Source organism: Homo sapiens, chromosome 5, assembly GCF_000001405.40.
Source record: "Homo sapiens chromosome 5, GRCh38.p14 Primary Assembly".
Classification (NCBI taxonomy): domain Eukaryota; kingdom Metazoa; phylum Chordata; class Mammalia; order Primates; family Hominidae; genus Homo; species Homo sapiens.
Genome location: NC_000005.10, coordinates 37,071,411 through 37,359,768, shown reverse-complemented (window position 1 = coordinate 37,359,768; position 288,358 = coordinate 37,071,411). Strand labels below are relative to the sequence as shown.

The 288,358-nt window shown below is 40.3% G+C and overlaps 2 protein-coding genes, 1 long non-coding RNA gene and 5 pseudogenes across 57 annotated transcripts in view, besides 10 other annotated features; 3 read left to right on the top strand and 5 right to left on the bottom strand.

Annotated features, from left to right (window-relative positions):
- Nucleotides 1–71,632, top strand: part of NUP155 (nucleoporin 155) — an 82,970-nt gene extending 11,338 nt beyond the window's left edge. For 2 of the 6 annotated variants that reach the window (NM_153485.3, NM_004298.4), the window contains exons 4-35: nucleotides 1,618–1,688; nucleotides 6,940–7,032; nucleotides 8,413–8,579; nucleotides 9,504–9,609; nucleotides 10,524–10,597; nucleotides 11,173–11,264; nucleotides 17,123–17,220; nucleotides 18,527–18,679; nucleotides 21,851–21,951; nucleotides 26,136–26,306; nucleotides 27,974–28,084; nucleotides 29,637–29,731; nucleotides 30,491–30,579; nucleotides 31,349–31,411; nucleotides 31,993–32,140; nucleotides 33,802–33,868; nucleotides 35,662–35,777; nucleotides 41,684–41,781; nucleotides 45,441–45,571; nucleotides 49,026–49,217; nucleotides 50,502–50,640; nucleotides 52,337–52,472; nucleotides 54,559–54,712; nucleotides 54,926–55,030; nucleotides 56,355–56,509; nucleotides 56,861–56,990; nucleotides 58,219–58,332; nucleotides 60,201–60,321; nucleotides 60,791–60,901; nucleotides 65,304–65,440; nucleotides 66,784–66,890; nucleotides 67,731–71,632. In NM_153485.3, coding sequence (NP_705618.1) covers nucleotides 1,618–1,688; nucleotides 6,940–7,032; nucleotides 8,413–8,579; nucleotides 9,504–9,609; nucleotides 10,524–10,597; nucleotides 11,173–11,264; nucleotides 17,123–17,220; nucleotides 18,527–18,679; nucleotides 21,851–21,951; nucleotides 26,136–26,306; nucleotides 27,974–28,084; nucleotides 29,637–29,731; nucleotides 30,491–30,579; nucleotides 31,349–31,411; nucleotides 31,993–32,140; nucleotides 33,802–33,868; nucleotides 35,662–35,777; nucleotides 41,684–41,781; nucleotides 45,441–45,571; nucleotides 49,026–49,217; nucleotides 50,502–50,640; nucleotides 52,337–52,472; nucleotides 54,559–54,712; nucleotides 54,926–55,030; nucleotides 56,355–56,509; nucleotides 56,861–56,990; nucleotides 58,219–58,332; nucleotides 60,201–60,321; nucleotides 60,791–60,901; nucleotides 65,304–65,440; nucleotides 66,784–66,890; nucleotides 67,731–67,869 — 3,784 coding nt within the window. In that variant the 3' untranslated portion in view covers nucleotides 67,870–71,632. Of the gene's footprint in view, nucleotides 1–1,617; nucleotides 1,689–6,939; nucleotides 7,033–8,412; nucleotides 8,580–9,503; nucleotides 9,610–10,523; nucleotides 10,598–11,172; nucleotides 11,265–17,122; nucleotides 17,221–18,526; nucleotides 18,680–21,850; nucleotides 21,952–26,135; nucleotides 26,307–27,973; nucleotides 28,085–29,636; nucleotides 29,732–30,490; nucleotides 30,580–31,348; nucleotides 31,412–31,992; nucleotides 32,141–33,801; nucleotides 33,869–35,661; nucleotides 35,778–41,683; nucleotides 41,782–45,440; nucleotides 45,572–49,025; nucleotides 49,218–50,196; nucleotides 50,347–50,501; nucleotides 50,641–52,336; nucleotides 52,473–54,558; nucleotides 54,713–54,925; nucleotides 55,031–56,354; nucleotides 56,510–56,860; nucleotides 56,991–58,218; nucleotides 58,333–60,200; nucleotides 60,322–60,790; nucleotides 60,902–65,303; nucleotides 65,441–66,783; nucleotides 66,891–67,730 lie in introns of those variants that run through there. The other 4 variants (NM_001278312.2, XM_047417934.1, XM_011514165.4 and 1 more) reach the window with 4 other exon arrangements.
- Nucleotides 29,295–29,495: a silencer, noted in NCBI's record as "peak5230 fragment used in MPRA reporter construct". NCBI's record gives its function as "represses an SCP1 promoter by STARR-seq MPRAs in K562 erythroleukemia cells {active_cell/tissue: K562}" and the evidence as "EXISTENCE:reporter gene assay evidence [ECO:0000049][PMID:32103011]".
- RNU7-75P (RNA, U7 small nuclear 75 pseudogene) lies at nucleotides 32,574–32,634 on the bottom strand (annotated as a pseudogene).
- Nucleotides 105,076–105,276: a silencer, noted in NCBI's record as "peak5228 fragment used in MPRA reporter construct". NCBI's record gives its function as "represses an SCP1 promoter by STARR-seq MPRAs in K562 erythroleukemia cells {active_cell/tissue: K562}" and the evidence as "EXISTENCE:reporter gene assay evidence [ECO:0000049][PMID:32103011]".
- On the bottom strand, nucleotides 109,123–110,723 carry CPLANE1-AS1 (CPLANE1 antisense RNA 1). Its single transcript, NR_134263.1, has 2 exons — nucleotides 110,548–110,723; nucleotides 109,123–109,372 (listed from the first exon to the last, which is right to left on the bottom strand). It is a non-coding gene; the product is annotated as a CPLANE1 antisense RNA 1 (long non-coding RNA).
- Nucleotides 110,073–110,552: a silencer, noted in NCBI's record as "silent region_15979". NCBI's record gives its function as "represses an Ori minimal core promoter by ATAC-STARR-seq in GM12878 lymphoblastoid cells {active_cell/tissue: GM12878}" and the evidence as "EXISTENCE:reporter gene assay evidence [ECO:0000049][PMID:35858748]".
- On the top strand, nucleotides 110,393–284,100 carry CPLANE1 (ciliogenesis and planar polarity effector complex subunit 1). 50 transcript variants are annotated; one of them, XM_047417568.1, is made up of 53 exons: nucleotides 110,393–110,524; nucleotides 112,024–112,151; nucleotides 113,924–114,059; nucleotides 114,171–114,290; nucleotides 115,162–115,394; nucleotides 116,650–116,756; nucleotides 119,900–120,056; nucleotides 120,809–120,912; nucleotides 128,720–128,902; nucleotides 131,952–132,201; nucleotides 132,377–132,526; nucleotides 132,696–133,465; nucleotides 135,029–135,237; nucleotides 135,436–135,516; nucleotides 138,281–138,445; nucleotides 146,037–146,210; nucleotides 153,344–153,572; nucleotides 154,315–154,454; nucleotides 157,961–158,178; nucleotides 160,903–161,067; nucleotides 163,773–163,911; nucleotides 171,927–172,036; nucleotides 172,197–172,355; nucleotides 173,375–173,483; nucleotides 174,690–174,981; nucleotides 176,070–177,009; nucleotides 178,764–178,912; nucleotides 179,586–179,752; nucleotides 180,326–180,408; nucleotides 182,069–182,148; nucleotides 183,783–183,860; nucleotides 185,822–186,014; nucleotides 189,438–189,728; nucleotides 190,208–190,978; nucleotides 192,556–192,722; nucleotides 194,098–194,230; nucleotides 195,442–195,496; nucleotides 197,203–197,304; nucleotides 201,424–201,545; nucleotides 201,955–202,099; nucleotides 202,349–202,456; nucleotides 205,776–206,029; nucleotides 211,501–211,588; nucleotides 217,289–217,459; nucleotides 220,399–220,429; nucleotides 220,921–221,049; nucleotides 234,360–234,525; nucleotides 237,281–237,339; nucleotides 237,985–238,152; nucleotides 239,429–239,553; nucleotides 244,720–244,809; nucleotides 251,298–251,476; nucleotides 279,948–284,100. In XM_047417568.1, the coding sequence occupies exons 2-53, from the start codon at nucleotides 112,071–112,073 to the stop codon at nucleotides 279,966–279,968; spliced, it is 9,546 nt and encodes a 3,181-aa protein (XP_047273524.1). In that variant the 5' UTR covers nucleotides 110,393–110,524; nucleotides 112,024–112,070; the 3' UTR covers nucleotides 279,969–284,100. The 50 variants fall into 50 exon arrangements, with proteins under 50 accessions (XP_047273524.1, XP_047273517.1, XP_047273518.1 ...); XM_047417561.1 differs by having other exon boundaries at nucleotides 110,393–110,567; nucleotides 201,901–202,099; XM_047417562.1 differs by having other exon boundaries at nucleotides 110,393–110,923; nucleotides 201,901–202,099.
- Nucleotides 110,753–110,892: a silencer, noted in NCBI's record as "silent region_15978". NCBI's record gives its function as "represses an Ori minimal core promoter by ATAC-STARR-seq in GM12878 lymphoblastoid cells {active_cell/tissue: GM12878}" and the evidence as "EXISTENCE:reporter gene assay evidence [ECO:0000049][PMID:35858748]".
- RN7SL37P (RNA, 7SL, cytoplasmic 37, pseudogene) lies at nucleotides 113,290–113,596 on the top strand (annotated as a pseudogene).
- On the bottom strand, nucleotides 147,272–150,770 carry OFD1P17 (OFD1 pseudogene 17; annotated as a pseudogene).
- Nucleotides 150,531–150,690: an enhancer, noted in NCBI's record as "active region_22485". NCBI's record gives its function as "activates an Ori minimal core promoter by ATAC-STARR-seq in GM12878 lymphoblastoid cells {active_cell/tissue: GM12878}" and the evidence as "EXISTENCE:reporter gene assay evidence [ECO:0000049][PMID:35858748]".
- Nucleotides 174,776–174,976: a silencer, noted in NCBI's record as "peak5227 fragment used in MPRA reporter construct". NCBI's record gives its function as "represses an SCP1 promoter by STARR-seq MPRAs in K562 erythroleukemia cells {active_cell/tissue: K562}" and the evidence as "EXISTENCE:reporter gene assay evidence [ECO:0000049][PMID:32103011]".
- Nucleotides 206,882–207,064: a silencer, noted in NCBI's record as "fragment chr5:37152807-37152989 (GRCh37/hg19 assembly coordinates)". NCBI's record gives its function as "represses an EF-1alpha promoter that drives an FKBP-Casp9 reporter gene in an ReSE screen in K562 erythroleukemia cells {active_cell/tissue: K562}" and the evidence as "EXISTENCE:reporter gene assay evidence [ECO:0000049][PMID:32094911]".
- RBISP2 (RBIS pseudogene 2) lies at nucleotides 228,870–229,371 on the bottom strand (annotated as a pseudogene).
- Nucleotides 247,265–247,314: a silencer, noted in NCBI's record as "silent region_15977". NCBI's record gives its function as "represses an Ori minimal core promoter by ATAC-STARR-seq in GM12878 lymphoblastoid cells {active_cell/tissue: GM12878}" and the evidence as "EXISTENCE:reporter gene assay evidence [ECO:0000049][PMID:35858748]".
- Nucleotides 265,515–266,094: an enhancer, noted in NCBI's record as "NANOG hESC enhancer chr5:37093777-37094356 (GRCh37/hg19 assembly coordinates)". NCBI's record gives its function as "activates a minimal SCP1, AML or CMV promoter by ChIP-STARR-seq in naive and primed H9 embryonic stem cells {active_cell/tissue: H9 hESC(naive and primed)}" and the evidence as "EXISTENCE:reporter gene assay evidence [ECO:0000049][PMID:30033119]".
- Nucleotides 272,700–273,484: an enhancer, noted in NCBI's record as "OCT4-NANOG hESC enhancer chr5:37086387-37087171 (GRCh37/hg19 assembly coordinates)". NCBI's record gives its function as "activates a minimal SCP1, AML or CMV promoter by ChIP-STARR-seq in naive H9 embryonic stem cells {active_cell/tissue: H9 hESC(naive)}" and the evidence as "EXISTENCE:reporter gene assay evidence [ECO:0000049][PMID:30033119]".
- On the bottom strand, nucleotides 273,851–274,764 carry RPS4XP6 (ribosomal protein S4X pseudogene 6; annotated as a pseudogene).

Sequence of the window (288,358 nt, the reverse complement as noted above, 5' to 3'; positions counted from 1 at the left end):
TAGCTGAGTCTGGTTCTATTGATTACTTTGTTTCTTGACACTGGGGTTTTTTTTCTTGTTATTTTGTGTCTCATGATTTCTTATTGAAAGCCAGAAATCATGTTAAGACAGTAGATACTGTAAGTAAGTAGCAAGTGGTATTTATTCTTAGAAATGGGCATGTCTTTTCCTTGGCTAAGGTATAGCAGATCTTTATTATATGGGGAATTGCCTTTTTCCAGGTCAGGACTTGAGCTGGATTTGGGTTCTGTTGTTGTACTTAGGGTGCAAGTTGGTTTACTGGAGATTTTTTCTCAGTGTTCCTCTTACATCCTCAGTCTTAGGCTCTTCCTGTGATTCCATCCTTGTAAGATGGCCCTCTTCTTACCCTTATCCCTGCCCCAGCAGTAGATTGCTATTACTTGATGTGCAGCCCTGTTGTGGAGATGTTTGGAATGGGGAGCAGCATTTTCTATTTTTGTATTTCCCTATTTTTCTAGTTCATCCTTAGCCATAAGCAGGTCTGGATCCCTGGGTCTTGGAACTGAAACAGTTTTCTTTGCTTGTTTATTTTTTCATTATATATATAATGAAAAATATTTTTATATATTCAATATATATAAAATGAAAAAGTTATATATATATATAAATTTTTCATAAAGACCAAGTCTCACTGTGTTTCCCAGGGTCTTGAACTCTCCTGGGCTCCTGCCTCACCCTCCCAAAGTGCTGAGATTACAGGCATGAGCCACCTCTCCCAGTCTTTTTTTTTTTTGAGACGGAGTCTCGTTCTCTAGCCAGGCTGGAGTGCAGTGGTGTGATCTCGGCTCACTGCAACTCTGCCTCCCGGGTTCAAGTGATTCTCCTGCCTCACCCTCCCGAGTAGCTGGGACCACAGGCGTGCGCCACCATGCCGGGCTAATTTTTTGTATTTTAGTAGAGACGGGGTTTCACCACATTGGCCAGGATGGCCTCAATCTCCTGACCTTGTGATTCGCCCACCCCGGCCTCCCAAAGTGCTGGGTTTACAGGTGTGAGCCACTGTGCCCACCCAGTCTTTTCATTATATTCTGTGTCTAAATTTATTTAACTAATAAAGAGCATTCAGGAGTTCAACACTAGCCTGGGCAATATGGCCAAACCTTGTCTCTACAAAAAATACAAAAATTAGCCAGGTGTGAAGTGGAGATTGCAGTGAGCCAAGATTGTGCCACTGCACTTCAGCCTGGGTGACAGAGCTGGACCTTGTCTCAAAAATAATAGTAATAATAATAATAAAGATCATTGTAAGATAATACTTGGTTTTCTGTTTTTCTTTTCTTTTCTTTTTTGAGACAGGCTCTCACTTTGTCACCCAGGCTGGAGTGCAGTGGCATGATCACTACTCACTGCAGCCTCAACCTCCCAGGCCTTTGCGATCCTGCCAACTCAGTGGCCTCACACCCCCATGCCTGGCTAATTTTTTGTTTCTTTTTTGTAGAGACAGTCTCACTATGTTGCCCAGGCTGGTCTTGAACTTCTGGGCTCAGGCAGTCCTCCTGCCTCAGACTCCCAAAGTACTGGGATTAAAGACATGAGCCACCACATCTGGCCTATTTGCTTTATATGTGTAACATGTTTTTCTTCATTTATTCACAGAGGAGACCTTGCCTATTTTGATGGACTTAGTGAGACTATTCTTGCTGTGGGGCTTGTGAAGCCAAAAGCAGGTAAGAAATAAAACTATAAGGAAGAGATTATGTTTGTATATGTAAACTCCAAATGGTATAGACCTGAACAACAACACACATTTTTTTCGAGATGGAGTCTCGTTCCATCGAGTAGGCTGGAGTGCAGTGGCGCAATCTTGGCTCACTGCAATCTCCGCCTCCTGGGTTCAAGCAGTTCTCCTGCCTCAGCCTCCCGAATAGCTGGGATTACGGGCGTGCGCCACCACACCCAGCTAATTTTTGTATTTTTAGTAGAGACGGGGCTCCGCCATGTTGGCCAGGCTGGTCTCAACTCCTGACCTCAGGTGATCCGCCCGCCTCAGCCTCCCAAAGTGCTGGGATTACAGATGTAAGCCACCGCGCCTGGCTGACAACACCCTTTTTTAAACAATTGTATTCTCCATTGAAGTTTTATTTTGAATTCTAATTAGAAATATGTAAAGTGATTATTAATGTTTAACTGTTTACTTTAATGGTATAAGTGACACTGCCTTTAAAAATGTTAAACTGTAATTTTTTGAATTTTATTTTATTTGCTTTTTACTGCTCTTTCTTGATATACCTGAAGGTTTTGCACTATAGATTTTTCATTAATTGCTGAATTTAATGTTAAGAAAAATTTTAGTGTCTGCATTTTATTAGTCTGTCTTTCTCTTTTTTTTTTTTTTTTTTTTTTTTTTTGAGATTAAGGTCTTATACTCTATCACCCGGGCTGGAGTGCAGTGGCATGATCATGGCTCACTACAGCCTCAACCTCCCAGGCTCAGGAGACCCTCCCACCTCAGCCTCCCAAGTAGCTGGGACTACAGTTTTGTGCTACCACACCAGGCTAATTTTTGTAGAGATGGGGTTTTGCCATGTTGCCCAGGCTGGTCTTGAACTCCTGTGCTCAAGCAATCCACCCACCTCAGGGATGCTGGGTTAACACTTGTGAGCCACTGCACCTGGCCATTTTTTTAGTCTTTTTCTTTTTTGAGACAGAGTCTCGCTCTGTTGCCCAGGCTGGAGTGCAGTGGCGTGATCTCCGCTCACAGCAGCCTCCGCCTCCCAGGATTGAGCGATTCTCTTGCCTCAGCCTTCCAAGTAGCTGGGATTACAGGCATGTGCCACCATGCCCAGCTAATTTTTATATTTTTAGTAGAGCAGGGTTTTGCCATGTTGGCCAGGCTGGTTTTGAACTGTTGACCTCAGGTGATTTGCCTACCTTGGCCTCCCAATGTGCTGGGATTACAGGCGTGAGCCGCCGTGCCCTGGCCATATTCTTGATGGCCCGTGGAAGTGAGAACAGAGTTTAGAGTAAATCTTAGAAACGTCACAAGCATTGTTTAACTTATTGTTTCACCCTCATAATGCCAAATCTCTTATCAGGGTTACTGAGAAGGAGAATTGATTGATTTAAATTTAAAATATATCCTTTAAATGTACCTTTCTTTTTTTTTCTGTTACAGAGTCTCACTCTGTTGCCCAGGCTAGAGTGCAGTTTAGCCACCTTGGTGCTCACTGCAGTCTCGCCTCCTGAGTTCAAGCGATTCTCCTGCCTCAGCCTCTCAAGTAGCTGGGATTATAAACGCATGTCACCACGCCTAATTTTTATATTTTTAGTAGAGACAGGGTTTCGCCATGTTGGCCATGCTGGTTTCGAACTCCTGACCTCAGGTGATCCTCCCACATCGGTCTCCCAAAGTGCTGGTATTATAGGCATGAGCTGCCATGCCCTGGCCATAATCCTGATAGCCCATGGAAGTGAGAACAGAGTTCAGAGTAAATTAAATCTTGTAGATATCACAAGCATTGTTTGACTTACTCTTTCACCCTCATAATGCCAAATCTCTATTTTTTTTTTTTTTTTTTGAGATGGAATTTTGCTCTTGTTGCCCAGGCTGGAGTGTAATGGCGTGATCTCGGCTCACCGCACCCTCCGCCTCCTGGGTTCAAGCGATTCTCCTGCCTCAGCCTCCCAAGTAGCTGGGATTACAGGCATGCACCACCACGCTTGGCTAATTTTATATTTTTAGTAGAGATGGGAATTCTCCATGTTGGTCGGGCTGGTCTTGAACTCCCGACCTCAGGTGATCCGCCCACCTCGGCCTCCCAAAGTGTTTGGGATTACAGACGTGAGCCACCATGCCCAGCATAATGCCAAATCTCTTATCAGAGTTACTAGGAAGGAGAATTGATTGATTTAAATTTAAAATATATTCTTGGCTGGACATGGTGGCTTGAGCCTGTAATCCCAGCACTTTGGGAGGCCAAGGTGGGTGGATCATGAGGTCAGGAGATCGAGACCATCCTGACTAACACAGTGAAACCCCATCTGTACTAAAAATACAAAAAATTAGCTGGGCTTGGTGGTGGTCGCCTGTAGTCCCAGCTACTTGGGAGGCTGAGGCAGGAGAATTGTGTGAACCTGGGAGGTGGAGCGTGCAGTGAGCCAAGATCACGCCACTGCACTCCAGCCTGGGCAACAGAGTGAGACATCGCCTCTGAAAAACAAACAAACAAACAAACAAATAAATAAATATATATATATATACACACACACACACATTCTTTAACCGTACTTTTTTTTTTTTGAAACAGTGTCTCACTGTCACCCAGGCTGGAGTACAGTGGAGTCACCTTGGTGCTCACTACAACCTCCGCCTCCTGGGTTTAAGCGATTCTCCTGCCTCAGGCTCCTGAGTAGCTGGAATTTCAGGCATGTGCCACCATTCCCGGCTAATTTTTGTATTTTTAGTAGCATGTGGTTTGGCCATGTTGTCCAGGCTAGTCTTTTAACACCTGGCCTCAAGCGATCCGCCCACCTTGGCCTCTCAAAGTCCTGGTATTACAGATGTGAGCCACTGTGCAGCCAAATGTACCTTTTTATAGGAGGAAATAATAGACAAAAATTACTTTTTTGCAAGGCCTAAGTGAAATTTTTTAAGATTATGGCCATTTTGCAATTATAGATACTCAGTTAAGTAAAAACAGACTTCTTTTTTTTTTTGAGATGGAGTCTCATTCTGTCGCCCAGGCTGGAGTGCAATGGCACGATCTCGGCTCACTGCAACCTCCGCCTCCCGGGTTCAAGCGATTCTTCTGCCTCAGCCTCCCGAGTAGCTGGGATTACAGGCGCCCGCCAGCAGGCCCGGCTAATTTTTGTATTTTTAGTAGAGACAGGGTTTCACCATGTTGGTCAGGCTGGTCTCGAACTCCTGACCTCAAGTGATCCGCCCGTCTCTGCCTCTCAAAGTGCTGAGATTACAGGCGTGAGCCACCACGCCCAGCCCAAACCGACATTTTATACACTATTTATTTACTTGCATTGAAAATATATTTTCAGGCTGGGTGTGGTGGCTCACACCTGTAATCCCAGCACTTTGTGAGGCTGAGGCGAGCAGATCACCTGAGTCTGAGACTTCAAGACCAGCCTGGGCAACATGGTGATACCCTGTCTGCAAAAAACAGAAACATAAGCCAGGCATGGTGGTGCATGCCTGTAGTCCCAGCTATTCATGAGGCTGAAGCGGGAGGATCGCTTGAGCATAGGAGGACAAGGCTGCAGTAAGCCTTGATTCTGCCACTGCACTCCAGCCTGGGCAGCAGAGCAAGACCCTGTCTCAAAAAAAAAAAAAAAAAAAGAAGAAATAAAGACACTGGGTGCGTTGGTTCACGCCTGTAATCCCAGCACTTTGGGAGGCTGGGGCGGGTGGATCAACTGACGTCAGGAATTCGAGACAAGCCTGACCACATGGTGAAACCGTGTCTCTACTAAAAATACAAAATAAGCTGGGCATGGTGCCATATGCCTGTAATCTCACCTACTCGGGAGGCTGAGGCAGGAGGATCACTTGAACCCGGGAGGCAGAGGTTATAGTGAGCCGAGATCGAGCCACTGCACTCCAGCCTGGGCAACAAGAGTGAAACTCTGTCTCAAAAAGAAAAGCAAAGCAAATGTATGTCCTTTACATAGAATCTAAAAGAGATGCATTAAGTGTATAAATATTGCTATATACTATTATCAAGGTTGTAATCTTTTCTTGTGTAGATAACTATAGGTGTAAGTTTTATTTTCTAAAATTGTCTAGCTTTTATTTGCATTTCAAAATGAAATCTATTATATATATTTTAATTGTGGTAAAATACACATAATACAAACTTTGCCATCTTAACTGTTTTTAAGCCTATACTTCAGTGGTATTAAGTCCATTCACGTTATTGTGTAAACTTCACCACCATCTATATCTAGAACTCTGTATTTTGTAAAATGGAAACTGTACCTATTAACTAAAAACTCCTGTTCCTCCTTCCCTCAGCAGTTGGTAGTAACCATTCCACTTTTTGTCTGTAAGAATTTGACTATTCTAGGTTTCCTCATATAAATGGAATCATATGGTACTATATTGGTCATTTTGTGACTGGCTCATTTTATTTAACCTATGTCCTCAAGGTTCATCTGTGTTACAGCATGCATCAGAACATTTTTCCTTTTATGTTTTTATTTTTTTATTTTTTTTGAGATGGAGTCTCACTCTGTCGTCCAGACTGGGGTGTAATGGCGTGATCTCGGCTCACTGCAACCCCTGCCTCCCGGGTTCAAGCAATTCTCCTGCCTCAGCCTCTCAAGTAGCTGGTACTACAGGCACGTGCCACCACACTCGGCTAATTTTTTGTTTTTAGTAGAGATGGGGTTTCACCATGTTGGCCAGGCTGGTCTCAAACTCCTGACCTCAGGTGATTTGCCTGCCTCAGCCTCCCATGGGATTACAGGCGTGCCCGGCCAACTTTCTTACTTTTTAAAGTTCAGTAGTATTCCATTTTGTGTGTGTGTGTGTATATATATATATGTCATTTTTTTTAATGCATCTATCGATGGACACTTGGATTTTGTTTTCACCTTTTAGTTATTGTGAAAAACACTGCTATGAACATGGGTATACAAATATACATCTCTATATTTTAATATATTTAAACTATTTTGTAATATAACACTTTTAAAATAGCATTAAATACTGAAGTGATTGTTTTCTAAGGTGGTTCTTTTCCACTGCTATTAACTTTTTTTCCTCTTCATTATCTTGATGACATTCAAAATTTACTTATTTAAATGATCATACATAATAATATTTTTAACAACAGAATTGACTAAACTGCATCCAGACTTTTCATATACCATTTAATTAGTAGCTCACTTTAATGGTAATAAAAGCTTACTCTGTTAGTGCTTAAATGCTGAAAGTATTCCTGCCCTGTGTCTACTTTATCTTAGGCATCTTTCAACCTCATGTGCGACACCTCCTGGTTTTGGCGACCCCTGTAGACATAGTAATTCTTGGACTCAGCTATGCTAATTTGCAAACAGGTATGGCAACCCACATGTTAACGTTTTTTAAAATAATAGTATTTTGGCCAATTGATATTACAGTTAAAAGCTAATCTGGGTGAAATGTTGAATTCCATTGACTCACATTAATGATTATTACTGCCAAATCCTCAGGCTCTTTTCCACAAGTTAACATTGGGTTAGTTTTTTGTTTTGTTTTGTTTTGTTTTGTTTTTTGAGACGGATTTTCGCTCTTGTTGCCCAGGCTGCAGTGCAATGGCGTGATCTTGGCTTACCGCATCCTCTGCCTCCCAGGCTCAAGTGATTCTCCTGCTTCAGTCTCTTGAGTTGCTGGGATTACAGGCATGCACCACCATACCCGGCTAATTTTGTTTTTTTGTTTGTTTGTTTGTTTTTGATAAGGGAGTCTTGCACTGTCGCCCGGGCTGGAGTGTAGTGGTGCAATCTTGGCTCAGTGCAACCTCTGCCTCCCAGGTTCAAGCGATTCTCCTGCCTCAGCCTCCCAAGTAGCTGGGATTACAGGCACCCACTACCACACCCAGCTAATTTTTTTGTATTTTTAGTAGAGACAGGGTTTTACTGTGTTGGCCAGGCTGTTCTTGAACTCCTGACCTCGTGATCCACCTGCCTTGGCCTCCCAAAGTGCTGGGATTACAGGCGTGAGCCACTGTGCCCGGCCTAATTTTGTATTTTTAGAAGAGACGGGGTGTCTTCATGTTGGTCAGGCTGGTCTTGAACTGCCGACCTCAGGTGATCTGCCCACCTGGGCCTCCCAAAGTGCTGGGATTACAGGCATGAGCCACGGCACCCGGCCGGGTTAGTTTCTTGTTTATTATCTTACTATATAATAAACACACAGGCACACACACACACACACACACACTCACACACTCTGCAGGTTCTGTTTAACTTGAATTATCAAATTGTATCAGACTTCTTTTAGTAATTTTAAAATGTATATTATAGAAGCTGTTGACTATGTTAATTGTCAGTAAGAATTGAGTAAGGCTGGGTATGGTGGCTCTTGCCTGTAATCTTAGCACTCTGGGAGGCCGAGGCAGGCGGATCACGAGATCAGGAGATCGAGACCATCCTGGCTAACACGGTGAAACCTTGCCTCTACTAAAAATACAAAAAAAAATTAGCTGGGCATGGTGGCGGGCGCCTGTAGTCCCAGCTACTCGGGAGGCTGAGGCAGGAGAATGGCATGAACCCGGGAGGTAGAGCTTGCAGTGAGCTGAGATCGGGCCACTGCACCCAGCCTGGGTGACAGAGTAAGACTGTCTCAAGAAAAAAAAAAAAGAATTGAGTAAACATATAGATTCTGATGATAATGCAAAGATTTTTAAAAACTGTGGAGTAGCTAATAAACTGATTTATGTATTCTTTCTTAAATAGGTTCTGGAGTTCTTAATGATAGTTTGTCTGGTGGAATGCAGTTGCTTCCAGATCCTTTATATTCTCTTCCTACTGATAATACTTACCTTTTAACAATAACTTCCACTGATAATGGCAGAATTTTCTTGGCTGGAAAGGATGGCTGTTTATATGAAGTAGCCTACCAGGTAAGTCTGACATTTGTAAACGTTTTTTTTTCTCTCTTGATGGAGTAGGGAAAGATAAGCCTTTATTTTGTTTTCTAATTATATAAGGACATTAATATATTTTTATGGTAAATATTCAAGCATACAGTTGAAGCTGTAGTCCCCATGACTACACCATGCCTACAAAACTCAGCCCTCAGAGGTAAAAGTCATTATTCTATGTATGTCCTCGTGGAACATAAGGCACACATCAATGTCTCTATAGATATCTATGCATATGTGTTTGTGTGTATATACACATATACAAATACAAAATGCACTTTTGCAAATATGTGTTTTCACTTGGATTATTGATTTAATTCGTAATTGCTTTTTTTTTTTTTTTTTTTTTAAATGTGATGGAGTCTCACTGTATCACCCAGGTCTATCACCCAGGCTGGAATGCAGTGGCTGAATCTTAGCTCACTGCAACCTCCATCCCCTGGGTTTAAGCAGTTCTCCTGCCTCAGCCTCCCAATAGCTGGGATTACAGGTGTGCACCACCACATCCAGCTAATTTTTGTGTTTTTATTAGAGGCAGAGTTTCATCATGTTGGCTAGGCTGGTCTCGAACTCCTGACCTCAAATGATCCACCTGCCTTGGCCTCCCAAAGTGCTAGGATTTACAGGTGCGAGCCACTGTGCCCAGCCCATAACTGGCTTTTCATCTAACAGTATGTCTTGAAATTCTTTCCTTGTCAGTATTTGGTTGATATTTTAAATTATGGGCTAAACTCAGTAGTTAATTTTGAATAATATGTCTCGTTTTGTTGATTATAACTGGTATTAGTGATTATAACTGGTATTTCATGAAGATTTGAAGGTTTTTATAAATATGGATATACAGTAGTTATTGTAAGGGAGTTACATACTTTTATAAGTCGTCTTTCTACTTTTTTCTTTAAGGCTGAAGCAGGGTGGTTTAGCCAAAGATGTAGGAAAATAAACCACTCAAAGAGCTCACTTTCTTTCCTTGTTCCTTCCTTGCTACAATTCACGTTCTCAGAAGATGGTAAGTAGAAAACAATAAATTTGGCAAGTACAACTAATTTCTAACACATTGTTCCCTCAACGTTTTCTTCAGAAATTATCATTCTTAATTGAAACAATTTGTTATGTTAAGTAGCATTTCTTATATATTCATAAGGTCTTTTAAAGGGTAAGGAGATCATAACCTAGAGAAAGTGTGGATTTTGTTCTCAAGTTTACTTATTTCCTATAAATGTAGCATCAAAGAACTTGCGTCTAAAACAGCTGTACATAATTAAACCAAAATATGTGTATGTATGTGAGAGAGACAGACATTCAGACAGCTAATACATTGTTTGCTTGGTCTAGAACAAATTTCCAGTATAAAAAGAATATATCTTAGCTTTTAATGAACTGAGAGATTTCAACAGGTGAAATAATTTTTAAAATGCTTTGGCAAAATAAGATCTGTATACCCAAAGATTAATATGACTGAATTTTAAAATTATTTTCTTTCACACAATCAATTAGGCCAAACTGGAAGTTTCTTAACATAAAGGACCAGGTATACTTATTCTGTGTTTCTAGGATGTAGTAAACATTCATTAATGTTTAAATAACTTAGAATTTATTTTCTAAGTTATTTCATGAAAAAATAACTTAGAATTTGTTTTCAGTTTGGCTTAAAATTCATTTAGAGGACAAAATAACTTACTTTCTATGCTCATAACCCAGTCACAGTATTTAGCATGTGTTTTTTTCATGTGTTGTCTGACCAAAATGCTTTTTGGACTGGATCTTATGCAAACATCCTAGGATTTAACTACAAAGCAAGAGAGTAGAAAGCCCCTGAATACAAAGTTCTGATTCAACAGTTTGTTGTAACTAGCTAATGTATTTGCTTTGTTAATCCTTGGGTTTACTTTTTTCTCTTTTTTTTTTTTGTCTTACTTTTAGATCCTATTCTTCAAATTGCAATTGATAATTCTAGAAATATTTTATATACACGATCTGAGAAAGGAGTAATACAGGTTAGTATTAATATTATTATACCATTAAGAGTCAAATAAATCCTTATTTTTAAGGAAGACAATTCCCACCTCTTAAATTTTTCCTATGAACTGTGTAACTAAAAAAAAAAAAAGCCTGCTGGGCATGGTGGCTCAAGCCTGTAATCCCAGCACTTTGGGAGGCCAAGGTGGGCGGATCACCTGAGGTCTGGAGTTTGAGACCAGTCTAGCCAACATGATGAAACCCTGCCTCTACTAAAAATACAAAAATTAGCCAGGTGTGGTGGTATGTGCCTTTAATCCCAGCTACTTGGGAGGCTGAGGCAGGAGAATCATTTGAACCTGGGCGGCGGAGGTTGCAGTGAGCCGAGATCATGCCTTTGCCCTCCAGCCTGGGCAGTAGAGCAAGACTTCGTCTCAAAAAAAAAAAGCCCAACTCACTTCTCAGAAGGGTCCCCTTTCTATGAAATTTCGAATCTGAATGTTTTCATGTTTGTATTAAATACCAATATTAAAGGATCCCTTAAAAGAAAGAGTTTAATAATATGTGTATAGTATATAATCATGTTTAAGTGAGAATGATTTTGTATTCACAGGTGTATGATTTGGGACAAGATGGACAAGGAATGAGCAGAGTTGCCTCTGTGTCACAGAATGCCATTGTCTCTGCTGCTGGTAACATTGCTAGGTAACATGTAATTTATTATTAAGCATTTCATTTGCAGGCATAATTATACTATTTGTGTGTAGCCTTCTAAAAGTATATATTATTCCCTCATCAAAATGTCTCTAAAAGACAAGGAATGTTGAAGAGATGACACTCTACATTATGTTTGAAATGGAGCTGTTAGAGACTCCTTTATTTATTTATTTATTTATTTATTTTTTTGAGACAGGGTCTCACTCTGTCACCCAGGCTGGAGTGCAGTGACACAATCTTGGCTCACTGCAACCTCCACCTCCTGGGTTCAACTGATTCTCCTGCCACAGGCTCCCTAGTAGCTGAGATTACAGGTGCCTGCCACCATGCCTGGCTAATTTTTATATATATTTTTTTTGAGATGGAGTTTCGCTCTTGTTGCCCAGGCGGGAGTGCAGTGGTGCTATCTCTGCTCACCGCAACTTCTGCCTCGCGCGTTCAAGCGATTCTCCTGCCTCAGCCTCCCGAGTAGTTGGGATTACGGACATGCACCACCATGCCCAGCTAATTTTGTATTTTTAGTAGAGACAGGGTTTCACCATGTTGGCCAGGATGGTCTCGATCTCTTGACCTCGTGATCCGCCCGCCTCAACCTCCCAAAGTGCTGGGATTACAGGCATGAGCCACCATGCCCAGCCTAATTTTTGTATTTTTAGTAGAGATTGGGTTTCGCCATGTTGGCCAGGCTGGTCTCTAACTCCTGACCTCAGGTAATCTACCCACCACGCCTCCCAAAATGTGGAGATTATAGGCGTGAGCCACCGTGCCTGGCCAAGACTTTTTTTTTTTTTTTTTTGAGATGGAGTTTCACTCTTGTTGTCCAGGCTGGAGTGCAATGGTGCAGTCTCGGCTCACTGCAACCTCTGTCTCCCGGGTTCAAGTGATTCTCCTGCCGTAGCCTCCTGAGTAGCTGGGACTACAGGCATGCGCCATCACACCCAGCTAATTTTGTATTTTTAGTAGAGATGGGGTTTTCTCCATGTTGGTCAGGCTGGTCTCGAACTCCCGACCTCAGGTGATCCACCTGCCTTGGCCTCCCAAAGTGCTGGGATTACAGGCGTGAGCCACCGTGCCCAGCTTGAGACTCTTTTATTCTTATGTTTGATAGTTGGAAATATAAGGTAGACTGGTTTTACTACGTAAAGTACAGCTTGACGTGTTTTTCCTGGCAACTTTACATAGGGATCATGACTAGGAAACTGCATGTCTCAAAGTTTCCCCACTTTTAACTATTCACTCTTTCGGTTTTTTGTTTGCTTCTTTTTGAGATGGAGTCTCGCTCTGTTGCCCAGGCTGGAGTGCAGTGGCTCCATCTCAGCTTGCTGCAATCACCACCTCCTGGGCTTAAGCGATTCTCCCACCTAAGCCTCCCGAGCGGCTAGGACTACAGGCACATGCCACCACACCTGGCGAATTTTTCTATTTTTTATAGAGACAGGGCTTCACCGTGTTGCCCAGACTGGTCTTGAACTCCTGGACTCAAGCAATACACCCGCTCTGGCCTCCCAAAGTGCTGGGGTTACAGGCATGAGCCACTGCACCCGGCCACTACTCACTCTTTTAACAGACATGTGTGGTTCAAGCTTAGTTGGTCTGATTATTGACACAAGTACAGAACACAATATTTCAAAGTTGTAGTACCCATTTTATTCATGAGGAAACTGAAACTAAGGGATGATTTGCCTGAGATCTAACTCCTAAATAAGTACAAGAACCTAACGCGGAAGCCAAGTCTTCAGACAATCTGCATTACCATTTGCACATATCCCAACTACCTTGGTCAAGCTGCAAACGCTCTCTCTCTCTTTTTTTTTTGTTTCCGAGACAAAGTCTCACTCTTGTCCCCCAGGCTGGAGTGCAATGGCGCGACTTGGCTCCCTACAACCTCCACCTCCCGGGTTCAAGCGATTCTCCTGCCTTAGCCTCCTGAGTAGCTGGAATTACAGGCGCCTGTCACCACGCCTGGCTAATTTTTGTATTTTCAGTAGAGATGGGGCTTCACCATGTTGGCCAGGCTGGTCTCGACCTCCTGACCTGAGGTGATCTGCCTGCCTTGGCCTCCCGAAGTGCTGGGATTACAGGCGTGAGCCACTGCACCCCACCTGCAAACACTCTTTTTATAATGAAGGCCTCAAATTTTTCAACTTCTATTGTCATTGTGCCTAGATTATTGCTACAATCAGAGTGAAATAAATCAACTTTTTGTTTTTTTTTTCAGACAGGGTTTCACTCTGTTGCCCAGACTGGAGTGCAGTGTTGCAATTGTAGTCTGCTATAGCCTCAATTTCCTGGGCTGACGTGATCCTCATGCCTAAGCTTCCTGAGTAGCTATGACTATAGATGTGTGCCACCATGCCCACCTAATTTTATTTTTAGTAGACCTGGGGTCTTGCTATCTTGCTCAGCCTTTTTGTTTTGTTTTATTCTTCAGTGACAAGAAAAAAATTCTGAAGGCAGACACAATTGAAAACACATAATTTTCTGTTTTTCCCTCTAATTTTTTTCTGGAATTTTTTTCAAATCCACAAAAAAATTAAAAGAACAATGTGACAAAAACTAATACACTTTTTTTTTTTTTTTTTTTGAGATGGAATCTCACTCTGTCACGTCACCCAGGCTGGAGTGCAGTGTTGCAGTCTCAGCTCACTGCACCCTCTGCCTGCCGGGTTCAAGCAATGCTCCTGCCTCACCCTCCCAAGCAGCTGGGACTATAGGCGCGCACCACTGTGCCTGGCTAATTTTTTGTATTTTCAGTAGAGACAGGGTTTCACCATGCTGGCCAGGATGGTTACGAACTCCTGACCTTGTTATCTGCGCGCCTTGGCCTCCCAAAGTGTTGTGATTACAGGCATGAGCCACTGCACCCGGCAAAACTAATACACTCTTTATCTCAATTTTAACATTTTGCCTCTTTGTTGCCTGTCTTATGAGCCATTTGAAAGTACATTGTAGACATCATGACTTTTTTTTTTTTTTTTTTTTGAAATGGAGTCACACTCTGATACCCAGGCTGGAGTACAGTGGTGCGATCGTGGCTTACTGCAGCCTCCTCCTCCTCCCAGGCTCAAGGCATCCTCACATCTCAGCCTCTTGAGTAGCTGAGACCACAGACGTGCGCCACCACATCTGGCTAATTTTTTGTATTTTTGGTACAGACGGGGTTTCACCATTGTTGCCCAGGCTGGTCTTGAACTCCTGAGGTCAAGCAATCCGCATGTCTCAGCCTCTCAAAGTGCTGGGATTACAGGCATGAGCCACCGACATGCCTTTAGTCTGTTACATAACAATATACTTAGTCCATATTAAAATTGCCCAGTAGTCCCCAAAATCTTTTTTTTTTTAACTCTGCTGCCCAGGATTGAGTGCAGTGGTGCTTGACCTCCCTAGGCTCAGGTGATCCACCAACTTTAGCCTCCCAAGCAGCTGGGACCACAGGCACGGACACCTCCACCTGGCTAATTTTTGTATTTTTTGTAGAGAGGGGATCTCACCATGTTGCCCTGGCTGGTCTTGAACTCCTGGGCTCAAATGACGTGTCTGCCTCAGCCTCTCACAGTCCTGGGATTCTGGGATTACAGATGTGAACCACCGTGCCCCCAAAATCTTTTTTTTTTTTTTTTTGAGATGGAGTCTTGCTCTGTCACCCAGGCTGGAATGCAGTGGCACGATCTTGGCTCACTGCAACCTCCACCTCCCGGGTTCAAGCAGTTCTCCTGCCTCGGCCTCCCGGGTAGCTGGGACTACAGATGCACACCACCACACCTGGGTAATTTTTGTATTTTTAGTAGAGACGGGGTTTTACCATGTTGGCCAGCTTTTATGCCTCAGCCTCCCAAAGTGCTGGGATTACAGGCGTGAGCCACTGCGCCTGGCTTCGAAATCTTTTATAGTTGTTTTTCTTTCCATTTTTCTCCAGTTATATCAGAATTTATGAATTGGATTGGTTGTTAGTCTCTTTAATATAAAACAGCCCCCTGGCCACCTTTTTTTTTTTTTATAATATTGACGTTTGGAAGGAAGGGCAGGATAATTATACAAATTTCTGAATATATCTTTTTTTATAATTAGATTCTGAGTAATATATTTTATATATGATGTTTATATGTATTTTATATATGTATATTTTCTTTCTTTTTTTTTTTTTTTTCTTTGAGACAGAGTTTTGCTCTGTCACCCAGTCTGGAGTGCCATGGTGCTATCTTGGCTCACAGCAACCTCTGCCTCCGAGTTCCAGTGATTCTCGTGCCTCAGCCACCCAAGTAGCTGGGACTCTAGATGTGCGCCACTATTCTTGGCTAATTTTTATATATTTTTTAGTAGAGATGGGGTTTCACCATGTTGAGCAGGCTGGTCTCGAACTCCTGGCCTCAAGTGATCTGACTGCCTCAGCCTCTCAAAATGCTAGGATTTGAGGCATGAGCCACCTCACCAAGCAGTAATATATCTTTTAGCCAGTATTACATAGGCAGTGTGAAATGTCTTACTACATTATATCAAGAGACACATAATAGCAGTTTTCTCACTGTTGAAAGCTTCATTGAGGTGATTTTAACCAAATGTCTACATTATAAAGATCCATTTTCTCCCTTTTTTTTCCCCCTTGAGATAGAGTCTCAGTCTGTTGCCCAGGCTGGACTGCAGTGACGTGATCTCAGCTCACTGCAACCTCCACCTTGGGTTCAAGTGATTCTTCTGCTTCAGCCTCCCAAGTAGCTGGGATTACAGGCATGCGCTACCACCCCTGGCTAATTTTTTTGTATTTTTAGTAGAGACGGGGGTTCACCATGTTGACCAGGCCAGTCTTGAACTCTTGACCTCAGGTTATCTGCCCGTCTCGGCTTCCCAAAGTGCTGGAATTACAGGCGTGAGTCACTGCACCTGGCCTTTCTCCTTTTTTAATTAGCAGTAATGATACTTTGACACTGAGAACACTGCTCCCCACCAACCATTCACCCAATGGTTTTAGTCTTTTTTTGTGATCTTTGTTTGAAAATAGGGTTACTCTTAATAATATAAATGTAAAAAATACACATTCCAGAGTTTTTCCAGTTCTTGCTGCTCTTGTATTACTTTCCTAAGAAGCTAGTCTTAAATTATTTAGCATATTTAGAAAATATAAGGCTGGGAGCAGTGGCTCACACCTGTAATGCCAGCACTTTGGGAGGCCAAGGCAGGCGGATCATGAGGTCAGGAGATCGAGACCATCCTGGCTAACATAGTGAAACCCCGTCTCTACTAAAAATACAAAAAATTAGCCAGGTGTGGTGGCGGGTGCCTGTAGTCCCAGCTACTTGGGAGGCTGAGGCAGGAGAATGGCGTGAACCTGGCAGGTGGAGCTTGCAGTGAGTGGAGATGGCGCCACTGCACTCCAGCCTGGGCAACAGAGCAAGACTCCGTCTCAAAAAAAAGAAAAAAGAAAAAAAAAAGAAAATATGGAAATATGTGGTCGGGCACAGTGGCTCACGCCTGTAATCCCAATCCCAGCACTTTGGAAGGCCGAGGCGGGCGGATCACGCTCACGCGAGGTCAGGAGTTCAAGACCAGCCTGGCCAACACGATGAAACCCTGTCTCTACTAACAACACAAAAATTACCTGGGCGTGCTGGCGCGAGCCCGTAATCCCAGCTACTCAGGAGGCTGAGGCAGGAGAATTGCTTGAACCTGGGAGGCGGAGATTGCAGTGAGCCGAGATCACGCCACTCTCCTCCAGCCTGGGTGACAGAGTGAGACTACATCTCAAAAAAAAAAGGAAAATATGGAAATATGTAAACATTCTGATGGGAAATATTTCTTATAATTTAGCAGACACATTTTAAAAATACACTTTATTTTCTCCTTTCTTTTAGGACCATCGATCGTTCTGTTTTTAAACCAATTGTCCAAATAGCAGTGATTGAAAATTCTGAATCACTGGACTGTCAGTTATTGGCTGTCACACATGCAGGTATGTTGTTTTATTTACATATCTGCTATTACTGTTACAACTTCTGAAAATTCTTAGATTTGGAAATTTATTATTAGAAATATATTTTTCCTTCTATATCTGCCGTAAAGCCATATAAATAGTTTGTAAAATAAAGGATTTTGAAAACTGGGAGATTTTTCTAATTCTGTTTCTTCATTTTATAGATATAAAACCAAACCTAGGCCAGGCATGGTAGCTCACATTTGTAATCCTAGCGCTTTGGGAGATCAAGGCAGGCAGATTGCCTGAGCCCAGGAGTTCAAGACTAACCTGAGCAACATGGTGAAACCCTGTAACCCCGTCTCTACTAAAAATACAAAAATTAGCTAGGTGTGATGGCACGGCCTTGTAGTACCAGCTGCTTGGGAGGCTGTCATGGAAAGATCACTTGAGCCCAGGAGTTTGAGGCTACAGTGAGCTGAGATTATGCTACTACACTTCACCCTGGGCAATAGGGCAAGATCTTTTCTCAAAAAACCAGTAAAAAAGCAAAACAAAAGCCAAGCCTAAAAGGCGCAGTGGCTGACATTTTGTAACAAAGCCTGAATTGGAACACAAGATTTCTTGGTTTGTCTTTGCAAGTTCTTTCTAATGAAATGTATTGATTCACCTCTCAATTTCGAGTGACATTTTCTTAGATATATATTTTAGCAGATAGTCTATATGGTAATTTAAGATCAGTCAGGGGAGCCGGGTGCGGTGGCTCACACCTGTGATCCCAGCACTTTGGGAGGCCAAGGCGGGTGGATCCTGAGGTCAGGAGATCAAGACCATCCTGGCTAACACGGTGAAACCCCATCTCTACTAAAAACACAAAAAATTAGCCAGACATGGTGGCAGGCACCTGTAGTCCCAGCTACTCGGGAGGCTGAGGCAGGAGAATGGTGTGAACCTGGTAGGTGGAGCTTACAGTGAGCCAAGATCGCGCCACTACACTCCAGCCTGGGAGACAGAGCAAGATTCTGTCTCAAAAAAAAATAAAAATAAAAATAAAACAAATTAGACGGGTGTGGTGGCACATGCCTGTAGTCTCAGCTACCTGGGAGGCTAAGGCAGGAGAATCGCTTGAACCCGGGAGGCGGAGGTTGCAGTAAGCCGAGATGGCGCCACTGCACTCCAGCCTGGGCGACAGAGCTAGACTCCATCTCCAAAAATAAAAATTAGTCAGGAAAGTTATGTATGGTTTTAGCAGAGTGTTGCATTGCTGTATGTAATTGCTTCAATAACACATTTACCTCAGGTCCTTGTTTTCTATTACTGATGCATAATTTTACCCCATCTTCAGGTGTTAGGTTATATTTTAGCACTTGTCCATTCAGACAGCCATTAGCACGGCCTAATACACTGACGCTGGTTCATGTCCGCTTACCTCCTGGATTCTCAGCATCTTCAACCGTGGAAAAGCCTTCAAAAGTACATAGAGCTCTTTATAGTAAAGGTAAGTTCTGAAATACTATCAGATTTAAGATTATATTCTTAAAATTGTTAAAATTATATGGTGTTGTGAAGTATTTGAAAATACCCTATGGCAACAGTAGAAACTGGGAACTACTAGAAGGGTCAGGGAAGTAGGGGAGCAAGGGTTGAAAAACGGACTATTGGGTCTTATGCTCAGTACCTGAGTGATGGAATCAGTTGTACCCTAAACCTTAGCACCACGCAATATACGCAAGTAACAGATTTGCACATATACCTCCTGAATCTAAAATAAAATTTGAAATTGTAGTGAAATTCAAAAGTTGAAAGTGTAGTTTTCACTGCTACATTTAGGTTTTTGATCTGTTTTGTGATAATTTTTGTATGTTGTGTGAAGTAGGAATCTGACTTCATCCTTCTGCATGTGGTTATCTAGCTGTCTGAGCACCATTTGTTGAAAAGACTATTATATCCCCCATTGAATTGTCTTCATCTTACTGTCTGAAGTGAATTACCCGTTAATGTATGGAATCTGGATTCTCAGTTCTATTCTGTTGGTCTATATTATCCATCCTTATGTCAGTAGCACAGTCTTGATTACCGTTGCTTTGTAATAAGTTTTGAAATTGATAAGTGTGACTATTCCAACTTTGATCTTTTTTTTTTTTTGAGGTGGTCTGGCTCTGTTGCCGAGGCTGGAGTGCAGTAGCACAATCTCTGCTCACTGCAACCTCCGCTTCCCAGGCTCATGCTGTCCTCCCACTTCAGCCTCCTGAGTAGCTGAGAGAGACTACAGGTGTGTGCCACCACACCCGGCTAATTTTTGTACTTTTTGTAGAGATAGGCTTTTGCCATGTTGCCTAGGCTCGTCTCAAACTCCTGAGCTCAAGTGATCCGTCTGCATTGGCCTCCTAAAGTGCTGGGATTACAGGCATGAGCCACCGTGCACCTGGCCTGATTTTTTAAAAGATGATTTTGGCTCTTCTCAGTTTCTTGAATTTTCATATGAATTTTAGAATCACCTTGTTAATTTCTGCAAAAAAAGTGAGGTGGGGCCGGGTGCAGTGGCTCACGCCTGTAAGCCCAACACTTCGGGAGGCAAAGGCAGGTGGATCACTTGAGATCAGTTCAAGACCAGCCTGGCCAACATGGCGAAACCCTGTCTCTACTAAAAATACAAAAATTAGCCGGGTGTAGGGGGCATGTCTGTAGTCACAGCTTCTTGTGGGCTGAGGCAAGAGAATCGCTTGAACTGGGGAAGTGAAGGTTACAGTGAACCAAGATCCTACCGCTGCACTCTAGCATGGGGGACAGAGCAAGACTCCATCTCAAAACAAAAACAAAAACAAAAAACACACAAAAAAGTGAGGTTGGATTGTGATAGCTGAATCAGTATATCAATTTGGGGCATGTTGCCATCTTAACTATGTTAAGTCTTCAAATCCATGAATACAGAATATTTTTCCAAGTCATTTGAGGGTGGGGAGGAAGGTTCTCACTCTGTTGCCCAGGCTGGAGTGCAGTGGCAGGATCTTGGGTCACCATAGCTTCAACCTTCCAGGCTCAGGTGATCCTCCTTGCTCAACCTCCTGAGGAGTTGGGACTACAGGCATGTGCCACCACTCCTGGCTAATTTTTGTATTTTTTGTAGAGACGGGGTTTCACCATGTTTCCCAGGCTGGTCTTAAACTCCTGGGCTCAAGCAGTCCTACCACCTCTGCCTCCCAAAGCGCTAGGATTATAGGCGTGAGCCACCGTGTTGGCAAGTTTTGTTGAGATAATTGCCTTTTTTTTTTTTTTTTTTGAGACAGTGTCTACTGTCACCCAAGCAGGAGTGCAATATGCAGTCATGACTCATTACAGCCTCTACCTCCCCGGCTCAAGCAATCCTCCTGCCTCATGTTTTGTTGAAACAAGGTCTTACTTTATTGCCCAGGCTGGTCTCGAACTCCTGGGCTCAAGTGATCAGCCTGCCTCAGCCTCCGAAACTGCTGGGATTACATGCATAAGCCACAGCACCTGGCCCAGATAATTGCTTCTATAGTACACTTATCTCTGCCATTCCTCTAGCACCTTCATCATTTTTATTCATGGTGTGTTTGAATTAACCAGTATATAAACTGTATTTCATTGAATATTAGCTTGTATTACATTGTGAATTTGTCAGTCATGGCATTTTTATATACTAAGTATATTTTTATAAAATTAATAATTAAATTGATAAACCCATTGACTGCAAGATATGCCCTAAGTTCAGAAATGCTAAAATGTGAAAAAAAAATGTTTATCTGAGAGAAATACAGTTTAAAATTGAGAACACTTAAGGAGTCTACCTTAAAAATAATTATATAGTCTTTCAGGGAATTATTTTATTTTGTAACTTGTTTGTTTATAAAGATTGATGTTCGGTTGGGCGCAGTGGCTCACGCCTGTAATTCCAGTACTTTGGGAGGCCAAGTTGGGCGGATCACGAGGTCAGGAGATCGAGACCATCCTGGCTAACACGGTGAAACCTCGTCTCTACTAAAAATACAAAAAATTAGTCGGGCGTGGTGGCAGGTGCCGTAGTCCCAGCTACTCGGGAGGCTGAGGCAGGAGAATGACGTGAACCCAGGAGGCGGAGCTTGCAGTGAGCCGAGATCGCGCCACTGCACTCCAGCCTGGGTGACAGCGAGACTCCGTCTCAAAAAAAAAAAAAAAAGATTGATGTTGTGTGTGTATATTTATATATGCTAGTTTTAAGTTGGCATAAAAGTACGTGTGGTTTTGTAAAATTTTTTTTTTTTTTTTTTTTGAGACGGAATCTTGCTCTGGCGCCCAGGCTGGAGTGCAGTGGCACAATCTCAGCTTACTGCAACCTCCACCTCCTGCGTTCACGCCATTCTCCTGCCTCAGCCTCCTGAGTAGCTGGGATTACAGGTGCCTGCCGCCATGCCCAGCTAATTTTTGTATTTTAGTAGAAACAGGGTTTCACCATGTTGATTAGGCTGGTCTTGGACTCCTGACCTCGTGATCCACCCACCTCATCCTCCAAAAGTGCTGGGATTACAGGCATGAGCCACCGTGCCCAGCCCGGTTTTATAATTTTAATTGCAAAACCGCAATTGCTTTTGCACTAACCTAATAATTATTAAGGTTATTGAGGATGCATATTTGACATGATGTAATAATATTTTGTATATTAAACTTTTAGGTATTCTATTGATGGCAGCCTCAGAAAATGAGGATAATGATATTTTATGGTGTGTCAACCATGATACTTTTCCTTTCCAAAAGCCAATGATGGAAACCCAGGTAAGTTATCCTGACAATTCTGAAAAAACTATTATATAATTTTAAGTGAAGGATAATATGGAAGAAACTTTTATCTTCTGATGTATTGCTGTTTGCTTCTAATAACGTATTATTAGAAATTATAAAGTAAAGAAATTATCCTGTCAATTATTTGTTTTCCTCTGTCAGGGTAGAAGTTACTGTGGTAATCACAAAAAAAATCTTTAAAGAAAACATTGGACCCTTACGGAATATTTTCCATAATGTACTAGAAAATACATACATCTTTTTTGAAGTTGTCTTTTTTTTTCTGAAAACATGTCAGGTTCATATGAAATGATCTTTACCTCATTTAAATATGTTGCTCGTTTAGTTATTTAAATATGAGGCCATCTATTACAGTTGTGACTTAGATTTTATTCTAACAATCTCTTTGTAATTTTGTCTGTTTTTTTTTTAATTATGGAAACTTTCAAACATAAAGTTTGAAGAGTCAATTGAACCTCACGTAAGAGAATTGAGTTGCCAACATCTTTCTTATTGTATTTCATTTTTCTTTCCCACATAAACAAAGAGACACCCACAAACACACAGTTTTGATTTAAACACAAAAATCACCACATACATCATGAAGTGGATATGGTCTTCCTGGGTGAGGACCGAGGCTGCTATGAACCCACGAACTGCCCCTGCCCCCAGCTGCCCATCCTAGTCCCCAGTGTATAAGGAGGTGAGGGGAGGCTACCTGTCTCCATCCCCTTGGTGTCCTCTGCTCACTCCTGCCTGTCCTCCTGAATAGTCCTGCATAGCCCACAGAGGCTGCTGATCAAACCAGATAAACCAGCCCCTAGTGGGGTGTGAATGTCTGGTACTCTGTCTTTAGAGCTACCTCTTCACAGGCATTTTGCTTCTAGTTTTCACTGAAAACTAGTGGTTCTTTGGTGGTTCTTAAATTTGAACCCTTCCAGATGGGACTGGAAAAAGGTGTGTGTAAGTGGGAGGAGTAAAAACTGAACTCCCAGGGATGGGAGTATTGTCTGCCTGAGCTCTACCAAATTTCTGACAAGGTTCAAAGAGCTGGGGTAGGAGCAGGAGGAAGATAAGGAGGTAAGGAGTGCCTTCTTTCCTTTATTCTTTGTACTACCAGCCTAGTGCTGTGATAAACTATGAGGATTCAGAACTTAATAAGATATAAACCCTGTCCTGGTTGGGATGCTGTGTTGGGGGAGTGGAGGACATGCTTTTGGCTCTCTGTTTCTTCCTCTATAATAGTTATAATCGTACCTACTACGATGGAGTTGTGAGACTAAATGAGCTCATGTGTGTAAAGCACTCAGAACAATGCCTGGCACTCATAGGAAGCACCATTCCATAAATGTTAACTTTTTTTTTTTCTTTACTCTTTTAAAAGACAGCATCTCACCCTGTTGCCCAGGCCCAAGCAGTCCTCCCACCTCAGCCTCCCAAGTGGCTGGGACTACAGGTGTGCATTACCACGTACAGCCGATTTTTAAATTTTTTGTAGCGACAGGGTCTGACTATATTGCCCAGACTAGTCTTGAACTCCTGGGCTCAAGCGATCCTCCCACCTTGGCTTCCCAAACTGCTGGGATTACAGGTGTGAGACACTGTCCTCCACCTAACTTTTTTTTTAGAACAAATGCTGCATGTCATATAATTTGATTTAATATTTGAGTTTTTCTCAAACAAAGGTGGACTTTTGTTTTTAACAAAAAAACTCATCAAGTATAGTGTATGAGCTTTGATCAAATCCTAGTTATCAAAAATAGTCATAAAAGACATTAGAACAGCTGGGTAAATTTTATATTGGTTAGGTGTTAAATTATATTAGGGAATTGATAACTTTTTTTTTTGAGACAAGGTTTCACTCTGTTGCCCAGGCTGGAGTACAGTGGCACAATCAGAGCTCACTGCAACTGCCTCCCAGGCTCAGGGGATCCTCCTACCTCAGCACCCGCCACCCCCTCCCCGCCATGTAGCTGGGACTACAGGCACATGCCACCACTCTTGTCTAATTTTTTTGTATTTTTAGTAGAGACAGGGTTTTGCCATGTAGCCCCTGCTGGTCTCGAATTCCTAAGCTTAAGGGATCCACCTGCCTTGGTCTCCCAATGTGTTGGGATTACAGGTGTAAGCCGTGTCGTCCAGCCAATAACATTTTTAAATGTTATTATATGGTTTGTAAGAAAACATTCTTATTTTTAGGAGATATGTGCAAAAGTATTTAAGAGTGATAAATGATGTCTATACTTTCAAATAGTACAATAAAACAAATATACAGAAAGAGAGAGAATGCAGATATGGCGAACTGCTAACAATTGTTGAGTCTAGGTATTGGGCATGTGGACTTTTACTGTATATTCAACATTTTTGGCTGCTTGAATTTTTTTATTATAAAGTATTTTAGAAGATTAAAATACTTTTTTTTTTTTTTTTTCTGAGACAGGGTTTTGCTCTGTTGCCTGGAGTGGAGTGCAGTGGCATAGATAGCTCACTATAGCCTCAAACTCCTGGGTTCAAGCAATCCTCCTACCTCAGCCTTCTGAGTTGCTGGGAATACAGGCACACGCCACCACACCGAGGTGGTTTTTTATTTTTTGTAGAGATGGGACTTCATTATATTGCCTAGGCTGGTAAAATACTTTTTTTTTTTTTTTTTTGTGACAGAGTCTTGTTCTGTCGTCCAGGCTGGAGTGCAGTGGCACAATCTCGGCTCACTGCAACCTCCATCTCCCGGGCTCAAGCAGTTCTCCTGCCTCAGCATCCAGAGTAGCTGGGATTACAGGCGTGTGCCACCACACCCGGCTAATTTTTCTATTTTTAGTAGAGACAGGGTTTCACCACATTGGCCTGGCTGGTCTCGAACTCCTGACCTCGGGTACCGCCCGCCTCCACCTCCCAAAGTGCTGGGATTATAGGCGTGAGCCACCTCGCCGAGCCAGTAAAATACTTTTTAAAGGAAAGATAGTATCTTAGCAGATTTAGTTGATCCTGGAAAGATGGTAGAAGGTAGTTACTTGGTTAAGAGAATTATAATTTTATTAAAGAGTATTTATAGTTTATCTTGAGAAAAGTTTGCCCTTGTCCTCTAGTACAAAAAGATTTATGTATTAGTATAGAAAATGCCTGCTTATGGCTGGGCATGGTGGCTCACGCCTGTAATCCTAGCACTTTGGAAAGAGGCCAAGGCAGGCAGATCACCTGAGGTCAGGAGTTTGAGACCAGCCTGGCCAACATGGCAAAAGCCAGTCTCTAATAACAATACAAAAATTAGCCGGGTATGGTGGTGTGCGTCTCTAATCCCAGATACTCGGAAGGCTGAGGCAGGAGAATTGCATGAACCTGGGAAGCAGACGTTACAGTGGGCTCTGATTAGGCCACTGCACTCCAGCCTTGGCAACAGGGTGAGACTCTGCCTCAGAAAAAAAAAAAAGGTAATGCCTGATTAGCACTTTGAGAGGCCAAGATGGGCAGACTGCATGAGCCCAGGAGTTCGAGAACATCCTGGGCAACATGGTAAAACCCTGTTCATACAAAACATAGAAAAATTAGGCGGCCGTGGTAGCATTCTCCTGTAGTCCCAGCTACTTGGGAGGTTGAGGTGGGAGAATCAACTGAACCCAGGGAGGTCGAGGTTGCAGTGAGTTGTGATCGTGCCAGCGCACTCCAGCTTAGGTGACAGAGTAAGATGCTGTCTCAAAAAAAAAAAACCCCAGAGGCCAGGTGTGGTGGCTCATGCCTGTAATCCCAGCGCTTTGGGAGGCCGAGGTGGGCGGATCACCTGAGGTCGAGAGTTCAAGACCAGCCTGACCAACATGGAGAAACCCCGTCCCCACTAAAAATAAAAAATTAGCTGGGCGTGGTGACATATGGCTGTAATCCCAGCTACTAGGGAGGCTGAGGCAGGAGAATCACTTGAACCCGGGAGGCAAAGGTTACAGTGAGCCAAGATCACTCCACTACACTCCAGCCTAGACAACTTCGTCTCAAAAAAAAAACAAAAAACAAAAACCCAGAAAATACCTGATTTAAAAAAAAGATAGTAGAAAATTACATAATACTTTCAAAAATATTCATGTTAATGTACTATTTATTAAATTTACTTCTTTATTAAGTCTGTAGTTTTTTCTTTTGCATTATGTAACTTCAATATGATGTATAAAACATTTATTTCTTTTACATAGATGACAGCTGGTGTTGATGGTCATTCCTGGGCTCTTTCTGCGATAGATGAATTGAAAGTAGATAAAATAATTACACCTTTAAACAAGGATCATATTCCAATAACTGATTCACCAGTTGTTGTACAGCAGCACATGTTACCTCCGAAGAAATTTGTTCTCCTCTCAGCACAGGTGTGTACGTATTCTGTTATGGTAGTGACAAAAATAAGCGATGTATAATATTTTTGTCAAGTTCTCTGAAGTAGTGGCTTAATTGAATAATTTTCTTTCTTTTTTTTTTGAGACGGAGTCTCGCTCATCACCCAGGCTGGAGTGCAGTGGTGTGATCTCAGCTCACTGCAACCTCTGCCTCCCCAGATCAAGCAATTCTCCTGCCACAGCCTCCTGAGTAGCTGGGATTACAGGCGCACACCACCACACCTGGCTAATTTTTGTATTTTTAGTAGAGATGGGGTTTCACCATGTTGGCCAGGCTGGTCTTGAACTCCTGATCTCAGGTGGTCCGCCTGCCTCGGCCTCCCAAAGTTCTGGGATTACAGGTGTGAGCCATTGCACCCAGCCTTCCTGGTTTCTTATTTGACTTTGTTTATTGAGATTTTTCCCAGGCACACAAGCTTATAATTAGTCAAAATTATCAGTTATCAGTTGATATTTTATTTTATTTATTTTATTTTATTTTAGACAAGGTCTTAATCTGTCACCCAGGCTGGAGTGTGGTGCACAGTCTTGGCTTACGGCAACCTCTGCCTCCCAGGCTCAAGGGATCCTCCCACATCAGCCTCCTGAGTAGCTGGGAATACAGGCGTTTGCCACCACACCCAGTTAATTTTTGTATTTTCTGTAGAGACAGGATCTCACTAAAGCCCAGGCTCGTCTCAAACTCTTGAGCTCAAGCTATCCACCCACCTCATCCTCCCACAGTGCTGAGATTACAGGCGAGAGCCAATCTGCCCAGCCATCATTTGAAATATGTCATAGTTGAAAAGCTTCCACTCACTAAGGTTTATAAAAGAATCCACTCTTAGTTGCTTTTGTTTATTGATTGGTGCAAAAACAATTGAGGTTTTTGCCATTGATTGTAATGGCAAAAACACCATCCTGGCTAACACAGTGAAACCCCGTCTTTACTAAAAATATAAAAAAATTTAGCCGGGCATGGTGGTGGGCGCCTGTAGTCACAGCTACTCGGGAGGCTGAGACAGGAGAATGGCATGAACCCGGGAGGCGGAGCTTGCAGTGAGCCGAGATTGCGCCACTGCACTCCAGCCTGGGAGACAGTACGAGACTCCGTCTAAAAAAAAAAAAAAAAAAAAAAAAAAAGCTGTAATGGCAGAAACCTCAATTGCTTTTGTACCAACGTAATATTATGATAGTTTTATTTTGTCCTTTAAGTCTTTTGATCTATTTGGAATTTACTCTGGTATAAGGTATGACTATGTTTCTAGCTTTTTTTTTTTTTTTTTTTGCCTAAATTGATATAAATAGTAGCAACATGATTAATTAATAATCTAACTTTAATTCTCTGGTTTAAGGGGCAGCTTTGCCGGGGCAATTGCATTAAGTTTTCTTTATAGATATATAGATCTACTGGAGGTTGAGTAGAGAAGTAGATGATCTTTTTGACCAGTTGTACTTTTTATATCACCTCAGCCATTCCTCCTGCCTCAGCCCCGTGATGTGCTGGAAATACAAATGTGGGCCACCATACCCAGCCTACTTTGTATTGTTGAATGGTTTTTTTTGTTTGTTTCATTTATTTTATCAAATAAGGTAGAGTCAGTTGCTATCAGCCAATCTTGGTAAATCTCTTGTTCATGTTCTTTCTTCAAATTTCTTAGGGGAGCCTTATGTTTCATAAACTTAGACCTGTAGATCAACTGAGGCATCTACTTGTGAGTAATGTGGGAGGAGATGGAGAAGAGATTGAAAGATTCTTTAAATTACATCAGGTAATTATATATACTTTTAAAAAATGTGATGCTATTTTAAACAAACAGTGGGAGTCATAGTTTATGTAAATTGGGACTGGAATACTGTAATAAATATATATATATATTTTGAGATGGAGTTTCGCTCTTGTTGCCCAGGCAGGAGTGCAATGGCGCAATCTTGGCTCACTGCAACCTCTGCCTCTCAGGTTCAAATGATTGTTCTGCCTCAGCCTCCCCAGTAGCTGGGATTACAGGCATGTGCCAGCACTCCCAACTAATTTTGTATTTTTAGTAGAGACAGAGTTTCTCCATGTTGGTCAGGCTGGTCTCGAACTCCCGACCTCAGGTGATCCGCCCACCTCGGCCTCCTAAAGTGCTGGGATTACAGGCCGTGAGCCACCAAGCCCAGCCATAAATAGATAATCTTAACAATATTCCTTTCTTTGCCTAAGTCACTGTATGTGAACTGACATTTGAAAGCAGGATTAATATGAGTCTTGTAGTGAGCTTTCAGATTTTTATTCTCTGTTGTTGATAAATTCTTTTTTTTTTTTGAGACAGAGTCTCGCTCTGTCGCCCAGGCTAGAGTGCAGTGGCGTGATCTCGGCTCACTCTAAGCTCCACCTCCCAGGTTCATTCCATTCTCCTGCCTCAGCCTCCCAAGTAGCTGGGACTACAGGACCCCCCCACCACGCCTGGCTAATTTTTTGTATTTTTAGTAGAGATGGGGTTTCATCATGTTAGCCAGGATGGTCTCGATCTCCTGACCTCATGATCCACCCGCCTCGGCCTGCCAAAGTGCTGGGATTACAGGCGTGAGCCACCATGCCTGGCCTGTTGTTGATAAATTCTTATTGAAGTCTGCTAGTAAGAGTTTCTTGTTCAGGTTATATGATAAATGCCTTTTCATTAAAAGCACAAGACATTTAGGGACAAGTTGTTTTTGGTTTGTTTGTTTGTTTGTTTGTTTGTTTTGGCTTAATGACCTGAGGAAGAAACCTGAGGCAACAGTGTAGAGATCTTAGTATTTCAGAGCCACAACTGGAATTGATACGGTTAAAATTGGGAGTAGTTCAAAGTTAAGTATACAGACTCTGGATTCAAAGCACCTGTGTTAAAAATCCCAGCTCCACCACTGAGGTAAATTACTTGACTTCTCTGGGCTTCAGTTTCCTTATACATTATAATAGGATGTGGTATGAGGATTAATATATGCTAAACTCTTAAAATAGTACCTGACACATGGTAGGTATTCAGTGTTACCACTTAATTGTTATTTTCTAGAAAGCAGAAAGACCACAGGAAGAAAATTGGAGACATAAGCCGGAAACTAAGTCAGAATCTAGGTTAAAAGGAAAAGAGAACATCCTGTAATCCTAGTGCTTATGATGAACTTAAAACCAGTAGTGTTTACTTGTCTTTTTAACACTAACTGATTTCATTCAGTCAGCAAGTATTTATTGAATGCCTGCTCTGTGCTAGATACAGACTTTAATACTGCATCTAGCAGTACACAAATCATTTTAAAATTTGTATTTAATATAAGGCCAATATTCCTCTTTTTACACAGGAAGACCAGGCTTGTGCAACTTGCCTTATTCTTGCTTGCTCCACTGCTGCCTGTGATAGAGAAGTATCTGCCTGGGCTACTCGGGCTTTCTTTAGGTATGTGAAAGTTTTTCTTGTTTATTTATTTGTTTTTTTACTGGGCCACTTTTTAAAATGATTTTATCAATGTGATAAAGCCTTGCCAAACAGTTGAGTGACTATGTAGGCAAATTACCAAAATTCATTTGCAAAAGGGTGAAATCTGGAGAGATTATAATGGTAATAGAAGCAAGTAAATTAGCATAGTTTATGCATTATTACTTTAACTCTGGATTCTGTTCTGTAACTTCTTGTCTACTTTCTACACTTTGTTCTACCTCAGTTACTGTCTCATCTATCTTTTTTACTTCCCCAAACACTATGCCAATTCTGCTTAATATGTATCATTAGTATTGAAGGCTTCTGAATTACTTTAAGGAAACTTGGTACCAAAGAGATATTTCTATTTAGAAAATATTTAAGAATTTGAAATGTGATTTTGTTAGAAACGTTTTTTGAAGTACTATCTAACCATAACCTAGTATGAAAATTACAATGCCATTTACTCACAAAGTAAATTCTATGCATTGCATATCTTTTTCTTAGAAGTTATCAGAGTCCCTTATAATTCTTCCTGGTAGCAGTTTCAAGTCCACATTTACTGAATAAATATTTATTATAAGTCTTATGCATATACTTTACTGTCAGCACAATACATTGAAGTCTCTAATGTTTAAAGCATTTACTTGGAAGCTAAACAGGAAAAGGAACAATTCCAGTTTTTAAGATGGATGGTTTGTTTTACTGAATAAACTCAACCTCTTGTCATAAAAATAGGTATGGTGGTGAAGCACAGATGAGATTTCCAACCACTCTTCCGCCTCCAAGTAATGTTGGTCCCATCTTGGGGTCTCCTGTCTATTCTAGTGAGTATGGAACATTGAAATGAAATTGTTTCTAATCGTTTGAATCTTAGAACCTTTATAGCAATTTTTATCAATAAGCCTTTTCATTATGTTTTATTTACTGCTATTGTATAATTGATGAATACATCTATAGATTCTGATTCTTAAAAGTGATCTATTAATATTGAATCCTTAATGTAAGGAAGCAAAATAAGATGTAACCAATCATATTTACATAACTCATTTGGTATATATTCAGAGGGAAACAGATGAATGATTTAATAATTAACTCGCACATCAGTGTTTTCCAAGGTGGGAGTTGTTAGAAACTTACTAGGAGATCAGTCCCTAATTCTTGCATATATCGTGGACAATGTAACTCCTTATGCTTAGAAATAGCTTCTGTGGCCAGGCACAATGGCTCACACCTGTAATCCCAGGACTTTGGGAGGCCGAGGCGGGCAGATCACCTGAGGTTGGGAGTTTGAGACTAGCCTGACCAATATGGTGAAACCATGTCTCTACTAAAAGTACAAAAAGTAGCCGGCCTGTGGTGGTGTGAGCCTGTAATCCCAGCTACTCAGGAGGCTGAGACGGGAGAATCGCTTGAACCCGGGAGACAGAGGTTGCAGTGAGCCGAGATCATGCCACTGCACTCCAGCCTGGGCCACAGAAAGAGACCCTGCCTCAAAAAAAGAAAAAGGAAATACCTTCTTTACCTAATTTTGATCACATTCAAAAGATTGAGATGTTCTTTTCTAAATCTTTATATTCTTCTTTCCCTTTTTAGGTTCTCCTGTTCCTAGTGGTAGTCCCTATCCAAATCCATCCTTTTTGGGAACACCGTCTCATGGTACCTCTTTTCTTTGTTTTGGATTGGATTCATTTTGAAGTGCTAACATTATGAGTTAACCTTAATGCTTAGTGTGAAAAAGATGAACTTGCCTTATTCCCTTGAAAATAAATATAATTTTAGAAGCGCTGTCCAAGCAAGTTTTGGCATTTGGATGTGAATGCCTTTATTTAGGAGGAACTCCTCTTATAATAAGCCTGGAAAGCCCATTATTTGGCTACCAGGATTAAATTGAACCCTAAAATCTGTGTAATCAGTTCTATTTCACTGTCAGCATTACAAGCAGTACTGGCAAGTTTGTTTCCTTTTCATTCTGCATTGTGAACACTTGCAAGTCTATCTGGGAGTACCCATCCACATTTAAATCTCTCTTCTTATTAAGGAAAACCAAGTTAAATATCTATGTATTTCATTGTTTTTGTAAATACCTTTGTGTCTAGATACACAAACTTGGGTTATGAGAATTCTGAATTTTATGGGTTCTAAGATTAAGAGATTTATGGGTTCTAAGATTAAGATTAAGAGATTTATGGGTTCTAAGATTAAGATTAAGAGATTTGTTTTTCTTATGTGTGTACAAGGTATACAGCCTCCTGCCATGTCAACTCCAGTGTGTGCTCTGGGAAACCCAGCAACTCAGGCCACAAATATGAGTTGTGTGACTGGACCAGAGATTGTGTACTCTGGAAAACACAATGGTATTTGCATTTACTTTTCTCGGATCATGGGGTAAGTTTGTCATGAAATAATGAATTATTGCTCACCTTGTCCCATCTTGAGTAGTTAAATATTTTTAACTCTGAATTTGGGACATCATTTATTCCTATTAAATTTTAGTTTTAGCTCACTTGTTGATCAATAAAACTTTTCTATTATTCCAGTTTTTGTTATCTAACTATATTCATTGCTGTGTTTTATTTCTCTTACTCTCTCATAATCTATTTTTGTAGCATCAAAATACAGTTGTTCCTTAACACAGGGGTTAGGGGATGCCAACCACCATTCCTCAACCTTCATGTAGTCAAAAATTCATGTACAACTTTTGACTTTCTTAATTACTAATAGCCTACTGTCTAGAAGCCTCACTGATAAGTAATCAATTAACACGTTTTGTATGTTTTTTGTGTTTTCTTTTTTTAACTTTTGCATGGTGTAGGAGTATGGGGGAGTCTCGTAAAAACCAGAAAACCTGCTAGACAAATTCTAAAACAGCCGTAACACTGATATTTTGTGTTATATGTGTTATACACTATATTCTTACCATAAAGTAAGCTAGAGAAAAAAAATTAAGAAAATCATAAGGAAGAGAAAATATATTTACTATTCATTAAGTGGCAATGGATCATCATAAAAGTCTTCATCCTTGTCTTCACGCTGAGTAGGCTGAGGAGTAGGAAGAGGAAGGGTTGGTTTTGATGTGCTGGGGTAGCATAGGTGGGAAAAAAATCTGTGTATAAGTGGACCCACACAATTCAAGCCCATATTGTTCAAAGGTCAACTGTATATCTACTTACATATGAATGTACAGTGTTACAAACTTCCCCATAACTCAGTGACATGTGTCTACAGTTCAACAGGGCAGTTCTTGTCTTGCTGGGCTAACTCAAGAATAGGCAATCAGTTGTGAAGTTAAAGAGAGCTATGCTTATCTTGGCTAGACTCTCACATGTTCAAGGTTATATTTTCCAGCTGGTCTAGAATGGCCCAAGATGAAACAGCTTGGTTGTTCTCTACATGGTTTCTCATCCCCCAGCAGGCCAGCCAAAGATTATTTAGTTGGTGGTGGCAGAGTTCCTTGAGAAAGAGTAGACACTTGCAAAACCTTTATTCTAAACTCAGAACTGGCTTACCATGCACTTTTCCGCCTTATTCACTTGGCCAGAGGGAAGTCACAGGGCCAACTCAGATTTAAAAGGTGGGAAATAGACCACCTTTTAGGGGAGAGACATCAAATCATACTGCAGAGGGGATAGATATAGGGAGGGATAAAGAAATGTGGTTGTTTTTGCAATCAGTCTATCATGTTATCTTAGTTAGCTATCATGCCTAATATATATTTCTCTTAGATTTGAGATGTATGATTTCATTCATCTCATTTGCTTAAAAGTATGAAACAGTACAGAGCCCCTTTATAAATTTCCTGTTTACAATTTATTATACAGAGCCTTTTGATTTTTCTTCAGTAATATTTCATTATCTGAAAAACTTAGGTACATCAGGTATGAAAATTTTCTAGTATTCCACTCTTCTAGATAGCTTAGTAAAATGTTAAATGAAACCACTGCAAGTTTTAAAAACTGAATAAAGCCATTAAGTTCCTAGAGAAAGAAATTTATTGTAATTGTTTTTATTCATTTACAGCACAATCATTAAAACTTTTTTTTTTCCAGAAACATTTGGGATGCAAGCTTAGTTGTGGAGAGAATATTCAAGAGTGGCAACAGAGAGATCACTGCAGTAAGTGTGTATAATATTATTTTGTTATTTTTGTGTAGCCAGTTGATGGTATAAATGGTTAGATTGTTTCACATTTCCTGATATTACACAAATAAGATGGCAAAGGTTATTTTTTTTTTTTTTTTTTTTTTTGAGACAGAGTCCTGCTCTGTCTCCCAGGCTGGAGTGCAGTGGCCCAGTCTCAGCTTACTGCAACCTCTGCCCTCTGGGGTCAAGCGATCCTCCCACCTCAGCCTCCTGAGTACCTGGGATTACAGGTGTGCGCCACCATGCCTGGCTAATTTTTGTAGTTTTTGTAGAGATAGGGTTTCACCATGTTGCCCAGGCCAGTCTCAAACTCCTAGACTCAAGCAAACCACCTGCCTTGGCTTCCCAAAGTGCTAAGATTACAGGCAGGGGGCCTCAGCGCCTGGCGGGTTATTCTTTTATGTATATGTTTGCATTCTTGGACAACAAACTGCTTACCTTCAGGTTTAAATCTCATCTCTAACATTGATTAACTGTCTGAATATGAGTAAATTACTTAACATTTCAGAGCCTGATACCTCATGGTAAAAGAAGGGGCGTAGTATATCTCCCTCATAAGGTTGTCATGAGGGATAACTCAAGCAACTTAATATTGCTCAAATTTTACTATGTAATACTTTGACATATATATGAACGAAAACTCCATGGACCCAGCACTAATTTCTATGAATTGGCATACTTTACAGACTGCTTTTTGCTCTTGTTGCCCAAGCTGGAGTGCAGTGGCACAGTTTCACTCTTGTTGCCCAAGCTGGTGTGCAATGGCATTATCTCGGCCCATCGTAACCCCTGCCTCCTGGGTTCAAGCGATTCTTCTGCCACAGCCTCACGAGTAGCTGGGATTACAGGTGCGCGCCACCATGCCCAGCTGATTTTTTGTATTTTTAGTAGAAACAGTGTTTTACTATGTTAGCCAGGCTGGTCTCGAACTCCTGACCTCAAATGATCCGCCCACCTCGGCCTCCACTGAGAATACAGGCGTGAGCCACCACGCCCAGTCCAAATATATTTTTAATTGTGAGGCTCTTAAAGTTCATGAGTTGGGCACAGTGGCCCGTGCCTGTAACCACAATGCTTTGGAAGGCTTGAGCCCAGGAGTTCAGGACCAGCCAGGGCAACGCGGCCAGATGCCTTTTCTATAAAATAAAATAAGATTAAAATTAGTCAGATATGTGGTGGCATGTGCTGGTACTTCCAGCTAATTGGGAAGGAGGGTCACTTGAACTTAGGAAGTCAAGGCTGCAGTAAGATATGATCCGCGCCACTACACTCCCAGGCAACAACAAGACGCTGTCTCTCAAAAAAAAAAAAGTTCAAGTTTCTAAGAATAAGAGTGTATTTGCCTAACACAGTATATGATTCCATATATATATATGGAAGTCTAAAAACTTGTAAAATTAATCTATGTTGATAGGAGTAAGAAAAGTAGTTACCTCAGAGGTGGGATGACTAATGGCTACAAAGGAACATAGGAAACTTTCTTTGGTGTTGGAAATTTCTGTATTGTGGTCTGGGTGATGACTATACAAAAATATATAAAAGTAATCAAGATGTTTTCTTAGTATTTGTATTTTATTGTATGTTAGTTATGCATCAGTGTTACTGGCAGGAGAGGAAGTGTGTAGGTATACTTTATTCGGATCAACAGGTGTGAATTGATACAAGAAATAACTATAGAGATACTCATTTCAAAATTAAAATTGTTTATATTATAGCTATACAGAGGGTGTGTTTTTAAACTTTTGAAAAATCTTTCATTTTTACAGATTGAAAGTAGTGTTCCCTGCCAACTGCTAGAGTCAGTGCTACAAGAACTAAAGGGTTTGCAGGAATTTCTAGACAGAAACTCCCAGTTTGCAGGAGGACCATTAGGAAATCCAAAGTAAGAATAAATAGGGTTTATTAATTCATCTTTTTCTTTTCGTTGTATTTTTTGTTGAGATGATTTACATACTACAAAGTTGGTCCTTTTAAAGTGTGCAGTTTAGTATTTTTTAGTGTATCTACAAGGTTATGCAACCATCACCACTATCTAATTTTAGAACATTTTCATCACAGCAATAAGAAACTCTTGTGCCCATGACCAGCCATTATTATTCATGGACCTTCCCCCAGTCCCTGGCAACCACTAATCTACTTTCTGTCTCCACAGATCTGCCTTTTCTGACTATTTATATAAATATTATATTTTATATATTACATAAGATACACAATATATAAATATATTATATGAATATATGTAAATGGAATGTTTATAGAAATATAGTTATATAAATGGAATATTTATAGAAATATAGTTATATAAATGGAATATAGAAATATTTATATGAATGGAATATTTATAGACATATTTATATACATGGAATCTTTATAGAAATATTTATATAAATGGAAGTATGCAACAGATAACCTTTGGTGTCTGTTTCTTTCCCCAAGCATGTTTTCAAGGTTTGATTGTTGTAGCATGTATTACTACTTGTCTCATTTCTCAGTTTATCAGTTGATAGATATTTGGGTTGTTTCAGCTTTTTGGCTAATAAGAATGCTGATATGAGCATTCCTGTACAAGTTTTTGTGTGGACATGTGTTTAGACGGACTCTTGCTCTGTCACCCGTGCTGGAGTACGAAGGCTCCAACTTGGCTCACAGCAACCTCCGCCTCCCAGGTTCAAGCAATTCTCCTGCCTCAGCCTCCCAAGTAGCTTAGATTACAGATGTGCACCACCATGCCCAGCTAATTCTTCTTTGTATTTTCAGCGGAGACGGGGTTTCACCATGTTGACCAGGCTGGTCTTGAACTCCTGACCTCATCATCCACTGGCCTCAGCCTCCCAAAGTTCTGGGATTACAGGCGTGAGCCACCATGCCCGACCAAGAGTGGACATTTGGGTTTTTTTTTTGAGACGGAGTTTCGCTCTTGTCGCCCAGGCTGGAGTGCAATGGTGCAATCTCGGCTCACTGCAACCTCCACCTCCTAGGTTCAAGCGATTCTCCTGCCTCAGCCTCCTGAGTAGCTGGGGTTACAGGCGCCTGCCACCATGCCCAGCTAATTTTTCTATTTGTAGTAGAAATGGAGTTTCACTATGTTGGCCAGGCTGGTCTCAAACTCCTGACCACCTTCAGGTGATCCACCATGCCCAGCAATAATGGATTTTTTTTTTTTTTTTGAGACAGAGTCTCGCTCTGTCGCCCAGCCTGGAGTGCAGTGGTGCGGTCTCAGCTCACTGCAACCTCCGCCTCCCGGGTTCATGCCATTCTCCTGCCTCAGCCTCCCGAGTAGCTGGGACTACAGGCGCTTGCCACCACACCCAGCTAATTCTTTGTATTTTTAGTAGAGACTGGGTTTCACCGTGTTAGCCAGGATGGTCTCGATCTCCTGACCTCGTGATCCGCCCGCCTCGGCCTCCCAAAGTGCTGAGATTACAGGCGTGAGCCACCGCGCCCAGCCAAGAATGGATATTTTTAAGCCTCTAATATAATACGGACTTTTTGTTGAAAAATAATAATCACATGGCATTGGGGGAGTCACATCACTCCTTAGAATTGTTAACGAGGTATTACAGTATAATCTTTTTAAAGCATATGTAGGCCAGGCAGAGTGGCTCACACCTATAATCCCAACACTTTGGAAAGCCAAGGCAGGAGGATTGCTTGAAGCCAGGAGTTCGAGACCAGCCTGGGCAATATAGGAGACCTTGTCACTACAAAAACACATAAATAGGCCGGGCGTGATGGCTGATGCCTGTAATCCCAGTACTTTGGGAGGCTGAGGCAGGCGGATCACCTGAGGTCGGGATTTCAAGACCAGCCTGACCAACATGGAAAAACCCGTCTCTACTAAAAATACAAAACTAGCCAGGTGTGGTGGCACATGCCTGTAATCCCAGCTACTAGCTAGGCTGAGGCAGGCGAATCACTTAAACCTGGGAGGCGGAGGTTGCGGTGAGCCCAGATCGTGCCATTGCACTCCAGCCTGGGCAACAAGAGTGAAACTCTGTCTCAAAAAAAAATATCATAAATAAATAATAAAGCATACATAAATATACACTTCTTTAAAAGCAAAAACAGAGTCTAAGTAAGTACACTTTTATATAACATTATTCATACTTTGTGTGTGTGTGTGTATACATATATATATATATTCCCCTGCCCCTGCCGAGGCAGAGTCTTGCTCTGTTGCCCAGGCTGGAGTGCAGTGGTGCAATCTCAGCTCACTGCAACCTCTGCCTCCTGGGCTCAAGCAGTTCTTCTGCCTCAGCCTCCCGAGTAGCTGGGATTACATGCATGTGCCACCAAGCCTGGCTAATTTTTGTATTTTTAGTAGAGATGGGGTTTCACCATGTTGCCCAGGATGGTCTCGATCTCTTGACTTCGTGCTCCGCCCGCCTCAGCCTCCCAAAGTGCTGGGATTACAGGGGTGAGCCACCGCGCCTGGCCTGTCTTTATCTTTTAAGCAGGAGAATTTACCTCCTTCCCATTTTATTGGAATTAGTTAAATGTGGTTTATTGTTTTGGTTTGGTTTTTTTGGAGACAGAGTCTTGCTTTGTCGCCCAGGCTGCAATGCAGTGGTGCAATCTCAGCTCACTGCAACCTCCAACTCCCTGGCTCAAGCGATTCTCCTGCCTCACCCTTCCAAGTAGCTGAGACTACAGCCCCACACCACCATGCCTGGCTAATTTTTCTATTTGTAGCAGAGACAGGGTTTTGCCATGTTGGCAAGGCTGATCTTGAACTCTTGACCTCAGATAATCCACCTTCAGCCTCCCAAAGTTCTGGGATTACAGGAGTGAGCCACTGCATCTGGTCTAGTTAAATGTTTGATTTTTTTCTCCCCATCCTGAATTTGTGCTTTTTGTTTATTTTCTTCCCTTTCCCATTTCCTTATTGTATTGGATTGATCAGGCCTCTCTCTACCTTAAACACCAATTAAGAAGTTCTACATATGATTTTTCTTCCTCTGTTAGTCTTAAATTCTGACAGACATGCATCTCAGTCAGCATTAATAATTTAACAAACTCTATTACATTTTGTTTCCTTGCCTTCTACTGCCATCCCTCTCCCTCCAAATTATCTGGAATTTTACTTGTCAGATGTTTTTAGTTTGTTTGGTTTTTTTTCTAACATTATGGTCTTTTGTTAATTGAATTTTACCATTACATCTGCAATTATATGTAAATTTTCTAATCTACTTCTAATTTCTCTTAATTACTCATTTATCTTTACAGTTTTTAGCAGGATGTTTTTTTCATTGATGTTTCTTGAATTGTCACAGAAGCAGTTCTGTCATCTGCAAACAGAGATAGTTTCATCTTTTCCATCTTTTCTTGTCTAGCTCTACTTGCTTTCTCCTCTCTGCACAAGGTAATCTCTCTCTCTCTCTTTTTCTTTTTAATTGAGACAGAGTTTCACTCTTATTACCTAGGCTGGAGTGCGATGGCATGATCCTCGGCTCACCGCAACCTCCGCCTCCCGGGTTCAAGCGATGCTCCTGCCTCAGCCTCCTGAGTAGCTGGGATTACAGGCATGAGCCACCACGCCCAGCTAATTTTGTATTTTTAGTAGAGACGGGGTTTCTCCTTGTTGGTCAGGCTGGTCTCAATCTCCCAACCTCAGGTTATCCACCCGCCTCAGCCTCCCAAAGTGCTGGGATTACAGGCATGAGCCGCTGCGCCCTGCCACTTATCTCTGTCTGTCTTTTCTCTTTTTTTTTCTTTTTTAGGCAATCTTGCTCTGTCATTGAGGCTGGAGTGCAGTGATGTGATCATTATTCCCTGCAATCTCAGACTCAGCCGCCTGAGTAGCTGGGGCTACAGGCATGTGCTGCCACACCTGGCTGATTTTTTCTTATTTTTCTCAGAGATAGGGTCTCACTGTGTTGCCCAGGCTGGTCTAAAACTCTTGGCCTCAAGTTATGCTCCCTCCTTAGCTTCCCAAAGTGCTGGGATTACAGGCATGACCCACTGCATCCACCCTTACTTGAGGTGTTTTTTGGTTTTCTTTTTTGAGACTGGTCTCACTCTGTTGCCCAGGCCGGAGTGCAGTGGCATGATCACGGCTCACCGCAACTTTGACCTCCCAGCTTCAAGTGATCCTCCCACCTCAGCCTCCTGAGTAGTTGGGACTACAGGCACATGCTACCATGCTCAGCTAATTTTTTTATTTCACATTTTGTAGAGACAAGTTCTCACTGTTTTGCCCACGTTGATCTTGCACTCCTGGGCTTAGGTGATCCTCCTGTCTTGGCCTCAAAAAATGCTGGGATTTTAGGCATGAGCCATCCGCACTCAGCCCTTATTGAATATGTTTAACATATTCATATATTTAACATATTGAATATGCTTACCATATTCAATAAGTGAGTTTGTCAAATGTATTTACTGCATTTTACAGAGATGATCATATCATTTTCCCCCTTACCTTTAACAATAGAGTTAATACATGTCCTAATTTCGACCAACCCTTGGATTCCTATAACATTAGTTTCATTGACTATGGAAATTTTTTAAACAGATTTTTGAGATCTACTTTACATACCACTAAATTTACTCATTTTGAATGTTCAGTTCAGTGACTTTTAGTAAATTCATAGAATTGTGCAACCATCACCACAGTCCAGTTTTAGCACACTTCCATTATCTAGGAGACATACCTCATGTCCATTAGCAGTCACTTTCCATTCCCACTTCTTAGCCCCAGACACTTACTGATCTGCTCTATCTCTGTAGATGTGCCTATTCTTGACATGTCATATAAACAGAATCATACTGTGTGGTCTTTGAGTCTGGCTTCTTTCACTTAGTGTGTTTTGGGGGCTCATGTTTGAGATTTATGTGGTAGGATGTATTCATGCTTTGTTCGTTTTTATTGCCCAATGAATGTGGGATTTTAAGATCATAGACCATTTCTCAGATCTTCGTATACATTTTGCACCATTTTCTTCCCAAAGTTTAATGTTGTAGATGAAAAAGTACATTATCTGTATGATTCTCCTTCCTTTGTAAGTGACTTAGTGTTTACTTTGAAATTTTTTTGTGTTTTTTTCTTTTTGTTACCGAAATTCAAAAGTCACATGATGTCTTTAGGTATATCTTCTTTACAGCTCTCAGTGAGCCTTAAGAATGAACGTCTTGGCTTTGATCAGTTTTCTTCTCTCGTTTTTTATGTATTGTGATACACATTGAATATCCCTTATCCGAACTGTTTGGAACCAGAAGTGTTTTGGCTTTCACGTTTTTTTTGATTTTTAAATATTTGCATTATACTTAGGTTGAGCACCCCATTCCGAAAATTTGAAATCGAAATTGCTCCAGTGCGCATTTCCTTTGAGCATCATGCTGATGTGCAAAACGTTTCAGATTTGGGGACATTTCAGATGTTAGTTTTTTTTTTTATTAGGGATACTCAATCTATGTTTCTTCTGTCCCATTCTCTTTGGAGAATCATATTAACTCTTTTGTATCTAGCTTGTTTCTTCTCTTCCGTAATTTCCTTCCTTCCTTTCTCTCCTTTACCCCCTCTTTTTACTTGATCTTTTTTTTTCTACAGGTTAGGAAAATTTATAGCTGATGTTCTCAGTCATTTAATTGATTTAATCTCAGTCATTTTAAGTAGCATCTGTTTAGTCTGTGTCATAAATTTTTTCTGGCCATCAGCCCTTCTGGTGTTGGTTGCCCAACCTTCTGAATTATTTAAAAAAAGTAAACATATTAAATGTTTGAATTGTACTGTATGTGTTATATCTCAATAAAGCTGTTATAAACACACACATTCTGCAATTTCTGTTTCAGTACTACTGCTAAAGTGCAGCAGAGGCTGATAGGATTCATGCGTCCTGAAAACGGAAATCCCCAGCAAATGCAACAGGAACTGCAGAGGAAGTTTCATGGTAAATTATTGCTTCTCATCAGTTAAGCGTACATGACCTCAGTAAAATTTTATTACTTGAATAGAAAACAATGGACTTTCTTAGTAAGATGTACTTTGTACACAAATATTTGTAATTAAAATATCAGTGTAATTGGGTCCGGGGTGGTGGCTCACACCTGTAATACCAGCACTTTGGAAGGCTGAGTTGGGAGGATCACCTCTTCCTGGGAGGCAGAGGTTGCAGTGAGCTGAGATCATGCCACTGCACTCCAGCCTGGGTGACAGAGTGAGAACCTGCCTCAAAAAAAAAAAAAAAAAGTGTGATTGGGAAAGTAGGATAATATGGATATTAATATGGATATTGTATATTTCCCTATCTCTTTTAGCATATACATTTTTGTTCCTTCCTCCACCAGAAAACATGATACACACCTATTTCATTATGTTTTTTTTATTGTGGTGAAATATATATATACCATAAAATTTACCATTTTTACTTTTTATTTGTTTATGTTTCTGAGACAGAGTTTCACTCTTGTTTCCCAGGCTGGAGTGCAATGGCGTGATCTTGGCTCACTGCAACCTCTGCCTCCTGGGTTCAAGAAATTCTTCTGCCTCAGCCTCCCGAGTAGCTGGGATTAGAGGCATGTGCCACCACGCCCGGCTAATTTTGTATTTTCAGAAGAGACGGGGTTCTTTATGTTGGTCAGGCTGGTCTCGAACTTCCAACCTCAGGTGATCCCGTCCGCCTCGGCCTCCCAAAGTGCTGGGATTACAGATGTGAGCCACCGTGCCCAGCCCCATTTTTACTTTATTTTATTTATTTATTTATTTTTTTGAGACAGAGTCTCACTCTGTCGCCCAGGCTGGAGTGCAGTGGCATGATCTCGGCTCACTGCAAGCTCCACCTCCCGGGTTCACTCCATTCTCCTGCCTCAGCCTTCTGAGTAGCTGGGACTACAGGCGCCCGCCACCACACCTGGCTAATTTTTTTTTTTTGTATTTTTAGTAGAGACAGGGTTTCACCGTGTTTAAGCAGGATGATCTCAATCTCCTGACCTCATGATCCGCCCACCTCAGCCTCCCAAAGTGCTGGGATTACAGGCAAGAGCCACTGCGCCTGGCCCGTTTTTACTGTTTTTAAGTGTACAGTTCAGTGGCATTCAGTATATTCATTTTATGTACCCATTACCAGCATCTATCTCCAGAACTTTTGTCATCTTCCCCAAAAATGTCACTCTGGGCTGGGCGCAGTGGCTCTCACCTGTAATCCCAGCACTTTGGGAGGCCATGGCAGGTGGATCACCTGAGGTCAGGAGTTCAAGACCAGCCTGGCCAACATGTTGAAACCCCATCTCTACCAAAAATACAAAAATTAGCCAGGCGTGGTGGCGGGCACCTGTAATCCCAGCTGCTCGGGAGGCCGAGGCAAGAGAATCACTTGAACCCAGCAGGCGGAGGTTGCAGTGAGCCGAATTTGTGCCATTGCACCCTAGCCTGGGCAACAAGAGCAAGACTCTGTCTTAAAAAAAATAAACACCAAAAGTCACTCTGTACCCATGAAATAATAACCCCCCATTTTTTTCCCCTATCCTAGGTCCCTGGCAACCACCATTCTACTTTCTGTCTCTTGAATTTTACAACTCTGGGTACCCTATTAGGATGAAATCAAATTTTACATTTTGTGGCAGGCTTATGTCACTTAGCATACTGTCCTCGAGGTTCATCCATGTTGTAACGTGTCAGAATTTCCTTCCTTTTTAAGACTGAGTAATTTCTATTGTGTATATGTGCATATGTGCACATATACCACATTTCCTTTATCCATTCATCTGTTGATGGACACTGAGTTACTTCCGTTTTTTGGCTATCGTGAATAATGCTGCTATTAACATGGGTGAACAAATACAAATTAAAGCCTCTGCTTTCAGTTCTTTTGGGTATATACCCAGAAGTGGAATTGCTATATCATATGGTAATTCTATTACTAATTTTTTTGATGAACTGCCATACTGTTTCATAGCAGCTACTGCATTTTATGTTTATGTTTATCTTTATTTCTTTTTGAGACGGAGTTTCACTCTTGTCTCCCAGGCTGGAGTGCAATGGTGCGATCTCAGCTCACTGCAGCCTCCACCTCCCAGGTTCAAGCAATTCTGCCTCAGCCTCCCGAGTAGCTGTGGTTACAGGCATGTGTCACCACACCCAGCTAATTTTTTTATTTTTAGTATAGTTGGGGTTTCACCATGTTGGCCAGGCTGGTCTTGAACTCCTGACCTCAGGTGATCCACCCACTTCGGCCTCCCAAAGTGGTAGGATTACAGGCGTGAGCCACTGCGCCTGGCCAGCCACAGCATTTTATACTTCTAGTAGCAATGCACAAGGGTTCCAATTTCTTCACATCTTTGCCAACATTTGTCATTTTTCTGTCCTTTTATATATAGCCATCCTAATGAACATGGAATGGCATCTCATTGGGATTTTGATTTGCATTTCCCTAATGATTAGTAATATGCCTTTTTATAGAGCTAAAAATATGAATCAAATATTTCATTGTGCTTTTTATCAATTATAAGTAGTAACAAGTAAGGAAAGAGCAAGGCAACTGAAAAGTTCTCATAATCTTCAGTTATTCCAGATACAAGTTAGAACAATAATAAGTTATTGCATGAACTTTTTGTGCCATTTAATTTTTTCTAAGTTCTTTTGCCTTCCATTGTTAGGGTTAGAGTTACTTTTTCTGGCCGTGATAGAACTTTCTGGTTTGTTTGTTTTGAGATGGAGTCTCGCTTTTTCGCCGAGGCTGGAGTGCATTGGCACAATCTTGGCTTACTGCAACCTCTACCTCCCAGGTCCAAGCGATTCTCCTGCCTCAGCCTCTCAAGTAGCTGGGATCACAGGCGTGTGCCACCACACCCATCTAGTTTTTGTGTTTTCAGTAGAGATGAGGTTTTGCCACTTTGGCCAGGCCGGTCTTGAACTCATGACCTCAGGTGATCCGCCCAACTCGGCCTCCCAAAGTGCTGGGATTACTTGCGTGAGCCACCACGCCTGGCCAGTAGAACTTTCTCAGTTAACACTCAACCATTTACTTTTGTCCCAAGTTACTTTCTTCCCTACTGAGGACCCTAGGTTTCTATTCATCATTTTGTAAATTCTTTTTTACTATCTTTTAAATTTTTTGTCTCTCTTTTATTTTTTTGGAGATGGAGTCTTGCTCTGTCGCCCAGGCTCCGCCTCCTGGGTTCACGCCATTCTCCTGCCTCAGCCTCCCAAGTAGCTGGGACTACAGGCACCCGCCATCCCCCCCACCAGCTAATTTTTTATGTTTTTAGTAGAGACCGAGTTTTACCGTGTTAGCCAGGACGGTCTCGATCTCCTGACCTCATGATCCACCTGCCTCGGCCTCCCAAAGTGCTGGGATTACAGGCGTGAGCCACCGCGCCCAGCCACACAGCAATATTTTCATGGTTTATGTGTACCTACACAAACACAGAAGCATATATATATACACACACGGAGAAGATAATAACATAAATACTACTGATTATCATGGTTGCCTGTAATGGGGGCTAGGAAGAAAACAACAGGGATTTCAACCTTAACTACAGTTTTTATTTGAAATAAAGCAACTTAACCTATGTTATTTTATAATAATTTATTTTGTTTTCTCATTAGAGGCTCAACTAAGTGAAAAGATTTCACTTCAGGCAATTCAGCAGTTGGTTCGAAAATCATATCAGGCTCTGGCTTTATGGAAACTTCTTTGTGAACATCAATTCACTATCATTGTGGCAGAACTTCAGAAGGTAATTTTTTTTATTTTTTTATGATTATACCATTAATACTATGTTTGGATTTTTTGGATGAGTATTTTGGCTTTGGAGGGGATTATTTTGGGAAGCATTTAAGTTATGATGAAGTTAGTATGTTATGGGAAGATGGCACAAAAAAAGCGTACCAACTTGGGGGACCTATTTTTTCAAAGCCGCAAGTTTTTACTTGTGGGTATGTGAATGAAGTCATACTTTACAAAACATATTTTTTAAAACAGTGGACTTTACCCTTTATTTGAGCTACAGGTTCTTCTGAGAATCTGATAAAAGCTATCTCTCACTACCCTTAAAGAAATGCATATCGACATGGACACACAGACTTTTGCTTATAATTTCAAAGGGCCCAACAACCTAAATTAAATACTCTTGACTGGGCACCATGCCTCACGCCTGTGATCCCAACACTTTGGTAGGCTGAGGCAGGAGGATCACTTGAGCCTAGGAATTCAAGACTATCCTGGGCAAGATGTCAGGACCCATCTCTACTAAAAATAAAAAATAAATTAGTCAAGTGTGGTGGCACATGCCTGTAGTCCCAGCTACTTGGGAGGCTGAAGTGGGAGGAGCACTTGAGCCTGGGAGGTTGAGGCGCCACTTAGCCATGATGGTGCCACTGCACCCCAGCCTGGGTGACAGAGTGAGACCCTGTCTCTCTCTGTCTCTCTCACACACACACACACACACACACACACACACATATACACCACTCCTACTTCATTTTATGTTTTCTTTTTTTTTTTTTTAAGAGATGGAGTCTCACTCTGTCGCCCAGGCTGCAGTTGTGCAATCTCGGCTCGCTGCAACCTCCACCTCCCGGGTTCTAGCAATTCTCCTGCCTCAGCCTCCTGAGTAGCTGGGATTACAGGTGCATGCCACCACGCCCAGCTAATTTTTTGTATTTTAGTAGAGACGGGGTTTCACCGTGTTGCCCAGGGTGATCTCGAACTCCTGAGCTCAGGTAATCCACCCGCCTCAGCCACCCAAAATGCTAGGATTACAGACGTGACCCACCATGCCCGGCAACTGCTCCTACTTTAAAGGAAGATATTTATCACTGTAGGAAATAAATGGTTCATATTTCTTTTGATGTTCACATTTGAATCCTTTCTAAGGATAAGGATAATCAACATTAATCTAAATGTTAGATAGAATATATAGAGGAAATTTATTCCTACCTTTTATTTAATTGTGAGCATTTCTAAACGTATACAAAAGTAGAGCAAAAACTGTAACTCCCATATACATTTGACTCATTCAGCATTTTCAAGATACTGTGTTTCTAAAAAAAATAGACAGTTCCTTGAACAACAACAATGTCATGATCAGTTACCAGTTTTTCTTGAGACAGTGTCTCGCTCTGTCACCCAGGCTGGAGTGCAGTGGCATGATCACGGCTCACTGCACCCTTGACCTCTCTGGACTCCAGTGATTCTCCTACTTTAGCCTCCCGAGTAGCTGGTACTATAGGCACGCACCACTACGCCTAGCTAATTTTTGTATTTTTTTGTGGAGATGGGGTTTCACCGTATCTCCTAGGCTGGATAGTTACCAATATTAACTGTCAATATTTGATAGCAAAATCTGTCTTAAAAATGTCTTTTTACAGATTGGTTCATTCAAATCAGGATCTAAACAGTTTAAGGGGTTTGCTCATGGAATTTGTTTTTCTCTTTCATCTGTTTCAGTCTAAAGCAGTCTTTCCTTCTTTTTCTTTTCCTTGCTGTTGCCTTGTAGAAATCCAGTCATCCATCCAGTAGAATGTCCAGCATTCTAAGGACATTCTAAGGCTTTTTTTTTTTTAATCCTCTTTGTAGCGAGCTTCTTCCTCTATCTCCTGCATTTTCTATAAAATGAAAGTTTATTATATAGGCTTGATTCAGTTCAGGTCCTTTTTTGAGGAAGAATAGAATACTTCATAGGTAGTGGTTTATTCATCAGACTGTTAGAAGATACAAAAGGTTTCGTTGTCCTTCTTTTAGTTATACTAAGATAAATTGCTGGATTCAAGTAGTAAGCCTAATACTGCCATTGTGGAATTCTCCATCAGATTTTAATCATCCATTGATAATCATTGCTGGAATTTATTATTTCATTTAGGATTACAAAAGGGTAATATTTATTTATTTGTTTGTTTGTTTTTTATTTTTTTTGAGACAGTGTCTCATTCTGTCACCCAGGCTGGAGTGCTGTGGAGCAATCTGAGATCACTGTAACCTCCACCTCCCGGGTACAAGCAGTTCTCCTGCCTCAGCTTCCCGAGTAGCTGGGACTACAGGCATGTGCCACAACGCCTGGCTGATTTTTGTAGTTTTAGTAAGAGACCGGGTTTCGCCATGTTGGCCAGGCTGGTGTTGAACTCCTGACGTCAGGTGATCTACCTGCCTTGGCCTCCCAAAGTGCTGGGATTACAGGCATGAGCCACCATGCCCGGCCAAAAGGATAATATTTTAAATCTGTGATTCCTTCCCCAGTTACTAGCTGCAATTCTGTAAAAAAAAAAAAAAAAATTCTTTTTCCTTGTCCTGTATGGATATTTCATTACTCTGAAACACTTACTTTTTGACTCTCGTATACCATTTTTCAACGTTGGAAGGCAGTCTCCTCATTCTTTCCACTAGTGTCCAATGAATAGTGTGGCTTTTGTTGGTGGTTTTGTTTCTTTTAAATACATACTGTTTTTTATTTTTAAAAATTCAAGCTAATATATTTAATTATGAAACTTATCTTTTTCATACCAAGTAGAATAATAATTTTGAGTTTTATAGAGTGATAAATATATTGTAGGTAGGTTTTTATCCTGGGTATGTTTTTGTGATCCATCTTCAAAGCTCTCTTCCTTACATCACCAATGGCATGCTCAATGAATGCAAATTAAAGATTTGTTCAAGAATTTTAACACAGTTTGGGTATTTCCTTGAATTTAGAAAAAAGAGATAGCAGTCACATCACTAACAGAATCTTTTACTATAGTATAAATCAATACTTTAGAGCTTCATTTGGACAAGCAGATTTGTTCACAATACAGATTAAACTCCAATATTATTATAAGGCCTAGAATAATGGAATTCTAACAGTGTTTAGGAAGGAGTAATATGTAAGCCCAAGATTTTCAAATATAGCCAAGTGATTGTTTTTTCCATTTTATAACCAAAGCCAGGAGATCTGACTCTAGTTTTGGCTCTACTTAAGCTTTACTTTTCTCATTTGGAAAGTGAGAGTTTTGGACTAGATCTACTGTAGGTTCTTTTCCAACTCTCTATGATTTTATGTAAGTTCGCAAAAATTTGTTTCTACTAATTAGTATATTTTCGCTTTTCAATTATAGAGTCTATTAATATTTAGGTTATTTTAATTTATTAAAATAATTTCATTATGTTTAGAAATATGGTATTTCTATAATTGTGATAGAAAAGTTTTATGCTCCTAGGAACTTCAAGAGCAGCTGAAGATCACCACCTTTAAAGATCTTGTAATCAGGGACAAAGAACTCACAGGGGCATTAATTGCTTCTCTTATCAACTGCTACATCAGAGATAATGCCGCTGTTGATGGCATTAGTTTACATTTACAGGATATCTGCCCACTTCTATATAGCACTGATGATGCAATTTGTTCTAAGGTATGATACTTTATTACCTATTTCATTGTTTGTTATAAGAGGTATCATGTATGATGAACCATCTTGTTTCACTTAATATAGGACCTCAGTCAGTTAGATCTCTTAACCTCTCCTAGCCTCAGAATCCTCATCTAAGAAAGGGGTTGGAATATGTGGCTTCTTAAAACCAGTGTATACTCTTTTAAGCTTAGCTTTTCTTTTTAAAAATATTTTTATTTATTTATTTGACACAGGGTTTCACTCTGTTGCTTAGGCTGTAGTGCAGTGCTGTGATCATAGCTCACAGCAGCTTCTAAGTCCTAGACTCAAGCAGGCCTCTCATGTAGCTAGGGGCTACGGGTGTGCACCACTACACCCAGCCAATTTTTTTGTTTTTTATAGAGACAAGTTCTGATTTGTTGCACAGGCTGGTCTTGAACTCTTGGCTTCAAGTGATCCTCCTGCCTCAGCCTCCCATAGTGCTGGGATTATAAGTGTGAGCCACCATGCCCAGCCCTCCTTTAAGTTTTTCATAAAGAATATTCTCTCTTTTTTTTTAAGACTGAGTACGATCTCAGCTCACTGCAACCTCCACCTCCCAGGTTCAAGTGATTCTCCTGCCTCGGCCTCCCAAATAGCTGGGATTACAGGTGTGCACCATCACACCTGGCTAATTTTTTATATTTTTGGTAGAGACAGGATTTCACCATGTTGTCTAGGCTGGTTTTGAACTCCTGACCTCCGCCTGCCTCAGCCTTGCAAAGTGTTGGGATTATAGACATGAGCCTCTGCGCCTGGCCCATAAAGAATCTTTGATAGTGTTTCTAGGCCATATTAAAAAACCAAAGGTGAGAAATTAAGAAAAATCACTAAATTTAGAAATTAAGGAAATTTAGGGGATAATTTATCTCCTTAGCTTAAGGAAAAGTACTAAAACTTCAAGTAAATCTTTTAGTGAATTAGAGTTAATGGGGGCATTTTTATTGATCCTTTCCTACAGGTGGAAAAAATAAATAAATCAGTGTCACATGGACTGCCTGCTGCCCAATAATGTATTGACTAGGCAAGAGAATTACCAGACAAAAGTTCTCTTGCTTAACATATTTGGGAGAGGAATTAAGAATAGCTAGGAATCTTTGGTCAAAAACTTTTCTGCCTAAAATTAAGAAGTAAGTTTGTAGAGTTGTTTTCATTTTAATGGTAATAACCATATATAAATTTAGACATAGACTAAAACTTAGTTGACAGCATCATCTGTCTGCTTGATTTTATATATTTTTAAGTTCTTGTTATCTCCTCTTCTAGGCAAATGAGCTTCTCCAGCGTTCCCGACAAGTTCAAAATAAGACTGAAAAAGAAAGAATGTTAAGGGAATCATTAAAGGAATATCAAAAAATTAGCAATCAAGTGGACCTTTCCAATGTTTGTGCTCAGTATAGACAAGGTGAGAAATAAAATGTTTCTTGTATCTTTTACTCAACTCAAAAGACAAACAATAGTGTATGAATGAAGCAAGCTAATGATGAAAAGCCACTTTCCAGATGCAAATCTTCTTTCAGCATCAGAGGCCGAGTGAAAGGACGTAGGAATGTGGTATCATTGTGTTGCAATATTTGATGACTACACTGACCTGCAGAAGCTGTAATGTTCTTTCTATTTTTTGAAATGTACTTTTTTTTTTTTTTTTTTTTTTTTTTGAGAGTCTCGCTCTGTCAGCCAGGCTGGAGTGCAGTGGCACGATCTCAGCTCACTGCATCCTCTGCCTCCCAGGTTCCAGCAATTCTCCTGCCTCAGCCTCCCGGGTAGCTGGTATTACAGGCGCACGCCACCACGCCCAGCTAATTTTTTATTTTTTTATTTTTTTATTTTTTTTATTTTGAGACAGAGTCTTGCTCTGTCACCCAGGCTGAAGTGCAGTGGTGCGATCTCAGCTCACTGCAAGCTCTGCCTCCCAGGTTCACGCCATTCTGCCTCAGCCTCCCAAGTAGCTGGGACTACAGGCGCCTGCCACCATGCCCGGCTAATTTTTTTGTATTTTTAGTAGAGATGGGTTTCACCATGTTAGCCAGGATGGTCTCAATCTCCTGACCTCATGATCCACCCACCTCAGCCTCCCAAAGCGCTGGGATTACAGGTGTGAGCCACCGCGCCCGGCCATTGCCCAGCTAATTTTTGTATTTTTAGTAGAGGTGGGGTTTTACCATGTTAGCCAGGGTGGTCTCGATCTCCTGACCTCAGGTGATCCACCCATCTCAGCCTCTCAAAGTGCTAGGATTACAGACATGAGCCACTGCGCCCAGCCGAAATGTATAACTTTTTAGCATTAGAGTTTCAGTTCTTGTCCAGTTCAATTACTGTATGTTTTACATTGCTTTCTGGATTACATTTATTTTTCAGATATTTAAAATTTTTTATTGAGTTTTAAGGTATAATCTGCTTACTTTTTAAAAAATTACTTTAAATCAAATCTAACATAATGTAAAGGCCATAACTATTTGCACAGGTATTATTTTGAATCCCAAGGTATTTTTTTCCCCCCAGTAGGGAACTAAAACTTTCCTTTTTGTTATTTGAAATAGGATCTTTTTTTTCCAATGAAGAAATATATATATATATATATTTTTTTTTTTCCTTTTTCTTTTTTTTTTTGTGAGACAGAGTCTTGTTCTGTCACCCAGGCTGGAGTGCAATGGTGCAATCTCAGCTCACTACAACCTCTGCCTCGCTAGTTCAAGTGATTCTCCTGCCTCAGCCTTTTGAGTAGCTGGGATTACAGGCGCATGCCACCAGGCCCAGCTAATTTTTGTATTTTTAGTAGAGGTGGGGTTTCACCATGTTGGTCAGGCTGGTCTCGAACCCCTGACCTTGTGATCTGCCCCCTCTCAGCCTCCCAAAGTGCTGGGATTACAGGCGTGAGCCACCACACCTGGCCCCCAATGAAGAAATATATTTAACAGTTGCCTTTTAGGCATATTAAGACCTTTTCCTTCTGAAGACCTATCAGAAATATTTTATGTTAGCAGGGTGACTATTGTACAGTAGAGACATAACCTTGATCATTATTTTCATGTGCCAGCTAAGGAAAAATGTATCCAACTTAGTAGTAAGTCATAGGTCTTCATTCTTTTCTTTCCCATCAGTGAGATTTTATGAGGGTGTGGTGGAACTTTCTCTTACGGCTGCAGAGAAAAAAGATCCTCAAGGTCTTGGGCTTCATTTCTATAAACATGGAGAACCAGAAGAAGACATAGTTGGACTTCAGGCCTTCCAAGAAAGGTGCATTCCATTACGTTAGCAGATTGTCATCTTTATGGATACAGACTTTTCTTTGCATAATGTTTTTTGTTTTTTGTTTTATGTTTTTTTTTTTTTTTTGAGACAGAGTCTTGCTCTGTCACCTGGGCTGGAGTGCAGTCGTGTGATCTTGGCTCACTGCAATCTCTGCCTCCCAGGTTCAAGCTATTCTCGTGCCTCAGCCTCCCATGTAGCTGGGATTACAGGTGCACACCACCACGCCTGGCTAATTTTTGTATTTTTAGTAGAGACAGGGTTTCACCATTTTGGCCAGGCTGGTCTTGAATTCCTAACCTCAAGTGATCCACCCACCTCAGTCTTGCAAAGTGCTAGGATTATAGCCATCAGCCACCGTGTCTGGCCTCTTTGTGTAAAGGTCGACCACCCAAAGTGCTGGGATTACAGGCATGAGCCACCATGTCCAGTAGGATTTCATTTTAAAGGATAATTTTTAAGTATTCCCAAATTTGTTGAGACTGTTAAAAAGGAAATGTGTGTCCTTAAAAGAAATATAGGCCAGGCACAGTGGCTCACGCCTGTAATCCCAGCACTTTGGGAGGCTGAGGTGGGCAGATCATGAGGTCAGGAGTTCGAGACCAGCCTGGCCATCATAGTGAAACCCTGTCTCTACTAAAATACAAAAATTAGCCAGGCGTGGTGGTGCACACCCGTAATCCCAGCAACTTGGGAGGCTGAGGCAGGAGAATTGCTTTAACCCGGGAGGCAGAGGCTGCAGTGAGCTGAGATTGCACCACAGAACTCCAGCCTGGGCGTCAGAGCAGGGCTCCGTCTCGGAACAAAGAAGAAATATATAACCTTTCTATAACATATATATATGGAGGGTGTTTTGTTTTGTTTTTGTTTTTGTTTTTGAGACAAAGCTTCACTCTGTCTCCTGGGCTGGAGTCAGTGGCACCATCATAGCTCACTGTACTCTTGACCTTTTGGGCTCAAGTGATCCAGTGATCCTCCTACCTCAGCCTCCTGAGTAGCTGGGACTACAGGCACATGTCACCACACTCGGCTAATTTTTTTTTTCTCTTTAATTTCTGTAGAGACAGGGCCTCACTATATTGCCCAGGCTGGTCTTTAACTCCTGGGCTCAAGCAATCCTTTCTTCTCAGCCTCCCAAAGTGCTGAGATTAGAGGTGTCAGCCACCACATCTGGCGAAAACATATTTTTTTATTACTATATTTAATGACTTTACCCTTTTAATGTTTAACCAAACACTTCTCAAACTTATTGAAAAAGTATATGGTTTGTATTATTTTAAATGCCAAATATGTACATCTATTCTGCCAAATAGTCTTGAAATCCTTGTATATACTTAGGTAAGGTAAATCAATGGCTTTCTTTTTTGTTATTTGTTTTGTTTTGTTTTTGGGGGGTTTTGTTTTTTGTTTTTGAGACAGGGCCTCATTCTGTTGCCTGAGCTGGAGTGCAGTGGCATGATAATAGCTCACTTGCAGCCTTGAATTCCTAGGCTCAAGCGATCCTCCTGCCTCTGCCTCCCAAGTAGCTGGGATTACAGGTGCACACCGCCACGCCTGGTTAATTTTTTGTTTCGTTTTGTTTTGTTTTTTGTTCGTTTGTTTTTTGAGACAGGGTCTTGCTGTCACCCAGGATGGAGTGCAGTGGCATGATCTCAGCTCACCTCAACCTCTGCCTCCCAGGTTCAAGCAATTCTTGTGCCTCACTCACCTGAATAGCTGGCACTACAGGCATGCACCACCAAGCCCGGCTAATTTTTGTATTTTTGTCAGATACGGGGTTTCACCAGGTTGGCCAGGCTGGTCTCAAATTCGTGACCTCTGGCAGTCCCCCTGCCTTCGTCTCCCAGAGTGCTGGGATTACAGGTGTGAGGCACTGTGCCCAGCCAATTTTTTTGTATTTTTTGTAGAGACGTGGTCCCGCTCTGTTGCCCTGGCTAGTCTTGAACTCCCAGCCTCAAGCCGTCCTCCTACCTTGACTTCCCTATGGCTGGCATTACAGGCGTGAGTCACCACACTTACCATCATTTGCTTTCTAGTTAAATAATGTAATTGTTCCTTTTCCATTTTCTTTCAGATTAAACAGTTACAAATGCATTACAGACACACTTCAAGAACTGGTAAATCAAAGTAAGGCCGCTCCTCAGTCTCCCAGTGTACCCAAAAAACCTGGTCCTCCAGTGTTGTCATCTGATCCAAATATGCTGAGTAATGAAGAAGCAGGACATCATGTAAGGGACATAGTATATTTTCATTCTGAGAATACACTGTTTAGAAGTTCTCCATGGTAATGGTAGCACAGTCATCTTGGGGAAAGGTGGTAGTTCTTAGAAGTTATCATGTAAGGATTCTTGATTTCTTACTGGAGTTTATAGGGCTAAAGGGTTGTGATGCCCAGAAACAGAGCCTTTAACTGCTAATTTTTACTATTTTCTTTATTTTAGTTTGAACAAATGCTTAAATTGTCACAGCGATCCAAGGATGAGCTCTTTAGTATTGCCCTTTATAATTGGCTAATACAAGTCGACCTTGCAGATAAGCTGCTACAGGTAAATCTTTTTTTATTGCAGTTGTGTTAATTATTCTTAAGGAGCATAACTCAATGATTTAAGCACATATATAGATGTAAAAAATTCAGTTTCTCATCCCATGCCTGCTATTAGATGTTAGTATAAAGCTGAGTAATGCAGTATCTTTTCCTAAGGGGCAAAGTAGGCTACTGCTCCAATTTTCTTGTTAATTCGAAGCTGATTGGGATAGTTTGTATTGCGGGGTAGAAATCACTGGATTATGAATATGAGTCCTGTAGGTCATCTTATCTTAACTCTGCTGTTAAGTCACTGTGACTTCAGATATGTCCTTTTACCTACCCTAAGTTTCAGTGTTCCTCAATCTGTTTAATGAATACATAGCATTTGATAATTTCAATAATGCCTTTGAGCTCAATGTCTAGGAATCAATAGCTGTGTTATCAAAGTTTATTTAAAAATTTGTAATTTTATAGTAAATTTCCCTTTTTTTTTTTTTTTTTTTTTTTTGAGATGGAGTCTGGCTCTGTTGCCCAGGCTGGAGTGCAGTGGCATGATCTCAGCTCACTGCAACCTCCGCCTCCCGGGTTCCAGCAATCCTCCTGCTTCAGCCTCCCAAGTAGCTGGGATTACAGGCACCCGCCACCACGCACAGCTAATTTTTATATCTTTTTAGTAGAGACGGGGTTTTACCATGTTGGCCAGGCTGGTCTCAAACTCCTGAGCTCAGGTGATCTGCCCACCTCAGCTTCCCGAAGTGCTGGGATTACAGGCATGAACCACTGTGCCCGGCCAAATTTCCTTTTCTTTTTTGAGGCAGGGTCTCAATCTGTAGCTTAGGCTGAAGTGCAGTGCAATGGCACGATAATGGCTCACTGTAGCCTTGACCTCCCTAGGCTCAGGTGATCCTCACACCTAACCCTCCTGAGTAACTAGAACTATAGGCCCGCACCACCACACCCAGCTAATTTTTTTGTAGAGACGAGGTTTTGCCATATATTGCCCAGGCTGGTCTCAAACTCCTGAGCTCACATGATCTGCCCACCTCGGCCTCCCAAAGTGCGAGGATTACAGACATGAGTCGCCATGCCCAGCCTACTAAATTATTGTTATCAACCTAATAGAATTGTTTTGGAAACTCTTATGCTAACTGTGGTAAAACAAAAATTGTTTATAATAAGAAAATTTGCCCTCTCTTTTATCTGTTAGTATTGGATTATAATTTTGCTTGTTTTCATAAAACAAGGCAAAGTTGTAGTTGACTTAAAAATACTATATTTTCCTTATCAGGAACATTATCTGTAGGTGGTTAGAAAATTTTTCTGAATAACTATATAATTTCTAGGTTGCTTCTCCATTTCTGGAGCCACATCTAGTCCGAATGGCCAAAGTTGATCAAAACAGAGTTCGTTATATGGATTTACTCTGGCGGTATTACGAGAAGAACAGAAGTTTCAGTAATGCTGCTCGTGTACTGTCCAGACTGGCTGACATGCATAGGTATGGCATAATATTCTTATTGTGAAGAATGATTCAAAACTGAGCTATATGTACTTACATTCAGTTTTCTTTAATTTTAGAAGAATCTAAGTTTTAATATACTGACCTAAATTTTTTAAATAGGATGTTACTTTTTAGTCATAAATGTATTTCTTTATGTGTTGTCTAAAATTGTGGATCTCTCTTATGAGAAATCTAAAATAGATTTTTTTTTAAATCTAATGATTTTTTTTCAAGTTTCAGATGGCTTTTTATGTGTGTTTGGTATGAAACAGTACATACTAATTGACGTATTTGTATCATCAATCCTTAAGAAATTGTGTAACTAAAAATAAGCGTTTTCCCTTCTAGCACAGAAATTTCACTTCAGCAGCGACTAGAGTACATTGCTCGAGCCATTCTTAGTGCCAAAAGTTCCACTGCCATTTCATCAATAGCTGCCGATGGTGAATTTCTTCATGAATTAGAAGAAAAAATGGAGGTAAGTGCTAAAGATCTTAAGCTGTGTCCACATTGAGTACTAGCCACATAGTTATTCCACATTCCATTCTTCCCTTGGTAAGTAATAGGTCTGAGAAGTCATTATTATTCTAGTTGCTTTTGTCTGTTTATATTTATTTTTATGTTTAGATATAAATCTTAAAGATTTTTAAGGATGCACTTGGGTCATAAAAACATTGCTATAATTTAGAAGTTTTCTCTTTGGCACTTCGAAAGGTTTTTCCCAGCTGGGTGCAGTGGCTCACGCCTGTAATCCCAGCACTTTGGGAGGCCGAGGCAGCCAGATCATGAGGTCAGAAGTTCGAGACCAGCCTGGCCAATATGGCGAAACCTTGTCTCTACTTAAAAAAATACAAGAATTAGCCGGGGGTGGTGGCACACACCTGTAGTCCCAGCTACTTGGGAGACTGAGGCAGGAGAATTGCTTGAACCCAGGAAGCGGAGGTTGCAGTGAGCTGAGATTGCACCACTGCATTCCAGCCTGGGAGACAGACTGAGACTCTGTCTCAAAAAATAATAATAATAAAAAATAAATGTTTTTCCCAACTGTTTCAACAGCAAGTGGATTACATCACATTCACCATTTATTTTGGAAGCAAATAAGTAGATGTATGAAGTAGAGTAGGCTAAAATTCCCTAACTAAGAGAATCAAAAACATACCATCGTCCAAATACAAAAGTTTGTTTCTTATTCACAAAAATCCAAGGTGAGTCTTCCTGATTGGCAGCTGGCTTTCCTCCGTGTGGTTGATTTAGGAACCCAAGTTCTATTTTCTGGCACTACCATTCCCTAGGGCCTCTGCTTTATCTTCAGCAGAGGGTGGAAGGAAAAGAAAGAACACATTCACTGTCTTAAAAACTATAGCCCTGACATGACACACTACTTCTACTCACATTCCTTTGAAGAGAACTTGGTTGTATGGCCATACCTCCCCTACAGAGGAGGCTGAGCTGTATAGTCTAACCATTTGGCTACAGTCTTGGAAGGTATAAGTATTGGGCAGCAAGGAGTCTGCCACAGTATACTTCCTGTGAAATCTATTATGTTTAGTTGATGTCTGTTATGATAATATTAGCCTATTATGATAGAAATCTTCATTTATACATTATTTTAGCAAACTTAAAGTCAGATAGTAGGATCCGTTCTTTCAAACGTATGTTGATTTATCATAAATAAATTAAGACATCCTGTTTTCTGCCCAAACTAGGTTGCTAGGATCCAACTTCAGATACAGGAGACACTACAAAGGCAGTATTCCCATCATTCTTCTGTACAGGATGCAGTTTCTCAGCTGGATTCTGAGCTGATGGACATAACTAAGGTAATAAAAAAGCAAGTGAAATTTTTATAGTAGTTACCTAATAATGAGAAATTTTTGTTTTTTATTTTGCTTTTTGTTTCATGGGGAAAATTACCTTATCTCCACAAATAAGATAAGGCATCTTTGGCAGCTTGTCACTGGGCTGACAGATCACCACTGCTTCATCTGACTCCTAGAAAAAGGCTAAGCTACTCTTTCCAGGCCAGTAGCTACAAAGAACCTATCATCCTCGCATGAGAGCTGTGTTAAAACCAGCTTATTTCCAGCCTGGGCAACATGGCAAAACCTCATCTTTACAAAAAAATAGCAAAAAAGGCCAGGCACTGTGGCTCACGCCTGTAATCCAACACTTTGGGAGGCTGAGGCGGGCAGATCACCTGAGGTCAGGAGTTTGAGACCAGCCTGGTCAACATGGGGAAACTCTGTCTCTACTAAAAATACAAAAATTAGCCAGGCGTGGTGGCATGCGCCTGTAATCCCAGCTACCTGGGAGGCTGAGGCAGGAGAATTGCTTGAACCCAGGAGGTGGGGGTTTCAGTGAGCCGAGATCATGGCACTGCAGTCTAGGAGCCTGGGCGACAGAGCAAGACTCCATCAAAAAAAAAAAAAAAAAATTAGCCAGGTGTGGTGGTGTGTGGTTGTAGTTCATCTACTCAGGAGTCTGAGGTGGGAGGATTGATTTAGCCCAGGAGGCCCAGGTTGTGGTGAGCCTCGATGGTGCTACTGCATTCCAGCCTGAGTGACAGAGTGAGACCCTGTCTCAAAAAGAAAAAAAAACTAAAAAACCAAAACCATCTTATTTATGGCCTCGCTTCTTGCCTTGGAAAAACTAACTTATCTTTGCTTAACTCTCTAAACCTCTTTCTCTCTCTGTAATTTTCTGAGCAGTTCCTTCCTCTTCATTTATTCTTAGACATAGTTCCAGGTACCCTGAAACACTTTGAGATTTGTCAGTATTCCTGTGATTCTTCAACCCATTGTTTATACAACACTAGTTCTAAAATACCATTGCAGGAGGTTTGTAGGGAAGGTGGGGATGGTTAATGGGTACAAAAACAAAATGAATAAGACCTATCTGATAGCACAATAGGGTGACTATAGTCAATAATAACTGTATATTTTAAAATAGAGAATGTAATTGGATTATTTGTAACTCAAAAGGATAACTGCTTGAGGAATAGACATTCTCCATGACATGCTTATTTCTCATTGCATGACTGTATCAGAACATCTCATGTACCCCATAAATACATACACCTACTGTGTACCCACAGAAATTTGAAAAAATGAATTTTAAAATTAATAAATAGAATGTCGTTGCAACATCTTCTTCCCAGCCAAGAAAAAAGCTCTACATGCTAAAATGTGTTTGAATGTATTTACCATACCCTTACCCTTTTTTTTTTTTTTTGGCGGGGGGAGACAGAGTCTTTCTCTGTCACCAGGCTAGAGTGCAATGGCGTGATCTCAGCTGACTGCAACCTCCACCTTCCTCAGCCTCCTGAGTAGCTGGGACTACAGCCATGCACCACCATGCCCAGCTAATTTTTTTTTTTTTTAAATTTTAGTAGAGACGGGGTTTCACCATATTGGCCAGGATGGTCTCCATCTCCCGATCTCGTGATCCGCCCACCTTGGCCTCTTAAAGTGCTGGGATTACAGGCCTGAGTCACCGTACCCGGCCCATACCCTTAACTTTTTAAATATGGAGTTATAACCAGCTACATACATCATCACATCTTTATATCATATTTCAGAAACTTTATGTAAAATCTTTGGTTATTTTTTAATTTTCAAGGAGTGCTTCACTATTAATCTCTGAATGTTGATCTCTAGTTGGATGTTAATTTTGGGATTTTCTCTCACAGCTTTATGGGGAATTTGCTGACCCATTTAAACTTGCAGAGTGCAAACTTGCAATAATTCATTGTGCCGGTTATTCAGACCCTATATTGGTGCAGACACTTTGGCAAGATATCATAGAGAAAGGTAAGTGTTCAGTTATAGGTATGTTAGCATACGTTATGTAGTGACTTGGTGGAGGAATGCAAGCTGCTAGTAACTAATATAATGCAAGCTGCTAGTGGCTCATGAAAATTGTGTATACCTAAGAAGAGAGTAAGTGGAAGTCACCTGGGTATGGTGGAGGATGATCATACACAGAATGACCCAAGTGAATATTCGGGAGAATACTCAGTGAAAAGGTTATTTAATTTATATTATTTGTGCTGCCTTATAAAAGATACTGAGACACTCACCTCAGAATCTAATAACCAGTATAACCTGGTAAGACATGAGAGTATCTCAGACAATAACAGAAACACCAAATCTGTTAATCATATTAATGTGACTATCTGTTCTAAAGTATTTTGAACCTTGAAACAGAATTAAATAACCAATGTAAACATTTCACATTAAAAGTAATTTGGGTTTCAAATGACATGTCTTTTTGTTACAGAATTGAGTGACAGTGTGACATTGAGCTCCTCGGATAGAATGCATGCTCTTAGTCTCAAGATTGTTCTCCTTGGCAAAATTTATGCTGGCACACCACGCTTCTTTCCTTTAGGTAAGCTGTGATCTTAGGTGCAGTCACGTATTTTCTGTTCTGATGGTTTTCTCCGTTGATATGGACAAATAACGATCTTTCGAGTAAAATAAAGAGTTTCTTTGCTATTTAGTTCAGCACTTTAATTCTGCCTCTCCGGAAAGACTTCCAAAGAATGGCAGAATTTGTTAATGAAGAGTTGAGTATGAAACTTTCTGTGACTAACTTTCCAAGTTTATATTACCTGTCTTAGGATTGTGCTGACTGACAAACTATGATTATATTGTTGGTAACCCTATACAAGTTTCTGAAGAGAAAAGAAAAACGGTTGATGTTTTTGTGCATAGGTAATCTGTGATTGATTCAACTGTTCTTTTTTTATGTTGAGGGCATGTTTTTCTTTAAAATAGCAAATAATTATGTTAAAACTTAGTGTTTGAATCCCTTTCTTAATGAGATATGGTGGCTATAATTTTTAAATAAGGTAGCTAATTATGAGCTATTTGCCAACCTACAAGTGTTTTCCTCAGTGGTAAAACAATAGAAGCAACATAAATACATCCATAAATTAGAATATCAACTACTTTTGTGTTATTTAAAAATATTGAGAGACATGAAAATCCTCACAATATAACTTTTTTTTTTTTTTTTGAGACAGAGGCTTTCTCTGTCGCCCAGGCTGGAGTGGAATGATGCCATCTCGGCTCACTGCAACTTCTGCCTTCCAGGTTCAAGCAGTTCTCCTGCCTAGCCTCCCAAGTAGGTGGGATTACAGGTGCCTGCAACCACGCCTGGCTAATTTTCTGTATTTTTATTAGAAATGAGGTTTCCCCATGTTGTCTAGGCTGGTCTCAAACTCCTGGCCTCAGGTGATCCGCTTGCCTTGGCCTCCCAAGGTGCTGGGATTAAAGGCGTTCGCCACTGTGCCCAGCCTAATTTTTTTTTTTTTTTTTTCAAATGAGCATTCAAACTTGTTTACAGACCATCTCTGACTTAGGGTCTATTCCCTCTGGACATAGTCAGAAATAAAACCATTTTATTCATACCCTTACTTTTGTAGGTATAATATGGAAACGGTTCCCTTTCCATACCATTTTATTGATCCTAAAAATAAAGAGAAATAAAAGAGCAAATACATACTTTATATAAATGTTTATAAGTGTGTGAAACTGGTACTTTTGATAGTTGTTTTAAAAAACACTGCACCATGGCTGGGCATGGTGGCTCACAGGTGTAATCCCAGCACTTTGGGAGGCCGAGGCGGATGGATCGCTTGAGCCCAGGAGTTCGAGACCAGCCTGGGCAACATGGCAAAACCCTGTCTCTACAAAAAAATAGGAAAATTATCCAGGCATAGTGGCATGCGCCTGTGGTTCCAGCTACTCGGGAGGCTATGGTGGGAGGATCACTTGAGCCTGGGAGGTGAAAACTGCAGTGAGCTGAGATCGAACCACTGCACTCCAACCTCAGTGACACAGTGAGACCCCATTTCAATAAATAAATAAATAACACTGTATTGTACATAGTTCTTTTTAAGGAATTTTCATTTTAATTTAGAAATAATCATGTGGGCTTTGTGTGGTGGCTCACACCTGTAATCTCAACACTTTGGAGAGGCAAAGGCAGGAAGATTGCTTGAAGCCAGGAGTTTGAGACCAGCCTGGGCATAGCAAGCCCCGTCTCTACAAAAAAAATTAAGATTAGCTAGGCATGGTAGCACGTGCCTATAGTCCTAGCTAATCAGGCTGAGTTAGGAGGATTTCTATGTTTTACTTATATATATATATTTTTTTCTTTTGATAGAGAAGGGATCTCATGGTGTTGCCCAAGCTAGTCTTGAATTAGCCACACCTAGCTAATTTTTTTGTATTTTTAATAGAGACAGGGTTTCACCATGTTGGCCAGGCTGGTCTCGAACTCCTGACCTCAGGTGATCTGCTCACCTTGGCCTCCCATAGTGCTGGGATTATAGGTGCGAACCACCACGCCTGGCCATAACTATAAATTTGGCTGTTACTGTTTATGATAAGATAGGCAGTTAAAAGTAAGAATGAGGCCACAGTTAGAACTGTCAAATAAATCTAGGGGTGGGGCATTAAAAAACACATTTAATATTTCTGAAATCAGGATGCAGTTGCCCTTTTCTGAAAAGCTGTTAAAGTGAGGAAACCTATTTATTTATTTATTTATTTATTTATTTTTATTGATCATTCTTGGGTGTTTCTCGCAGAGGGGGATTTGGCAGGGTCACAGGACAATAGTGGAGGGAAGGTCAGCAGATAAACAAGTGAACAAAGGTCTCTGGTTTTCCTAGGCAGAGGACCCTGCGGCTGCCTTCCGCAGCGTTTGTGTCCCTGGGTACTTGAGATTAGGGAGTGGTGATGACTCTTAACAAGCATGCTGCCGCATGCTGCCTTCAAGCGTCTGTTTAACAAAGCACATCTTGCACCGCCCTTAATCCATTTAACCCTGAGTGGACACAGCACATGTTTCAGAGAGCACAGGGTTGGGGGTAAGGTCACAGATCAACAGGATCCCAAGGCAGAAGAATTTTTCTTAGTACAGAACAAAATGAAAAGTCTCCCATGTCTACCTCTTTCTATACAGACACGGCAACCATCCGATTTCTCAATCTTTTCCCCACCTTTCCCCCCTTTCTATTCCACAAAACTGCCATTGTCATCATGGCCCGTTCTCAATGAGCTGTTGGGCACACCTCCCAGATGGGGTGGTGGCCGGGCAGAGGGGCTCCTCACTTCCCAGTAGGGGCGGCCGGGCAGAGGTGCCCCTCACCTCCCGGACGGGGCGGCTGGCCGGGCGGGGGGCTGACCCCCCCACCTCCCTCCCGGACAGGGCGGCTGGCCGGGCGGGGGGCTGACCCCCCCCTCCTCCCTCCCGGATGGGGCGGCTGGCCGGGCAGAGGGGCTCCTCACTTCCCAGTAGGGGCGGCCGGGCAGAGGCGCCCCTCACCTCCCGGACGGGGCGGCTGGCCAGGCGGGGGGCTGACCCCCCAACCTCCCTCCCGGACGGGGTGGCTGCCGGGCGGAGGGGCTCCTCACTTCTCAGACGGGGCGGCTGCTGGGCGGAGGGGCTCCTCACTTCTCAGACAGGGCGGTTGCCAGGCAGAGGGTCTCCTCACTTCTCAGACGGGGTGGCCGGGCAGAGACGCTCCTCACATCCCGGACGGGGCGACAGGGCAGAGGCGCTCCCCACATCTCAGATGATGGGTGGCCGGGCAGAGACGCTCCTCACTTCCTAGATGGGATGGCGGCCGGGAAGAGGCGCTCCTCACTTCCTAGATGGGATGGCGGCTGGGCAGAGATGCTCCTCACTTTCCAGACTGGGCAGCCAGGCAGAGGGGCTCCTCACATCCCAGACGATGGGCGGCCAGGCAGAGACGCTCCTCACTTCCCAGACAGGGTGGCGGCCGGGCAGAGGCTGCAATCTCGGCACTTTGGGAGGCCAAGGCAGGCTGCTGGGAGGTGGATGTTGTAGGGAGCCGAGATCACGCCACTGCACTCCAGCCTGGGCACCATTGAGCACTGAGTGAAGGAGACTCCGTCTGCAATCCCGGCACCTCTGGAGGCCGAGGCTGGCGGATCACTCGCGGTTAGGAGCTGGAGACCAGCCCGGCCAACACAGCAAAACCCCGTCTCCACCCAAAAAATACGAAAACCAGTCAGGCGTGGCGGCGCGCACCTGCAATCGCAGGCACTCGGCAGGCTGAGGCAGGAGAATCAGGCAGGGAGGTTGCAGTGAGCCGAGATAGCAGTACAGTCCAGCTTCGGCTCGGCATCAGAGGGAGACCTTGGAAAGAGGGGAGAGGGACAGGGAGAGGGACAGGGACAGGAAACCTATTTTTTTTAAATACTGTTACTAAAAAAAATTATCAGTGAAGTCCTCTTCAATATTGGGATCGTGAATCGTCTCTGTTTTCTTCTTATATCTTTCTGAGTTTTCTAGGTTCTGTAATTTTAATTTTAGGACATTTTCATCATCCCAAAAAGAAACTCTGTGCTCATTAGTTGTCACTTCCCATTCCTTCACACCCTCCAGCCCTAGGCAGCCACTAATCTACTTTAGATTTGCCTGTTCTGGTATATATCTTACTTTTATTTAAAAAAAACTTTTTTTTTCTTTTAAGCTGAGAGTGATGGTGCACACTTGTAGCCCCAGCTTACTTGGGAGGTTGAGGTGGGAGGATTGAGCTCAGGATTTCAAGGCTGTCGTGCACTGTAGTTGCTCCTATGAATAGCCACTATTTCTAGTCTGGGCAACATAGCAAAAAAAACCCCCCGCCCCAAAAAATTGCAATTGGATTTCAGAAGATATCCCCCTAGAAACTATTCAGTTATGAATAAGACCTACCTTTTAGTATCAAGAGCTAAAAATCCAAATTTCCGATCTTTTTTTTTCTTCCCAGATTTTATTGTACAGTTTTTAGAACAGCAGGTTTGTACTTTGAACTGGGATGTGGGCTTCGTAATACAGACAATGAATGAAATTGGAGTACCATTACCTAGACTACTAGAAGTTTATGATCAGTTGTTCAAATCACGGGTAAGGAAAATATTAAATAACATAAAATTATTTTCTTTAATTAAAGTAACTTTGTAGATATAGAGTGGGGTATTTTGATTGCATTTTTGTATCCTATCACTTAGTCTAATTACACTTGGTTGAGTCTTGGAAATTATGCTTTTGACTTTTTAAACTGATAATGAGAGTTGCTTTCCTGTATATCATGATTAAAATGAAATATTATTTTTGAATATTAATAAATATGCTTTACTCTTGGTGAAAGAGGCTAAACCAAGGTGTGGGCTAAACTCATTACATTAAGAATCATCATTTGCTTTATTTTTTTTTTTTTTTTTTTTTTTGAGACGGCGTCTCGCTCTGTTGCCCAGGCCGGACTGCGGACTGCAGTGGCGCAATCTCGGCTCACTGCAAGCTCCGCTTCCCGGGTTCACGCCATTCTCCTGCCTCAGCCTCCCCAGTAGCTGGGACTACAGGCGCCCGCCACCGCGCCCGGCTAATTTTTTGTATTTTTAGTAGAGACGGGGTTTCACCTTGTTAGCCAGGATGGTCTCGATCTCCTGACCTCATGATCCACCCGCCTCGGCCTCCCAAAGTGCTGGGATTACAGGCGTGAGCCACCGCGCCCGGCCAAGAATCATCATTTGCTTTAAAAGAACAAGATTACATTGTATTTATTTACTATAACCTCATCTAAAATATCAGTGCTTAAAGATCCTTCTCACCCTGCTGAACCTTATCAGACTATATGTTTTGTAATTTTTATGCTAAGGATAAAAGATCCAAATAAAAACTTGTCAAAGTAGATTGTGTCTTTTATAGCAGCATCACACAGTGCTTTACAACATTAGCCTGTGATGGAAATGAGCAGGTAACTGTAGTATCTCCATCTTATATTGCAAAAAACAAGAGCAGAGATGTTAAATAACCTGCTTAAGTCACATGGCTAGTAACTGGTGAAGCCAGACCTAGAATTAAGTTTCTGTTACTGCTAGTTTAGTCTCTTTATGATGTCAGACTAAATCTGCATAGGTTCAAAGTAAAAGTGGTGTCACAACCCATAGAAAGAAAGATTTTTCTCTTATCTCAGATTCCTAAGCGGGACATTTACATGCTCTGCAAAGTAGATTGGTATATCAAATATGCCTCCTAAGTAATATCATAGTGTTGTTAATTAATAAGTTTTTAATGTTGTTTGAAATATTAACTATAATCAGATATATAATTTAGTAGCCATGTGATATTAAATGCTTTTTAATAGCGATAAGTTTTGCATGGATCCTGATGTCTACTTTAGTATAAATGATTTAAATAATCAATTGACACAATTTGCCTCACATTTCATTATGTATATTTCTTCATAGGATCCATTCTGGAACAGAATGAAGAAGCCACTGCACCTTTTGGATTGTATACATGTATTATTGATAAGATATGTTGAGAATCCCAGCCAAGTTTTAAATTGTGAAAGGTACTTATGAATTAAATATTGGATCAGCAAAAGCTTTTAAATGCTTCTAATAAATACCTGGGTAAAAAATTTGAAGAGAAGATGGGAAGATTCTTGTGTATATTAGCAATAACTATTTGAATGATATTGATCACCATGTATGAAAAATAGGAGTTTTTTCCATTTTCAACCCTTGTCCTAAATCCTTTCTACAGCTGAACATACATAATGTATTCATTTCTTCTACTTTAGATTAGTGATCTAGGACCAAAACATTTCAATTATGTCTTTGTGATATTATTGGCCATTTAAGGGATATTCTTTTGAAAAAGAATATTAGCAGGAATCATCTCTTACTGCTTTCTTCTCATTGTAAAAATCTTCAGGCCAGGCGTGGTGGCTCACACCTGTAATCCCAGCACTTTGGGAGGCTGAGATGGGCGGATCATGAGGTCAAGAGATCGAGACCATCCTGGCTAACACGTGAAACCCCATCTCTACTAAAAATACAAAAAAATTAGCTGGGCGTGGTGGCGGGCACCTGTAGTCCCAGCTACACGGGAGGCTGAGGCAGGAGAATGGCGTGAACCCAGGAGGCAGAGGTTGCAGTGAGCCGAGATGGCGCCACTGCACTGCAGCCTGAGTGACAGAGCGAGACTCCGTCTCAAAAAAAAAAAAAAAATCTTCAAATGGAACCCACCTACACCCAAGTTTTCTTTTTTACTTTATTTCTTATTTACTTAATCACATGGTCTTTCCTCTCCTGTGAGAATTAAAGTTGCCAGAAGTTGGTGGGGAAGAAGTCCTGCAGGAGGAAATGTTTGTAAATGTATAATTAATCATGTGTCTTTTTCGTTGTAGGAGAAGATTTACAAATCTCTGCCTGGATGCTGTTTGTGGTTACCTTGTTGAGCTCCAGTCTATGAGCTCGTCAGTAGCAGTACAAGCCATCACTGGGAATTTTAAATCTCTTCAAGCTAAATTAGAACGGCTTCATTAATTACTGTGATATACTTTCATCCGTTTTATGATCTGTAAAATAAAAACTCAGCTGGGTCCAGATATCAGGTGTTCTAAATCTAAGAATGTAAGAACAATCTTAATAGAAATATGTTTTTAATAAGTGGCTAATATCTACAAATAGTACCTTTGCTAAATGAATTCTTTTTTATGACTATTTTGTTTTTTAGTAATTGGGTGAAAAAACAACTGAAATGAGATTATTTATTATTTTAACATAAGGATTAAAAAAATTTAGAAACTCTTATTTTGAATTGTACTGCAGGCAGAAATTTCGAATTTATATTATTCATTTTCAAGTTAGTCCAAGGATATTGGCATTAAAACTCCACTAGGCGGCCAGGCACAGTGACTTACACCTGTAATCCCAGCACTTTGGGAGGCCAAGGTGGGCGAATCACGAGGCCAAGAGTTTGAGACCAACCTGGCCAACATGGTGAAACCCCATCTCTACTAAAAATACAAAAAAAAATAGCCAGGCGTGGTGGCGGGCGCCTGTAATCCCAGCTACTCGGGAGGCTGAGGGAGGCGAATCACTTGAACCCGGGAGGCAGAGGTTTCAGTGAGTCAAAATCGCACCATTGCACTCCAGCCCAGGCAACAGGGCGAGACTCTGTCTCAAAAAACAAAAAAACCTCAAATAGGCTAAGCAGATCCATTCCCATAATAGTGGATTCTAAAACCGTCCTTAAATAGGCAAATAACTGACTTTTTCAAAACTTTTTTTAGGTGTTGGGTTCACCCTTGAAAGAACTGTCCTCTAACAACTGGTTTTGTCAGTTAAAGCCCTTGAGAATTGACATAGCTATATACCTGGTTGAGCAGGTGATAAAACTTGTAACTAATGTTGTGTCCTGAAAACCTACACAGGGAGGTACTGTTTTCCCTTAGTGTCTACCTGGCTGCTTGGCCTTGTGACTACTGATTCCATTAGAGCAGTGGTTCTCAAAGTATGTGCTCCAAACCAGAAGCATCAGCATCAGCATCAGCATCACCTAGGAATTTGTTAGAAATGCAAATTCTCGAGCCCCAACCCAGACCTACTGAATCAAAAACGTGGGGGATGAGGCCCTGCTTTCTATGTTTTAACAAGCTCTCCAGGAGATTTTGGTGCATGTCAAATTTGAAAGCCACTGCAGTAAAGGATACTGCTACCTTCCATAGTTTATGGACTGAGCTACCTATCTGGCTCCTCCTCTGTGAATAACCACACACACAAATTTTGCCCAAGGCACACAATATATAAAGCAAAACTGTTAGTAATGTACTTTTTAATTATTCCTTAACAAAATAGAATAACCAAACCAAATGCTTCAAAGTAATAGCAACAAGAGAGAAGAAGAGTGGGAATGACCAGAGCTAACAAAACACTCTATTCCTTTCTCTCTTTTTTTTTTTTTTGGAGACAGAATCTCACCCTGTAGCCCAGCCTGGAGTGCAGTGGTGCGATCCCGGCTCACTGCAACCTCTGCCTCACAGGTTTGAAGCAATTTGCCTGCCTCAGCCTCTCGAGTAGCTGGGATTGCAGGTGTGCGCCACCATACCCAGCTAATTTTTGTATTTTTAGTAGAGATGGGTTTCACCATGTTGGCCAGGCTGGTCTTGAACTCCTGACCTCAAGTGATCTGCCCGCCTCCACCTCCCAAAGTGTTGAGATTACAGACGTGAGCCAATGTGCCTGGCCTATTCCCTTCTCTCTTTATGCTACCACAAATAATTACCTTCTGTTTATTGTAAGTGATGCATGTCTAACAATTTGTACAATACATTTTGAATATATTTTTCCTTCCATTATTGTCTTTTCCCAAGACCATAGGGTTGCCTTCTCTACATTTGTTCTCTTAGAATTCAGCTCCCTTTTCCCTATAATCTTCTAATGTAGAATATTTAATAGAATGCCAGAACGTCACTCAGTGGGTACTACTACCTCTTATTTTTCAACTTTTCAGTTTCTTAAGTTTAGCGTTTTTTGAATATGTAAAGTGAATGTATGCGATACATTAATTCGTTTTATAAATTTAAAATTCTGTCATGTCTACTTAAAAGGAAGGCCTTGTCTGAATGTTGTAATTTAGGTGTGACTCCAGTTCTGCTAGAGATAAGAACTTCATTTTTGTTTTAAGCACATTTACATACTAGCAATATGTTGTTATATATACTCAGCTCACAACATTGAAAGTACATGTTTTAAAAGGGCTGTAGGCTTCCATGGTTAGATGGTCTGTTAGAGTCAGAAATCTGAACACTGTCCTTTTATTCACACAGCATGCTTTGAGAGGTTTTAGGAATTCCAGCCCCACAACAGATGCTTGCAATACCTTTTGGGGGGTAAGATTCCTAAGAGAGAAGAAATTAGGTCCCCTCATTTTTACCCTTGGAACAGTGTTTCTAAAACTTTCACATTCAGAACAATCAGCCGGATAGCCTGTTATGACAGATTCTTGAGTTCCATCTGTAGTGTCATGCTGATCCTGGCAGTCAGTGGATCAGAGTTGGAGTAGCATTTATCCACTGTATTAGTATACTTTGTACTTGGTGTTTGTTCAACGCATTACTTTTTTGAATTTTTTTGTTTTTTGAAGACAAGGGCTTGCCCTGGAGTGCAGTGGCATGATCTTGGCTCACTGCAGCCTCGAGCTCCTGGGCTCAACTCAGTCTTCCCACCTCATCCTCTTAAATAGCTGGGACTACAGGCACGTGCTGCTACACCCTGCTATTGTCTGTTTGTTTGTTTGAGACTGAGTTTTGCTCTTGTTGCCCAGGCTGGAGTGCAATGGCACAATCTTGGCTCACCACAGCCTTTTTTATGAGACTGAGTTTTGCTCTTGTTGCCCAGGCTGGAGTGCAATGGCACGATCTTGGCTCACCACAACCTCCACTTCCTGGGTTCAAGCAATTCTTCTGCCTCAGCCTCCCGAGTAGCTGAGATTACAGGCATGCGCCACCATGCCTGGCTAATTTTTTTTTTTTGTATTTTTAGTAGAGATGGGGTTTCACCGTGTTGGTCAGGCTGGTCTTGAACTCCTGACCTCAGGTGATCCACCCCCCTTGGCCTCCCAAAGAGCTGGGATTACAGGCATGAGCCACTGCGCCTAGCCCCACCCCCCCTACTTTTTTTTTTTTTTTTTTTTTAATTTTTTGTGTAGCCAAAAGATCTCACTCTGTTGCCCAGACTGCTCTCAAAACTCCTGGCCTTAAGTGATTCCCCTGCCTCAGTCTCCCAAAGTGCTGGGATTATAGGCATGAGCCACCATGCCTGTCCATTATTTCTTTATAGTGACTATTATATGTAGGCAATGTATAATTGGTAGAACATAGTCTATGAAACAGTGCGTTAATTGTGGGCAGTGAAGAATCATTGAAGTTGTGAAATTTGTATTTTAACTAGATCATTGTAGTATGGCAAAACGGTTAGGAAAGAGAAAGCTATCTTGACTAACTGTTTATGCTATGAGATACTGACTGATGTACATGTACATTTAGTGTTTCTTTAGGTATACCTGACTTATTCATTGAACACCTATCCACTGATCTCAAAAGTATTCCTCAGGGTAGTCTCCATTCCTGTCATTTTTCCTCCTATTCATGAGACGGAAAAATTATGACCATGGTACAGAGTTGTATCAAGGAAATGAAGAACTAGAACATTGAATTGAAAGGTTTTGAAAGGGTTCACAATTTCTTTTCATTTTCTATTAATGTCTTCTTTTAAATTCTCTTAAGAATAAAACTTTTTTCTAATATTTTAAGTCTTCCATTAAATCATTGAAACTCTTCTGAGCTTCGTTTTCCTCATATATAAATGAGATTGAAGCCAAATAATAAAACTTTAAAAATCAATCAAGGGCCAGGTGCAGTGTCTTACACCTGTAATCCCAGAACTTTGGGAGGCCAAGGCAGGTAGATCACCTGAGGTCAGGAGTTTGAGACCAGCCTGACCAACATGGTGAAACCCCGTCTCTACCAAAAATACAAAAAAGTTAGCCGGGTGTGGTGGTGGGTGCCTGTAGTCCCAGCTACTTGGGAGGCTGAGGCATGAGAATCACTTGAACCTTGGAGACAGAGGTGCAGTGAGCTGAAATCCCACACCACTGCACTCCAGCCTGGGCGACAGAGGAAGACTTGGTCTCAAAAACAAAACAAAATCAATTTACCATGTGGGATCCGGGATCCCCATGTATGTTTTCAACCCACATTAGAAATGACCCCCTAAAGCACCTCTGTCAAAACAACCAAACCTGAACTCATCCCTCTCTGCCCTCTGCCCACTCTTGCTGTTCTTCCTTGTTTTCTACCTCTTTATTGTCTCAAATAGAAAATATGAAAATCATTACATTGTCCTCCCTTCAAAACCAGTTTTTAAGCAAGTCTACTTGATATCCCCCATATCTGCCCAATTGTCTCATTACTTTAGGCTTTCAGGGTGGATTAAAGTTACTCTGTTTCACTTGGATGCTTAAAACAGTGTCAAAGTGGTCTTCCTGCCTCTACTTTGACCTCTCCATCTCTGTTTCCACACCAAGGACAGAGTGGTCTTTTTAAAATCTAAATTTAGCCCTTGAGACGCAGCTTGAGCTTGAGGCATGCAGGGCTGGAGACACGGCAGACCTTCAACCCAGAGCAATATGAGGTGGTGAGCAAAAAAATGGAAAGGAAACAATAGAATAAAAAAGTTGGGGCCGGGCACAGTGGCTTACGCCTGTAATCCCAGCACTTTGGGAGGCCGAGGCAGGCAGATCACCTGAGGTTGGGAGATCGAGACCAGTCTGATCAACATGGAGAAACCCTGTTTCTACTAAAAATACGAAAATGAGCTGAGTGTGGTGGTGCATGCCTATAATCCCAGCTACTCAGGAGGCTGAGGCAGGAGATTTGCTTGAACCTGGGAGTCGGAGGTTGTGGTTAGCCAAGATCGCGCCACTACATTCCAGCCTGGGCAACAAGAGCGAAACTCCATCTCCAAAAAAAAAATTGATGCAGAGCCTGAAGAATTTGTAGTGGAAAAAGTACTGGATCAATGTGTGATGAATGGTAAGGTAGTGCATTTCCTGATGTGGAAGGGATTTATAGATGCTGAAAGTACTTGGGAACCTGAAGAAACTTAAGCTTGTCAAGAGTTACTTGGAACATTTAATTCTCAAAAAAGCTGTTAAAGAAAAAGATGATACAAGAAGAAAATATTTACCTGACAGTTGGATAACATAAAATCAAGGAAAGAGATACTGCAGACAAACCAAGAGACCTTGATCCTGAAAAAAATAATTGGCTATGCAGACAGCAGTGGAGAATTGATGATACTCATGAAATGGAAAATTCAGATAAAGCAGACTTGGTGTTAGCAAAAGAACAAAACATGAAGTGTATATAAAACCGGGCTCTTGCTTTTTGCTTTACTAATGTGAAGAAATAGCTGCATTCTAATAAAAATCAAGTTTGATATGTTCATTTTGAAAGTAGTTCGGGTTATGGCTGGGCACGGTGGCTCACATCTGTAATCCCAGCACTTTGAGAGGCCAAGGTGGATCACCTGAGGTCGGGAGTTCGAGACCAATCTGACCAATATGGAGAAACCCCATCTCTACTAAAAATACAAAATTAGCCAGGTGTGGTGGTGCATGCCTGTAATCCCAGCTACTTGGGAGGCTGAGGCAGGAGAATCACTTGAACCCAGGAGGCAGAAGTTGCAGTGAGCCGAGATCGTGCCATTGCACTCCAGCCTGGGCAACAAGAGCGAAAGTCCATCTCAAAAAAAAAAAAAAAGTAATTTGGGTTCATGACCTGCCTCATCAACATGGTGAAACTCTCTCTACTAAAAGTACAAAAATTAGGCCAGGCACAACGGCTCACACCTGTAATCCCAGCACTTTAGGAGACCGAGGCAGGCAGATCACCTGAGGTCAGGAGTTCAAGACTAGCCTGGCCAACATAGTGAAACCCCGTCTCTACCGACAAATATGAAAATTAGCCAGGTGTGGTGGTGGGCACCTGTAATCCCAGCTACTCAGGAGGCTGAGGCAGGAGAATCGCTTGAACCCAGGAAGTGGAATTTGCAGTGAGCCGAGATCATGCCACTGCACTCCAGCCCAGGTGACACAGCGAGACTCCATCTCGGGAAGAAAAAAAAAAATTAGCCAGGTGTGGTAGTACATGCCTGTAATCCAGTCACTTGGGAGGCTGGGGCAAGAGGATAGCTTGAAACCGAGAGGCAGTGGTTGCCGTGAGCCGAGATCATGCCACTGCACTCCAGTCCGGGTGACAGATTGAGACCCTGACTCAAACAAAAATAAATAAAAGTAGTTTGGGGAGAGTCATTGGGATTTTGTTTTGTTTGCATCAATAGCACTGGTTACTTTCAACAAATGAAAGCTTTCTGTGGTTGCTTCCCTTATCGGAAAAGAATGTTTGATACGATGGCATATTATTTCCTTGGCATTAGAGAACAGCTTTTCTAGATGTCGAGGGTAATTTCCGTAGTCATTACTCAATTAGAATTTGTTATCATATACTTAGGGACCATTGTGGTTTGTGTGTGTGTGTGTATACGTAATATGGATATATAAACATTTTTCTTTTGTTGTTGTTTTTGAGATGAAGTCTTGCTCCTGTCCCCCAGGCTGGGGTGGAATGGCGCGATCTCGGCTCACTGCGACCTCCGCCTCAGCTCCCTGTAGCTGGGATTACAGGCGTCCACCACCACACCTGGCTAATTTTTGTATTTTTAGTAGAGATGGGGTTTCACCTTGTTGGCCAGGCTGGTCTTGAACTCCTGACCTCGGCATCCCAAAGTGCTGGGATTACAGGCTTGAGCCACCGTGCCTGGCCGTCTTTTGTTGTTTTTAACCATTCACCAAAACAAAAAATCATGAGTAAGCCCATATTTCTGAGATGCCATCATTCAGAGGATCCTACAAAATAAATCACTTCATGTTAAATTGAAAATTTTCCTGAAGTCATGACATTAAATAGATGATTCTTTAATTAATTGCATAATTTAAATTGGATATTTTAATTTATTTATGTATTTATTTTGAGATGGAATCTCACTCTCACCCAGGCTGGAGTGCAGTGGCATGATCCTGGCTCACTGTAATCTCCACCTCCTAGGTTCAAGCGATTCTCCTGCCTCAGCCTCCTGAGTAGCGGGGACTACAGGCATGCACCACCACACCTGGCCGATTTTTGTATTTTTAGTAGAGACGGGGTTTCACCATGTTGGCCAGGCTGGTGTTGAACTGTTGACCTCAAGTGATCCTCCTGCCTTGGCCTCCCAAAGTGCTGGGATTACAGGCATGAGCCAGCATGCCCAGCCAAATTGGATATTTTAAAAGCACCTGATATGGTTTGGCTATGTCCCCACCCAAATCTCATCTTGAATTCTCATGTGTTGTGGGAGGGACCCAGTGGGAGGTAATTGAATCATGGGGGCAAGTCTTTCCTGTGCTGTTAAGATAGTAAATTAATCTCCTGAGATCCGATGGTTTTATAAAGAGGAGTTCCCCTGCACAAACTCTTTCTATGCCTGCTGCCATTCAGGTAAGGCATGACTTGTTCTTCCTTGCTTTCCACCATGATTAAGAGGCCTCCCCAGCCACGTGTAACTGTAAGTCCATTAAACCCTCTTTCCTGTATAAATTACCCAGTCTCGGGTATTCTGTCGCCCAGAGCATGATCTTGGCTCACTGCACCCTCCGCCTCCTGGGTTCAAGCAATTATCCTGCCTCAGCCTCCTGAGTAGTTGGGACTACAAGTCCTCACCAGCATGCCAGGCTAATTTTTGTAGCAGAGACGGGGGCGGGGGGCAGTTTCACCATATTAGCCTGGCTGGTCTCGAACTCCTGACCTTGTGATCCACCCACCTTTGCCTCCCAAAGTGCTGGGATTACAGGTGTGAGCCAGGGTATGTCTATCAGCAACATGAAAATTGACTAATATAGTAAATTGGTACCAGTAGAGTGGGGCATTGCTGAAAATATATCTGAAAATGTGGAAGCACCTTTGGAACTGGGTAACACACAGAGTTTGGGACAGTTTGGAGGGCTTAGAAGAAGACAGATACCCTAAATCATCTCTCTCAAGTTCAAGGTTCCACAAATTTCTAGAGCAGGGGCAAAATGCCACCAGTCTCCTCACTAAAACATAACAAGAGTTATCTTTGTCATCTTTGCTCCAATTCCCAACAAGTTCCTCATTTACATCTGAGACTAGGTCAGCCTGGACCTTATTGTCCATATCGCTATCAGCATTTTGGGCAAAGCCATTCAACAAGTCTCTAAGTAGCTTTTAACTTTCCCACATTTTCTGAGGAGAAATTCAAGCTGGCTGCAGAAATTTGGATAAGTAACCAGGAGATGAATGTTAATCACATGTCTCCAGGGCATGTTAGAGGTCTTCACGGCAGCCCCACCCATCACAGGCCCAGAGGCCTAGGAGGAAAAAATGGTTTCATGGTCCCAGCCCAGGGTTCTCATGCTGTATGTAGTCTAGGGACTTGGTGCCCTGTGTCCTGGCCGCTCCACTCATGATGAAAAGGGGCCAAAGTACAGCTTGGGCTGTGGCTTCAGAGGGTACAATCCCCAAGCCTTGGTAGCTTCCACATGGTGTTGAGCCTGCGGGTGCACAGAAGTCAATAATTGAGGTTTGGAAACCTTCGGCTAGATTTCAGAAGTTGTATGGAAATGCCTGGATGCCCAGGCAGAAGTTTGCTGCAGGGGCGGGGCTGTCATGGAGAACCTCTGCTAGGGCAGTGCAGAAGGGAAATGTGGAGCTGCAGCCCCCACATAGAGTCCCTACTGGAGCACTGCCTAGTGGAGCTGTGAGAAGAGGGCCACTGTCCTCCAGACCTCAGAATGGTAGATCCACTGACAGCTTGCACCGTGCACCTGGTAAAGCCGCAGACACTCAATGCCAGCTCATGAAGGCAGCCGGGAGGGAAGCTCTACCCTGCAGAACCACAGGTGAAGCTGTCCAAGACCATGGGAACTCACCTCTTGCATCAGTGTTACCCAGATGTGAGACATGAAGTCAAAGGAGATCATTTTGGAGCTTTAAGATTTGACTGCCCAGCCTGGCGCAGTGGCTCATGCCTGTAATCCCAGCACTTTGGGAGGCAGAGGTGGGTGGATCACTTGAGGTCAGGAGTTTGAGACCAGCCTGGCCAGCATGGTGAAACCCCGTCCCTACTAAAAATACAAAAAATTAGCTGGGTCTGGTGGCATGTGCCTCTAATCCCAGCTGCTTGTGAGGCTGAGGCAGTAGAATTGCTTGAACCTGGCAGGTGGAGGTTGCACTGAGCCGAGATCGCCCATTGCATTCTAGGCAGAGTGAGACTCTGTCTCAAAAAAAAAAAAAAAAAAAAAGATTTGATTGCCCTGCTGGATTTTGACTTGGATGGGGCCTGTAGTCCCTTTGTTTTGGCCAATTTCTCCCATTTGGAATCTGTATTTACCCAATGCTTGTACCCCCATTGTATCTAGGAAGTAACTAACTTGCTTTTGATTTTACAGGCTCATAGCTGGAAGGGACTTACCTTGTCTCAGACAAGACTTTGGACTGTGGACTTTTGAGTTAATGCTGAAATGAGTCAAGACTTTGGGGGACTGTTGGGAAGGCAAGATTGGTTTTGAAATGTGAGGACATAAGATTTAGGAGGAGCCAGGGGTGGAATGATATGATTTGGCTGTTTCCCCACCCAAATCTTGTCTTGAATTCCCATGTGTTGTGAGAGGGACCCAGCGTGAGGTAATTGAATCATAGGGGCAAGTCTTTCCTGTACTGTTCTTGTGATAGTGAATAAGTCTCATGAGAGGTGATGATTTTATAAAGAGGAGCTCCCCTGAACAAGCTCTCTCTTTGCCTGCTGCCATCGTCGTATGATGTGACTTGCTCCTCCTTGCCTTCCACCACGATTGTGAGGCCTCCCCAGCCACTTGGAACTGCAAGTCCATTAAACCTCTTTCTTTTGTAAATTGCCCCATCTCAGGTATGTCTTTATCAGCAGTGTGAGTATGGACTAATACAGCACCTAATCAGAATCTATACATGTAGTCATAAACATAACGGTTTATTTACAGAATTCCTGAAAGGAAAAATTTTATCACTGCCAACAACCTCCCCACCCAGAAGAGGAAACTAGACAAAGCCTGGTGTGTTTTAAACAAGACTAAAATGAACATGTAAAGATTCACCTCGTGAACATTTTCTTTACAAAAAGTTGAAATCCCTGTGCTATGTTGACTCAATGGTCATGATTCATGGACGATCTGAGGCTTGGTTCATGGAAACCTAATCAGATGGTTAGAGATGGTTGCAGTTTAGGACCTGGAAGAACAAAGCTTTATCTTAAACTATTGATCTGGATGTTTTTTCTTTATCCCTGCTCATCCCTTACACTCTTTTCTATATTCATTTTACTGGTTCACCAGAAGCCAGGAAAAATAATTTTGTAGTAGTCAGAGTGTTATTCCAATTGTATATTGTTTATTGTGAATACTGGTGAACAGTGGTCAAGAAGTAGTTTTATATTCCTTTAAAAAATGTAGCCAGGTATGGTGGCTCATGCCTGTAATCCCAGCACTTTGGGAGGCCAAGGGGGGGTGAATCGTTAGGTCAGGAGTTCGAGACCAGCCTGACCAAAATGGTGAAACCCCATCTGTACTAAAAAACACAAAAATTAGCCAGGCATGGTGGTGGGCACCTGTAATCCCAGCTACTCGGGAGGCTGAGTCAGAAGAATTGCTTGAACCTGGGAGGCAGAGGTTGCACTGAGCCAAGATCACACCACTGCACTCCAGCTTGGGTGACAGAGCAAGACTCTGTCTCAAAAAAAAAAAATGTAACTCTAAATATACTCCTACCTTTTTCCTCAAGAAATTACAGATTCCTAGTGTGGCATTATAAGCACTGCATTTTAGTTGAGCAAAAATAAAAATAACAAAAGTCTCATGTTAGTTTTAGCAAAAGAATAATTTATTGGCCCTCAAAACTAAAATGTCCATGTATAGGCAACTTCCACCTGACTACATCCCCAGCCTCAATATTTTCAGGGCCTTCTCTAGCTCAGTTCCTCTCTTTTCATGTCACTCTGCTCTTGCAATTTGTCTACCTGTGACTCCTGGGAGAGTATGGGCAGTGTTACATCCTGTTAGCTCTAACCTGGAGATACAGTTAACAGAGAAGTCCTAGGAAGGGCTCTGATCAACGAGTCCAGCTTGAGTCATGGACTAGTCTTGGGGCATAGTGGTCATGCAAACCATATGGAATAGGAAAGAAATGCTTTCCTAAAGAATTGGATGCTGGGCATACATGTGATCTCAGCTATGCACATCAGATATAGTAGGCACCTCAGTCCACCTGCATTGCATACCATTCACTTACTGTGCTTTGATGAAAACTATAAGCTTACAGATCCAGGAAACTCAATGAACCCAGAGCAGAATAGACAAAACCACCATGGACACATCATAATCAAGCTCTCGGCAACCTAGGAATAAAAGGGAACTTAGCCTGATAAATGACACCTATGGAAAACATTCAGCTAAAATCAAACTTCATGGTTGTTGGGAACAAGGCCCCCAAAATCTGGCCATAAACTGGCCCCAAAACTGGCCATAAACAAAATCTCTGCAGCACTGTGACATGTTCATGATGGCCATAACACCCACCCTGGAAGGTTGTGGGTTTACCAGAATGAAGGCAAGGAACACCTGGCCTGCCCAGGGCGGAAAACCACTTAAAGGCATTCTTAAGCCACAAACTATAGCATGAGCGATCTGTGCCTTAAGGACATGCTCCTGCTGCAGTTAACTAGCCCAACCTATTCCTTTAATCTGGCCCATTCCTTCGTTTCCCATAAGGGATACTTTTAGTTAATTTAATATCTATAGAAACAATGCTAATGACTGGCTTGCTGTTAAAAAATATGTGGGTAAATCTCTGTTCAAGGCTCTCAGCTCTGAAGGCTGTGAGACCCCTGATTTCCCACTTCACACCTCTATATTTCTGTGTGTGTGTGTCTTTAATTCCTCTAGCGCCGCTGGGTTAGGGTCTCCCCGATCAAGCTGGTCTCAGCACATGGTGAAAGAGTAAATGTCTCAAATATGCTAAAAAGGAATGTCTCTGTTCACCACTTCTATTCAATACGGTATTGAAGGTCCTGACCAGTACAATATGGCAAACAAGAAATGTAAGACATATGGTTTAGAAAAGCTTAAGTAAATGTCTTTTTTTTTTTTTTTTTTTTGAGACAGAGTATCGCTCTGTCACCCAGGATGGAGTGCAGCGGCATGATCTCAGCTCACTGCAACCTTTGCCTTCTGGGTTCAAGCGATTCTCCTGACTCAGCCTCCCGAGTAGCTGGGACTACAGGCGTGTGCCACCATGCCCTGCTAGCTTTTTGTATTTTGAGTAGAGACAGCATTTCACCATGTTAGCCAGGATGGTCTCGAACTCCTGACCTCATGATCTGGCTGCCTCGGCCTCCCAAAGTGCTGGGATTACAGGCGTGAGCCACTGCGCCCGGCCAGTAAATGTGTCTTCATTGACAGACATGATTGTCTATGTAGAAAATCCTATAGAATATACAGAAAATACTATAACCAGTAAGCAGAACTACTAGGACAAAGTTTAGCAACGTTGCAGGATATAAGGTCAATGTACAAAAATCAATTATAATTCCATGTACCACCAACAATTAATAAAAATTTATAAAATAATGATTTAAAGTGGCATCAAGGGCTAGGCATGATGGCTCCCTCCTGTAATCCCAGCACATTGGGAGGCTGAGGTGGGCAGAACACCTGAGGTCAGGAGTTTGAGACCAGGCTGGCCAACATGGTGAAACCCCATCTCTACTAAAAATACAAAATTAGCCAGGCATGGTGGCACGTGCCTGTAATCCCAACTATTCAGGAGGCTGAGGCAGGAGAATCACTTGAACCCGGGAGGCAGAGGTTGCAGTGAGCCGAGATCATGCCATTGCACTCCAGCCTGGGCAACAGGAGCAAAACTCTGTCTCAAGAAATGTATATATATATATATATTCGTAAAAAATAAAGTAGCATGAAGGCCAGGTACAGTTGTTTATGCCTGTAACCCCAGCACTTTGGGAGGCTAAGGTGAAGGATTGTTTGAGCTCAGGAGTGCGAGGCAGGGGAATTGCTTGAACCTAGGAGGTGGAGATTGTAGTGAGCTGAGATTGTGCCACTGCACTCCAGCCTGGAGACAGAGCAAGACTCCATCTCAAAATATATATATATACTGTGTTTATGAGTTGAAACACTGAGTTTATTAACATTGATTCTCATCAAATTGATGTTCTGATTCAATGCAAGCCCAATCAAATTTCCAACAAATGTCCTAAAATTAGAATTTACAAGCAGATTTAAAAATTTAAATGGAAATGAGAAGTACTAGAATAGCCAAAAAAAATTTTAGAAAAAGAATAAAATTGAAGAACATATACCGTGAATTTCAATATTTTATTATAAAGCTACAGTAATAATGATAATGTATTGATGTAAGGATATAAATATAAATGGAATAGAATAAATACAGATTAGATATATACATATACGGACAATCAATTTTCAGCAAAGATGCGAAGCTAATTCACTGTGGGAGAGAATAGTCTTATCAACAAATGGTGCTGGAACAATTGAGTATCCAAATGGAAAAAAATTAGCCTCAACACTTACCTCACACCATATGTGAAAATTAATTTGATATGCATCATAGACCTAAATATAAGAGCTTATGCTACAAAATGTCTGAAAGAAAATGGGAAAATGGTGGAGAAAAATCCTTTTGACCTCAGGTTGGAGCAGATTTCTTTCTTTCTTTCTTTTTTTTTTTTGAGACGGAATTTTGCTCTTCTTGCCCAGGCTGGAGTGCAATGGCACAATCTTGGCTCACCACAACCTCCGCCTCCTGGGTTCAAGCGATTCTCCAGCCTTAGCCTCCCAAGTAGCTGGGATTACAGGCATGCGCCACCACACCCAGCTAATTTTGTATTTTTTAGTAGAGACAGGGTTTCACCACATTCATCAAGCTGGTCTCAAACTCCTGACCTCAGGTGATCATCTGCCTCGGCCTTCCAAAGTGCTGGGATTACAGGTGTGAGGCACGGAGCCTAGCCTTCTTTCTTTCTTTCTTTTTTTTTTTTTTGGAGACAGAGTCTCGATCTATCACCCAGAATGGAGAGCAGTGGCGTGGTCTCAGCTCACTGCAACCTCCACCTTCTGGGTTCAAGCGATTCTCCTGCTTCAGCCTCCCGAGTAGCTGGGATTACAGGCATGCGCCACCATGCACGGCTAATTTTTTTGTATTATTAGTAGAGACAGGGTTTCACCATGTTGACCAGGCTGGTCTCGAACCCCTGACCTCAGATGATCCACCCACCTCGGCCTCCCAAAGTGCTGGGATTACAGGCATGAGCCACTGCACCCAGCCAGGCAGATTTCTCAGAACACAAAAACTTTAATCAGGAAAAAGTTGCTAAATTGGATTTTGTCAAAATGAAAAACATCCGCTCTTCGAAAGAAACTGAAAAGGCAAACTACAAACTGGAATAAAATATTTACAAACTATAGATATAAAGTAGTTGTATCTAAAATATATATAATACTGGCCGGGCACTGTGGTTCACATCTATAATTTCAGCACTTTGGAAGGCTGAGGTGGGCAGATCACTTGAGGTCAGGAGTCCAAGCACAGCCCGGCCAACATGGTGAAACCCTGTCTCTACTAAGAATACAAAAATTGGCTGGGCGCGGTGGTGGGCGCCTGTAGTCCCAGCTACTCAGGAGGCTGAGGCAGGAGAATCGCTGCAGTGAGTGGAGATCACTCCACTGCACTCCAGCCTGGGCAAAAGAGCTAGACTCAGTCTCAAAAATAATAATAATACATAATATATTTATAATAATCTCACAATTCAATAAGGAGACAGCCCCTACCCTTCCAAAAAAAAATGGGCAAAAGATTTGGCTACTTTGTCCAAGAAGATACATGGATGGCAATAAGCACTGAGAAAATGGTCAACATTGTTACTCAGTAGAGAAAGGCAAATTGAAAGTATAATAAGATGTGTGACTACACATCCACAAGTTACTCAAATTAAAAAGATTGGCCATTTCTAGCATTGGCAAGGATGTGGAGTAACTGGAACTCATATGTTGTTAGTTTGAATACAAAATAATAGTACAGCCAATTTGGAAAACGGTTTAGGTCTGACACAGTGGCTCACGCCTGTAATCCCAGCACTTCAGGAGGTCGAAGTGGGCGGATCACCTGTGGTCAGGAGTTCAAGACCAGCCTGGTCAACATGATGAAACCCTGTCTTTACTAATAATATAAAAAAAATTAGCCAGGAGTGGTGGTGTGTGCCTGTAATCCCAGCTACTTGGGAGGCTGAGGCAGGAGAATCGCTTGAACCAGGAAGGTGGAAATTGCAGTGAGCTGAGATCACGCCATTGCACTCCAGCTTGGGCAACAAGAGTGGAACTCCATCTCAAAAAAAAAAAAAAAGGAAAAAAAACGGTTTGGCAGTTTCTTTTAAAGTTAACCATGTATTCATGTAACTCAGAAATCCCTAGTGATTTGCTCCTCGATAGTTACTCAAGAGAAATAAAAACCTACGTCCACAGAAAAACTTGCACAATAACGTTCAGAGCAGCTTCACTCATACTAGCCCCAAACTGGAAACAATAAAAATTTCCATAATTAGATGAATAAATAATAAACTGTGGTGTATTCATGCAATGGACAACCATGGCATGATAAGCAACAATATGTTAAGTGAAATAATTAAGTAACAAAAAGAGTATCTGCACTACGACTCCATTTACTCACATTTCAAACAGAGCAAAAATAATAATAATAACCCTGCCCCATATTGTTTAGATATGTATACATAATTGGCAAAAACCATAGAGAAACAAAAGATATCATAAAATTTGGTCTAATGGGCCAGGTACAGTGGCTCATGTCTGTAATCCCAGCAATTTGGGAGGCCACAGCAGGAGGCTCACTTGAGCCTAGCAGTTTGAGACTAGCCTGGGCAACATAGCCTGGGCCCTACCTTTATTTAAAAAAAAAAAAAATTAGCCACCTGGTGGTATCCCAGCAACTTGGGAGGCTGAGGTGGGAGGATCACTTGAGCCAGGGAGGTCAAGGCTGCAATGAGCTATGATGACACCACTGCATTCCAGCCTTGGTGACAGAGTGAGATTGTGTCAAAAAAAAAAAAAAAAGTCTAAATGCTTACCTCCAAGGAGCACGACAAGCTAGCAATCTTCTCTGAGAAAGAGAAAGCTAGCAATCTTCTCTTTCTTGACCTCGGTGGTATTTTCATGATGTTTACTCCATATTTTATTAACTTTACATACATATTTTATATATACTTCTGTACATATACATTTTACTATTAAAATGTAGAAATAAAAAACTAAACACTATTTGACTGAATTATTATGAATCACTTAATGTCTAATATTTAAATGCTCAAGCATTTAAACATACAACTTTTTTTTTTTTTTTGAGACTGAGTTTCACTCTTTGTTGCCCAGCCTGGAGTGCAGTGGCATGATCTTGGCTCACTGCAACCTCTGCCTCCCAGGTTCAAGCAATTCTCCTGTCTCAGCCTCCTGAGTAGCTGGGATTACAGGTGCCCACCACCATGCCTGGCTAATTTTTGTATTTTTAGTAGCAATGGGATTTCAACATGTTGGCTAGGCTGGTTTTGAACTCCTGTCACACACGTCCATGTGGAGAGAGACCATCAAACAGGCTTTGTGTGAGCAATAAAGCTTTTTAATCGCCTGGGTGCAGGCGGACTGAGTCCAAAAAAGGAGTCAGCAAAGGGAGATAGACAAGGGTGAGGCAGTTTTATAGGATTTGGGTAGGTAGTGGAAAATTACAGTTAAAGGGGGTTGTTCTCTTGCTGGCAGGGGCGGGGGTTACAAGGTGCTCGGTGGGGAGCTTCTGATATTCATTGTCCAGGAGAAGGAATGTCACAAGGTAATGTCATCAGTTAAGGCAGGAACCGGCCACTGACCTCCTGATCCACCTGCCTCGGCCTCCCAAAGTGTTGGGATTACAGAGGGGACCCACCACACCTGGCCTATGACTTTTTTTTTAAAGGGGAAACACTGTGTCTTGTTTACCTTTGTATCAGTTTCCCAGTCTAACAAGTAGTCTACAAGTAATTGGAGACTTACCAATTGTTTGCTGAGCAGATTAAGATACATATTGTATAATGAAAGATAATTTGATATAATTTTAAAATTATTAATGTACTAGGTCACCTAAATGGAGACAAAAGGACATAATTATATGATTATATCACTTATAGGGAGTGATTTAAATTCACATTAATTCCTAAATTCCATGTGTTTAAAAACAAGATTTAATATCCAGACTATGGCAACACCATCTTTTACAAGTTATAGAATTTTGCAAATCAAATTATACATTGTTTTCACATTTTATCACAGTTACTATTTTTGCCAGTGTATTTGTTCTGTTAATTCATATACTGAAGAGAAAGGGCTAGAGTCTATACAACCACACCATTTCCAGTGAACACAATAATGCAGATGCTGGTATTTGTTTGTTTGTTTGTTTGTTTGTTTGTTTGTTTTGAGACAGTGTCTCACTCTGTCACCCAGGCTGGAGTGCAGTGGTGCAATCAGGGCTTATTGTAGCCTCAACCTCCCAGGCTCAAGTGATCCTCTCACCTCAGCTTCCTGAGTAGCTGGCACTACAGGCACATGCCACCATGTCTGGTTAATTTTTTTTTTTTTTTTTTTGTATTTAAGATGGGGTTTCACCACGTTACCCAGGCTGGTCAAGTAAAAATGTAAACAATATTTCCATATGAAGGCAACATGATTGCATATTTTGAAAAACCAAGTGAACTACCAAAAACAATTTGATAAAATAATAGAATAAGAGAACTAGCAAAACTGCAAGGTAAATTGACTAAACTGTATTGCCACATTCCAACAATAAAAATTAGAAATTACAGTGAGATAAATCGCATACATAATAATGAGAAACATTAAATATTTAATCTAGTCTCAAATGTCATCAATTGCAAGACATCATCAGTTTAAGACACCATCAGTTTATGAATTACCAAGAAAGAAAAAATGTAGGCCGGGCACGGTGGCTCACGCCTGTAATCCCAGAACCTTGGGAGGCTGAGGCAGACGGATCATGAGTTCAGGAGTTTGAGACCAGTCGGACCAACATGGTGAAACCCCGCCTTTACTAAAAATACAAAAATTAGCCGGGCGTGGTAGTGGGCGCCTGTAGTCCCAGCTACTCCGGAGGCTGAGACAGGAGAATCGCTTGAACGTGGGAGGCAGAGGTTGCAGTGAGTCAAGATTGTGCCACTGCACTCCACCCTGGGTGACAGAGTGAGACTCCATCTCAAAAAAAAAAAAAAAGAAAAGAAAAGAAAAGAAAAGAAAGAAAAAATGTTGCCAATTAAACTTAAACTGACAATGAATTCTCATTCTCGTCATTTAGAATTTTTATTTTGGCCGGGCGCGGTGGCTCACGCCTGTAATCCCAGCACTTTGGGAGGCCGAGGCGGGTGGATCACGAAGTCAAGAGATGGAGACCATCCTGGCCAACCTGGTGAAACCCCGTCTCTACAAAAAATACAAAAAATTAGCTGGGCGTGGTGGCAAGTGCCTATAGTCCCAGCTACTCAGGAGGCTGAGTCGGGAGAATCGCTTGAACCTGAGAGGCAGAGGTTGCAGTGAGCCAAAATCGTGCCACTGCACTCCAGCCTGGCAACAGAGTGAGACTCCATCTCAAAAAAAAAAAAAAAAAAAGAATTTTTATTTTACATTTATTGAAAGAGTTCTTTAGATTATTAAGATAGATTTTTATCATATTATTGTTGTACATTCATAAAAAGAAAACAGAAACTAAATAAATTAGTTAAGGTATATTAAAAATAATTTTATATTGATAGACTAATTCTTCTAAACCATTTTTGAATTCAGATACTGATGTCTGTTTTCTAACACAATATTGATGGGAAAGACTACACCATGACCTTGAGTGCCCCACGCCCTTGCAGGGTATGCCAAGAATGCAAGGCCCTGACCACTCCTTCCTTAGCTATTTCTTAGGGTGGTGTTTGCTGAGGTAATGTCCCAACAGTGAGCCAGCCTATTTGCCACTCACTGTAAAAATGATAAATCTCCCAGCTCAACTTTTTTCTCCTGTAACACAACCCAATTTGTCCATCTAGGCCACCTGTGTTGTCCCTGTGGGAATTGGGAGGCTTGGGAAACCTCATGAACATCACCTGAACATTCTGCCTATTGCTTTTGACTTGAAAAATGCAGCCTTTTTTCTCTAACCCCTGGAGTCTCATGTTTTCTGCCAGCATCCACCCCATGCTTAGATCCACACAATTTAACAGGTAGCTTGTTAGCTTGCGAGGAGGGTAAAATCTCAGACTCTTTAAAGACCTTAACAAATATCAACATCTGACCATCAAGAATGTTGGTGATGAGGTATTTCTTAAGGGCATTCTGTTATGGACTCAAGAAATTTCTGCCAAGTGGGCGACGGCCATTCTGCAAGTTATGATGCACATGCAGAGGCAATTACTAACAAGTGTTATACAACTGATCCCAGTTTCAGATGTTAAGTTGAGAAGTAGAGGTTCCCCTACTTTTTCCCCATATTTCATCCACATTTTAGAATGGATGAAATATGCTATGGTATCCATATGGTATAATGAATATTTTTTGTTTATTCATGACTCGTTCTTTAGCTTCCTGATACATTTAAAAATTTATTATATCAAGTACCCTAATAATTAGATACCCCAAATCAGGTTGAAATCAACTGCTTTTCCATCAATGGATGAATGGTATAATGGTTAGTACTGAGTGTTAACTTGATTGGATCGAAGGATACAAAGTATTGATCTTGGGTGTGGCTGTGAGGGTGTTGTCAAAAGATACTAACATTTGAGTCAGTGGACTGAGGAAGGCAGATTCACCCTTAACCTGGTGGGCCCAATATAATCAGCTGCCAACGAATGTAAAGCAGGCAGAAAAACGTGAAAAGGATAGCCTCCCAGCCTACATCTTTCTTCCATGCTGGTTGCTTCCTGCCCACGAACATTGGACTCCAAGTTCTTCATTTGTGGGGGCTCGGACTGTCTCTCCTTGCTCCTCTGCTTGCAGACAGCCTATTGTGATTCCTTGTAATCGTGTGAGTTAATACTTAATAAACTCCCGTGTGTGTGTGTGTGTGTGTGTGTGTGTGTGTGTGTGTGTGTGTGTGTATCTTCTATTCTGTCCCTCTAGAGAACCCTGACTAATACAGATTTTGGTACCAGGAGTGGTTCTAGAGGAACAGAATGTTAAGGATGGAGTTCTTTCATTTTTGGGGTTTCTGGATTTGGCTGCTTAATATGATTAGACCCAAAAATGCTAAGGACTCTACTTCTAATAGTATGGAGAACACTGATAGTCCTTGGTGTGAACTGTTTAGAGAGTTATACAAAATAAATGCATTTGGCACACCTGATTCACCACTCATGAGAGGCAAAGAGTTTAGTGACTCTATACATAATATCTTTGACCATATGTGGAGAACCAAGGAACATAATGAAGCTGGTTGGTTGCTTCTAAGTTCAATGGACAAAGTGATGAAAGAAAATGATAAACTCAGGGATTCTGTCTCCTGGCTTCAGAAACAGATACTGAGCCTCAAATCTGCTAAGATTGCCCTGAGTGAGAGTCGTATCTCCTGTAGAGAAAACTGAAATTGTGGAAAAACAGATACAAGCTCTTAACATGTGAGTGGCTGACCCCCAATGAAAGATACATGTACAGCTTTGCCAGGTGTCTACTGTTAAAGTGAGGGCATTCATGGGAAAAGACTGGGACCCTGAAACTTGGAATGTGGATTTGTGGGAGGACCCTGATGAAGTCGGGGACACTGAGTTTGTAAACTCTGATGAACGTTTTTTGCCAGAAGGAACAGCTTCCCCATCCCCAGTAGTAGCAGCATCCTCTCCTCGACCCATGCTGCCATCAGCCTTTCCACCTTTGTCTAAGGAGATAAACCCTGCACTGCCTGAGGCAATAGCGATGGCCTCCCCTGAGGCAGCTGCCAGGCAAGATAATGTTGATTCTCTTCAGGAGCTACCCCCAACACCTCTGTTTGCTTCAAGACCTATAATGAGACTAAAGTCCTAGTGGGCCCCTAGATGTGAGGTTGAGAGTGTGACCCATGAGGAGGTGCACTACACTCGAAAGGAGCTGTTTGAGTTCTCTAATTTATAGAAACAGAAACCCGGAGAACAGGCAGTGGAATGGATACTAAGGATATGGGATAATTGTGGAAGAAACATAGAATTGGATCAGGCTGAATTTATTGATTTGGCCCACTAAGTAAGGACTCTGCTTTTAATGTTGCAGCTTGGGGAGTTAAAAAAGGTTCTAATTGTTTACTTGCTTGGTTAGCAGAAATATGTATTAAAATATGGTCCACTGTGAGTGTGCTAAAATGCCTGATTTCCCTTGGTTTAATGTAGAGGAAGGGATCAAATGGCTTAGGGAGATTGGGATGGTGGAGTGCATTAGTGACTTTAGACCTACTCATCCCAGCTGGGAGGATCCAGAAGATATAGCCTTGACCAATGCCTTGCTAAATAGATTTCTGAGGGCAGCACCTGTATCTTTGAAGAGCCCTGTCATTCCTCTTCTCTGTATGTCAGATCTAAGAGTGGCAACCACAGTCACTCAACTACAAAATTTAAATACAATGGAAATAGGTCAGGCAGTTTGGCTCATGCCTGTAATCCCAGCACTTTGGGAGGCCAAGGTGGGTGGATCACCTGAGGTCAAGAGTTCAAGACCAGCCTGGCTAACATGGTGAAACCCCATCTCTACTAAAAACACAAAAATTAGCCAGGCGTGGTGGCGGGTGCCTGTAATCCTAGCTACTGGGAAGCTGAGACAGGAGAATTGCTTGAACCTGGGAGGTGGAGGTTGTAGTGAGCCAGGATTGAGCCACTGCACTCCAGCCTGGGCGATAAACCAAGACTCTGTCTCAGAAATAAAAATAAAAATAAAAAATAAATACAATGGAAATAACTGAATTCTGAGGTCACAGGGGCCAAGTGGTGGCACTCAACTGTCAAAGACAAGGTGGGCATAGCTACCATAATGGACAGCAGAGGCAAAACAGCAATCAGAATAGTTTGACTTGTGTAGAGCTCTGGCATTGGCTAATTAATCACGGTGCTCCTAGAAGTGAAATTGATAGGAAGCCTACTCCATTCCTACTAAATTTACACTAGCAGGAAATGTCTAGGTTGAATGGACAAAACACTGATTTGAATTATAAAAACAGAGAATCACGGCTCCTCAATCAATTTCCAGACTTGAGCCAATTCACAACCCAGAGCTCCTTGAATAAAGGGGAGGCCAGGTCCCTTTGAGGAAGGTCTCCACTACTTTACCAACAATGTTTTTTTTTTTTTTTTTGCGATAGAGTTTTGCTCTGTCACCCAGGCTGGAGTGCAATGGCATGATCTCGGCTCACTGCAAACTCCGCCTCCCAGGTTCAAGCGATTCTTCTGCCTCAGCCTCCTGAGTAGCTGGGATTACAGGCGTGTGCCACTAGGCCTGGTTAATTTTTGTATTTTTAGTAGAAGCGGGGTTTCACCATGTTGGCCAGGCTGGTCTTGAACTCCTGACATCAGGTGATCCGCCCGCCTCTGCCTCCCAAATTGCTGGGATTACAGATGTGAGCCACTGTGTCCAGCCCATTACCAACAATTTATGCAGTGAATCTTTCTCCCATCCTTCCACAAAGAGACCTTTGGCCTTTTACCAGGGTAACTGTGCATCAGGGAAAGGGAAATGATCAGACATTTGGGGGAATACTGGACACTGGCTCTGAGCTGACGTTGATTCCAGGGGACCCAAAACATCATTGTGGTCCTCCAGTTAAAGCAGGGGCTTATGGAGGTCAGGTAATTAATGGAGTTTTAGCTCAGGTCTGACTTACAGTGGGTCCAGTGGGCCCCTGGACTCATCCTGTGGTCATTTCCCCAGTGCCAGAATGCATCATTGGCATAGATATACTTAGGAGCTGGCAGAACTCCCACATTGGCTGCCTCACTGGTAGGGTGAGGGCTATTAAGCGGGAAGGCCAAATGGAAGCCATTAGAGCTGCCTCTACCTACAGAAATAGTAAATCAAAAACAGTATCTTTCCCCTGGAGGGATTGCGGAGATTAGTGCCACCATCAAGGACTTGAAAGATGGAGGGGTGGTGATTTCCACCACATCCCTGTTCAACTCTCCCATCTGGCCTGTGCAGAAGACAGATGGATCTTGGAGAATGACAGTGAATTATCATAAGTTTAACCAAGTGGTGACTCCAATTGCAGCTGCTGTACCAGATGTGGTTTCATTGCTTGAGCAAATTAACACACCTCCTAGTACCTGGTATGCAGGCATTGACTTGGCAAATGCCTTTTTCTTAATCCCTGTCCAAAAGGCCCACCAGAAGCAATTTGCCTTTAGCTGGCAAGGCCAGCAATATACCTTTACTGTCCTACCTCAGGGGTACATCAATGCTCCAGCTTTGATTCAAAGAGATCTTGATCACTTTTTGCTTTTGCAAAATATCACCCTAGTCCATTACATTGATGACAGTATGCTGATTGGATCCAGTGAGCAAGAAGTAGCAAACACACTGGACTTATTAGTGAGACATTTGCATACCAGAGGATGGGAAATAAATCCAAGTAAAATTCAGGGAACTTCTACCTCAGTAAAATTTCTAGGGGTACAGTGGTGTGGGGCCTGTCAAGATATTCCTTCTAAGGTGACGGACAAGTTGCTGCATTTGGCCCCTCCTACAACCAAGAAAGAGGCACAACGGCTAGTGGGTCTATTTGGATTTTGGAGGCAACACATTACTCATTTGGGTGTATTACTCTGGCCCATTTATCGAGTGACCTGAAAGGCTGCCAGTTTGAGTGGGATCCAGAACAGGAGAAGGCTCTGCAAGGCCTTCTCAGCACACAGGTCCAGGCTGCTGTGCAAGCTGCTCTGCCACTTGGGCCATATGACCCAGCAGATCCAATGGTGCTTGAGGGGTCGGTGTCAGATAGGGATGCTGTTTGGAGCGTTTCGCAGGCCCCCATAGGTGAATCACAGTGAAGGCCTCTAGGATTTTGGAGCAAGGCCCTACCATCTTCTTCAGATAACCACTCTCCTTTTGAGAGACAGCTCTTGGCCTGTTACTGGGCTTTGGTGCAAATTGAACGTTTGATTATAAGTCATCAACTCACCCTGTGACCTGAACTGCCTATCATGAACTGGGTGCTTTCTGACCCATCTAGTTATAAACTGGGTCGTGCAACCAGCAGCATTCCATCATCAAACAGAAGTGGTATATACGAGATAGGGCTCGAGCAGGTCCTGAAGGCACAAGTAAGTTACATGAGGAAGTGGCTCAAATGCCTATGGTCTCCACTCCTGCCACCCTGCCTTCTCGCCCCCAGCCTGCACCAATGGCCTCATGAGGAGTTCCCTATGATCAGTTGACAGAGGAGGAGAAGACTAGTGCCTGGCTCACAGATGGTTCTGCACAATATGCAGGCACCACCTGAAAGTGGACAGCTGCAGCACTCCAGCCCCTTTGTAGGACATCCCTGAAGGACAACGGTAAAGGCATATCTTCCCAGTGGGCATAACTTCGAGCAGTGCACCTGGTTGTGCACTTTGCATGGAAGGAGAAATTGCCAGATGTCCAATTATATACTGATTCATGGGCTGTAGCCAATGGTTTGGCTGGTCAGGGACTTGGAAGAAGTGTTGATTGGAAAATTGATGACAAAGAAACTTGGGGAAGAGGTATGCGGATGGACCTCTCTGAGTGGGCAAAAATCGTGAAGATATTTGTATCCTGTGTGAGTACTCACCAACAGGTGACCTCAGCAGAGGATAATTTTTTTTTTTTTGAGACAGAGTCTCGCTCGGTCGCCCAGGCTGGAGTGCAGTGGTGCAATCTCAGCTCACTGCAACCTCTGCCTCCTGGGTTCAAGCAATTCTCCTGTCTCAGCCTCCCGAGTAGCTGGGACTACAGGCGCCTGCCACCACGCCCGGTTAATTTTTGTGTTTTTAGTAGTGACGGGGTTTCACCTTGTTGGTCAGGCTGCTCTCGAACTCCTGACCTTAGGTGATCCACCCGCCTCGGCCTCCCAAAGTGCTGGGATTTCAGGCATGAACCACTGCACTAGGCCAGAGGAGAATTTTAATAATCAAGTGGATAGGGTAACCTGTTCTGTGGACACCACTCAGCCTCTTTTCCCAGCCACCCCTGTCATCACCCAATGGGCCCATGAACAAAGTGGCCATGGTGGCAGGGATGGAGGTTACACCTGGGCTCAGCAACATGGACTTCCACTCACCAAGGCTGACCTAGCTAAGGCCACTGCTGAGTGCCCAATTTGCCAGCAGCGGAGACCAACACTGAGCCCTCTATGTGGCACCATTCCTCGGGGTGATCAGCAAGCTACCTGGTGGCAGGTTGATTATACTGGACTTCTTTCATCATGGAAAAGGCAGAGGTTTGTCCTCACTGGAATAGACACTTTCTCCGGATATGGGTTTGCCTATCCTGCACACAATGCTTCTGCCAAGACTACCATCTGTGGACTCATGGAATGCCTTATCCGCTGTCATGGTATTTCACACAACATTGCCTCTGACCAAGGCACTCACTTTACGGCTAAAGAAGGGAACCAGTGGGCTCATGCTCAATGGAATTCACTGGTTTTACCATGTTCCCCATCATCCTGAAGCAGCTGGATTGATAGAACGGTGGAATGGCCTTTTGAAGTCACAATTACAATGCCAACTAGGTGACAATACTTTGCAGGGCTGGGGCAAAGTTCTCCAGAAGACCATGTATGCTCTGAATCAGCATCCAATATATGGTACTGTTTCTCCCATAGCCAGGATTCATGGGTCCAGGAATCAAGGGGTGAGAGTGGAAGTGGCACCATTCACCATCACCCCTAGTGATCCACTAGCAAAATTTTTGCTTCCTGCTCCTGGAACATTATGTTCTGCTGGCCTAGAGGTCTTAGTTCCAGAGGAAGAAACACTGCCACCAGGAGACACAACAACGATTCCATTAAACTGGAAGTTAAGATTGCCACCTGGACACTTTGCGCTCCTCCTACCTTTAAGTCAACAGGCTAAGAAGGGAGTTAAAGTTTTGGCTGTGGTGATTGACCCAGACTATCAAGATGAAATCAGTCTACTACTTCACAATGGAGGTAAGGAAGAGAATGCATGGAATACAGGAGATCCATTAGGACATCTCTTAGTATTACCATGTCCTGTGATTAAGGTCAATGGAAAACTACAACAGCCCAATCCAGGCAGGACTACAAATGGCCCAGACCCCTCAGGAATGAAGGTTTGGGTCACTCCACCAGGAAAAAACCCACAACCTGCTGAGGTGCTTGCTGAAGGCAAAGGGAACACAGAATGGCTAGTAGAAGAAGGTAGTCATCAATACCAGCTACGACGAAGTGACTAGGTGCAGAAATAGGGACTGTAATTGTCATGAGTATTTCCTTCTTCTTTTGCTGAAAACATGTTTGTGCATGTATAAACTTGTACTAAGAAAATATCTTTATTTTATTTCCTTTTCCTTTATCATGTGACATAAGATTTATTGACTTCATATCAGCATTTAAATATTGTTAACTTTATGTAATAGTATTTGGGGATTGGTACGTTTCCCGTTGTACGAAGGATAGTTGTATTGTGTTAGGCGTAATTGTGACCTTATTATTGTCTTTATTTGAAGACTATGTGTGATCTCAGGAGATGTGTATCAGTTCAAGTTGACTAGGAGTAGACTTGTGATGGTTAATACTGAGCATCAACTTTTCAGATTGAAGGATACAAAATATTGATCCTGGGTGTATCTGCGAGGGTGTTGCCAAAAGAGATTAACATTTGAGTCAGTGGGCTAGGGAAAGCAGATTCACCCTTAATCTGGTGGGCACAGTCTAATCAGCTGCCAGCAAATATGAACCAGGAAGAAAAACATGAAAAGGAGAGACTGGCCTAGCCTCCCAGCCTACATCTTTCTCCCGTGCTGGATGCTTCCTGCCCTTGAACACTGGACTCCAAGTTCTTCAGTTTTGGGACTTGGACTGGCTCTCCTTGCTCCTCAGCTTGCAGAGAGCCTATTGTGGAACGCTGTGATCATGTAAGTTAATACTTAATAAACTCCCCTTTATATATATATATATATATTTTATTAGTTCTGTCCCTCTAGAGAAGACTGACTACTACAAATGGATAAAGAAAATGTGTTGCATATACATACAGTAGAATACTATTCAGCCACAAAAAAGAACAAAATATTGTCATTTGCAACAACATTGATGGAACTGGAAGACATCATGTTAAGTGAAATAAGCTGGGCACAGAAAGACAAATATCACATGTTCTCACTCATCTGTGGAAGCTAAAAAAAATCAATCTCATGGTGATAAAGAGTGGAATGGTGGTTGCCAGAGGCTTGGAAGGGTAGTGAGGAGGCAGGGATAAAGTGGGGATGGCTAATGGCACTAAAATACAGTTGTATGTAATGAATAAGATCAGTATTTGGAACCAAAATCGGATGACTATAGTTAACAACAATTTATTGTATATTTCAAAATAACTAAAACAGTGGAATTGGACTATTCTTTTCTATTCTTTTTTGAGACAGAGTCTCACTCTGTCACCAGGCTGGAGTGCAGTGATGTGATCTCAGCTCACTGCAACCTCCACCTCCCGCGTTCAAGTTATTCTCCTGCCTCAGCCTCCCGAGTAGCTGGGATTACAGGCATGTGCCACTACACCCAACTAATATTTGTATTTTTAGTAGAGACACGGTTTCACCATGTTGGCCAGGATGGTCTCCATCTCTTGACCTTGTGATACGCCTGCCTCAGCCTCTCAAAGTGCTCGGATTACAGGCGTGAGCCACCACACCCAGCCAAATTGGACTATTCTTAACACAAATAAATGACAAATGCTTGAGCTGATGGTTACCTTGATTACACTAATTTGGTCATTACACATTTTGTGTCTGTATCAAAACATCACAAGTACCCCACAAATATATACATTATTACTTACTCATAACAATTAGAAATAATTATTTTTAAGACAAACAGCTGAATAAATCAAAGACCAGAGAGAATTAGGTGAGATCTGTTGTAACTACGTGGCTTGATTGTTTATTTTGTGTACATGGGTCTCAATTTTCCCAGATAATTTACTTAGATACAGCATGTAGTATTAGCAATAGCACAGACTTTTTAAAAATTTAATCAATGGCTCCTAAAGGATTTTTTTAGGTTAGAGTTTGTTAAGTTACCAGCAAGAAGGTATTGATGGCAAAGTTTCTGTTACACCATTATCCTGCGAAGTAAACAAGGTAGCATTAAGGAGGATAAAATTCTCATTGTGACATGGAGCCTTGTTCCAACATCTTGGGAAAAGCTGTTTACAGTGTGAAAACATTAACTTCTCTGGGTTTGTAATTTGGATGTCTTTGGTCATGACATTGGGCAGTTTGGTGAACTTTTTGCGTGGCACACACACCAAGCATGAGGCTTGTTCCTTAAAATTAATCTAATGTTAGCTTATAGGACTTTAGGAATAGAGCAGCTTTCATTTTGAGGGTGAAAGCTGCAGCCAAATATTGGAGAAAGTAGGAGGCTTCAGGACCTACTCCAGTCTACAGGCAGATAACAAGAACTTGGAAGTAAGGCACAGGGCTACTACATAACAAAAGATGTATTATAGTTTCTCTTTAGAAACATAAATTTTTATCTCTATATTGAGCATACATGAATCTCAGATTTAAAAATTTCTTTTCTTTTTTTTTTTTTGAGATGGAGTCCCACTGTGTTACCCAGGCTGGAGTACAGTGGTGCGATCTTGGCTTACTGCAAGCTCCGCCTCCTGGGTTCACGCCATTCTCCTGCCTCAGCCTCCTGAGTAGCTGGGATGACAGGCGCCTGCCACCATGCCTGGCTAATCTTTTGCATTTTTAGTAGAGACGGGATTTCACCGTGTTAGCCTGGATGGTCTCGATCTCCTGACCTCGTGATCCACCCGCCTCGGCCTCCCCAAGTGCTGGGATTACAGGCGTGAGCCACGGCGCCTGGCCAATTTAAAAATTTCTTAAGGCGAGGAAGGCAAACAAAGGAGACTTTAGATTTTACTTATAATGTTCTTGGGCCTGCTGGGAAGTGACTGTTTTTATTCACTCACTATAAGGCTGGGAATTCTTGAAGCCAGGCATTTCATGTACATTTTTAAGACATTTCAGTCAAAGCCTTGGTAGTAAAACCAGTGTTCCAATTGTATCCTCCTTATATAGAGAGCAGATTTTTATTGAACTTATTTAAATAAAAATAAGAATACAGCTGGGTGCAGTGGCTCACACCTGTAATCCCAGAACTTTGGGAGGCCAAGGAGGGCAGATCGCCTGAGGTTGGGAGTTTGAGACAGCCTGGCCTACATTGTGAAACCTGTCTCTACTAAAAATACAAAAATTAGCCAGGCATGGTGGCGCATGTATATAATACCGGCTACTTGGTAGGCTGCGGCAGGAGAATCACTTGAACCTGGGAGGTAGAGGTTGCAGTGAGCTGAGATCGCACCACTGCACTCCAGAGACAGACCGAGACTCCATCTCAAAAAAAAAAAAAAACACTGGGTGTGGTGGCTCACGTCTGCAGTCCCAGCACTTTGGGAGGCTGAGGCAGGTGGATCACCTGAGGTCATGAGTTCAAGACTAGCCTGATGAATGTGGTGAAACCCCGTCTCTACTAAAAATACAAACATTAGCTGGGCATGATGGTCCGTGTCTGTAATCTCAGCTACTCAGGAAGCTGAGTCGGGATAATCACTTGAACCCAGGAGGCAGAGATGGTAGTGAGCCGAGATGGTGCCACTGCACACCAGCCTAGATAACAGAGTGAGACTCCATCTCCAAAATAATAATAATAATAATAATAAAATAAAGTAAAAATAAAAATAAGAATACTCACAAATAGTTTCCAACTTTTGAAGGAATCAAGTAGGGAGAAAAAGCAAATGCTTCCATCTTTGTTCAAAAAGGACACTTTATGAAATTGCTGTCAACTCACAATAAAAAATGATAAAGGGGATACCACCACTGATCCCACAGAAATACAAACTACCATCAAAGAATACTATAAACACCTCTATGCAAATAAATTAGGAAATCTAGAAGACATGGATAAATTCCTGGACACATACACCCTCACAAGACTAAACCAGGAAGAAGTTGAATCTCTGAATAGACCAATAACAGGCTCTGAAATTGAGGCAATAATTAATAGCCCACCAACCAAAATAAGTCCAGGACCAGATGGATTCACAGCCAAATTCTATCAGAGGTACAAAGAGGAGCTGGTACCATTCCTTCTGAAACTATTCCAATCAATAGAAAAAGAGGGAATCCTCCCTAACTCATTTTATGAGGCCAGCATCATCCTGATACCAAAGCAGGGCAGAGACACAACAAAAAAAGATAATTTTAGACCAATATCCCTGATGAACATTGATGCAAAAATCCTCAATAAAATACTGGCAAAACGAATTCAGCAGCACATCACAAAGCTTATCCACCATGATCAAGTGGACTTCATCCCTGGGATGCAAGGCTGGTTCAACATACCCAAATCAATAAATGTAATCCATCATATAAACAGAACCAAAGACAAAAAACACATGATTATCTCAATAGATGCAGAAAAGGCCTTCAACAAAATTCAATAGCCCTTCATGCTAAAAACTCTCAATAAACTAGGTATTGATGGAACGTATCTCAAAATAATAAGAGTTATTTATGACAAACCCACAGCCAATATCATACTGAAGGGGCAAAAACTGGAAGCATTCCCTTTGAAAACTGCCACAAGACAGGGATGCCCTCTCTCACCACTCCTATTCAACATAGTGTCGGAAGTTCTGGCCAGGGCAATCAGGCAGGAGAAAGAAATAAAGGGTATTCAATTAGAAAAAGAGGAAGGCAAATTGTCCCTGTTTGCAGATGACATGATTGTATATTTAGAAAACCCCATTGTCTCAGCCCAAAATCTCCTTAAGCTGATAAACAACTTCAGCAAAGTCTCAGGATCCAATGTGCAAAAATCACAAGCATTCCTATACAGCAATAACAGACAAACAGAGAGCCAAATCATGAGTGAACTCCCATTCACAACTGCTTCAAAGAGAATAAAATACCTAGGAATCCAACTTACAAGGGATGTGAAGGACCTCTTCAAGGAGAACTACAAACCACTGCTCAAAAAAATAAGAGGACACAAACAAATGGAAGAATATTCCATGCTCATGGGTAGGAAGAATCAATATCATGAAAATGGCCATACTGCCCAAGGTAATTTATAGATTCAATGCCATCCCCATCAAGCTACCAATGATTTTCTTCACAGAAGTGGGAAAAATTACTTTAAAGTTCATATGGAACCAAAAAAGAGCCCGCATTGCCAAGTCAATCCTAAGCCAAAAGAACAAAGCTGGAGGCATCACACTACCTGACTTCAAACTATACTACAAGGCTACAGGAACCAAAACGGCATGGTACTGGTACCAAAACAGAGATATAGACCAGTGGAACGAACAGAGCCCTCAGAAATAACACCACACATCTACAACCATCTGATCTTTGACAAACCTGACAAAAACAAGAAATGGGGTAAGGATTCCCTATTTAATAAATGATGCTGGGAAAACTGGCTAGCCATATGTAGAAAGCTGAAACTGGATCCCTTCCTTACACCTTATACAAAAATTAATTCAAGATGGATTAAAGGCTTAAATGTTAGACCTAAAACCATAAAAACCCTAGAAGAAAACCTAGGCAATACAATTCAGGCCACAGACAAAGTCAAGGACTTCATGACTAAAACACCAAAAGCAATGGCAACAAAAGGCAAAATTGACAAATGGGATCTAATTAAACTAAAGAGCTTCTGCATAGCAAAAGAAACTACCATCAGAGTGAAAAGGCAACCTACAGAATGGGAGAAAATTTTTACAATCTACCCATCTGACAAAAGGCTAATATCCAGAATCTACAAAGAACTTAAACAAATTTACAAGAAAAAATCAAACAACCCCATCAAAAAGTGGGCAAAGGGTATGAACAGACACTTCTCAAAAGAAGACATTTATGCAGCCAACAGACACATAAAAAAATGCTCATCATCATAGGCCATCAGAGAAATGCAAATCAAAACCACAATGAGATACCATCTCATACCAGTTAGAATGGTGATCATTAAAAAGTCAGGAAATAACAGGTGCTGGAGAGGATGTGCAGAAATAGGATCACTTTTACACTGTTGGTGGGACTGTAAACTAGTTCAACCATTGTGGAAGACAGTGTGACAATTCCACACTAGAAATACCATTTGACCTAGCCATCCCATTACTGGGTATACACCCAAAGATTATAAATCATGCTGCTATAAAGACACATGCACACGTATGTTTATTGCGGCACTATTCACAATAGCAAAGACTTGGAACCAACCCAAATGTCCATCAATGATAGACTGGATTAAGAAAATGTGGCACATATACACCATGGAATACTATGCAGCCATAAAAAAGGATGAGTTCACGTCCTTTGTAGGGACATGGATGAAGCTGGAAACTATCATTCTGAGCAAACTATCGCAAGGATAGAAAACCAACCACTGCATGTTCTCACTCATAGGTAGGAATTGAACAGTGAGAACACTTGGACACAGGGTGGGGAACATCACACACTGGGGCTTGTCGTGGGGTGGGGGGAGGGGGGAGGGATAGCATTAGGAGATATACCTAATGTAAATGACGAGTTAATGGGTGCAGCACACCAACATGGCACATGTATACATATGTAACAAACCTGCACGTTGTGCATGTGTACCCTATAACTTAAAGTATAATTAAAAAAAACAGAAATTGCTGTCAACTATAGATAGCTTATGAGAGAAGAATTCCTTAAATCTGAAAAACAAAACATTTTAGTAAAGAGCCAACAACGTCTTAAATAAAAGCCATAAAAACATTGTATTTATCAACTACTTAAATTTCATGTAATTGATGTCTTGTTTTGCTTTTTGCTTGATTCATAAAACCCATCAGTTTCTTTTCTTCTTTTATTCTTTGAGACAGGTTTTCACTCTAACACCCAGGCTCGAGTGCAGTGGTGGAATCATGGCTCACTGCAGCCTCAACTTCACAGGCTCAGGTGATTCTCCCACCTCAGCCTTCCAAGTAGCTGGTACTAGAAACTCACACCATCATACCTAGCTAATTTTTTGTATTTTTTTGAGAGACGAGGTTTTGCCATGTTACCCAGGCTGGTCTCAAGCTCCTGGGCTCCAGCAATCTGCCTGCCTTGGCCTCCCAAAGTCCTGGGATTACAAGCGTGAGCCAACACACTTGGCCAAACCCATCCGTTTCTTTATTAGAGTTCTGGAAATTTTTATTTAGTTCATTGATCTTAAAGTTATCAGAAATCTGTGTTCAAGAGTACTTGTTAGGCAGGGAGTGGTGGCTCATGCCTGTGATCCCAGCAATTTGGGAGGACAAGGCAGGCAGATCATCTGAGGTCAGGGGTTCCAGACCTGCCTGGCCAACATGGTGAAACCCTGTCTCTACTAAAAATACAAAAATTAGCTGGGCATGTTGGCGCACACCTGTAATCCCAGCTACTCCGGAGGCTGAGGCAGGAGAATCGTTTGAACCCAGGAGGCAGAGTTTGCAGTGAGCCGAGATCGCGCCATCGCACTCCAGCCTGGGTGACAGGGCGAGGCTGCATCTCAAAGAAGAAAAGAAAAGAAAAGAAAAGAAAAGAAAACCCAGTATCATGACTGACAGTGTCATATCAGGACCATTAGACTTTTATAAATTTTTTTTTTTTTTGAAACAGTTTCGTTCTTGTCGCCCAGGCTGGAGTGTAATGGAGTGATCTTGGCTCACTGCCACCTCCTCCACCTGGGTTCAAGCGATTCTCTTGCCTCAGCCTCCCGAGTAGCTGGGATTACAGGCACGCACCACCATGCTTGGTTAATTTTTGTATTTTTAGTAGAGATGGAGTTTCATGTTGGCCAGGCTGGTCTCAAACTCCCAACCTCAGGTGATCTGCCCGCCTTGGCCTCCCAAAGTGCTGGGATTACAGGCATGAGCCACCACTCCCAGCCTATACATTTTATTTTATTTTATTATTTTTTGAGATGGAGTTTCACTCTCGTCACCCAGGCTGGAGTGCAATGGCACGATCTCTGCTCACTACAACCTCTGCCTCCTAGGTTTAAGCGATTCTCCTGTCTCAGCCTCCCAAGTAGCTGGGATTACAGGCACCAGCCACCACACTCGGCTAATTTTCATTTTCATTTATTTTTTTTTTGAGGCAGAGTCTCGCTCTATCGCCCAGGCCAGAGTGCAGTGGCGCGATCTCGGCTCACTGCAAGCTCCACCTCCCGGCTTCACGCCATTCTCCTGCCTCAGCCTCCTGAGTAGCTGGGACTACAGGTGCCTGCCACCACACCCGGCTAATTTTTTTGTTGTATTTTTAGTATAGATGGGGTTTCACCATATTGGCCAGAATGGTCTCTATCTCTTGACCTCGTGATCTGCCCGCCTAGGCCTCCCAAAGTGCTGGGATTACAGGCGTGAGCCACCGCACCCGGCCAATTTTCATATTTTTAATAGAGATGGGGTTTCATCATGTTGGCCAGGCTTATCTCAAACTCCTGACCTCAGGTGATCTGCCCACCTCAGCCTCCCAAAGTGCTGAGATTACAGGTGTGAGCCACCGCATCTGACCAAATTTTATATAATCTTTATAATACTCATATTAATAACATATCCATATAAATATAACTTAAAAGTTTCAACACAATAATCAAAATTATGACTAATAACATATTAAATTTTTATGTTTATATAATTTTTGGAACATTTATACTAATAATATACCCATAATGTAACTGAAAGAATATCTAGTATCATTTGTCATTTCACAACGCCTCCTATGCAATTTGCCAAATAAGCCGAATCATTTACTATCTCTATAAGATGAGAGACATATTCTTTGAGGCTTCCCAGGGGTCCAACTAGAAATCCCAATGTTAATTTTGGGCCAAAAAGACTTAGGATTCTGATCCTGGGGAAATTGGCCAATAATGTCAAAAGGTTCAAAACATTCGATTAAAACAGAATCACAGCAAAATAATAATAAAAAGACCAAAAGCAATACAGAAAGTTACATGGATGTAGAAACCTAACCCTTTAAAAGCTCAGTTATCCAGCTAATTGAAACCCAATAAAGATAATATATGAATTATCTTGATAAAATGTAAAGTCTTGCTGAAATGGAAGGATCATTTAAGGCCAGGAGTTCAAAACCAGCCTGGTCGACAGAGCAAGACCCCATCTCAAAAAGCTAAACTAAACTAAGATCTTTGTTTTGTCTCTTTAAAGCCCAGTTACCAAAAAAGAAAAGAAAAATTTCCTACAGTGTAATTGCTTCTCCTTAGGGGAAGCCTGTTTACATAACCTGGAAGTTAAACTTGATGAAAACGGTATTTGAATTAAGTAGACACAGGAAGAATGTGACCAGCATCTTGAATGTACGCTACATTATAAAGGAATATAAACAAAAAAACTAGTACATTGAATAGAAAAATAGCTGGATCTCAGAAAAAGCATGGGGAGTTTCCTGGTTACATGGAACAATTCAGACACATCAAGAAAAGCCAAGACTAGAGAATCAAGTTACTCTGTAGAAAAACATTGCTTTTGTACACCTTCAAGACAAACATGTCAGCGTCAGGCCACAACAGCAGAGTTGGAACCAGAGAAAAAATGTTATAGGAGTTGATGAAACAGTTGAAGGACAGAGTTATCACTCCAGCCAAGCAAAAAGATATACCTTTTCAAGGAGAGAAATAACAGAGGCCATGATGTATGCTCTGCACATCTCATACAGTGAAGTACAGCAAAAGTTGAACTTCTTAGATATAAATCTGAAAAGCTTCAAACAAAATTACCTTAAGAAATGGGGCCAGGCATGATGACTTACGCCTATAATTCTAGCACATTGGGAGGCTGAGGTGGGAGTATTGCTTGAGGCTCAAGACCAGCCTGAGAGTCCCAGAAAACCTTGCCTGCCTTAATGTTTGAAAAGATCATTCCATTTCTTATTAATTTCTTGAGAGCAAAGAATACTCTACAAATCCTTTCAGGGAATATCAGGAGTTTAGACTATTGTTTTAGCTGAGGCAACCACTCTAGTGATGTTTAATTAGCTGTCCTGCACCCACCGCCAAGAATGTTTGTTTTGGTTTGGCCGGGCGCGGTGGCTCACGCCTGTAATCCCAGCACTTTGGGAGGCCGAGGCAGGCAGATCATGAGGTCAGGAGATCGAGACAATCCTGGCCAATATGGTGAAACCCCGTCTCTACTAAAAATACAAAAAAAAAATTAGCCAGGTGCGGTGGCAGGTGCCTGTAGTCCCAGCTACTCGGGAGGCTGAGGCAGGAGAGTGGTGTGAACCCAGGGGGCGGAGCTTGCAGTGAGCCGAGATTGGCCACTGCACTCTAGCCTGGGCGAAAGAGTGAGACTCCATCTCAAAAAAAAAAAAAAAAAAAAAAAAAAAGTTTGTTTCGGCTCTTGGAAGATTTTCAGAAACAAGCAAGAAGAAAGAGTCAAACCAAATAAAAATAGATCAAGATAAGAGTTTTTGCCAACATTTTAACCCAGTTGTGCAGAACAAATGAAATATTAAACTAGGCATGCAAACCAGGGAAGACATGCCTCACAGACAGAATGTAAATTCTGTAGAAACCAAGAGTCCTCAATTCAGAAAGATGCTTATCTTTATACCAGAAAAGACACACACAAAAAAACCTTTTATAGTCCCAGAAGGTACACAAGATCTTTTATTAAGATTGCCTTATCCACACCAGATCCCAAATAAAGTAAAAAAGCTTCTACCTGAAGGAGGGAGGCTCAACCTGAGAGAAGACTCACCAAGCCAGAAAAGGCAAGCTGTGGAAGTGGAGAGCTCAAAGAGTTCAAGTGAGTACTCTGCAAACTGGTTCCAAGCATAGCTGATTCCTTTCAATAGTGAACTTTTCTTCAGGTCTCACTTCTGACACCACGTATGTCAATCTAAACAGCAAACAGAGAGAGACTTTCCAAAAGAAAATGATGTTTATTTGAAAATACAGCACTGCAATGGAAATACGCATGCCACAGTAAACTATGTGTGTATGGTTTCTGAAGGAAAAAAATGAGAATTACATAATTGTTTTGAAATAATTATACTTCGCTACAAAGATCAACAACAAGGGTGACACCAGTCTGAAGTTGAACGGGCAGTTGCTGGGCAGATGTCCTTTCGGAAGCATTTTTTGTTAATGATTGCAATGGCCTTTGTGTGAGGTTGCAGAGTTTTTCTTGTTACCAGCATGTAAATGTGAGAACCCTCTCTTCATGGTCCTCCTCAGCTCTGTTTGTCAGGGTTTTCTTAACATTAGTGACTCTATTTTGACTAAGACAACTTTCTTCCTTTTTTTTTTTTTGAGATGGACTCTTGCTTTGTCACCCAGGCTGGAGTGCAGTGGCATGATCCCAGCTCACTGCAACCTCCGTTCCCTGGGTTCAGGCAATTCTCCTGACTCACCCTCCTTAGTATCTGGGATTACAGGCGCCTACCACCATGCCAGGCTAATTTTTGTATTTTTAGTACAGATGGGGTTTCACCATGTTGGCCACGCTGGTCCTGAACTCCTGACCTCAAGTGATCTACCCGCCTCGGCCTCCCAAAGTGCTGGGATTACAGGTGTGAGCCACCACGCCCGGTCAGACTATGACAACTTTCACAATGGTATTTTGTTACAGTAACCTGAACACACCAAATAAGAATATAGATTATATATTTATAATTATGTAAATATATACTTATATATTTATAACCAAAGGTTAATTACAAGCACTCTCTTCCCCTATACCATAAGGGCATATAATCCCTCCTACCACTATCACTATCTTTTTTTTTTTGGAGATGGAGTCTTGCTCTGTCACCTAGGCTGGAGTGTAATGGCGCAATCTTGGCTCACTGCATCCTGCGCCTCCCAGGTTCAAGCGATTCTCCTGCCTCAGCCTTCCAAGTAGTTGGAACTACAGGCGCGCACCATTATGTCCGGCTAATTTTTTTTTTCTTTGAGACGGAGTCTTGCTCTGTTTCCCAGGCTGGAGTGTAGTAGCACTATCTCGGCTCACTGCAACCTCCACCTCCTGGGTTCAAGCGATTCTCCTGTCTCAGCCTCCTGAGTAGATGGGATTACAGGTGTGTGCCACCACGCCTGGCTAATTTTTGTATTTTTAGTAGAGATGGGGGTTTCATCATATTGGCCAGGCTGGTCTCAAACTCCTGACCTCAAGTAATCTGCCCACCTCGGCCTCCCAAAGTGCTGGGATTACAGGTGTGAGCCACTGCGCCCAGCCCACTATCACCATTGATCCACTTTGTAGGTTGATTAGAATGAGAGAAAGAAAATCTGCAAGATAGAACATTGATAAGAAAGAGACTTAGGTACCAAAAAAAAAAAAAAAAAAAAGGAAGTACCATTATTTGTCAACATAAAGACTTTCCCTTCTATATACTGGGGTAGAGGCTCATAAAGGATGTTCAATTTTAGAAAAAAAAAACAAAACTATATTTTCTTTGTAAGATGTGTAAATTTGCCATCATCTCACTTACCACAAAGGAAGCCAGCCTGAAGACAAAGGGCAGAGTGAAGAGAATTAAAGAAAAATTGAACAAGGGTCCTGCCCAATCAAACTTGTAGGAAACCTGCCGAACCTCTGCATCAATGAGACGATCAGTTGGAATTACAGGTGTGTGCCACCACACTCAGCTAATTTTTGTATTTTGAGTAGAGATGGGGTTTCACCATGTCATCCAGGCTGGTCTCGAACTCCTGACCTCAAGTGATCCATCCACCTCAGCCTCCCAAAGTGCTGGGATTACAGGTGTGAGCCACCATGCCCGGCCCAGAATGTATATTTTAACAAGATTCCCAGGTGATCCATACGTACATTAAGATTTGAGAAATACCATTGTATTAGGCTGTTCTTACATTGTTATAAAGAAATACCAGAGACTGGGTAATTTACAGGAAAATAAGTTTACGTGTCTCATGGTTCTACAGGATGTATAGGAAGCATAGCACTGATATCTGCTTCTGGCGGGGGCCTCAGGAAGCTTTTACTCACGACGGAAGGCAAAGTGGGAGCGCGTAAGTCACATGGCAAAAGCAGGAACACAGGCAGGGGGGAGGTGCCACTTTTTTTTAAAAGAGAGTCTTGCTTTGTCACACAGGCTGGAGTGCAGTGGCATGATCTCAGCTCATTGCAGCCTCTGCCTCCCAGATTCAAACGATTCTCATGCCTCAGCCTCCCAAGGTGCCACACACTTTTAAACAACCGGATCTCATGAGAACTCACTCACCATCATGAGGACAGCACCAAGGAATTGTGCTAAACCATTCACAAGAAATTCACCCTCATGATCCAATCACCTCCCACCAGGCCCCACATCCAACACTGGGAATTACAATTCAACATGAGATTTAGGTAGGAACAAATATCCAGGCTATATCTACTGTTTTCTTTGGGTTTGTATAGCATGTTCTTTATTCATTGCTAGTAAAATACTCATCTGTCTCCCACTAAACCTGTGATATTCTTGAAAGCAGGAAATCTGTATTATTACTTTTTGTATTCTGACCACTGCTAGTTGTTCACCAAAACCATTTTCTCAGTCTTTCTGGGTACACTGCTAATCTACATTTCCCAGGCTTCCTTGCAGTTAGGTGTGATCATGTGACTAAGTTATTTCCAGTGGAATGTAAGCAGAAATATTATGTACTATTTCTGGGCACAGGTCTTAAAGACTGTGGGCAAAGCTCACTGTTTTTTCCCTTCTCTTTGACTGGAATCTTAGTTTACAGGGTCTCAGTTGCACTAGCTACATTTCATATGCTCAGTAGCACTTTTGGCTAATGGTTACCATATTAAGACACAGCAGACATAGAACATTTTCATCATTACAGAAATTTATATTGGATAGGAGCACCCTAGAGAGAATATCTACAATCTGTCAGATACCCCAGAATCATTACAATAAATCACCTCTGTTACTTAGGCTAATCAGATTTGATTTTACTATATGCTTTCAAAAGGAACTCAGTTATTATATATCTGGCACTATAACTATACCTACTAAACACTAAACCAAATCTGATGGGGCAATTCTCAGGCTTATTTCTATTTGACCTTTATCAGTTTTTTACCTGGTCAACCATTTCCTTGGATCTCTTCTACCCCTGACATTCTCTCATAAGAATTGGTATGCTGGCAGGCCACGGTGGCTCACACCTGTAATCCCGGCACTTTGGGAGACCGAGGTGGGTGAATCACGAGGTCAGGAGTTCAAGACCAGCCTGGCCAACATAGTGAAACCCCGTCTCTACTAAAAATACGAAAATTAGCTGGGCCTGGTGGTGGGCACCTGTAATCCCAGCTACTTGGGAGGCTGAGGCAGGAGAATCGCTTGAACCCGGGAGGCGGAGGTTGCAGTGAGCAGAGATCGTGCAACTGCACTCCACCCTGGGTGACAATGTGAGACTCTGTCTCAAAAAAAAAAAAAAAGAATTGGTATCCTCCATAAAATCTCTTACCAATATATACTAAAGACAGATGACCCTTAAAAAGTGCAGAGAGGGTGAAAGGGAGACTGATGCTTATTTTACACATTCTGTGTTCCCAAGCCTCCCATCGAGCTTCTGAACCACGCATCTAAATTGTTCACTAGATAGCTCCAGAGGCATCGCAAAATGGATGTGCTTCAAAATGAAACTATTCCTCATTCAAAACCTAGCTTAGTTTTGAACCTTCCCATCACCCAGATAGAGAAAATGGACCTGTGCATACTGCGATCATGGTATTTATGACTGCACTGTAACTTAAGTGTGTGTGACTCTCTTTTGAATAGGGACACCATCTTCCCCTCTTTATACCTAGCATAGTGTCTGACACACATAAGTGCTCAATGATTTTTATTTTAGCAAATTGTAGTCATTTCCATACATTATTTTTTACAGTAAACATTGCCGGATACATTTCCATACGTTTTTAAAGAATAGAGGAGGAGGAAGAGGAGGGAAAAAAAGGAAAATAAATAAATAAACGTGTGGAGCAATCAACTCCAGAATCACACCAATATTTCTAGGTCTAATGGCCACACAGCAAAATCAGCCTCAGTTATCCCATTGTCTTCATATCTTAAGACCTAAAAATGGGAACACAGGATTGTGGGAATAGGTTAGGATTTCTCAGTTTCCAAATTTTTCTGTGAGACTTTTATGCTAACTCTAGCACGGCTTATGTAAAATGTTCGTGATTTGGGGGTGGATCTAAACCACCTCAGATCTATAACCTCTGAGATAAGTGGGGCTGAGCTGCCAGAATGCCATCCGCCATTTATCCCACCCAGAGACACAGGGGTAATTGTGGTTCTGATGCAGCCAGTTCGCCTACCCTGTAACGCTTATTTGCTAAAATAAACCAACCTAAGAGCTAGCCATCCAATGCAGAGGGCAGGGCCATTTTCGGTGCAGAACATACCTGGCCTAGCCAAGGGTGACAGGGTCCTGCCTTCAAAAACAGGCCAGTCACATGAAAGAGTGAAGATGGGCGCATGTGGAGGAGGACAACAGGCCACTGCCTGAGGCCTTCACATTTAAGCTACACAAAAATGCTTTTCCAGGTGAGCAGAGCTCTCGGGCTGCCTGCTTGTGACCCCTGCTCCTGTCAGTCACGAGAACAGGGCGAAGGAGGCGAAAACAGTGCGGAGAATAAGTCCGTAGGACAGTGAGTTCGGAAAATGCCTTCTTCAGTGTTCCAAGGTGCCCACGTGAACTGAGGAGGGCAGAGCAAAACCCCTTATTTTCGGGTCTGTGCAGGGTCCCCGCTAGGAAGGGGCAGCCCTTGAGTTTCATGTTGGTCGGTTATTAAGCGGCTCCCCCGTGAGCCCCGCCCAATGCCTGTGCGCTCAAACTAGCAGCGTCCGAGGAACGCGTTAACTGGGAGAAGTGAACTGAGGGGGTCCGGCGGCCGCTGAGGAGGGGAGCGCGCGGGAGGAGGGGCGAGGAGCCCGGAGGCGGGCGCGGCTGGCAGCTTAGAGGGCCCGGGCGGAGGCCTGAGAGCAGGGCTGGAGGGGCGGAGGACCGGGGAGACCCGCCCGCGGCGTTCCCGGCCGGTTCTGAGCAGGCGCCGTGGCAGCGCCCGCGCCCCCTGCCCGCCCTCCGCCGTCGCCAGGACGCAGGCTCGCGTCAGGGCTGGCGGTAGGGCCCGCAGCTGTCGGCCTGGCGTCTTCACCCCGCGCAGTCGGCCTCGCCTAGCCTTCTCGCGCCTGACTGGCCGGACCCTGCCCCTGGCGGAGGTAACTGCCCGCGGATTCCTTACCCCGCGATCCTGGCCTCCTCGTAAGCTCCCCGGACCCGGGCGTCCTCGGTCTCCCCTCATCTACTCTTCTGTCGGGCAGGTCCGCGACCTTCCGCCTCCCGGGCCGTCTCCCGCCGCACCCGGCCCTGGTACATCCCCACTACCCAGTCCGGGCCCGTCCTCGCTCTGGGCCTACCCCAGCCTCCCAGCGTCGCCTGCTGACGGAGCGCGGGAGCCCCAAGGGGCCGGGGTCACCCGGCCGGCGTGGGTGGTGCCAGGCTCGGGCCACACCTCGGCACCGGACCCGAGTCCCCCAGCTTCTCGAGCAGGATCCGGAGGAATAGAACGTCAATTTTCCTCGCTCTTAGCAATTTTAAGATTGACTAATGGATTTAGGGTATGTCAGTGCATAAAGTTCCCAGTATTTTTTCACTCAATAATTTTAGCAGCGCTGATACTATTGACTGGATTTGTTATTTCATTAGGAGCTGCAAATGATGCTTTTCTAATGCCGGCGTTTCTCTGGCATTTGGTTAACCCTTTTGTGAGAATTTATTTTATTTGCAATTTTATTTATTTATTTTTGAGCCGGAGTCTTCGCTGCGTTGCCCACGCTGGAGTGCAGTGGCTCTCACAGGCACAATCACAGCTCACTGCAGCCTCGAACTCTCTTGTCCTCAAGCGATCTTCCCATCTCAGCCTCCGTGCTGACTGATAGCTAGCATCTTGATAGATCTTTGTGTGCTGTCTCTGAGTAGTTTTTCTTTTAAAGCTATTTTATTAAAAAAACAAAAAAACAAGCCCATCTAATTTGGCCGGGCACAGTGGATCACGCCTGTAATCCCAGCACTTTGGGAGGCTGAGTCGGGCGGATCACCCAAGGTCAGGGGTTCGAGACCAGCCTGGCCAACATGGTGAAACCCGGTTTCTACTAAAAATACAAAAAAATTAGTCCGGTGTGGTGGTGCATGCCTGTAATCCCAGCTACTCGGGAGGCTGAGGCAAGAGAATCGCTTGAACCCGGGAGGCGGAGGTTGCAGTGAGCCGAGATCGCGCCACTGCACTGCAGCCTGGGCTACAAGAGCAAAACTTCAACTCAGAAATAAAATATAAATCAAAACTTTATGAAAATTGTCAGTTAAGATCTTCAGTGGTCCATGCGCAGTGGATCGTGCCTGTTATCCCAGCACTTTGGGAGGACGAAGTGGATGGATCACTTGAAGTCAGGAGTTTGAGACCAGCCTGGCCAACATGGTGAAACCCCATCTCTACTTAAAATTAGCCAGGCGTGGTGGCACACGCTTGTAGTCCCAGCTACTCGGGAGGCTAACGCAGGAGAATCACTTGAATCCGGGAGGCGGAGGTTGCAGTGAGCTGAGATCATATCACTGCACTCCAGCTGGGGCAACAGAACGAAACTCTTGTCTCAAAAAAAAAAAAAAAATGCCCAGTGAATATTATGCATCATTTATATTTTATTACTATTATTGTTTACAGAATCTTGGGACTGTTTTACTTAATTGGTCATTGATAGCTTAACAAACATGGAGATAAGATTAGAAATCTTGACATCAACAGGTATTAAGCAGAAAAAACCATGGCCACGTGTCTCCTGGTTGGGAAAGGTAGGTTTTTCTTTATTCATGCAATACCAGTTTTATATATGTTATATGTGTGTTTTGCCTGTAATATAGGAGTGTTCTATGATCTTAAATAAATAAAACATCATCTACTGGAGGAGGATCTACAGGAGGATCACCTACCTGCACACTGAACAGGGTTTTGTGTGTGTTTCGTTTTTATTATAATGAGCAAGTTAGCTTTTCCAGAATGTTAAGTGGTTTATTTAGAAGATTTTTACTTAAACTATTTTTTTCATATTATGTTTAAGTCAAGTTTAAGTTAAGTTGAGATGGCATATATCAAAAGGGAATATTTAATGTCCTGAGCTTTCCTTTACTGGAACAGTTAATGGAGTGTTTCCTCCTATTGTGGTTTTCATGATTGTGCTATGAAGTGTTCTTGGAAACTAGGATGGAAGAAATGGGCCACAATACGTTAGTAATCCAGGAATGCCATTCATAATATATGGCATAGATTCCCCACTTAGGGAAAGTAGGCAACCCTACTTTATTTGTGATGATTATTGAAATAAAGTGTTAAATTTCCTGTGAGAAATTATACCACTAACTCCCCTGTAACAGGAGTTCTCAAACTATCAGAACTATCTGGAGAGGTGGTTAAAACACAGATTGCTGGGCCCTGTTCCCAAAGTTTTCAGTTAATTAGGTCTGCTGTAGGGTTGGATATTTTGTATTTTTTTATTTTTATTTTTTGAGATGGAGTCTCGCTCTGTTGCCCAGGCTGGACGCAATGGCATCCTCTCGGCTCACTGCAACCTCAGCCTCCCAGGTTCAAGCGATTGTCTTGCCTCAGCCTCCTGAATAGCTGGGATTACAGACGCATGCCACCATGCCCAGCTAATTTTTATATTTTTAGTAGAGGCTAGGGGTTTCACCATGTTGGTCAGGCTGGTCTTGAACTCCTCACTTCTGAGGTGTTGCTGATGCTGCTGGCTCAGTTATACCTTGAAAATCACTGCCTTAGAATATATGAAAACAAAGTTAACTCAAAACAGCCTACTTTTTCTAGGTAATAAAAAATGAGCAGAGTCAGGGATTTATGAATTTCAGAAGCTATATCTATTTTAATCTAAGTAAATAATTTAAAAACTTGCTCATACTACTGTTAAAATTGATGAGAGTCAGGTTCAGTGGTATGCACCTGTGGTCCCAGCTACTCAGGAGGCTAAGGCAAGAGGATCGCTTGAGCCCAGGAGTTCTGGGCTGCAGTGTGCTATACCGATTACGTGTCTGCACTAAATTCGGTATCAATATGATGACCTCCCGAGATCAAGGGGCTGGGGTAACCACCAGGTTGCCTAAGAATGGTGAACTGGTCCAGGTCAGAAATGGGCCAGGTCAAAACTCTCATGCTTATTAGTAGTGGGATAGTGCCTGTAAATATCTACTCCACTTAAGGCTGGGCAACAAAGTGAGACCTCAGCTCTTAAAAAAAAAAAAAAAAAAAGATTAAAAAGTAGATAAGCCAGTTTTGGCTAGCAGAATTAGAGGACACTCCTATAATTTTAAACTTCAAAGAAATTGAAATACAACTACTAGGTAGCCTTACCTATTAATTCTAACGAGGTATTTTAAAACAATTCAAAATGTTCAGGCTACTATAGAGTATTAAGCTTAATGTTCATTTTATGATTTGTGGTACAAATGGATAATCTTTCTTAAATGTCGCTTTGATTTCTGGGATAATTTATTTAGGCAGTAAGTTGAATTAATTTCTGGCACCTCTTGAGTCCTTCACATGTTTCTTCTCTTAGGAAAAAGAAGCCGTTTTTCTTTTGGATGATAAATTCATAAATGAAATTAATTTGCTATCAGGAAAGATAAAGAAGAAAATTCCTAGTCTGCAGCCTTTCTTGAAGGATGTTATTGTCCTAACAACATCCAGTAATGGTTAAGTAGTACTGATATTTTCAAATGGCTAAAACTATATTTTTTAATAACTTAGGGTGATGTTAAAGGAAATACTAGATTGTAAGTATTGCATTTCATTTTTGGAAACAGATGCCTGGCTGGCTGGGGTACTAACTACAGGAGAGCTTTTCCTTTGGAACAAAGATCAAGATTGTTTGAAAACTATACCAATAACTGAAAAGCCTAAGGAAATGATCAAAGCTACAGTCGGTGGGAATTTTTTTATTTGTTTAAGTTGGTTTAACTAGGAAAAATAGGAAAAGAGGATGAAACATTTTTCTGTTACTGTCTTGAAAATGTATTTCTGTGTATGTGCATATGTATATCTGAGTGTGTGTATATATATATATATATATATATATATATATATATATATATATATATATATATAGTTTTGGTTATGTTTATCTGTGATACTGAGACTCAACTTGAAGAAGAAAATTCTGGCATGCCTAACATTTCTGTGATAATAATAGGTTTCTAATATCACATAATATATACTTGATAAATGTTGCTATTTTTGTACTTTTTTTTTTCTTTTTTTTGAGACGGAGTCTCGCTCTGTCGCCCAGGCTGGAGTGCAGTGGTGGGATCTCAGCTCACTCGCCTCCGGGGTCCACGCCATTCTCCTGCCTCAGCCTCCCGAGTAGCTGGGACTACAGGCGCCAGCCACCATGCCCGGCTAATTTTTTTGTATTTTTAGTAGAGACGGGGTTTCACCGTGTTAGCCAGGATGGTCTTGATCTCCTGACCTCGTGATCCACCCAGCCTTTTTTTTTCTTTTTTAGAGACAGGATCTTGTTCTGTCACTCAGGCTGAAGTATAGTGGCATGATCATAGCTCACTGCAGCTTTGACCTTTTGGGCTAAAGCGATCCGTCTCCTTAAGCCTCCCAAAGTGCTGGGATTACAGGCATGAGCTGCCGTGCCTGGATTGTATTTTTTGCTAGTGCCTTAGTTTTGACATCCTGAATGGTAACATTATTTGTTTTTTTTTTATTGTAAGAATACATAAATTATGTACTTTATTGGGGGGAATTCAGACTTCAGAGGCTTAATTACTTTTTTTGTTACTTTTTTAGCAAGCTCTTTGAGACTGTACTTGTATGTATCTGGAAATGGGAAAAGAATTGTGCTCATAACACCTTCTGGATGCATATTTCTTTGGGAATATTTGGAATTAAAGAATATCTTATCTTCTAAAAGCCTTTCATTGGCGGGTCGGTGGTCCCAGGTCATACCTGAAGAAGCAGTTCTCTTGCCTTCCACCGAAGATAAAGAAGCTGTAGTGAATGCTGTTTTTATAAAAAATGAGGTAAAATCAGTCTCAGACTCTTATCTGTGAAGCAGATTAGCAGAGTGTGTAATGGTATAACTATATATCTTTAGTCACCATAAATTTTCATAGTAATTGTGAAATTCTTGTATGGAAAAGATATTTTTATATTTCTTGGGTCACATTTTTAAAAAGTGTTTATTAAAATTAGTTTTAACTTAGAACTCCTTTTCTCTATCCTTGATTTAAAAATATAGCTTGTTATGCCGGGCGCGGTGGCTCACGCCTGTATTCCCAGCACTTTGGGAGGCTGAGGCGGGTGGATCACCTGAGGTCGAGAGTTCAAGACCAGCCTGACCAACATGGAGAAACCCCGTCTCTGCTAAAACTACAAAATTATCTGGGCGTGGTGGCACATGCCTGTAATCCCAGCTACTCAGGAGGCTGAGGCAGGAGAATCGATTGAACCTGGGAGGCGGAGGTTGCAGTGAGCCGAGATCGTGCCATTACACTCCAGCCTGGGCAACGAGAGTGAAACTCTGTCTCAAAAAAAAAAAGTATAATATATAATATATATACACGTATATAATATATATCGTATATATTATATATTATATGGTATATTATATATGTATATAACATGTATATATTATATATATTATATGCATATTATATATTATATATAATACATGTATATTATATATTATATTTTTATATGTTATATATTATATATGTATATATATTTTTTATATATTATATATAGAGAGAGAGCTTGTTTGGTAATTTAACAAGCTAGAATTGATGATACTAAATATGCGATTTAACTGGGAAATAACAGATTCATGAACTTAAAAAACCAAAACGTATTTAAAATATCTGCTTGGTATTCTTCGTATGTGTGGACCAGCATTTTATTATCCAAACCACTCTTGTTAGAAATTTCACTTTGAAGTTTTATTGTCCCCTCTCCCCACTCTCAGGGTGGTGTGCTAATTTAAATAGTATAAAAGTATAAAAAGAGAAAAATAAATATGTAAGAATATTTTCAGTTATAGTCACAGTCAATGTCAGTATTTTCTTAAGAGCATAAACTACAACCTGATTACCCATTTGAGACCTGCCTCTGGCTCAGAAAAAAATTACTTAGTCTTAAGCTTAATGTTAAGGATAAAAAGTATAAGCAAGATCTCAATATTTTTTACTGGTTTATGATGAGGAATATATATATGTATTTTAGTATCTTGATTTATTTTCAGATTAATTTTATACTAAAGTATATTAAATTTATCTACAGTTATTTGGAGACTGCTGCCTGTGTTCATTTACTTTTTATTCTGGGGAATGCCTGAAGTTAACATTTCTAGCAATTCGGTGGCATGAGAATGTATTTACATCTGTAAGGTGAGGTAAATGTTTTCTTCTTCCTTTTCTTACTGATTTTTTTTTCTTTTGGAGGCAGGGTCTTGCTGTGTCACCCAGACTGGGGGGTAGTGGCACAATCATAGCTCAGCCTCCTGAGTACCTGTGACTACAGGTTTGTGCCACCATGCCTGGCTAATTTTTTTTTTTTTTTTAACAGACAAGTTCTTGCACTCCTGGGCTCAAGCAGTCCTCCTGCCTTGGCCTCCCAAAGTGCTGGGAATACAGGCATGAGGCATCATACCCGGCCCCATATTTTCTATCCCTTTTTAAACATTATTATCTTTTGATCCATATACATGTAATAAAATTTGTAAATGTTATTGTGAGTTTCAAGTTCTGAGGCTTTACAAATCATTTCTTCCCCTCTTATTTCTAAATGTTTAATCCAGAAAGTTTATCTTGTTTTGTCTTGTTTCCCTTCTTTGAAGTGAGAATTTGTAAAAGATAAGACAAGCTATGGTTTTACTTGTCTAAGACTATAAAAGTAACTATTCTGGAAAAGAATTCAGTTGAAATTTAAAAGGGACATAACTTTTGATTTCCTATTGTACCTTTTAAATGCTTAAGTGTTCTTTTATTTAAAAATAGTTTTATTCTAAAAAGCCTAATAAAATAGAAAATATGCATTTTTTTTTTTTGAGATGGAGTCTTGCTCTGTCGCCCAGGCTGGAGTGCAGTGGTGCAATCTTGGCTCACTGTAACCTCCGCCTCCTGGGTTCAAGTGATTCTCCTGCCTCAGCCTCCCGAGTAGCTGGGACTACAGGTGCCCGCCACCAGGCCTGGCTAACTTTTTGTATTTTTAGTAGAGACGGGGTTTCACCATGTTAGTCAGGTGGTCTTGAACTACTGACCTTGTGATCTGCCTGCCTCAGCCTCCCAAAGTGCTGGAATTACAGGCATGAGCCACCTCACCCAGCCGAAAATATGCATTATTTTCTTACAATGCCTAAGTAAGATTGAGTAAAATGGTGTGGTGTGGTTTTTATTTTTATTTTTCTGTTTGTTTTATTTTTATATTTTATATTAAGATATAACTTACATGAAGTAACATGAACAAATCTTGGCTGAGTGTGGTGGTGGATGCCTGTAATCCCAGCACTCTGGGAGGCCGAGGCAGGAGGATCACTTGAGCCCAGGAGTTCAAGACCAGCCTGGACAACATGGCAAAATCCCATCTCTACACAAAATATAAAAAAAATTAGCTGAGCATGGTGGCGCATGCCTATAGTCCCAGCTGCTTGGGAGGCTGAGGTGGGAGGATCACTGAAGCCCAGGAGGTCCAGGTTGCAGTGAGTTCAAATCGTGCCACTGCACTCCAGCCTGGGTGACAGAGTGAGACCCTGTCTGGAAAATAAATAAATAAATAAAATAAGATAAACAAGTCTTAAGTGTACAACTAGACTTTGAAAAATATATACAATTGTTTGAAATGTATATATCACTTGGATCAATTATAGAACATTGATACTATCCCCAAAGTTTCCCTCTTCTTTCTGTCTATCTACCTATCTATCTATCTATCTATCTATTTATTTTTGAGATAGAGTCTTGCTCTGTCTCCCAGGTTGGAGTGTGGTGGTGCAATCTTGGCTCACTGCAACTTCTGCCTCCCAGGTTCAAGCGATTCTCCTGTCTCAGCCTCCTGAGTAGCTGGGATTATGGGCATGCGCCAACAAACCCAGCTAATTTTTTGTATTTTTAGTAAAGATGGGGTTTCGCCATGTTGGCCAGACTGGTCTCGAACCCCTGACCTCAAATGATCTGCCCGCCTTGGCCTCCCAAAGTGCTGGGATTACAGGCATTAGCCACCATGCCTGGCCTTCTCTACATTTTATTTTTTATTTTATTTTTTTTTTGAGACAGAGTCTCACTCTGTTGCCCAGGCTGGAGTGCAGTGACGTAATCTCGGCTCACTGCAACCTCTGCCTCCTGGGTTCAAGCGATTCTTCTGCCTCAGCCTCCCGAGTAGCTGACACTACAGGTGCGCACCCCCACGGCTGGCTAATTTTTGTATTTTTAGTAGAGATGGGGTTTCACCATATTGGCCAGGCTGGTCTCGAACTCCTGACCTACTTTTTAAATTCCTTTAAAAATATTTGGCATTATGTAGAAATACGTTTATCCAAACTTTTAGTGGAAGCAGGTATAATATATTTGGGGTTGCATATAAAAACATGGCTCTACTAACAGAACTCTGATATTCAATTTATTTAGCTAATCTGCAGGTTCTCTTTTGTGCACAGACTTCTGAAAGGTCTCTGATATAGTTTGGATGTTCGTCCCCTCCAAGTCTCGTGTTGAAAATAATCCTTAATGTTGGAATGTTGGAGGTGGGGCCTGGTTGGAGATGTCTGGGTCAAGGTGGCAGATCCCTCATGAATGGCTTGGTGTTCTGCTTACAGTAATGAGTTCTTGCTCTGAGTTCACGGGAGATCTGGTTGTTTAAAAGAGCCTGGAATCTCCTTCTCTCCCTTGCTCCCTCTCTTGGGAAAATGCTGCTCCCCATTTCCTTTCTGCCGTGGTTAAAAGCTTCCTGAAGCCCTCACAAGAATCCGAGGAGATGCTGATGCCATGCTTGCACAGCCTGCAGAACCGTGAGCCCGAATAAACCCCTTCTCTTTCTTTCTTTCTTTTTTTTCTTTGATATGGAGTCTCACTCTGTCGCCCAGGCTGGAGTGCAGTGGCGTGATCTTGGCTCACTGCGACCTCCGCCTCCCGGGTTCAAGCAATTCTCCTGCCTCAGCCTCCCGAATAGCTTGGATTACAGGTGCACTCCACCATGCCCAGGTAATTTTGTATTTTTAGCAGAGACGGGATTTCACCTGTTGGCTAGGCTGGTCTCAGACTCCTGGCCTCAAGTGATCCACCCGTCTCTGCCTCCTAAAGTGCTGGGATTACAGGTGTGAGCTACCGTGCCCAGCCAACCCCTTTTCTTTATAAATTACTCAGTCTCAGGCATTCCTTTACAGCAACACAATGGATTAACATAGTCTCTAAAATATTCCCTAAGTACATGTGCACATGTAGGAATTTGGATGGATCCTTTAATTTTTGTAATGAACTACATATAAATTTAAAAGTTACTATACCTTTTGTTTTCAATTATTTCATTACTTTTTTAGATCATTGCCATACCATGTTCATTGGGCTCAACAAGACTGTCATCTCTGTAGTTTAATTCCTAAATGTGAATCAGTAAAGTCAAGAGGAGCTCTAATTTCTGCCTTTTCAAGAGATGGCCTTACCCTGGCAGTAACTCTTAATCAGAAAGACCCCAAGGTCAGTAAATATCTGTCTTAGAAAGTAATCTATAAAAGAAGGAGTTTATTCCAGTTTTGAGATTTTTCTTTTTCTAAATACTCCTTTATATCCATTTTTTTTTTCTTTCTGGTTTTTTTTTTTTTTTTTTTTGACAGGGTCTCTCTCTGTTGCCTAGGCTGGAGTGCAGTGGTGCGATCATGGCTTGCTGCAGCCTCGACCTCCTGGGCTCAAGTGATCCTCTCACCTCAGCCCCCCAAGTAGCTGAGACCATAGGCTTATACCACCGTGCCTGGCTAATTTTTGTATTTTTTTGGTAGAGATGGGGTTTTGCCATATTGCCCAGGCTGGTCTTGAATTCCTGAGCTCAAGCAGTTCTCCCACCTCAGCCTCCCAAAGTGCTGGGATTACAGGTGTGAACCACTGTGCCCAGCCTGCTTTATATTCTTTAAGTTGGTGGTGTTTAATCCAATTTGACATTGTGGATTGGTAAAGTTCTTTAAAGTAGATCCCATAACTTTCAAAACTTGGCTTTCAGAAATGAAAAAAGAATAAGGGAAAAAGAGGAAAGAAGAGCATTGTGGTAACTAATGTTTTTAAGGTGGAACATAAAAGAGCAAAGGCTACCAGGGGTCAATATTGCTTTGCCAGTTAGGAAATACTCCCTAGATAGTTTATTAATATAATAATAGATCTCTGTGTCACCAGAATTATAAATAATGGTTACAGTAAAATAATTTTAATAGTTTTCTTGTCTTTTTTTTCCTTTCTAGGCAACTCAGGTATTATTTATAAACACACTGAATTTTGTTACTCTCTGTGGTAGCCTTAAAGGATGTAGTAACAAGAGTCCCGTGGTTCCAGCTACACTTATTAGGTAAGAACTCTTTTGTCTGTCTTTTTTTTCTTTTTTTCTTTTAAAAGAGATGGGTCTCTGTCAGGTGTGGTAGCTCACACCTGTAATTCTAGCACTTTGGGAAACCAAGGTGAGAGGATCACTTGAGCTCAGGAGTTTGAGACCAGCTTGGGCAACATAATGAGACCTCATCTTTACTAAAAAATAAAAAGAAATTAGCCGAGCATGGTGGTGGACACCTGTAGTCCCAGCTACTTGAGAGGCTGAGCTAGGGGGTATCACCTGAACGTGGGTGATAGAGGCTGCAGTGAGCTATGATCTTGCCACTGCACTCCAGTCTGAGCAACAGAGCAAGACCCTATCTCAAAAAAAAAAAAAAAAAAAAAAAAAGAAAAGGCTGGGCGCTGTGGCTCACGCCTGTAATCCCAGCACTTTGGGAGGCTGAGGTAGGTGGATCACCTGAGGTCAGGAGTTTGAGACCAGCCTGGCCAAAATGGTGAAACCCCATCTCTACTAAAAAAAATACAAAAAAAAAAAATTAGCCAAGTGTGGTGGCATGTTCCTGTAGTCCCAGCTACTTGGGAGGTTGAGGCATAAGAATTGCTTGAACCCAGGAGGCGGAGGTTGCCATGAGCTGAGATCGCACTACTGCACTCCAGCCTGGATGACAGAGGGAGACTCTGTCACACACACACAAAAAAAGATGGGGTCTTACTTATTGCCCAAGCTGGAGTGTAGTGGTGTGATCATAGCTCACTGCAGCGTTGAACTCTCGGGCTCAGTCATTCCTTCCTCATCCTTCTGAGTAGCTGGGACTACAGGTGTGTGTCACTGTATGTAGCTAATTTTTTTAAAGTTTTTTGTAGAGACAGGGTCTTGCTATATTGACCATGCTGGTCTTGAACTTCTGGCCTTAAGTGATCCTCCCATCTTGGCCTCCTAAAGTGCTGGGATTACAGGCCTGAGCCATCATGCCCAGCCTAAAAGTCACTTTATATAAGGAAGGCCTTAAATACTTTTTTTTTTTTGAGATGGAGTCTCACTCTGTCACCCAGGCTGGAGTGCAGTGGTGTGATCTCGGCTAACTGCAAGCTCTGCCTCCCGGGCTCACGCCATTCTCCTGCCTCAGCCTCCCGCGTAGCTGGGATTAAAGGCGCCCGTCACCATGCCCGGATAATTTTTTTGTATTTTTTTTAGTAGAGATGGGGTTTCACCGTGTTAGCCAGGATGGTCTCAATCTCCTGACCTCGTGATCCACTCGCCTTGGCCTCCCAAAGTGCTCGGATTACAGGCGTAAGCCACCGTGCCTGGCCATAGGTGCATATTTCTTACATGCATATGTTGTGTAGTGGTGAAGTGTGGGCTTTTAGTATTAATAGTGAACATTGTACCCAACAGATAATTTTTCAACCCTCACTCCCCTCCCGTCTTTTAGTAGTCTCCAATGCCTATTATTCCACTCTGTATGTCCATGTGTACCCATTGTTTAGTCCCTACTTATAAGTTAGAATATGTAGTATTTGACTTTCTGTTTCTGAGTGATTTTACCTAGGATAATGACCTCCAGTTCCATCCATGTTACTGCAAAAGACATGACTTCATTTGTTTTATGGCAGAGTAGCATTCCATGATACATATATATACACACACCACATTTTCTTTATCCAATCCTTTGTTGATAGATGGTTCTGTTGATTCTCTATCTTTGCTATTGTGAATAGTGATGTGATAAACGTGTGAGTGCAAGTATCTTTTTGATATAATGATTTCTTTCCCTTTGGGTATATACCCAATAGTGGGATTACTAGATTGAATGGTAGTTCCTATTTTGGTTCTTTGAGAAATCTCTATACCATAATGATTGTACTAATTTGCGTTCCCACCAATCATGTTTGTTCCCTTTTCTCACGTTCCCATGAGAAACATGTTCCCATGTTCCCTTTCCTCTGCATACTTGCCAACATGTTGTTTTTTGACTTTTTAGTAATAGCCATTCTGACTGGTATGTTATCTCGTTGTGGTTTTAATTTGCATTTCTCTGATGATTAGTGATGTTGAGCATTTTTTCATATGTTTATTGGCTGATTGTATGTCTTTTGAGAAATGTCTGTTCATGTCCTTTGCCCAGTTTTTAATGAGGTTTTTTTTTTTTTTGCTTGTTGAGTTGTCTTAGTTTCTCATAGATCCTAGATATTAGCCCTTTGTCAGACACATAGTGTGCAAATATTTTCTCCCATTTTGTAGGTTGCCTTTTTACTTCAATTGTGTCTTTTGCTGTGCAGAAGCTTTTTAAGTTAATTAATTCTCATTTGTCTGTTTTTGTTGTGTTTGCTTTTGAGGATGTGGTCATAAATTCTTTGCCTAGCCCAATGTCCAGAAGAGTTTTTCCTAGGTTTTCTTCTAGGATTTTTTTAGTTTCAGGCCTTATGTTTAGGTCTTTAATCCATCTTGAGTTAATTTTTGTATATGATGAGAGGTATGGGTCCAGTTTCATTCTTCTGCACATCTATCCAATTTTCCCAGCACTATTTTTATTGAATAGGGTGTCCTTTCCCCAGTGTATATTTTTATCGACTTTGCTGAAGATCAGTTGGTTGTAGCTATGTGGCTTTATTTCTGGGTTCTGTATTCTGTTACATTTATCTGTGTGCTGTTTTTATACCAGTACCATGCTGTTTTGGCTGCTATAGCCTTGTAGTATAATTTGAAATTAGTAGGCTGGGCATGGTGGCTAACGCACTTTGGGAGGCCAAGGTGGGTGGATCACCTGAGTTCGGGAGTTGGAGACCATACTGACCAACATGGAGAAACCCTGTCTCTACTAAATTGGATTTTGTAAAATTAGCCAGGTGTGGTGGTGCATGCCTGTAATCCCAGCTACTGAAGAGGCTGAGGCAAGAGAATCACTTGAACCCTGGCGGTGGAGGTTGTGGTGAGCCGAGATTGCACCGTTGCACTCCAGCCTGGGCAACAAGAGTGAAACTCTGTCCAAAAAAAAAAAAAAAAAGTGCTGGGCACAGTGGCTCATGCCTGTAATCCCAGCACTTTGGGAGGCCAAGGTGGGCGGATCACGAGGTCAGGAGTTCGAGACCAGCCTGACCAACATGGTGAAACCCTGTCTCTAGTAAAAATACAAAAATTAGCTGGTGTGATGGTGTGCCCCTGTAATCCCAGCTACTCAGGAGGCTGAGGCAGGAGAATCGCTTGAACCTGGGAGGCAGAGGTTGCAGTGAGTCGAAATTGTACCACTGCTCTCCAGCCTGGGTGACAGAACGAGACTCCATTGCAAAAAAAAAAAAAAAAAAAAAAAGAAATTAGATAATATGATACCTCCAGCTTTGTTCTTTTGTTTTTGGTTCCATACGAGTTTTAGGATTGTTTTTTCTAATTATGTGAAAAATGGCGCTGGTAATTTGATAGAGATTGCATTGAATCTGTAGATTTATTTGGGCAGTATGTTCATTTTAATGATATTGGCCTTTTAATCCATAAGCATGAGATGCTTTTCCATTTGTTTATGTCATCTACAATTTCTCTTATCAGCGTTTTATAATTATAATTTCTTTTATCAGTGTTCTCCTCATAGAGATCTTTTACCTTCTTGGTTAAATATATTGCTAGGTATTTTCTTTTATTTTTAGTAGCTAATGTTAATGGGATTGCCTTCTTGATTCACTCCTTGGCTACATAGTTATTGGTGTATTTTCTACTGATTTCTGTATATTCATCTTGTTAATATAAAGTATCCTGAAATCTTACTATATTCATTTATCAAATCTAAGAGTTTTTGTGGAGTCTTTAGGGTTTTCTAGATATAAGATTATATTGTCAGTGAAGAGTGATAATTTGGATGCCTTTTATTTATTTTTTTATCTTGCCTGATTGCTCTGACTAGGACTTCTAGCATTATGTTGAATAGGTGTGGTAAAAGTAGGCATCCTTGTATTGTTCCAGTTCTAAACATTATAGTTGATACCACAGAACAACGTCTATTAAGACTATTATGAAATAATACACTCACAAACTACAAAACCTAGAGGAAATTGATGAGTTTCTTTTATAGGTGACTGGACTCTTTTCTTTTGCTAATTTTAAAATTCTTTCTTTCCCTTTGATTTAACACATTCTGAATATAATAGCCGCTGGTGGAGTCCTTTTTGCTATGTATTTGCATGGGGATCACTGGGCCTCCTGTATCTGAATGTCTAACTCTCTTGCTAGACTTAGGAAGTTTTCATTTATTATTCTTTTAAATAGGTTTTCGGCACTTTTTGATCTCTCTTACCCTTCAGGAATACTGATAATTTATAAGTTCACTCACTTTTTGTACTCCCAGACCTCTTGAAGGCTTTGTTCATTCTTTTTTTTTTTTTCTTATTTTTGTCTGACTGAGATTCTTTCTTTTGCTTGGTGTAGTCTATTATTTAATCTTTTGAATGTATTTTATATTTCCTTCAATTCATTTTTTATTTCCAGAATTTCTTTTTTTTTTTTTTAATCTTTCTCCTTGGTAAATTTCTCATTCATATTGATTTTCCGATTTCTTTGTATTGGTTTTCAGATTTTCTTGCATCTCATTGAGCTTCTTCAAAATCGGTATTTTGAATTATTTCTCTGGCATTTTGGGGGAATTATTTTTGATTGGCATCTATTACCGGACAATTTTTGTGGTCCTTTGGTGGTGTCATATCTCCTTGCTTTTCTTATGTTTTCTGTGGCATTCCATTGATGTCTGTGCATCTGGTACAGCCGTTGCTTGTTTTAATTTTTTGAAAATGCTTTTATAGAGGAGAATTTTTTTCCTGAAGATGTATGTATGTTGTTGATTGAGTAGGATACTTTGGCTTTGATTTTGCATACTTGTAGTAGTGTAATCTTTGTATGACTTCTTCAGTAGTACACAGGGTTGGTGGCACCTGTGATTTCCTCAGTGGCTTAAGGTGTAGTTATTAGTTGGGGTTATGGTGAAGTTTTGTTAGGGACTTGGACAACAACTGAGCCAGTCTTCAGGCCCTAGTAGTGGCAGCAGTGGGGTGAGTGTGCCTGTTTTTAGGCCCTAGACCACCTTATACTGGCCCTGGTATTGATGGGTCCTGAAGGCTGATTCTTGGGCTTCCAGGTGGCATGCTTAGAAACTAGTAGTCGGAGTGGTGGTCTAGGTGTGTGAGTGGTTTCTCAGGCCCCTGGGTATCTGGTATGGTGTGGGCGATGGCAGTAGTAGTGGTGAAGCAACCCACTGGGACCCAAGTAGTCCATGTTGGAGTTACTGGAAGTTGTGATGGTTTGGGGGGACTAGTCCCCCATGACATAGCTGCTCTGTGGCAGGGTGGTGGGTATTCTCCTAAGTGTGCTTCGGAGAGCTTGGTCTCCCCTGTTCCCTGAGTTGGGTGGTGACTGCAGCCACCTCAACCCAAACTCAGCCCAAGGGTGGGACGTAGCCCAGCTCTAAACAGTCAAAATGGTACCTTGGGCCTGGGACCAGAGAGGGTGGTATCCCTCCCAGGCAAGCAGTGTAGGCAAGAAGCTGTGAGAAGTGCAGCCTGCTCACATCTCAGTCTCAACAGCAGCCCACAGCAGGGTGATAGGGAGCCTCCCAGGAGTGCCTGAGAGTGCCTGGTCTCCCCTCTTCCTCCCTGAAGCAGTGCAGTAGCAGCCAAGTCTGTAGATCCCTGGTATCTAGGCTTTCTGACGCTGCTCTAGGCTTGGATGCCTGTGGGATTCCATGTGTTTTCCCTTTCTGGAGCAATGTCTCTGAGCATTCTTTAGGCAGCTCCATGTGTCAGGCCCAAAGCCCTAGTGGGTTGAGGGTTTCTCCCACTCAGAGGTTATGAAAGCCTGTTTTGGGGTATGAAGCCCTGTGGATTTTTCTCTTACTGTTTCCCTGTGTTCAGGAGCCTTTTCCCACTCTTAGTCTTACTTACTACTTAATAGTAAGTGGACAGTCCATGGTTCCTCTCCATGGAGGAGTTACATGCTACCTGTGTCTAGTCAGCTATCTTGAGCTGAGTGTCTTTCTTTTTTTTTTTTTTTTTTTTTTTGCAACAAGGTCTTGTTCTGTTACCTGGGCTGGAGTGCAATGGCGTGATCATAGCTCACTGCAGCCTCAAACTTCTAGGCTCAAGCTATCCCCCTGCCTGCCTCAACTTCCCAAGTAGCTGGGATTACAGGTGCACGCCACCACGACTGTTTTTTTGTTTTTTTTTGGTAGAGCCAGGGTCTTGCTATGTTGCCCTGGCTGGTCTTGAACTCCTGACCTTATGCAATTCTCCCACCTTGGCCTCCCAAAATACTGTGATTACAGATGTCAGCCACTGCACCTGGCCGAGAGAGCCTAGTCTTTTTTTTTTTTTTTTTTTCCCCCAAGATGGAGTCTTGCTCTGTCGTCCAGGTGGGAGTGAAGTAGTGCGATCTCGTCTCACTGCAACCTCTGCTTCTCGGGTTCAAGCACTTCTCTGCCTCAGCCTCCCGAGTAGCTGGGATTACAGGTGCCCACCACCATGCCTGGCTAATTTTTTTGTATTTTTAGTGGAGACGGGGTTTCATCATCTTGGCCAGGCTGGTCTTGAATTCCTGACCTCGTGATCCACCTGCCTCGGCCTCCCAAAGTGTTGGGATTATGGGCCTGTGCCACCGTGCCTGGCCAAGCCTAGTTTTTTAAACAAGTCCCTACATATGTATCCTGTACATCTGAGTCAATAGTAACATAAGTGTTGATTTGGGATGGCATATGAGCTACCACCAGGATCCATGCAAAATTACAGAGTAGGAGAATTTCCTCTTACAGCTTCTAACTTCCTTTTCTGAATACTTTTCCATGCTGTTCTATGCATTTTCAGAGTTTTTAGGTTTATCTAGCCCTGCCTCTTCATTTTCTTTTACTTTCCACAAGTTCCTTTCTCTTTGGTAAATTTCTCATTCATATTATTCATAATACTTTGAAAGTATTAGTCTCAGTTCAGTGGTCTTTTTGATTTAGTGTCTGTCATTTTCTGAGGAGGACCTACTGTTTGTCTCATTAAACATTAGTATCACCAGATATCAACACCTGTGAAAAGACGGGAATAAGGGTTAAAATATAAAATTTTAAAAAATAAAAATAAAATAAATTAAAAAATCACGAAATAGTTAAGGAGTAGTACCAGTTAGAGCTTTGGGAAGAGGGAGAGTCTGCTGTTGAGAGGGACTCTAACAGCCTGCAGAGAGGACAGATGTGGCCTTGAAATCTATCAGTAGATCTTGATTGTAGACTCTACTAGGATTAAAATTCATTCTAATATGTGAGTGACTAAAAAACTCAGTTCTTTAGGAATATATATATATTTTTTCTCTGTGTCCCAGACTGGAGTGCAGTGGTATGATCTCGGCTCACTGCAACCTCTGCCTCCCCAGTTCAAGCCATTCTCCTGCCTCAGCCTCCCCAGTAGCTGGGATTATGGGCACCCGCCACCACGCCTGGCTTATTTGTATTTTTGTAGAGACGGTGTTGGCCAGGCTGGTCTTGAACTCCTGACCTCAGTTGATCCGCCTGCCTCGGCCTCCCAAAGTGCTGGGATTACAGGCTTGAGCCACGGTGCCTGGCCGAATATTTTCGTTTTTTAATTGCTTATGAATTTCTAATTGGAATATTGTTGAAATAGATGTTTATGAGCAAACTCCTTTGTTCTAGGAAGTAAAATTCATGAAATGTGTATGGCAATTGTCTACTATTAGTCATTCTTTTGCCCTCATTTTTTGAACTTTCACACCTCTGCTTGGTACAGCCCATTTTAAATCGTCATAGACATTGTAAAGTATCTCTTCTAAACATGTTGTCTCTTATTTATTATAGGTCCTACTGGGTAGGTGATATCAGCTGGACGCATGATAGTCTTTTTCTGGCTTGTATGTTAAAACGTGGCTCTCTGGTTTTATTGACCTGCCAAGGTGAATTGCTAACATTAATTACATTTGGTTGCTCTATAGAATTTGGCCCAGCAGAATTTATTCCTCTTCATCCACTAATAACGTATAGGTGAGACATTTGAATTGTGTTAATTTGTTTATAGATTTTTTTTCTGTTTTGTATTACTTTTACTGTGTATTCAAAAAAAATTTCATCTTTCAAATTGTCTTACTTTTTCTTTGAGTCTGTCATCTCAATATCTGTTTCTTATTTGTAGTTTTCTTCTGTTTCTTTTTGTGGCTTAATCCTGGTGAAAATTTGACATTGTGACTATGTAAGTATAAGTTATTTAAATATTTAATAGCACGAAAAATTATCTTCTTTGATATAAAAGTTAATAAAGTATGATATAGCATTTATTGTTATAAAATAATAGCACTTAGAAAATTAATAACTCAAAATTAACTTGACATATGGATTTATCTACTTTTTTCCCAAAGGGAAAAAGTTATTGGAAATGGATAGAAAACTGTAGGATTTAGCCGTATTTTAATTTTTGTTGTTGTTTTAAAATTTTTTTTATTGATATACAATATTTTACATATTTATGGGATACATGTGATATTTTGTTACTTGGATAGCATGTGTCATATTATAATTTTTACTTGTGAGATGAAGTAGCAATTTGGCTTTGGAGTCAGATCAAGATTCACATACCGGTTCTTTTACTTATTAGTTGTATGACTTTGGGTTAGTTATTCTTTTTTTTTTTTTCAATTTTTAAATTTTCATTCTTAGTTTTATTTATTTTTTTTTTCTTGAGACGGAGTTTCGCTCTTGTTGCCCAGGCTGGAGTGCAGTGGTGTGATCTCGGCTCACTGCAACCCCCTCTCCCGGGTTCAAGCGATTCTCCTGCCTCAGCCTCCCAAGTAGCTGGTATTATAGGCATGTGCCACCATGCCTGGCTAATTTTGTATTTTTAGTAGAGACGGGGTTTCACCATGTTGGTCAGGCTGGTCTGGAACTCCTGACCTCAGGTGATCCACCCGCCTTGGCCTCCCAAAGTGCTAGAAGTACAGGCATGAGCCTGTACCAATTTTTTTATTTTTAAAAATTTATTTTGATCTCCCATCTTGCAGAAGAGTTATTCTTTAAGCCTCAGTTTCTTTTACTATGAAAGCAGTGTGACGCTAATTGTGTCTTAGGGTTTAGAGAATGAAGTAAGGTAATACATAATTATAAATCAGCACTGTCTGGCATAAAGTTAGTGCTCAGTAAATATTTGTTGTTATTGATGTTGATTATATGTGGCTAGACACATATGCATAACTGTTTACAAGACAGAAAAGTTGGAAAAGACATTTGAAATTAATCTATTCCGTTTGCTTTATAGAAAGGAAACTGAGGTAGGGTGTTTACTTGATTATATTTATATTTATTATTTATTTATTTATTTTGAGACAGAGTCTCGCTCTGTCCCCCAGGCTGGAGTGCGGTGGCGCCATCTCGGCTCACTGCAAGCTCCGCCTCCTGGGTTCATGCCATTCTCCTGCCTCAGCCTCCCGAGTAGCTGGGACTACAGGCGCCCGCCACCACGCCCAGCTAATTTTTTAGAGACGGGGTTTCACCATGTTGGCCAGGATGGTCTCAAACTGACCTTGTGATCCTCCCGCCTCGGCTTCCCAAAGTGCTAGGATTACAGGCTTGAGCCACCGCGCCCGGCCTCCTCGATTATATTTAGCAAAAATGACATTTAATTTAATTTTTTTTTTTTTTTTTGAGACCGAGTCTCACTCTGTTACCAAGGCTGGAGTGTAGTGGTGTGATCTCGGCTTACTGCAACCACCACCTCCCGTGTTCAAGAAATTCTGCCTCAGCCTCCTGAGTAGCTGGAATTGCAGGCGCGCGCCACCACGCCCAGATAATTTTTGTATTTTTACTAGAGATGGGGTTTCACCGTATTGGTCGGGCTGGTCTCAAACTCCTAACCTCGTGATCCGCCCGCCTCAGCCTCCCAAAAATGACAATTTTTAGCAATTGGCAATGCTAATGGAAAAACGTGTCACTTCCTGCAGTGAAAGTATTTTTTCCTTACTTGTTATGGTCTAATTCATAATTCATTAGAATTTTCTCATATTCTCCTTTAAAATTAATATTTGGGGCCTTCCAAACTGCTTTTTTTCTGATTATGAAAGTATAGTATTCATTATTTATTTTAGCACTCAAAAATCAAATGTTACAAAATTAAATAATGTGGAAAACTAAATACTTGTAATCCTATACTTCAAAGGTAACAATTATTAACATTTTAGTATGTTGTCCCCCACATTTTAAAAATATTCATATAACAATGATAATAGCAATATTAGTTTCTTTTTTAAAAACTAGATAATGTGATATATCCTGTTTACTATTTTCCATTTTTGATTTCACAGTATATCTTTTACATCTTTCCATGTTAGGCATTATTTTTAATGGTTCTACAGAAGTCTGTGGGGTGTATGTCCTATAATTACCAACTTTCTATTGTTGCCATTTGGCTAATAAAAAAAATCTGTATTTGAATAGTTGCCTAACCAGAAAAAAATTACAATATACTTTGATGGTTTGTTCCTTTTATATTTGTAAAGCCCCAACTTTAATAAGGAGTGATATTAAGTAATCAGAATCAGGTACATCATAATAACAATATTGTATGTTTAAGTTAAGTGGAAACTCAAATTTAAATAGGTAAAATTTTACTCACCACCATTCTCTCCAAATCTTCTCAACTTTTTTCTTTCTCCTCTTTAATAAAAAGTATACTGATAGTTCATAATTTTATTTGTGTAAGCATATTTAAATATATGGTAAGAGGAAAGTTAACTATTTAACTCTCTTTAATAGTAAAAATAAACTGCCTGAATTATTTTCTGAAATAGGTTGTATGTAGATAAATACAAAATAGAATAAATGCTACCATTTAGGAAAATTTTAAAACACATGAACCTATATATTATTTTGTCTTTATCCTGTGTTATGTTTTCCTGAAAGATATAAACACATTTAATATTTTTGTGTGTTTCACTTGCTTGCTTTTTCATTGTTCTGTAACTTTTTCTTCTTTTTTGAAAAACATTATTGTTTTCCGTAAGATCTTTCTCTTACTGATTCTTGTATTTTGATGTTTGTTTACTAGACCACAGCAGTTTACGTTTCAAGATTCAAATAATTCTGTTGATTCATCAGCTTCTGATAGTGACCCTATGAGACAGAGATTTTCTATAAAAGCACACTCACGGTTACCCTACCTCGTTATATCTGATGGATATATGGTCACAACCCTTCGATTTCTTGATAGCCTATCTCCATCAGTACACATGAGATCACTTCTACTTGATTCAACCCAGAGGCTTGAGAAAATATATCAAAGTGTGATATTGTCTAAGGTATAGTGCTTTTTTATATCATTGGGGAAAGTTGCCTTTTTCTTTTCAAATTTAAAACTTTACTGACAATAATGTCCTTGAATTGTATACAGTTGTCTATAGAATTTTTAATTGCTTATAATAGAATTACAGATAACATTTTGCTCTTGGAAATCTTTCATCTTTTCTTCTTTAGCCAAAAGGCAAAGGACTGAACTTGCGATCACTGAATTCCCTAAGGTCTAGCCTGTTAGAACACCAAGGAAATGAAAGTTCAGCCGATTTCACTGTCCCCAAATTCTTGCAGGCAGAAGAAACAATAAATGAAAATGCAGCAGATTTTCAGGTACTTAGCAGCAGAATTTTATTTACTTGGAACAATTATGACTTTATTCCAAGAAACATATTCTGTTTTTCTCTTGTTAAAGGGAAGAGAAATTTAAGAACGCCAAAGTGATGCTATTGATAAGGTATTAAATGGTATTAAGTATCATTTTTTTCCCCTCATGTTTTAGGATTTTGAAGCAGAAGAAACTAACGAAGGCAGACACTTTCCAGACAACTTATGTCCTTTTTGGAACAAAAGAGATGATGTGCTGTGTAGTAGTATGAAGGAAGGAAGATTGGAATTTGCATCTATGTTTGATACGATACATGCAAAGGATGATAGTGAGGAGACAGATAGAACCATTACAGAACTGCATTCTATCCAGAAAAGTCTACTTGCAGCGTGGACTATAGGAATTTCAAAAACTGTGACAGAAAAAAATTTAATGTTAAATTACATAGTAGTTTGTATCACTCATTTTTTTTACATTCTTCAATTTATAAAATGTCCTTTTCCTAAACTTGATCTTGTTTTAAGCAAAAGCTCAAGACATAATGCATGGATACTTTGTATCTTTCAACTTTTTCATCAGTGTTTATCAATCCATTATTGGGATATAAGATACAAACAAGATGTGGGGCATTTGATAAAGCTGACCTCAAATACTGTAAAACTTTTGCTGACTCAGCAACAAAAGGGTCAGTTATTCTCAGAGAAACTTTTAGCTTGTTTTTATTTACTCAAAATGGTAGCTGACAATTTAAATGGTGTATACATTCTTCAACCTGAAGTTATTTCAGCATCAGCTGATGGAAGTAAAATAACAGCTCAAGACTCATTGGTGGTACCTATTTTTCAGATGTTTCAAGATAGTGGTTTTCAGAAAAACTGGTCTTGGAACTCATTTTTCAAGATTCATCCTCAAGTAGTAAATCCTGTGCAACAGCCAGGACACAGGTATAATCACTTATTTTAATACTGGGATACTATTAGCTTAGTTTTTTTTACTTTTTTAGAAACTGAGCTACAATTCCCATATTGTAAAATTCATCATTTTAAAATGTACTATTCAGTGTTTGTTAGTATATTTATAAGGTTGTGAAACTATTAGCACTAATTCCAGAACGTTTTTATCACCCCAGAAAGAAATCTTTTATCTGTTAGCACTCAGCATTATAGATTTTATTTTTTAAAATATTTAAGTACGTTTCAAAACATCATGTTAAATATGTCATGTTATACGTGATAAATGTATACACTTTTAGTTTGCCAAAAAAAATTGTTAGATTTATGCCAAATGTTGTACAATACATATTTTCTTAGTCTCGGAAAACCATGATCTTGAAAGATTTTGGTTTAGTTAAGTACTGTTAAAAAATGACCTCTTTTTTTTTTTTTTTTTTTTTTTGAGATGGAGTACACTCTTGTCCCCCAGGCTGGAGTGCGATGATGCAATCTCGGCTCACTGCAACCTCCGCCTCCTGGGTTCAAGTAGATTCTCCTGCCTCAGCCCCCCGAGTAGCTGGGATTACAGGCGCCTGCCACCACGCTTGGCTAATTTTTGTATTTTTAGTAGAGACGGGGTTTCACCATGTTGGCCAGGCTGATCTAGAACTCCTGACCTCAGGTGATCCGCCCGCTTCAGCCTCCCAAAGTGTTGGGATTATAGGCGTGAGCCACCACGCCCGGCCAAAATGACCTCTTAAAAAAATGACCTCTTTAAAAAATTAGGCTGGGCGCAGTGGCTCACGCCTGTGATCGAGCACTTTGGGAGGCTGAGGTGGGTGGATCACTTGACCCCAGGACTAGCTTGGGCAACACGATGAAACTCCGCAACTAAAAAATTAGCCAGGCCTATTGGCATGTGCCTGTAATCCCAGCGACCCAGGAGGCTGAGGTGGGAGGATTGCTTGAGTCCAGGAGGCAGAGGTTGAGCAGATATCACGCCACTGCATTCCAGCATGGGCGACAGGAGGAGACCTTGCCTGAAAAGAAAAAAAAAACAGTGTGGTGCACCTGTGGTCCCAGCTACCTGGGAGGCTGAGATGGGAGGATTGCTTGAGCCCGGGAGGCTGAGATGGGAGGATTGCTTGAACCCAGGAGGTTGAGGCTACAGTAAGCTGTGATGGAGCCACTGCAATTCAGCCTGGCAACAGAGCAAGACCCTGTCTCCCAGGCTGGAGTGCAGTGGCACATACCTGTAATCTCACCTGTTCGGGAGGCTGAGGTAGGGTGATCGCTTGGGCCCAGGAGTTTGAGATCAGTCTGGGCAACGTAGTGAGACCTTGTGTCTTAAAAAAAAAAAAAAAAAAAAGATTACAGGTGCTTAAAATATTTATGAAGATTTTATATAAGGCATTTTTTAATCATTTTATTTTGCACTATATTTAAATGTGATCAGTTTGTATGTATGTTATACCGATGAAGAATACAGGCAAAAAAAAAAATAGGCTAAAAAGGAGGCTAAACTCATCATTAGCCTGAAATTTGCTTTTGATAATTACCTGATTTTATGTGCAGATTGCTTATTCTCTGGAGAATACTGTACAAAAAAACTTTATGGTATCAAGCACAATTAAATCGAAGAGTTCCTGAAGCTGATAGTCAGTTAACTGAAAAGATGACACATGAAGCATCTACTGTCAAGTCCCTGTTATGTCATTTGCAGGCTAACCTACAGAGTACTGGAGATTGCTTGAATCAAACCTTAGAACTTAAATCTATCAATGGTCAGTATCTTATGAATATTTTCTAACTCCATGAATAAATGACATAGTTAACCAGACTTTGAATTTCTAATTGGTTGTAATGATTTGTTTTTCAAAATAATTTCTGGCTGAGCTCCATTAACTGGATTTTAAAACAAAGTAAATTTTTATGAAGTAATATAATTAACTATGACTAATTGTTGGTTAAAAACTTTCTAGGGGAAGAATGTTTTTTATTAGGATCATATGAAAAGTCTGTTCAGCTGTGGAAAAAAGCTCTACAAGAAATCGAAGAGAAAGGTAAGAGAGTGTTAAAAAATATGTGCCATAATATTAGCAGGACTCCTTTTAGCTTGCTGTAGACCTTAACAGTAATTCTAAATTCCAAAAAATATGTGCCATTATATTAGCAGGACATCTTTTAGCTTGCCATAGACCTTAAAAATAATTCTAAATTTCAGAGTGCTTATGATATCCTAATGCCAAATAGAATACATGTTGTAGGCAACTTGACACTCATGAATACTTATTTAAAATTATTCTTAACCTTGGAATTGGTAACACTAAAAATCTTTTCAGTGATCTGTAGATAAGTCTCCTTCTGTCCTTTCTTTGATTTGTGATAAAGCCTGTGGTTGATTGTTGATGGGAAAAATGAGATTTAGATCCTAAATAAAATAATGTGGTTTTTTTTTTGTCATTTAGAGAGACTGCAAGTATCTCAATAGGAAACTATAGGTCATATATTTCACCACCTTCTTACAGACTTAGAGAAACATGGAGCGAGGGCTTTTTGCCTTTAAGTAATTTAACTTTAAGAATTGTATGTAAGTTAAACGTATCATTGCATTAAGTATGGGCTTCGAGGAGTTTTTGATAAGGATATGGGGTGTGGATGTTAGAAACAAGTTATAGCTTTTATGATACAGAGCTGAGGGTATGGCTGAGATGACAGAGGTTCTCAGCTGGTGACCCTGGAACCCTGACTGCAACTCCTACGTGGTCAGATTTGGTCTATTATTACATTTATTTTCTGACTGCTGTGGCTTTGTATATTTCATTAATTCATTTACTTAACCAGTCTTTGTTGAGTGCCTGCTATGTGCCCAGCACTGTATTAGGCACTAGGGATAACTGAAATAAACAACTTTACCTTCAAGTTGCCTACAGTCACTTTTCTCATTATGTTTTATGGTAGATGTTTAGGGAGCACAGAAGAACACCTCAATACAATCAGGCTGGAGTGCAAGCATCAGTCTGGGGAAAGCCTCTTGGAGTTGACATTTAAAATTGAGTAGAGATTGGCCAATTAAGGTCATGGGAATGACTTAACAGAGTATATAGTGTTCCAAAACCAAAAAGGCCTGAGAAACCATGGCAATTTGGTAAACTTCAAGTAGTTTAGTAGGACTAGATTATGTGATATATGTATATGTGATATTGGCGGTAGGATCATAAGAGCTAAGTTGAGAGGCAGATGGACAACAGATGATGAAGGAGGGTCTTTAATGGAGTGGTAAGGAATTAAGATTTTATCTTGAAGACAGTGGAATCAGTTAAGACACTTTAGGTAGGAAAGGGACTTGTACAAATAAGAATAGGCTGTTTAGAAAGATCACTTTGGTACAGTTGTGGAAGGCCAGTTGCAGGACTATGACATAGGGGCGTGGGTTTTACTTGGAGGCAAGAAAATCAGTCAGACGAGAAGCCTTGAAACCAAAGCAATGTCAAGGGTAATGGAGAACAGAGGTTACATTTGACAGTTATTTAATAGGCTTGATCAGTCTACTTGTGATTGAGTAGATTTGGAGAAAGAAGGCTAGTGTAGTTCTCTGACTTGGGGATTGTCCATCTGGATGAAAAGAGCAGCATTCACTGAGATCTGAAGTTCTGGGTATAGAAAAGTTTTTGTAATGAGTTCCATTATGGACATTTTGTTTAATTTCATTTACAACTACATCCATTAGGAATGGCTTCTAGTAATGGAGATTGAAAGTAGCAGTGGCTTCAACAGAGAAAGAGTGGCTTTCCTTTGTGAAAGGAGGGCAGAAGTTGCAGTTTGGGGCTGATTTGGTGTTTCCATGGTATCACCAAGGCCCCAGGCTCCTTTAGTTTTTCTGCTGCATCATCTTTAGTGCATTGCTTCCAATCTTAAGGCCATTACCTAAGCTAAGATGGTTCCTGGACCTTCAGCTATCACATCCATGCTCTAGGCAGCAAATAGGACAAAGGTTGGAAGAGCTAGAAAGGTTGCATTTCCTAGCTGATTTACCTTTCTTTAAGCAGCTTTTCTGGAAATTGCATACAATGTTATCTCTTGAATCAGAACATAGTCACATTTTTACATGGCCACATCTAGGGAGAAATTGTGATCTGGGTGCATTATATCCCCAAATAAGATTGGTATTATTTTACTCAGAAAGAATGGATAAGAGGTAGGCAACCAGCAGTTTCATTCTTCAGATACGTAAAGGCAGTTGTCAGGGGCTCCTATCTTATTGGATAACTGTTTCTTCTGCTTCAGTAAGTCTCTTTGGCCATCCCTTTGATATACATATGGTTCCTTGGAGTTTTTTGTGGCATGTTCCCTTTTGTTTCATACTGTGTATACTTGAGATAAAAGTTATTAGTAGACCTTAATGTTAAGATGATAAGAATTTGCAGCTTTCTTTGGATAAAATCTAAGTCATCCTAGGGTGTGATGAAAGAAAATAAATTGTTTAGAATTTAAAATGAAAAAGAGCAAAGTATGCTAAAAAAATATAAGATAGGAGCCCCTGACAACTGCCTTTACATATCTGAAGACTGAAACTGCTGGTTGCCTACCTCTTATCCATTCTTTCTGAGTAAAATAATTCCAATTTTATTTGGGGATGTAATGTACCCAGATCACCTGTGAAAAAAATCATTTATTGAAGTGTGAAACAGATGCAGAAAAGTTTACATATCATGAGTGTACAACTTGATGAATTTTCACAAACTACACACTCCCGTCAATTGAGCACTACACCAAGGGCATTCCTTTGCTTACATACTTTTAAGGTGAGCTTACTTCTTGTTTCAGGAGGAAGAAGGACGTATTTTCTTCAGATACGCTATTATCTTTCTCTCTTATACTGCCACCTCTATAGCTATAATTTAAATGATGCTCAAGGATTGTGTGATCAGCTAGCAAGAGAAATCCTGAGATGGTCCCAACTACCTGTAAAAGAAAATAAAGATTTTTCAGGTATGCTTTTTTTTTTCTTTCTTTGTATTTTTAAAAAGAGACAGGGTCTCCCTATGTTGCCAGCCTGGCTTCAAACCCCTGAGCTCAAGTAATCCTTCTACCTCAGCCGCCTCAAGTGGCTAGGACTACAGAATGCAGTATGTTTACTTGTTAGTTTGTATTTTTAGTGTAGACATGAAATTGCTTATACATAAAAGTTGGTTGTTCTACCTCTCTGGTGATTAAGTATATTATGTTGGATTTTGGACTCTCAGCTTCCCAATAGCAGGGACTATGTTGAAGTTTTTTGTTTGTTTGTTTTTAAATCTTAGAATCCCCAGGATTTAACAGTATAGTAATTGCCTGCTGAGCTGATAGTATGATTGCTTTCTTACAACCCTATTTGTTAGACATAATTTTAGGACCCAAGTGTTTTTTCCTTAGTATGTTAACTATTGCTTACAGCAGTTTAGTGAAATCATAAAAATCATTTTCCGAGAATATTTTTAGTCTTTTAAAAAATCTGGGCCGGGCACAGTGGCTCACGCCTGTAATCCCAGCACTCTGGGAGGCCAAGGCAGGTGGATCACAAGGTCAGGAGATGAGACGATCCTGGCTAACATGGTGAAACCCCTTCTCTACTAAAAATACAAAAAAATCAGCCAGGCTTGGTGGCGGGCACCTGTAGGCCCAGCTCTGAGGCAGGAGAATGGCATGAACCTGGGAGGTGGAGCTTGCAGTGAGCGAGCCAAGGTAGCGCCACTGCACTCTAGCCTGGGTGACAGAGCCAGACTCCATCTCAAATTAAAAAAAAAAAAATCTGTTTAAGAGATTGCAGAGTATCTGGATTGACTTTTTCAAAGAGGTATATTTAAATTAGGCAATAACCAGAGGGAAAGATATATATGAATGAACATGTAATATATTTATAATGCTTATAGGGTGGTAGACTGCTAGATGTTTACTGTATATACGAATGTGTCTGAAAGGCCCAATGTATTTGAAATTTCTAAACAGAGTTGATAGCAATTTCATTCTTGATTGTTTCAGCCACTGTTTATAAATGTCTTATTTTGTGAGTTTTTTTTTTTTTTGAGATATGGTCTTATTCTGTTGCCGAGGCTGGAGTGTGGTTGAGTGATCTTAGCTTATCTGACCTCTGGCGCCTGGGCTCAAGCCATCCTTCCACCTCAGCCTCGTGAGTAGCTGGGACTACAGGTGTGTGCCACCACACCCAGCTAATTTTGTTTTTTTTGTAGAGATGGGATTTCACCATGCTGCCCAGGCTGATCTTGACTTCCTGGGCTCAAGCAATCCACCCACCTTGGCCTCCCAAAGTGTTGGGATTATAGGTGTGAGCCACTGTGCTTGGCTTACTTTCTGATTTTTATCTTTTTAAATTTTTATGTTCATTAAGGAAGTAATACGTGTTCATATTAGGCAATTTTGAAAATACAGAAAAGTAGAAAGGAAACAAAATCACTTACAAGTTTAGTTTTTTTTTGTCTAGGGCCTTTTGACACATGTATATGTATATATTACCGGAGCTGGATAGTCTTATAAATTTAAAATTATGATGAATATTTTCCAGTGCCAATAAACTTAAAAAAATCTATTGAATCTTTTTCCCATTATTGTACATTTTGTTGCCATGTATTTACTATTTTAAATAATGCTGCAGTGTACCTAAATATTTGTGAGCATTACTAATAATTTCTCTAAGATAAATTCCGAGAAATGAGTCTGCTGGGAAATGAGGTAGCTGGAACCACAGGCATGTGCCTCACGCCTGGCTAATTTTTTTTTTCTTTTTTTTTGAGATGGAGTCTTGCTCTGTCACCCAGGCTGGAGTGTAGTGGCGTGATCTTGGCTTACTGCAACCTTTGCCTCCTGGGTTCAAGCGATTCTCCTGCCTCAGCCTCCTGAGTAGCTGGGATTACAGGCATGCGCCACCATGCCTGGCTGACTTTTGTATTTTTAGTAGAGATGGGGTTTCACCATGTTGGTCAGGCTGGTCTCAAACTCCTGACCTCGTGATCCACACACCTTGGCCTCTCAAAGTGCTGGGATTACAGGCGTGAGCCACTGTGCCCAGCCATGCGTGGCTAATTTTTAAAAATTATTTTATTATTTGTAGAGATGAGTCTTGGTATATTGCGCAGGCTGATCTCAAACTCCTGGGTTCAAGTGATCTTCACACCTCAGCCTCTCAAAATGCTGGGGTTATAGGTGTGAGCCACTGTACCCAGGGTGAAAGACTTCTGTATATGACTTTTTAAATGACAGGATAGTCTTTATTTATTTGTTTATTTTTGCAATATTGTCCTTACGTGATTTAACTTTCATGATAAGTTGAACCTGTAGTAATTCATTTGTTTTAATTTTTTTTTTTTTTTGAGATGGAGTTTCGCTCTTGTGGCACAGGCTAGTGTGCAATGGCACTATCTCAGCTCACTGCAACCTTCGCCTCCCAGTTTCAAGCAGTTTTCCTGCCTCAGCCTCCCGAGTAGCTGGGATTACAGGCGCCTGCCACCATGCCTAGCTAATTTTTGTATTTTTAGTAGAGACGGGGTTTCACCACATTGGCCAGGCTGTTCTTGAACTCCCGACCTCAGGTGATCCACTCACCTCAGCCTCTCAAAGTGCTGGGATTACAAGCGTGAGCCACCGCGCCCAGCTCATTTGTCTTAATTTTTAATGATGATTGCTTAAAATATATTAAGCATATACTTACTGGGTTGGGGACCCCAAAATTACCCCCTAGATTTGATGGTTCACTAGGAAAACTCAGAAGATTTAACATATAGTTGTACTCATAGCTATGATTTATTACAGTGAAAGAAAACAGCAAAATCAGCAAAGGGAAAAGGTGCATGGTATGAAGTTTGGAGAAAACCAGGAATAAGCTTCTATGAATCCTCTCCCAGTAGAGTCACACAGGATGTCCCTAGTTTCCTCAGTGACAAGTTGTGACAACATGTGAGATATAGTCTACCAGGGAAGTTCATTAGAACCTCAGTGCTCAGGGTTTTTAATTGGGGGGCTGGTCACATAAACCCCTTCTGCCTTAGTACAAACCAAAATTCTACACTCTCAGAGGGAAAACAGATGTTCAGCGTAAACCACATTGTTTATACAGTTTAGGTTCAGTGAGCTCTTCTTATCAGTTAGGGTGGTGGAAATCCTCCCAAAATCCAAGTTCCCAGATACCAGCCAAGGACCACCTTACAAGCAAGCATTTCAAGCAGTCATGCATGCTATGGTAGTTCCTTTCTGCACACCTACCTTATTAAATAATTGTCTATAGTTATTTAATTTTTATTAAATAGGGTTTCTATTATTTTTATTTTTATTTTTATTTTTTTGAGATGGAGTCTCGCTCTTGTCACCAGGCTGGAATGCAGAGGCACGATCTCGGCTCATTGCAACCTCTGCCTCCCGGGTTCAAGCAATTCTCCTGCCTCAGCCTCCTGAGTAGCTGGGATTACAGGCTCCTGCCACCACACCTGGCTAATTTTTTTTCTATTTTTAGTAGAGACAGAGTTTCACCATGTTGGCCAGGCTGGTATCGAACTCCTGACCTCAGGTGATCCTCCCCCCTCGGCCTCCCAAAGTGCTAGGATTACAGGCATGAGCCACTTCGCCCAGCCGGGTTTCTGTTATTAACATTAGCACTGCACCCTATACAGAATTACACTTTATTTTTATTTATTTATTTATTTATTTATTTATTTATTTGAGATGGTGTCTCGCTCTGTCGCCCAGGCTGGAGTGCAATGGCGCAGTCTCGGCTCACTGCAACTTCGGCCTCCTGGGTTAAAGTGATTCTCCTGCCTCAGCCTCACTAGTAGCTGGGATTACAAGCGTGCACCACCATGCCCAGCTAATTTTTTGTATTTTTAGTAGAGACGGGGTTTCACCATATTGGCCAGGCTGGTCTCTAACTCCTGACCTCAGGTGATCCACCTGCCTTGGCCTCCCAAAGTGCTGGGATTACAGGCATGAGCCACTGCACCCGGTCGAGATTTACACTTTGAAAATTTTTTTAACTTCTAAATTGATACAGCTTTATTCTGTGACAATAACTTTTATCATCAGGTCACTCCCTATTTAAGAGGCTGATTCCTGAGTTTTGCATAAGGTTTGAATGATTAAGATTACTGAAAATCTTACCTTTGTATAATTCCTCCATAAGTTTTACCCAGGAGAAAAAAATTTTTACCCAGGTATCTCTAACTCGAATGTGAAGAAATAGTGTGGTTTTTCCCCCCAAATATTACAGTGACTAAATGAAGACTACTGCTTGAAGGCTAATAAAATTTTCTCAATTCCTTTTGTTTAAAAAAAGAAACCAGGTAACATTAATTAACATTATTTTCTTTATTAACAATATTCCTTTGAGGGCCTACTATATGAGAGGAGAAGTGCTAGGTGCTGGGACATACAGTGAACAAGATAGAAATCCATACACATATAAAATGTAATTTCCCATGAATATGTGTCAGATCACTTCTGGAAAAGAAAGATACCTTTCTATTGTTGGAGCCATACACTTCATACCAACTAATGTTATCCTAGTATTTATCTATACAGTATTTAGTAGTTTTAAGCTAATTTATTTTCAAATTTGTGAATGCCAGCTTATATTATTATTGAGATTCTCAAGTGGGAATGACGCATGTCCTCTAATCCTGCTAGTGCACTTTGGAGTTATGCCAGAAATTTTGATGTGATTCTTCTGTCCACCTGCTATCTAGCCATCTCCCTTCACTCCACACATTTGTGTGCGTGTGTTTGAGATAGGGCCTCACTCTGTCACCTAGGCTGGAGTGCAGTGGCGTGATCACAGCTCACTGCAGCTTCAACCTCCCAGGCTCAAGTGATCCTCCTGCCTCAGCCTCCTGAGTAGCTGGGACTATAGGCACATGCCACCACACCTGGCTAATTTTTGTATTTTTTTGCAGTGATGGGGTTTCTCCATGTTGCCCAGGCTGGTATCAAACTCCTGGACGGACTCAAGTGATCCTCCATCCTGGGCCTCCCAAAGTGTGGGGATTACAGGCATGAGCCTCTGTGCCTGGCCCACCCCACACGTTCTTTTTGCTACTGCCTGCCCCCCAAAATCTTATACTAGTGAGCTACTATTACTAATGGGAGTATATTAAGATTCTCAGATCTAATGGTACAGACAAAAGCATTAAGAATCTTGGGTGGTCATGGTGGCTCACACCTGTAATCCCAGCATTTTGGGAGGCTGAGGCGGACCGATTACTTGAGCTCAGGAGTTCAAGACCAGCCTGTCCAACATGGCGAAACCCCATCTTGACCAAAAAAATACAAAAAAAATTAGCCGGTCAAGGTGGCGTGTGCCTATAGTCCCAGCTACTCAGGAGACTGAGGCGGGAAGATGGCCTAAACCTTGGAGGCAGAGGTTGCAGTGAGCTGAGAATGTGCCACTGCACTCTAGCTTGGGTGACAGAGCAGGATTCTTTCTCAAAAAACAAAAAAGAAAAAAAGAAAAAAATCTTATATCAGTGCTTTTTAGATTATTTTTGTAGTAAGCCCTGCCCCGTTTATCTTCAAAAAAAAAAAAAAAAAAAAAAAAGGAAAGAGAAGGAAAAACGGGAAATAAATAATGAAATTCTAAGCTTGCAAGGCTGTCGTGCCTGGGTCATTTTGTATAGATACCTCCATTTAAAAAATAAAACTTAAAGTTGTGAACAGTTCTTAGGTGTATGTGCACATAATTACTAACTACAGTTGACCATTGAACATCACAGGGGTTAGGAGCACCAACACCCTCATGCTGTCAAAAATTCGTGTATAACTTGACTCCCGAAAAACTTAACCATTAATAGCCTACTGTTGACTAGAAGCCTTACTGGTAACATAAATAGTTGATTAACATATATTTTATATGTTGTATATATTATATACTGTATTCTTAGAATAAAGTAAGCCAGAGAAAGGAAAGTTGTATTAAGAAAATCCTAAGAGGCCAGGTACAGTGGCTCATGTCTGTAATCCCAGCACTTTGGGAGGCCGAGGCGGGCAGATCACCTGAGGTCAAGAGTTCGAGACCAGTCTGACCAACATGGAGAAAACTGGTCTCTACTAAAAATACAAAATTAGCCGGGCGTGGTGGCACGTGCCTATAATCCCAGCTACTCAGGAGGCTGAGGCAGGAGAATCACTTGAACCCAGAAGGCGAGGTTTGTGGTGAGCTGAGATCGCACCATTGCACTCCAGCCTGGGCAATAAAAGTGAAACTCTGTCTCAAAAAGAGAAAAAAAAATCATAAGGGAAAATACATTTCCAGTATTGTACTGTATTTATTGATACCACAAGTTTATGTTATCTGTTTCCAAGATTAATTGTCTGAAATGGTAGACAACCATAGCTGCAGACCTCAATCCATGGTATGTCTCAAGTAATTCAACTTTTACTTGTAATGTCATGATTTTTTTCTGCTTATTCAGAACACTTCCAGGATCTCTGGTGGCACTTCCTGTAGGTCTTATGGTGTTATTCAAGGTTTATGGTACTGCACTAAACGTGATGAGAACTACACAAGAATTGTGAGGTTGCTTTTTATTGCCATGTGCACTTTACTAGAGAGATGAACTGCTCATGCAGAGATGATTAGCATCACACAGTATTTTAAGCAAATACTTGCAACACTTGAACTCCTCAAAATAGCAACAGGAAGTAGCTGCAAAATTAATACAGTAGTACAGTAGGAACTACAATGAATTTTATGCAGTTATTTAATACTTTATCTTTATGTGTGTTTACATTTCTCTTGACTGTGAACAGTGCCATATATGGCCTGTAAGTGTTTGTGTAAATTTTGATAATTTTTTTTTGAGTCAGGGTCTATCTAGCTCTGTTGCCCAGGCTGGAGTGCACTGGCACAATCTCAGCTTACTGCAGCCTCCGCCTCCTAGACTCAAGCGATCCTCCTACCTCAGCACCCTGAATAGCTGGGACTATAGGTGCGCACAACCATGCCCAGCTAATGTTTCTTTTTATTGTATTTTTCTGTAGAGGTGGGATTTCACCATGTTGCCCAGGCTGGTCTCAAACTCCTGAGCTCAAGAGATCAGCCCACCTTGGCCTTCCAAAGTGCTGGGATTATAGGTGTAAGCCACTGTACCCAGCCAATTTTGATAAATTTTAACTTTTTATAGTTTATATGTATTTTATGGTACTAAATGATAAAATAATTATTTACATATATTTTTTATATTGATGACATACCTTTTTCTTTTTTTATTGATATTTCTAGGTTATGTGGTATGCCTACAAATTTTTTCAAATTGTCACAAATCTCCAAAACATTTTCTAGTACATTTATGGAAAAAAAATCTGTATATATAAGTGGATTTATGCAGTTCAAACCCGTGAAGTTCAAGGGTCAATTGTAATTGTTTCTGGTTTTATTGTCTTTAAGAAGTACGGTACCTATTATAATTCAGCTTGTATTGGCCATGGGTGCTTATCTCAGAAAAAAAGGTATTGCAATTTTCTTTTTGTATAATGTTGGGAACTTAAATATTATTACTTTTGGTAGTTGATCACAATCTTCTTAGGTCATTGCTGTATTCCTTAGGTGCTGCAAAGTCTCATTTTGAGTGTGGAATGGTGGGCGGTGTTCATCCTGAGGCAGCAGTGAGAGTCGTCCAGTCCATGGCTCGTTTCATGGCTGCCTATTTCACCAATCAGCAGCTTTGCATTTTGCCCCCTCATCATGTGAATGTTCTTCCCCCACTTCATATTAAAACAGGTAATGTAGTAAACAAATCCTTTTTAAACTTTTTTTGCATTGCACATAATATAATATTTAAAACATATTATACAGAGGCCATTACTCAATGATACTGTTCTAGCATAGTATCTGAAACATAGGAGGTGATTTATGACTATGAATGAATAGAATCTGAGAAAAGTAATGGCTTAGATTCGTTTTTACTGAACATGGCTTTTTAAAATCACAAAATTGGGACAAGTTGATCTTTATAAAGTTTTTAGTTTTAAATTTTAATTTATTAATTATTTCTTTTTAGAGATGGAATTTTGCTATATTGCTCAGACTGTTTTTGAACTCCTGGCCTCAAACAATCTTTTCTTTTTTTTGAGACTGAGTTTCGCTCTTGTTGCCCAGGGTGGAGTGCAATGGTGTGATCTTGGCTAACTGCAACCTCCACCTCCTGGGTTCAAGCAATTTTCCTGCCTCAACCTCCCAAGTAGCTGGGATTATCGGCATATGCCACCACACCTGGCTAATTTTTTGTATTTAGTAGAGACAGGGTTTCACCACGTTAGTCAGGCTGGTCTCGAACTCCTGACCTCAGGTGATCCACCTGCCTTGGCCTCCCTGCTGGGATTATAGGCGTGCGCCACGTGCCCGGCCAAATGATCTTAACCACCTCAGCCTCCCAAGTAGCAGGGACTATAGGTGTGCCCAGCTGAAGTTTCAATTTTTAAAGTGAAAGAGCTGCCACCTTCATTTATGTCAAAATGTAGAGATTTAATAAATATTGAGCCTGCTAATTCAGTATTTAATGTTATTTGGATGATTTACTTTTATTATTTTATTTGGACCATTTACTTTTTAAATTTAATACTTTCATTAGTATGGTCAAAATGCATCTAATCCTGTGCTAGATAACTGCCCTGCTCTCAGTATAAACAGGTACACAAATTTCTATGATATTCATTCATTCTAATTTTTATTAAGTGCCTACTATTTGCCACACAGTATTCTTAGTGCTGCACATATACTAGCTTGCACCACATGAAATTGATAATACGAAAACATTTGTAGTTTCTTTCTTTTTTTTTTTTTTGGATTACACATTTTTATTCAGAGTTTTATCTGTTGATAGAGAAACATTTACAAAGGAGTAAATGTTATGTAATTTCTCATGGTATGTAAGTTAGAAGCTGGGCAGCAAACATGGTTACCAAGAGTCATCTGGTTCTTCATGAGAAAAGCGTGTTAAACTTTCGACTTTGTCACTACATTGCAGTGTGTCCACTAGGGAGCCTTCCTGGACCATCTTTTTTGAGCTCTTATCTGCCGACTCCTGGTCTTGCTGGATGATTTTCATGTATTTCTCTAAAGGATTTTCACTGTGAGCAGATTTGTCTTTCATTTCTTGATTACTCATTTCTAATTCATTTTCCATTTCAATCTTCAGTGATTCTTCAGTCATCCTCCTTTCCTGATACAGTTTTTCTAGTTCTCTTCTTTCCCTTTCTAAAATTTCTTGTAGGTTACTCTGCCTTCTTTCTTCTCTCTGCTTTCGTTCTTTCACTTGCTGTTCCCATATTTTTTCTTCTTCCTTTTGTTCTTCAATTTGTTTCTGATCTACACTTGGGTGCTGATATGAGAGGGGCACAGCAGCTACAGCTGCGCCCATATGAAGCATATCCCCGGCAGGAGAGGGCCCATCCATTTCAAACTGCCTTGGCACATTCCGTGCATATTCAAAAGATGATTCAAATTCCTCGTTATCCTTAAAAGCTAGCTTGTCCGCATCTGAAAATTCACTTTTGTCTTGAAGTTCATTTTGTCTCCAGTAAAGACCCGCTTTCTGCTCCGGAGGGCTGGAGAAGGGAGGGATGGAGAGGTTGTGCCTAGACTCAGCGGGTGATGGCGGGGGCATTCTGTCAGGATAAGGACTGGGGGAAGCAATGTGTGATCTGCCCAGACCTTCCAGATATATTTCACTTTCAAGGCTTCTTTTTGCTTTTGGAAGGGGTGTGGAGGAGAGGCGTCTGGAGGAAGTGCCCCCGCATAGCCTTGAGGCTGCACTGCCTGTCAGGGCTTCCAAGATGTCATTCCTTTCTTCTTTAAGTGTGCCCACTTGAGGCTGCTCAGAGACAACTCTGTCCTCTGCAAAAATACGTCTTTCCGGGGAACTGGAAGTAATGTTTTTGAAGGCTTCCAGCAAGTGCAGAGATGGTGGGCTCTTTGCTGGTAGTGGGCCTTTGGCAGAGTTTTTAATGTCTCTCCGATGGTAACTTCTGAAAGCCTTTTCCAAGCGTTCCGCCTCTTGCTGAAGCTGTTTGACCCTTGCATTAGTATTGGCGACAAACTCAAGGTCAGAATCAGGGGAACTACCCTCCATCCCTGCATTTGGATAATTTGTGATCCTTGATGCAACCGTACCTGCTAGAACTTTTTCCTGTTTAAAAGGATTGTTCAAGAAATCCCCACTTATCTCACCATTGTGAAGCACCATGTTGCCATTTATTAATCCATTGGCAGAATGATGGATCACAGACTGCTTTGGATTGCAGTACACTTCATTCTCTAGGGCTGTCTGAGTTTGCTTCAATTGCGATTTTAAATCGGCAACCTGAATAGTTAACCTCTTTATGGAAACTTTGTAACCTAGTATCTGGGCCTTCAACTGTGTAGTATGCTCAATTTCATCTTGCAGTTGTTTGTGCAGAGCTTGTTTGCGGCTTTCGAACTCCTCATGCTCAACCACTGTAGCCTTTTCTGCTCTCCTTAGTTCTTTCTGAAAGACCGCAAGTTCAGGAGCCAGCTGAGCTAGGCGGTTTAGGAGACGCAAGTTTTCATTTCTACTCTCTTCCAGTTGTTGTTTAAGTAATTTATTTTGTGCCAGAAGCTCCAGTCTCTCTTCTTTTAGTAGTGAATAGTCACTCATCACTTTAACCTTTTCATTCAGCATATGGTTTTGTTTTGTTATTGCCAAAGACTGGGCTTTGACAGACTCTAATTCAAGCTCAAGTTCTTTCATGCGATTTATAGATTGATTGAGTTCCTCCTTTTTTGAATTAAAAGCTATGAGCTCCTCTTGCAAATGAACAGCTTTTTCTTTATTCTTCCTTTCATCTTCAATCAGTCGATTAGTTCTAATGATGTAGTCGTCCTTTAGTTCAAGTTGATACTTTAGGAGTTCATTCTTGAGTTTTTGGTCATAGGTCTTCTCAAAACTCTTTATATTCTGCTCCCGTCTCCTAAGTGCCTCAGTCATACTTTTATGTTTTTCTTCCTGGAGCTTCTGGTTCAGTTCAAAAGCTTCAACTCTTTGCTTCAGCTCTGCTTCTCTTCCTCTTAGCAAATCCATATCTTTTAGTAAAAGTTGCCTTTGAGCATAAATCTCTTTTGTTTCAATCTCTTGGTGCTTTTGAATTCTCTCAAGGGTGCTCTTTTCCCGAATAACAAGGGCTTCAGATTTTGCTTGACAAGCTTTCTCAAAATCATTCTGGAACACGGCTAATTCCTTCTCATACTTTTTTTTTGCTTCCATTTTAATTTTTCCTATTTCGGTATCTTTAAAAAACTTCAACTTTTGACATATTTCTTCCCGAAGTTGCTCTTCTATTTCTCTCTTATATTCATTTAGCTTTATTTCTAAAGACTCAAACTTGATACGCTGAGGGTAAGCATCTGCAAACTGATCATCAATAAGCTGAAGCTTCTCAGCCAGAGAATCTCTGCTAAATGTCGAACTTGTCTGAGTTTCCATATTACAACTTTCTTTAGCTTGATGATATTCTGCCAATCCTTTTAAAAAATGCATAAGAAAACCTTTTTGGTTTTCTTTATCAGCTCCTGAAACCAGTGATTTGTACAGACTGGAAGTAGGGTTGATTTTAATGAGTTGTAATAGATCCTGCATAGTAAATACCTTTTCTTTTGCCAAACCACTTTCTAGAAAGAAAACAGAAAGTGAATATTCACAGCCACATCTTTGTAAGTGATCTGCCACTAAAGAGTTAGAGGCACTTATTAAGAGGGAGCTCCCTTGCACTGAAATGGACTGAGGTTGCAGTTCTCCACTCAATACAGGGTGCATTAACTCATGAATTAGCTGGTTTCGAAGTTGTATCTTGAGTGTTTCCAGTATACCCCGATCCTTAAATGTCTGGTATAGCTTTTTGCGCAGTTCATTTTGACTCAACACATCAGCCACGGGGAGCATGTTGGACTGAGCCATCATCAGCCGTCAGCTTCCTCCGGAGCCCGCCTCGCTCGCCCCGCCGTGGCCCGAGTTTAGTGCCCAGCTGGGGCTGTAGGGCCAAGACGAGGGGGAATCCCTGCCCTCCAGAGCCCTGCTTCTGTCCTGAGGGGTCGGGAGGAACAAGGGTGCTGAACGCTCTCTGCCTTGCACTCCCAACTAGGTTTTCTAACAAACACGCTAGCTTCCTTTCTTCGCGGTTCTGAGGAATGAGTGAGGACCGTGACCCAGTCACGAATCAAAGGCGGCTGGAGGGCGGGGACCCGGAGACTAGGGACAGAAGGCGGCAAGGCAGGACCGCCTCACATCCCATCCTTCGTCTCCCGAGACCGGCTCAGTACAGCCTTCCCGTTCTGGAGAGCTACGGCGCATGCGCATGTTTTCTTTTTTTCTTTTCTTTTTTTTTTTCATCTGTGAAACAGATTTATCCTAACTGCAATGAACAAAGTGATAAAGTACTTGTTCTTTTACGGGGTTTACGTCTAATATGTTGAGACAGAAATTTAAATATATAAACAAGATATATCAAATGGTTATAACTGTTATGGAGAGAATTAAAATAGAGCAATACAGCGTGACTGAGTGGCAATTTGAGATTGGAATTTCAGGAGTAGCTCTCTGAGGAGGTGAAAGTTAAGCTGAACTCTTTTTTTTTTTTGGGGGGGGGGGGAGACAGAGTCTTGCTCTATCGCCCAGGCTGGAGTGCAGTGGCGCAGTCTCGGCTCACTGCAAGCTCCGCCTCCTGGGCTCGTGCCATTCTCCTGCCTCAGCCTCCTGAGTAGCTGGGACTACAGGCGCCCACCACCTCGCTGGGCTAATTTTTTGTATTTTTAGTGGAGACGGGGTTTCACCGTGTTAGCCAGGATGGTCTCGATCTCCTGACCTCCTGATCCGCTCACCTCGGCCTCCCAAAGTGCTGGGATTACAGGCGTGAGCCACCGCTCCCGGCCTCTAAGCCGAACTCTTAATAACAAAAAAGAGTTGGATACATCAAGGCACAGGGCATTCTAACCTGAGTTTGTGTAAAAGCCCCAGGGCAAGAACAAGTTTGATGTGTTTGAGAAACGGAAAGATCTGTGTGGCTGTAAACTAGAGGAGGAGGGCTGGGCATGTTGGCCTATGCCTGTAATCCCAGCACTTTGGGAAGCCAGGCCGATTGCTTGAGTTCAGGAGTTTGAGATCAGCCTGGGCAACATTATGAAACCCTGTCTCTACAAAAAATACAAAAATTAGCCCGCCATGGTGACATGTACCTGAGATTCCCAGTCACTTGGGAGGCTGAGGCAGGAGGATTGCTTGAGCCCAGATGACAGAGGTTGCAGTGAGATCACGTGATTACACTCCAGCTTGGATGACAGAGCAAGACTGTCTCAAACAAAACAAAACAAAACAAAACAAAAACAACAACAACAAAAAAACCAAAGCAAACAAAAAAAAACTAGAGAAGGAAGTGGAGAGTGATATGAGTTGCATTCAGTAAAGGGGCCAGATGATGTAAGCCATGTTAAGAAATCTGAATTTTAAGTATCATGGGAAGCTGTTGGAGGGCTTTAAGCAAGAGTAGACATGAACAGATACATATGTATGTACAAGGCACACCTAAGTTAGAGTAGTACAAGTTAAAATACTATCAGAAATTTAATAAAGATGGCAACAAGTGGTCAGCAAATATAATCAGTCGTAGAACCATGGATTTTGAACTATGTGTTCAAACTCCTATGTTCTGTGAATGTTTCAGGATGCATATACATTTCATGTTAATTTTTCTAATCAGAATGTTTCTAGGGATTTGAGTTGCTTATTTGGTGTGATATTTTAAAAGGTCGTGAACTTTTTTACTGTGTGAAAGTAGTAAAATTTTCAGAAAATTTAATTATTCAAGTTATTTTAATGGTATATTACCTTGCTCGTAGTGAATAAAAATAGGAAAAATTTAGCCAGTCTCCTGGCTCCTTTGCTTATGCAAAATCAGACATCCAAGTGGTTGAAAACTTTTTGTTTTTCCTGATGTGTTTGTCAGAGAGCTAAAATGTTAGTTCTTGCAGTAGGCATAGCCTGTATAGGTCATGTGAGAAACTCACCATTTCGAGGAACAGAGAAGCTCATGAATGCTGTTTATGACTTTTATTTTGAGAGAATGAGTAAAAATCCCATCAACATGTATTTTTTAATAACATTTCTTTTATCCTATTTTTAAGTTGCTTTATCAAGTTACTTCAATTAGGGAAAGGGACAGAAGGCCAGGGGGAACGATATTATCCTTTTGTATTAAATCACAGGCCAGATGGCAATCTTATTATTTAGTCAGAATTACTGAACATCACACTTTTCTGCTTTGTAATCAACACTAATATTGACACTTAATATGCTTCATTGTTACCTCAACTTAGTCTTTTATTGCATAACACTGTGGGTAACACAAAGTCAGATAAAATGTAGTCTCTGCCTTCTACATTTCATAATCTAGTATGAGAAATAAACATGTATTTCTGAGCATCCCACAGTAATAAATTGCACATTGTGACCCATGTCACGGTAATAAATTGTACTTTGTGAACCAGTAGTATAGTAGATATAAATGTTTTTTGTATGTGTTTACATATTACCTGACACAAAAGTTTCATTAAACAGTATTTACCTTTATTTTGTGTCTGATACTTTCTATTCTGTTTTGTTTTTTTTCTCTTTTGTTTCATTTTTAAAATAATGCTGGCATTTGTTTCATGACCCACGAATGAGGCACATTCTTCAGTGTTAAAAGTGTTCTAGGGCATGTTGAGTATTACTTTAGCCCATTTTGTATGTATCTTCCTGGTGGTTTTTTGTAGATAATACTGATTGAAGAGATAAATATGCCCATGTAAAGAAGCATGAGTTTGGATGTGATTGTAATAATCCATTTTTAAAAATTTACTCACAGAGCAGTCCTTTCGACTTATTCCTCTGCAACACTCTAAGGTGGCCAGTGTTGTTAGAGATCAGAATCTCTCTAATGTGTGGACAGTTGAATATGCACTTGAATTACTATTTATTGGTGGCCTGGTTCCAGAGGCTGTGTGGTTGGCATATAAACTTGGAGACTGGAAGACGTCTGTTTCAATTGGTGTGGCTTTCCAGCTGTTCTGTAAACGTGATAGCAATTTCATGAGGTATGGATTTTTAGGCAATTTTAAGATATAGTATGATTGAACTATGTATTTTATATTTCTCTTATTGCTGGTATTTACATTTTATGTGGAATCCTTAGTTCAGCATTGTTCAATGGAACGTTCTTTAGTGATAGAAATGTGTTGTCCAGTATGGTAGCCACTCACCACAAGTAACTATTGAAATGCAGCCAGTGAGACCAAGGAATTAAATTTTCAATTTAACTTTAGTTAATTTAAATTAAAATAGCCACATATAGTTAGTGGTTACTGTATTGAACAGCTCAGTGGCTTACTTATTTGTGTTAAAACATTTATTAATAGCCAGGGGCGATGATCGTGCCTGTGGTCCCAACTACTTGGGAGGCTGAGGTGGGAAGATCACTTGAGCGCGGGAGGTCAAGGCTGCAGTGAGCCGTGATCATGTCATTACACGTCAGCCTGGGCAACAGAGTGAGACCCTGTCTCAAAACAAACAAAAACCATTTATTTAGCACACTTATGTGTTAGTAAAGCCCGTGTTTAGGGTAGCAATTAGAAATAAGAATGGGGGGAGTATATTAGGATCATAATCGTGGAGGGTCTTAATACAATATTTCCTTGAATATATCTTTTTTACATGTACGATAGATAAAAAAGTAAATTCCATTGTTTCTTAAACTTTCATGTTTAGTCCTTGATATGTGAAACCTTTCCTTTTTTTTCAAAATTTGGATTCATTTCCCTTAATTTGATGTCATTTCAGGTCCAAGAAAAAGAGTCTGAATCTACCACTCCGTATGACTCCAGCACAGATTTTTCAGGAAAAACTGCAGTGTGTTTTAGGTCAACCAGCCTCTTTGGAAGCAAAAAATGAAATGGGCTCAAAATATAAACAGTTTACAGGTGTGTTATGTATGTATAGTCTGATTCGTGTCAGATTAATATAAACCTTATAATACCTTAAAAAGTTTATACATGTCTACAAATGTATTAACACTTTGAAATAAACTTATCAAAAATGAAAGTATGATATTTATTTTTATTTTATTTTATTATTTTTTGAGATGGAGTGTTACTCTGCCACCCAGGCTGGAGTGCAGTGGCGTGATCTTAGCTCACTGCAAACTCTACCTGCCGGGTTCAAGCAATTCTCCTGCTTCAGCTTCCCGAGTAGCTGGGATTACAGGCGTGGGCCACCACGTCCGGCTAATTTTTGTAGTGTTTGTAGAGACAGGGTTTCACCTTGTTGGCCAGGCTGGTCTCAAACTCCTGACCTCAGGTGATCCGCCTGCTTTGGCCTCCCAAAGTGTTGGGATTACAGGCATGAGCCACTGCGCCCGGCTGAAAAATGAAAGTATGATATTTATACTTAACCATGGGAACACCCAAAATTGATGCCAGCTTACAATACAAGGGTTGATAACTGAATGATTTTCTGATTTTCCATACATGCCTTTTTTTTTTTTTTTAAATATTAAAGTAGCTTTCTTGATGCCGCAGTGTTACAGCTCTCTGACTCCTCCTGCAGAGCAAGGCCACCCCAGAGACTATGTTGAGAGTAGCCTTCATACATACCTTTACACTAATTATATTTCGCTTCATTTGTATCATTTTCTTTTGGAGCTGTAGAATCTCAAGCCTGGAAGGGTACTTAGGAGTGATTTATTTCAACTCTCACCTAGTGCATAAATTATAGATCTTTTTTATTTGAAAAGTTCAAAATGGTATTAAAAAATTAAAAATGATAGAATATTACATGTATTACATGGATTCACACAGGAATCCTATAAAATTTATCTGTTTTACAGTTGGAGAAATTTAGATAAAAAGTAATGAAATCAGTCATTTAATGTCGTATATTTAATGTAAAACCAGGGCAACTGTGAGGCCCTTCTGTTTTTATTGGTGCTTTGCTCCAGTAAAGAGTGAGACTTCTAACTCTAGATTCCTAAAACTTATAACATTTCTGTTTTGAGAGAACCTATAATGCTTGGAAATCTGACTATAAACTTTTCTTTGATAATTTTCTGTGCAGTTCTTTTGCTTTAATCAATGAAAAGATGTTACTGTGTGAAAGTTGGATTTTAAAGAAGGGACTAAAATATCCCCAGTCTGAACTTTGAGTTTTGGCAATATGTTGTTTTAAATGATCTGAAAACTCTTCCACGATAAATACATAGATAAAATGTGTTTCTAGATAAAATACAAAAAATATCCACTTAAAGGCCAAGCTTTAAATAAAGTAAGGGGAATTGCCAGAGGTCAGAAACAACAAGCAAATAAAAATTCAAAGGGTTCCATTTTTTTCTCTTTAGCTGCTCTTGAATGAATTCCATTCCATTAAAGAGAAATAGAAACAGGCCCATTCAAATATTCATGTACACAAAAATGTGTACATGAAGCCAGGCGCAGTGGCTCATGCCTGTAATCTCAATGCTTTGGGAGGCTAAGGCCAGCAGATCACTTGAGCCCAGGAGTTCGAGACCAGCTTGGGCAATATGACAAAACCCTGTCTCTACAGAAAATACAAAAATTATCCAGGCATGATGGTATATGCCTGTAGTCCCAGCTGCTTGGGAAGCTAACTAAAGTGGGAGAATCCCTTGAGCCTAGGAGGTCAAGTCTGCAGTGAGCCATGATTGTGCCACTGCACTCCAGCCTGGGTGACAGAGTGAGATCCTTGTCTCAAAAAATGAAACAAAACAAATATCCATACATGAATGTTTATAGCAACTTTTTCATAATAGCCAAAATTTGGAAACACCTCAAATGTCCGTCAACTGGTGAATGGATAAGCAAATTCAAATATATCTTTAAAATGGAATAACAAATAGTGAAGAGGAACAAATTGCTGATAACTTGTGACAACATAGATGAATCACAGAACCGTCATGGTAAGAAGTCCTGAAAGAAGTCAGGAACGAAGACTACATACCGTATGATTCCATTTCTGTGGCATTCTATAAAAAACAAAACTATAGGAGCAGAAAACAGATCAGGGGTTGCCTGAGAATAAACAGGGAATTGACTACAAAGAAGTATAACTTTTGGAGTGATGGAAATGTTATTACAAGCCAATATAGATTTGTTTAATTTTATTGAACTGTATACTTTAAAAAGGATGGATATAGTATGTAAATTATGTCTCAACCTGATTTAAAAACAAAAACTTCAATAGATGGTTAAAGTTACTAAACCAATTTAGGAGCAAATTTGTGAACTGGAAAAGATGAATCTGAGCTATTCATCTGAGCTATCATATACATATATATATATAAAATATATAAAGAAAGATAAATATATACAAAATAGATAGGGACATAGATTTGAAAAATATGAAAGAGAAGTTAAGCTTTGTAGAACACACAACAGAAAGACAACATATATTTAATTGGAATTCCAGTATATCCACACCAAATGCTGGATAGTGGCTACCTAAGTTGAATATAGCAAAAATGTTAATATCAGACAAGGATGAGAAGTCAGTACATAAGTGTTTGACATATTATATTCTGTACTTTCATATATTCTATATTTTACAGTATGCTTAAAATATTTCATAGTAGAAAAATCCCTGAGTTTCCAGTTCTACCACCACATCTTACATTTTGCCTTTTGGGACATGTGCACATATATATAGATATTTGCATAGTTGAAGCCGTACTATACATATGACTATTTTGTGTTTTCCTGTTTCCTTCATAAGTCATTTTTATTAACTTATTATTACAAAGTACTATCATGTACTATTAAGAAAAGGAAAAATGGCCAGGCACGGTGGTCATGTCTGTAATCCCAGGACTTTAGGAGGCTAGGTGGATCACCTGAGATCAGGAGTTCAAGACCAGCCTGACCAACATGGTGAAACCTCATCTCTACTAAAAATACAAAAATTAGCCTGGATAGTGTGTGCCTGTAATCCCAGCTACTCAGGAGGCTTAGGTGGGAAAATTGGTAGAACCTGGGAGGCAGAGGTTGCAGTGAGCCGAGATCCTGCCACTGCACTTCACACTCCAGCCTGGGTGACAGAGTGAGACTCCATCTCAAAAAAAAAAAAAAGGAAAAGTTACTCTCACACAATCTTTTATATTATTTTGGTGTCTTTCTTGACATTCTTTTCCCATTAATATTTTTTCAATTATTTTTGACTCAGAACTACATTCTAAGAATATTTTTATTGTATAGTTGTTTCTACAATATCTTGTATAAAAATGTCTCATGGTCTTACCTATAATCTTAAAGTAACAAGATAGTTTGTAATTTCTGTCTGTAAGTTTGGATGTTTGTATGTCAACCAATGTGTTCATTCTTGACAATGAATGTTTTTAGATTTGAAATTTTTTCCTACAAAATGGATAAGAAGTTTAATACAAGCTTTAACTATTTTACCAAATTTTTGTATTTGATAGATCCCATTGAAGAGGAAGATGCAAATCTGCTATTTGGTTCAGTACAAGAAGTACTGAAAGCATCAGTTATGGCCGATGCAGATATTCTTTCGGAGACATTTCAACTTCTGATAGACTCTGCCAAGGACTTCAGTAAAAGACTGTGGGGCTTAGTGCCATTCGGCTTGTATCTTCCAGCTCCTCCATTGTACTGTCCCCAGCCAGCTATTCTTAGTGAAGTAAGCTTATAGCATTAACTTTTAAATTAATTTAAAGTTGATTTTGTCAAGTTTTTAAAATAATTAACTTGATAATAATCATCAGGTTAAAAATTCAAGCTCTAAAGACAAACGTATAGATCCCAGCTTTGCTGTTCACTAATTGTATAATCTTAGGGAATGTACTAAACTGCTGTTTAAGTTTCCGTATCGGTTAAATGCAGATGATAATAGTACCTCTCATGGCATTTTTGTGAGGATTGAGATATCCTGTAAAATCTTCTAGCTCAGGACCTGGGACATATAGTAATTATTCAATAAATGTTAAAATTATTGTAACAATATAGCACAATTAATCTTAATATCCAGACTTTTAAAAATTAGGCATTTTTTAGGCTAACAAATGAAATAATGAGTGTCAGAATTAGAAGCCATACATTATTTCAGTCTCTTATTTATCTCTTTGTCTTTGCCTTTTTTGAAAGACTTGGCTGGGTGTAGTAGCTCACACCTGTAATCCCAGAACTTGGGAGGCCAAGGCGGGAAGATTGCTTGAGTCAAGGAGTTTGAGACCAGCCTGGGCAACATGGCGAAACCCTGTCTCTATAAAATATACAAAAATTAGCTGGGCATCGTGGCATGTGCCTGTAGTCTCAGCTACTCAGTAGGCTGAAGTGGGTAGATGGCTTGAGCCCGGGAGGTAGAGGTTGTAGTGAGCCGAGATTGCACCACTGCACTCCAGCCTGGGTGACAGAGCAAAACTCTGTCTCAAAAAAGAAAAGAAAGACTTATTTTTATTTGACTTTGTTTTAAAAGGTTTTTTTTTTCCTACACTATTCAATTGATAGTTCTATATTATAAATACTATATTCCTCTCAGAAACTTTTTATCTGCTCTTATTAAAAAATCATAACATTATAGTTAGCTGGTTTTAAGATTTAAAGTGTTATTATAAATTACTTACATTTAGACTTTTAAGTATTTGATTAACACTTTGAAGTGTTTCTGGGTATTATTTTTTTACTATCTCCTGTTTCAATATTGGCGACTTCTACCTCTAGTTTTTTATTTCTCATTTGTCCTATTTGGTTATATTTCAATAGTCTAAAACATTTTACTTGTTGATTTTACAAATGGAAGGAATAAAAAGTCCATGGCATTTCTCAATAATTCATCTTTCCTCTTGCATCTGAGTCTTTAGTAATTGGTTTAGAAATTTGAAATGACATTTAAAGTTTTTTGGATAGCCTGTGCAGATAATAGTTCGAGTAGTTTGAGTGGTTACTGCCTTTAGTAGTGCTTCATTTTATTCTTTTTTATTAAAGCAATTCTCCTTGGTAAGGTTTCTTCTAAATGTCACCGTATATCAGTTAGAACCCCTTGTGTTGCAAGTAATAAAACACTTGGTCAAAATGGTTTAAACAATAACGGCATTTATTGGTTCACGTGATGAAGAAGCCTAGTTGTAGGGCAGGTTTCTGATTTAGTTATGTTACCAAAGACTTGGGCTCTGTCTTTTGCTCTAGTTTGTTTTCTGAGGTGTCATCTTCACCTGAAGACTAGCTCCCCTTGTGGGAGCAGAATGGCCACTAACAGCTTCTAAGGATGCCTTGTCCATGTCCATGGGCACAGTGATTGAGACAAAGAGAAGTGGCAAAATTATTTCTGTCCCAGCATTCCAAGCAAGAGGATTGAGATTCACTCTTAGTGAGACTGGCTTGGGTCACATGCCTGTCCTTTAAACAGTCACTGTGGCTAGGCTTAACACAAGGTACTGCTTGGCCTGTGAATAGATCCTTCCTTGAGGTGGGATGAGCTTTCCCTCAATCATATGAGCCATGTAGGAGATGGGCAGATACTCAAAAACTGAGTACTGTTAAGAAGTGGGCAGGGAAGAAGGATGTTGGGGAAGCAGATGTTTACAATGCTCACATTATCTCATTATCTGGGAAAATAATCTTTAGCTACTGGTTTGGATAGCATTTATTCAACAAACATTTATTGGGTCCTACTATGTATCAGACTTGAGTGTGAACACTGTGGCCATACGAAGACAAATGACAAGGCCCTTCCTCTTGGGAGTTCTGAGTACAGTGGGATACAGGTATAAATTGATATGGAATAAATTGGTGAAAGCTACAGTAGAAGTGTGAACAAAGTGCTGTTGTAGCACAGAGGGATGGGCTTCACAGAGGAAGTAACATTGAAATATAAGTAGGATTCTTCCCAGCAGAGGAAGAGAAAAGGGATTCTGCTTAGATGGACCTCTCTGTAACATCCCACCAATGGAGTCTGGAGTAGCGGGCTTTAACTGTTCTAGCGTAAGACTGGGAACAAGGGTCAGCTTATCCCTTTACGTTGAGGGGAGATAACATTTCTCAATTCTAGAAATAGCCATAGTTGAAATCTCAGAGCCCGTGCCTCAGAATTTCCTTTATAAATCTCCAGGAACATCCTAGTTTGAGAAGCAGTGAGCATCATTAGCCTATCTTTTTTTTTTTTTTTTTTTTTTTTTGAGACAGGGTGTCCCTGTGTGGCCCAGGCTTGAGTGCAGTGATGCAATCATGGCTCACTTCAGCTTCCAACTCCTGAGCTCAAGCAGTCCTCCTGCTTCAGCCTTCCAAAGTGCTGGGATTACAGGCGTGAGCCACTGTGCTCAGCTCATTAGCCTATCTTTATTTTCATTTTAACATTCTAAATTTTCTCATTACTAGCCACTAAAATGGATTGTTTTATTTTCCTCAGGAAGATGGTGATGATCTTCTTTTAAAAGCTGAAAAAAATAATCGCCAGAAGGTATCTGGAATCCTTCAGCGTGTTCTCCTGCTTTTCCGGGCGGCTCAGTGTTCTTTTCCTGTAGCACAGTGGTATATATTGCAGTTGAGGTGGGCAAGAAAAGTCATGCAGAAGGTATGGAAATATCTTAGTCATTTACATGCTGTGTTAACTGAAATTACTCATATTTATATTATTGTTTTTATAATTGTTATATTTTCCCAAGGAGTCCTGCCCTATAAATCCACAAATTTCAGATTTATTCATAAACAAACAGACCAGATTCTTCCTGTTGAAAGGTGAGGACTCTGAACAGGGTCTCTAGGTTAGTTCCACCATGTCTAGCAAAAGATAGTGTAATCTAGTCCATTAATTCCAGGCAATTACAGTTTTTTTTTTTTCCAACTCCCCTGTCATTAAAGATTGAAACTCAGTCCAGGGCTTTCTCCCAGTTCTCCTTGAGGTGTTGTCTGTGTTCTGTGGGGCCTTCTGTGGGTTCAGAGAATGGAAAGTTATAGTTCATTCTCGTCTGTTTCCATCCGGTAGCCTCCACTAGTCAGGGTCTCCCCCTTGCTATTTTCTGAGATGTGCAATTCAGTTTGATTCCCAGGTGTTCATCCCCTTCTATATTGACTTCAGCTGAGCTGTCGCTTCATTCTTATCAGATATCTAGCCAGATAGGACACCTGGTAGGTCTTTTTATCTAGCTGAAAATCCTTTATATGCCTGCTGTCTCTCTTGGAAATGTGGAAATAAATTTCATCATCTCCAAATATTTTTAATTCAGCCTAAGTAAAATTAAATTAATTCAGCCTAATTAAAACAATATAATTATTTTTAGTAGGAACCTTTGGAGAGACTTTTAGATAACTTTGATAAGTTATCTAAAAGTATTTTTGAAACACAATGGAAACTGAAAGTAACTAGTGGTTGGTTGCCGGGGTTAGGGAGAGGAGGAAGTGGACAGTGACTACTTTTGTTTTTCTTTTTGGGGTGATGAAAATGACCTGGAATTAGACAGTGATGATGGTTGCCTAACTTTGTGAATATACTAAAAACCACTAATTGTACACTTTTAAAAGATGACTTTGATGATATGTGAGTTATAGCTCAATTAAAAAATGGTGCTGAAACAAAGATTCTGAGCCATATTAGTTTTCTATTACTACCCTACCAAATTAACACAAATTTAGCAGCTTAAAATAGCAGCCATTTAATATCCCACAGGTTCTGTGCATCAGAACCACCACAGGGTGGTTCAGCTAGGTCTCTGCTTAGAGTCTCACAAGGCCAATCAAGGTGGCAGCGGGGCTACATTCCTTTCTAGAGGCACTAGGGGAACATCCGTTTCCAGGTGCATTCAGATTGTTGGTAGAATTCAGTTGCATGTGGCTGTAGAACTGTGGTCCCCCATTTCTTTGCTGGCTCTCTCTCTCTCTACCTCTTAGTACCATCCTGGTAGTAAATGCCATTAATGTATTTGACAAGAAGTCTGTCATTAGCATGCTTCCCAGGAGATTTGATTAGATTGTGTCTTTCTGGAAGTGACACTAGCAGGAGAAAATCAATTGCAAGCCTGCTGTTAATGCTTCCTTCCCAGGTTTATGTCTCTTAGAGCCCTTTCCTGAAACGTGGAAATAAATTTTATCATCTCCAAATATATTTAAATCAGCCTGTTATCTGTAGAAGCTCCCCTCTTTTTATTCTTGGTTTGTTAAAAAAAAAACTAGGTAATTTTTCCTGCACCATATTCTAGATTTGTCTGATCGTTTCTTCATTTAGTGTCGTTTAGCTTGTTTCTCTTTCCTTTTTTTACCCCTGTAACCCGGTCATTAATCTGTGCTCATTGAGGTAGAGAGGTTTAAATAGATTGGAGTTCAAATTTTCTTTTTTTTTTTCCTTTTTTCTTTTTTGAGACAGCATCTCACTCTGTCGCCCAGGCTGGGTGCAGTGGCATGGTCTCGGCTCACCGCAACCTCCGGCTCCCGGGTTTAAGTGATTCTCCTGCCTCAGCCTCCTGAGTACCTGGGACTACAGGCGCCTGCCACCTCGCCCAACTAATTTTTGTGTTTTTAGTAGAGATGGAGTTTCACCATGTTGGCCGGGCTGGGCTCAAACTTGACGTCAAGTGATCTGCCCACCTCGGCCTCCCTAAAGTGCTGGGATTACAGGTGTGATCCACCTCGCTTGGCCTCAAATTTTTTTAGAAATGAATCTTTCATAAGTATTGTGCACTTCTCTCTCGCACATGGCACATGTGTTTGCTTATTTTAATTTTAGGGATGAGGAGATTGAGTTTGGATCGTGTCACACCCTCTATCAAGTATCCCCGTCAACCCCTCAGCTTTTTACTCTGTTAGCATTTACTAATGATCCTTGCCTAGAGTCATTATTAGGGGCTGCCAAATGGTGTCTTTCTAATTCTGCCATTTATAGATTAGTTTTTTAAAAGTTATGTATGTAGGCATAATTTTTTTGTATTTGTTTTAGTTACTGTACACAGCTTTATTTGGGATAAGATTAAGATTCTTAAATTTCTTTATTTTCTTTGCTATGCCAGTGAGGAAAGCCAGGGAAAAATAGCATTAAATTCTTCTTATACAGGCAAAATTGTGACAAGAGAGTACAAATGATTTACTTAGAACCTTTTTTTTTTTTGAGATAACAAGCTAGTGACTTTCCTGAATTAAATTTGTAAGTTTCTGAAAATATAGCTGATTTCATGTGCTGTGTTTTCCATTCTGTGTGGCTTATCTTACCTGCCTGATTCTTTTATAGTTTCTTTTAAAAGTGATTTATACAGCTGATAATTAACATGTTCGGTTATTCTTTACTTTTAGATTCGAATGAAAGGATCCCTTCCTTCACTGAGTCCTTTTCCTCAGTCATTACTTAATTACTGTAAAGGAGGTATCGCATTTTTTAGACCTGGAGCAGCTGGAGACCACAAGCTTGATGAAGTTTCCATTAGAGCAATAGGTTTGTCCAAAATGAACTGCTTGCTTAGAGTATGAATGATGGTATATTTTTCATTTGATTTGGGAAAGTATTGACTCTTCAAAGTACAATATGCTCTGATATTTTACTTTGTGTTTACAAGTAAATATTGTACTTTAACAGCTATGTATATATATATGATATATATGATAGTAAGTCAGAAATTTCTTATATAAACAAATTGTGATACCTATTACCTTATGTCATGCTTCATTATTTAACTGAATTTTTTTTTTTTTTTGAGACAGAGTCTGGCTCTGTTGCCCAGTCTGGAGTGCAGTGGCATGATCTTAACTCACTGCAACACACCTCCTGGGCTGAACCTATCCTTCCACCTCAGCCTCCTGAGTAGCTGGGATGACAGGTGCACACCACCACACCCAGCTAATTTTTGTATTTTTTGTAGAGGCAGGGTTTTGCCATGTTGCCCAGGCTGATCTTGAACTCCTCAGCTCAAGCAGTCTACCTGCCTTGGCCTCCCAAAATGTTGGGATTGCAGGCATGAGCCATTGCGCCTGACCTAAATTAATTTCTTAATTCGTGGTCTATGTCCAGTTATTTGCCTAACAAGTTTAAAAAGAAGTAAAACTTTAGATATCATTTCACTCTTTCCTCCTTAATCCTTCCTTAATCCTTATCAGTTCTATTTATATTAAGCCCTGATCTTATCTTTTTTTTTTTTTTTGAGATGGAGTCTTGCTCTGTCTCCCAGGCTGGAGTGCAGTGGCGTGATCTCGGCTCACTGCAAGCTCTGCCTCCTGGGTTCCCGATATTCTCCTGCCTCAGCCTCCCAAGTAGCTGGGACTACAGGCACCCGCCACCGTGCCCGGCTAATTTTTTTTGTATTTTTTAGTAGAGACGGGGTTTCACCGTGTTAGCCAGGATGGTCTTGATCTCCTGACCTCGTGATCCACCTGCCTCGGCCTCCCAAAGTGCTGGGATTACAGGTGTGAGCCACCGCGCCTGGCCAGCCCTGATCTTATCTTTAGACTTTGATTAAAATGTTTATTTTAGAGCTGGGCACAGTGGTGTAATCCCAGGTACTTGGGAGGCTGAGGTAGGAGGTTGCTTGAGCCTAGGAGTTTGAGGGTCTTGTGTGCAATGATTGTACCTGTGAATAGCCACCGCACTCCAGCCTGGGCAACGTAGTGAGAGCCTGTCCCTAAAAAAAAAAAAAAAAAAGTTTATTCTTAACTCACTCACCCTTAGTATAATCTTACATGTCCTGGGGCTCAGATTGTCTGTTTTTCCAACCGAAACGGCATTGAAATGCTTCTTGATTGCTTCTCTCACCTGTCATGAGCTTAGTTTCATAGACTCTTCATTCACGTAACAAAAGGGCCAGGCAGGTGTCATCTGGAAAAGTATGTACAATCTCATTTATTTCTTAAAAATCTAGGTCTGTAAGAAGTGAGTTAAATTCACAACAATCCCAGTTAAAAGATATTTGCTCATAAATAGGGACATAGTCCTTTGAAATGACTTAAATAAAGATTTGAACACATATTTTTAATATTTTCATTTTGATCATGAGTTCTACTGTTTAATTATTCTTTTGTTTGATTTGGTCTCTTGATTGTTGAGAAGTGATTTGGCTAGATTAAAAAGTTTCCTTTCTGGCTGGGCGTGGTGGCTCATGCCTGTAATCCCAGCACTTTGGGAGGATGAGTTGGGCGGATCACAAGGTCAGGAGTTCGAGACCAGCCTGGCCAGCATGGTAAAACCCTGTCTCTACTAAAATATGCAAAAAATTAGCCAGGCATAGTGGTGTGCACCTGTAATCCCAGCTACTCGAGAGGCTGAAGCAGGAGAATCACTTGAACCTGGGAGATGGAGGTTGCAGTGAGCCAAGATTGCACCATTGTACTCCAGCCTGGGTGACAGGACGAGACTCTGTCTCAAAAAAAAAAAAAAAGAAAAAAAAAGTTCCTTTCTGGCCAGGTGCGGTGGCTTATGCCTGTAATCTCAGTACTTTGGGGAGGCTGAGGCAGGAGGATTCCTTGCGCCCAGGATTTCTAGGCTGCAGTGAGCTATGATCTTGCTACTGATCTCCAGCCCGGGCGGCAGAACAAGACCCTGTTTCTTTAAAAACAAAAACAAAAACAAAAAAACAAGGTTCCTTTCCCTAGTTTGTTACCTAAAATAGTAGATTTTAACTCTTAATTTTATTTATTTATTTATTTTTGAGATGGAGTCTTATTCTGTCACTCAGGCTGGAGTGCAGTGGCACAATCTCGGCTCACTGTAACCTCCATCTCCTGGGTTCAAGTGATTCTCCTGCCTCAGCCTTCCCAGTAGCTGGGACTATAGGCACCCGCTGCTGCGCCCAGCTAATTTTTGTATTTTTAGTAGATATGGGGTTTTGCCATGTTGGCTAGGTCGGTCTCAAACTCCTGACCTCAGGTAATCCGCCTGCCTCAGCCTCCGAAAGTGCTGGGATTACAGGTGTGAGCTACCATGCCTGGCCCAGGATTTCACACTCTTTTGAAGTTTTTTTATTACGGAAAATTTAAACCAAAGTAGAGATGTATAAGCACTCGAGTACCTCTCACCCACTTGCAACAATTGTCAACACATGAAAGCAAATCTGAGTACATCATAAGTACAATAAGTACTTCAGTATATGTAGTGAACAGATGAAGTTTTGTTGTTGTTGTTGTCGTTTTTTTTTTAGTTGGAGTCTTGCACTGTCGCCCAGGCTGGAGTGCAGTGGCATGCACAATCTCAGCTCACTACAACCTCTGCCTCCAGGTTCAAGCAATTCTCCGCCTCAGCCTCCTGAGTAGCTGGGATTACAGGCGCGGGCCACCACACCCAGCTAATTTTTGTACTTTTTAGTAGGGCGGGGTTTCACCGTGTTGGTCAGGCTGGTCTTGAATTCCTGACCTCGTGATCCACCTGCCTCGGCCTCCCAAAGTGCTGGGATTACAGGCGTGAGCCACTATGCCCGGCCCAGATGAGGTATTTGTTTTTTTTTTTTTTTTTTGATGGAGTCTAGCTCTGTTGCCCAGGCTGGAGTGTAGTGGCACGCTCTCGGCTCACTGCAAGCTCGGGTTCCCACCATTCTCCTGCCTTAGCCTCCCGAGTAGCTGGGACTACAGGCGCCTGCCACCACACCCAGCTAATTTTTTGTATTTTTAGTAGAGACGGGGTTTCACCGTGTTAGCCAGGATGGTCTCAATCTCCTGACCTCGTGATCTGCCCGCCTTGGCCTCCCAAAGTGCTGGGATTACAGGTGTGAGCCACCGTGCCTGGCCAGATGAGGTATTTTTTAAAACCATAATTCTATTATCATGACTGACAAAATTTACAATAAATCTTTAATATCATATATAGTCAGGCCTGCTTAATGATGGGGCTACGTCCTAAGAAATGTGTCATTAGACAATTTTGTTGTGTGACCATAGGATATACTTAGACAAAAATAGCCTCATACACACTGAGGCTATGTGATACGGCCTTTTGCTTTTAGGCTACAAACCTGTACAAGAGGATTGCTTGAGCCTAGGAGTTCAAGGCTATTGTATGCAATGATTGCACCTGTGAATAGCCACTGCACTCCAGCCTAGGCAACATAGTGAGACCCTGTCTCTAAAAAGAAGTGTTGCCATATTGAATACTGCAGTACTGAATACAGAATGTGACTACACTGAATACTGTAGGCAGTTTTAACACAATGGTAAATATTTGTATATATAAACATATCTAAACATTGAAAAGGTACAGTAAAAATACAGTATAAAAGATTTTAAAAAATGGTAAGTATGGGTCACTTACCATGAATGGTGCTTACAGGACTGGAAGTTTTTGCCCCAGGGGAGTCAGTGAGTGGGTGGTGAGTTAATTTGAAGGCCTCGGACATTTCTATACACTACTGTAGACTTTATAAACACTGTACACTTAGGCTATACTAAATTTATTAAAAATATTTTTCTTCCATAATAAATTAACCATAGATTATTGTAATGTTTTTACTTTATGAACTTAAAAAAAAATTAAAACCTTTTTGACTCTTGTAATCATACTTGGCTGAAGAGACATACAGTGGCATAATCACAGCTCACTGCAACTTCAAAGTCCTGGGCTCAAAACATTCTCTAACCTCAGCCCCTTGAGTACTGGGACTACAGGCGTAAGCCACTGTACCAGCTAATTTATTTTTTAGTTTTTGTAGAGATGGGGTCTCTGTTGCCCAGGCTGGAGTGCATTGGTGCCATCTTGTCTCACTGCAGCCTCTGCCTCCCGGGTTCAGGCATTTTTCCTGCCTCAGCCTCCTGAGTAGCTGGGACAACAGGCATGTACCACCATACCTGGTTAATTTTTGTATTTTTAGTAGAGACGGGGTTTCACCACGTTGCCCAGGCTGATCTTGGCCTCCTGAGCTCAAGCGATCCACCTGCCTCTACCTCCCAAAGTGCTGGCTTTACAGGTGTGAGCAACTGCACCTGGCCTAATTTTTTTTATTTGTAAAATAGAGACATGGTCTTACTATGTTGCTCACGCTGGTCTAAACTCCTGGGCTCAATCGATCCTCCCGCCTCAGCCTGCCGAAGTGCTACGATTACAGGTGTGAGCTACTGTGCTTGGCCAGGCTTTTTTCTATTGAAAAATTTTAAAGTTTATTTTTTACTGTTTAAACTTTTTTTTTTAATTTAAACTAAGACACAACATATTCATTAGTCTAGGCCTACATAGGGTCAGGATCATCAATCTCTCTGTCCTCCACCTCCACATCTTTTTCTACTGGAAAGTCTTCAGGGGCAATACCATGCTTGGAGATGTCTTCTCTTATAACAATGCCTTCTTCTAGAATAACTCCTGAAGGACCTGCCTGAGGCTATTTTACAGTTTTTTTTAATAAGTAAGAGTATACGCTAAAATAACGATAAAAAGCATAGTATAGTAAATAAATAAACCAGTAACAGTTGTTTATTATTATCAAGTATTATGTACTGTATATAATTGTATGGGCTAGATTTTATATGACTGGCAGTGCAGTAGGTGTGTTTACACAGTTGTCACCATAAACACCTGAGTAATGTGTGGACTATGATGTCATGATGTCTCTAGGTGACAGAAATTTTTCAGCTCCATTATAATCTTATGGGTGCACCATAGTATATGCAGTCTGTCATTGACCTGAGTGCCATTATGTGGCATCTGACTATGTTATCTATCCCATGTTTAAATTTACTTGATAATTTCAAATATGTCTTTTCTATAGTTTTTTTAAAAAAATCTATCCAATCAAGGTCCACCACACATTGCATTTTGGTTGATATATAAATCTTTCTCTTTTTATAGTGTGATCGTAGCTCACTGCAGCCTTGACCTCCCAGGTTCAAGTGATCCTTCTACCTCAGCCTCCTGAGTAGCTGGGACTACAGGTGTGCACCACCAGGCCTGGTTTTTTTGTTTTTTTTTTTCATTTTTTCATAAAGACAGGGCCTCACTTTTTTGCCCAAGCTGGTCTCGAACTCCTGGGCTCAAGCAGTCCTACCTTGACCTCCCAAAGTGCTGGGATTACAGGCAGGAGCTACCATGCCTGGCCTATAAGTCCATCTTAATCTATAAAAGTTTCCTTGCCCCCATTCTGTTTCATGCCCTTTATTTATTGTGGAAACTCGATCGTTTGTCTAGTAGAACCCGTTCTATTCTGGTTTCAGTTGGTTACATCTTTTTGGTATTCAAACATTTTTGACCATGATTTAAAATAAGTGCAGATTTTATAGCAAGGTAATACATGCACACACCCATATGAAGTTAGAATGAAAATTTAATGAACTACCTTTACTCTTACTGTGTGCAATGCACTCTTCTTTTCTTTTCTTTTTTTTTTTGAGACAAAATCTCAAGTCTGTCACCCAGGCTGGAGTGCAGTGGCGTGATCTCAGCTCACTGCAATCTCCACCTCCCCGGTTCAAGTGATTCTTCTGCCTCAGCCTCCCAAGTAGCTGGGATTACAGGTGCACACCACCACGCCCAGCTAATTCTTGTATTTTTAGTAGAGATGAGGTTTCACCAGGTTGACCAGGCTGGTCTCGAACTCCTGACCTCAGGTGATACACCCACCTCGTCCTCCCAAAGTACTGGGATTACAGGCATGAGCCACTGTGCCCGGCTGCAATGCACGCTTGATATATTCTGTTGTATTCTATTTTAAAAAGATGATTGAGACTCACTGAATTGATTTTATAGCCTAGTAACTAATAAAAGGTTGTAATCCACAGTCTGAAAAACACAGATAAAGGATGTTTTTAGATGAGTCACTGTTTAGTATGTTGCTGCACTGTGTCTTGCTAGTTCTTGGCCTTAGTTCTATCCCAGCTTGCCTGTGAAATATGAAATAATGAAACACATCTGTCAGTAATGATGCCTTTCTCAAAAGATTGGGCCGTGCTCCCCCGGCAGAATCTATGAGAATCTGATGTGTGGGGTGGGCTGTAGTGTGAAAATGCTCACTGGAGACCCTGATAGTCCCCCTGGGGCCATGTACCCACCATCCTCTCTCACTATTGGGATGAATAGAATGTGTAGAAGACCTGCTTTCTGCCCACTTTCCATAATGTCAAACTGTTCTTTTTGACTTTGTAATATTTATTTTAAAAAGCATATTAAATAGCTCCCTAAAGAAAATGAAAATACTGACTACTAATATAAAAGTCAGTTTATTGTAAAAATAAGGCTTATTTAAAAAATTAAGGCATAGGCTGGGTGTGGTAGCTTATGCCTGTAATCCAAGGCAGGTGGATTACCTGAAGTCAGAAGTTTGAGACCAGCCTGGCCAACATGGTGAAACCCTGTCTCTACTAAAAATACAAAATTAGCCAGGTATGGTGGCACACGCTTGTAGTCCCAGGTACTTGGGAGGCTGAGACAGGAGAATCACTTGAACCTGGGAGGTGGAGGCCAAGATCGCACCACTGCACTCCAGCCTGGGCAAGATAGAGCAAGACTCCGTCTCAAAAAAATAATCATAATAAAATAAATAAAAATAAACAATTAAGGCATAAATGAATGAATGCTAAATTTTAGAATATTATCTTTCTTCCTCCAAAGGAAAAGTTCCTATATTTTTCTTTTTCCAGAGATGGTCTTGCTATTGTGCTGCTAGAAAGAAGCGTGTGCAAGTGTCTTTTTCATATAATGATTTCTTTTCCTCTGGGTAGATACCCAGTAGTGGGATTTTTGGATCAAATGGTAGATCTACTTTGAGTTTTTTAAGGAATCTTCACACTGTTTTCCATAGTGGTTGTACTAGTTTACGTTTTCACCAGCAGTGTAAAAGTGTTTCCTTTTCACCACATCCATGCCAACATGGAGGCTGGTCTCAAACTCCTGGGCTCAAACGATCCTCCCACCTCAGGTGTCCAAGTAGCTAGGAGACAAGGTCTTGCTCTGTCTACAGAGCCTACACCACCCCGTTGAAAAGGTCCTATTAACCATAGAACATGAGATGGTTTTCACTTAATTGGTCACATGTTAACTATAATAGAAATTTAAGATTAGCAGAAGAGTGAAAACTTGTTTTGATAGCTGGATTGTGAGCCTGTGCATTGTGTATAGTTAAATCCTGATGCTCCATACAATGGAACACCATATTGGCAACAAGAAGACTTAGTATATTACCATGTGAAAAGATATCTAAGATATAGTAGGTGAAAAAAAAGCTAGTTGCAAAGCAGCATACATAGTATGATTTTATATATCTTTGTGTACTTGTATTGCTTTTAATAAAAAATTATTTACTATTAGAAATAGTTTTTAGTATTAAAAATGTTTAAACATAAATGAATATCTGTTAGTGACTTATAAGTCAATCTCCATGACTTTTATATAAGGACTTTTATATAAATTTACAATGAGCATGTGTTCATTTTATAATGAATGAAATAAAGACCTTTATTTTGAAAAAAATGATCAGCAGAGTTGGAGTTGTTATAATATTAATGTACATACTCATGTGATTTTCTTTCATATTTGTGTTCCTGCTTTAGGTTGCTTCAGAGAACTTTGTGCTCTGTGTTGGATGCTGCATGTCCGTGATAAGTTATCCTATAGTTGCAGGCAATATCAGAAAGCAAGAGAAAATGTAAAAGGAGAAAAGGTATTTACCAGGGCAAAAATAAGAAAAATGAACACACGTTAAGTGGGAAATTATTGTTTAAAAGAAGATTTTATTGTTTGTAGCAAAACTTTCTTTTGAACTCATTCTGGTCTACCATCTAAACTAAAAAGGAAATGAATGTTTTTCAATATCCTTTTAGGACCTTGAAGTGGAGTTTGATTCTTGTATGATTGAGCACTGTCTTAGTGCAGTGGAATGGGCTTATAGAATGCTGCCTTTCTCTCGGTTTTTTAATATGGAAGAACTTATTCAGGATATAATTTTGAGCCTTATTGGAGAACTGCCACCAATCAGAAAGGTAATGTGCTTGTAGGTGAAAGTAAACTACATCAGAATCAGAGACTTTAAAAGATTTTTATTTAATTTTAATTAAGGATGATGTTGCCTTTCTTTGGATTATTTCACTTAGCATAATATCTTGTGGGTTCAAAAAGGTAAATACTGTAGGACCTCACTTGTGTGTGGAATATAAAAATGTTAAACTCACGGAAGCAGAGAGTGGAATGGTGGTTGTCAGAGGCTGGGGATGTGGTGGAAATGGGGAGATCTTGGTCAAAGGGTACAACCTTTCAGTTACAAGATGAATAAGTTCTAGGGATCCAATGTACAATATAGTGACTATAGTTTTTTTTTTTTTTTTTTTTTTTTTTTGAGACGGAGTCTCGCTCTGTCACCCAGGCTAGAGTGCAGTGGCGCGATCTCGGCTCACTGCAAGCTCCGCCTCCCGGGTTCACGCCATTCTCCTGCCTCAGCCTTCCGAGCAGCTGGGACCACAGGCTCCCGCCAACACGCCCGGCTAATTTTTTGTATTTTTTTAGTAGACACGGGGTTTTACCACGTTAGCCAGGATGGTCTTGATCTCCTGACCTCGTGATCTGCCCGCCTCGGCCTCCCAAAGTGCTGGGATTACAGGCGTGAGCCACCGCGCCGGGCTATAGTGACTACAGTTAATCGTAGTGTATTGTTTACCTGAAATTTGATAAGGGAGGATATTACAATGGTAAATGTGTGTATTGATGGATGTGCTAATTAATTCGACTATGGAAATCAGCACAGAATGTATACGTATATTAAATCATCACATTGTACACCTTGAATATACACAGTTTTTGTCAATTACATATTTTAAAATAAAAAAGTAAGTTGATACTAAACTCCTATTAGCAGACAGATGCTCAGAGAGAGGCTTTGACCTGACTTCAAAAGATTAGTAAGAAATGTGCATTTATATTTTGAGTTAAAATAAAATATTTGTGGAATGGAAGAAAAAAAAAGAATGATGTTTCTCATAAAACTTAAACAATTTTTTTTCTGAAGGTAGCAGAAATTTTCGTGAAAGCATTTCCCTATCCTGAGGACGTGAGGGTTCCTTTAAGAGACAAATATCACTCTCTTCACCAGAGACTCAGACACTGTGTTGTGAAAGGTATTATTTGTTGTTTCTCAGATAGCTAACAGATAAATTGCAGAAGATTCCCTTTTTGTTTTGAAAATATTTATTTACTGTTGCTTATGTGTCTATGCATTTTTGCCTCTTCCTTGAGATAGGAGTATGAGAAGGTAGAAACATTTCTCCATTGCAGAAAGACTAATCTCTTGCTTTGGAACCAGATGAAGCTGACTTCGGCTCATGGCTCTGTCAGTCAGTAACTGTGCGATCTTAGGCAAGTTGCTCAGTCTCTCTGAGCCTCATATCTTTATTTGTAAAGTGGGCATAGTATTACCTGCTTTATGATGTGTATTCAGAGAGGATTAAGTAAGATAATATAAAATGAGCATATGGTACTTTGTATATTGCAAGTATTTGTTGAAAACAAGTAATTTCCCTTTATGGTTATTTATGCTTCTAATTTTGTTCTTCAAAATTAGAATACACACATTTCTTACTGTGGTAAAATGCATATAATATAAAATTTACCATTTTAGCCATTTAAAATATGCAATTCATTGACATTAAGTACATTTACAATGTTGCAGAATTTTTAAAGAATTAAAATTACCCTGCTTTTTAAAACTATAATTCAGTATTTAAGTCCAGGTATGTCCAGTGATTTTGTATTATTCTATTAATATATTGTATTTGTGATTTGTATTTTTCTTAATACTTTTTTTTGACATCCTCTAAAATATTCTGTTTATGTATTAAATAATGTTTTAAAATGTTTCTATAGGCAGCCTTGAAAACCTTCCCTTGCTATTGTTTCTTATTACTTTTAGTAAGAAAAATGTCCTTGATTTTTTTGGCTAGAATTATCCTCATTTTATCTTATTCTCTATGTGATAATAGAAAAAACATTCATTATTCTTTTTATTAAATATAATTATCCTTCTGAGTTTTAAAACAGTTAAATCACTTAAAGTTTTTTTTTTCCAGGGCATACTTTTTCTTCATGAGGTCTAGGTTCTGTCTCTTTTACTGTGTTCTTTAATGGACCTTCTTTAGCTTCTGCAGTTCTACTTTAAAATATCTTTCCAGTAAATACTGAAGAAAACACGACCAGTAAGAATGTGGAAATAAGCCTTAGTCATCAGTTAGGTTTCTTGTCCCCAGGAGGGACCAGAGTTGGGTCTCCTATGTCTTGAATTGAAATATTTTAATGAACACTAAGACTTTTTATTCTTTTCTTTCCAGGACCCCAGACTGAGGAAATGATGTCTGTTGTCATGCATTCTATCCAGAAAGTGAGGGTGAAAGCTCTAAAACGTGTGCAGAGAAATATAGGCTCTTTTGAAGTGAATATATGGGAACCAATTGAAGAAGAGAAACCAGATGAGGCTCCAGGTGTTGACAGATATTCCCTGGGGACTAGTTTGAGCAGAAGTACACTCACAGAACTAGGAGATTCTGTGGTTCACAGTGATGCAGATACGTTCTCTGAAGCTTTGTCGGTTGAAGAAAAAAGTAGGATAAATATCTATCAAAGGTACAATTGAGATCTTTTAATCACTGGCATTCACTTCCTTTGAAAAGTAGCTTTCAGGCATCTGATGAGCTGATTTCTGGTCCCAGCAACCCTCACTGATTGTGCTATTAATAATATGAATGATAAGTGCCACCCCCTCCACTCATAAGAATATTAGGAGTATAAAATGAGACTATACATTCGAAAATTTACTTTAAGTATTATTGATATATGAAATAATTTTGCCATCTGAAATTATAAAATCAAAGGAGTAGATGAAATTCTACACTTCACTGGAGGACTTTCAGTTTTTTTTAGTAATCTTTAGACTTAAATAGTTTGAGGTTACTGAGTTAGCCATATTATTTTTAAGGAAATTTTTCCTTAAATTTCCTTAATATTTTTAAGGGAAATATTTCAGGGAAGGAAATTGCCTCAATCAGAAGGGATGGGATGCTTTCAGCCCAGGTGGCCAACACCTGTTCTCTTACTGAGGGAACTAAGGATCTGTGTTCTGCCCTAGGAATCATGTTGAGAAGAAACATTTAAAAGGAATTGTTGTTGGGCAGTTAAGGTGTCCGCCCAACAGGTTTCATAACAGCTAAAAGTGTTTAGAAAAAGTTCCCAGTTTTTGTGTGGTAAAACAAAAAAGGTCAGTCTTGCTTATTACACATGGTATTAGGGGAGCTGAGCGGGCAGATGCAAGAGAGAAACAAGAAATCCTAAATTTTGTTGTATATCAGTGGCTTGGAGTTTTTGTTGACTTTGTATTCCTAAAATCTGACCCATTAGAGGACTATTTCTTTTACCCACAGAAAAATTATTCATGTTCTTTTATAGTGAAATTTCTGTGGACACATTTTAATCTCTTCTAATACAAATTTTCCCTTTTGATAGTAATTTTTTTTTGATCTCATAGTAGAAATGTTCCACTCTTGAAAACACTTAGAAATCATTTAGTCCCACTCCCTCATTTGAAATGTAGGTAATTGAGGCACACAAAATATACATGACTTAATCATTGGAGAGAATTTTCCATGTCAATTCTAAGATCAGTTTTAGTGATTAAATGATCTCTAATTTTGTCTTATTTTATTTTTTTGCTATAGAAATGCCCCAAATCACATGGAATTAACATCAATTCATAAGCCAACTGATAAAAGGAAAATGTGTAATCAGAAAGAAAATCCTACAAAGAAAGAAGATCATGAAAAGTTATCACAAAATACACTTCCTGTAATAGGTGTTTGGGAATTTGAACGTGATGATGATGAATATATTAAATTCCTTGATCTGTTTTTGAGTTACATTCTTGAAAGAGACCTACCTTATTCCAGGGATGCTGACATTCCATTTCTAACTAGTTTTTCTGGAAAGCTTAGAGAACATGAACTTAATTCTTTACTTTTTGATGTACATACAACATTAAAACGACATCAGAGCAAAACTAAAAGCCAGAATGTGTTTAGAGCTGGTTCTTGCTTTGTTGTTGCTCCTGAGTCCTATGAATCAGAAAAATCATCCTCTTTAAATGATGAATATGGCATGCATTTAGAAAACCAGAAACTTTCATCATCAGTACTGGTTAATCAAGGGATCAAACCTTTTTTACAATATCCTTCGAATGAAGTCAATAAGAATGAAGGAATGAGTGGATTATTTGGTTTAAAACAAAGGTCAATTTACAAAATACAAGATGACACTAGAGAGAAATGTCTAATCCAGAGATCATCAAACCACATTTTTTGGACTCCCAAGTCCATTAAAACTAGAAGATGTATTTTCAAAGCTATTCAGTGCAATGATATTAACCCTCAAGAAGATCTTCCTTTAGCACTAAACACTTTTGGCAGTATAGGAAGACTGCTGGAATGGATGATAAGGTGGTCTAATAGAAGGCTACTCTGTGATTCTGGTATAACTGAGTCATCCTCTGAGTACAGTCCAGTAATTCGTGTAAAGACCTCTACAGCTGCCATTCTTACATCATTATGGCTTTTGGAACAACCCTATTTTGCTACATATAAGGCAAAAAATGCCATTATTAAGGTAAGCATATCAATTGTTTATTACTTACAAATGAGAATTCTCATTTTAGATTAAAACTATGTTTACATTTCCCATCTTTTAAAGAATCATTAAATAATAGAAAATTAATGACAATGTTGATTATAATCAGTATCTCCTATTTTTTTCTTCCAGTGGTTCCTTTAATTCTTAACAATAAAGTGCTTTCAGAGAGGCTGTGAGGTTTTGAAGTTTTATGTGTATTTATAAAAAAGAAAAAAAGGAAGGAGATAATTTTAAGTGATATTACAAGTGGTATTACACGTATATTATTTCTCCTTTCAGTTTCAGGTTTTGGTTCAGATGAAGGAGGACTAGGTGGCTCTGTAGTTTTAATTACTGATGTCTCATCAAGTCCGTTAGGGGATAGTTTTTCTTATACTCTCAGGCCAGAAGAGGTTGGAGAACCAAACACAGAAAGGCAGATGGGGGAGTCAGTAGAGGAGTTAGTGTTTAATTAACTATTCTTTCTTCCCTAGTCAATGGCAAGTGCTTTTATTCTGAAGTAGTTTATTCTAGGCTGAAGGATGTGAGTGTGTGTGTGTATGTGTGTGTGTGTATGTGAATATGTGAATTTGTTTTATTTTTTACTTATTCATTTTTTGAGACAGAGTCTTGCTTTTTGTTTTGTTTTGTTTTTTGTTTTTTTTGAGATGGAGTCTCACTCTGTCACCCAGGCTGGAGTGCAGTGGCGTGATCTCAACTCACTGCAACCTCCGCCTCCTGGATTCAAGCGATTCTCCTGCCTCAGCCTTGTGAGTAGCTGGGACTACAGGCACGCGCCACCACGCCTGACTAATTTTTGTAGTTTTTAGTAGAGATGGGGTTTCATCATATTGGCTAGGGTGGTCTCAAACTCCTGACCTTGTGATCCGCCCGCCTCGGCCTCCCAAAGTGCTGGGATTACAGGTGTGAGCCACTGCGCCTGGTCCAGAGTCTTGCTTTATCACCCAGGCTGGAGTGCAGTCTTAGGATCACAGCTGTCTGTAGCCTTGACCTCCTGGGCTCAAGTGATCCTTCCACTTGAATCTTCCAAGCAGCTGGGACCACAGGCTCATGCCACTATGCCTGACTAATTTTTAAATTTTTTATAAAGACAGGGTTTCCCTTTGTTACCCAAGCTGGTCTCAAACTCCTGAGCTCAAGTGACCTTCCCACCTTGGCCTCTCAAAATGTTGGGATTACAGGTGGGAGCCACCACACTAGTCCTTTTTTTCCCTTGAGATTGGTTTCTGTTATCATAAGGTATACAGTTTATATGATACTGTGATATTAGTCATCCTTGAAATGTGTATTTCTAGGTAATGTATATGGAAATTTTAAGTGAGACAAAAAGGATGTACCTTGTGTTTTTAGCTGCATGTATTTTTGTCTACTATGTCATTTTGAAATAACTACTGAATGTCTTTATGATATAGCAAAGGGAATGAAATGAGGATATTATAATTTTTTTGCCATTGTTTTGTGGCCTGAAAACAATGACAATATGCCTTACAAATTTGTAAGGCTGATTTCTTTTGAATACTATTTAGGTAGTCAGATTTGCTTTTTCCAGTTAGAATAAAGACTTGATCATTGCTTCAGCAACAAATATTGAGTTGTAGAAATGCAGTAAATATTTGATAAATGAATAAGAGGATTATTCAGAATTCCTGTAGAAAGAATGAATAATTTTAAAATATGGTGAAAAATAAAGGGTTCAATAAATACTAAATACTTTAAATGGTTTGCTTTAGATGGTAGAGAATCGTGACACTGGGTGTCAGATTGGACCCAATATTGAGAGGGAGAGCAAATCAGATGCTGGCGGTTCAGTTGCAGTAGCAACTCCAGGTGGAACTGAGGAAAGAAATGGTCAGAATAAATCTTGTCAAAATATCTTGAAGTAAGTTGCCGATTATACTCTTCTTTTCAATATAAGACATGTAGTTTGATGGCATTTGGGCTTAAAGGGAAGATCAAACCCTTGAAAGTTAAAGGAATGAGCATTTTTTGAAGTAGAGGAGCAGGCAGTGAGCTTTCTGAGGTGCTTTAACAATTCATTGCAAATTGTATTTCTTCCCTCTTGGTCTAGCTTATATCTTCTGAGAGAGCAATTAATTCATCCTGAGGGATTCCTTTATCAATTTATTTCCCATATCAGAAGTTGAACTAATCCTTTCATCCATTTTTATATATGAAGCAATGCTAGGAGTAACATAGCTTTGAATACCAAGGCAAAACCCATTATAGCATGAAGAGTCCTTTGTGAGAATGATAATTTTAGTTGAAATTATTCCAATCATTCGAGTAAATAAAAACTATGATGTTTAGTTATTTACTGAACAATCTTTACCTGAGCTTCTGTGTATCAGAATTTTTTAAAGAAAGATTTTATAAATATGAAACCAAAGTTTGTTCTTTGCTTTTAAAAAACTGAATTAAGCCGAGATTGCGCCATTGCACTCCAGCCTGGGCGAGACTCCATCTTAAAAAAAAAAACAAAAAAAAAACCCAAAACTGAATTAGCTCTTTATCTCCAAGAATAGTTGTAATTTTAGTTGCTGCATTTTTTTCAGTAGAATGCCAACTGAAGCAAAAAATCCTGATATAAAAGAAATCAATGATGATATTATTTCCATCACTCATAATACTAAAAAAGAATTTATAGATATTGATGAGAATCTTTTAGAAGTAGAAGCATTTACAGAAGAGGAAATGGATATGCACATATCAGACTATGAAGGTCAGTTCATTTAGATAATCTATTTTTTTGGCTTTATTAATTTGAAATTGGTAAATAATATTATCTGAGGTAACTTATTTAGTCTTATACCTAAGTTAGTATGTTTACAGTAGCCTAAAATAAAAAATTAAGAGAATTAAATATTTATGAAATATTGAGCATATTAACTCTAATTTTGGTTTTAATAAAACCAAGAAGATCTAAGGTATTTTTATGTTGGTGCTCTTTTACCATTATTGGGCGTCTTGTGCTGCTTATATAATAATTATGGTCTGTTAATTTCTGTGAAGCAACTCTATAAACCTCTCCCCAGCAGTCTTCCTTAAGACAGAAACTCTCAGAGCACTACGTGGAGTTAAACATACTGAATAATAAGGCCTCTCAAGGCTCATCTGGGATTTACCTGATGAAGATGGAATAGACTCCAGGTGTTTTCAAAGACTGTCTTTATAAAAAGGATAGAAAATATTTCTGTCATTATATTGTTTCTGGTAATATTCCCTGAGCCCCCTAAAAAGTCAATAGCTTATTTTTTAAATGATCAGTTTTCTCTTCATCTTCACTTATCGCTAGAAGACATTGAAGAATCTGTTGGAGGTTTCAGAAGTCCCAGTCTTGCCATTTGCATGATGACTTTACCACAGCAGTTAGAAGAAGTAAGTCAATAAATAGTGGATATAATTATTCTTCTTTCATTTTGTATAGTGTTTAAATTATACATGTTTTTATTCATTGTTATTAAATATATCAAAGCAGGGCTAGCTCTTAAAAATGCACCATGGGTTGTAGAATATAGCCATGCTGTGTGGCATTTTTCTTTCCCTGAAATTCTAGTACAGTGTAGTAACCTGTCCAATAATTTCAGGCAATGAAGTTTTCACATCATAAACTGCTTTAGCAAATTTATTTAATCAAGAGTAGCAAATGTGTCCTTTATTTAAAAAGTATGGAAGTATGGCCAAGCATGGCAACTGATGCCTGTAATCCCAGCACTTTGGGAGGCTGAGGCGGGAGGATTGCTTGAGGCCAGGAGTTTTAGACCAGCCTGGTCAAGAGAACAAGACTCCATCTCTACAAAAAATTAAAAAATAGCCAGGCATGGTGGCATGCGCCTGTAGTAGTCTCAGCTACTTAGAAGGCTGAGGTGAGAGGATCATTTGACTCCAGGAGTTTGAGGCTGTAGTGAGCTGTAATGTGCTACTACATTCCAGCCTGGGCAACAGAGTGAGACCCTGTCTTTTAAAAAAAAAAATTAAAAAGTATAATTCAGCTGTAGTATACTTTTTATACATATATATACTTTTTGATATTATTTTTCTCAAAACTCTATACACTGAATTTCCAGGGGGAACATAGACATTTCCAATTATTGTAACAATTCTGTGTTTTTGTTTTTTTTTTTCGAGATGAGGGTCTTGCTCTTTTGCCCAAGCTGGAGTGCAGTGGCACGATCATGGCTCACTGCAGCCTGGAATTCCTGGAATAAAGTCATCCTCTTGCCTCAGCCTCCCAAGTAGCTGGGTCTTACTATAGGTGCACACCACTATGCCCAGCTAATTTAAAAAAAAAAAAACATTTTTTTGTAGAGACTGGGCCTTGCTATGTTGCTTAGGCTGGTCTTGAACTCCTAGCCTCAACCTCTCAAAGTGCTGAAATTACAGGTGTGAGCCACCGTGCCCTATCTGTTGTAACAATTCTTTTTTATTTTTATTTTTATTTTTATTTTTGAGACAGTCTTGCTCTGTTGCCCAGGCTGGAGTGCAGTGGTGTGATCTTGGCTAACTGCAGCTTCCACCTCCCAGGTTCAAGCAATTCTGCCTCAGCCTCCCAAGTAGCTGGGACTACAGGTATGCGCCACCATGCCTGACTAATTTTTTGTATTTTTTTATAGAGACAGAGTTTCACCATGTTGGCCAGGCTGATCTTGAGCTCCTGACCTCAAGTAGATCTGCCTGCCTTGTAACAATTCTTTCAAAAAAGATTCATTTTTCCTGGTTTTATAGTTGTTTTTACAGGGAAATGAATAATCATATAGTGTTAGGTGTATATAATTTACAGTGTGTTAGTCTACTGACACAATCTTGTCTTTGTAACTTAGCATGCTCAATAGCCCAGTGTGACAGAGTGGAGGCAATTCACACAGTATAAAGATTAGGTCAGAGCAGGACTGGGAGTACATTTTACTGTTTGATTTCTCACTTGCTTGTAGACTGTTGTTACTCTGGTTAAGTGGCTAATATGAGACTCAAAATACTCAAGACAGTAATACCTATTTGTTTTACCTGTTTTCTTTTTGGGTACTATTCATTTTAACAGGAGTTCACAGAAGAGGTTCAGTGTCAAAGGGAAGAACCACTGGAGACAATTATGGAGGAAAAATCGACTGAACAAAAAGGGTAAGGGGGAAAAAAGTATGACAGTGATTGTCACTGGTTACCTCAGTGAAGCTTTCAGCTTTTTTCCTTCATAATTTACAATACATGATTTAGGGTGGTATTGTGTTTCTAGTGAAACTGTAACTTCAGTTTATAGTTATGGTAAAATGATTTTTGGTAAATGTTATACTTCTATGTATTGATAGAGTGAAATAAATAATGATATCTAAAATGCCTTTTGTTCTCTCATCACTATCAGCCTTATCAAAATAAAGCTGTAAATAGGCCAAAGCTTATTTAGCTGCTAAGTAGGGAACCACTTTTCATACTTATTCCATTTTTATTGAATCAAATAAAGAATGATTATAAATTATTTTATGTATGTATAAAATCTTTCACTGTTGTGATGATTACTATACACTATTCATTAGGGCTATGATGTACACATACACTGCCGGCTAGCTTATTGCTTCAAGGAGAGCTGAAGGCAGTTTTCATGTGTTGCAGTTTGGACATGATTTCTAAATCTTTAGAATTTTAGAAGTTCTAAATTTTAGAATTCCCTTAGATCAGAAAGGCAACATGGCCAGGCGTGGTGGCTTATGCCTGTAATCCCAGCACTCTAGGAGGCCGAGGCGGGTGGATCATGAGGTCAAGAGATCAAGACCATCCTGGCTAACACGGTGAAACCCTGTCTCTACTAAAAATACAAAAAATTAACTGGGTGTGGTGGCGGGCGCTTGTAGTTACAGCTACTCGGGAGGCTGAGGCAGGAGAATGGCATGACCCGGGGAGGCGGAGCTTGCAGTGAGCCGAGATCAGGCCACTGCACTCCAGCCTGGGCAACAGAGCAAGACTCCATCTCAAAAAAAAAAAAAAGGCAACATAATTAGATTTTCTTTTTCTGTTCAGTATGCAAATTTTGTTAGTTTTTCTGTGGACAGTTAAAAAGAATGCATTTAATACTATGGGCCTTTACAAGTAATTTAGATACTTCTATTCATAAAAATGATTCCTTCGGAAAATTACCCAAGAAGAGAGAGAGAGAAGACAAACACTAATCTTTACAGTTTCTTTTTTCTTTTCTTTCTTTTCTTTTTTTGGAAACAGGGTCTTGCTGTGTTGCCCAGGTGTGCACCACCATGCCTAGCTAATTTTTTTGTATTTTTTTTAGAGATGGGATTCGCCATGTCACCCAGGCTGGTCTCGAACTCCTGAGCTCAGGTGATCTGCCTGCCTTGGCCTCCCACAGTGCTGGGATTACAGTCGTGAGCCATCGTGCCCAGCCTCTTTACAGTTTCAAATGTGACAATGGGCTCTAGGGTTCTGAGCATAGTGTCTCCCTCTTCTATAGGTGAAATTTGGGTCTTAACTAACCTCATGTCCCCTCATTTTGGGTTCTGTTGTTTTCATTGCTGAGCAGTCAGCCGTATTTAAGTGGTGTTTTAAGTCATCCAGACATATTTTTTTGCTTTTGCTTAGATCTGTTACTAATTGCTATGGAGACAAATGTAAACAGATTGTAATTATGAGCTAAACATTATAGAAGATTAGAGGATGTTTAGACTCTTAGATGGCTGAGCATAGATCACTCATACCTTAGATAATGCAAAGAATATCTTGCTTACTAATCACCTGTTAATTTTTATTGATAGTATGATCGAAGCCTTTTCACATCCTGGGCATACCACTCCTCAATCAATGCAAGTAGATACGAGTTCAGAAATTTCTAGGTAAGAAGTTTTGCCTACTATACCATTTAAAAATAGTTGTGTTTTACAAATCACAGAGTGAAAGTATGCCGACTGTACCATTTTTGAAACAATTGCTACATTTTGACTAAAAACTAAGAAAAATGAAAGCAACATAAAACATTGAAAGAGCAGCATAAGCACACAGATCTGACATCTTTCATTACTGAGTTTCCACTAGCGATTGTATTTTAAAGTTACACAGGAACTATGTTGAACAGTCTTTTCTGAAAAAAAGTAGTGATATATTATTGAAAGATGAAGTTGTTGCTCATTTTCAGCTTCTAACTGATTTCTTGTAGTGTTTGAAATGCTTTTAATTCTCTCACAGAACAGACTCATCCGGTTCTTTTGAACAGAGTGCTTAGTGTTTAGAAATCTTGCCGAAATAGGAAAATATAGCACAGCTTTACCTCAGAAAAAAATTTTCATAGTTAGAATCGATCTCCTTGAGACCTGTTGAAAGCAAAGCCCAATAAACTTGTTTTAAAATGGGCAGATCTGTTTGTGCAAGGAGACCTTCTTCACAAAATGTTGTTGCGTCTGCATGAGTCCTCATACCCAGATCCGGCCCTTTTGCTACACTCAGTTTAAAGAGCTTCTGAGACTGGCCTGGGCTGTGCACATCCAGCTGTACCTACAGCTCAGTTTACCCCTATACCTGCCCCTACTGTCCCAAGGCCTTCCTGAGTGCCAGTGACTTGTGCAAGCATGAATGCACCCACCCTGTGCCCAAGGGGACCTCTACAGCCCTGGAGCCCCTTGTGGCTTTACTAGGAATGCCTGAAGAGGGGTCAGCCTGAAACCCATTCCCCCTTCCATCACACTTCAGGAACCCAGTCGCCAGAGGGTGCCTCCTAAACCTTCTTTGGCTCCGCTTACTCTTTAGATTCCAGATCCCTGTCACTGGGCAACTAACTCCCTTGTCACCCAGCTAAGAAAGCTGGGGACAGTGGAGGCTGGCAGCAGCTGTGAGAAACATGATTCTCAAGGAGCAACACTCAAAGCTTTCACTTTGGCAGAAAAGGAAAAGATAGATCAGTTGTAATGCCTATTTTTTGTGAATTTGCCAAATAAAGTTTTTTTATTGGGTGTGTTAAGATGCTCGATAAAAGGCAAATATTATTGCCAAATGGGAATGAGTGTAAACCTAAATAAGTCTATATGAAATTTAATATGTTCTTTTCTTTTTTGGAAACAGTGATCTGTTTGAATCTGATAACTGCCTGCTCCCTTGCTTAGTTTATAAAATGTAGAAAACTTTGAGTATCTGCTATGTTTGAGGAGTCATCCCCCAACAGTCATTTTGTTTTTTTAAAAAAAAAACCTAAACACCTTGCTTTGATCCTTAATTTTTATTTGTAAATAAGCATTTTTTATTAGGGTTTATGGTACATTTAAACTCTGAGGTTTGCTTGGAAATGAAATGTTCACAGTACTATTGTTTCACATTTAATGATGATAAACAGTAGTTTTCTCTACTGATCCTAGAATTAAGTTTTTTAAACCCAGTTTTTCCGTAGTTTTCTTAACTCTATGCTGGATCATTAATTTTAGTCAAAAACATATTTCTAAGCCAAATTACAAATTGTGAAGTCTGTACAGCTAATCAGAATGATTCCACAGGTCTCAAATTCAGATGTCCACAGGGACCAGGCAAGTAAAATATATGTCAGCTCTTGGGTTTGCAACACCCTATGAAGGAGCCCATCACTGACTAGACAATCCCTTAATAAAGATGAAAATTGAGCTGATGACGAATGTGTCTGGGGGGCTGACGGGCACTAGAGAGAAAGGCTTTAGGGTTTAAATTTCTAGAAAACTACTAGAATAACCTTTAAATTGGAAGACAAAAGTGGGATCAAAATATTCTGATCATAGACATTCAATTTGTTTTTTGTCAATTTTAATGCATGTTTTTTATTTAAATGCTTTCCACGCAGTGCACAGATTTCTACATATAAAGAAAAATCTTCCTCAGTTCCACTTCTGATATCAAATGGAGTCAATGTTGCTTCACAACCACCTGCTCCAACACCTCAGAAGACCCAGAGAAATGAATTCACGGCTCAGTTACCAGATTGTTCGGAGTCCGTTAGGCAGATGCTGCAAGATGAAATGTTTAAATTAGTTCAGGTAAGCACATCTCTATATAAGTAAGTAAATCTACACATAGTGTACATGTAGGGTTTTAAAATATTAATAGATTTCCAGAAATTGACAAGGTAAAATTATATCACAAGCATTTCTCTGCTTTGGGTACTTTTCATTCAAATGTTTATAACTGGTTGGGCGCAGTGGCTCACGTTTGTAATCCCAGCACTTTGGGAGGTCAAGGTAGGAGGATTGCTTGAGGCCAGGAGTTTGAAACCAGCTTGGGCAACATAGTGAGACTCTGCTAGGAAACTCTACTAGGAAAAAAAAATTCTACTAGGAAAAAAAAGACCTCTAGGGCCCAGAGGTCTAGGCTAAGCTACCTACTTCTCACAATGACCTATTTTTACTGAGCTCTTTGGGATGCAGCTGCTCACAAAAGTGAGGTGGGGAGTAATCAAACCAGATTAGTGGGCTCCTACTCAAAAGTATCCAAGGTTTATTTTCCAGCTGACACTATCACATATTTCTTATCCATATTTCTTGTGCTTGAGTTGAAACTCTCAGCTGCATTTCAAATTACTGTTCACTTTGACTTTCATCATACCTGGCTATCCTTTTTTTCTGTTTACCAACAATGGTTAATTATTTACCTTTTTAGAAACATTAGTTTCCTTCAGATCTAAACCTCTGCTCATTTGTCCTACATTCACTTCCATATCCTTTTATGTGATGTAATATATACCATTTCCATATTGATGATTCTCGGCACTAATTTTCTTTTTAAAAATTTTTTTTATATTTTTATTTTTTGAGACGGAGTCTCACTCTGTTGCCCAGGCTGGAGTGCAGTGGCGCGATCTCGGCTCACTGCAACCTCTGCCTCCCAGGTTCAAGCGTCTTCTGCCTCAGCCTCCTGAGTAGCTGGGATTATAGGCATGTACCACCTTGCCTGGCTAATTTTTATATTTTTAGTAAAGATGGAGTTTCGCCATGTTGGCCAGGCTGGTCTCGAACTCCTGACCTCAGGTGATCTGCCTGCCTTGGCCTCCCAAAGTGCTAGGATTACAGGCGTGAGCCGCTGTGCCCAGCTGCACTAATTTTCTCTTTGAACTTAGGGGCCTTGATGAGAATAGTTGTTCAGCATGTCCCCCTGTCCCATGAAACTTACTGAAACTAATTTTATTCTTATTCTCCCTAGTCCCTTCTTTCCTTTTTCTGTTTAGTAGCACCACTGATTCTACCATCTTAATGTTTTAGAGACATCTCTCAAACTGTTAGATGGATTACTTGGGGACTTCACTGGTCACTGTCCTATATATTTAACACATTATCCAGATAATTCTGATGCACACAAAAGATTAAGAATCACTATCTTCAAAAGTCATCTTTGCCTTCTTTCACAACCCCTACCCAGTGTTTTACTATGCCCTCTTGAATTTTTTGCCCATACTATATGTCGGTAATAGCCACTTGCTATTTCTATAGCAGTGGCTAACCTTAGATTCTTAGTTTTGTTCTTCCATTGTCTTCTATATTCTAGGACACTTTCTTCAGGTATTATTTTAATAATATTAGTCACCTGTTTAAAAATCTTCAGTAAATTTCAGGAACAAATTTGTATAATATATGATATCAATCTTGTTTTAAAAATAGAAAGAAGCCAGCCTCTTTATATTTTTAAATTTTATAAGAGGTGGCTCATACCTGTAATCCTAGTGCTTTGGGTGGCTGAGGTAGGAGGATTGCTTGAGGCCAGGAGTTTGAGACCAGCCTGGACAACATAGCAAGACCTCATCTCTACAAAAACAAACAAACAAACAAAAACTCAAAAAGCAAACCATTATCCAGGCATGGTAGCACATGCCTATAGTCTCAGCTACTCGGCAGGCTGAGGTTGGAGGATGCTTTGAGCCCAGGAATTTGAAGTTACAGTGGTCTATGATCAGTCCACTGCACTCCAGCCTGGGTAGCAGGGTGAGACCTTGTCTTTTAGATAGAATAGATAGATAGAGAGAGAGAGAGAGAGAGAGAGAGAGAGAGAGAGAGAGTAAGCTAGAGAAAGGAAATATACTAAAATGTCAATGCTCATTATTTTTGAGGGTAGGATTATGAATGATATTTATTTTATTTTTAAAATTTCTGTTTTTTCCTGTGTGTATTTACTTTATAATTAAAAGAAAACTACATTTTTTAAAACCTGCACTATTTCCCTATTGGTTTGTTCTATCAAATGCAAATTCTTCTGTTGGCCTTCAAAAACTTCACTTTGAAGTCTTTACCTTCCCTCCTTTCCTGCCTTACTTTCACAAGTCTAGTGGTTCTCAAAGTATGATGCCTGGACGAGTAGTATCAGCATCACTTAGACTTTGGAAATACAAATTCTCAGATCCCTATCCTAGACCTGTTGAATCAGAAACTTGGGATAGGGATCAGCAGTCGTTCAAGTCCTCCAGGTAATTCTGATGCATGCCGAAGTTTGTGAACTTCTGTACTAGCCTATCTTTTCATTATGCCTGCTGTAAATCTCTTGTTCCAGCTAAGCCAATGTCTATGCTAGTGCTTCCCAAGCTTTTCTGGACATTTAAATAACCTGGTCATCTTAATGAATACAGATGCTGGTTCCTATCCTCAGACATTGCGATTATTGATAGGGAGTGACCTGGTCATCGGGACTTATAAATACTTCTCAGGTGATTGTAATGTGCAGCAAAGTTTGGGGACAACTGGTGTCTGACTACTTTCACCTAGTCAGCGTTTCCAAGGGAATTCCTTGCTCTTCACCTGTGTACTGCTTTCTGCTCATTGCTGAAAACTGTCCAAAATATACTTATTCTGGGAATCTGTCTTTTTTCGTGTGTGTAGACAGAATCTTACTCTGTCACCAGGCTGGAGTGCAGTGGCACGATCTTGGCTCAGTGTAACCTCCGCCTCCCTGGTTCAAGCGATTCTCCTGCCTCAGCTTCCCGAGTAGTTGGGACTACGGGCCCGTGCCACCACACCCAGCTAATTTTTGTATTTTTAGTAGAGATGGGGTTTCATCATGTTGGCTAGGATGGTCTCAATCTCTTGACCTCATGATCTGCCTGCCTCGGCCTCCCAAAATGCTGGGATTACAGGCGTGAGCCACTGTGCCCGGCCTATTCTGAGAATCTGTCTTTATCCCACTCCTTTGATCCCTGGGATGTTTATGGAAACTGAATACTGTAAACTGTTTACAAATAGTTCCAAGTTTCATTCGCAAGTGAGTATTCATATGCCTGGTTGACAGGAAGTTATCATTTTTTTCCTCTCCCTTTAAAAAAAAAAAAAATTTCCCTGACTGCCTCCTGCTCAGCATTCATGATTCTCATAGATATTAAGACAAACGTGTGACTATTGTAGAATACTCAGATGATTATTGTTATTCCTTAGATTCTTTTTGTTATATTTTAAGATATCGCTTCAATTTTTGTTTTATTCAAGCTGCAACAGATCAACTTCATGAGCCTAATGCAAATAGTAGGATCATCCTTTGCTAATCTCCCAGATACACAACAACTTGTACAGCAGTCTCAGTCTGTGCATTTAGGGGAAAGCCAAGAATCAAACCTAAGAGGATGTGGTGATGTTGAAGACAGCAACAAAAATCTTAAGGAGAGATTTTTTATTAAACCACAGTCAATGGGAGAGAACGCCAGAGAGCCTCGCAAGAACAGCCCACACTGCCATGAAGGAACTATCCCATCTGGTCAAAATAGTACTGGAAACGTACAGGTAATGTATGTAAAAATACCATTAATGGCTGGGCGCGGTGGCTCATGTCTGTAATCCCAGCACTTTGGCAGGCCACACCTGAGGTTGGGAGTTCGAGACCAGCCTGGCCAACATCGTGAAACCCCGTCTCTACTAAAAATACAAAAGTCAGCCGGGTGTGGTGGCGCATGCCTGTAATCCCAGCTACTCAGGAGGCTGAGGCAGGAGAATCGCTTGAACTCAGGAGGTGGAGGTTGCAGTGAGCCGAGATCATGTCACTGTACTCCAGCCTGGGTGACAGAGCAAGACTCTGTCTCAGAAAAAAAAAAATAATAATGTCCTGAGTAGTTCAATAGTCATCGTGTTTTTTATTGAATAAATAATTTTTTTTTTTAGCAGTTACTACATTCTACCCACTGCAAAACATACTGAATGCCATTTACAAAGGAAGGAATTTCTAATATATTCTAAACTTACATAATATCTTTTTTCTCTTCCAGAATGTTCCACATGGGAGTATTCCTTTATGTCAATTAAATGGCCAGCCCCGGAAAAAAGGACCAATTCCATCATCTCAAAACTTACCATCCACTTCGTTTTATCCAGCTCCTGCTGGAAATACTCACCTCTACCTTTTGTCCACACCTTCTGTTGTTCAGAAGGCACCTAGACTTATCCCACATGCAAAAACATTTAGTCCTGGTGATGGCTTTCCTTTGCTTCAATTTAAGTCTAAACAAGAATTCCAGCCCCTTTTCTTACATACAGGAAGTATTCCACAAGTTCCCTTCAGGCCTTTGCCACAACCAAGAGAGGCTTGGGGATTATCTGACTCCTTCCAACCTGCTCTGCCACAGAGAGCAGCACAAACTACTCCAGCATCCCATTTGAATGTAAGCCAGTATAACACTGAAGCCAGAAAAAAAGAAGTTGAGCAGAAGACGTGGGCAGAAACTGTAATTACAGAAATTCCTAATCATGTGAACTTGGATCAATATGTTGGACAAGAAAATTTGACACCTCAACAGGACTCTTCAGTGTTTATAAAACCAGAAAAACTATTTGATGTTAAGCCAGGGACCCTTGAGATATCTCCTCACCATTCCTTTGGACTTCCGTTACTATACCTGCCACTTAAACCTCCTAATATGTTTCCATCAACCTCAAGAGCATCTATTACAGTTCCCTCAACACCTATCCAACCTATAGCAGAAGAAAGAAAATACCCAAGATTGTCATTACTTCATTCACATTTGTCCCCAGAAAATAGGGTAATGAATTTTTGTATGGTAATGCAAAAGCAGTGTCCTGCACTATTTTTTTCATACCATAAGTACTGTATGGTCACTGAAAAGCTCTTGTACATAAAAAAATGCTTGTTATAGAAAATAGCATATAAAAATTAGGTTTAAAATAATGATTGTAGCTGGGCATGGTGGCTCATGCCTGTAATCCCAATACTTTGGGAGGCCAAGATGGGAAGATCCCTTGATCCCCAGGAGTTTGAGACTAGCCTGGGTAACATAGGGAGAAGCTGTCTCTATTAAAAAAAAATTGTGTATTTTAAAGGTTTTAGGTCTTTCTATCAATACTGGAATTTACTGGACTCTTTCATAAATATTTCTGCTGCTCTGGGAAGAAATAAGAAGTAAAATTACCAGGTACTCTGTGTCAGATTTAAACACTCAAAAAAGAAAGCAAAAAAATTACCAGATGCTCTTGTTTATGTGTGTGTAGAGTGGAGAGCAAGTGAGCACACATATTGTTTGAGGTTCCTAGCAATTATTGTATGATCTTCAAATCTTTGACAGGTTAAATTTGTTAAATAGACCCAGAATCTGTGATTAGTAGCATATATATTAAAATGGTAGTTTTATAAACCCACCAAGTCCTCTTTAAAGGTATAACTTTTGATTTATGAAATTAAAATGGTTTAGGCTCTAGTTTTGAGGAGAGCAGTACTATCTTAGGGAGGTAATTGAGTAATGCATTCTGTGGTGTACTTTTATGATTTGAAGATGGTACTGGGAAAGGAAATGGTTATTCCTTAGAAAAAATACTTACCATGCTTCCTTTTCTTCTGAACATATAACGAGCCAAAGAAGAACCCCAAGTTTTTATCACCCAATTCCCAAGGCTTCAGGGATTTTCAGCATATTGCTGGTCTGTTCCATCTGTGGTTTTTGTGCCTCTACATCTTCCCTGTTCCAAACAATTTTAAGTTAAATGCTGGACATTATATAATTTCATTTATAAGAGGAAAGGTTTTTTTTGTTTTTATGTATGAGACGGAGCCTTGCCCTGTCACCAGGCTGGAGTGTAATGGCGCCATCTCAGCTCACTGCAACCTCCAACTCCCAGATTCAAGTGATTCTCCTGCCTCAGCCTCCCAAGTAGCTGGGATTACAGGCACGCACCACAATGCCTGGATAATTTTTTATATCTTTAGTAGGGACGGGGTTTCACCATGTTGGTCAGGCTGGTCTCAAACTCCTGACCTTGTGATCAGCCCGTCTCGACCTCCCAAAGTGCTGGGATTACAGGCGTGAGCCACTGCACTTGGCCAGAGGAAAGCTTTTTAATAAGGGAATGAAATTAGGAAGTTGAGAACTTCTAGCTTAATTTCTGAAATAGGATGACCCATTTGAAACTTTCAGCACTTTAAATCACTTTTTCTCTAAGATATGTATACTCATATTGCCAGTTTAAATCAATTTGTTATATTTGATTTGTTCTAACTGTTGCACAGTTTAATTTAAACAAATGTATTTTTCCTCAGTCTTTTGTTGAAATATTACATAATTGAGTTTGCAATTTGTCATTCTTATGCTTTGTTTCTTTCTTGTAGTGCAAAAAAACACAACTTATCCCACTTGAAAACCTCATTGCGTTTAAACAAAGCCAACAGAAACTAACACATAATTTATTTGAACAAGGTGATGCTGGACACCTTCAACTTCTAAAGGTCAAAATAGAACCACCTGAAGTAAGACAAGGAAAGGACAGTAAAAAAAGGCAAGGCTTAAGTGAAATTTTATTTGATAATATCATATATCAGCAAGTTCATTATTATTTATAATCACACAGTAATCTGGTTCAGTCTCCTAGGCTATACACAATTGCACATTCAGTTTTCTTTTCAAGTGTCATGCATCTGAAAACATTTTATGTGAGAAAAATTCCTATTTTGCGAGACAAATACTATAATTTTTTCCCATTTTATTAAGGAATTCTTTCCTACCATTCATAGACTGGAGGATTCTTTTACAGTGTCGGTAATAGGATGAACAGTCATTTGCTGCTCAAATATTTGGTACAATATCCCATATGCAGTAGTCCTCCCTTATCCCCAGGAATACATGCCAAGACCTTCAGTGGATACCTGAAACTGCAGATAGTACTGAACCCTATTATATATTTTGTTTTTTTCTATATATGCATGCCAATGATAAAGTTTAAGTTACAGATTAGGCACAGTAAGCAATGCACAATAACTAGTAATAAAATATAACAATTATAACTATATTGTAATACAAGTTATAAGAATGTGATCTCTTTCTCTCTGTCTCTCAAAATATCTTACTGCACTGAACTCATCTATTTTCGAACCATGGTTGAACTCTGATAACTGAAACCTTGGAAAGTGAAACCATGGATAAGCAGGGACTACTGTATCATCTAATACTTTGAACCAATCATCTTACCGTATTCTTTAGACTCTTACAGTAAGCAGGAGGGTAGGTGATGTAAATTGTTTCAGGGCACTAAGAAATGTGTATGTGAAAAGCAAGGCTGTGACTTCTAGTGAAGAGCACTTACTGTAGTGTTTTACCGCATATATTGATTGGTAGATTATTACTAAGTCTAGAAAATACTTTTAAAATTTCACATTTATCAGACTGTAAAATCTGTCACTAGTGCTCTCTTTCCAGAAATTTTCTGTTTCCATCTATTCCCTCTTCAAATTAAGTCTTCCCTTTAGCATTTTGAGACCTCTTTCCTCCTTGCTGTAATTTTGCTGAGGTGACTAAGTGTGCTTAATGTCTTCAAATAGACAAATGGAGGTATCTGATAGGGTTTCTGGCACCAGCTTCAAATCCACAGAAAAGAGAGTTTAATAATTACCTAAGGTGTGTAAACCTGTCCTTAGATTCCAGTGACTAATATAGAATAGTCAGTTCAGTAGTAGAGGTTCTAGAAATAAATTTCACATTTGGTGTTTTGCTTATATTTGCTTGTATTTGCAGAATATCTTGCCAATTTAATTAAATGCTATTGAAAATAATTTATGAACGTAATTTTGTCAACTGTATCCCTATATAGCATGATAAATGAAAAGCAAATGTTGCTATAGTTGTAAAAGTATGTTTTATGCTATTATGTTTAACAGGCAAAGAAGAAGAGCTGAGAAAGAGCTGCAAGAAAAAAGATGTGAGAAACTGAGGAGAAAACCAAATGTGACTTTTCGACCAGAGAATTCCATAATTAATAATGATGATTCAGAAATCATTAAGAAACCCAAGGTATAGAAAAACTGCTATAGATTCTTCCCTGGTTTGCATGTACACTGAGTTTGGTATGTCTTTGTGGTTTATCTAGTCTGATTGCTGGGAGCTTCTGACTGTGACTAGGAGGATCTTCATATCATTCAGTATATCAGTCCCTGCTGCCTCCCTCCACAGAGCAGTAGACATAGAGTTCTGAATGTGAAAAGCAACTTGATGGTACATGAAAAACTGCAGTTTAGAGCATCTGCCTGTGTGGCTTTTTTATATTTGAAATCACCCTTTGCTTATTTCTATGACATCTTAATATATATATTATGTTATTTGGGCTTCTCCTAATACAGTTTCACCGTTCTCTGAGATTCCTCTAGGATTTCCCAAACAGGTTTGTTGTGTAACCTCTATTTTAAGTCACGTCTTTTTTTAAAATTTAATTTATTATTATTTTTTAGAGATAGGGCCTTGCTCTGTTGCACAGGCTGTAGTGCAGTGGCATAAATATAGCTCACTGCAGCCTCTACCTCCTGGGCTCGGGCAATCCTCCTGCTTCAGCCTCCCAAATAGCTAGAACTACAGGTGTGTGCCACCATGCCCAGCTAATTAAAAAATATTTTTTGAGAGGTGGGACCTTGCTGTGTTGCCCAGGCTGGTCTCCAACTCCTGACCTCAAGTGATCCTTCCACCTCAGCCTCCTAAAACACTTGGATTATAGGTGTGAGCCATCATGCCCAGCTTTAAGTCAGGTCTTTTAAAATATACCTTCTATATTTGGTGACTAACTATTTTTGCAACAACAGATTAAATAGAGACGTATTAATAGTTTTGTTTACATTGATTTTTAAAAGGCATGCTTTTTCAGTCAGTCCTCAAGAGCATGTTTAGAGGCACTTAGTACAAATGTTTGTTGAGTCCATGAAAGATTTTTGACAGGATGGTGTACTATTTGAGTATTATCAAAGCTACTCTGTAGAAGAGAGTTGCACATGGTAACCTAGGAACGTTACATTAAATTGGTAATGCTCTTTTTTATTGTTTGGCTTATGTATTTTCTGAATTCATTTGTAGAGTTACTTTGATAGAGTAAATAATTTGATAGAATACTTATGTCTAGAATGATGGAAGTTGAAGTTATACATGAGAATTCAATCTTCATAGCTATTGATTTTTTTTTCAAAAATAATACACATCTTTGAGTTAATCATAGAGTAATCCTGTGGGAATTCATTTAGGAACAACAAGAACATTGTGGTTCCCATCCTTTGGATGACTTCGACGTTCCTTTTGGTATGTATGTGTATGATTAATGTAATGTCTAAGTTTAGAGTTAAAATTAGCTTTCTAGAAATATGTACAATATGAAAATGAGGCTACCTACATTTCTGCCCAGCTGACTACAAATTCAAGGGTTCCTATACTCCACCCCCCTCAACTCAGGTTTGATAATTGACTAGAAAACCCACAGAAATTGGGAAAGCACTTTACTTATGATTACAATTTTATTATAAAGGATACGCAGTGGTGGGGGTGGGCAGCACAGGGCTTCCATGCCCTCTCTGGGATGGTCATTCTCCTAGCACATCCATGTATTCACCAACCTGGAATCTCCCTTAACCTGTTTGCTTCAGAATTTTTATTGACTTTTCAGTACATAGGTATAATTGATTAAATCACTGGCCATTGTGATTGAGCTCAATCTCCAGCCCCTTCTCTTTCCCAGAAGTGGCAGTAGGATGAGTGAATTGGGGGCTGGTAGTTCTAACCCTCTCATCATGTGGTTGGTTCCTCTGGTGACTAGGGCCTATGCTGAAGCTATCTAAGGGCTTGCAAAGAGACACCTCTAGCATAAACTTAGGTATGATCAAAAGGGGCTCGTTAGAAATAACAGACACTCCTATCAGGAAATCCCAAGATTCTGAGGACCTGTGTGCAAGAAACTGGGTCTTTGTAGACCAAATATATATTTTTCATTATACCACAATGCTCCATAATTAATACTTTCTTATTCTACCTAGTCTTCCTGGGAGATCTCCCAGAGAAATCCACATGTAAACCCAAACTCTCACAGTAGACTTTGGATTTTGATTTTCTTTCCTCTTGAGTTTTTCCACTTGTGTAGAAATTACCTCAGGTACACCATGTGAATTCTGAATTCATTATTTCTACTCTGCCCCAACTGTTTTTTCCTCCTATGTTCTCTTTCTCCATTTGTGTTGATATCAGCCTAAGCCAGAAACACATGATTCTGAATTCTGTCTTCCCTCTTATCCATTCAGTAACCAATTCTTACCTATTTTGCTTCCTTTGTAATTCTTAAATTTAACCTGTTTCCCCATCCCTCACCATTACTAGGTATATCCACTCAAACCTATTTTCCACACACTGGCTAGGTTGTTTTCCTAGAATATGAATCTGACCATATCATTTCTCTGCTTAACAGCTTCTACTGGATCTTCATTAGCCAGAAGAATATCTAGGTTTCTAAGCTGGACGTGCAGAGTCCTCAACAGTTTTGGTTTTGATTCTACCATGTCTTTGAGATTCAACTTACATAACACTTCATTGAGAAAGCCCATTTTAGGCTGGACACGGTGGCCCACGCCTGTAATCCCAGCACTTTGGGAGGCTGAGGCGGGTGGATCAGTTGAGGTCAGGAGTTTGAGACCAGCCTGGCCAACGTGGCGAAACCCCGTCTCTCCTAAAAATACAAAAATTAGCCAGGCATGGTGGTGGGCACCTGTAATCCCAGCTACTCAGGAGGCTGAGGCAGGAGAATCACTTGAACCCGGGAGGGGGAAGTTGCAGTAAGCCGAGATTGCACCACTGCACTCCAGCCTGGGCAGCAGAGCCAGACTCCATCTCAAAAAAAAAAAAATTTAATAACATCCTGACACCCCATATTTTACTTCCATTGAGTTAGGTACTGTGCTGCTGGGCTCCTGGTAATCTGTTAGCTTCTCAATGATTACTTCCAATGTTTTATTATATTTAAGAAATGCTACAAGATGATAATACTTCAGCTGGATTGCATTTCATGGCCTCTGTAAAAAAGAAAGCTATAGGAAGTCAAGATGCAAGTACAAATACAGACCCAGGTAAATGCTGTTTTACTTTTTAAAAAAATTCATATATTTTGATACAATTAAGTTATCTAGACTTTTCCTTTAAGACAGTGATTTAAAGGGAATTTTTAATTATGTGATATTATTTACTCTGCCTAGATTTTTCTTTCCAGTCTTGGTATATACTGTAGAAATCAAATTGATAACTTAAGTAAAACATAATAGACACTTTTCTTCAAAATTGCCATAGACTACATCCTAAGTCAGTAAATATAATGCTTTGAATTTGGATTCTCTATGTTATTGATTACCTTTACTGGAATTGCATGCCCAAGGTTGGGAGGCCTGGGATTGTGGCTAGTGAAGGTGAGCTAGGAAGGACTGGACTGGGTTCGGTGAGGGAGGGGTATTTAACTGTGTCCAGGAGCAGAGGAAATAAGTGTTGGAGGACCTATTATTTGGAATGTTTCCTGACAAATTTCCTCTTTAATATTATTTATCATTATGAATAGCATCTTGAATAGTGCTCTACCCATTGTTATCACAGAAATTCTTTTTTATGATTTTTAGTAAACAATTTCTTTTACCCATGTACAGAACCTTGTGCATGCTTTTTAGCCTAACTTTATCTTATGTTTTAAAAATGTAATCATTGTAGAATATTTGGGTGATTTAGCAATCTATGAAGAAGATGAAAATTAACCATAATCACACCACTTAGCAATAACGGTTTGATATTGTTTTTTCTTTCAGTCTTTTGTGCATTTTACATTGTTAAATACAGTATATAGCATAGGTGTCCTCCCTTACTATCTAAACTCTCATTGTCCAGATATTATGGCTATCTTCTCTAGCTTTTCCATGAGAGTTTAGTTTAATCCTCCTGGGTCCCAGTGTTATTTTTTTCCAAGTACCTTGGGATGCTCTTAAATTAGAGTGTATCTTTAACATATTATTTATTTTGTTATTTGCATCATAGTATGTTTGCTACAATGTTGACGGCAATTCATCTCTAATGTGTTCAGTATTATTGCATATTGAATGCTAACTAATGAATTAAATGAATATTAATCAAAAAGTTATATTTAAAATGCTTTATATGTAGTTATCCTTGATGGGTTGTTATTTAAGAGTTGTTTAATGATGTTTGGGAAAATTAGATGGGCTAGGACACCTTTTTATTTCCATTTGAAATACTGTCATAAAGTCTCCTGGAATCAGAAAATTCACTATCCAGCACATTTGCAGGAGTGGATTAGATTTGCATTACAAGGGATACCCGTATTTTCTATCCTGTTCATTTCACTTTGATTTATATGTATGGCAAACATGTCCCTGTGTCATCAAAAAAGTACTTCATAAGCATATTCCTTCTTCCAGCTATACATTAGACAGTTTCCAGTTTTTTCTCCTACAAATTATGCTTCAATGAGTATCTTCCTGCATAAGAGACTTTTTTGGTTATTACTGTGATTTAGCTAAACTTTTTAACTTTGCCAATCTGATAGGTCAAAAAAAGTAATTATAGGCTGGGCGCGGTGGCTCACGCCTGTAATCCCAGCACTTTGGGAGGCTGAGGTGGGCGGATCACTAGGTCAAGAGATCGAGACCATCCTGGCTAACACGGTGAAACCCCATCTCTACTAAAAATACAAAAAATTAGCCAGGTGTGGTGGCAGGCGCCTGTAGTCCCAGCTACTTGGGAGGCTGAGGCAGGAGAATGGCATGAACCTGGGAGGCAGAGCTTGCAGTGAGCCGAGATTGTGCCACTGCACTCCAGCCTGGGCGACAGAGCAAGACTCTGTCTCCAAAAAAAAAAAAAAAAAGTCATTATTTTAATTTGTATTTCTTTCTGAATGAAGTTGAGCACATGTAAAATGGTTTTGATATAAATGATGACTCTGCATTTGAGAAACATTTTTTTTTTTTTTGAGATGGAGTCTTGCTCTGTTTCCCAGGCTGGAGGCTGGAGTGCAGTGGTGCAATCTTGGCTCAAGATTGCCTCCGCCTGCCAGGTTCAAGCAATTCTCCTACCTCAGCCTCCCAAATAGCCAAGGTCTCCTGACAGGTGACCTCCACCACGCCTGGCTAATTTTTGTATTTTTAGTACAGACAGGGTTTCACCATGTTGGCCAGGCTTGTCTCAAACTCCTGACCTCAAGTGATTTGCCCTCCTCGGCCTCCCAAAGTGCTGGGATTACAGGCTTGAACCACCACATCGGAACTGAGAAACATTCTTAAATGTTCATTATCTAAGCATGTCTTTGAGAAAGCCTTGGAGGTACATTGCTTTTGTTGCTAAGTAGTTTATCGAAGTTGGCAGCTGTTTCCTGAGTCTGCTATTCATCTAGGTGAAGGCCCAAGATATAAATAATAATAAAATTTGAAATTACATTAATTATTTAAAATTACATTGTTAAGTTGTCACTCTTTGTTTCTACCTATCACCTTTTATGCATAATATCTAATTATCTGTATTCATATATTTTAATTTTTTCTTGTGTTTGTGAAATTTTTTTGTTTTCTCTTTTTGTCTTAAATTTTTAATGTACTACAAGATAAGGAAGCTACTTCTCAAGAAGTTGTTTCTGAATGTGGTACCAAGCAGCAAATAATTTCTTGCATATCATGTGTGATTTCTTTTTTTTCCTAAGAACAGTATGACTTATTAAAGATGTATCTGCATTATGCCAAAGCTAGTCACCATCCCCCTTAAAAAAGCGGTTAAACCAATCAATTAAGAGAGAGGGAATGATTTCAGTATTTTTATTTTCCTTTTTTTTCTAGTTTTAAGTGGTTTAAATTTAAGCTTTGGTAACAAGTACTCAATATGAGTTACATTTGAAAATAGTGCTTTATTGAAAATACAGTGCTAGAAGATAAGGCTAGAGGCCTAGAACAAAAGGCACAGAGTTAAACTGTTTGTTGATCTGCTGTGACAGGCCTGTTTATTTTACTGTTAAATAAGAAGCAGTTAACGTTTGTGAAATTTAGATGTTAAAACACCTTAAGTGGTAAAATTTAATTATAGGCTCTGTGAATATACTATACACCACTGAATGATACCCTTTTAAAGAATGTGAATTAGGCCGGGCGCGGTGGCTCACGCCTGTAATCCCAGCACTTTGGGAGGCCGAGGCGGGTGAATCATGAGGTCAGGAGATCGAGACCATCCTGGCTAACAAGGTGAAACCCCGTCTCTACTAAAAATACAAAAAATTAGCCGGGCGCGGTGGCGGGCGCCTGTAGTCCCAGCTACTCGGGAGGCTGAGGCAGGAGAATGGCGTGAACCCGGGAAGCGGAGCTTGCAGTGAGCCGAGATTGCGCCACTGCAGTCCGCAGTCCGGCCTGGGCGACAGAGCGAGACTCCGTCTCAAAAAAAAAAAAAAAAAAAAAAAAAAAAGAATGTGAATTAGCTGGGCGCAGTGGCTCATGCCTGTAATCCCAGCACTTTGGGAGGCTGAGGCGGGCGGATCACGAGGTCAGGAGATCGAGACCATCCTGGCTAACATGGTGAAATCCTGTCTCTATTAAAAATACAAAAAAATTAGCCAGGTGTGGTGGTGGGTGCCTGTAGTCTCAGCTACTCGGGAGGCTGAGGCAGGAGAATGAACCCGGGAGGTGGAGGTTGCAATGAGCTTAGATCATGTTACTGCACTGCAGCCTGGGTGACAGAGCGAGACTCTGTCTCAAAAAAAAAAAAAAAATGTGAATTATGTTTCAATAAAGCTGTCAATAAAAATAAGCAAATAACAAGAAAGTGTTCAAGTTAAAAAAAAATTAGTTATAGGTTAATCTTCTAAAATCTGGTTTTGTTGAAACTTCCCTAAAGTAGACAAGCATGACTTACTATATCTGATACGGAAATAGGAAATTTTAGCATTTTCTTGATGTAATTTAGTTACTTTATTGTTCTTGTAAATCATTCATATGAGAGAAACAATAGTCAGCTTACATTCAATTATGAATTACTTTAAATTGCCCTTAGAATAGAATGTGCTTTAATTATTTATACCCATGTCACTTCTACTTAGATTTCAAGAAGTACAATTTATGTTGTTTGTTGCTAACTTGTTCATACAAAGCTGATGATTTGGAGCAGTTTACAGCCTTTTTTTGAATGTTCCTGATTATTTCTTTTTTAATTTTCAGAACATGAGCCTTTGACTGCTCCTCAGCTCTTGGTCCCAGATGTCTATCTAAATCTGAAGCTTTCCAGTGAAATGTCAGAGAAACCTTGGTCACCCTCAATACCTCATACAGTAACAAACTTGGTTTGTGTTTTATTCAGAAGTTTTAATAATACCTTTGCGCTAAAATGTATTATGGTCATGTAGACATTATTCAATTGGGTAGATGAAATGAGGTTAAAAATCTCATCTATGTAGCTTTGTAGTAAAGGTTCAAAAATTAATTTAAGCATTATGCCAAAAATATTATAAACTAAGACCAATAATACATACTTCCTGCTCCTTTTCCTAAGTTAGGCACATTCAGGCCCTTCTTTCCTTGTTTTTAATAAGAATGAAGAATTAAGCCTTTTTTTTTTTTTTTTTTTTTTTTTTGGCGGAGTGACCACATAGAGTAAAAAGAATGTAACCCTCTTTGGTTTTATGTGTTTTGGCTCAGGTTGGACATACTTATATAAATGTGATTGACATTGAAGCTAATGATCTTCTACAGGAATTACCTGTGAGAGAAGAGCCTTCAAATGATAATGTTATCAAACAGCAAAGCGATCATCTAGCAGTTCCATCGTCTGCAGAGTTACATTATATGGCAGCTTCAGTTACTAATGCTGTTCCCCCACATAATTTTAAGAGTCAAGGTAATTTTTTCCTACTTTTAAAACAAATATAATTTGAAAAGTTCTTTAATATAGCATTGTTATCCCTACTCACATCTCTTACCTCTCCTCCTACAAACCCACTGTATTTTTGGATGTTTACATGCACAGAAATGTTCTGTTAATCTTCGGATTACCTTATTTAGAAGTTTAGAATCAGTCTTTGAATGCTTTTCATAGTCTTGATAGAATCAGCCAATTCCTCTATGGATTTATTTTCTAAACCTGCAGAAGTAACTCCAGCTTGTCTGGATGGAAAAAGCTTGAGAGCAGGCATTACAGAAGTGAAGGAGCCTAGTGTCACCTCACCTACACCATCAGACATACAGCAGAACAAAGGTAAACAGCCAAGAGGTATAGCATGACCCTCTCCTGAATTACTGTTGTATTGGAAACAAGCACCAAAATTTGGTAATTGCAAAAGAAACCAGAAAAAGGGTTGTCCCTTGCTAAGGAGCATGGGGGCAAGTAGGTAAATGAAATAGAGACATGATTCCAAAGCTGGGAACCATGGATATTTTGTAAGAAGTCACAGATCTGTTTATGCATATGTCTTTTCTCAATTAATAGGGCTAAAAATAAATATTCTTTGTGAGTTCATGAGTGTTTTGATGTTAGAAAGCAATTCTCATATTGTAAAAGGTGGGAAATTCTCAAATAGCACACCAAAAATAAACAGGCATGGTAGCCAACAGTACTTTTTTTCCCAACTTTTATTTCAAATTCGGGACACATGTACAAGTTTGTTACATAGGTATATTGCATGATGCTAAGGTTTGAGGTATGATTGGACGCATCACCCAGGTAATGAGCATAGTACCCAATAGGTAGTTTCTCATCCCTTACCTTCCTCCCTCCTTCTCTGTCTTGTAGTCCTCAGTGTCTGTTGTTTCCATCTTTATGGCCAGGTGTATGCAATTCAATAGTACTTATAAATATTCAGTTTTATAGTCAAGTTGCATTATGGTAACTTTTTGCAAGATTTAGAAGACTATATATATTTAAAATTTTTAATAAAATACATATATATGTGTGTGTTGTTTTTTAGAGACAGAGTCTTGCTGAGCTGTTCAGGCTGGGGTACAGTGGTGTGATCATAGTTCACTGTAGCCTTGAACTCCTGGGCTCAAGGGATCCTCCTGCCTCAGCCTCCTAAGTAGCTAGGATTACAAGCACACACCACCATGCCTAGCTAATTTTTAAAATTTTTCATAGAGACAGGGTCTCACTATGTTGCCCAGGTTGGTCTTAAACTCCTGGTCTGAAGTGATCATTCCACCTCAGCCTCCCAAAGTACTGGGATTATAGGCATGAGCCACCACACCCAGCCTAGAAGAATATCCCTCCACAACCTGAAGCTACTACATCCTGTGACTGGTTAGATTAATCCAATATGCAATCAGACTTCCTGCAACAGAAACCTAAGTCTCCCCTAGGTTCCACAGTGGTTGTGAGGTATGGACCTAGTCAGCCCTGTGGTTGCAAGATGCTTGGGCACAGAGTCTAGCTCTGCCTGATTATTGTATAATGACAGTGGGCACTCAGGAGACATGAGGAGCAAGGAAGGGATGGTTTAGGATGTGTTAGGGCATGTGTATTAACAGCTGCATATACAAACAAGTGCCAGCATTTCAGATTTTAAAGCCTTCATCTTCTCTCTTCTGTCATGGGGCTGCTAAGATGCATGAGTGGTGGATGGAGGATGTATGAAGCTAGCAATCTTTCAGACAGGGGAAGTATGTGGGAAAGTGAAAGGAGCCTGGCTTTTAGATTCACATAGAACAGACCTGGATTTGAATCCCAGCTCTGTCATTTAATAGCTTAGATACGTTTTACTTTTCTCTCTGTGACCCCTGAGTATGTTAGGCCAGCATTTCAAATGACCATAAGCTACAGATTAATTTCATTTATCAGACAGAGAGAATAGATTTTGCAGTAAGTTAATGGAACTTGCTTAGTTTGAGAAAATTAAAGTTTGGCTGGGTGTGGTGGCTCACGCCTATAATCCCAACACTTTGGGAGGCTAAGGCGGGTGGATTTCTTGAGCTCAGGAGTTTGACACCGGCCTTGGCAACATAGTGAGACCCTGTCTCTATAAGAAATAGAATAATTAGCCAGGTGTTGTGGCACACACCTGTAGTCCCAGCTACTCAAGAGGCTGAGGCGGGAGGATTGCTTGAGTCCAGGAGGCAGAGGTTGCAGTAAACCAAGATCTCACCACTGCACTCCAGCCTGGGTGCTAGAGCAAGACCATGTCTCAAAGAAAAGAAAAGAAAATTAAAGTTCATTATGTTTGGAGTCAAATGGAGTAGTATTTTGTTTGTTCGTTTAAAGAAATAGCAAGAGATGAAGCTGGAGAGGTAGAGAGAGGGAAGATTATGTGTGCCATTGTCTGTCATATGGAGGCATTTGGACTTTTAAGGTGAAGGTATTGGAGACACACTGAAGAGTTTTGGACAGAAAAGGAACATGATTTCTGTTTTTAAAAGATCTCTCTGGGCCTGGTGTGGAAGATGGACTAGATAGGCTAGAGATAAATTACAGATAGGGATATCATTTGGGGTCTATTTATTGTGAAAGCTTCAGCCAAGTAGTGGTATTAAGAATGTAGGTGTTTAGCAGGTAGAATCATCAATACTTGTTGTCACTTTGGATCTGAAGGAAAGAGAGGAGCCTCGAGTGACTTTCTGGTCTCTGGCTTGTGAAACTGAACGGTGGTGCTATTTGCTGAGCTGCGGAACAAGGAAGAGGGAGCAATTTGGAGGGGCAGAAGCAGTGAATTCATTTTTATATGCTTATGGGACAACCTAACTGGGATGTTCAGGATATAAGGAGCTGGAGCTAAGAAAGAGTGCCATATAGATTTGGGATCTTTCATCAATGACATAACTCAGAGAAAGTGGGAAGAGTGAGTAGAGAAGTGAGTTGAGGCTGGCAGCCCAGGAAGTACTTATGGGTAAAAGGAATGGATGGCAGAAGAAGAAGTATGAGCAATACAGTGAGGAGGAGACCCCAACATCAGAAAAAGAGTGCATTTAAAAAAGGTGTTGCAGACCAGGCGCAGTGGCTCATGCCTGTAATCCAGCACTTTGGGAGACTGAGGTGGGAGGATTGCTTGAGCCCAGGAGTTCAGACCAGCCTGGGTGACAAAGCAAGGCTCTATCTCTTAAAAAAAAAAAAAAAAAAAAAAAAGAACTATTGCAAATTTGGGAGAAGAATCAACTGAGTTTAAGAATAAGAAGAGTCATTGGCTTTGATTTTGGTTTTAGGAGGTTTAATGTTTGCCTGAGATCTCATATAAAGTCAGTAATAGCCAATATTGGGGATAGCTTTTAACGTGTGATGTTTTTGGTTTTCAAGTAGAATTTGAAAAAGTCATAAAAATATTAAAGTTGCTTTTTGATGAAGTATATGTTTGTAGCAAGGGATGAAAGTAATATTCAGACTTCCTTGTTTGTGGAACTTTGTTGTAGTAATTTATGTATTCTTATCCCAGAAATCAAGAAGCTGAAAAGGAATTTTTAGGTATATTTAATTAAAACTGATTTGGAAAGTAGTGTTGTGTTGGTTTAAAATGAAGTCATCAAAAAATGAGATCATCAATAATACCTCTTCTTTAATTATAATCAATTCTGCTTTTATTCTTATTAATATTTAGGTCTGCCAAAACCAGAGTTCCGATTCAAAGGACAGAGCACAAAGTCAGACTCTGCAGAAGATTATCTATTGTGGAAACGGCTGCAAGGTGTCTCTGCAGCTTGCCCTGCACCAAGCTCTGCAGCTCACCAACTAGAGCATCTCAGTGCTAAGCTTCAGAAAATTGACGAGCAGTTGCTAGCAATACAGAACATTGCTGAAAACATAGAACAGGATTTCCCCAAGCCTGAAATGCTAGATCTACATTGTGATAAGGTAGACTACCTTTATTTTTAGTTTTTTGTTTGCTACTGAATTATTAGATTTGTAGTGTGATATAACTTTGGATACCTGATTTTTCAAAATAATGAGAACTTTGTTTTCTTTAAGCTAGGGTTTGTCAACCTCAGCACTATTGACATTTGAGCCAGTTAATTCTTTGTTGTGGGGGACTGTCCCATGCGTTGTAGGATATTTGGCAGCATCCCTGGTCTTTACCCACTGGTTTCCAGTGGCACTGCTCCCTAGTTGTAACAGTCAAAAATGTCTCTAGATAATGCCAAATGTTCCTGGGAGCCAAAATCACCCTCAGTTGAGAACAATTACCTTAAGCTTTTAAGAAGTAAACCCATGTATAATGCTATTATCATAAAATGAGTTGGAAAATATTACCCTCTCTTCTATATTTTGGAAAATTTTTTATAGGATTGGTACTATTTCTTCCTTAAATGTTTGGTAGAATTCAGTGAAGCCATCTTCCCTGAAGATGCTTAAAGTTTTGTTTGTTGGGACATTTTAAAGTATAAATTTAGTTTCTTCTGTAGATATAGGGCTATTCAGCTGATCTTCTGCTCTAAATAAAGCTTTGTCTAGGGTCCTCCCATACAAAAAGGAAGTAAACCCATGCTTCCTACCAAGAAAAGAAATACATGAATTACAAAACTAGAATGTGATTTTAAAGGAACCCCACTTGTAATTATCATTTTTCTCTGAAAGATTTTATAATTTTACAAATATTATTGTCCTTCTATTTGGAGTTTTTGTCAGTTTCTTTTAAATATTTTATATAAGAGAGTTAGTAATCAGTTCCTTAGAAATTTTTCATATCTTTTTTTCTTTTTATTCTTGAGTCATAGTCTTGCTCTGTTATCCAGGCTGGAGTGCAGTGATGTGATCATGGCTCACTGCAGCCTCAACCTCTCAGGTTCAAGCAATCCTCCCACCTCAGCCTCCTGAGTACCTGGGACTATAGGTGTGCACCACCACTCTCAGCTAAGTTTTTAAAATTTTTTTGTGGAGACGAGTTCTCCCTATTTTGCTTGAACTAGCCTTGAATTCTTGGCCTCAAACAGCCTTGCCTTGGCCTCCAAAAGTGTTGGGATTGTAGATGTGAGCCACCACACCAGCCTAGTTTTCTATAAAAGGTAGACATAAAAAATAAATTAATGTTTATATATATAATGGTAGTTAAATAAAATAGGAAGTCTCAAAAATTATTTTACACATTTTGTCCTTTTTTTTAAAGGAAGAACAATTTATATCAAAAGGATTAAAGAACAAATATTATGTTACACATAATAGGTTAAATGAGACCATGGTTGGGTACTCGAGGCCAGGAGTTTGAGATCAGCCCAGGCAACGTAGCGAGACCTCATCTCCATAAAAATAATAATAAGTCGGGTATGGTGGTGTGCACCTGTAGTCCTAGCTACTTGGGAGGCTGAGGTGGAAGGATCACTTGCGCTCACGAGTTCAAGGCTGCAGTAAGCTATTATTGTGCCACTGCACTGTAGCCTGGGTGTCAGAGCAAGACCCTGCCTCTTAAAAAAAAACAAAGTTAAATGTCTTAAAGTCTAATATTGGGAAATGCAAAATAGTCTGCAGGATAAGAATTCCATTATTGACTTACCTTACAAAAATTCCAGGTTGCTAGCATGTTGACATTTAAAAAATGTATTTATTAGGTTTATAGTACACCTTTAATCCAAACATTTAACACATTTAAAAATAAAGATTAAGCATATGTGAAACTATACTGAAAGGTTATGAGGCAGGACTACTGCTAAAAATATTAATACTAAGTAATGATACTATGATGCTTATTTGGTGGTTTTCCTCTTTTTTTTTTTGGTAGATTTGGGGTTTCACCATGTTGCCCAGGCCAGTCTCCAACTCCTGGGCCCAAGTGATCCTCCCACCTCAGCCTCCCAAAGTACTGGGATTACAGGTGTGAGCCACTGCACCTGGCCTGCTTTCTGTTTTTTTAAACCCAGATTTAGATCTGTCACATCCAAATAAATGTACAGCATCAAAGCAGTTGTTGGAACTCCTTACTTCAAAGAATCTCTTTTGAAATTGCCTTTTGAGCTAGTTTAGTAGTCATTATCTACAGCCAGATATTTGATTTATACCCGAATCTAGTCTTGATCCTGGCTTGCTCACTCTCACAGGAGTTCATGAATAATTAATTCCTTCAACAAACATTTATTGAGCAACTACTGCCTATTAGGCCCTGTGCTAAATTCTAGGAATAGAAAGATAAATAAGGCATAGTACCTACTCTCAAGGAGTGTAAAATCTAATAAAAGAAGATAGATGTATATACCAATGAATACATACATACTGGGTCTAATGAGGCACATAGATATGCCTGACATGTTGTGACTGGACGGGGTAAGTGAAGCTGTGGCATCAGAGGAGGCTTTGTGGAGGTGACTCGAGCTGGTAATGAATTGGTATTCATCAGTTAATTAAAGAAAGGCTGACAAAATATTGTGAGCAAAGGAGAAAGGTACCAAATGGCATAGAGTGTTTGGGGAGCTGTATGAGCATTACTTAGAGGTAGAAGTTAGTGGGATTGGACTTTAAGACATCTGGCAGTAGAGGTAGGAGAGGGGAGACAAGGAGGAACAGAAAGCATTTACCATGTCAAGCGATTGGGATTTTCTCCTATAAGCAGGCAGTAGGAAACCACTGAAGAATTTTAAACAGTGAAGGGATATTATCAGATATGCAGACAGTAGTGTGGAAGGTAGATTGGAAAGGATAAGCCTGGGAACAAGGAGACCACATGGGTCACAGTGGTTCCAAATCTAATGGCTGCCCATTAGAATCATATAGGAAACTTGTTAAGAATGCAAATTCCTGGGCCCCATTTCCCTGAAATTCTGATTTTAAGTAGGTCTGGTTAGAGCCCTGGAATCTGTGTTATTAACAAGCTTCACAAATGATTCTTATGCTGCTAGCTCTATACCAGGTCCACTGATAAGTGTTTGAGATCCACTAAATATCCATGGCAGGAAATAACCATATGCCTGAATTTGAGCAGTAAGAATGGAGGGAAGGCATTAACAGGACTTAGAGATTGATAAGCTGTGGGAAGGTGAAGAAGACAACAGAGATTCACAGTGGTGTCCAGATTCCAGCCTGGGTGAATGGTGGAGCCATTTTCCAAACTAAGGAAGAGGAGGAGTTGTGTGTGTGTGTGTGTGCGCGCGTGTGTGTTGGGGGAGGGAGGCACAATGATTTCTATCAGGGACATGATAAATTTGAGGTGCTGTGAGATAAGTAGGCAGTTCCTCAAAAGCAGCTGAGGAGCTACAACTGGGCTGAAGGTACAGATTTTGGAGTAATCAGTTAGGGGGAAGTTCAAATCATGATAGCATAGGTGCTCCTCAGGGAGAGCACATGGAGGAGAAAAGAAGAGGGTAAAGAATCTTGTGGAAACACTGCCTTGTAAGGATGAGTATTCAACAAGACTTGAGAACAGTCTGAAGTCATAAGAGACTCAGGAGAAAGCCAGCCAAAGCAGGAGTTGGAGGAGGGAGTTTCCACATGTCTGAGTCCATTAAGCATTTGGACTCCTGTGCATGTCAAGATCACTCAGATGCTTTTTCAGAGTATACATTCTATCCCTGCTGAATCTGTTGGGGAGGTGGAGGTGACTTGGCATTTTGAAAAGGCTCTCAAAAATTCTGATAGGGCTCCTCTCTCAAGCCTTTTAAGACTCGAAGGTAGGGACAATGTCTTTTGCTACACATGGTGGGCATTTAATAAATATTTGTTCAATGGTTGTCTTTGCTATCTTAGTTTTGATTCTGGCACTAATAAAATCACATTTATATACTAAAGATTCACCAGTAGAACAGTTATTTATAATTGTGGTACAAGGTTGGGAGACAATTTCAAAGGAAGAGTTCCAAAAGCATTTGCTCAAAGCCCTTACGTACAGTAGTCCCCTCTTATTTGCAGTTTTGTTTTCCGAGGTTTCTGTTACCTTCTGTACAGTATAAGAAGATATTTTGAGAGACAGAAAAAAAACACATTCATATAACTTTGATTACAGTATATTGTTATAATCGTTGCATTTTATTCTTAGCTATTACTAATCTCTTACTGTGCCTAATTGATAAATTAAGCTTTATCATAGGTATGTACGCATAGAAAAAAACATAGTATACAGTCGGCCCTCTATATCCATGGGTTCTGCATCTGACAGTTCAACCAAATGTGGATTGAAAATATTTAATAAAAACAAAAAAGGATGGTTGCATCTGTACTGAACATGTGCAGATTTGTTCTTGTCATTCCTGAACAATACGTCATAACAACTATTAATAGTTAACATTTACATTGTATTAGATATTATAAGTAATCTAGAGATTAAAGTATATGGGAAGAATGTCTATAGGTTGTATGCAAATACTGCACCATTTTATATAAGGGACTTGAGTCTGTGGATTTTGATGTCAGGAGCCAATCCCTCATAGATACTGAGGGACAACTATATATAAGGTTCGGTACTACCCCCACCGTTTCAGGCATCCACTGGGCGTCTTGGAACATATCTCCCAGGGAAAAGGAAGATATTTAGTCTTCTAAAATGACCACTTTGAAGGAAATAATGTTAATTTTGTATACACACACACACACACCACAATTTGCTTATTTATTTAATTTAGTTTTGAGATGGAGTCTCACTGTGTCATCCAGGCTGGAGTGCAGTGGCTCAATCTTGGCTCACTGCAATCTCTGCCTCCCAGGTTGAAGCAATTCTCCTGCCTTTGCCTCCTGAGTAGCTGGGATTACAGGCACCTGCCACCATGCCCACCTAATTTTTGTATTTTTAGTAGAGACGGGATTTTGCCATGTTGGACAGGCTGGTCTCGAACTCCTGACCTCAAGTGATCTGCTTGCTTCACCCTCCCAAAGTGCTGGGATTACAGGTGTGAGCCACTGGGCCCAGCAGGTTTGGTATATTTTTAAAAAATGCTCTCACATTATTATAATGTACACATAAATACAAACATCTTCACTTGCCTAACTTAAGAAAACAGCTTATAGTCCTGGAAGAGGCCCAGGGATACTCTGGGCAGACACTGAGTGGTAAATAGTCTTGAAGACCTGGGTTGACCGTGTTATGCCACTAAAAAAGTCATTGAATCTCTCTGGGCTTTGTTCTCTCATCTTTAATACGAATTTGTCTAGATAGTAATTAAGGTTCTTCATTCTAAAATTTTATGATACAATTTTCCTGAGCCTTTTAAAAGTTTATAACTCAGTTAAGCTACAAATAAGTAAAAATTTCCTCTGTTTTATTGATCCCTACCATTTAGCTTATATTGGATTTAATCCCATTTTTTTCACTTTTGCATTAATGCAAGTGTTTAAAACTTACATAAAACTGTTTGTTATTTTGAAATTATCAAAGTATTACTGTTGTTTTGTTGTGTGTGTTTTTTCTACAGATTGGACCAGTGGATCACATTGAATTCTCTTCTGGCCCTGAATTCAAAAAAACATTAGCTTCAAAAACCATTAGCATTTCTGAAGAAGGTTTGTAGGGGCTGATAGGGGCTGGCTGAAGTCTTGCTTTAGTTGATCTGAAAGAATGTGCATTGTTTTGTGGAGTGCCAGAAGTAGGAGTAGTTTTCATTATGTGAGCTGAAGTCATAAGCTTCCCAGTTTTTAGATTAGGATTATTTTTTTGTAATGTGATTAGCTTCCACCTCACGGCCTTTTTTTTTTTTTTTTTTTTTTTTTTTGAGAAGGCAGTAACCTCCTCTGGATTTTATACTAGGATGGGGCAAGTGTGGCCTGGAGCTCAGTTTTTGTGGATTCCAAGCCATTGGCCTCATAGTGCTGAGGATTGCACAGAGCTTTGTGCTGAGGTTGCTGTTTGTCTGTGATCATCAGCTGAGCTGGAATTTGAGGTTCTGGTAAAATGGCCAGGCAGTGGTGAGGTATTAAGTTTTTTCATTTTTTATTGAAAGAATGAAATTAGAATAGTTGTTTTTACCTTCTGCTGTGTCTGTGGTTCATACCTGTGTTCTCTTTCTCATTCAGTCTTGTCAGTTTAGTCTTTTCAAAAACCAGTGTTTGTTAATTCTCTTTGTTTCTCAGTTTCCTTTTTCATTAATCTTTATTATTTCTTCTATTTTGGGGGCATTAACTTGTTGGCTTTTTTCTAACTTTATTTTTTCTTATTTTCTAATATGTGTAATTGAGGCTGAATATGTTTCTGCATGGACCTAGACAAGAATGTTGATACTCATCATCATCTGGTGGTGTTCAGGTCTACATAGTTTGTAGTTCGCATTATGATTTCTTTAGCTTGTAAAAGGAGTTTTTAGCTTCTAAATATTAAGCATTCTAATATTGGGCTATGTTTTTGTGGTTGATTTCCATTTTCATTGCATTTTGATTAGCTGATGTGTATGATGATATCAATCCTTAGATATTTGTTAAAATTTCCCTTGTGGCTGAGGATAGTCAGTTTTTACATTATGTTCCACATTTATTTGAAGAGGCCAAACATTTTCTGTTGGTTGTATGTAGTGTATGTGTATATATCTCCCTTTGGTCAAGCTTCTAAATTGTGTTGTCCAGATTTTTTGTATTTTTTCTGATTAGTCAGCTTGATCCGTTCATTTCTTAGAAGGTTGCATTAAAAATTACCCATAATGATTGTGGAATTATTTCTCCTTGTAAATCTGTTACATTCATCTTAAGGCTATAAGGTGAATATAGTTCAGGATTGTTATATTTCTTGTTGGATTTTGTCTCTTTTATCATTAAGTAATAACCCTCTTTATCCCTAATAATCCTTTTTGACTTATAGTCAATTTTGTTTAATATGAACATTACTACCCCTGTGTTCTGGTATATCTTTTTGATATGCTTTATTTTTTAAAATTTTATGTAAAATTTCTACACTATTTTAATAGAAGGCAGAATCATACAATTAACTTTCATATACTCAACAACAAACTTTAATCATTATCAACTCATGGCCAATCCCTTTTTTACCTATACACCCACCCACTCTTCCCACCTTTTTCTTGATTATTTTGAAACGAAACCCAGACAGCACATTATTTTATGTATAAATATTTTGTATGTATCTCTAAAAGATCAGGTCCATTTTTAAAACATAAGCACAATAATATTGACACTCCTTTAAAAAATTCTTAATATACTTATATATCTAATCAGAGTTCAAATGTTGCCAATTGTCTCGTTTCAAAAAATAGTCTTTTAGGCCGGGCGTGGTGGCTCACACCTGTAATCCCAGCACTTTGGGAGGCTGAGGCAGGTGGATCACAAGATCAGGAGTTCGAAACCAGCCTGGCCAATATGGTGAAACCCTGTCTCTACTAAAAATACAAAAATTAGCCTGGTGTGGTGGCGGGTGCCTGTAGTCCCAGCTACTTAGGAGGCTGAGGCAGGAGAATTGCTTGAACTCAGGAGGCGGAGCTTGCAGTGAGTCGAGATCATGCCACTGCACTCCAGCCTGGGCAACAGAGCGAGACTCCGTCTCGAAAAAAAAAAAAGCTTTTTAATTATTACAGTTGGAACCCAGCTAAGATCTATAAGTGGCCATTGGTTGATGGCTTATAAGTCTCTTAACTTCTGGGTTCCTTCTCTCCTTTTTCTTCCTTGAAGTTTTCTTTGTTGAAGAAACAAGATAGTTGTTCTGAAGTGTTTTTCAGAGTCTGAGTTTTGCTAATTGAGTCTCTGTGATGTCATTTAATGTGTTGTTTTCTCCTCTGTATTTCTTGTAAATTAGATATCCCTTTACTTTCAGGCTGTTTGATTATGTTGTATTTGTGTCCAGCATGTACCTAGATTTCATTCCTTTAAATAATTAGACAGTCTTTTTTAACCAGCAAGCATAATCACTGTTCATTTATTGTATTTACTGATATATTTGTGCTTATTTCTAATATCTTATTTCATGGTGGTTTTTTTGCCATTTATTTCCTTTACTTTTGTCCCTCTTTTTTGCCTTTTATTGGATGGAGTTTTCTGTATTCTCTCTTTCCTGCTGTATTGGTTCAGAAATTATACATTAGATTTTTAGTTTTTAGTGGTTATTCTTGAATTTTTAACATTCATAGGTGAGTTAAAATTTAAGGTGAATTTGGACATGGTGGTGCATACCTGTAGTCCCAGCTATTTGGGAGGCTGAGGTGGGAGGATCACTTGAGCCCAAGAATTAAAGGTTGTAGTATGCTATCATCACACCTGTGAATAGCCACTGCACTCCAGCCTGAGCAACATAGTGAGACACCGTCTCTTAAAATTTTTTTCATTTTAAATTAAGGTGAATATATCTACCTCCCAAACAATAGAAGGACTTTAGACCTTTTTAGCGCTGATTTGTTCCCTCCATCTTCTCTGATACTGTTTTTTTGTTTGTTTGTTTTTGAGATGGAGTCTCACACTGTGGCCCAGTCTGGAGAGTGCAGTGGTGTGATCTCAGCTCACTGCAACCACTGCCTCCCAGATTCAAGCAATTCTCCTGCCTCAGCCCCCCAAGTAACTGGGACTACAGGTGCACACCACCACACCCAGCTAATTTTTTGTATTTTTAGTAGAGATGGGGTTTCACCATGTTGGCCAGGATGGTCTCAGTCTCTTGACCTTGTGATCTGCCTGCCTCAGCCTTCCAAAGTGCTGGGATTACAGGCGTGAGCCACCACGCCCGGCCTCTGATAACTGTTTTCAAATATTTTAGATCTACTCTGTTTTTAACCCTCCCATTTAGTTCCCCTTGCCTTTTATTTTTTAAGTCAGCACTTAGTTAAGATTTCTCAACGTTTGGCATTTTCTTTGCCAACAATTACTTCATTTTAAAATTTCTAATTTTTTTTTTTTTTTTTTGAGACAGAGTCTCGCTCTGTCACCCAGGCTGGAGTGCAGTGGTGCTATCTTGGCTCACTGCAAACTCCGCCTCCTGGGTTCATGCCATTCTCCTGCCTCAGTCTCCTGAGTAGCTGGGACTACAGGTGCCCGCCACCGCGCCCGGCTAATTTTTTGTATTTTTAGTAGAGACTTGGTTTCCCTGTGTTAGCCAGGATGGTCTTGATCTCCTGACCTCGTGATCCGCCTGCCTCGGCCTCCCAAAGTGCTGGGATTACAGGCATGAGCCACCGTGCCCGGCCTAAAATTTCTAATTTAAATAATGTAAATATGTAGGCAACAAATGTATAAAACCAAAACAAGTTTCATGATACCTTTTATTGCCTGAGATGCTCTCTGGTATTTTCTCTTCTCTGCTATTGTTGCCCACAGTTGCTTCTTGCATCCACTTCTTTTTTTTTTTTTTTTTTTTTTAGACAAAGTCTCACTCTGTTGGAGTGCAGTGGTGCGATCTCGGCTCACTGCAGCCTCCTCCTCCAGGGTTCAAGCAATTCTCTGCCTCACCTTCCTGAGTAGCTGGGACTACAGGCACCTGCCACCATGCTGGGCTAATTTTTTGTATTTTTAGTAGAGACGGGTTTTCACCGTGTTAACCAGGATGGTCTCAATCTCCTGATCTCATGATCCGCCCACCTTGGCCTCCCAAAGTGCTGGGATTACAAGCGTGAGCCACCGTGCCTGACCGTATTTCTTTTATTTACCTTATATTGGAGTAGGAATGATTCTTTAGTTTTAAGATTTAACTTTGGGGACTTTTCACCCATAATATTTTGAAGTACTGCTTCCTCCCCATTTTTTCTTTTCTCTCTAAAACACCTAATAGAGGCATGTTGGACCTCCTCACTCTGTTCCTTATATCTTTTTTTTTTTTTTTTCGAGACAGAGTTTTGCTCTTGTTGTCCAGGCTGGAGTGCAATGGCACAATCTTGGCTCACCACATCCCCTGCCTCGCAGGTTCAAGTGATTCTCCTGTCTCAGCCTTCCAAGTAGCTGTGATTACAGGCGTGTGCCACCACCACTGGCAAATTTTTTGTGTTTTTAGTAGAGACAGGGTTTCTCCATTTTGGTCAGGCTGTTCTCGAACTCCTGACCTCAGGTGATCAGCCCACCTTGGCCTCCCAAAGTGCTGGGATTACAGGTGTGAACCACTGTGCCTGGCCTCCTTATCTCATTCAGCCTCTTCTGCATAATTTCCTCCCTTTATCAGTGGTTCACTCAGGATGATTTCCTCATATCTGTCTTCTAGTTTACTAATTCTCTTTTTTGCTGTGTCTTTGCTGTTTTAGCTATTCATTATGATTTTAATTTTGGTGGCTACATTTAATATCTAGAAGTTGTATTTATTTCTTTTTCAAATCTATCTGCTCTTTGGATGTTGTGTCCTGTTTTTTTATTGCTGTTCCTATGCTTTATCTGTTTCATAATTTCAGTCATGTTTTATGACTAACCTTTTCTGATTATTGTATTTCATATGTGCACATTATCAATTGTTGAATCTGCATACTGACTGTCTTTCATGGTTGGTTGTTCCTTTGTGTGAATTGTAATTTTTTATCATGGGCTTATCATTAGTGGAAGTTCTGCTAGATTATATGTTTGTCTTTGGAGTAGTTTTGCATTTGCTTTTTGCTATCGTTGAAGTAGGAAAAAATTGAAACAAATTTTAGTATACGTTTCTTCACTTGGGGTTGCTGTACTTTATTGATGGTAGAAATTCAGACCCTGTTCATGCTTGTGGCAAGTCAGGGTGTTGATTTCTCAAAGTTGACTTTTATTTTTCTCTCAGCTGCTGTCCATGCAGATAGAAAACTTATTTGCTGTTTCACCAGGGGAGAGATTTTCTTTTTCCTATTTTATGGACAAAGCTGTCCTTCAGTGCTCTAAGATACATGAAGGTAGCTCAGTTTTTCCCTCATTGCAGTGTACAGAACCACATCTCCTATTCCTCAGTAGACTATCCCAGCATCATTGCCCACTTACTGCTCCAGCTATGAGTTCCTTTTTCTTTTCTGGCACCATGGGATTTCTCTGTTTAGAAAGATTGGTCGTATATTAAAATTTTTTTTTGTAATTTAGCATGTCTATGTTTTTATGAAAGGGCATAGGCCTATGTACTTCAGCTCAGTCTAATAAATCTTGTTTATTTACTGTGGGAGAGCTTTAACTTCAAATTTTTTATTAAATTCATTATACAGTAGAAAGCTATTAGCATAATATGTGACAAACTTCTAATATCTGGGTTGCCAGTTGGAAATAGTGGCAATTGTCTTTTCCATGTGATCTTTTTTCCTCTACTATTTTATTTTAATTGTAATATATACTCTGGATTAGTGCGTTTTTTGACCCATATGGATGAAGAAGATCAAAGTGACAAAAAGGAGACTTCAGAACCTGAATTTTCAATAACAGAAAATTATTCTGGTCAGAAAACCTGTGTGTTTCCTACTGCCGATTCAGCTGTCAGCCTTTCCAGTTCCAGTGATCAGAATACTACTTCTCCTGGTATTGTTCTTTACTTTTTCATTTACACATACTCTTATTCTCCATTATAATGTTACTGAACATGATTTACTGGGAATATAGTTATGAAAGGTTTGTGAAGTCATTTTGTAATATTTATTTTAGGGGAAGGAAAGTTAAAACTTTTGCTAGTCACATGAAGAACTGTGACATCTTGTCACCTTCATAAGACATACTGCAATTATGTATCATATCTTGGTGTAACTTATTAATATGAAATATATAGCAACTGGAATTACTGTAATAGTTGATTTTTACAAAAATTGAAAAATTAAAACTCTTCCAATTATAAGAACTTTGAATTTTAATTTGAAAACAAAATAGTAGCCATCATTTCTTGAGCCTCTACCATGTGCCAAACATCACTGTTTTATATGCATAGATTCTGGTTTAAGCCTGATCTATGAGGTGTAGACACTATTATTATCTCCATTTTACAGTTGAGGAGATTGAGATTTAGAAGGATTTAGTGCCACTTTTTGTTTTATTTCATTTGGAGGTAGCAATTAAAACTGTTATTCTTTAGTCCTAATGAATATACTTTGTCCTATGAATAATAGAACATAGTAAATACATCAGTTCAATCACTGACAGTGGCTTGGAAATATTTTTTTTCTCTCAGATATTGATGGTCAATTAAAATGATTTTACTGAGTGTTTAGTATATGTTCTATTACCATTATTAAAGTGATATAAACAGTAAAAATGCTATTTTAAATGGCATTACTGTTACTTAAATAAAAGAAAACCTATTAAGAAGCTGACTTTAAATCTTGTAATTATTTTCTCAGTTCTTTCTAGATGCCATGTGTGTTTTAGTCATCAACATATGGGGATAATAATTTCCACTTCACAAAGTTGTGAAGACTGAGTATCATATATAAAGCATCTGAGAATCTTGTTTTATTTTCTTGGTCACTGATAGCTTTTCTCTTCTCTTCTCTGGGGAGGATTGACAAATGAGGTTAAACAGGACTCATATGGCTAGATGGTAGAGGGTTCTAATTATATCTGAGAAGTTTACACTCCATTTTATCCTTGGGAACATGGGAGAATTCCAAGCAGAGAAGTAAAACAAGGAGGTTTTGAGGAAAAATAGAATGGAGGCATAGAGACCACTGAGGAGGCTACTAAAATCTGACCTGGGAAATAATGAGGGCCTGGCTAGTGTTGTGGGAAAGAAATAGAAGAAACGAGACATTTTGAATTAGTAACTGATGGTACTCAGTGACTAGGTGGGTAAAAGAGGAGGAGAGGGGGAACGTGGTTGTTTAGTGTTGCCAGAGTCTAAGGCAAAGGTATAACTAGGTCTGATGTCAAAGTCTAGACTCCAGTCTTTTGGCTTCCCTGAGCCACATTGGAAGAAGAATTGTCTTGGGCCACACATAAAATACACTAACACTAACAATAGCTGATGAGCTAGAAAAAAAAAAAAAGTCCATGCATAAATCTCATAATGTTTTAAGAACGTTTACTTGGTAATAAACAGGTACTGTGGCCGTGGGTTAGTGATCCTGGGTTACTAATAGGAGAAAGGGCAACTTGTTACTTACCAACCTTTGATGACAAACACTTCAATCTTTAACCCAAGAGGTCACCATCTTCGCTAATCTCACCTACTTCCCCATATGCAGCCCAGTCGTTATTGGAAGAGAATCCTTCAAGCTTTTTTTCGTGAATAGGCCAGCAGGGGCCTCTCAAATACTGATAGAAAGTGTCTCTTTAATGGACCTTCTCTTTCCTAAGTACATAGGATTAATATCTTTTTCTACCTAGTAAAAAGCTATAAGGGGTAGAACTATTACTATTACGCTAATCTTAGATTTATGTGAAATATTTCTCTCTTAGTTAAATTGAATTAGTTGCTCTTAACCCACAAATGCCCAGATTCTGAGAACGAAAATAAAATCCTTGATTTGGAGGTTAATAAATTAAATAGAACAATATGTTTTCAAGAAAACAGGTATTTCATATTAAAACCATGTGAATGTGTAAGTCTTAGGGACAGATTTGGTTTATCTCAAGATAATAAAATCTTAAGGAATATTTTTTGAGAAGAGATGTCAGAACACTTTTCCCTATATTAATTCAATCCTGTTTTTAGAATTAAACATATAGAAGAATTAAACATTTAGAATGAAACATATAGAAGACTGAATAGATTAAGTGTTTTTCTCTGAAGACATATAGTTAATACTGGACAAGACTTAAAAATTATATTTTGGGACACATTCTTACAGGTAAATTGCTTCTCGGATTTAAATAAGATATTTTCTAAAATATATTACTTTCAGATCACCAGAGATTTGTTTTTTGTTTGTGTATATTTTATAAAGTAAATTGCACTCCAGTACTCTAAACTGTGTACTAAGCAAAGAAGGGTTGTGCCTTCTGACATATTACACTGAGTACTCAGGATAGAAAAAGTAATAATCTTATACTGGCTGGGTGCGATGGCCCATGCCTGTAATCCAAGCACTTTGGGAGGCCAAGGCAGGTGAATCACTTGAGCTCAGGAGTTCGAGACCAACCTGGGCAACATAGCAAGACCCCGTGTCTACAAAAAATACAAAAATTAGCCTGCATTGCGGCACACACCTGTAATCCCAGCCATTCAGGAGGTTAAGGTGGGAGGTTTGCTTGAGCCCGGAGGCAGAGGTTGTAGTATGCCATGACCATGTCGCTGCACTTAGCCTGGGTGACAGAGTGAGACATGGTCTCAAAAAATATGTAGACAGTATTCACTATCAGATAGCATATTCAGGAAGAGGATAAATATGCTGTAAATATATATCTATAAACCAATTTGGAAGTTTAAAAGTATTTTAATTTAATTTCTGGTTATATAATTTCTAAATTAGATTAACAATTGAAAGCAAAAAAAAACCCAAAATTTTTATTAATAATGATTTTTTTTTTAGGTATGAATAGCAGTGATGAATTGTGTGAGAGGTAAATATCTTAAGAGTTAATTCACAATTTTCTTTAAAGTTGGGTGTAGATAGTGAAAATTTTGTTCATATGTGTGTGAATTTTTACATTATATATATCTTTGTGGTTTAAAGGAATATAAGTTTTCATTGGGTATGGAATATTTTTAAGAAATTGAGGATTGTTATATCTCTTACTGTTTTAGCACAAGTAGTTAGAATTCAATAGACTATATTTACTACATTTTCTTATATAAATATGGATTAAATTTAAACAGAATCTATAGGGGTTTTCTTCTGGACCATATGTTTCCTTTTTAAAGAAAATCTACCAAGTCATTACTTTTTGTTGATTAGTCTTTTTCACTGAGAGATACTAGAATTACAGAAATAGAAGGAACAGTAGATATATGTTTATCATTTTGTGTTCATTTGTTACATGTTTATTTTTGCTTAATGTAATTAAGTTGTAGATACTGATTTATATTTCTTAAATTACATTTGCAAATGAAGTGTTTCAGTACATCCGCTCCAGATGACTGGATTGACTGATATTGCAGACATTATTGATGACCTTATAATTAAAGACGGAGTTTCCAGTGAAGAACTTGGCTTAACAGAACAAGCTATGGGCACCTCCAGGTAATCATTGAATAATTCATTTTTAACCTGTTTAAAATGCTTCTCATTCAAGAATGTTCAAAATTTGTCATATTTTAATGTGATTTTTATGAAACAAATCTGAAGCTTAGAATAGATTTTTTTTTCATGTTTTGTTATGTATATGTGTCATTCTTCCCTTTTCTCTAACAATATATAGTATATAACTGTATCCTGTGGGTTTTCCCAAGAATCACTCTAAGTACAACATACATTTAATCCTGTCTCTTACTAGAAGTAATTAATGATTAGCTCATAGCACTTTACCCAAAAATTAACGCTTAGAATACATTTTAAATAGGCTTTCTGATCTATCATGCAAATGGAAAACAAAAAGGATCAGGGGCTGCTGTTTTTATATCAGATAAAACAGACTTTAAACCAGCAGCAGTAAAAAAGGACAAAGAAAGGGACATAATGATAAAGAGTTCAATTCAACAAGAAGACTTAACTATCCTAAATATATAAGCATACAACATTGGAGCACCTAGACTCATAAAATAAGTAGTTATAGACCTATGAAACTATTTAGGCAACCACGTAGTAATAGTGGGGGACTTCAACACCCCAATGACAAAGTTGGACATATCATCAAAGCAGAAAACTAACAAATTCTGGAATTAAATTAGACACTTGAGCAATTGAACCTAATAAACATCTGTAGAACGCTCCACCCATCAACCACAGAATATACATTCTTTTCATCTGCACACAGAATATACTCCAAGATCGACCAAATGCTTGGCCTTAAAGCAAGTCTCAATAAATTAAAAAAAAAAAAACAACCCTGATATCTGACTGATATGGTTTGGCTGTGTCCCCATCCAAATCTCAGCTTGAATTGTAGTTCCCATAATTCCCATGTGTCATGGGAGGGAACAGGTGGAGATAATTGAATCATGGGGACAGTTTGCCCCTTCCTGTTCTCATGCTAGTGAGTGAGTTGTCACAAGAACTGATGGTATTATAAGGGGCTTCCCCCTTCAGTGGGCACTCATTCTTCTCCTTCCCGCCATTATGTGAAGAAGGACATGTTTGCTTCCCCTTCTGCCATGATTGTAAGTTTCCTGAGGCCTCCCCAGCCATGCTGAACTGTGAGTTAATTACACCTCTTTCGTTTATAAATTGTTCAGTCTCAGGTATGTCTTATTTAGCAGTGTAAGAACAGACTAATATAGTAAATTGGTGCTGCAGAGAGTGGGGTGCTACTGTAAAAATACCTGAAAATGTGGAAGCGACTTTGGAACTGGGTAACAGGCAGAGGTTGGAACAGTTTGTAGGACTCAGAAGAAGACAGGAAGATGTGGGAAAGTTTGGAACTTCCTAGAGACTTGTTGAATGGCTTTGACCAAAAGCCTGATAGCAATATGGACAATAACGTCCAGGCTGAGGTGGTCTCAGATGGAGAAGAGGAACTTGTTGGGAACTGGAGAAGGTGATTCTTATTATGTTTTAGCAACGAGACTGGTAGCATTTTGCCTCTGTCCTAGAGATTTGTGGAACTTTGAACTTGAGAGAGATTATTTAGGGTATCCAGTGGAAGAAATTTCTAAGTGGCAAAGCATTCAAGAGGAAGCAGAGCATGAAAGTTTGGAAAATTTGCAGGCTGACAGTGCAATATAAAAGAAAAACCCATTTTCTGGGGAGAAATCAAGCTCAGTGCAGAAATTTCCATAAATAATGAGAAGCCAAATTTTAGTCACCAAGACCATGGGGAAAATATCTCCAGGGCATGTCAGAGACCTTCATGGCAGTCCCTCCCATCACAGGCCCAGAGGCCTAGGAGGGAAAAATGGTTTCCTGGGGCAGGCCCAGGCCCTCCTTGCTGTGTGCAGCCTAGGGACTTGGTGCCCTGCATCCTATCCTCTCTAGCTGTGGCTAGAAGGCGCCAAGATACAGCTTGGGCTGTGGCTTCAGAAGGTGTAAGCCCTAAGCCTTGGCAGCCTCCACGTGGTGTTGAGCTTGTGGGTGAATAGAAGTCAAGAATTGAAGTTTGGGAACCTTCTAGTAGATTTCAGAGGATGTATGGAAAAGCCAGGCAGAAGTTTGTTGCAAGGGTATAGCTATCATGGAGAACCTCTGCTAGGGCAGTGTGGGAGGGAAATGTGGGGTTGGAGCCCCCACACAAATTCCCTTCTGGGGCACTGCCTAGTGGAGCTGTGAGAAGAGGGCCATCGTCCTTCAGACCCCAGAATGGTAGATTTACCGACAGCTTGCACCATGTGCCTGGAAAAGTCACAGACAATGCTGGCTGTGAAAGCAGCTGGGACAGAGGGCTGTACCCTGCAAAGCCACAGGGACAGAGCTGTCCAAGACCATGGGAACCCACCTCTTGCATCAGCATGACCTGGATGTGAGACATGGAGTCAAAGAAGATCATTTTGGAACTTTAAGGTTTAATGACTGCCCTATTGGATTTTGGACTTGTATGAGGCTGATAGCCCCTTTGTTTTGGCTAATTTCTCCTATTTGGACCGGGTATTTTTACCCAATGCCTGTACCTCCATTGTATCTAGGAAGTAACTAAATTGCTTTTGATTTTACAGGCAGGAGGGTCTTGCCTTGTCTCAGATGAGACTTTGGACTTGGACTTTTGAGTTAATGCTAGAATGAGTTAAGACCGTGGGGGACTGTTGGAAGGACATGATTGTGTTTTGAATTATGAGGACATGAGATTTGGAAAGGGCCGGGGCAGAATGATATGGTCTGATTGTTTCCTCATCCACATCTCATCTTGAATTGTAGTTCCCATAATCCCCACATGTTGGTGGAGATAATTTAATCACGGAGGTGTTTTGCCCCATCCTGTTCTCGTGATAGTAAAAACACTATTTCACGAGATCTGTTGGGTTTTTTGTTGGTTTTTTTTTTTGAGACAGAGTCTCGCTCTTTTGCCAGGCTGGAGTGCCATGGTGTGATCTCAGCTCACTGCAACCTCTGACTCCCTGGTTCAAGTTATTCCTGCCTCAGCCTCCCGAGTAGCTGGGATTACAGGCACGTGCCACCACGTCCAGCTAATTTTTATATTTTTAGTAGAGACAGGGTTTCACCATGTTAGCCAGGATGGTCTCAATCTGCTGACCTTGTGATCCGCCCACCTCGACTTCCCAAAGTGCTGGGATTACAGGTGTGAGCCACTGCACCTGGCCAATCTGATGGTTTTATAAGGGACTTCCCCTTTTGCTGGGCACTCATTCTTCTCCTTCCTGCCACCATGTGGAGAAGGACATGTTTGCTTCCCCTTCCGCGATGATTATAAGTTTCTTGAGGCCTCCCCAGCCATGCTTAACTGTGACTTAATTAAACCTCTTTCCTTTATAAATTATCCAATCTCAGGTGTGTCTCTATTAGCAGTGTGAGAACAGACTAATACACATACCAACCATACTTTCAGATCATAGAAGCATAAAAATAGAAATCAATACCAAGAAGACCTCTCAAAACCACACTATTACATGGAAATTAAACAACTTGCTCCTGAATGACTTTTGGGTAAACAATGAAATTAAGGCAAAAATAAGAAAATTATTTGAAATAAATGAAAACGAAGACACAACATACCAAAATCTCTGGGATGCAGCAAAAGCACCATTGTGAGGAAAATTTAGAGGCTGGGCATGGTGGCTCACATCTGTAATCCCAGCACTTTGGGAGGCTGAGGCAGGTGGATCACCTGAGGTTGGGAGTTGGAGACCAGCCTGACCAACATGGAGAAACCCCATCTCTACTAAAAATACAAAATTAGCTGGGCATGGTGGCACATGCCTGTAATCCCAGCTACTCGGGAGGCTGAGGCAGGAGAAGCACTTGAACCTGGGAGGCAGAGGTTGTGGCAAGCCAAGATCATGCCATTGCACTCCAGCCTGGGCAACAAGAGCAAAACTTTCTCAAAAAAAAAAAAAAAAAAGTGGAAAGTTTATAGCACTAAACACCTATATCAAAAAGTTAGAATGATTTCACATTAGTAATCTAACATCACGCCTAGAGGAACTAGAAAAACAAGAACAAATTAACCCCAGAGCTAGCAAAAGAAAATAAGTAACTAAAATCAGAGCAGAAGTGAACAAAATCGAGAACCAAAAATCCATACAAAGAATCAACAATACCAAAAGTTGGTTATTAGAAAGGATAAACTAGATTGATAGACCACCAGCTACATTAACAAAGAAAAAAAGAGAGAAGATCCAAATAAGCACAATCAGAAAACAACAAAGGTGACATTACAACTGATCCCACAGAAATACAAAAGATCCTCAGAGACTTTTATGAATGCCTGTATGCACAAAGTAGAAAATCTAGAGGAAATGGATAAATTCCTGGAAACACACAACCCCTCAACATTGAATCAGGAAGAAATTTGAAACCCTGAACAGACCAATATGAAGTCCTGAAATGGAATCAGTAATAAAAAACCCACCAACCAATAAAAGCCCCAGACCAGATGGATTCACAGCCAAATTCTGCCAGACATAAAAGAAGAACTGGTGGGAATTCTACTGAAACTCTTTTAAAAAATCAAGGAGGACAGACTCCTCCCCAATCATTCTATGAAGGTGACATCACCCTGATACCAAAACCTGGCGAAGACCCAAGGAAAAAATAAAGCTACAGGCCAATATCCCTGATGAATATAGAAGTAAAAAATCTTCAACAAAATATAGCAAACCGAAAACAGCACATCAAATTGTGGTGATTGTTAATTCACCATAATCAAGTAGGCCTCATTTCTAGGATGCAAGATTGGTTCAACATACACAAATCAATAAATGTGATTAATAGCCATTTATGACAAACCCACAGCCAACATCTTACTGAACGGGCAAAAGCTGGAAGCATTCACCTTAAGAACTGGTACAAAACAAGAATGCTTAATCTTACCACTTCTATTTAACACAGTACTGGAAGTCCTAGCCAGAGGAATCAGGTAAGAGAAATAAACGTAAGGCATCCAAATAGGAAAATAAGAATTCAGATTATCTCTTTTCTATGACAGTATGATTCTATACCTAGAAAACCTAAAGACTCCTCCAAAAGCCACCTAGAACTGATAAATGACTTCAGTAAAGTTTCAGGATACAAAATCAATGTACAAAAATCAGTAGCATTTCTATGCACCAATAACATTCAAGCTGAGAACCAAAGCAAGAATGCAGTCCCATTTACAACAGACACACACACATACACACACACACACACACACACACCTCTAACCAAAGAGGTGAGAGATCTCAGCAAGGAGAACTACGAAACACTTCTGAAAGAAATCGCAGGTGACATAAAAACATAGAAAACATCCCATGCTCACAGAAGAATCAATATCCTTAAAATAACCATACTGCCCAAAGCAATCTATAGATTCAACACTATTTCTATCAAGCTACCAATATCATTTTAAACAGAATTAGAAAAAAAAACTATTCTAAAATTCATATGGAACCAAAACAGGGTCCAAATGGCCAAAGCAATCCTGAGTAAAAAGAGCAAAGCCAGAGTCATCATGTTACCTGCCTTCAAATTATACAAGGTTACACTAACCAAAACAGCATGGTACTGGTACAAAGATGGACATACAGACCAATGGAACAGAATAGAGAACTCAGAAATAAAGTTGCATACCTACAGCCATCTGATCTTTGACAAAGTTGACAAAAATTAGGGGGAAAGGCAGGGGAAATGACTCCCTATAAAGGTTGTGAGAGAGCTGGTTAGCCATACGCAGAAGAATGAAACTGGACCCCTACCTTTCACCATATACAAAAATTAACACAAGATGAATAAAACATTTAAATATAAGACCTCAAACCATAAGAATCCTAGAAGAAACTTAGGAAATACCATTCTGGACACTGGCCTTGGGAAAGAATTTATGACTAAGTTCTCAAAAGCAGTTGTAACAAAAACAAAAATTGACAAGTGGGATGTAATTAAAGAGCTTCTGCACAGCAAAATAATCAACAGAGTAAACAGACAGCCTACAGAATGGGAGAAAATATTCACAACCTTTGCATCCAACAATGATCTAATATGCAGAATCTACAAAGAACTTGAACAATTGGGCTGGGGGCGGTGGCTCAACGCCTGTAATCCCAGCACTTTGGGAGGCCAAGGCGGGCGGATTACAAGGTCAGGAGATTGAGACCATCCTGGCTAACATGGTGAAACCCCGTCACTACTGAAAAATACAAAAAAATTAGCCGGGCGTGGTGGCGGGCGCCTGTAGTCCCAGCTACTCGGGAGGCTGAGGCAGGAGAATGGCGTGAACTTGGGAGGTGGAGCTTGCAGTGAGCCGAGATTGCGCCAATGCACTCCAGCCTGGGCGACAGAGCAAGACTCTGTCTCAAAAAAAAAAAAAAAAAAAAAAAAACTTGAACAATCGAATAAGCAAAGAACAACTAGATTAAAAAGTGGGCAAAGACATTACAAACACTTCTCGAAGTCATTTTGTTTTCAAAAGAAGTTATTATTGAACTTATAAGACCTCATTATTTTCTGGTAACAATATTTTTCTATTACCAGAAAATATTGTACAAAAACGAAAAAGGATTCCACTAATTTCTATTTAATTATTTTAATTTCTATTATTCGATGTATCTGCTGTATTATATATAACCTTATATTAAGACCATGTTAAACCCTAACTTCCTAAACTAATGCATTTAGTTACCTTCAGTTGTTTTGTTAAGTTAATGATCGTGTTAACAGTAATCTATTAAATGTCAATAATTAGAATAAAAATTAAATATTGACTGGATGCGATAGCTCACACCTGTAATCTCAGCACTTTCGAGGCTGAGGTGGGAGGATCATTTGAGCTCAGGAGTTTGAGACCAGCCTGGGCAATGTAGCAAAACCTCATCTCTATAAAAATATTTGGCCTGGCGCGGTGGCTCACGCCTATAATCCCAGCACTTTGGGAGGCTGAGGTGGGCGGATCAGGAGGTCAGGAGTTCGAGACCAGCCTGTCCAACGTGACAAAACCCCGTCTCTACTGAAAATACAAAAAATTAGCTGGGTGTGGTAGTGGGCACCTGTAATCCCATCTACTTCGGAGGCTGAGGCAGGAGAATCGCTTGAACCTGGGAGGTGGAGGTTGCAGTGAGCCAAGACCATGCCACTGCACTCCAGCCTGGGCGACTAGAGCGAAACTCCGTCTCAAAAAAAAAAATTTTTTTTTACTAAAAAAAAATTAAATACAGTTTCTGCTCTTGGAGATAGAGCTCTAAGACCAAGTTATATCAGTGTTTGTGGGAGCTCAGGGGAAGAAAGTCAGTGAAAGAAGGCAATCACAGTAGTTCTTGTATTTATAAGTGAAGGGCAAGGAATTAGATGTAGCTAGAGTTTGTGCATTAGAAGGGGAGAGTGAGACTAGCTGACTGTGAAGACCAGAGGGAATCACTGAGTTCAACCTATTGACACGCAGTAGGGTGTGGTAGAAAGCGCTTTTTTTCTTTTCATTTTGCTTCAGGGGAAAACCGATTTAATATCTACCAACCTCCCCATCCCCCAAATAACTGCATTCTGCGATTTCAACTTTTCTTTCAATTCTGAATCCTGTTTTCTCCACTTATAAAAGGAAAGTTATCAAAAACAAAGGAAGGTTATCAAAAACAAAATACGTTGGCAAAGTACTCATCACTTCTTCGACTTACATTTTTACTGCCGTGAAACTATTTCTGTATGTTCTTCTATCCAGACAGACATTCACTGCAGCCTATAACGTGAAAGATGCAAGCAAGGATATATAACTGTTTCAGTGAACAGATTTGGTGAAGTGCCTTCTGTTTTAGCACTTTAAGTTTATCCATTTTGTTGACTTCTGACATTCCATTTTTCCTAGATAGGAGGAAAGATCTGTTTATGCAGTTCGTTTTTAAAATGTGCCAATGCCTGCACATTAAGATTTTTAAAAATAAAATTGTATAAAACATATAATGTATTGGTCTTTTATGGGGAATTAGATGCATCACCACTGTATTACACTTTATCACAACTGTATTACAGCTTCATCAACATTAACGGGTTTGCTTTCATGACGCTTCTGAGGAATTGGTTCTTTTTGCAGAGGTTCAAGAGAAAGGGCTTTTGAGAAGTTTAGTTCCTTTTGTATATTTACAAATGCTTTATTAACATTGTTAACTTTTCATCATTCATAACATTTATTTTAAGATGAGTAGTAACTGGCTTTGCTTTGTTTTTAGCCTTATAAAGTTGTTTTGGCTGACCATGTGAAATACGTTCCTGGACTTCTGCCCTCTTAATTTGTTCTTGGCCATTGTCTTTGATACTCACATGCAGGTTCTTTTTTTTTAAATTAATTTCCATAGGTTTTGGGGGAACAGGTGGTATTTGGTTACATGAGTAAGTTCTTCAGTGATGATTTGTGAGATTTTGGTGCACCCATCAACCTGAACAGTATGTACTGTACCCAATTTGTAGTCTTTATTCCTCACCCACCTCCCACCCTTTCTCCCAAGTCCCTGAAGTTCATTGTTATCATTCTTATGCCTTTGCCTCCTCATAGCTTATGAGTGAGAGCATACAATGTTTGGTTTTCCATTCCTGAGTTATTTCACTTAGGATAATGGTCTCCAATTCCATCCAGGTTGCTGCGAATGCCGTTATTTCATTCCTTTTTATGGCTGAATAGTATGACATGGTGTATATGTGTACCACAATTTCTTTATCCACTCATTGCTTGATGGGCATTTGGGCTGGTTCCATATTTTTGCAATTGCGAATTGTGCTGCTATAAACATGCGTGTGTAAGTATCTTTTTCATATAATGACTTCTTTTCCTCTGGGTAGATACCCAGTAGTGGGATTGCTGGATCAAATGGTAGTTCTACTTTTAGTTCTTTAAGGAATATCCACACTGTTTTCCATAGTGGTTGTACTAGTTTACATTCCCACCAGCAGTATAAAAATGTTCCCTTTTAACCGCATCCCTGCCAACATCTATTATTTTTTGATGTTTTGATTATGTCCATTCTTGCAGAAGATGGCATTGCATTGTGGTTTTTTATTTGCATTTCCCTGATCATTAGCGATGTTGAGCATTTTTTCATATGTTTGTTGGCCATTTGTATATCTCCTTTTGTGAATTGTCTTGTCATGCCTTAACTCTATTGTTTTGATGGAATTTTTTTTTCTTGCTTATTTGTTTGAGTTCCTTGTATATTCTGGATATTAGTTCTTTGTCGGATGTATAGATTGTGAAGATTTTCTCTCACTCTGGGTTGTCTGTTTACTCTGCTGATTGTTTCTTTTGCTGTGCAGAAACTTTTTAGCTTAAGTTCCACCTATTTATCATTGTTTTTGTTGCATTTGCTTTTGGGTTCTTCATCATGAAGCCTTTGCCTAAGCCAGTGTCTAGAAGGGTTTTTCTGATGTTATCTTCTAGAATTTTTATGGTTTCAGGTCTTAGATTTAAATCCTTGATACATCTTGAGTTGATTTTTGTATAAGGTGAGAGATGAGGATCCAGTTTTATTCTTCTACATGTGGCTTGCCAATTATCCCAGCACCATTTGTTGAATAGAGTGTCCTTCCCCCTTTATGTTTTTGTTTGTTTTGTCAAAGATCAGTTGGCTGTAAGTATTTGGGTTTATTTCTGGGTTCTCTATTCTGTTCCATTGGTCTACGTGCCTATTTTTATACCAGTACCATGCTGTTTTGGTGACTATGGCCTTATAGTATAGTTTGAAGTCATAATGTGATGCCTCCAGATTTATTCTTTTTGCTTTGTCTTGCTTTGGCTGTACAGGCTCTTTTTTGGTTCCATATGAATTTTAGGATTGTCTTTTCCAGTTCGGTGAAGAATGATGATTTTTTTTTTGTTTTTTTTTGGTTTTTTTTGACAGAGTTGCCCAGGCTGGAGTACAGTGGCACAATCTCAGCTCACTGCAACCTCTGCCTCCTGGGTTCAAGCAATTTTTCTGCCTCAGCCTCCCTAGTAGCTGGGATTACAGGTCCATGCCACCACACCTGGCTAATTTGTTCATTTTTAATAGAGATGGGTTTTTGCCATGTTGGCCAGGCTGGTCTTGAGCTCCTGACCTCAGGTGATCCACCCATCTCGGCCCCTCCCAAAGTGCTGGGATTACAGGTGTGAGCCACCTGGCCCTTATGGTGGTATTTTGATAGGAATTGCATTGGTCATTTTCACAATATTGATTCTACCCATCCATGAGCATGGGATATGTTTCCATTTGTATTGTTATTTGTGATTTCTTTCAGCAGTGATACATGCATTCAGGTCCTTAAGCTCCAGGTGACACCATCTGCACGCAGCACAGGGCTTTAAGATACAAATTAGAGCCAGTTAGAAGACTTACTTCAGTAGTTTAGAGATGAGGTGATCAGAATGGAGAGTGTAGGGTAATAGGTGTAAGTAAACATTTGGAGGCTATCAGGTGGTAAGAGTGACAGCTTTTTTACTTGGGTGACTGAGTTGATGGTGATTTATTTAGCAGGATAAAGAATACAGGGGCAACATAGGGAAACCCCATCTCTACCAAAAATACAAAAATTAGCCAGTCTCATAACCCAATCTCAAAAAAAATTTTTTGTAATAAAAATATCTTTTAAATCCTGTATTCTGTTAATTTTGCTTCCTTCCCTGAGAAGGACATAATATATCTTTTGTTTGTTTGTTTGTTTTTTGAGACAGGATCTCACTCTGTCACCCAGGCTGGGGTGCAGTGGCACAATCATGGCTTACTGCAGCCTCAACCTCCCCAGGCTTAAGTGATTCTCCCACCTTAGCCTCCAAGTAGCTGTGACCACAGATGTGTGCCACTGCACCCAGCTAATTTTTATAGTTTTGGTAGAGATGAGATTTCAAAAACACAAATAAATAAATAAATAAATAAATTTAATTAAATAATGGCTGGGCTCGGTGGCTCATGCCTATAATCCCAGCATTTTGGGAGGCCAAGGTGGGCGGATCACCTGAGGTCAGGAGTTTGAGACCAGCCTGACTAACATGGTGAAACCCCGTTTCTACTAAAAATGCAAAAAGCCGGGCGTGGTGGTGCAAGCCTGTAATCTCAGCTACTCGGGAGGCTGAGGCAGGAGAATCGCTTAAACCCGGGAGGCAGAGGTTGCAGTGAGCCAAGATCGTGCCATTACACTCCAGCCTGAGCAACAAGAGCGAAACTCCATCTCCAAAAAAAAAAAAAAAAAAATTAAATAAAAAAGAGAATGCAGTTTTAGATTATAAGGTGGCAGAAGAACATCCAGAACATCGAGTGGTAATATTCATCGGTATATTAGTTTTAAGTCCTCTGCAAAGCAGATGGGATTTTGATGAGCAAGAGATTTATTTGGAGAAATGCCTGAAAGGGAAAAAGGGAGGATGCAATAAAACTGGGGACAACTATCATACTGCAGTGCTGATGTAGATCTGACCCTGTGCTGGGGGTCCCCAAGATCACCTCCAGGTTCAGAAATCACCTAGGAGGATGCACAGAACTCAGCAAATAGTCGTTTTCATGGCTATAATTTATCCTAACAGGAGGCAAAAGGTACATGGAGTAAATTCCAGGGAAAATCAGACACCAGCTTCTAAGAGTCTTTTCCCAGTGGGGTCGCACAGAATGCACTTAATTCCTCCAGTAACAAGTTGTGACAACATGTGTGAAATGTCTACCAGGCAAGCCCATTAGAAATTCAGTGCCTGGGGTTTTACTGGGGAGATACTGCCTGCCATGTATTAAGATATCAGAGTCTCAAAAGGAAAGCAGATATTCAGAATAAACTATATTGTTTGTATTTGTGACTGGCCTTCTGTTTAGGAGGGTGTCTTTTTCAATCACTGGGTGATGCATCTGTCTCAAGTCCCCATCTTTTAAAAAAAAACTTTTTAAAATTTTCTTTTTTGGAGATGGAGGTTTGCTATTTTGCCCAAGCTGGGCTTGAATTCACGACTGTCCCACTTCAGCCTCCCAAGTAGCTGGGACTACAGGTGCATGCCACTGCACCTTGCCCCAAATCCCCATTTTGCACCACCCATTTTCTCAGACCACTCCTACTGCATGTGTGTTAGTTCAGATCCTCCAAGAAGCAGAAGCTAAGGTTGGATTAGCTGTAGAAGAGATTTACTGGGGAAAATGCTTGTGAGAGGATGGCGGAATGCAGGGAAGAAGTAAGGAGAAGCATCAGACTATGATGCAGCTCTCAGCCCTCCCGGTAAAGGAGAGGGAAAGAGGGTAGGGGAGACAGAGTCTCAGTGCACTGTGTAGTTTTAAGAATGTTTCAGCCAGGTCAATGGTAAAACCTCAGGCCAAGTCACCCACAGAGTCACCTGTGTCTTGCAGCAATGGGCCTTTCACAGTATCCCTGCCATGCTTAGTCCATTAATTTGGGCCAGACTATGGAAAGTGTGGCATGAACCTAAGCATGGGAGTAGATCCATAAGGGCAGCTGTTGGAAGTCATCTCTGTGTTACAATTTTTTTGTTTTTTTGAGACAGTCTCCCTCTGTCACCCAGGCTGGAATGCAGTGGCACAGTCACTGCTCACTGCAGCTTCGACCTCCCAGGCTCAAGTGATCCTCCCACCCACCTCAGCATCCTGAGTAGCTGGGATTTCAGGCATGTGCCATTCAACCTGGCTAATTTTTTTTTTAATAGAGATGACATCTCATCATCTTGCCCAGGCTGGTCTTGAACTCCTGGGCTAAAGCAGTCTGCCTGCCTTGGCCTCCCAGAGTTCTGGGATTACAGGTGTGAGCCACTGAGCCCAGCCCTGTATTAGAAGTTTTGAAAGTGATAGAGATAGTGCAGGGAATAAGTTAAATAGATAAAGAAGTGGAAACCTCCCCATTTTACATGATGTGTTTATTATGCATTGCATACCTGTATCAAAATATCTCATGTACTCTATAAATATATACATCTACTATGTACCCACAAAATTAAAAAGTTTAAAAAAAGTCAAAAGGAGAACCTTTAAGATAATTAATTTTGAAGCAGTGAGCAGAGAAGAAAGGAGCCAATGCAGGAGGCTATATAGTTTTCTGAGAGTTAGGAAAAGACTCAGGTAAGATAGAGTTTAAAGAAGAAGGGAAAATCGAGTTTAAGGTAAATGTTATAAAGAAGTTGTTAGCTTTCTGAGTCCATTTTCAGTGGAGTTCAGGTAACAAATTGGAGTGAGTTGACTAGAGAACATAAGTATATACTACTTTTGAAGATGGGGCAAAATATTTCCGGATAAATAGTGTTTAGTCATGATATATCTTATCTGCTTAACAAATTTAAAAGCAAATGATGTCTTGCTTGTTAAATTTCTCAGAATTCAGCATTATTCTGGCAGACATTCACAAAGAACTGACAAGGAAAGAAGAGAGATTCAAGCCTGGATGAAAAGAAAACGAAAAGAAAGAATGGCAAAGTACTTAAATGAGCTGGCAGAAAAGAGAGGGCAAGAACATGATCCTTTCTGTCCCAGAAGCAATCCAGTAAGTCTGCCATGTCAAGGGTAATGGAATTACAGAATATGTGTAATTACTTTCCTGGCAAAATTTTAAGAAAAAGATTAACATAATTTGGATACATTTGTAATTTGGCATATAGAAAAGTAAATGTTTTACTTAAGTCAGGAAAAGTTAATAAATTATCTTAAAATGTTGCAGCATATTGTGCTAACCAAGTTATACTGAATTATCTTAAATATTTTCTTGTCCCCCAGGCTAATGATGGCTATAGCATTTTAACAAGAGGAGGAGGTTGAGTGATTGGGTGACCAATTGGAGTTCTTCCTTTAATTTTCAATGAGAGTCATTGGCAGTTGCGACAACCAACTATGTGTATTAAAGCCATTTTAAAAACTCACTCTTCTATGCCTGCTCCCTTACTTAGTTTATAAAATTTATTTGCTTAGAAAACTTTGGGAGACCAAAGTGAGAGGATCACTTGTGACCAAGAGTTGAGAGCATCCTGGGCAATATCATGAGATCTCATCTCTACAAAAGAAAAAAAAAAATTAGCCAGGTGTGGTAGCACACACCTGTAGTCCCAGCTACTCTAGAGGCTGAGGCAGGAGGATCATTTGAGCCCAGAAGTTTGAGACTGTATTGAGCTATGATCACACCACTGCACTCCAGCCTGGGAGACAAAGGGCGACCCTGTGTCTACAAATAAAGCAAAAGCTAACAAATAAAAAACCCTTCAATTTTCTGTTCATAAGTTACCTACAAAGAATACAAAAAAAATTATTGTCCAGTCATGTATCAACAGAACAATGTCAGTTCTGTGTGTGTGGTTTTTGTTTTTTTAACTGTTTTTAAAACTCAGCATTTATTTACTGAGCCCTAAATACAGACATAACCAGGCTAGGTCAGGTATATTTTTCTTCAGATGGTAAAACAAAGCACTATTACTTTGATAGTCACATTACTATGAAAATTACATTTAGATTACAGTTTAGATTACAGTTTATCTTTTACTTTGTAATCTGAAATAAAATACAATATCCCTTCATTTTTTTCAGCATCATTAGGATAACAAATTCTTTAGGTGAATTTTTCAGATAAACTGTTCCATTAAAACGCCAAATGGTGCAAAAGTAGGTGAACTATTGTTTAAAGTGTGCAATTTACTTACCTGTCTCTGAAAAGAGCATATTGGTGTTAACGTAACGTTTTCTTGATAGCCCAGGAGACATGGTAGTGACCTTCAGGGCTACTGAGGTACCTGACCAGAATCTTAAAGTGTGTGCATGTGTGTTTGAGAGAGACTGTGTGTGTGTGTGTGTGTGTGTGTGTGTGTGTGTATGTTCCCCTAGCCTAATGTAGAATGGGTTCTGACATTACCTTCTCGCTGTCAGTGAAGTAAATACCCAAGATTGTTAGAATTGTGTCCAAATTTAGAATAAATTGGCTAGGAATAGTGGCTCATGTCTGTAATCCCAGCACTTTGGGAGCCCATGATAGGAGGATCACCTGAGGCCAGGAGTTCAAGACCAGCCTAGGCAACATAGTGAGACCTTGTCTCTACAAAAAAAAATAAGAAAATGAAAATTTAGCCAGATGTGGTGGCACATGCCTGTAGTCCTAACTACTCAAGGTAAGAAGATCACTTGTGCCCAGTTGAGAAGATCATGCCCCTGCACTCCTGCCTGGGCAACAGAGTGCACTCTTGTCTCAAAATAAGTAAACTCTAAGGGTTTAAGAACTGCTTGGTTTATAGATTTTGTGGTCTCATTCAAGATTGCAAACACTTTTTTTGTTTTGTTTTTTAACTTCTATTTGGGTAAAGGGATGGGATTAGTGAGGTGTTAATGTAATTAAAATTTTCATTTGAATTTCTATTAGAAATCAACAAGACCTTTAATTTGCTAGTGACAACTTCTCCACAGGACCTTGAAAAAGTGAATTTACTTCTGAGTGTCCATTTTTATATACATAATTGTGTGTGAAAAGAACCTCACATGTAACTCACACCAATAGTTCTTAATGTTCTGGAATAATACGTATGTGTCTGACATTTGTTGTTTGCCTTCTGGTGTATAACTTGAAGAGTTTATGAGTCACAGTCAATTCACTGTAGTAGGTTTCTGATAAACATTTTAAAACATAAAAATGATAATTTTAAATGTCTAATTTCTGCTTTATTAACAAGCTCTTGGTGAGGTTAATTACAGGATTGAGTACAAAGCATAGGTGCTTCCACCTAAAATGTTCCTACTTTCCATTTTTAGTGCAGCCAAATAAGGTTCTCTCCTAATTAATTCAATAAAATATATTAATTGAACTAGTAAAATAGATTTTGCCTTCCATTTATTAAATTGGTTTATTATTTTTATTTATTTATTTATTTTTTTGAAACGGAGCCTTGCTCTGTTGCCCAGGCTGGAGTGCAGTGGCGCTATCTCAGCTCACTGCAGCCTCCGCCTCCCAGGTAGCTGAGATTACAGGTGTGTGCCACATGCCCAGCTAATTTTTGTATTTTTAGTAGAGACGAGGTTTCACCATGTTGGCCAGGCTGGTCATGAACTCCTGACCTCAGGTGATCCGCCCGCCGCAGCCTCCCTAAATTGGTTTTTACTTTAATTACATGATGTTTTAATTTAACATTTTTATGTTTTATGCTAGAGTAGGAAGCTTCATCAAACACGACAGTGTTTTGTACTGTTTCCTAAATAACAGAATTATGTGTAATGGTTTAATTATTTGGATTGAACAATAATGAACCAACTGGGTATTTTTTATGCAGCTTTACATGACTTCAAGGGAAATAAGGCTGAGACAAAAGATGAAGCATGAAAAAGACAGGTGAGTTTGGTAGCTGTAACCCTGTGTTTTCTCTCTAACTTCCTTAGCTGAGGCATAGATTAATGCCTTAGGAATTCTGTTTTCACAATAGTCTCTTTTTTGTCAATAAACAGAGAATTATGGGAGTTATCACTGCAAGGAAAATGATGAGACTCACTAGCCTTTTTTCAAATTTGCTTTCAAATATTATGTGTTTCATTCAGTTTTTATGACTTTTATTTCTGCTGTTCTCCCTTTCCCAACCCAGATATTTACATGCATTTGGGAAATACTCCAGAGACCATAACTACAAGTACCTTTAATAATACTGCCTAATCATTTTCAGAAATCTGATGAATAGAAGGATGTTAGAAGTGCTGAAGAAAGAAAATGCTAAGTGAAATTAGCCGGGCATGGTGGCCAGGCGCCTGTAATCCCAGCTACTCGGGAGCCTGAGGCAGGAGAATTGCTTGAACTCGGGAGGCGGAGGTTGCAGTGAGCCGAGATCACGCCATTGCAATCCAGCCTGGGTGACAAGAGTGAAACTCCGTCTCAAAAAAAAAAAAAAACCAGAACATGCTAGGTGATCTTCAAACACTATATTCCCTCTGGATAGATGAACTGAAAGTGACTCTTAATAAATGATGCTTAATTCTTTGTCTACAGATTGCTGCTCTCTGAACACTATAGTCGTCGAATCTCACAAGCGTACGGTCTGATGAATGAACTGTTATCTGAGTCAGTACAGCTACCAACTCTACCACAGAAACCATTGCCTAACAAACCCAGCCCTACTCAGTCTTCCAGTTGTCAACACTGCCCTTCTCCAAGAGGGTAAGACAAGGTTTCACATGCCATTTGGCAAGATAACGTCAGGCCTGATAAGAAGAAATGTAGCACTTTCGTGACCTAAGTTCAGTGCATTTGCATTTACCCTGCTTAGAGTTATGATGATAAAGGAAAAAAGTAGCCTCATAATCATGAGGTCTTTATACATTGATAGAATCACCAAGGAAAAAGGCAAAAATTGTGTTATATTTCTCACTAAGCTTACAGAGCATTTAGGTATTCCAGAAGTATGAAATTTGGTATCTGTGCAGTCCTGTTTTATTTAGTTGTTGTTAATATTTGCCTCCATAATTTGCCTTCTAACTGCTCATCCTATTTTCCCATGTGTCATCTTCTCTCTTTCAGAAACAGCCAGTCCCCAGCTGCTTACCACTTCCCTTTCTGCTACCCGCCCCAGACCTGCCCAGTTATGCTCATTCAGCTGTAGCTACTATTATGTATTTTACTTTAATCACCTGCAGAGGGGTTATATATGAGTTAATTAGGCAGGAATTAACTAAACATAGAATGCTGAAGAAAACTACCCAAGTATAAAATTTCTTATATATGGTCAACAAACATGCAAAGTTCTATTAATATCTGTTGGTGATCATAGGGTGAACATGAATTGGAGTACAGTGTTGTTAAGCATCAACACATTTGACAAAATAAATTATTAGAATTGTAAACATAATCACATAATTTAAGAGCCTAGAGGAGATACTACCAACACAAACCCAGATGTAATCAGATCATCTGTGTGTGTAGTGTAGAGTTTACTTCAAATACCAAAGATTCCCGTTGAGACTTTTCTAGAATAAAGCAGGGATTAAATACATATATAACTGCCCAATATATGGAGAATTTGAAATGGAGAGTGAGATAACCACAAAAAAGTTTTGTGAAAAAAAATGAGGTTTGAGGTATGAGATACAAAGAATAATTTGTTGAGAGTTATATGTTAAGTGCATCACTGAGGTACAGACTAGGCAGTATCAAGTGAATATAATCTGAGCTATATTTTGGTCTGTTTTTTCCTTAAAGTAACAGGGTCTTGCTCTGTCACCCAGGCTGGAGTGCAGTGGCATTCACAGGTGCAATCATGGCACACCACAGCCTCGACTCTCTGGGTTCCAGTGATCCTCCTGTCCCACCCTCGCCAGTAGCTGGGGCTATAGGCTTGCACTACTGTGCCCAGCTTAATTTGGGCTTTTTGAAATGTTAAAGTTTATCGCTGATATGAGATTCTGGGAATGTAATAATTATGTGATTTCTACTATAGAGAGAATCAACATGGTCACAGTTTTCTAATAAATCGACCTGGAAAAGTCAAATATATGTCCAAACCGAGTTATATCCATAAGAGGAAGTCTTTTGGGCAACCTCAAGGCTCACCTTGGCCACATGGTAAGACTTAAAGCTTTTTTATAAATTGTCTGATTTGGACCTATTCCTTCTTGTCTCCAAAGTTGTGTTTTCATTAGTAAAAGGTATAAGTCTTAGTAAAAAGGAGTTCTGATTTGAACAGAAGGCGAGGCATTGATAAAGACTTAGCTGTAATTTTTTTTTTTTCTGCTTTGAAGTAAGGCCCTAGGAATCTTCCTAAATGAATGGCTTTTTTTTTCTTTTTCTTTTTGAGGCAGAGTCTCGCTCTGTCACCCAGGCTGGAGTGCAGTGGCGAGATCTTGGCTCACTGCAAGCTCTGCCTCCCAGGTTCATGCCATTCTCCTGCCTCAGCCTCCCAAGTACCTGGGATTACAGGCGCCCACCACCACGCCCGGCTAATTTTTTGTATTTTTTTAGTAGAGACGGGGTTTCATTGTGTTAGCCAGGATGGTCTTGATCTCCTGACCTGGTGATCCACCCGCCCCGGCCTCCCAAAGTGCTGGGATTACAGGCGTGAGCCACCACGCCCGGCCTTGAATGGCTTTTTTTAATTTTTAATTTTTTTGAGACGGAGTTTCACTCTTGTTGCCCAGGCTGGAGTGCCAATGGTGTGACCTTGGCTCACCGCAACCTCTGCCTCCCAGGTTCAAGTGATTCTCCTGCCTCAGCCTCCCAAATAGCTGGGATTATAGGTATGCATCACCATACCTGGCTAATTTTGTATTTTTAGAAGAGATGGGGTTTCTCCATGTTGGTGAGGCTGGTCTCGAACTCCCGACCTCAGGTGATCTGCCCACCTTGGCCTCCCAAAGTGCTGGGATTACAGGCATGAGCCACCACACCCAGCCGAATGGCTTTTTTTTAATAACATTGAACAATCAGGGTATTAGTAGGGTATAACTTTTTTGGGAGTCTGTTTCTTTTGTATATCTGGCTAAAGATATAGGCATTTGAACAAATCAAGTTCTGATAGATTGCAGGATGAATACATCACAGAATAGGAATGCTAAGAAGCTCAGATTGAAATAATGTCATGTTTTTATCCTTTGAAAATTATTTTCCCATTTCAAGATATGTCCATTATTTACACCTTTCTTTAATTGTGCCATATTTGAGTTTTGATTACTTAAGTAAAACATAGTTATTTGTAACATATTTATATATTAACAACGTATTATAATAGCTGACATGTAGTATAAATGTATACATTTAAAAATGTAAAATAGGCCCGGCGCGGTGGCTCACGCCTGTAATCCCAGCACTTTGGGAGGCCGAGGTGGGCAGATCACAAGGTCAAGAGATTGAGACCATCTTGGCCAACATGGTGAAACCCCGTCTCTACTGAAAATACTAAAATTAGCTGGGCGTGGTGGTGTGCGCCTGTAGTCCCAGCTACTCTGGAGGCTGAGGCAGGAGAATTGCTTGAACCCAGGAGGCGGAGGTTGCAGTGAGCTGAGATCGCACCACTGCACTCCAGCTTGGCGACAGAGTGAGACTCTGTCTGAAAAAAAAAAAAAAGTAAAATAACAACTAATTATGTGGCAGGTTCTGTTTACGTTCTTTAATTACAACCCTGTGAGATAGGTGCTATTATGTTCCCACTTTAAAGACAAGGAAACCAAGTCAGAGAAAGCTTAAATAATTGCCCAAGATCATACAACTAGGAAGTGGTAGAGCCAAGATTTAATCCGAGGGTGGGTCTAGAGCCTACACACATAGAACCAACACTTCAGTATGCTGCCTCAATTTAGAAAATTGAAATTTCCATAAATCCCAATTCTTTAGATGAAACCCTTCGTGGTTTGGTTAGCTCTTGGCCTTTTTTTTTTTTTTTTTGAGACACAGTGTGTTGCCCAGTCTGGAGTGCTGTGCCATGATCTTGGCTCACTGCAACCTTTGCCTCCTAGGCTCAAGAGCCATCTCCCACCTCAGCCTCCCGAGTAGCTGTGATTATAGGCGTGTGCCACCATGCCCAGCTAATTTTTGTTTATTTGTTCATTTTTTGTAGAGATGGGGGGTCTTGCTGTGTTGCCCAGGCTGGTCTTGAACTCCTGAGCTCAAGCATCTACCCACCTCAGCCTCCCAAAGTGCCGGGATTACAGGTGTGAGCTATCATGCCTGACCAGCTCTTGGCTTTTTTGATTGACAAATTACAGTAAGAAAATACTGCTCTTTTAAAACTGAAATTTCAAAATAGTGAAACATGCTTATATAAAAAAACTTATTTTGTACCTGATATATTTGCCAGAATTAAATACATATCTAAAATTGTCAAGGTTTTAAAAACCTGAGCCATGGTTTCTTAACATCTGATGAAAAAGTCTTGAATTATATGGAAATATGTCCTCCTGTTATATGTGTTCAATTTCAAGTCTTTATTTTTACCTTGTGCTTTGACGGTTGCTATGGCCTTAGCCCGTCTTTCCGTTAATCTCACCTGCCCTTGCTGGATTATGCTTGAGGAGGTGCTCCTGCTACTCCTGGGCTCAGAAGCCCTCAGCAACACTTATACCCACACAGAAACGTCTAGACCCTCTGCTTGGCCTTCAAGGCATCATCTGTGTGTTTTCCTGCTTCCTTGACCTCCTTTCCCCATAGAACCTGTGCTGCTCAGCAGCTTGTTTTCCAACCACATGCCATGATTTGTGCTCCTTTATACCTTGAATGTCTCACTTCTGTGTGTCTGAAGACATTCCTAATTGTAATTCTTTAGTTCATCCACGCTGATATAATCAATTTAATATTCTACATTCTCATTTCTAAATTGAGGCTAATATTTAATCTGCATGGTTGCTATGAAAATTAGAGATAATGGTGGCTAAAGCAGTTATTTTTCTGTCCTTTGAACCCTTAACCACATGTTTATGTCCCTCTTGAAGCACTACAACAGGTGTCCTGTTGTTGTTACCTGTAAACTTCATGCCCCATACTAGATTAAATGCTTTGCAGCAGTATTCCCTTGCTCATCTTCCTATTACCCCTCATGTTGAACAGATGAAATACTCGAACATTGAACAAATGGATAAATGGAAAAAATGGTTATTGAGCTTTTTGCCTAAGCATAGCTATTTATAAACAAATTATTGTTCAAGGATATTAATAGGCGGGTATTATAGTATTTATACCATGTCAGAGAATAATACCATATGCCTGGCTATTGTCCTGTCTTTTAAGGCAAAGATAAAAGAGGCAGCTTGAGTGCTTGTGGATATTCTAACTTCTCTGCCTCAGTAGAACAGGCTGTGGCTCCCCTTGTTCTTGTGGCCTCTGTCACACCCAGACCCAACCATTTCACCTGGCTACATTCAGAAGTTTCAGGTCCCCCAGTGTTTGGGAGAATGGAGGGAAATCCAGGCAAGACTGATTCCAGACCTTTTCCTAGTCAGTGATACAGATAACCTGAACTCACATAGGTCAAGTTCAGTCATTGCACATGTGGGGAGGTGAGGCTCCATCAAGATTTTCAAATTCACTGTAGTTCATTCGTAAATGAAGAGTTTTTCTGAATATGCTTGGGAGTTTGACTCTATGTTGCTTTCTATCTTGTAAAGCAGTATGTAGTTTTTGGCTAATTTCTTCAGCCCTGCTTCCATACTGTTAGGAAATTTTTTTTTTTTGGACACAGGAACTCATTCTGTCGCCCAGAAGGGAGTGCAGTGGCGTGATCATGGCTCACTGCAACCTTGACCTCCCTGGCTCAGATCATCTTCCCACTTCAGCCTTTTTTTTTTTTTTTTTTTTTTTTTTTTTTGAGGCAGAGTCTTGCTCTGTCACCCAGACTGGAGTGCAGTGGCGTGATCTCACCTCACTTCAACCTCTGTCCTTTAGGTTCAAGCAATTCTCCTGCCTCAGCCTTCGGAGTAACGGGGACTACAGGCTTGCACCACCGTGCCCAACTAATTTTTGTATTTTTTAGTAGAGACAGGGTTTCACCATGTTGGCCAGGCTGGTCACAAACTCTTGGCCTCAAGTGATCCGCCAGCTTTGGCCTCCCAGAGTGATGGGATTACAGGTGTGAGCCACCGTGCCTGGTAGTGTGAGACATCTCAGCCTCTTGAATAGCTGGGACTACAGGTGTGCACCACCACACCTGGGTAATTTTTAAATTTTTTCGTAGAGACGGAGTCTTGCCATGTTGCTCAGGCTGTTCTCAAACTCCTGGGCTCAAGCAATCTTCCCATGTTGGCCTCCCAAAGTGCAAGAATTACAGGCGTAAGCCACCATGCCTGGCCAGGAGTAGTTTGTGTTATTGTTGCTTGTTTTATGTTTAGTTCTGTCAACTACAATACAAAGATTATATGATTAGTAACTGAGAGGCATCTTAGGCATAAAAAAGTAAAAGTCGGCCGGGCATGGTGGCTCACGCCTGTAATCCCAGCACTTTGGGAGGCTGAGGTGGGCGGATCATGTCAGATGATCAAGACCATCCTGGCCAACATGGTGAAACCCCGTCTCTACTAAAAATAAAAAAAAGTAGCCAGGCATGGTGGTGTGTGCCTGTAGTCCCAGCTGCTCGGGAAGCTGAGGCAGGGGAATCATTTGACCCTGGGAGGTGGAGGTTGCAGTGAGTGGAGATCACGCCACTGTACTGCAGCCTGGTGACAGAGTGAGACTCCATCTCAAAAAAAAAAAAAAAAAAGAAATAAAAGTCTAAGTTTTAAATCCTCTAAACTTAGGTTTATATCCCAGCTCTGCTGCTGATTTTTGCCCTCAGATAAGTTATTTGAAACCTACCTCATAGAGTTGTTGAGGATTATATTAATAAGAGATATTGCATAACATGGAAGTAAATGGTTGTTATTAATCTTTGAGTTTAAGAAACTAATCATTCGGTTGATAAAATTTAACTTGGCATTTTGTCTAGGTGTTTACTGCTAAGAGGCTTATTATGTCCCTAGCTTTTCCAGTTGCCAGAGATGTCAAAACACATTTGCCATTTGAAAAAAGAGTATGGCTGTGCTTGAAGGATACCAGGTGTCAAAGCAAAGTATTCCCTTTCTTTGTCTGCACTTAAGTTTTGCCACCTTGGTTCAAACCAGCCACCATTTACTGGGCCCCTACTGTGAACAGGGCTTGGTGAGCAGATTCAAAGCTGATCACCAAGGTGTCTGTCCTCAAATAACTCACAATATATATAAAAATCATGGATGTCTATGGAAGGCTAATAATGTTTGTCTCTCTGTATAGGAACTGCCACTTTCACCATACAGAAAAAAGCTGGTGGAGCCAAAGCAGCAGTAAGAAAGGCTACGCAGTCTCCAGTTACCTTCCAAAAAGGTAAGGGATAAAGAAGATAAAGTTTTTAGACTTAATACTGAATTTTCTTTTTTTTTTTTTTGAGACAGAGTCTCACTCTGTTGCCCAGTCTGGAGTGCAGTGGTGCAATGTCGGCTCACTGTAACCTCCACTCCCGGGTTCAAGTGATTCTCCTGCCTCAGGCTTCCCAGTAGCTGGGATTACAGGTGCCCACCACCGCGCCCGGTTAATTTTTGTATTTTTCGTAGAGATGGGGTTTTGCCATGTTGGCCAGGCTGGTCTTGAACTCCTGACCTAAGGTGATCCGCCCATCTTAGCCTCCCAAAGTCCTGTGATTACAGGCATGAGCCACTGTGCCTGGCCCTTAATACTAAATTTTAAAAAAATTATAAATCACTCCATTTCAAATATAGACTTCAGAATGAAGGGTGTGGCTCTGCGCTGCAGTGGTTCAGAGAAGAAGTTTTGGAGTAGCTTTATGGAATCAAGTTAACCACTTACTCTGTAACCTTACGCAAATTTCTAACCCATTTATGTATTCTTAATTTTCTCACCTGGAAAATACAAGTTATAATAGTGAGGATATATGTAACGACCTTGGTAGGTAAACAGGGTAACTATTATCCATGTCTTACTATGAGAACAGACTTAGAGAAGTTAAATGACCTGTTCAGATCTCCTTAAAACAATAACAATAGTAGCTAACAGGTATAGAGCACTTACTCTATGCCAGGCATTGTGTTCACACCTCATGTGCATTATCTCACTTGATCCTCACATTAAATCCAACAAAATCTGTGCAGTTATCCCCATTGAAAGAAAATAATTAAATTTGGTAGGGATAATGATTTTTTAAAAACCCACTAATTTGGCTGGGCGCGGTGGCTCACACCTATAATCCTAGCACTTTGGGAGGTCGTGGTGGTTGGATCACGAGGCCAAGAAATTGAGACCATCCTGGCCAACACGGTGAAACCCCATCTCTACTAAAAATACAAAAATTAGCTGGGCGTGGTGGCATGTGCCTGTAGTCCCAGCTACTTGGGAGGCTGAGGCAGGAGAATCACTTGAACCCAGCAGGCGGAGGTTGCAGTGAGCCGAAATTGCACCACTGCACTCCAGCCTGGCGACAGAGTGAGACTCTGTCTCAAAACAAAACAAAACAAAAAAACCCCACTAGTTTATATGTACTGTGAAAAATGATGAGAAATATGAAGTAATTAGCCTAGGCTTGGTATTATGCCTCTTTCTCTACTGCTAACTCATTACTTTGTAGATCCGTCATTCAGTTTACCCCATCTCTTTTTACCTATGTCTAATCCATTGTTTAACTCATTTATCAACTTTTTAATGTCTATGGCGGTATTTTCTAGAAGATCTATTGGGTACTTTTTCTACTCTTTCCCCCATGTATGCGTTAAAACCCAAGCTTCTGGTCGTTTGGATCACTTTGAATCCTCGAAGCATCATTTCCTGTGCTTGTGTATTAGTCTGTTCTCATGCTGCTAACACATACCTGAAACTGGGTAATTTAAAAGGAAAGAAGTTTAATGGACTCACAGTTTCACATGGCTGTGGAGGCCTCACAATCATGGTAAAAGGCAAAGGAGAAGCAAAGGCAAGTCTTACATGGTGGCAGGCAAAAGAGTGTATTCAGGGGAACTCCCCTTTATAAAACTATCAGATCTCATGAGAACTCACTATCACAAGACCAGCAGCATGAAGGTAACTGCCCCCATGATTCAATTACCTCCCACCTGGTCCCTCCCACAGCACGTGGGAATTATGGGAGCTACAATTCAAGATGAGATTTGGTTGGGGACACAGCCAAACCGTACCAGCTTCTAAATCCCATGCCAGCTTTTCTCTCTTTCAAAGACTTTCCTTTTTACCCATTATGAATTGTTTTCTAGTCTAGAGTACTCAATAGCTTTTTATTCTTTTCAAAGCAAATATCTAGCAATGTCTAGTTCAACAGATAAAATGCTCCCCAAATACAATGTTACCTCTAAAAACAGTTGAAATTACATGTACCGTTATATTGTTTTGTTTTTGAAAGTCCCGGAGATCCAGGGTTTTGTGTTCTTGAAGTCATTATAATCTAACATGAGGCCTTGCCCATAGAAAGCTGTAGGTATTTGTTTCATTGTTCAATGGTAACCCTGCCTCTGAAAGTTAGAAATGTGTATGACTCCAAGTTTCTAGCTTAAGTGCTTAGCTAGACTGTGACTCACAAATTGACACAAGTAGAGCAGGAAAAGAAGCAGGATTTTCTTTGGGAATGATGGAGGTAATAGGTTTAGTTTTATCATCCAGTTTCAGATTTCTCAGGCTAGACTCTGTAGACACTGTTTGGTGTTATGTTATAAAGAAACTGAGTGTCAGTGCCCACCGTCCTAGAGAAAGAGTACTTCCTTTCTGAGGGAAGCCAGTGTACTTGGCAGCCTGGTTTCTGCTGTGGGGTGTCTTCTTGATCTATAACTTACCTTTCACTTCAGAAAGCTTTCACTGTCCAGTGGGGCAGGTACACTTTACCTTGAAAAGTCTTATGCATGCTCAGTTTCACAGAACTTTTCTCATTATATTTTTATCTCAAATTGGATATCCCAGATAAACCCTGGAAAAATGCATTATGATCTGAAAGGAAGGAAATTACAAAGCCATCTCTAGGTAAAGTAAGGTGAGAGAAACCCAGTGATAGCCTCTCAAGGTTTGTAATACCCCATAGGTGAAGATTTATCCTAAAATGCAAGACTCTTAACTGTAATTTTAGCAGAGTAGGTGGTGGTTTGATTTGTCATTCTTTCTAGATGACAATAATTATGTTCATTTGGACAAAACAAGAATGTCGATGTCTAGATGCCAAATTAATTGTAGCCAAGATGAGTTTGGGATTAGTTGATGTTTGTAGCCTTTGTTGATCTCTAGTCATATCGTGAATACTTGAAGGAATAACTTCAGCACCCCACCTCCACTTGTTCCCATCTACTTTGAAGTGGAAGCCTACTCTTGTGGTTATGTTGCTTAACCACTCATTGGTTTCTCTTTCAGTCTCACTTTTTCTGTTTTAACGGCTGTTTTTTTTTTAACACAGTGTTTGTTCACATATGCATTCCTGTCATCTGCTCGTAGATTTTTTCCTTTATATGGTTTTTCAAAATTTGTTCCTTATTAATATTTACTGAAATAATTATTTTAACATGGAACTTTCAGTGGCATTTCAAAATACTCTGTGATGTCTTTAAGTAGCAGAAAAAATGTCAAACCTTTTCAACTAGAGCATAGCTCTCACATTGGATATTACAGTGGCAGGTGCTACCAAATGATGTTAGCTTTGTTTCTTTTTCAGACTCTTGGGGCTAGTCAAAAGAAAAATCCCTAAGCTGTCTGTACCACTGCACCCTTCCCTTTGGCACTAATCCAGGAAGAAGCTTTTGGAAAGCTGCCACTTTGGGGATCCAAATTAATAGATCTATTCATATTTTACTTATAGATATGAAGATGATCTTAAAGGGCCCTCTAAGTATTATTCTTCCTTCACCCTATAGAAAGTTAGGCCGGGCACGGTGGCTCACGCCTGTACAATCCCAGCACTTTGGGAGGCCGAGGCGGGCGGATCATGAGGTCAGGAGATCAAGACCATCCTGGCTAACACCGTGAAACCCCGTCTCTACTAAAAATACAAAAAAAAAATTAGCTAGGCATGGTGGTGGGCGCCTGTAGTCCCAGCTACTCGGGAGGCTGAGGCAGGAGAATGGTGTGAACCCGGGAGGTGGAGCTTGCAGTGAGCCGAGATCATGCCACTGCACTCCAGCCTGAGTGACAGAGCGAGACTCTGTCTCAAAACAAAAAAAGAATAGAAAGTTAATACATTGGCCGGGCGTGGTGGCTCACGCCTGTAATCCCAGCACTTTGGGAGGCTGAGGCAGGCGGATCACGAGGTCAGGAGATTGAGACCATCCTGGCTAACACGGTGAAACCCCATCTCTACTAAAAATACAAAAAATTAGCCGGGTGTGGTGGCGGGTGCCCGTAGTCCCAGCTACTCGGGAGGCTGAGGCAGAAGAATGGCGTGAACCCGGGAGGCAGAGGTTGTAGTGAGCCAAGATAGTGCCACTGCACTCCAGCCTGGGCGACAGAGTGAGACTCCATCTCAAAAAAAAAAAAAAAAAAAAAAGTTAATACATTAGCCCAGGTTCTGGGGTGGATCATCTCCATCATCTTGGGCCAATTACATAACCTCTCTAAGCCTCACTTTCCTCATTTGCAAAATGGGGATAATAATGGTTTCTCCATAGGACTGTCAGGAAGAGTATTCACTCAGCAACTGCCCATTGAGTTCCTACTACATACCAGGCACTGTTACTCATGAACAACACAGAAAGCAGCACATAAATAAGGGAGAATGAGGCTGGCTAGGTGGAACTACTCTAGCAAGGGTGGTTAAAGGTCTCTTTGAGAAGGTGAAACTCTTACTCCAGCTCTTAGTATGAAGCAAATTAAAAATTAAATGAATAAAAATTTAGAAAAAGAGAAGGTGATGTTGGAGTGAAGATCTTGAATGATGAAAAGGAGATTGTTAGGTAAAGATAAGGCAAAACAGTTTCAGGCAGAAGTTCAAAGTTCTGGTAAGATTGTTGTATAAAGATAAGGCAGAACAGAAAGTTCAGAGTCCTGGTACAGAAACAAAGTTGGTATGACAGAAAAGATCAGTGTGGAAAGGTGACGAGAGATATGGTGGGAGAGATGGGCTAGATACTGTAGGCTAAGGCAAGGAGTTTGGATTTTACTTGAGATCCAGTGAGACTCCATTTTAGGGAATTAAGCAGAGAGATAATATAATTTATGTTTTAGAACATGTGGAAAGAAAGAACAGAAGACGGCATACAAGGATAGATTGCTTGGGCTAGGGTTTTAACAATGGAGATGGGAGGAAACTATTTGATTTGGGATGTATTTTGAAGATAGACAAAATTAGGACTTGCTGATGGATTGGATGTGGCATGTATAAGAAAGAAGGATGAGGCTGGGCACAGTGGCTCACTCCTGTAATCCCAGCACTTTGTGAGGCTGAGGCAGGCCGATCGCTTGAGGCCAGGAGTTCCAAACCAGCCTGGCCAATATGGTGAAACCCCATCTCTACTAAAAATACCAAAATTAGCTGGGCATGGTGGCGCATGCCTGTAATCCCAGCTACTTGGGAGGCTGAGGCAGGAGACTCGCTTGAATCCGGGAGGCAGAGGTTGCAGCGAACCGAAATTGCACCACTGCATTCCAGCCTGGGGACAGAGTGAGATTCCGTCTCAAAAAACAAAAAAGATATACTGGATTTTAACCTGAGCATTTCCTGGGATAGGGCAGTTTAGGGGTAAAAATTAACAGTGTGGTTTTGGACATGTTAAAGTTCAGATGTTTATTGCACATCCAAGCAAGGATTTTAAGAAGGGGCAATTAGCTTTATGAGACTGGAGGTACAGGTTTTAGAGAGCTGTCAGCATGTAGGTGATATTTAAAGCCATGGAACTAAATGAAGTTAGCTAGGGAGAGCAGAGGTGTGTTAGAAAATCTAAAGACCAGGCATGAATGTCTGGTAAGTTCAAGGGACTGAATGTAAAAGTGCTTATTAGCCTATACTAAATGCCAAAGTGTGTGCTGTGATTATTTTGGGGGCTTTATTTCTTGGAGATATCTTCAGCTTCAAGTACATAAGGTTGGTAGAGTTACAAAAGACAAAGAGGGCCCAAACTTCAGCATTGTCATACCTCTTCTCCCCTCTTCAGGGAGCCACATGACTGCTTGTTTGGGATCTATATTTACTTCCCATCTTGTCCCATGTCTTGGGTGTTTCTTCATGAAATCACCTCGAAGGGTAGAACATGCTGTGATATTGGCTTTGGAACATTGTGTTAGGTGAGGTAGGCTCCTCTAGGGCTTTGTGCAGAGAAACCTTATTGGTTTGTGGGTTTACTAAGCTGCCTCTGGGCATTAGCTGGAATGAAAATTTCTTTTCAACAAATACTGATATATGCAGTAAGAAGAAAGAGGGTCATAATGTATTGTCACCACACTCACTGTGATGCCTTTGCCTAAAGGCAGATTGTAAGCATTAAGCCTGGGTGAAGATGCCCAAAACATTGCTTCTAAGAAGTTTTCACAAGACTTTCTGTAAAAGACAGGGAAGGCCCAGGTCTCAGAGTTCACCCAACTTTGGTGTCAATACCTCTCCACCGTTCTGTTATATCTGTGGCCTCTCCTCCCTAGATTTTCTTGTCTTAAAGATTAATTACTAATAGTTTTCAAATCCAAAGGCTGGAATTCAGTTTCCATCTCGTACAGTGACAGGACAGGAATTGTTCGAACTCTAAAGTGAACCATTTCCAGACCTTGTGATTCAAATATTATTTAAAATGTGACTACCTTGGCTTTGATGATAAAAGTCACAATTAACAAATGAATGAATGAATGAATGAATCAATCCCAATGTGTGCTTTGTTCTTATCCCTTAAAAGGCTCTAATGCTCCGTGTCATAGTCTGCAGCATACAAAAAAACATGGAAGTGCTGGGCTTGCACCTCAAACCAAGCAGGTGTGTGTAGAGTATGAAAGAGAGGAGACTGTGGTGAGTCCCTGGACGATACCTTCAGAAATCCATAAGATTCTTCATGAGAGTCACAATTCCCTTCTACAAGTAAGCATTGTTCTAGATTTTGTTTGTCTAGTGATTGCTCTATGTTCTTCAGGTTTTTTGTTTGTTTGTTTGTTTGTTTTTTAGTTTGTTTTTTGTGGGATGTGGAAATACTGAAAAGTTGTTAGGTCAGTTTGAAATCGTGATGCAAAGCATCTTCCCTTTTGGCTTAGTACTTCAGCATTTGTCTTTCAGACTTCTCTGTGACTGTATTTTTTAACTAAAAAATGACCAAAATGTAAGAACATAAAATCGTACTACAAGTATCAACATCCGTTCTGCCCTGTCTTCACATCTGGTGCCAGCATCTCGTTGTGTGAGATGATGTTCAGCTCTTGTCCATCTGGATGTGCTGGGCAATCACAGCCCTATTTCCTGGCACATTTCCTTCAGCCTTTTGATGGATGAGCAACTCTAGAATTTTTGGAAAGCTTAGTTCACGTTCCAGGTTTTTTTGTTTTTGTTTTTTTGTTTGTTTTTAGGGGCTAGGACCACAATTGTCTTTTCAATTTAATAGGACTTGTCTCCAACTGAAGAGGAAGAGCCAGAGCATCCTTTTGGGGTGGGCGGTGTGGACAGCGTGTCTGAGAGCACTGGCAGCATCCTCAGCAAGCTGGACTGGAATGCCATCGAAGACATGGTGGCCAGCGTGGAGGACCAGGGCCTGTCTGTCCACTGGGCCCTGGACCTGTAAGACCTGGATATCATTGGGTTTCCATGCACAGGCCAGCACCTCAGTAATGTGGTTCTGAAAGATTAACAGGTTTAAGGGACAGAAGCAATGAAAGAAGCAATGTGAATTTTCCATTTGCTTTCATATTATTACCTGGATTAGCCATTACCAGAGGAAAAATAAACATTTCTCAGTAACTTTGCCTTTATGGGGAAAGGGTTGACTATTGATGTATTATATGTTTTTGTATTTGATGCATCATTAGGCATAATTTTTAAAATGATAAGTACCTTTCAAGCCAAGTTTGCATAACCTACTTTCAATAAAAACCCTCTATCTTGCCTCCTCCTTTATTACCCTCTGAGTTTTGAGAAACAACCATATACAGATGAATCTAATAGGAAAAAAAAAAATCTTTTCATTGAGAAGAAAATCAGTCTCACCTGAGAACTCAATTATGAACCCTATTTTAAAACACCTATGCAGGGTTTAGCCTAGGAGTGAAAAGAAAAACCAACTACCTTTTACCAACCCTGAATCTCTAAATAAGCAAAGTTTCATGGAGGCCAGGAGATCTTCTGTCTTCTGCCCTGTAGCCTGAAGCCTTGGAGGAAGAAACAGGAATGGATGCTTTGGGCAGGAAAGTAAGGGAATATGACTCCGGCCTCTAGAAGGCTCATCTTAAATTTGTAAGAACCATGGTACAGAGACCTGATTAGTTTTTGGTATTGTGCTCCAATAATGTCATAGTTTTAAGAGATAATTTTTATGAGAATTGACTAAGAACCAGTATCCTTCAACTACTTCATCAATGTTTGGTATAATATAAAAGCACACTATCATCTGAAAAAGCTATTAAATACCCCTCTTTTTCCAAATATCTACCTGTGTGAAGCCAGGTTTTACAACATGTATTGCAGCAAGTTGAATGCAGAAGCAGGTATGGTAATTCAGCTGCCTTCTATCAAGCTAAACATTAAAGAGATTTGTAGAACTATAAAACAATGCTACTCTCCTTACCAAATTGTTTTAGAAAATAGCTTTATAGGCTAACATTATTGTTAATTGTCATTTAATTGTTTTGTCATTTAAAATATTTTAAATTGTTTTCTGTTAGTTTCTTTTTTGTATATTCTATGGGTATTTTATTGATACATGATAGTTGTACATTTTTATGGGGTGCATGTGATATTTTGATATGTGCATACAATGTGTAGCAATCAAATCAGGGTAATTGGGATATTCATCACCTCAAACATTTATCATTTATTTGTGTTGGAAACATTCAAACCTTTTCTTCTAGCTATTTATCCATTGTTGGATACTTATATCAATTCTATATCTTAGCTGTTGTGAATAGAGCTGCAATAAATGTAGGAGTGCAGATATCTCTTTGATATACTGATTTTCTTTCTTTTGTATATATACCCAGCTATGGGATTGCTAGATCATATGGTAGTTCTATTTTTAATTATTTGAGGAACCTCCATACTGTTTTCCATAGCTGCTATACTAATTTGCATTCCCACCAAGGGTGTATGAGCATTCCCCTTTATCTGTATGCCCACAAGCATTTATTTTCCATCTTTTGCTGGAAATGACTATTCCAGCAATAAATAAATAAAATGACTATTAGTCATTTTAACTGGGGTGCAGCGATACCTCATTATGGTATTGACTTCCTTTTTTCTGATGATTAGTAATATTGAGCATTTTTTCATATACCTGTTGGCCATTCGTATGTCATCTTTTGAGAAATGTCCATTCAGATATTTTGTCCATTTTGTAGTAGGATTCTTTTTTGTTACTAAGTTGTTTGAGTTCTTTATATATTGCGGTTATTAATCCTTTGCTGGATGGGTAGCTTGCAAATATTTTCTCCCATTCTTTAGGTTGTCTTTTCACTTTGTTGATGGTTTTCTTTGCTGTGCAGAAGCTTTTCAGCTTGATGTAATTCTATTTGTCAATTTTTGCTTTCATTGCCTGTGCTTTTGAGGTTTTACTCAGAAAAAATCTCTGCCTAGACCAGTGTCCTGAAATGTTTCCCAAATGTTTCTTTCAAGTAGTTTCATAGTTTCAGGTCTCATATTTAAGTCTAATCTATTTTGGTTTTTATATGTGATTTATACAGGTGTAGTTTCATTCTTCTGCAATAGACATCTAGTTTTCTTGGCAGCATTTATTGAACAGGAGAGTATCCTTTCCCCATTGTATGTTCTTGATAGCTTTACCAAAAATGGGCTGGCTGTAAATGCATGGATTTATTGATAGTTTTTTGTTTTGTTTTTTGTTTTGTTTTTGTTTTTGTTTTTGTCTTTGTTTTGAGACAGGATCTCACTTTGTTCTCCAGGCTGGAATGCAGTGGTGTGATGTTGGCTCACTGCAGCCTTGACCTACCAGGCTCAAGCGATCCTCCCACCTCGACTACCCAAGTAGCTGGGACTCCAGGTGCGCACCACCATGCCTGGCTAATTTTTTGTAGTTTTCATAGAGACAGTGTTTCATGTTGCCCAGGCTCATCTCGAACTCCTGAGCTCCAGTGATCCTCCCGCCTTGGCCTCCCAAAATGCTTGGATTAGAGGGATGGGCCACTGCACCCAACCTATTGATAGCTTCTTTATTCTATTCTATTGGTCTGTGTTTTTATACCAGTTCAGTGCTGTTTTTGTTTTTGTAACTGTGTACTAATAACACATGGAGAGATGGAATTTCACTTTTGTCACCCAGGCTGGAGTGCAATGGCACAATCTTGGCTCACTGCAACCTCCGCTTCCTGGGTTTAAGTGATTCTTCTGCTTCAGCCTCCTGAGTAGCTGGGACTACAGGCGCCTGCCACCATGCTCAGCTAATTTTTGTGTGTGTGTGTGTTTTTTTTTTTAAGTAGAGATGGGGTTTCACAATGTTGGCCAGGCTGGCCTTGAACTCCTGACCTCAGGTGATCTGCCTGCCTGGGCCTCCCAAAGTGCTGGGATTACAGGCATGAGCCACCATGCCCGGCTGAATTATGGTGTATTATTATTTTTTAGACAGAGTTTCACTCTGTCACCCAGGCTGGAGTGCAGTGGTGCAATCTCGGCTCACTACAACCTCTTCCTCCAAGGTTCAAGCAATTCTTGTGTCTCAGCCTCCTGAGTAGCTGGGACTAAAGGCACGTGCCATCATGCCCGGCTACTTTTCTGTATTTTTAGTAGAGATGGGGTTTCACCTTGTTGGCCAGGCTGGTCTCTTAACTCCTGACCTCAGGTGATCTGCCCACTTAGACCTCCCAAAGTGCTGGGATTACAGGCATGAGCCACCACGCCTATCCTGGAGCATAGTTAGAACCCAGTGCAAAGAATCTAAGAACCATGATAAAACTACAGGAGCTGATAGCCAGAATAACCAGTTTAGGGAAGAAGAAAACTGACCTGATAGAGCTGAAAAACTCAACACAAGAAATTCACTGTGCAATCACAAGTATCAATAACAGAATAGGCCAAGTGGAGAAAAGAATCTCAGAGCTTGAAGACTATCTTTCTGAAATAAAACATGCAGACAAAAATAAAGAAAAGAGAATGAAAAGGAACTAACAAAACCTCCAAGAAATACGGGATTATGTAAAAAGACATCCTATGACTGATTGGGGTACCTGAAAGAGATGGGGAGAACAGAATCAAGTTGGAAAACATTCTTCAGGATATCATCCAAGAGAACTTCCCCAACCTAGCAAGACAGGCCAAAATTCAAATTCAGGAAATCCTGAGAACCCCAGTTCTCGAGATACTTTACAAGAAAACCCCAAAACACACCATCATCACATTTGCCAAGGTCAAAATGAAAGAAAAAGTGTTAAGGGCAGCCAGAGAGGCCAGGTCACCTAAAAAAAGTAAGCCCATCAGACTAACATCATATCTCTCAGTGGAAACCCAACAAGCCAAATGAGATTGGTGGCAAATATTCAACATTCTTAAAGAAAAGAATTAACAACCCAGAATTTCATATCCGGCCAAACTAAGCTTCATAAATGAAAGAGAAATAAGCTCCTTTTCAGACAAGCAAATGCTGAGGGAATACATCTCCACCAAGCCTGCCTTGCAAGAGCTCCTGAAGGAAGTACCTGATGTGGAAAGGAAAAACCATTACCAGCCACTACAAAAGCACACCGAAGTATACAGACCAGTGACACTATGAAGCAACCACATAAAACAAGTCTGCAAAATAACCAGTTAGCATCATGATGACAGGATCAGATTCACACATAACAGTATTAACCTTAAATGTAAATGGACTTAATGCCACAATTAAAATACATAAAATGGCAAGCTGGATAGAGTCAAGCCCCATTAATGTTCTGTCTTCAAGAGACACATCTCACATCCAAAGACACACATAGGCTCAAAATAAAGGGAGGGAGGAAAAATGGAAAACAGAAAAAAGCTGGGGTCACAATCCTGGTTTCTGACAAAACAGACTTTAAACCAACAAAGATAAAAAAAGAAGGCCATTACATAATGGTAAAGGATTCAATTCAACAAGAGCTAACTATCCTAAATATAAATACACCCAATATAGGAGCACTCAGATTCATAAAGCAAGTTCTTAGAGACCTTCAAAGAGACTTAGATTCCCACACAGTAATACTGGACACTTTAACACCCCACTGACAATATTAGATCATCAAGACAGAAAATTAACAAAGATATTCAGGACCTGAACTCAGCTCTGGATCAAGTGGACCTGATAGATATCTACAGAACTCTCCATCCCAAAACAACAGAATATACATTCTTCTCATCACATGGCACTCTAAAATTGATCACATAATTGGAAGTAAAACACCCCTCAGCAAATGCAAAAGAACTGAAATCAAACTGCTCAGACCACAGCACAATCAAGTTAGAACTCAAGATTAAGAAACTCACTCAAAACCACACAACTACATGGAAATTGAACAACCTGCTCCTGAATGACTCCTGAGTAAATAATGAAATTAAGGCAGATGTCAAGAAGTTATTTGAAATTAATGAGAACAAAGAGACAATGTACCAGAATCTCTGGGACACAGGTAAAGCAGTGTTAATGGGGAAATTTATAGCACTAAATCCCCACAACAAAAAGGTCTCAAATCAACAACTTAACATCACAACTAAACTAGAGGCCAGGCATGGTGGCTCATGCCTGTGATCCCAGCACTTTGGGAGGCCGAGGTGGGTGGAGTGCTTCAGCTCAGGAGTTTGAGACCAGCCTGGCTAACATGGTGAGATCCTGCCTCTACTAAAAATACAAAAATTAGCCGGTCATGATGGTGCAAGCCTGTAATCCTAGCTACTTGAGAGTCTGAGGCAGGAGAATTGCTTGAACCTGCGAGATGGAGGGTGCAGTGAACCAAGATCGCACCACTACACTCCAGCCTGGGCAACAGAGCGAGACTCCATCTCAAAACAAAAAAACAAAAAACAAAACAAACAACAACAGCAAAAAACTAGAGAACCAAGAGCAAACAAATCCCAAAGCTAGCAGGAGACAAGAAATAACCAAGATCAGAGCAGAACTGAAGGAAATACAGACATGAAAAAACCCTTCAAAAAATTAATCCAGGAGTTGTTTTTTTTTTTGAAAAAATTAATTGACTGCTAGCTAGACTAATAAAGAAGAAAAGAGAGAAGAACCAGATACAATCAGAAATGATAAGGGGGATATCACCACTGACCCCACAGAAATACAACCAACCATCAGAGAATACTATAAACACCTCTATGCACATAAACTAGAAAATCTGGAAGAAATAGATAAATTCCTGGACATATACACCCTCCCAAGACTGAACCAGGAAGAAATTGAATTCCTGAATAGATCAAGAACAATTTCTGAAATTGAGTCACTTACAAATAGCCTCCCAACCAAAATAAGCCCAGGACCAGACGGATTTATAGCTGAATTGTATCAGAGGTACAAAGAAGAGCTGGTACCATTTTTACTGAAACTATTTCAAGCAATTGAAAAGGAGCGACTCCTCCCTCATTTTATAAGGCCAGCATCATCCTAATTCCAAAACCTGGCAGAGATATGACAAAAAAAGAAAACTTCAGGCCAATATCCCTGATGAACATTGATACAAAAATTCTCAATAACATTAATACTGGCAAACCAAATCCAGCAGCACATCAAAAAGTTTATCCACCATGATCAAGTCGGCTTCCTCCCTGGGATGCACCATTGATTCAACATATGCAAATCAATAAATGTAATTCATCACATAAACAGAATGAAAGACAAACCACATGATTATCTTGACACAGAAAAGGCCTTTGATAAAATTCAACATCCTTTATGTTAAAAACTCTCAATAAACTAGGTATTGAAGGAACATACCTCTAAATGATAAGAGCCATATATGACAAACTCACAGCCAGTATCATACTGAATGGGCAAAAGCTGGAAGCATTTCCCTTGAAAACTGGCACAAGACAAGGATGCCTTCTCACCGCTCATATTCAACATAGTATTGGAAATTCTGGCCAGGGAAATCAGGCAAGAGAAAGAAAAAGCATATTCAAATAGGAAGAGAGGAAGTTAAATTATCTTTGTTTGCAGGTGGTGTGATCCTATATCTAGAAAACCCCATTGTCTCAGCCCAAAAGCTTCTTAAGCTGATAAGCAACTTGAGCACAGTTTCAGGATACAAAATTAATGTGCAAAAATCGCTGACATTCCTTTTCACCAACGACAGACAAGCAGACAACCAAATTATGAATGAACTCTGATTCTCAATTGCTACAAAGAGAATAAAATACCTAGGAACACAGCTAACAAGGGAAATGACTTCTTCAAGATGAACCACAAAGCACTGCTCAAAGAAATCAGAGAGGACACAAGCAAATGGAAAAACATTCCATGCTCATGGATAGGAGGAATCAATATCATGGAAGTAGCCATACTGCCCAAAGTAATTTATAGATTCAATGCTGTTCCCCTTAAACTACCATTGACATTCTTCACAGAATTAGAAGAAACTATTTTAAAATTCATATGGAACAACAAGAACAAAAAGCCCAAATAGCCAAGATAATTCTAAACAAAAAGAACAAAGCTTGAGGCATCATGCTACCTGACTTCAAAGTATACTACAAAGCTACAGTAACCAAAACAGCATGGTACTTGGACAGAAACAGACACATAGACCAATGGAACAGAATAGAGAACTCAAAAATAAGACCACATAGCTATAACCATCTGATCTTCGACAAACCTGACAAAAGCAAGCAAAGGGGAAAAGATTCCCTTTTTAATAAATGGTGCTAGGAGAACTGGCTAGTCATATGCAGAAAGTTGAAACTGGACCCCTTCCTTATACCTTATACAAAAATTAACTCAAGATGGATTAAAGATTTAAATATAAAACCCAAAACTATAAAAACCCTAGAAGAAAATCTAGGCAGTACCATTCAGAACATCAGCACTGGCAAAGATTTCACAATGAAAATGCTAAAGCACAGCAACAAAAGCAAAAGTTGACGAATGGGATCTAATTGAACTAAATAGCTTCTGCACAGCAAAAGAAACTATCATCAGAGTGAACAGACAACCTACAGAATGGGAGAAAATTTTTGTACTCTATCCGTCTGACAAAGGTCTAATATCCAGAGTCTACAAGAAACTTAAACAAATTTACAAGAAAAAAAACCCCATTAAAAGCTGGGCAAATGACATGAACAAATGCTTCTCAGAAGGAGACACACATGCAGCCAAGCAAACATGTAAAAAAAGCTCAACATCACTGATCATTAGAGAAATGCAAATTAAAACCACAATGAGATAATTAAGATGTCAAGAAACAACAGGTGCTGGTGAGGTTGTGGAGAAAAAGGAATGCCTTTATACTGTTGGTGGAAGTGTAAATTAGTTCAGCCATTGTGGAAGACAGTGTGGTGTGATTCCTCAAAGAGATAGAGGTAGAAATACCATTGGGCCCAGTAATCCCATTACTGGTTATTTACCCAAAGAAATATAAATCATTCTGTTATAAAGATAATGCATGCATATGTTCATTGCAGCACTGTTCACGATAACAAAAACTGGAATCAACCCAAATGCCCATCAATGATAGACTGGATAGAGAAAATGTAGTACATATACACCATGGAATACTATGCAGCCATAAAAAGTAACGAGATCATGTCCTTTGCAGGAACATGGATGAAGCTGGGAGCCATAATCATCAGTAAACTAACACAGGAACAGAAAACCAAACACTGCATGTTCTCACTTATAAGTAGGAGCTGAATGATGAGAACACATGGACACATTGCGGCGGGGTGTGGGGGAACAACACGCACTGGGGCCTGTCAGGAGGGTAGGGAGAAAGAAAGCATCAGGAAGAATAACTAATGGATGCTGGGCTTAATATCTAGGTGATGGGATGATCTGTGCAGCAAACCACCACAGCACACATTTACCTATGTAACAAACCTGCACATCCTGCACGTGTACCCCAGAACTTAAAAGTTGAAGAACAAAAGATTTTTGTAAAAAAAGCAACTTCATTTTGTTGATCCTTTGTATTTTTTTAAGTCTATTTTGTTTAATTCTGCTTTGATCTTTATAATGTCTTTCCTTCTACTTATTTTGTGTTTGTTTTGTTCTTGCATTTTTTAGTTCCTTAAGGTTCATTGTTAGGTTGTTTATTTGAAGTCTTTCTCTTTTTTTTTTTTTTTTTTTTTGATGTAGGCATTTACTGCTATATATTTCCCTGTTAGCACTGCTTTTGCTGTGTTCCATAGGTTGTGGTACATTGTGTTTTCATTTCTGTGTGTTGCAATAAATTTCTTAATTTCCTTCTTAATTTCTGCATTGACTTGTTTTTTTTTCAGGAGCATGTTGTTTAATTTCCATTTATTTGTACCATTTCCAAAGTTTCTCTTGTTATTAATGTCTGTTTTATTCCATTGTGTTCAGAAAAGTTACTTGATATTATTTTGATTTATTTGAATTTATTGAGACTTATTTTGTGGCCTAACATATGGCCTATCCTGGAAAATATCCTGTGTGCTAATGATAATATTCTGTGTGCTGATGAGAAGAATATATACTCTGTAGCTGTTAGATGGAGTGGTCTGTAAATGTCTGTTAGGTCCATTTGGTCTAAAGTGAAATTTAATTCCAATGTTTCTATGTTGATTTTCTGGCTAGATGAGCTATCTAATGCTGTGAGTAGGTGTATGTGTGTGGTTTTTTTTTTTTTTTTTTTTTTTTTGAGACGGAGTTTTGCTCTGTCACCCAGGCTGGAGTACGGTGGCATGATATCGGCTCACTGCAACCTCCGCCTCCCAGGTTCATGTGATTCCCTGCCTCAGCCTCCCAAGTAGCTGGGATTACAGGTGCCTGCCACCATGCCCAGGTACTTTTTGTATTTTTAGTAGAGATGGGGTTTCACCATCTTGGCCAGGCTGGTCTCGAACTCCTGATCTTGTGATCCACCCGCCTCGGCCTCCCAAAGTGCTGGGATTACAGGCGTGAGCCACCATGCCTGGCCTGCTGTGAGTAGGTTTTAAAGTACCCAAATATGACTGTATTGGAGTCTGTCTCTTCCTTTAGATCTAGTAATGTTTGCTTTATATATCTGGGTGCTTCAGTGTTGGGTGCATATATATTTAGAAATGCAATATTCTGTTGATGAATTAATTGCTTTGTCATTATATTATGATTTTCATTGTCTTTTTACTGTTGTTGTTTGCTGTCTTATCTTTTAAGTAGGACATTTAATCCATTCACAGGTAGGGTTATTATTGAGATGTTATTATGAGATGTGAGGACTCATTCCTGAAATGAATCCTCTCCATTTTTGTTTGGGAGAGACTTTATTTCTCTTTTATTTATGAAAGATTCCTTGGCTGGGTATAGAATTCTTGTTAGGCAGGTTTTTGTTTTATTTTCCTCTCAGCACTTTGAATATATCATCCCATTCTCTCCTGGCCTGTAAAGTTTCTGGTGAGAAATCCTTTGTTACTCTGATGAGACGTCCCTTGTATGTGACTAGGCACTTCTCTCTGCCTTTAACTTTTGACAGTTTGACTATAATGTGACAGAAGACCTTTTGGGGTTGTTATCTATTTGTGGGTGTCTGAGCTTCCTGTATCTGGATGTCTAAATGTCTTGCTATACTTGGAAAGTTTTCAGTCATTATTTTGGTAAATAGGTTTCTTATGCCATTGATCTTCTCTTCACCTTCTGGAGCACTGAAATCCATATATTTGGTTGCTTTATGATGTCCCATGTGTCATGTAGACTTTGCGTTCTTTTTCATGGTTTTTTTGGTTGTTGTTTTCGGGGTTTTTTGTTATTGTTGTTTGACTGAGAACATTCCATATGCTGATGAGAAGAATGTGTATTCTGCAGCAATTGGATGAAATGCACATATATTTATTTTTTTTGTTTGTTTTGTTTTTTAATTTTTAAAAAAACGAGATGGGGTCTTGCTATGTTGACCAGGCTGGTCTCGAACTCCTGGCCTCAAGTGATTCTTCCATCTCTGCCTCTTAAAGTGCTGAGATTATAGGCATGAGCCACCATGCCTGTCCGTGTTTTTATGCTTAAGTGATCCCTTTATCGTTATATAATGACTTTCTTTGTTTCTTTCTTTTTTTCTCCACATTGTTTTCCATAGTGGCTGTACTAGTTTATATTCCCACCAGCAGTGTAGAAGTGTTCCCTGTTCACTGCATCCACGCCAACATCTATTGTTTTTTGACTTTTTTTTTACTATGGCCATTCTTGCAGGAGTAAGGTGGTATCGCATTGTGCTTCTGATTTGCATTTCCCTGATCATTAGTGATGTTGAGCATTTTTTCATATGTTTGTTGGCCATTTGTGTATCTTCTTTTGAGAATTGTCTATTCATTTCCTTAACCCACTTTTTGATGGGATTGTTTGCTTTTTTCTTGCTGATTTGAGTTCATTGTAGATTCTGGCTATTAGTTCTTTGTCGGATGTATAGATTGTGAAGATTTTTCTCCCACTCTGTGGGTTATCTGTTTACTCTGCTGACTCTTCCTTTTGCCATGCAAAAGCTCTTCAGTTTAATTAAGACCCAGCTATTTATCTTTGTTTTTATTGTATTTGCTTTTAGGTTCTTGGTCATGAAATCCTTACATAAGCCAATCTCTAGAAGGGGTTTTCCAATGTTATCTTCTAGAATTTTTATAGTTTCAGGTCTTATATTTAAGTCCTTGATCCATCTTGAGTTGATTTTTGTATAAGGTGAGAGATGACAATCCAGTTTTCATTTTCCTACATGTGACTAGCCAATTATCCCAGCACCATTTGTTGAAAAGGGTGTCCTTTCCCCCTTTATGTTTTCGTTTGCTTTGTCAAAGATCACTTGGCTGTAAGTATTTCGGTTTACTTCTGGTTTCTCTATTCTTTTTTATACCAGTACCACACTGTTTTGGTGGCTATGGCCTTATAGTATAGTTTGAAATCAGGTAATGTGATGCCTCTAGGTTTGTTGATTTTGCTTAGTCTTGCTTTGGCTATGTGGGCTCTTTTTTGGTTCCATATGAATTTTAGAATTGTTTTTTCTAATTCTGTGAAGAATGATTGTGGTATTTTGATGGGAACTGCACTGAATTTTTAAATTGCTTTTGGCAGTATGGTCATTTTTACAATATTGATTCTATCCATCCATGAGCATGGGATGTGTTTCGATTTGTTTATGTCATCTATGATTTCCTTCAGCATTGTTTTGTAGTTTCCCTTGTAGAGGTCTTTCACCTCCTGGGTTAGGTATATTCCTAAGCATTTTATTTTTTGCAGCTATTGTGAAAGGGGTTGAGTTTTTTATTTGTTTCTCAGCTTGGTTGCTGTTGGTGTATAGCAGAACTACTGATTTGTGCACATTAATTTGGTATCCAGAAACTTTGCTGAATTATTTTATTAGTTCTAGGAGCTTTCTGGAGGAATTGTTAAGGTTTTCTAGGTAAACAATTATATAATCAGCAAACAGCGACAGTTTGACTTCCTCTTTACTGATTTGGATGCCCTTGATTTATTTCTCTTGTCTGATTGCTCTGGCTAGGTCTTCCAGTACTATGTTGAAGAGGAGTGGTGAGAGTGGGCATCCTTGTTCCATTTTTCAGAGGGAATGCTTTCGACTTTTCCCCATTCAGTATTATGTTGGCTGTGGGTTTGTCAAAGATGTCTTTTATTACATTGAGGTATGTCCCTTGTATGCCGATTTTGCTGAGAGTTTTAATCAAAAAGTGATGCTGGGTTTTGTCGAATGCTTTTCCTGCATCTGTTGAGATGATTATGTGATTTTTGTTTTTAATTCTGTATATGTGGTGTATCACATTTATTGACTTGCATATATTAAACCACCTCTGCATCCCTGGTATGAAACCCACTTGATCAAGGTGGATTGTCTTTTTGATATGTTGTTGGATTCTGTTAGCTAGTATTTTGTTAAGGATTTTAGCATCTATATTCATCAGAGATATTGGTCTGTAGTTTTCTTTTTTGGTTATGTCCTTTCTTGGTTTTGGTATTAGGGTGATAACTGGCTTCATAGAAAGACTTAGGAGGGTTCCTTCTTTGTCTATCTTGTGGAATAGTGTCAATAGGATTGGTGCCAATTCTTCTTTGAATGTTTGGTAGAATTCTGTTGTGAATCCGTCTGGTCCTGGACTTTTTTTTGTTGATAATTTTTAAATTACCATTTCAATCTTGCTGCTTATTATTGGTCTGTTCAGGGTATCTAATTCTTCCTGATTTAAGGTAGGAGGGTTGTATCTTTCCAGGAATTTATGCATCTCTTCTGGGTTTTCTAGTTTATGTGCATAAAAGTGTTCATAGTAGCCTTGAATGATCTTTTGTATTTTTGTGGTATCAGTTGTAATATCTCCTGTTTCATTTCTTTTGAGTTTATTTGGATTTTCTCTCTTCTTTTCTTGGTTAATCTTGCTTATGGTCTGTCAATTTTATTTATCTTTTCAATGAACCAGGTTTTTGTTTCATTTATCATTTGTGTTGTTTTTTGTTTTAATTTCATTTAGTTCTGCTTTGACCTTGGTTATTTCCTTTCCCCTGCTAGGTTTGGGTTTGTTTTATTCTTGTTTCTCTAGCTCCTTGAAGTGAGGCCTTAGATTGTCTATCTGTGCTCTTTCAGACTATCTGATGTAGTCCTTTAGGGCTATGAACTTTCCTCTTAGCACTGCCTTTGCTGTATCCCAGAGGTTTTGATAGGTTTTGTCACTATTGTCATTCAGTTCAAAGAATTATTTAATTTCAGTCTTGATTTCATTGACCCAGTGATCATTCAGGAGCAAGTTAATTTCCATGTATTTGTGTGGTTTTGAAGACTCCTTTTGGAGTTGATTTCTGTGGGGGCCTGTCTTGCAGACCCTGATTCAATGACAGATGAATAACGTACACTGACACAGATATTATGCTTGTCAATCTGGCCAAGGGTCCGGGCCACTTACAGACTCTAAGGAGAGTGCTGTCAGCCACAGCCCTGACTCTCTGGCCCTCCTGGCATTTATTCAGTACACATTAAATGACAGAAGTCTCAAGTAAACACCATTAGAGGGTAATCAACCTGGTCTCCTTCCACTCCTGCCCCCCACTGCCAGCGCTCCACCCCTCCCAGCGCTATCCTGCCCGCAAATGATCAAAGGTTAGTTTTAGAACCACATGAGTAAACAAGCTATTTAGATAAACTACTCTACATTCCTGTTAATTACCCTTGCTATAGCTCAAAGAGGATTAGGCTGCCTTCAGCCATAACTCTGTCCTGAAGCTTTTGCAAAAAGCTTTTGGCCTTCCAAGAAGGTTTGTGTTTTATTTTATAATTTTCCCCACCATTCTGACTGAACCCCTACATCTCTCCCTTTTCTGTTTTCTGCATTGGGTCTTATTGATTGGAGAGTGCAGATGTATGCAGCAACAGGTTTGTCAGGAGTGGCAGTGATTGCTCTTATTCTGGCTTTGCATCCTAGAATTAGTAAATAACATAAGACAATCATGAGTATAATTAGCAACATTCTCTGCTAGTCAAAGAGTGACCCCCAGGAGTGGGGGTCTAACCAGGAGAGATGATCTTGCACACCCTTCCATATGGCTGTTTGTTGGGTGTGTAGATCTATAGTGTGAAGGGATTCTAAAATTTTAGTTTTAAGTTGCTTTACGTCTGCTGTTAAATTCCCCAGAGGTGTTGTTTCACCTCATCCCAACTATGCATTGATTGATTCCATGGTAGAGAAGTGACACAGATATGCTTATGCTCCCAGTTGCAGCTTAATTGCTGTTGGAATGCCAGTGCATCTTGTGGCTCCCCCACATATTTTAAAGCAGCCTCAAGGGCTTGCAGACGTGCAAGAATTTTTTGATCTATACCCTGCTATAAGAGAAGTTCATTAGACACGTTTTTGGCCAGATTATCTACAAAGGCAGCTGTTTATACTGACTCAGTAATAGATGCCACAGCAATGCTAGCAGTTGCTAGGATGACTATGGCTGAGACTATAAAGGCCATAAATGTAACTATGAATCTTTTGTGTCTGACCTGGGACAGGGTACGCTCTAAGGTGGCAAGGGCAGAGGATCCTTGCCAATCGCATGTCAAATTGACTGGTAGGAATGCCTCAGATTATCTCCTTAGTACCATGACACTAGTAATATTTAGATCAGATATATTGTAATTAATGATACATGAGGTGAACCAAGTCTGTCCCTGCACCCGGGTCACAAATGTGGAGTTTTGGGGTGAAATAGAAATATTGGTTCCCATAAGGAAAACATGGATGGGTAGTGCAAATCAGTTACTAATCAGCGTAACTGATCAGTATGAATAAAGGTTATAGTATAGTTGTTACCGGAATTATGATATGTTCCATGCCAGGTGTCAAGGGAGGTGCCAAGATGTCCCAGGTGCCATAAAGTGTCTTGAGGTGGCATGGAATTTACTTGGGGTCTGGGATATTGCATCGCCCCATTGGCCCAAATCATAGGGGAATGGGACATGGCTACAAAACTGTGATTGATGCCTTGACAGAGGAGGACATTAGTAAGGCTGCCCTGCAAATGGCCATGGGGACTCCAGTCTAAGATGTTATAATTGCCTAACTGGAGGCTATGGGCTTGTCCCCTGTGACAGACCTCCCAGCTAAAGTAAAATCCAGTACTTTCCCAGTTTTGTCCTTTAGCACAGGAAGGAATGTTTGGGAAAGTGGCATTGATTGCATTACCTGGTTTGAGGCTACCTGTAGCTAAGGCTGTTAAGGCATTTTCTTTGCCATGATATGGTCATAATTGTGTTTGGGCAGATACACAGTAAGTGTTAGAACCTTTATAACTTACACACAGTGGGAAGATAGTGGAGTGATATGTAGTGTTATCTGGCACCTTAGTCCAATGTATGCCATTACTGAGGGACCCCACTGGGGGTAAATCTATCCCTCCTAGCCAAGCACTTATGTTATTATAGGCTGGGAAGGGGATGTCTGCCCAGGTGACAGGGCGAAAGAAAGGCGGGTCTAAGATAAGAGCCAGTAGAGTGTAGCAGGTACAGTTTGCAGACAAAGCAAGAGCATAAAAAGGATCAATACCCTATGTGAGTTGCAATGTACAACAGAGAGCATAGCAAGGAACAAATTATCTGAAGTAAATGGTGTCTGTGTCTGGAGCAGAATTCATTCAGCCTCCTGAGTTGTCCTCTTCAGCATCCCCCAGGTGACGTCCGGGGCTTGTGTCATCCATGGAAGCCTCATCGTCTGGGGCTGTGGATCCTGTAGGGTCAGTTCCTTCATCTCCGGTACCAGGTTGGATCCTAGCCACACCATGGTATGGTTTAATGCATCATGCTGGAATTCAAAGAGGACCTGAGGGGGTATGGACACAAGCCTACCCTCTTCCCCACATTAACAATTCATTTGGATCACACCATTCATTACTGTTTACATCTTTCCATAAAACTGCAGGCTTTATGTCTTGAGAGGTTTTAGCAAAGTGCTTTTCTACAGCTGATTGAAATTCGTCATCTAAATTTAGAAAATTAAGGGTAAATAAGGCTTGTGCCAATAGTGTTGGAGGGTTTTTACTCATACTCCCCCTCTTCTGGCTGTTTTCTGGGCATATTTTTAAGGGTGGAGTGGGCACGTTCTACTATGGCTTGTCCTTGGGGGTTATATGGGATGCCTGTGGAATGTTGGATATTCCACTTGTGACAAAATTGTTGAAATTGTGAGCTGGCATAAGCTGGACCATTTTCAGTTTTAATTTTTTAATTTTTTAATTTTTGTGGGCTGCCCCATAAATGCAAAAGTTAAAAGATGTTTAATGATATACCAAGTGGACTCTCTAGGAAGGGTGTGTGCACTAATTAGATGAGTGTTGGTATCAACGGATACATGTACATATCTAAGTTTTCCAAATTCAGGGACGTGTGTAACATCTGTTTGCCATAACTGATGAGGTTCTAATCCTCTAGGGTTAACACCTGTGGAAGGAGGCCAGGGAGCTGACAATCTGGGCATTGTGGGATAATTTGTTTAGCCAGCCTCTGAGTAAGTTGAAATTGTTTAGATAAATTTCTCCAATTTTGGTGGAAAGATTGATGCAATTGGGTGGCTTGGTCAAGCAGTGATGTCATAACTTGTAGGTCTTGTTCGTTGCCATAAGCCAATGGGCCAGGCAGAAAGCTGTGGCCTGGAATGTGTGTGATAAAAATAGGATGTGTACATTGATCTAGGAATTGCTGAAATCAAAGAAAAAGAGCACACAGGGTGGGCTCAAGAGCGGACTTAATTAAGGCTGTTTTGAGGGTTCTGCAATAAATAAACAGTGTAAGCCAAGTCATTTACAATATTTATGGGCTGAGTGGAAAAAGTTTCTAAGGCCAGTATCAGGGCCCCAGTCTCAGCTCTCTAAGTGCTAGTAAACCCAGATCGAGTGATTGAATTATGTGGTCTCTACCAGACTGCTGCTTTTCCATGTTTACCAGAACCATCAGTAAACAGTGTTAAAGCATTAGGTATGGGGGAGTGAACTATTTTTGTGGGTAAGATTACCAGGGTATGAGATAAGAAATAAAGGAGTTTATCAGCAGGAAGTATGTGCTCTATTTGTCCTGTGTAATCAGAGAAAGCTATTTGCAGATTAATAGATACTGGCAATACTGCTTTGAATTGCTTTTTACTTAAAGGAATCCTGATGACATCAGGGTCATAACCTAGTGACTGATTGCATTGTTTGTGGCCTGAATAGATGACTTTAGTAAGTAACTGACTATAGGGAGATAGTGTTTTAGTCCCGGTATGTGGCAAAAAACCCATTCTAGGAAGCATAGCCCGGGGGCCATCTGTCCTATTAACCCTGTAGGGGAGTGTTTGGTGAGAAAGATAAAACAATTGGATTGAATAACGTGGATCAATGCGATCTAGCTGCCCCTGAGAGACGGCTTGTTCTATTTCCTCAATTTCCCTTTTTGCTGCAGGGGTTAAATATCTGGGAGAATACCGGTTGCTAGTTGCTAGTCTTTAATTTAACCTTCTGAGGTCTTACTGACTGGAAAGTTAATACGTACCCAAGATATTTCCAAGGAGAGGACATTTTTACTTTTTCAGGTAAATGATTAAATCTCTTAGCTGTGTATTTCTTTACGACAGAGGAATATAAATTTAAAAGTATTGGCTCCGTTGGGGCTGCTAGTAGAATATCATCCATAAAATGAATAATCTTGCAATCAGGAAATTATTTTCTACTAGGGAGCAAGGCTTGATTTACATGATACTGACACATGGCAGGACTATTTAGCATTCCTTGAGGAAGCACTTTCCAATGAATTCGACAAGCTGGCTTTTCTTTATTGATAGCTGATATTGTAAATGAATTTTTCTCTGTCCTGTTCTGCTAGGGGAATCATATAAAAACAATCTTTTAAGTCAATAATGATTATAGGCTAATCTTGAGGAATCGCCGTGGGGGAAGGGAGCTGCTGCTGAAGTGGTCCCATAGGTTGCAAATTGGCATTAATAGCACGTAGGTCATGCAAAAGTCTTCATTTCCCAGACTTTTTGGGAATGACAAAAATGGGTGAATTCCAAGGGCTGTTAGATAATTCGACATGCCCAGCTTTCAATTACTCTTCAACTAATTCATGGGCCCTCTGTAATTTCTCTCCCTTCAGAGGCCACTGTTCTACCCAAATCGGATCTTGAGAGAGCCACATCAGGGGTAGGGGAGGAATAATAACAGTGGCCATTGTTTGAAAGGGGTCTGCAGAGTAACCCCCCATTGGGCTAATAGGTCCCATCCCCAAAGATGAACAGGGATGGCCATGATTAGAGGTTGTATAACTGCCTTTCTTCCTTCTGAATCATAGCATGTTAGGGGGCGTGTGCTCTGCTTGGCTGTGTGTGCTTCCATGATGCTGACAATTTTCTGTTTCTGACTGACCCAAAGCCAAGTTTCTGGCCAGTTTTGATCACTAATGATTGAAATGTCTGCCCCTGTGCCCAGTAAGCCAGTAAAATTCTTATTTCCAATTTCTTCATGGGTCCTTGATCAGTGATTAATTGATTCCAATATACTCCTGTGGCTCCTGTGCTCCCAAAACTTCCCTTCCCCCTTTCCTTTCCATAGAGACTGGGGACCCAGTATGATAAAATCAGTAACTGAGCTATCTTTGATCCAGGGGGAAGAATATGCAGACCTTTACAGTCCATCATAACCAATATCTCTCTGTGATAATCACTATCAATTACCACGGTGAGCACATTAATTCCTTTACTAGATAGGCTAGACCACCCTAGGACTAATCCCACTGTTCCTGGAGGCAGCAGGCCCCAGATCCCGGTTGCAACCCTTTTAGGGTCTTCTCCTTCTTTTAGCATTAATTTGTTGAGGCAGAGTAAGTCCAGTCCTGTGCTCCCTGTGGTGGCTGCTCTGAGAGAGAGGACTGTGGGCTTCCCATCTGATCGAGGAAAGCTGCTGGCATTGCCCCAGTTGCGAGCGGGGCCTGGGGCTTGCTCCTACTGAAGTTGCCTGACTGGTTTTTTATGGGGTTGGCGTTTTTATCAAATTTACACATGCACTGATTTGCCCAATGTTTCCCCTTCCTACATTGGGGACATATAGAAGAGGGTTCTTTCCCTGAATTACCTTGGTCTCTACTATGGGAGCATTCCCTCTTCATATGACCTGGATCTCCGCATAGAAAACAATTTGGGTTTCTCTCCCTTTTCACTTTAGGAGGCCTTAATGCCATAGCCAATATTTTGGCTTTGTTTGTCTCAGTTCCTACCAGCTGACACGCTCATAGAAGCTCCCCAACTGTGGCTGCCTTTCCTTTGATTGCCTGCATTGCCTGCTGCACATTAGCGTTTTCAAAAGACAGTTGCAACGATAAGATATCAGCAGCTTGGGTGTGACTAGTATGTCTCTTAATTGCCTGGGTTAACCGATTGATAAACTCAACAAATGGCTCTTGAGGCCCTTGTCAAACATTTACGAAAGATCCCTGTTGAACTCCACTTTTGGGAATTCCGTCCCAAGCCCTGAGAGCACACAAAGACACTTGAGCATAGGCCTGGGGATCAAAATCTAGTTGTTGTACATTGGCATGAGGACCCCTCCCTTGGAGCATATCAGCTGTTATGTCTTGGCCGGCCACCTGATTCTGGTTGGCTTGTTCGTACAACTCATTGTATTCTGCCTTCCAGAGGAGGTATTGGCTAGGCTACAAAGTTGTTTTAGCTAGCATTGACTAGTCCCATGGGGTCATATGCAAGTGGCCTGCCAAGGCCTTAATCATTCCTTTCGTAAATGGGCTAGCGGCTCCATTTTCTTTAACGCTTTTTCTTGGCTCTTTATAAGGTTAAAAGAAACAAGTTGTGGCCAGGTGCGGTGGCTCATGCCTGTAATCCCAGCACTTTTGGAGGCTGAGGCGGGTGGATCACGAGGTCAGGAGATTGAGACCATCCTGGCTAACATGGTGAAACCCCATCTCTACTAAAAATACAAAAAATTAGCCGGGCGTGGTGGTGGGCGCCTGTAGTCCCAGCTACGCGGGAGGCTGAGGCAGGAGAATGGTTTGAACCCAGGAGGCGGAGCTTGCAGTGAGCCGAGATCGCGCCACTGCACTCCAGTCTGGGCAACAGAGTGAAACTCCGTCTCAAAAAACAAACAGCTGGAGTGTGTTTCTTGTCTTTTTTCTTACTTATTGGAGGAGGGGGCTCAGGCAAAACCTCCATTTCCTCTCTGTTATTTTGGCCCGGTGATGGTGGGGCTGAGGGAAAAGGAGGCAGTAAGGCAGGCGACATTTCCTCCTCCTTCCCCTTTTTAGGCTTTTCTGTGTATAATGGGACCAAAGCTGTCCTTACTAGAGCCCATAGTGTTAAAGATGATGCTGGGACCTGTTGCCCTTGTGCATAATGCTGTTCAAGATTTCTCCCCACTTGTTCCCAGCATTCTACATCTAGCGTGCCTTCTTTCGGGAACCATGTGTTATGGTTTACTACAGTTTGCATTAGGTCTCTTAACTGAGCCTGTGAAACGGGCTCCACTAGCCTTAAGCAGCTGTTTCAACACTTTTATATACTGTTTCTGTTGAGCTAATAACTGTTGTCCCATGATGAAACCTCAGCCTGAACTTGGAGATCCCAAGCGGGCACCAATGACTTACTGATTACTCACTTGACCACATGGTCCTTTTCACTTTCATTTCAAGGGGTCCGTCATGCTTCCTTTGCAGTGTTGGTCACATCGGGGTCACCACCTGTGGGGGACTGTCCTGCAGACCCTGACTTAACGACAGATGAATAACGTACACTGACACAGATATTATGCTTGTCATTCCAGCTTGAAGGTCCAGGCCACTTACAGACTCTAAGAAGAGTGCTGTCAGCCCCGGCCCTGACTCGCTGGCCCTCCCAGTATTTATTCAGTACACATTAAATGACAAAAGTCTCAAGTAAACACCATTAGAGGGTAATCAACCTGGTCGCCTTCCTCCATTCCCCTCCCCACAGAGCGTTATCCTGCCCACAAATGATCAAAGGTTAGTTTTAGAACCACATGAGTAAACAAGCTATTTAGATAAACTACTCTACATTCCTGTTAATTACCCTTGCTATAGCTCAAAGAGGATTAGGCTGCCTTCAGCCATAACTCTATCTTGAAGCTTTTGCAAAAACCTTTTGGCCTTCCAAGAAGGTTTGTGTTTTATTTTATAATTTTCCCCACCATCCTGACTGAACCCCTGCAGATTTCCAGTTTTATTCCACTGTGGTCTGAGAGAGTGCTTCATATAATTTCAATTTTCTTAAATTTATTGAGGCTCGTTTTGTGGCCTATCAATCATATGGTCTATCTTGGAGAAAGTTCCATGCACTGTTGAATAGACTGTTTATTCTGTGGTTGTTGGATGGAATGTTCTGTATGTATCTCTAAGTCCATTTGTTCCAGGGTATAGTTTAAATCCATTGTTTCTTTGTTAACTGTCTTGATGACCTGTCTAGTGCTGTCAGTGGAGTATTGAAGTCCCCCACTATTATTGTGTTGCTGTCTATCTCATTTCTTAGATCTATTAGTAATTATTTTATAAATTTGGGAACTCCAGTGTTAGGTGCATATATGTTTAGGATTGTGATATTTTCCTGTTGGACAAGTCCTTTTATCATTATATAATGTCCCTCTTTGTCCTTTTAAACTGCTGTTGCTTTTTTTTTTTCCTATTAATTCCTGCCACATTATTTTTAATTATGTACAAAGATTTAACACGTCACCCAGGGACCATTTCACCCACTGCTCTGTTTGGCCCCCAGTCTTTTGTCTCTCTCTTCAGCAATAGTGAGGCAGATACCCTTTCCTCGGGGAAGAGAAATCCATGGTTTGTTGCCCTTGCCAATAACAAAAATGTTGGAAAGTCGAGTAGCAAAGCTGTTGCCATTGACATCTTTCATGTGAACCACGTCAAAAGATCCAGGGTGCCTCTCTCTGTTGGTGATCACACCAGTTATTCCCAGGTTAGCACCTCCAGTCACCATACACAGGTTACCAGTGTACCAGTGTTGAACTTGATGAAAACAGTAATCTTGCCAGTCTCCAAATCAGTCTGAATGGTATCATTTACCTTGATGAGGGGATCAAGGTAGCGGATGCTGTGAGCATCATGAGTCACCAGATGAGGGATTCCTTTTGTGCCCACAAAGATTTTTCTCACTTTACCCAATTTGTACTTAGCCTCCTCGGGTGTAATACGATGTACAGCAAAGCGACCCTTGGTGTCATAGATCAGATGGAAATTATCTCCCGTCTTGTCAATGCTGATGACATCCATGAATCCAGCAGGGTAGGTTATATCAGTTCGTACCTTGCCATCAACCTTAATGAACCCCTGCATGCAAATCTTTACTTCATCTCCTGTCAGGGCATACTTAAGTCTGTTCCTTAGGAAAATGATGAGGGGGAGACACTCTCTCAACTTGTGAGGACTGGTGGATGGACAAGGAGCAAACACACTGGTCAATTTATCCAGCATCCAATGCTTTGGAGTTGCTACCTACTTCAGATGCTTCTTGGGACCACCAGCCATGGCTGCATTAGGCAAGGAAAGACGACCTCTCTTCCGGTGTGTGTAAGAATTCTAAACTGCTGTTGCTTTAAAGTTGGTTTTGTCTGATATAAAAATAGCTACTCCTTCTCACTTTTGGTGTCCATTTGCATGAAATGTCTTTTTCCACCCCTTTACCTTAAGTTTATATGAGTCCTTATGTGTTAGGTGAGTCTCTTGAAGGCAGCAGGTGATTGGTTTGTGAATTCTTACCCATTCTGCCATTTTGTATCTTTTTTTTTTTAAAAAAAAAGATATCTTTTTTTAAAGACAGAGTCTCGCTCTGTTGCCCGGGCTGGAGTGCAATGGCATGATCTCAGCTCTCTGCCTCCTGGGTTCAAGCAATTCTCCTGCTTCAGCCTCCTGAGTAGCTGGGATTACAGGCGCTTGCCACCACGCCTGGCTAATTTTTGTATTTTTAGTAGAGACGGGGTTTCATTATGTTGGTCAGGCTGGTCTCACAAACTCCTGACCTCGTGATCTGCCCGACTCGGCCTCCCAAAGTGCTGGGATTACAGGTGTGAGCCACCACACCTGGCCCATTCTGTATCTTTTAAGTGGAGCATTTAGGCCATTTACATTCACTGTTAGTATTGCGATGTGAGATACCATTCCATTCATTGTGTTATTTGTTGCTTGTATGCCTTGGTTTTTTGTTTTTGTTTTTTAAGTTGTATTTTGTTTTATAGGTCCTGTGAGATTTATGCTTTAAAGAGGTTCTGTTTTGATGGGTTTCCTGGATTTGTTTCAAGATTTACAGCTCCTTTTAGCTGTTCTTGTAATGGTGGCTTGGTAGTGGTGAATTCTCTCAGCATTTGTTTGTATGGAAAAGACTATCTTTCCTTCATATATGAAGCTCAGTTTCACTGAATACAGAATTCTTGGCTGCTAATTGTTTTGTTTGAGGAGGCTGAAAATAGGCCCCAATCCTTTCTAGCTTGCAGGATTTCTTCTGAGAAATCTGCTGTTAATCTGATAGGTTTTCCTTTATAGGTTACCTGGTGCTTTTGTCTCACAGCTCTTAAGATTCTTTCCTTCATCTTAAATTTAGATAACCTGATGGCAGGGTGCCTAGGTGATGATCTTTTTGCGATGAATTTCCCAGGTGTTCTTTGTGCTTCTTGTGTTTGAATATCTAGGTCTCTAGAAAGGCCAGGGAAATTTTCCTCGATTATTCCCCCAAATATGTTTTCCAAACTTTTAGATTTATTTTCTTCCTCAGGAATGCTGATTATTCTTAGGTGAATGGTTTCGTTTAACATTAACTGTAGACTTCTTGGAGGCTTTGTTCACATTTCTTATTTTTTCTTTGTCTTTGTTGGATTGGGTTAATTTGAAGACATTGCCTTCGAGCTCTGAATTAATTTCTTCTACTTATTCGATTTTATTGTTGAGACTTTCCAGAGCATTTTGCATTTCTGTGTTTCCATTGTTTCCCTGCAGTTTTGATTATTTTTTATTTATGCTATCTATGTCATTGAATATTTCTCCCTTCACTTCTTGTATCATTTTTTTGGTTTCCTTACATTGGGCTTTGCCTTTCTCAGGTGCCTCCCTGATTGGCTCAATAACTAAACTTCTTAATTCTTTTTCAGGTAAATCAGGGATTCCTTCTTGGTTTGTGCCCATTGCTGGTGAGCTAGTGTGATTTTCTGGGGGTGTTAATGAACCTTGTTATGTCATAGTACCAGAGTTGGTTTTCTGATTCCTTCTCATTTGGGTAGGCTCTGTCAGAGGGAAGGTCTAGGGCTGAAGGCTGTTGTTCAGATTCTTTTGTCCTGCAGGGTGTTCTCTTGATGTAGTACTCTCCCCCTTTTCCTATGGATGTGGCTTCCTGAGAGCCGAGCTGAAGTGATTGTTATCTTTCTTCTGGATCTAGCCACCCAGCAAGTCTGCCAGGCTCCAGGCCGGTACTGGGGGTTGTCTGCACAGAGTCCTGTGATGTGAACTGTCTGTGGGTCTCTCAGCCAGGGATACCAGCACAGTATTTGGGGTGTCTCCTGGGTCCTGCAGGAGTAATCTGCTTCCTTCAGAGAGTCTGTGGGTCCCCTTGGGTTTCCTGATTTAGTTCTGCAGTTGTTCTGGAGCAAAAATTAATAATCCAAGCCTCCACATGCTGCTCTGTCCATCTGATCGGAGCTGCAGTCTAGTGCTACCTCCCATCTGCCACAATCTCACAACTCCACCCTTTGTTTCTTTTTAAAGTTTTTGACTTAATGTCTATTTCATCTAAGTATAGCTACTCCTGCTTTTTTCTTTTTTTTTTTTTTGGGTTTCCACGTACATGGAATTTCTCTTTCCATCCCTTCACTTTCAGTCTGTGTGTCATTATAGGTGAAATAAGTTTCTTATAGGTAACATATAGTTATGTTGTAAAAGTTATTAAGAAATTATTTTAGGCAGATAGAGAGGAAAAGAGGTCCTTGGGAAGTTTTCATTTTTTATTAAGGAGATTATCCTTTCCTAGTGATGTCTTCTTGGTTGAAAATTAGTTGACTGTTATATACTTGGGTTTACATCTGGGCTCTCTGTTTTGTTCCATTGGTCTTTGTGTATGTTTTTATGTCACTATCACATTGTTTTGAATTACTCTGGCTTTATAATGGATCTTGGGATCGGGTAGTGTGATGCCTCCAGCTTTGTTGTTTTGCTTAGATTTGCCTTGGCTATTTGTGGTCTTTTGTGACTCCATATGAAATTTTTGATTTTTTTCTATTTGAAAAATGTCATTGGAATTTTGACAGATTGCATTGAATGTGTAGTCATCCATTTTTGAATGGTATTTTTGCTTGATGTAAAATTTGAGGTTAAGTTTTTATTTCAGTATTTGAAAAATGCTGTTACATTGTCTTCTTGCTCCCATTGTTTCTAACTGGAAAGTCAGCCATTACCTCTGTTATTTCTCTACATTTAATACATTGCATATCACTTTTTTTTTTTTTTTGATACGGAGTTTCACTCTTGTTGCCCAGGCTGGAGTGCAATGGCGCGATCTTGGCTCACTGCAACCTCCGCCTCCCAGGTACAAGTGATTCACCACGCCCTGCTCATTTTTTTGTATTTAGTAGAGACAGGAATTCACCATGTTAGGCTGGTCGCAAACTCCAGACCTCAGGTGATCCACCTGCCTCAGCCTCCCAAAGTGCTGGGATTACAGGCGTGTGCCACTGTGCCCGGCCAATGTCACTTTCTTCTGAGTATTTTGAGTATTTTCTATCTTTGATTTTCAGCAGTTTGACTATGATGTGTGTAGGTTTAAGTTCCTTTTGATGTATTCTTGTGGAAGTTCCCTAAGCTTCTTGGATTTGTAGGTTGATGTTTTTCATGAAATACAGGAAAATTTCAGGCACCATTTCTTAAAAAACTTTTTTTTCTGCCCTATTGTCTTTCCATTCTCCTTAAAACCGCATTTTCAGGCCGGACACAGTGGCTCATACCTGTAATCCCAGCGCTTTGGGAGGCTGAGGTGAGTGGATCACTTGAGGTCAGGAGTTCGAGACCAGCCTGGCCAACATGGTGAAACCCCATCTCTACTAAAAATACAAAAATTAGCCAGGTGTGATGGTACGTGCCTGTAGTCCCAGCTACTCCGGAGGCTGAACAAGGAGAATCACTTGAACTCGGGAGGTGGAGGTTGCAGTGAGCCGAGATCGCACCACTGCACTCCAGCCTGGGTGACAGAGAGAGAGAGAGAGACTCTGTCTCAAAACAAACAGAACCATACATTTTCCTTTAATTCTGTAAACACTTTTGTTTCTTTGTACATATTTAAAATAGCTGCTTTAAAGTCTTTGGGGCATCTCAAGGTTAGTTTTTGTTGACTTTTTTCTCTGGACTCTGGGTCATAGTTTCCTTTCTTTGCATGTCTAGTGGTTATTTATTTATTTATTTACTTATGAGACAGGATCTAGCTCTGTTTTCCAGGCTTGTCTTGAACTCTTAGCCTCGAGTGATCCTCATGAGTAGCTGGGATTACAGGCATGAGCCATCACACCCAGCTTGTAATTTTTTACTGTATTCTTTATATAGTGGGTGAATTGTAACAGATTGTGAATTCTGTTGGCTTGTTCTGAAAAGTTGATAGTTTTTATTCATGTAGGCAGTTCAAAGATAATCATCTTGAATATGTGGTAAGTGCGTGCCAGGTTTATTCTGAGTCTAATTTAGTAGAACATAACCTCCATAATTTCCCCCTGTGCATCGTATGGGTTTAGTTTTATGCTTTGTGGGCCTTACTCTAGGGCACAATTCTTCATTCTCAGGGGGCCTTTCTGGTGTCTAAGCTGGATGTCTGGAGTATCAGGTGTTGGTGCTCCACTCTAGCTGGGCTGGGACTCCAGCATCCTTCAGCACTTCTTAGCTTCTAGTATCTCTGTTCTCTTTCAACTTAGTAGCTACTGCTTTCTGGCAAATTGCATATAGTGTTGCACTGTACATAAGCCCTTGGCAAAGACCTCACAGGGAACTCTCTCACATGGGCTTTTGCAAGATAATGTCAAGCCTGACAAGAAAAAAATGTGTCTCTTTTAATACCCAATTTCAGTGTATCTGCATCTACCATGCTTTGAGTTATTATGAAAAAGTGTTGGAAAAAAACCCCCAAATTATGAGCTAGCCTCTGTACAGCTTTTTCCCTCTTGATCTTGTAGATTCCAGCCATTGTGACTGCCCAGAACTCTGATCTCTCCCCGCTCAGCTCAGTGGGAGCACTGTGGTCTGCCTGGACGCCACTCACTGTGCTAGAGTCAGGGTAATGTCCTTAAGCAGACAGCCAGGCATTCATGTGACTTACATCAGGAACTTTCCCTCTATTGGGGGTGACTGTCTTGTGCTGCATTTTGTCTAATGTCTAAAAGAAATTGCCTTACATATATTTTGTCCAATTTTACGGTTAAGGCAGGTAAGCTAGTCAGGTAGTAGTTACTCTGTTATATCAGCAGAAAGCTGACAATCCTAGGAGGTACCTAGCCTCTAGCTTGAATATCCGCTCATCTTCAAGACACGAAGATCTGCCAGCTTTGCTCAAAGTATCTGAATAGAGAGGAAACATCCAATGAGTGCTTTTTAGATGCAATGTTTATAAAGTATAAATATATATTTAGTAAATATTTGATAAACTAATGATAAGCCATTATAGCTTATACCATTTTCCATTTCTCAACAATTCAAATAATCACCATGTACTATGCTTTATGTCTTGCTTTGCTTTTCTGTAGGAAAACTTTGGACCTTATTGAGAAGAGGAAAACACTTAATTGGGCAGAAGTCCTAGTGGCACCCACCAGAGCTCTACTGCATTCAGACACTGTTCACACACTGACCATTCATGTGTGTTCAGCATCTGAACTTGGCCTTGTGACGTAGAGACCCTGATGAAAGCTAATGTTTCTGTTTTCATGAAAATATTCAATCTAGGGAACACCTTAGAGGAAAAAAGACTTTTAGGTAAGATTGGTTTGGAAATTGGGAATGACCCAGCTTGTGCCTATATATGTGGGCCTGCAATCAACTTCTGTGGTAGGAGTGAGTTGCCTACCTGAAGGGAAACTTTTTACATAGGATTTAAAAAGATGATACTAATTTAAAAACAAACAACATTTTAAATAGGTTCAAAGCTAGTGAAAGTAAAAATAAACTAATTAATATTACCCCAGTATTAAGAATTTAGCACACCTACAACCATCTGATCTTCAACAAACCTGACAAAAACAAGCAATGGGGAAAGGACTCCCTATTTAATCAATGGTGCTGGGAGAACTGGCTAGCCGTATGCAGAAAATTGAAACTGAACCCTTTCCTTACACCTTCATACAAAAATTAGTTCCAGATGGATTAAAGACTTAAATGTAAAACCCAAAACTATAAAATCCCTAGAAGAAAATCTAGGCAATACTATCTGGGACATAGGCACAGGCAAAGATTTTATAATGCAAATACCAAAATCACTTGCAACACAAGCAAAAATTGACGACTGGGATCTAATTGAACTAAAGAGCTTCTGCACAGCAAAAGAAACTATCACCAGAGCAAGTAGACAACTTACAGAATGGGAGAACATTTTTGCAATCTGTCCATCTGACAAAAGTCTAATATCCAGAGTCTACAAATAACTTAAACAAATTTACAAGAAAAAACCCCATTAAAAAGTGGGCAAAGGACATGAACAGACACTTCTCAAAAGAAGACATGCATATGGCCAACAAACCTATGAAAAGAAGCTCAACATCACTGATCATTAGAGAAATCCTAATCAAAACCACAATGAAATACCATCTCACACCAGTCAGAATGGCAATTATTAAAATGTCAAAAAAAAAAAAAATAACAGATGCTTCCGAGGTTGTGGAGGAAAAGGAACACCTTTACACTGTTGCTGGGAGTGTAAATTAGTTTAACCATTGTGGAAGACAGTGTGGCAATTCCCCAAAGATCTAAAAGCAGAAATACCATTTGACCCAGCAATACCATTGCTGGGTATATATCCAAAGGAATATAAATCATTCTATTATAAAGATACATGGATGCGTATGTTCACTGCAGCACTATTCACAATAGCAAATATGTGGAATCCATCCAAATGTCCATCATAGACTGGACAAATAAAATACTGTACACATATATATACACACCATGAAATACTATGCAGCCATAAAAAAGAACAAGATCTTGTCATTTGCATGGATATGCATGGAGCTGGAGGCCGTTATCCTTAGCAAACTAAGGCAGGAACGGAAAACCAAACAGTGCATATTCTCACTTATAAGTGGGAGCTGAATGGTGAGAACACATGGACACATAGGGGGAACAACACGCCACTGGGGCCTGTTGAGGAGGGGAGGGAGAGAATCAGGAAGAATAGCTAATGGATGCTGGGCTTAACATCTAGGTGATGGGATGATCTGTACAGCAAACCACCACACCACACATTTACCTATGTAACAAACCTGCACATCCTGCATATGTACCCCTTAAAAGCTGAAGATAAAAAATTGTTTTTTAGTGGTTTCTACCTGTAATCTCACTTTGGGAGGCTGACGCAGGAGGATCGCTTGAGCCCAGGAGTTTGAGACCAGCTTGGGCAACAAACAAAGGGAGATCCCATCTCTACAAAAAATTAAAAATTGCTGGGCACGGCGGTTTACACCTGTAATCCCAGCACTTTGGGAGGCCAAGGTGGGAGGATCGCTTGAGTCCAGGAGATCAAGATCAGTTTAGGCAATATAGTGAGACCCTGTCTCTACAAAAAAAATTTAAAAATTAGCCAGGTGTGTTGGTGTGTGCCTGTAGTCCCAGCTACTTGGGAGGCTGAGGTGGGAGGATCACTTGAGCCTGAGAGGTCAAGGTTGCAGTGAGCCATGATCATGCCACTTCACCCCAGCCTGGGTAACAGAGCGAGACCCTGTCTCAAAAAAAAAAAAAAAAAAAAAAAAAGACACACACACACACACAAGTTTCTTGATATAGTGTATTCATAAATATTTTTTATTCTGTCTGTCTCTTAAGACCCAAGTGAAAGGATAATAAATTTTAAAAATATATAAATCAATGCAAACAAAGAGAATTGGAAAAGAGACAATTCTAGATGAAAGATTTCAACAAATTTTCAGAAGACAGAAGACAAAAGCAGCAGCAACAGACGTAACAGGGTGGAGAAAGCCATGATATAATTTATGCAAAAGAGGATAGTGATGAAAAGTGAACTTGAGACTCAGAGCTGATAAGCACAAAAAGGGGCATACCAGCTTTTTGAACAGGGGCATGCAGCTGTTCTACATATGCACTAATAAACCATGAGACAACCATGGTTTATTATTCCATATGTAGACTGGCTGCAACTCTTCATCTCTGCAAACTTCTGCAAAGAATTCCTAGCACCTATACCCCAAGCAAGGGTCCAACTTCTCATCTGATTCGCCTTAGAGCAGAGGTCTGCAAAGTGGCTCAATCCCTCTTCTTACAAATAAGGTTTTATTGAAATGCATCCTGTCTATTCATTTACATATTATCTATGGTAGAATTGCAAAGTTGCAACATAGACCTTACGGCCTGCAAAGCCTAAAATATTTTCTGGCCCTTTACAGAAAAAAGTTTGCTGGCTACTGCCCAGAGTAGAGCCTACCAGAGGAGCTTCACCTACACACTCAGCTTCTTCAGTAAATGTTTTAGTATCATCTTTCCCTAAAACTAAATAGACCACTAGGCATCCTAGATGCATGGAGAAAATCATTATGAAAGGGAAAATCCAAATTAAATAGGCAAAATAATAGAGAAAATAACTCAAGAAGAAATAAAAGAAATGGTTTTTAAAACTAATTGGTATGCTCAATGACAAAGGGAACTCTATTCTCACATTTCTATAAGGTTATTATTTCTTTGGAAAAAAGAGAATTTATGTTTCTGATTGGTGAGTGGCAAGAGTTCAACATCGCCAGGTGTGGTGGCTCATGCCTGTAATTCCAGCACTTTGGGAGATTGAGGTGAGTGGATCACTTGAGGTCAGGAGTTTGAGACCAGCCTGGCCAACATGGTGAAACCCTGTCTCTACCAAAAATACAAAAATTAGCCAGGCGTAGTGGCATGTGCCTGTAATCCCAGCTATTCGGGAGGCTAAGGCATGAGAATCACTTGAATCTGGGAGGCGAAGGTTGCGGTGAGCAGAGATTGCACCTGGGTAACAGAGTGAGACCTTGTCTCAAAAAAACAAAAACAAAAGAAAAAAAAAGTTTGACATCAGTTGCTCCCCCCAGCCCAAATTTTCTCTTTTCTTTTCTTTTTTTTTTTTTTGAGACAGGGTCTTGCTCTGTCACCTAGGCTAGAGTGCAGTGGTGTGATCATTGCCCACTGCAGCCTCTACCTCTTGTTCAAGTGATCCTCCTGCCTTGGCCTCCTGAGTAGCTGGGACCACAGGTAAACACCACCATGCCTGGCTAATTTTTGTTTTTTGTTTTTTTTGTAGTGATTGATAGGGGTTTCACTATGTTGCCTCAGCTGGTCTCTAACTCCTTGGCTCAAGCAATCCTCCCATCTCAGCCTCCCAAAGTGCTGGGATTGCAGGTGTGAGCCACCGTGCCCAGCCTGTTTCCATTTCTTAAGTGAGTGCAATACCTGTATTAAAAACCAATTGCATGTGACACTATTCTTTCCCAACACTTGAGGCTTGACAAGTGAGGGGTAAGCAATTTTTCTTTTGGTAGGCTGCCTAAATAGATAAGTAAGTATCTGCCTTGCCAAATACTCGACCCAGCAGATGCATTGCAAGGTCTAGATTCCGGGAAGAAGGCAGCAAGCTTGATTGTGATTGCAGGTCCAGGTTACAATGTGTTCTGTATTCTGGCTCTACTGACAATAAAGCTGTTAATGTTACCTCCATCTATCTGGCTGCAGTTTATAATTTGAATCAGATCTCTAAGGAATATGGCATGTGATTTCTCGGCCTACTTAATCCTGAACACATGCTATGTTGGCTGTGACTTGAGCTCAGGCCCCCAGATGGCAAGTGAGAATTCTACTTTCTTTCTTTCTTTCTTTCTTTTTTGAGATGGAGTCTTGCTCTGTCACCAGGCTGGAGTGCAGTGGTGCAATCTCAGCTCACTGAAACCTCTGCATCCCAGGTTCAAGCAATTCCCCTGCCTCAGCCTCCTGAGTAGCTGGGACTACAGGCGTGCACCACCGCACCCGGCCAATTTTTTGTATTTTAGTAGAGACGGGGTTTCACCATGTTGGCCAGGATGGTCTCGATCTCCTAACCTCATGATCCACCCACCTTGGCCTCCCAAAGTGCTGGGATTACGGGTGTGAGCCACCACACCCAGCTGAAAATTCTACTTTCTAATCTAACAAATAGATGATATGAGAAGGTGGTATATTTATTCATAAAATAAAAGTTGCTATATGAAGGGAGCAATCAGAGAACAAGAAAAAACCTTCAAAATTTAAAATATATAGTTGTAATGAATTATTTAATATTAGAGTTAAAAGATAAGATAATGTAGGAAAACTCCTCTCAAAGAAGACAGAGCCAAAAAGGAAAGGGGGCAGGGAAGAGCAAAAAACATAGCTGAGAAAATTAGTCTAAAAGGAACAGTATCTACAGATTTAAGAGGACAAATAAACTAAAGGGGAGAAAGTTAGTTAGTAAAGAAAATTCTCCAGAGCTAAGGACACAGATTAAATAAGCCTACAACACACCCTGCAAAATGAATTTTATTAATTTTATTAAAACAATAGAGATGGGATCTTGCTTTGTTGTCCAGGCTGGTTTTGAACTCTTGGCTTCAAGCAATCCTCCCACCTCAGCCTCACAAAGGGCTAGGATAACAGGTGTGAGCCATGGTGCCCAGCTGCAAAATGAGTTTTTTAAAAAAGATTCACATTAAGGGACATCGCTATGAAATTTTAGAATACCAGAAATACAAAAAATATCCTAAAGTCTTCTAGAGAGGGGAAACACAGATCGTATACAAAAGAACAAAAATCATAATTGTATCAGTCCACTTAACAGCAACAGCACAGGCTAGGAGACTATGAGAAGCTTTCAAAGGGAAACTTTTCAACTTAGAATTCTAGACCCGGCTATCAATCATGAGACTAAAGACGTTTTCAGACATCCAATAATTCGAAAACTTTGTCCCCATGCACCTATTCTTAGGAAGTTATGGCAGGATATGCTCAAGCAAACCGAGAATTTTAAGCTAAAAGGACAAAAGTATGGATGCCAGAGATGGACTCTGGATCCAGCCAGAAATGGGGAAGGAAAAGTCTGGAACAACTTTGCAGCAGCCCTGGAAAACGAATCCACATTGATACAAAACTAATGGGGAGGAGGGGCTGGGATAGAGGAAGAGGGTGGGGGAAGACTCCAAAGAGCGAATGATATAAAAGAACATTCCAAAGGAATTAAAGTACACAAGAAAACATCATATACAGGAACATGTATTTATAGTACACTAAGTGTTGGCTCTGATTAAACAATATTTACATAGTTGTTTTATATTATATAAATTCTCATTAAATATATCCATATTGGGAGGAGAGGGGAAGGACATGAGAGCCAAGTCCTTACCTATCATAAAAAAGTCAACAGATCATAATATAATTCAATATGTAAGGTCTAGGGTTAACAAATTGTAACAGTATATTCTTTAGAAATATAAATGACCCAAAGAAAGAGCTAAGAATTTAAAGTGGTTGCCTCTACAAAGGACTAGATGGAGAGAGATGGGATAAGGTATTCTTTCTTTAATTAGCAAAATCAAACTATTAAGTAACAAACTTTATTGAGTTAAAACCTTCATTAATTGTCTTGAAATTACTTTGAATTTTATAAATGGCAAAATGTTAAAGATTCAGTTGACTTTTTACAGTTATGCAGGAATCCACCTAGACTACTTTTCTCCTTTCTGGATAATGTAATATATTTAGATTCTTCACTTAAAATGATGGTTGTTCCCTCATGGGCCATTCTCCAGAAGAACGAGGAGTAAGTCATGTTTTCTCCTATGTGGATGCAACCCAGGAAGGCTGGCTTCACTCATCTGATTTTACTAAGGAAGTTCATACTTGTTATCTCCTTATTACAATTTAAATTATAATAACCAAAGATACGTGACTGACTTAACTTTCCAAACAAATGAGGCCACTACCCTCCCTCCACTACTACCACCCCCCAGCCCAAGTTATTGTCATCTCTCACATGGAACACTATGACCCTGCTCCAATCATTCTATAGGTCGTAGTCAGTGATCTTTTAGAAACACAAATTGAATTCTACAAATACAAATCCCTATTCCAGCCCCAGGTATCTTAATCTCTTTAATGGCGCTCTGTTGTTCATAGGACATCCTTAACACGGCCTACAGAAGCATGAATCAGCCCCTATTTCATTGCCTTCATCATTCTCTCATTTGTTCTCCGCCATTCGTAGGAACTGTGAAGCTTCTGAGGGCCACATGCTACTTTATCCAGGGCCTTTGTAAGTGCTTGGTCATCTGTTTGGGACACTCTCCTTGCTTCCCCCTCCCTTCAACTATTTCCCCTTCATACCTTAAAGCTCAACCACCATGTCCCTAAGGAATAAAATGTGGGAGCAATTTTTTTTTTTTTTTTGAGACAGGCTGGAGTGCAGTGGCACATCACAGCTCGCTGCAGACTCAACCTCTCTGGCTCCAGTGATCTTCCTACCTCAGCTTCTTGAGTAGATGGGACCACAGGTGCATATCACCATGCCCAGCTAATTTTTGTATTTTTTTTTGTAGAGAAAGAGATTTGCTATGTTGCTCAGGCTGGTCTTGAACTCCTGAGCTCAAGTGATCTGCCTGCCGTAGCCTCCCAAAGTGTTGGGATTATAGGCATGAGCCACTGCACCCAGCCTGCAATTTAAAACAAAAATCATTTCCTATTTCTCAATAGTTCAGACATTATTTGGTATCTGTTATGTCTGTTGCATGTCCTGCTTTATCTGAGAATGTTTCACTTGGAGAAGGAAGCCTTTCTGATCTCCCTCAACCATCCAGACTATGTCAGTGCTACATACTCTCCTGGCTTCTATTACTTTTCCTTTCAAGCACACATCTCAGTTGTTATTAAATTGTGTACTTTGTGGTCATTTCCTGTCTCCACTACTGGAATGCAAACTTACTGCCAATGGGTGCAGCACAGCTCATAGTAGGCACTCAGCAAATACTTGTCAAATGATGGAATCTGCAAAAACTAAAGATAATAAACCAGTGTCAGTACCAAAGAAAGAATAAGCCATTGTTTTAGCTCAGGAAAGGAGTATAGAATGTACCATGTGATTCCTTGATCTCCACAATGCAACTCTTCACTTTACTAATTAATTCCCAAGGCCACACTCTATACCTTGCACCCAGAACTGCTCTCAGGAATCTCTTACATCCCTTTCTCTGATCATATCATCCAATTATTCCACATCTGCTGCTCACACTCATACTTGCTCTCCCACTTCATGGAGACTTCTGAGCTTGGATTCTTCCATTTTCTCTGAATCTAGCTCTTCAACTAGAGCTATCCCCGCATCCTGGCTTGATGCCATACTCAATTCTTTGTTGGGAGCTGAGTACTACTGGAGAAAAACAATACAATCATGCAGTTTGGCATCACCACAATTTCTCTACATTGTAGCCAATTACTGATCTTTCTGAACTACAGCCCTTAGTATTATCTTACCCCATTTAAAGCTCTTCCAAATTCCTAAATGTGACATTTTAAATGCTTTATTATTTGCTTCCCTCCCCAGCTTCCCTTCTCAGAATTTCAGTACTCTATGTAGTTATAGCTTAGCCGTTGGTAGCCTCCAAGATCCTCCCCTTGCTCTGTGCTGCTCCTACTCTACAGCTTAAATGCTGTTGACTCCAATAGGGTCCCCACCCTGGCTACCCAAGTGTCATGCTTGTGTATATTCCCACCTCTGAACATCACCATCACCTGAATGTCCCACAGGCACTATCAACATATTTAAAATTGAACCTGGTGACTTAAGCCAAAGAAATCTGATAGCTATCCTTGTCCTGATGTTTTTATTTCCTAAATACATTTGCAGATCACTCCAATCTTCATCCCTACTGCCATCATCCTCCTAGTTCAGTCTCTATTTCTGAGACTATTGCAT

Bases quoted from the DNA above. Each gene is read 5' to 3' on its own strand.
- CPLANE1 (NM_001384732.1), top strand. From the start codon at position 112,071: ATGGAGATAAGATTAGAAATCTTGACATCAACAGGTATTAAGCAGAAA. The intron at 132,202-132,376 runs GTATAGTGCTTT...TTTCTTCTTTAG, and splicing joins AAAGTGTGATATTGTCTAAG to CCAAAAGGCAAAGGACTGAA. The intron at 251,477-251,990 runs GTAAGCATTGTT...TCAATTTAATAG, and splicing joins GTCACAATTCCCTTCTACAA to GACTTGTCTCCAACTGAAGA.